This window comes from Pezoporus wallicus, unplaced genomic scaffold (genome assembly GCF_028554395.1).
Source record: "Pezoporus wallicus isolate ANWC-B61680 ecotype Strahan unplaced genomic scaffold, APGP_CSIRO_Pwel_v1 contig_8188, whole genome shotgun sequence".
Lineage (NCBI taxonomy): Eukaryota > Metazoa > Chordata > Aves > Psittaciformes > Psittacidae > Pezoporus > Pezoporus wallicus.
This window is the reverse complement of record NW_026640104.1, coordinates 144,296-389,991: the sequence shown is the minus strand read 5'-3', so window position 1 is coordinate 389,991 and position 245,696 is coordinate 144,296. Positions and strand designations below refer to the sequence as shown.

The 245,696-nt window shown below is 46.1% G+C and overlaps 2 protein-coding genes and 1 long non-coding RNA gene across 8 annotated transcripts; 1 reads left to right on the top strand and 2 right to left on the bottom strand.

Annotated features, from left to right (window-relative positions):
- Positions 1-16,267: 16,267 nt before the first annotated feature.
- Positions 16,268-23,099, bottom strand: LOC130603533 (uncharacterized). The gene is made up of 3 exons (XR_008973207.1): positions 22,502-23,099; positions 20,775-21,076; positions 16,268-16,807 (listed from the first exon to the last, which is right to left on the bottom strand). It is a non-coding gene; the product is annotated as an uncharacterized LOC130603533 (long non-coding RNA).
- Positions 23,100-26,345: 3,246 nt separating this feature from the next.
- Positions 26,346-74,494, top strand: ZRANB1 (zinc finger RANBP2-type containing 1). Its single transcript, XM_057417349.1, has 11 exons — positions 26,346-26,608; positions 39,217-39,314; positions 40,052-40,902; positions 53,385-53,572; positions 55,285-55,438; positions 57,786-57,857; positions 58,396-58,594; positions 63,722-63,842; positions 64,674-64,803; positions 70,150-70,379; positions 71,319-74,494. Exons 3-11 carry the CDS (start codon positions 40,089-40,091, stop codon positions 71,535-71,537), a joined length of 2,127 nt encoding a protein of 708 aa, XP_057273332.1. The 5' UTR covers positions 26,346-26,608; positions 39,217-39,314; positions 40,052-40,088; the 3' UTR covers positions 71,538-74,494.
- Positions 74,495-76,425: 1,931 nt separating this feature from the next.
- Positions 76,426-215,570, bottom strand: CTBP2 (C-terminal binding protein 2). 6 transcript variants are annotated; one of them, XM_057417350.1, is made up of 10 exons: positions 215,426-215,570; positions 136,996-137,155; positions 88,609-88,763; positions 87,205-87,349; positions 83,662-83,868; positions 82,316-82,530; positions 81,209-81,339; positions 80,068-80,195; positions 78,606-78,723; positions 76,426-77,202 (listed from the first exon to the last, which is right to left on the bottom strand). In XM_057417350.1, exons 2-10 carry the CDS (start codon positions 137,051-137,053, stop codon positions 77,022-77,024), a joined length of 1,338 nt encoding a protein of 445 aa, XP_057273333.1. In that variant the 5' UTR covers positions 137,054-137,155; positions 215,426-215,570; the 3' UTR covers positions 76,426-77,021. The 6 variants fall into 6 exon arrangements, with proteins under 6 accessions (XP_057273333.1, XP_057273334.1, XP_057273335.1 ...); XM_057417351.1 differs by lacking the exon at positions 215,426-215,570 and adding an exon at positions 212,628-213,999; XM_057417352.1 differs by lacking the exon at positions 215,426-215,570 and adding an exon at positions 209,874-209,979.
- Positions 215,571-245,696: the final 30,126 nt, after the last annotated feature.

Below are 245,696 nucleotides of genomic sequence, written 5' to 3'. Positions count from 1 at the left end.
GGGATCTGTTACGAGCTCTCTGTACTTCAAAGGGAAACCCAAAGAAGCTGCTGAATCAGTGTTTTTTCAAGCTTAACCTAATCCTTTCTAAAGCTTTTTTAATGCTGAATTCATTTCAAGCATATCACCCCCATCTCTTCTTGCTGCACGCAGCCTCACAACGATCTTATCGTAGGATCTCAGACTGGTTTGTGCTGGAAGGGACCTTAAAGCTCAGCCAGTTCCAACCCCTGCCACGGGCAGGGACACCTTCCACTAGAGCAGCTTGCTCCAAGCCCCTGTGTCCAACCTGGCCTTGAACACTGCCAGGGATGGGGCAGCCACAGCTTCTCTGGGCACCCTGTGCCAGCGCCTCAGCACCCTCACAGGGAAGAGCTTCTGCCTAAGAGCTCATCTCAGTCTCCCCTCTGGCAGGTTAAAGCCATTCCCCTTGGTCTGTCCCTACAGGTCCTTGTCCCAAGCCCCTCTTCAGCTTTCCTGGAGCCCCTTTAGGCACTGGAGCTGCTCTGAGGTCTCCCCTTCCAGGCTGACCCAGCCCAGCTCTCTCAGCCTCTCTGTTCATCTTTGTGGCCTCCTCTGGACTTACTCGAGCAGCTCCACATCCCTCTTGTGTTGGGAGCCAGTTAGGGGAGCAAGGCCATGGAAGGGTAATTCCCCACTGTGGATGTTGAGCACTGATGGAGCATTCCAATAGGGCTGTTTGCAAAAATCCTGGATCAGCTCCATCCCTTTTGTGCACAATTCTTTTCCTCCCTGAGTTTTCCCTATCAGAAAGGAAAGCAGAAGCAGGGCTGGCATCGCTTGGCCATCAGGGAATCACGAGCTTCACCTTACACCATGGACCAGGATGGGACAGTTTGTGTACTTGAGGGCAGGCATGTGTTGTAGTGTCTCGCTGAATCAGGGCCTATATTTGGAGATCAACTGCAAGAGGCTGCAAATAGCTTGCATGCTTTGAACAAGGGCTTGGGATAAGGCGCTCTTTCCCTTGGGTGACCCCAGCGCTGCTCTGTCTCCCAGTTCCTGCTGCTGGAGGGGGTTCAAGGGAGATTTCTCTTTCCAAAACAAAGCCTGTGCCAGGTTCCACTACAAGAGCAGGGCAACGTGCTCATGGAGCAGGAGGAAACAGTGCGTGTTCATTCCCAGCATGGTTTTGAAAGAGTGGTTTCCAGGTAGAGCTCAAAGGGTTTGTGGGAGTCATCTTTAGACAGCGGGAGAAGAAAGCCCTGCAATGGGGAGGCACAAGTCCAGAGATGTCTGTGGTTCTTCATGGGAGACCTTTGGTGTGTGACAGTGAGTTGTGTCCATGGACCTCGGTTGCCCTCACGACAGATGGAGGTTGCATTGGAAACTGACTCCACTCATACCAGGGTGAGCACCCAAACTGCGCCACAGTGATGGAATTGGACAAAGGTGGTTTGTGAACTGGGCAGAGTGCTCTCAGTGTCCTGTTCATCACGGACTGTCTCAGGAGGGATGGAAAGAGCAGATACTTGAGGGCATCTCTGCATCTGCAACCCTTTTTTATTGCTCTGGCTTTGGGTTATAATTGTGCCTTTTTCCTTTAAACCAGGAGATTTCATTTCTAAAGAAATCCCATGCAAAGGATTGGACTGGATGAACATTATAGAAGCCCTTCTAACTGGAAATATTCTGTTCTAAAGAAAGGGGGAGCTTTGCCCAAAGGCACTGACCAGCAGTAATCAGTGCACTGCACTTTCACAAAGCACCGCCAAGTGAAAGAGGGGCTTTAGTTTCTGGAAGAGGAGCCCAAAGGCAGAGAACCCTTCATGTCCTCTGGGCAAAAAGCATCAAAACGCTTTAAAGTGAATGTCCAACAGTGGCAGACTCATGGGTTGGTTACATACAGCATGTCACGATTACACCATGATTCCCTTGCGGAGGCGGCTCAGTACCCAGCCTGACAGAAGGTGCTGATGTGCATTATGACATTGCCTTTATTTCTCTCTTTCTTTTGCAGTGATAATTTTTAATACCGATGAATAATTCTCAGCTGTAACTGCACAGTCATCGGGGGGGGGGGAGCGATCAGCAAACTGTCTCTGCTGTGAATGCTCTGTGCTCTTCCCTTCCCCACCAACCCTCTCAACAGGCTGACACCCGCTATTGTGCTGATGCTGTTTTTGCTCCATCAAACCTCTCCATCTACTCCTGTTCTTTAGTTAGTTACAGAAGGCACTGAGTCAAGTCTTTCAGAGTTGTCATTTCAAACACGGATTCAGCATAAGAACCATAAAACAAGTGGGTTTTGGGGGAAGGCGAGAGAACCCATAAAGTACTAAATAGGATAAAGTACTAAATAGGATGACGCTGAGCACAAGTTTCTAGTGGTGGAGCAGATCAGGACATTTATCATGCCTTTGCTCCTTGTTTTTCAGGATGGTCCTTTCCAACCCTGCCTGTTCTATGATTCTGCTTTATGCACAGAGACCCTTGAGCAGTGTTTAGGAAGAGCTGGTGTTGACAGCCTGTACGGCAGCCTGGCCAGATGAACAGTGCGCTCGATCGATAACAGAATGACTGTGAAGATCATAGAATATTTAGCGTTGGGAAGGACCTTAAAGTCATCCAGATGATGGAGAGCTGGGATCCATGGAGAGGTCCCCCGGGAGCAGCAGGTCGGGTGCTTGCTGGGTGCTGACTCCAGAGGGTGCACGGAGCAGAGCGCGATAGCAGCCTGCCCGCTGCTGCCAGCCCGTCATCTGCAGCATCTGCCAGCTTATCTCTGGGTGACATGTAATGTGCTGTTTACCATCTGTAAAGCATTAAATGACCCAGCCCCTATTTAAATCAGAGCCTGTCTTGACAACTGCTGTCTGCAGCAGGGCTTTGGCTGTCTCCCCTTGCAGGGAGGCTGGAGGAGATCTGCTGGTAAAAATGGAGGGGATATTCTTTAAAATAGAATAGTGGAATGCTAAATAATGCTTAGAACTCCTCATGAATGTTGGTCACACAAATCCCAGGTTTCTTTGGGCTTTTTTTAACATTTTAATGGAATCTCCAGAGCACATTTCACTCAGTGGAACCATCTGGGGTGAGCAGAGGAGTATTCTGAACACCAGGGAATGGGATTTATTTGGAGACACGGAGACTGAAGGTCGGCTGCTGGCCACAGCTGGGAGAAGGTAAGGTCTCTATGTCTCTTGGTTTATGTCTATATGGATATATGCACCTTTGTTTTCAGACTTGGCAGTTTCTGGTATCATAACTAGAAGGATGAATGAGCTACCATTTCTTCAAGTGGCTTAACTTAGTCTCTTCTTAAAGCTCCTCCATGGCAGGGGGTTGGAACTGGATGAGCTTTAAGGTCCCTTCCAACCCAAACCATTCTATGATTTCTAATGCACTGACCCATGCCATCCCATTGCAGCTGGGCTAGATGATGGCTGTAGCTCCCTTCCAACTACTCTATTCTATCCTGACATTAGGGCTTTACTGGGACACCAAATGAGCATGGCATGAGGTGCAGTGGCTCATTTGGCATCTTGCAAAGGTCTGTACCAGCCCTGTGGGCTGCAGGGAGCTGCAGTCGTGTGCCTGGTGGGTAAGAAAGGGCAGAACATGAAGTACAGAGCCTTATGGATGTGCAGCAGGAACAGGGCCCAGGAAGCAGCTCAAGCAAAGGACGGAGAGACCTTCAAACAGGTGAAACGCTCATGGTTGCTACTGGCAACATCTCGTGGCTGATGAGACGTGGGAAGCTGGGGAGGAGGCTGCTCCATCCATCTAACACTCCTGTAGGATGCGAGCGCGTCTACCACCCGTTTTGAGCTGAGCTCATTATAGAACCCAAACCAGCTATTGATCATACGTCTTCTATCTAAACCTTTCGGAGATAAAAGCCTTTTTCAGCCCAAAGTGAAGCTTTCCTGCCACATTTTCAGGTTAAGCAACAATTCTCACCCTTTATGAACATAACCATAACACATGTTTCGTCTTTTAGTGCGGTTCTCTCTCATCTTGGAAAGCTTCCTCATCCCTTCCCTTTTCCAAAGCAAAATAATTAAACCCAAAGGTTGGTTTGCATCCCAGTGTAGCTGTTTTCTCTCATGTTAACTGAAAGAAATGGCACAGAGGATTTTACCATGAGAATGTCATAACATGGTTTTGGTATGGGGTCTTTTTCACCCCAAATAAGATAGACATTACAGTAAAAGTCTTTCTATCTTGTAATGGGCTTGGTCGGCTTCCTATATGCTGGTGTGGTGCCACCATCCTGGCTCTGTCTGAGGTGAGGGGTCTTCTTTAATACACTGTTGTAGTGCATCACTGTCGTGCATCTCCCTGACACACTTCCCCCAGCCCCAGCAAAAGGATGATGATGCTGTGCCATACATAAGGATTAATATATTGATAAGGGTTGAGGTTAAAAGGTGTCACATGGATCTGATCTGTGCTATTGGAGGTCAGAGTTACGGAATGAGGATGGGGTAATGGTACTTTAAATAATTATTATAGTTTATTCCTTAGAGTTTATTCCTTTCATATGCAGTTGTTTCCTGGCAGAACAGCAAATAGTTTTAGTGTAATGGCCATGCAAACACTGCACTATCTGACCCACAAGGCCTTCTTTAGCCCTAATGCTTTCTCTCTCTCTGCTTGCAGAACAGTTCATAGTAAGCTCTGCAATGAACATATAGAACATATAATGATGATTCCCTGCAATTTGCTACACGTGCAGCAGTGGCACAGCATACCATGCAGCCAAATCCAGACTGCATAACCCCAGGGCTATTTGTTCCACGTAACCCATGTAATGGGCTTCTGTGGCACCTCTGCTCTGGAGCCAGGCTGAGAGAGCTGGGCTGGGTCAGCCTGGAGAAGAGAAGGCTCCTGAAGGGGAGACCTGAGAGCAGCTCCAGTGCCTGAAGGGGCTGCAGGAAACCTGGAGAGGGGCTTTGGACCAAGGACCTGTAGGGACAGGCCAAGGGGAATGGCTTTAACCTGCCCGAGGGGAGACTGAGATGAGCTCTTGGGCAGAAGCTCTTCCCTGTGAGGGTGCTGAGGCGCTGGCACAGGGTGCCCAGAGAAGCTGTGGCTGCCCCATCCCTGGCAGTGTTCAAGGCCAGGTTGGACACAGGGGCTTGGAGCAAGCTGCTCTAGTGGAAGGTGTCCCTGCCCGTGGCAGGGGTTGGAGCTGGATGAGCTTTAAGGTCCCTTCCAACACAAACCAGGCTGGGATTCTGTGCTGTAACTGAGTACATTTTCTTCTGCTCATTGCTGTATAGCAGGTATCTGCATAATTGCCTGTGTACGGTTCCATACCCAGGTCAGACCACGCAGTCACACGTGGGCACTAGATGCTGAATGTGCTGGGTGCTGTGTGTGTGCACCCAGCGCACCCGAGGGTGCAAATCCAGCTCGCATTAAGTGGCTCCATCTCTGCTTTTATCCTCTGAATGAACCAACAGCCCTGGAAGCGCAGCACCGCTGGTATCCGGTGTCAGTGTGCTGGAACACGCTGCCCATCGCCTCATTGAATGCACTGCATTATTCATCAGAGAGATTAAGAAATGGAGTAGCTATTGTTGGTCCCATTTAAACTCTCAGCTCCTGCAGCACTGAAAGGAGCAGTCCTTACCTGTCTCCTCTTTCAGGGCAGATCCAATTTGCCAGGATGCATGTTTCCCAGGAAGCTCCGTCGGGCTGCTCGGGGCAGGGATGATTTATTTATAGGAATGACCTTACAGCCACTTTGAAGCTTTCCTGCTGCCATTTGTGCACTGCATACTCTCTGTGACAAGAAAGTCTCTCTATTTCTAATTCCCTTTAAACTGGCAAAATGGTTTTGCATCTGGTTTATGGCTGGTTTAAACTGGAGCGAACCACTGTGGTCACTCACACATGTTGCTTGCTTTCCATGCCCATGTTTTTTGTATTCCCTTTCCGGATGCAAAGCCCAGCGCTGCTGATGTACTGTACTGGGAAGCATTGCTGTGTTTTCCTGCATCAGCACCACAGCATCCCACCAACCTCTGAAAGATGCAGAGTTCCTCTTCTTTTGAGCTGCTCCTGCATGTGTTTCATGGAATCAGACTGGTTTGGGTTGGAAGGGACCTTAAGGCTCATCCAGTTCCAACCCCCTGCCACGGGCAAGGACACCTTCCACTAGAGCAGGGTGCTCCAAGCCCCTGTGTCCAATCTGGCCTTGAACACTGCCAAGGAATTCCAGAGATGGGGTTTCAAGGAATATTAAGCTGCAAATGTCTCCAGGGACACAGAGCATCACCCAGACCTGCGGTGCCTGTTCCAGCTATGACCAGGCAGATGCACAGGCAGCAGCTGCATGACTGATGGGCCTGGCCATGCAAACCTCCGGGGATGTTCTTGATGAGCAGGAGTCTCTGTGCTTATCTGGGCAATGTGACCGTCCCTTTGTGTGTGCTGTTTATTAACAGCCTGGCTGGGCTGGCCCAGAAGGGTTTTGTCTGTACCCGTGGGGCGCTGGTCTGTGAATGCTTTAAATAGCTACTGACAGTGATTTGGGGATGTTGAACAGGGAAAGAGCCAGTAAATGTCTTTGGAAAAGTCTGCTTAATGAAGCGGGAGAGAGGCAGGAGCTGGGTGAGGGAGGTGTGGATGCAGCGGGATGCACGGCTCCCCATGTGTGATGGGGTGTGCAGTTCAGTGATGTTTCTGACCACTGCTGTGTACTTGGTAGGGACAGACTTAAGGCTGAGTCTTCTGCTGAAGCTATTCATAGAATCCCAGCCTGGTTTGTGTTGGAAAGGACCTTAAAGCTCAGCCAGTTCCAACCTTCCACTAGAGCAGGTTAAAGCCATTCCCCTTGGCCTGTCCCTACAGGCCCTTGTCCAAAGCCCCACTCCAGGCTTCTTGTAGCCCACTTTAGGTGTTGGAAGGGGCTCTCTGTTCGTGAACTATCTATCCCCTTTATGTGCATAAGAGCAGAGAGAAACAAACTCTCCTAAAACTCCCCCCCAAGTCACTGCCAGGGCAGTGATTACAACTTGGCAGCAAATGCCCACCTCTTTATCAGGGATCTCAGCAGTATTAAATGTCCCCAGGCATCTGACAGACGTGTCACAGTGTCTCCTGAGACCCTGCGCCGATGTCTCCATCCCGGCTGTCTCCCAAATGCCACGGGCAGCTGCCCAAATGTTCCTTGCACCATTCCTGCATGATCAGAGACCCGGCCCACTGCTGCTGCAGCAGGGAAATGTAGCAGAAAGTACTAAAATGCCTCACAGAAGGATGGGAGAGTCAAGCAGATTGAGCACCAGGCAGGGGAATGGGGATCCCATCAGTTCCATGTGGAAATAAATGCACTCCTGCTTGGCATAGCCAACCTCTAAAACCACAGCTGGCTTCACGCAGGGGAAAGGTTGATCTCTGCAAGGCAAAAGCCTTTAAAATGTTCCAGGAAAATAACTTTATTGATAGGGGGAGAAAGTGGGATGGGTGATTGACAGCCCCCAGCATCAGAAGGACATGGAGCTGTTGGAGTGACTCCAGAGGAGGCCACGAGGATGCTCAGGGGACTGGAGCACCTCCTGTTTGAAGACAGCTGAGAACATTGGGGCTGTTCAGCCTGGAGAAGAGAAGCTGCGTGGAGACCTCAGAGCAGCCTTCCAGTATCTGAAGGGGGCCTATAGGGATGCTGGGGAGGGACTCTTCATTAGGGACTGTAGTGATAGGACAGGGGGTAATGGGTTAAAACTTAAACAGGGGACGTTCAGGTTGGATCTAAGGCAGAAGCTGTTCCCTGTGAGGGTGCTGAGGCGCTGGCACAGGGTGCCCAGAGAAGCTGTGGCTGCCCCATCCCTGGCAGTGTTCAAGGCCAGGTTGGACACAGGGGCTTGGAGCAAGCTGCTCTAGTGGAAGGTGTCCCTGCTCGTGGCAGGGGTTGGAGCTGGATGAGCTTTAAGGTCCCTTCCAACACAAACCATTCCATAGTTCTATGGGAGGGGCATTTTCCTCCTAGGATCAAGCACTGATTACCTCAGCTGCTGCTCACCACTAACACTCATCCACCCTTTTTTAATGAGTTGTGACTTCTCTGTGCCAGGCCCCCCCCGTTTCTTCCCCTTGCACTGACTTTTCGTGTCTATCTCTGATTCATTTAATCTCTCCCTAAAGAGTCTGGGGAATTAGATTAATGAGGCAAATTAATGAACTGTTGTAGCTGTGAGACCTCATGCGCTTTACTTACCAAGTGCAGTGCACCGAGTGCATCATCCTTAATGCAGAGGGCCAGAAAACCTGGTTAATGGACAAATTCTGCCATCCTTGGTGCTACGGGGCTACTGCCAACCAAGATGCTGCCTGCTGGGACAGGAGCTGCGAAATGCCATAGGGATTTGGTGGCAGTGCCCTGGGTGTCGAGGTGGTGGAAGTGCTGTGCTAAGGCTCGGGCATTGAGGTGCATCTGCTGCTCTGAATCTGTGCCAGGGAAATGCATTGTGTGGCTGGAGAATTATCCCAGACCATTGTAACTCAGCAGCAATGAAGCAATTGGAGTTTGGGCCTGAGCCTGCAGCACTTGGAAGGGTGACAGGCATCACCTTTATGGGGAATAACAGCGAGGTTTGCTTCTTCTCTTGCGGCTTTATCTGTCAGTCTCAAAATGAGACCCTCCCCCAGACTCAGTAAGATGAGTTTGGGGTCTTCTCCATCCAAGAATCCCAGACTGGTTTGGGTTGGAAGAGACCTTAAAGCTCATCAGGGGACAGCAAGCTGTGCCTTCAGGAGATGCATCCATGCATCCGGATTTGTGCCTCGGCGCAGCTGTGGTGGGATGCTGTGTGCTCCGCACAAGCTCATGCTCTAAGGTAGGGATGGAGACCATGTATCTGGTATTGATCTTTGTTCAATGTAAGATATAAAGCAATTGAAACAGCAAGCACCTGGCAATGCTCTTTGGCAGTCAGCCTGTGTTCCTGGGAGCATCATCTGCTTCTGCTGTCTCCTGCCAGCCCTAGCCTCTGCCTTCTCTCTTCCAGGACCTGCTGAGCCCAGGCTGGTTTTCTCTGAGCAAGTGAGGGCTGGAAGATCCCTTTCCTTGTAGTATTATTGCCTTTTCCCCTGGGGTGGGTCAGAGGGGACACCAGGGACGTCCATTCTGGCAGTGACTGCTTTTGCTGCCCAAGGCAAGGAGCACTCAGAGATAAGGGAGTGCACAAGTCCAGATAAGATTCAGCTTTGACCAGTGGCCTTCTTAACAGTGTCCTGTCTGTGTCTGGGATGGTTGTTAAGATACACAGCTCTCTGAGCACGGGGACATGAGATAGAGCGGGGCTCCCCTCTGCCCCGGTCAGGATGGTCTCAGCAAACTGGAAGGCTCCTGACCTTGATGGCAGCGATTCCATCCTCCTGGTTCACCCCATTCCCTGCTGGCACAGATGTGGAAGTAGACTCCTCAGAAACCTGGAGATCACTGAATCACAGAATCAACCAGGTTGGAAAAGACCTTTAACATCATCAGGTCCAAGCTTTACCCCAGCCCTGCCAAGGCCACCACTGACCCATGGCACTGAGGCCTCCTCTCCATGGTGTGTGAGCACTTGCAGGGACGGTGACTGCAGCCCTGCCCTGGGCAGCCTGTTCCAATGCCTGAGCACCCTCTGGGGAAGGAATTGCTCCATCTAAACCTGCCATGACGACTCTTTGTCTCAGTGCTGGTGTTCGAACCCACTGGGAAGCAATGGTCCTGGCTGCGGTTTAGCCGGACCCTAAAGCTTCACCCACCCAGGTTGGAGACAGAAGTGTTTGTCTCATCAGGGAGAGGTATTTCTGAGCATCTTCTAAGCTGAGGAGATCCCTATTAGACCCCTATTATACCCCTCTAATAGGGAGAAGCCTAATGGAGCCAAGCACCTAAGAGCACCCTGAGAATGAAGCAGGCTGGTCGCTGTCTGGGGCTGCAGCAGGTCTGGCGCTGGATTCCTTCCCAAGTTCCTTTCTGAATGGAATCTTCTAGTTGCTGATGTCGGTTTGGCCATGTGTGTGCTGCCTGCAGGAGCAGCAGGGCACTGATTAATGAATGATCACAGGAGTGACTCACTTGCCTTGTGCCCTCCTGGGGCACTTTCTTTGTCACAGCAGGAAGCAGGAGCACAGATCCGGTTGCTGGCCTGGCTCCTCGGAAAGCAGGCCAGCAAAATATGAACATACAGTGACCACGCAGCGTTTGCTGTTGCCCAGTGTCACCGCAGAAGAGCAGTGTGGCTATGAGCTTGTTCCATGAATTCTCCATTGGGGGTGTTGGTCGATGAGAAAATGAACATGAGCCGGCTTCAGTGTGCGCTCGCAGCCCAGAAAGCAACTGTATCCTGGGCTGCATCCAAAGGAGCGTGACCAGCAGGTCCAAGGAGGTGATCCTGCCCCTCTACTCTGCTCTTGTGAGACCTCACCTGGAGCATTGTGTGCAGTTCTGGTGTCCTCAGCATAAAAAGGACATGGAACTGTTGGAACAAGTCCAGAGGAGGCCACGAGGATGATCAGGGGCTGGAGCACCTCCTGTATGAAGACAGGCTGAGGAAGTTGGAGCTGTTCAGCCTGGAGAAGAGAAGGCTGCGTGGAGACCTCAGAGCAGCCTTCCAGTATCTGAAGGGAGCCTATAGGGATGCTGGGGAGGGACTCTTCATTAGGGACTGTAGTGACAGGACAAGGGGTAACGGGTTAAAACTTAAACAGGGGAAGTTTAGATTGGATCTAAGGAGGAAATTCTTTCCTGTGAGGGTGGTGAGGCACTGGAATGGGTTGTCCAGGGAGGCTGTGAATGCTCCATCCCCGGCGGTGTTCAAGGCCAGGTTGGACGAAGTCTTCGGTGATATGGTTTAGTGTGAGGTGTCCCTGGCCATGGCAGGGGGTTGGAACTGGATGATCTTAAGGTCCTTTCCAACCCAAACTGTTCTGTGATTCTGTGATTATTCCTGAGGAAAAAGTGTTGTAAACAGTGGGAGTTGAACAGCACTGGGATGAACGCTGCCTGCTTGAATGCAGAAGGCAATAGCTCTGTAATTAGTGTGACTTCCCAAACTAAACTGGGGAAGCTGCTTGCCCTGCTACTCAGGGAAAGAGCTCAGCCTGCTCCTGGGGCAGACTCCTACATCAGCTCTGTCTCCCCAGGATGCAAAGTCTTGTAGAAGCTCCATCGCTTGTACAAAGGGTGCTGTACCCCGTGTGCTGGCATGGGGAATTCCTGACGGTGGGAAATCTCAGAGGGATTAAAATTCCCTCCCATTTCCCCAAGGTGTGGCATAGTGAGAACATAGAATTTACATCACATTTAGGACAAATTTAATCTCGTTTTCACCACCTGGTCTGAAACAGGAAAAAGCTGAGGTTCATAGAATCCTGGAATGGTTTGTGTCACTCCAAGCCCCTGTGTCCAACCTGGCCTTGAACACTGCCGGGGATGGGGCAGCCACAGCTTCTCTGGGCACCCTGTGCCAGCGCCTCAGCACCCTCCCAGGGAAGAGCTTCTGCCTAAGAGCTCATCTCAGTCTCCCCTCTGGCAGGTTAAAGCCATTCCCCTTGGCCTGTCCCTACATCCCTTGTCCCAAGCCCCTCTCCAGGTTTCCTGCAGCCCCTTTAGGCACTGGAGCTGCTCTCAGGTCTCCCCTTCAGGAGCCTTCTCTTCTCCAGGCTGACCCAGCCCAGCTCTCTCAGCCTGGCTCCAGAGCAGAGCTGCTCCAGCCCTCACAGCATCTCCATGGCCTCCTCTGGCCTCGCTCCAACAGCTCCACGTCCCTCTTGTGCTGCTGCCCCAGAGCTGGATCAGGACTGCAGGGGGCTGTCCCCAGAGAGCAGCAGAGGGGCAGGATCCCCTCCCTGAGCTGCCGCTCACGCTCTGGGGGTGCAGCCCAGGTTGCTCCTGCAAGTATCATCCTGGCTCACGTGAACTCCTGTGCATGGTGAGCGCAGTGGCGGAGGGATGCTGGAGGGAGAAGCCAGAACATCCCTGTGGAGGGGTAAATTGTATTTGTGAGTGGGCCACAAGCCATGTGTTGTGGGCAGATTCCCTTCCCTTCCCTCTGAGCTCACCTCAGCTGACAGCCATCACATGGGGCTGAATTGTCCATAACCCAGCCAAGGCTTGGTCATATCCTCTTGTGACAGCTTCCAGTCTGTTATTACTGTTTATTACCACGGGATCACAGGCCCCATCCTTAGTGCCCTGCCTGCGGCTAGCAGGAGTAGGTGAGGGCAGGGCTGAGGCACCCTTGCTGCCAGTAGAAATCCTATAGGAATAAAAGCTTCTGGACCCTAAATCCATAACCATCCATGTCGCTGTGCCAAATTCATCCCTGTCCCAAAGCACATCCCTGGCAGTGTTCAAGGCCAGGTTGGACACAGGGGCTTGGAGCAAGCTGCTCTAATGGAAGGTGTCCCTGCCCGTCACAGGGGGTTGGAACTGGATGAGCTTTAAGGTCCCTTCTAACACAAACCAGGCTGGGGTTCTATTCTGTGGTTATAAAATAAAACAAAGCATCTCTGTATTTCCAAGGTTTTAAATTTATTTTCTTAACCAAAGGGGAAGATCTCCATGTAACCGACATCGAATAACAGCCTGAGGAGTGCATGACTGAGCCCCTCATAGTCCCACTGTACGCATCTTTTCCATGCTACCCTGTGCAAATGTAAGATTAAACATAGAATCATAGACTCCCAGACTGGCTTGTGTTGGAAACAACCTTAAGATCATCCAGTTCCAACCTGCCATGGGCAGGGACACCTCACACTAAACCATGGCACCCAAGGCTCTGTCCAACCTGGCCTTGAACACCGCCAGGGATGGAGCATTCACAACTTCCCTGGGCAACCCATTCCAGTGCCTCACCACCCTTACAGTAAAGAACTTCTTCCTTATATCTAACATCACACAGCTTACTTTGGTGCCTGGCCAGGCAAAGGTTAGAAAAGAATGCCTTTTGTATGGTTATCTTTATCCATTTAGTGTGTATCAGTTTAGCCAAGAAGGATGTGAGCCCTGAGGAGAAACTGATGCCCAGGAGAAGGGAAAAAACCCCACTCTATACTCACTTGCTTTCCTAAGGATATTGTTGAGAAACTACAGATGAACTGGAACCAGACAATGTGATGCAGATCTCAGCAAGCACGCTGAGGTGAAAGCTAACCTGGCTGTTTACTTTCCTCCTGCTTACATTTGTCATCTGTAGCTAGGAACGGAGCTTCAGTCCCTATTTGTTTAATGGGAGATGATGGAATATTTGAGGACACAGAAGCCTATGTTCTGCCAATTCATAGTATAAACAGGCAAGATATTTCCTGGGGCTGATTTGTAAAGAGCAGCTGCTCTTGAAGATGCTGTAGGTGCCTTTCCCTCAAACTCATTTGATCAAGACCTAAAACCACCCCCTGCAGAATAAATACTCCCCAGTTCCAGAAGATCCTGCAGCTGCTCCATGAGGAAGGCTTCAGTTATGAGCAATAGGAGATTGCTACTCCACAGGAAGATAGGAGCTAAATATCTCCTCTGGCGTGGGAAGTGTTGTCATGGTGATGGAGTAAAACAGAGCACTCAAGGCAATGGGTACCACGAGGGAGGGTAATTAGTGAGTGGCAGGTCACAATCGCTACCCTGCGTACGACATTAGTACTAACTCTTCAGGACGGGATCACGCAGGATAACAGAGGATCAGGACTGACCTTTTAGATGTATTCTATATAAGGAGAGGGAATGTGCCTAAATGTAAAAACACCTTTTTGTCCCATTTGTTTTGCCTTCACCTCCTCTTAGTCATCCTTTTTGTGGTGACATGGTCTAGTGTGAGGCATCCACGGCAGGGGATTGGACCCGGATGATCTTAAGGCCCTTTCCAACCCAAACCATTCTATGATTGTATGAATGCTTCAATTTGTCCAGGTTTCCATCCACACAAGGGAGCCACCATTGTCTTTTCCATTTCAAATCTAGACAGTGTTTTTTGAGACCATTTATTTAAATGAGCATGCAAAATGAAGGTGGATGTATTACATGTAACCCCTGAGATAGCTCTGTGGAGTGCTGCATAAATTACAGCTTCTTCTTACCCACCATGTAATGTAAGTAAGATGGAAAGGAAAACAGCATGCAGATGATGAAAGGCAAGAGCATTCTGCACAACTCAAGGTCTTCACGCTTATAACAAACAATTTCTTGTCTCTGTTGGAGGTGACCTTGTACAAGGCAGCTTGCCTGGGTATCTCAAAACATCAGGACTAAATTAGGTCTTCATAATGTGGCTGCAGTCTGCACTCGACTGTTTGTATTCCCCTGGGGGGTCAGCGTGCCTGGGATGTAACTTGTTCAGCCTAGTTTAGATGCAGTGAAATGCACTGCGATGTTTGCAAGCGCGGCGAGCAGCATATGCGGCTTTCTCCTTGCGTTTAGAAGACGGCACAGCTCGGAGGTAGGTGGCTGTCGGAGAGAGATGGCTGCCAGATGATAAGCAAAAGACTTCCTTCTCCGTGGGCAATACTGCTCGTTCGACAGCTTCCCAAAATGCAGATGTTGTGGTAAATGCTTTGCACAAGCTAATGAGCTCCAGCACATTTTTGGGCTGCGCTAACAAGTGCTGCCAGTCTGCCCATGGACCAGGAGGTAAAACACGGGTTGCACTGCTCCTGCAGACACCCAAGGCCAGGCTGGATGTGGTTCTGAGCAACCTCCTCTAGTGGAAGATGTCCCTGCTCACTGCAGGGGGTTGGAACTGGATGAGTTTGAAGGTTCCTTCTAACCCAAACTATTCTGTGATGAGGCATCTCCATCACTTCAGAGTCTGTCTCTGAGCCAGCTATCGGCTTGGACAACGGAGACCTTAGGAGATCACACAAAGGTTTGGGAAGCAAGTACCAGAGCTTCTGAGAAGCTACAAAAGCCCCACATTCCTTGATAAGTTTTTGATTTAAATAACACTCTTCTCCTTTTGGGGTAAGTTTTCAGTATTTTTCCTTTTGTAGAATGAAATATTTTGAATTCGAATTTGAAATTCAAACTGAATTTGAAAATTCAAGCAGAAAAGCAATAACAGCCTTTAATCGGTTCTGCTTATCAACATGTCTGATAAATGTCAATGATTTTTGGCATGGGCCCTCCAGTATTTGGCTGGAGGAAAAAGGAGCCAACGCTTTTCTTGCTGTTCTAGGTTAATGGTTTGTGTTTCTAATTTAGAATCTCCCTCATTTCATGCAGCCCAGCAAACGTGGGGCTTCACGATCTCTAGTCGCATTCTCTCTCAATGAAAACCATTGAATTAAACTCCATATAGGCTTTACAACACTGAGAAGAGGCCGAGTGTACATGGTTTGGATACAACTAGTGCAAACCTGAGACTACGTATTAGAGCAAGATTAGATTTCAGTGTCAGTCAGATGCTGGAATGGGGCTTAGAGAAGCCCTGGAGGGACTCTTCATCCTTGGAAGGACTCAGACCGAACTGCACAATGCCTTGAGCAACATTATCTGACTTTCAAGTTGGATCTGACTTTAAAGTTGTCCCTGTTATAGGAGGGGGTGAGGCAGAAAACCTGTGGAGGTCCCTCCCTCCCAAGTCAGTCCATGTTTGCATCAGCTAAACAGAGCGTATCTACCCAAAATGTAACCCAGAACACAGCTGCTCCATCCCTTATTTCTCCTGGCGTGTGTTAGGAAGACCATAATTACTAGTAGATGTAAGGACCTCAGCCTGACCTCCTGCTGAGAGCAAAGCTACTCATTCCTGTGCACTAAGCTGGGGTATTAGTCCAGCACTGGCATTAAAAGAAATGTCTTTAGCATTGTGAAACTGGGAGTCAAAAACACTGGGGGAAAACAAATCCCAATTTATCATTCTTGAGAATACCTGAAATACATATTTTAAATAATGAGGTTTAGGAACCAATATTTATGGGTTTTTTTTGGCCTTAACGTCTAGTTTTGGAAGCCTCATTGCACTGAGGTTCTAGTTAGTCTACGTTTTATGCTCTTCTTCTCTGCCTCGAGGATGATAATCTGCTTTGAAAGTAAAACCTCAGAATCTCAGTGAATCATAGAATCATAGAACAGTTAGGGTTGGAAAGGACCTTAAGATCATCCAGTTCCAACCCCCTGCCATGGGCAGACACATCTCACACTGAACCATGTCACCCAAGGCTTCGTCCAACCTGGCCTTGAACACTGCCAAGGTTGGAGCATTCACAACCTCCCTGGGCAACCCATTCCAGTGCCTCACCACCCTAACAGTAAAGAACTTCCTCCTTATATCCAATCTAAACTTCCCCTGTTTCAGTTTTAACCCGTTACCCCTTGTCCTGTCACTACAGTCCCTAATGAAGAGTCCCTCTCCAGCATCCCTATAGGCCCCCTTCAGATACTGGAAGGCTGCTCTGAGGTCTCCACGCAGCCTTCTCTTCTCCAGGCTGAACAGCCCCAACTTTCTCAGCCTATCTTTATACTTGACTCCAGAGGCAGGAGGTCCACTGCAGAAAGCAAATATTCCAAGAACAACATTAAAACCCTGAGAGCTGACAGAGCTGTGATTTAACAGTGCTGAACTGAGACAATCTAACAGGAGCATATGCAGAGGCTGTCACCAGCATTAAAGGGAAGTCAAAGGCCAAGGGACTTTTCTCTGGGGGTTATCAAACTGCAATCAGATGAAGCTATTTTCATTCGGAGCCATACACCACTGAGACCTTATTTGGAATATTCTCTGATGTGAGGAACACAGCCAAGAAATGCATGTGGATCAGCTTCGGAGATGTGTGCTTGGAGGGAAGAGCAGCTCCACTTGACCTCTTCATTGGGTGCCTGAGAACAACGTGGAGCCTCCTCAAGGCTGAGCTATGGGGGCAAGGAGTATACTTGGAATAAGAGTGGCAAATTGAAAGCAAGGATGGCAACATAAGAGAAACAGCACTAAAATGAAATGGCAGGGCTTCTCTTGCTTCTAAGGAGTGATAGGAAAGCACTAATCCAGAGTTTTGCTCCATTTGAGAAATAAACTTCTTAATCTGATGCAAGTAATCAGCCCCCTTCCTGTGAACAGCCACCTTCTGCTTCTGACATGTGTAGCCTGGATTCTTTCTACCTTGCTTGTGTAGTAAATACTACTAATAGACTCAGCGTAATGGGATGTTTCTACACTGATCAAATATGGCTTGTGGTCAAAGGCCCAGATCTGAAATTCCTCACTGGGTCTTGGGTGTTTGCCCATGCCCTTTGATGGTAGCAGCTAAATCACAGAACCGCAGAATCCCAGGGTGGAAGGGACCTCAAGGATCATCTGGTCCAAGCATGACCTAGACTAGATGTCCCAGCAGCCTGTCCAGCCAAATATCAAGTGTCCAGTGCTGTGGAATCCACCACTTCCCCGGGGAGATGATTCCAGTTGCTGATTGTTCTCACTGGGAAAAATTGACTTGACAGAGAGATGTATGGTGGGAAGTCTTGGGGAAACCAGGCTCCATGAAACCTCTGGCATCACAAGAAGAGCAGCGCAATATCCAGGGAGAGCAGCATGTGAATCCCCCTGGTCAAGGATTCACATGTTGCCATGAGACCCGCTTGCAGCACTGCATGCAGTTCTGGTGTCCTCAACATAAGAAGGACATGGAGCTGTTGGAGCGACTCCAGAGGAGGCCACGAGGATGATCAGGGGACTGGAGCACCTCCTGTATGGAGACAGCTGAGAACATTGGGGCTGTTCAGCCTGGAGAAGAGAAGGCTGCGTGGAGACCTCAGAGCAGCCTTCCAGTATCTGAAGGGAGCCTATAGGGATGCTGGGGAGGGACTCTTCATTAGGGACTGTAGTGACAGGACAAGGGGTAATGGGTTCAAACTTAAACAGGGGAAGTTTAGATTGGATATAAGGAAGAAGTTCTTTCCTGTGAGGGTGGTGAGGCACTGGAATGGGTTGCCCAGGGAGGTTGTGAATGCTCCATCCCTGGCAGTGTTCAAGGCCAGGTTGGACAGAGCCTTGGGTGCCATGGTTTAGTGTGAGGTGTCCCTGCCCATGGCAGGGGGGTTGGAACTGGATGATCTTATGTCCTTTCTGACCGTAACTATCCTATGATTCTATGATTCTATGTCTGCAAAGGTTCAGTCTCAGCAGAGGAATGTGACCTTCCCTCCCCAGAGCCCGCAGCTCCACCAGTTCCCAATTGTTTCAGCAGGAGCTCAACATTTTGCATAATTCTGTAAAATTGCTTTTATTGATTAGCCTAAATTGCATTGGGCACCCATTAAGCCAGTGGGTCCCCCTCCCTGCTTCTGCTTTGCTTGGCCAATAATGAGACGTACAGACAAATGATTATACAGAGCTCTGGCTGGCTTATGACATCAATCCTTGAGACAGGGGTTTACTCCTCAGTTAAACATACTTTGGAATTCTCTAATACTCAGTCCTTACTCTGACCTCTACGGAAGATCTGACTTGCTGGGATACTGAAGCAATTCCAGCTATACACAATCCCAATACATCCTCTAAATTGCCCCTTTGTGTTAAACCCCTGTGAATTTCAACTGTTCAGAGTTCAGGCATGGCCCTAGACTTGCTCACAAAAAGGGTAACTCCCATGCAGTTGAGACATGGGGTTGGAATACTGAAGCAACACGTTCCTGAACCACAAATTCTCTGTTTCCCAGGTTTATTTAGGAGACCACAAACATCTTTTCTATATGAAAGCAGAAATGTGTGCTGCAACATGACTATTTATAATGCTGCTTACCTACTAGATAGCCATGTAAGAGCTATCAATGGGAAAGAGTACTGACAGCAAGCTAATGACCTCCTGCTGCTCCATAAATGCCTTAGCTTTGCTCCAGCACTGGCTTGTGCAATGGGAGGGAGACAGTGATCCTACACAATGCTCCAGTGCAATGACTTTATTCTGTTTCTACCCATCATTTTAGCATAAGATACAAGAAAGGGAAGCACAGCAGCTTCTGTGATGCCTGATGCAAGGAAACCATAGTTGCTCGATGTGTAATTCTCTTCAAATTAGGACTAAAAGCCGAGAACTTTCCTTCCAGGAAAATAATCTGCTCTGGGAATGATTTATTTTTCTCTTTCTCTGTTTGCCCCTTGTTCCATCTGTAAATAAGGTCTCCTGCCAAATGGCTTTCTGTAAGATTAAAAGTAGGAGTAAGATTGAAAGCTGCTTTTCATCCAGTTGTCAAAGCTGCCTATTTGTGATGAGAAATGCCGGGAGAAGGTATAGATTTTCTGCAGGACGTCTCTCTAAAGTAAGGCAATGGTATTAAAGTAATAAGAATTTATGGCCCAGATTAGGTGGGAATTCATATCATAATCTATTCCCTTCTGAAATTCGGGACTTCCCAGAAAACCATCCTTTCCATATTCTAATTCCAGACTCGTGTATCCCTGAGCTTCCTCAGTTACCAACCTCACAAGGTGTGCACTAAGAGCATTACACTACCCGGGTGTTCCAGTATCCTGCTGAACCGGTAGTGTGGCAATTGGCACTGCTCCATTAGCTGCACTCCCACGGGGCCTCACTCTTACCTGGTCTATTTCCTGGGCTTCAGTATGTGCTTAACCCTAGATTTACTCATGAAAAGGGTAAATCTCAATGAACAGTAAGGGGATGGCTTCTGAAACACAGAATGAACAGAGCCAGAAGCCTTAAGCAGTCTGTTGGTGGATTACGTCAACTGGAAGATAGATTTTGCTCCCTCAGGCTCATCAAATAATCTGATTAGCTGGCACTGATTATGCTGTGCATGATGTGCTGTGTTCTGTAAACCCAACACAGAACATCCCTGTTGCCTTGGACACTCCTGGAGAGCCTTCCTTACAATAAATGCCCTTTTCACTCTCTCCAACCACTAACTGTGGCTCATATTTGGGATATATTAATCCCACCTGATGATACTGCTCACCTAAAGCAGAAAAATGCACGAGTTGTTGCCTCTCAGCTTCACAGCCAAACCTATGGCCACTGAGTTCAGTATCTCTGATGTTTGGAAATGTCATCAGTGGGGCTCATAAAAGCCAACCGCAGGAGGAGGGAGCTACCTAACCTAGGTATCAAGCCAGGGGTTGTGTAATGTGGTGGTTTTATTTAGCCTCAGTGAGCAGCGTTGGAGGAGTCAGTGTTGCGCTCACCCCCCAGTCTTGTCAACACTCCCTCTTCTGCAGGCAGGAGCATTTTCACAGCATCACAGAATCCCAGACTGGTTTGGGTTGGAAGGGACCTTAAAGCCCATCCAGCTCCAACCCCTGCCACGGGCAGGGACCCCTTCCACTAGAGCAGCTTGCTCCAAGCCCCTGTGTCCAACCTGGTCTTGAACACTGCCAGGGACGGGGCAGCCACAGCTTCTATGGGCACCCTGTGCCAGTGCCTCAGCACCCTCCCAGGGAAGAGCTTCTGCCTAAGATCTAACCTGATTTTGTAGGGGTTCTGGTGTTTGGTAGTATTCAAATCTCTCATTGCTGAGGGCAAGAGATGCTGGCCATTGCTCAGAGGAATCCAGCCTCTCTAGGCCTGACATTTCATACAGCAATGAGTTTATGGATTTTAGCCCATTTTTCTCATGGGCTTTTGTCTCAAGTCCTCACAAATGTCTTAGATGCCCCTAAAGGATCTCAGGTTGCTGGTTCCTTTTATAGCTGCATTGTTGTCACTGTCCTCCCTCATGACCTTCTTTAAGAGCCCATTCAGAGCTCTTTGTGTTTTCCCATTTTCCTTTCCCCTTTGTTTTTAATACTCTGCTTCACATTTGCCTTAATTCTCTCCCTCTTCTTCTTCTCTTCTTCCTCGCCCCGCATTCTTTCGCTGTGACAAACCTGCTGAAGCATGCTCAGAGCGGCAGCAGCCACGCTGTGCTCACCATCTGGGATGGGCAGCTCCTGCAGCCTCCCTGAGTTTCCAGAACCACCCTGGACCGCAGCCACGCCATCCCCTCCCAGTTTCCCATTTTATTCCATGTCTGTTGCTTTTCTGTTGGCCACCCAGCACAGACTCCTTCGCCTCCTCAGCGTCTGCCCAACTGAGGGAAGATTCCAAGATTCCCAACCATATGGCTCATCCCTTCAGCTGGAAAGCCCCATCCTGATGGATTTAATCCTTCACCCCTTTCCTCTGCTTGCTGTGGAACCATAAAGCATGAAATACATGGTGCATGTTGAAGCTTTCAGTGAAGTGCTCCCCACTTTTAACAAACTTCTTTTGCTATTGAAATACATTTCAAATGACTAAGGTGATAACTCAGTACATGCTTTTGTCATATTTCTGCTGAGTTTTTCCTAGCTGTATTTTTTTACTCCCTACCTTTCCTACCTATTTCCTATGTCTATACTAGAGATCAGCCCTGAGGAGGACTTGCGGGTGCTGGGTGAGGGGAAGCTCCCCATGACCTGGCTTCAGTGTGTGCTTGAGCCCAGAACCCCCTCTGTGCTGGGCTGCACCCCCAGAGTGTGATCCCCCCCAGAGGGAGGGGATCCTGCCCCTCTGCTGTGCTCTGGGGAGACCCCCCCTGCAGTCCTGATCCAGCTCTGGGGCAGCAGCACAAGAGGGACATGGAGCTGTTGGAGCGAGTGCAGAGGAGGCCATGGAGATGCTGCAAGGGCTGGAGAAGCTCTGCTCTGGAGCCAGGCTGAGAGAGCTGGGCTGGGTCAGCCTGGAGGAGAGAAGGCTCCTGAAGGGGAGACCTGAGAGCAGCTCCAGTGCCTGAAGGGGCTGCAGGAAACCTGGAGAGGGGCTTGGGACAAGGGCCTGTAGGGACAGGCCAAGGGGAATGGCTTTAACCTGCCAGAGGGGAGACTGAAATGAGCTCTTAGGCAGAAGTTCTTCCTAAATTACAGGTCTCAGTGTGGCAGCTTGTAGCAACACCCAACAGCTATAGCAGGGAAGAACAGATTTGTTGGGGCCATTATGTATTCTCTGCCTTCATTCTCATCTGGACAGGGGGAACAGTGATCTAGCTGTAGTTGAACATTTTGATGTTTCAAAGTAAGATGGGGAAAAAAAGCCACAAGTGTGAGATTTACTGGGTGTGAAGCTGAGGCTGACTCAGAGAGAGGATGGAAAAATGGTAACAAATCAGTCAACCATTTAAAATATCCTGTTCTCAATAGCTTCAAAAGCTGTGCTGCCATTGGAATTCTGTGCATTTCTATCCCATACCCTTTATCAGTTCAGTTGCAAATCTTCCTTCATCATGAAAAGCCTGAAAACACTGAATAAAGCAAAGGCAAGAGCAGGATTTGAGATGCTGGTGCAAGGAGGGAGTTCTGCATATTCAGAGTTCAGCTAGTGAGGAATAACCATCTGGTGAGCACGTACAGCTCTGCTTCTGGATAAGCCAGGGAGGAATTGCCTAATGGGAACCAGCACTCTGCCTGAGAGCGAGTAGTTACCAGGGTAAAGAGAATTACATAAGGGTAAGATCTGCACTTACACATCACTAACTAACCAGATGTAATCTCTGCTCTCTGAGCTGAGGCAGTCCTGCTGCAGCACAGGAACACTCCATGCCAACGTAAAATATTTTGGGTTTTGCCTTTTTGCTTACCTGAAGCACAATTTTGCTTCAACAAGTCCCCCAGGTATTGTACACAGCATCCAGGAATCTGCTACTGTGAAATGTTTTGACTCTTTCTTTCTAATTATAGCTTTTGGTATCATTCTCTTGGTTGTAAGCAGGGTGAATCAGAACAGAAACGTCAGGGAGGGTGGAGGGAAGAAACCTTTTGCTAACAGTGAGCATCAGGGCAGAAGAAACAGGGCACCTCGTGAGTGTGATGCAAAGTGCTCATGTTTAATAGGAGAAAGTGGCAATTTGCAATTGTGGATTGTTCTGAAAAAGATCCTGAATTGTAAATTCTTTGCAGCAAAGGAAGGGAACTTCCCAGACATCTGCCTTGCTGGCTGACAGCAGGGCTCACACACCTTGGAAGCACAAAGGGGTCCTGCTTCAGGCATTCTGTGCTCCATCCTGGCTGCTGCACAGGTGCTGGTGGTGTGCCTCTGGGATGACAGGGAGCAGGAACCAGATGATTTTTCCAAGCACAAGCACAGGTTGAGGGAGACTGGATGGAGCAGCCCTGAGGAGAAGGACTTGGGGATGTTGAGTGAGGAGACGCTCCCCATGACACGGTTTCAGTGTGCACTTGAGCCCAGAACCCCTCCATGTGCTCTGCTGCCCCAGAGTGTGAGCAGCAGCAGAGGGAGGGGATTCTGCCCCTCTGCTGCTCTCTGAAATGAGCTCTTAGGCAGAGGTTCTTCCCTGGGAGGGTGCTGAGGCGCTGGCACAGGGTGCCCTTCCCACCCCAACCAGTCTGGGATTCTATGATGCTGCAAAAACTCTGTGGCTTATGCGCGCCTCCTGGATTTCATCGTATCTGTGAGTTCTGACAAGGAGATGTCCAATTAATTCTTCCCTGAGCAGGCTGTTTCTTGTTCTAGAGGATCTGGAAGGAAATCAAATTGATCAGGGAGAGCTGGGATGGCTGAGGAAGGTGGGAAGAAAGCAGTGTTAGCAGAACAAGGATTTATGATGTTCGAGAAGTGGGGGGAAAAGAAAGCTGGAAGACATATATGTGCAAATGGTATTTATAGATGTGCTCGAAGGCGCATGGTTGTGCCATGGGTTTATTCTGAGTTACAGAGGGCAGTTGCACACCCTCTGTGTGAAGGCACACAATCTCCAAGGCATGAGCAAATTCAGCTCCGCGCATCAGAGCTCCCAAAATAACGTATTAAGCTGTCAAATGGATATGACTGTTCCAAATTTCTTATAGGGATTTGAAATTTGTCCTTAAATTGGTGGAATCAATTTGAAATTTGGGATGGAATGTAGGAAATTAGTGCTTGCCAAAAGAAATAGAATTAGCTTTCTGACATTTAAAGAAGAAAAAGATGATCAAATAGCAAATCTATTGAGAACTGGGTTATCAAGTCATGTAGATTTTGATTTCTCTCCAAATTAGAAGTCTGACAGCTATTAGTGCACAAATTATATGTGTAAATATCAATGTTCTGAAGCACTGAAAGGTCATTGTTGTTGTATTTTATTGTTTAGGTCTAGAACAAATGGCAGTTTTTGCAGATAAAACCATAGTTGTGGCCTTAGGAATAGCGTCACCAAGGTCAAAATGTCCCGTAATTTGGAGATGCAGCCAGGATCTGCTTTGGAAGCTAACAGCTCTGGTAACAGTGTTCTAACTCAATTTTGAAATGATCATTGAATCATAGAATCCTGGAATGGTTTGGGCTGGAAAGAACCTTAAAGCTCATCCAGTTCCAACCCCCTGCCACGGGCAGGGACACCTTCCACTAGAGCAGCTTGCTCCAAGCCCCTGTGTCCAACCTGGCCTTGAACACTGCCAGGGATGGAGCAGCCACAGCTTCTCTGGGCAATTTCTTATGCATGATGGGAGTTTGGTCCATTTAAGCTCTTTTCTGTTGTGAACATACTCCTATGTGAACATGCTCCTAATGTGCTGCAGTGCTCTATGTTGGGTTTAAAATGTTTCCATGATTTCCAAATGGTTTTTCAACAGGTTTAGGTAATATTCTGGAAGGATAAGTGATATTTTCCCCTAAATTACATATTCCATGTATTTTCATATCCTTTTCTGCAGTCTAATCTATAACAATTATTTCTGGACATTTCCATTGCTGTACAGTCGAGGCAGCATTTAGGATTCACCCCAGTACCAGCTCACTTACATGACAGCTCTTCCGTCACCTTTCCTAGACGCCAAGAACAAGGGATCCATTTGCTGAATTATTTCTAACCACAGAGAGTTCTCCTTAGCTCTCTTTAAGAGAACTAATATTTCTTTTGCATGACTTATCCACGTTCATCTGGATCTTATATGTGGGTGGGTGAAAGAAAATACACTTTTCCCCATCTTTCCTATAGCTAAACATCCATAATTATGCTTCCCAAAAGACAATTTAGTAAATAACTCATCTGGGAGAGACAAATCACATTTGCCCTCCCCCCCCCCCCCCCCCCAACAGTTTTTCATGTTTAGAGGGATCTAATTTAATTGCAAATGGAGACAAATTTCTCTATCAGCCTCCATAAGCAATTGCATTTTGCATGTCCTGACTCTGGTTCTGGTTGTTTGTCTGCTGTACAAAGGCAATTTCTCTACCAAAGGCATCACCACTCTGCTTGAACATCTTGGGTGCTTTTCGTTTATCTGCTCGAGGCAGAACGGATGGATCCACCTGGCCAGAGCAGGATGAGTTTCCCAACACAGCACCTAGCTCGAGGCATTAACTAACAGAATCCCCTCTATAACCTCGGCTGGGAACAGGGGATGAAACCACAAGAAGAAAAAGTGCTGGAGTGTCTGAGAAGGCCTGAAATGAAAAGTAGGTAGTGCAGTAGGAAAACAAAAAGGCAGGTATCAAATGATGTAAGGCACAGGAGGGAAAAGCAGGGAGGTGGGAATTCTGTCTGTGAGCCTACAATAAGATGCAGACTTGCAGTTCTTGAGTAGAAAGCAAAATGAAAATATTGCATAGTCAGTACAAGTCAATTTCTAAGGGATCACAGACTTGTAAAATCCCAGCCTGGTTTGTGCTGGAAGGGACCTTAAAGCTCATCCAGCTCCAACCCCTGCCACGGGCAGGGACACCTTCCACTAGAGCAGCTTGCTCCAAGCCCCTGTGTCCAACCTGGCCTTGAACACTGCCAGGGATGGGGCAGCCACAGCTTCTCTGGGCACCCTGTGCCAGCGCCTCAGCACCCTCACAGGGAAGAGCTTCTGCCTAAGAGCTCATCTCAGTCTCCCCTCTGGCAGGTTAAAGCCATTCCCCTTGGCCTGTCCCTACAGGCCCTTGTCCCAAGCCCCTCTCCAGGTTTCCTGTAACCCCTTTAGGCACTGGAGCTGCTCTCAGGTCTCCCCTTCAGGAGCCTTCTCTTCTCCAGGCTGCCCCAGCCCAGCTCTCTCAGCCTGGCTACAGAGCAGAGCTGCTCCAGTCCTCTGAATCACGGCTGTGAGCCCCTCCATCACGGTTTATCCACCACACACAGGTACTCCCTGCCAGGGCACTGGAAGGGTCAGTTATCCCTGGTACACCCGACGGCTGCTGCCTGTCCGTGTCATCGCAAGGGCCCTTCATGCACGCTGAGCTCCACAAGCGCTTCCCCTCGCCGTGTTTCCCCGTCCCACCGCGCTGCGAGCCGCCCGCTCACCCCCGTCCCCCTCCGGGCTCCGCTCACCTCAGCGGGACACCCAAGGCGGGAGGGCAACCGCCGGCACCGATGACATCACCGTTCTTCCCAAAGAGGTACGCACCCATTGGCCGAGGGCTCCGCCAATGGGCGCGAGGCATGGCGGCAGGCCGGGCTGACGTGCGGGCCGCTGGCCGTATGGGGGTTTATTTTGCTTTGGGCCGCTCCGGCCGCCGCCATTAGAGGAGCCCGGGGAGCGGGGCGAGAGGTTCACCCCCTCTCCCCCCCGGCCCCCTCCCCCGGCCGCGCCGGAGTGGGAGCGCCCGCCGCCGCGGCAGCCCGCCGCGCTGGGAGAGACCATGTCCTGAGCGGGGAGAGCAGCGCCGCAGCCAGCGGGCCGGGGGGTGGGGGGGGGCGGCGGCGGCGCGGGGCGCAGGCGGCTTCCAGCACCGAGCGGGTGCCTGAGGGACGGCTCCCGGCGGCCAGGTAAACCCCTGTCCCCTCCTCGGGCTAGGGCGGGCTGCGGGGAGCCGGGAGCAAGCCGAACCGAGCCAGCCCCGGCTGTTCCCCGGCCGGTGACCCGCCGGTGGAGCGGGGCTGGGGTCGCCCGGCTGGGCCGAGGGGCGGTGCGGGGTCGGAGTCGCCTCCTGTGCGGTTCCCTGGCCCCGGTCCTGCCCGGAGGGGGGGTTGCTCCGGTGGTAGCCGCTGGCAGAAGGGCAGCCGCGGGATGCGGGGTTGCTGGGTCCCAGCCGCGCTGTGTGCGGCACAGGCTTCGGGGATCCGCGATGCAGCACCGAGCGGCTCGGTACAAAGGCAGGAAAGTCCTTTTTTTTTCTCCTGTGGCCGCTTCTCCAAGCGCGGGGCTGCGGTAGCTCGGTGTGCTGGGGTGAGATCATGCCTCTGCTGCCTCCCCCTCCTTGTTTTTCCTCTTGGAGATGCCTGTGCTGGGCTGTGTGCTGGGGTGGGTGCTAGGAGCTGCTTCTACCTGTGAATTTGGATAGCAGAACTTCCGTAGTATTGCATGTAGTACAGTGTCACGTATTGCCGATGCCTTATCAGACGTGAAGTGCGGTGTATTGCCAAACCGAGCTTGTTTTTGTGAGCCGAAGTTTAAACAAGATGGGAAAAGTTGGATTAATGAGGCAAACATTGCTTGGCTCTCCCTTTACAGCCCCACACTGCGGCAGCCTGCTGCCAGGGTAAGGTAAACTTCTCTGCGGAGGTCATGGATATGTCTGGGAGTGCTTGGAGTGACAAAAGGCTTCTGGCTCTCCAGTGCTGTATCCCTGAGTGGGATAACTGATGGGGGAGCATGAATCTGGGTCTCCTGCATGGCAGGCACTGCTCGGCTGTGGTGAGCTGCTGCCGCTGTGACTTTTAGTGCTAACAGGAATGACAGCTTTGTCTAGAATTCTTTGGAGCTGGTGTAGTAAATAAGTGTTGTTTGATGGGCTTTGTGCTGTGCTTGAACAGGCTCTACTCACTATACCAGCTGCTTGGTGGGGGTGGGACTGGTGCGTGAGTGCAACGCATTGGCGAGTTTAGAGATGCAGAAAGTCAGAAGGTGAATCATAGAGTGGTTTGGGTTAAGGGACCTTCAACGATTGTCTGGTCCAGCCCCTCTGGAATGAGCAGTGAGGTGTCTTCTGTGTAATAACCTCAGCTTCTCTAATGTATACTGTGTCAAAGCTCATCCTGGTGGGAGCAGAACCTTGTAACAGCAGTTCAGGAGAGGTTTGTTGCACTCTGTTTTTTTCCTTCTGCTCATGTAGCATTTTGGCTGTGGTGACCGCAGAAGAGAGCTCTGCAGCCATTTCTCTTTTATGTGTGTGTTTTTGTTTGTTTTTTTTCAGCGCTTACTCAGAGAAGGGGGAGCAGGTAAGCAGCAGGAAGTGTTCTGGAACTCTGTTTGCCTCCTGAAGGCCAAATTGGTGTCTCAGCATGAGGATTCTGTTTAAAAGATCAATTCTGATTTAAGTTTGTCACAGCTTTAAAAGCAAGTGATGCTTTTGGATGAATTGCATTTTGTAGCATTAGTGAAACTCTAATTATGTGGTGTAGTTCTCTTGATTTAAAAGGAATTGCGGACTTTTCTTATGCTGAAGTAAAGACCAGCAGGTGGGGGTGACCGATGAGGCCATAGCCTGTTATTGCAGACTTGTAGCCATTAGCATTGTCTCAGAAGTATAATTAAACACATTAATTTAATTGGAATGTGGAGTGGCATAAAAGCATCAACGGGATTCATCACAGAAGCATGTCTTAAATGGGAGACTGGGTAAAACACAAGATTGGTCAAGACAACATTTTAAATTTTCATAGTGTATGTCCATTCTAATGGTACGTCATTCAGTGTGTAAATTCCTCAGGGATGGCAAATCCCACCTGTCTTTGGTGTTCTTTGCATAATGGCTCTGTAACTTAGTTGGAACTGTAAGTAGAAAACGCTTTCCTGACTGTATGGGAGGTTATTTTTAATACAGTCCATCAAATAATCAAATGTACTCCCGGGCACTTTAATGTGAGGTTTACTGGCTCCTGCCTACTGGTATTAACTTAGGTGTTAACGTTTCTCTTTCCAACTTCTCTTTGCCATATTGGGTTAAGATAGTGCAGAACTTCAGGTCAGTGCATTCTTTATCATGGTGTGCCATCTATGAGTTGTTGCAAAACATTTAAACTGCTACTGCAGTTCTGTTAGAACGCTCATGCCCGTTCCTCCCCCTAAAATGTGCAGACTGGGTTATCTTGAGCTGTTCAGAATTTATGTCAATAAGTAATCCTCATTTTAACTGCATGAATTATGATCAACAGTCTCCTGGTACTAAAATGGAACTAAGCTTGAGTTTGGCATCTGAAAATGGCTGGCTTAGCTGTAACAGAGTTCTTCGTCTTTTAGGTTTTACATAGTACTACATATGAAGTGAGGCAAAGCTGAAAAGTTTTCAGCATAGCTGATGCAGACCTTCCCACTTGTCAAATGGAGTAGCTTGGTAAAATCGGTTAAATAACAGATAATTCTATCTTTGTAGTGTCAGTTGAATGGAATGGGTTATGCCTTAAAAGGAAAATGCTGTCTTCTAATTCAGATCTCAAACATGAGGAGTTCGGCCACTTTCTTGGTACTTACTCTTTTGTAGCACTTACTGTATAGCTGACATTGCTTTGACTTGCACAGAATCACGTTGATTGTGTGACTGTTCGGTTTTGCATCATCAGCTGCTGAAGCACAGCTTGTCATATGTATGTAGTTAATTCTTTTGGAACTTTCTTGGCACACGAGATTAATAATAGGACTTTTATCTGTGGTGTTTAACAGTTAACATGCTTGAAAAGAGCTTTAACATCAGTTCTGAAAACGTGCTAGGCTATAATAATACAGGTGATTTTGTCTTTCCTCCTTTTGTGGCATGCACAGGTTCTCAGAAGCTCTGGAGTCAAACTGGAGTTGTATCTCTCTGGCACTTTTCATAGCACCTTTTTTTTTCTGTGCTGCTGGCCCATTTATCCAAAAGCTCATTTTGGTGAAGACAAAGGATGTTGGAGATGAGCTCTTGGTTAGGGACTGTAGCAATAGGACAAGGGGTGATGGGTTCAAATTGAAACAGGGGAAGTTCAAGTTAGATGTAAGGAAGAAGCTCTTCCCTGTGAGGGTGCTGAGGCGCTGGCACAGAGTGCCCAGAGAAGCTGTGGCTGCCCCATCCCTGGCAGTGTTCAAGGCCACGTTGGACACAGGGGCTTGGAGCAAGCTGCTCTAGTGGAAGGTGTCCCTGCCCGTGGCAGGGGGTTGGAACTGGGTGATTTTAAGGTCTTTTCTAACCCATGCCATTTTATGATTCTAAGATGAGAGGTGGTGTGGAAGGGGGAGAAGGGAATGAGTGCACTGATGTTTGAAGAAGGAACTGTCTTCAGGAGGGGGCTGATGCAGAGACCTTGAGTCTAGAAAGCAGAAGAAATGGTATATTTTTTTTTACCGTGGAGCATGGGAGGGCACTACATTGGGAAGAGTGGTAGTTGCCTATGAAGCAGCCAACTTTGCAGGTCTTTTGCATCTTCTGTACAACAGGTATAATTAAGTTGGCATTTTTCCCTTCTTGTTGTTTGGATATAATCTCTTCCGCTTGTTCTTAAAACAAGGATACTGTTGCATCTTTCTAGTAAAATGGAGTTGGTGTTTTTTTGTTTTTGTTTTTTTTTTTTTACTGAGAGTGGCTGCTAATTTTGCTTGCGTTCCCATGTGCAGTTTAAATTAATGAAAGTTATTACAAATGCTGGAGAAGGCACAACATTTGCAGCTGTCTTGAATGTTCAGTTCAGAATTGAGCTGAAAGTACTTGAAGTGATGAGAACTAGATACAAACCAAATACCAGGAGTGCAACCTGCCATCCAGGGGAGGAAAGTCTGTGTCCCGTCCCATGGCAGGGGGTTGGAACTAGATGATCTTAAGGTCCTTTCCAACCATAACTATTCTGTGATCCTGTGTTAAGGTTTAAAAACCCTCCATGTGATTCAATGGCTTTGGTTGGATTTAACATCTAGTCTTGAGTAGCTGTTTTGACTAAAACAGAAGTCCGAGTTACTGAGTAGTTTACAGACATCAAGAAACTTTTCTGCCTTCTAGATATAGAATAGAATCATCTAGGTTGGGAAAGACCTTCAAAATCATCAAGTCCAACCATTACCCCAGGACTGCCAAGTCCATGACTAAACCATGTTGCTAAGGGCCGTGTTGACAGGGTTTTTGAGCACCTCTGGGTGAAGACACCCATATTGCAGCTCCAGGAGCTGGCTTTCCTGAGCTAAAGAAAACTGTCAGAACTGTTGTTTATGTGACTCTGGGAAGAAAAATGAACTTGTGTGGTTTATTTGGTTTGCAGTAGATTAAAATTATTACTGTCAGGTAATGTTCTGGTGGCTCTGAAGTTGCACGCCTTCTTGTAGGTCCCTTCATTTGAAACCCTTGCAGCTGTTGGTGCACAGTCAGTTGATTACCTGGGAAGAAAAATGACACTGAAATTGAATAAATGTGGATAATTCTAGCAAAAAAAAAAAAAAAAAAGGAAATTTGCTTTGTGAAGGTAGTTGTTAGTTTGAGAAGTCCTCTTTCTTATGGTTGTAAGGACTGTAAGTGGCTTGTGGAAGTGCTGGCTTGTACTTCTTTCCTTCAGGGTAATGGACTTGAAAGTATTTCTTCTGTCTCCATTCATCTTCCTTGTATCTAAGCAGGGATTCAGTAGACAGCTGAATTATTAGTTGCTGCTGCTCCCTGAAGGAGTTTAAGACTACAGGTCTGAGACTTAAGTCCTCTGCAGTTCCAGGAAGTGTCGAGTACATACTCCTTGTGCATGCCAGGCCTCTTCTTTTTTAAAGTTCACACTACCATGATAAGTCAGGAGAACTTTGTACTTGGTGTCTTAATGTCTGCCTGTCATATGACAGATTTAGATTAGACACGAGGAAGAAGTTCTTCCCTGTGAAGGTGCTGGCTCAGGGTGCCCGGAGAAGCTGCACTGTTCAAGGCCAGGTTGGATGGGGCTTGGAACAAGCTGCTCTAGTGGAAGGTGGCTCTGCCTGTGGCAGGGATTGGAACTGGATGAGCTTTAAGGGCCCTTGCAGCCCAAACCAGTCTGGGATTCTATGATTTGTGCCCTCTGTAGGCTGAGCTTGTGGGGTTGGGCTTTGGATGCAAAGGCTTTCCCTTACTGTGTGCTTGTTGATAGCTAATTTTTATCTTGCTGAAGGATTGAGGTGGTTTGTTGGACTATTTGCATTTTTGTTTTTGACCTCCACATTACTGTTTAGCTTGGGAGGGATAAAAATAATCATCACCTCAGGGCTTTTAAATGGTTTATTTAAAGAAGGTTCATCAGGGTTGTCTCTAGCAAGTTACTCCCACCTCCAAAGGCAGAAAGTTTACTTAGAGCTGTTAGTCTGAAACTTTCTAGCAGCTCAGAGCACAGCCTTGCAATGGTTAACTTAGAGTTGCTGGATGTGTATTGTGAGCAGAGCACAGATTACTAATCATAAGGTTAAAAAATAAAAGAATTTATATCACTCCTCTAGAAGGAGTGAAATTCGTTTTCCTTATATTTGATCTTTGGTACTAGTTCTTTGCACTATGTTAAGCAGCATCTTAGAGAGTAGTGGGTTTTGTGTGCTGTGTTAACAGCATTTTACCTGTTTTTTACTTCTTTATTCCTTTTTTTTTGATACTTTGCTGTCTAACCGGTATCTTAAGAAGAGCTGGATATAATGTATAGCTTACTTGAACTAGCCTTAAATACAGCCCAATTGCAAATACATATACCAAAGATGTCCTAAACTGTATCTCAAAGCAGCTTGCCATTAGTTAGGAGGGAACTATACAATAGTTGATGTTGAGTGTTTCCTTGTTTCATTTGATGGCAGGTGGTTTTTCTCCACCAAATGGTTGGACTTGATGATCTAAAATGTCTTTTCCAACCTAGTTGATTCTAAATGGTGACTGTGTCTGCAGTTAGCCATGGTCTGATTTATGTTGAGCCAATATTGAGGAGGCTCAGAGGATAATAACTAGAACTGAATGTCAAATGTACAAGTCTTAATAGAAAGTTCCTTGGTTGTTGTACAGTTTTAAGTGTTTTAAAGTTCTGATGTCTGACTCCACAGTGTGTTTTTAAGCAGAGTGTGACATCTGGTTTTCCTCAGCTTGTGTGAGAATGGCTGAGATCTAAACAAAAATGAGTCTTGTGTTTTAGGCATGTAGTCTAAACACAGATAAAATTTGACCTCCCTTTCTGTAAAGAGTCATCTTGTTCAACTTCTGTACTTTGTCCAGTGCAAATAGGTTTAAAATGAAGTTTGAACAATTCTGTTGTTTATTGTGTGGGTTTGTTGCTGTTGTGCATCTCGAGTCTATATTCATCTGTTGCTGCCTGTTCATAATGAGCAGATCCATTAAATGGCCCTGGCTGTACTTATGTGAATATTCCATCATTGCTCATTATTTTGAGTCACTTGGTTTTTGATTGCAATTGTGGGGGAGATGCTGTGTATTATGTAACTGCTGATCTGCTTACTCTGCTTTTCCCAAATTGGTTTCTAAGTACTCGGTTGTATTTAGTCCGTCCTAATGGGTAGTAGCATCTCATCTAAATAGTGCACTTTTAATTGAGTTTTAAACAAATCAAACCTCTGAAAAATGGAACTCTCTCCTGAAATAAGGAAGAGGACTGAACTGCAAGCATCTCCTGTTGTGTCTTTAAAGGTTGTTTTCAGCTGTTAAGGTTTTTGTAGGTTTTAGCCCCAAATTTAATAGAGCTATAGATGGAGTTTGACCCCTTTGAGATAAGTAACAAACAAACCTGCAGGTTACACAGCAGCATTAACTGTAGTGGTTAAGAGCACAAAAATGCTTTGAGGGATTAAACATCAAAATAAAGGCTGCAGAAAGACAATGTTTAATATTCCCAAATACCTGTTAATTCTGGGATGAGTACTCAGCTTCTGCATGAGAGTACCTTTATAGTCAGGTCTGTGTCTTAACCTAAAGTTCATTATGAGTTCTTGTATTCCAGGTTATTTCCCAAGATCTGCAACCTCCCGAATGTTTGACTTGTTACTGCACAGAACACTTGCAGAACTAAGCAGCCTCTTGCATTAAAACTGCCTCTAAATTCTCTTATGAGAAGTCAGGCTTGGAGGGTCATTTGAAATAACAGGAGTTGGATTGAAAGTGGGAACTGAAAATTGAAAAGAAAGCTGAAGAAAAATGGCATAAATACCTGATAAAGTAGACTTCAGATGCTTTGCAATGAGTTCTGAATGCATAAATCGCAATGAAAGCAGTGTTGTATATATTGTATGTAAAGGAAGCCCATCTGAATTCCTCTGATGGACCAGCTTCTGAATGTCTTCAGAAGTTAGTAAGTTTCTCAAACACTGTTTTGGTGAAGGGAAGTGAGTTTCTGGCAGTGTTTTCCTTTGGAAAATCAAGTTTTCTGCATGTTAACTAATGGCTGGCATAGAGAAGAGGAAAAGTTGTATGTAATGAAGGAGGTCAGACCTAAAAACTTGGAGTACTTTGCCAGCCTAGACTAGATTGTCTAGAAAACTGAAGAAGAAAAATACTTTAACTTACTAGATTGAAAAGATTTTAGTTATTATTGAGTAACTATTTACAATTTCTTTATTTCTCATGCACCATTAATGTTACAGTTTGTAGTTTGTGCTGTGATTTACACAGCAACGATCTGGTCCGTAATAGAACTGAGATTTGAACTCGATGCCTCTCAGTACAGCAGTGTTTCTCCTATATCCATGTTACTGTGAGCAAAGAAACAGTTACATAGCTCAGGAGAGCAGAGGTGATCCTTGTGTGCTCCTGTTAAATTCCTTGCTTCAGTCTATCCAGGCTCATACAGAAAATGCTTATAAATTTGTGGCTTGCAGTAATATTTATGTTCTTTATTGTAATACAGAGTTCCTGCCCTTCCTGCAAAGCTTCCAGATTTAGCACTGAGCTGATTTGGTTGTGCCATTGACAAGGTCAATGCTCTTAGTTTTGTCTTTAAAAGAGACGAGAATGGAACTTAACTGTTCATGCCCTTTAAACTACAGAAGCCTGGGTTCAAGATTTATTCTTTTAATATATTCTCTTTTGAGGCTTATGCTGAATTCTTGAGGAAGAATATGCAAGAAATAGTGAGTAGTTGAAGGTGGGGTAAGTAATTTGTTAATTAGAGAGTGAAATGTCAGTATAGAAAATCGGGCAAGGCAAATTTCAGGTGAAAAACTAGTCTTAATACTTGGCAATACATTGCAAATAGGTGATTTAAATATGTTTTTGTTGACGTGTATTGAGATACCTCATAAGGATTCTTGGACCCAGAGAACAGAAGTGGATTTGAACCAATTAAATCTCAGTGTCTTCTCTGTAAGGAATTGTTGAACTTTTGAGGGATTTTGCAACTTTAAAAAGGACAAATAGGCCTTTTTGATTTAAGCTTGTATACAACTCTTGTTATGTTCTAGACCTTCCTACTGGCTGTAGTTAAAAATGGGCAAAACTGTTCATGGCAAGTCCCGTAGTACAGCTTGTATGAGCTCTGAAAAGATGCTCTGGTTTGAGGCAGCAATTTATAAACCTATTTATTAGATGGCAGTGAAATCAAACCATTGCTTTGTTTCCTGTTGTAAAGAGTTGATTCGGATTCATCTTATGGATGTTAATATTCTGCAGTTTACAGGGCAAACCCAGCTACAACCCTCTGAATTCAGATTAGTGCCTATTTTATCACAACCATTCAAGCTGATAATCCAGATGTGTGATTTCAACAGGTTTTCCTGTTGCAGCTTTTATTTGTGTATAAATGAACTTCAGTTTTCTAAGTCATATGCTAATTCATTATGGGTAATTGGAAGAGAACTTGAGGCAGTGACGTGCAAGGGGAACGCTTCTGAAAATGTGTCAGAGTACGTGGGGTTAATCATGGCCAGTTTTTCCTCAGAAAGCTGTTTGTCCATCATGTGTTTATATGACTTCACAGGGATGTTATCCAGCTGTGAGTAGTTACAGCTGCCAGACCCTGTTCTGGTAGATGTACATTTAAATAGACCATGTTTCACGATACAAATGGTATACGGGAGGTGAAAATGCTGCTGTTTGATCTTTCGCTTTAACTCGCAGTCCTCTGCTTCTCGCTACTTCTTGTGGTTTGATGTGTGAAAGGTGTTACTGCACTCAGAAACTGTTAATGGCTTCTGTGTTTGGTAATTGAGATGTTTCTTTCTTTAAGAAGACGCTTTTGCTCGTTTTGATGTTCCAAGAAGTTGCTTCAGTGTTTAAAATGAAAGTAAAAAAAAAGCATACAATGCCAGACTGGTTTATTAGAAAGGCCCTTAAAGCTCCTCCAGTTCCAACCCCTGCCACGGGCAGGGACACCTTCCACTAGAGCAGCTTGCTCCAAGCCCCTGTGTCCAACCTGGCCTTGAACACTGCCAGGGATGGGGCAGCCACAGCTTCTCTGGGCACCCTGTGCCAGCGCCTCAGCACCCTCACAGGGAAGAGCTTCTGCCTAAGAGCTCATCTCAGTCTCCCCTCTGGCAGGTTAAAGCCATTCCCCTTGGCCTGTCCCTACAGGCCCTTGTCCAAAGCCCCTCTCCAGCATTCTTGTAGTCCCTTCAGGCACTGGAGCTGCTCTAAGGTCTCCCCTTAAGGAGCCTTTTCTCCAGGCTGAACAAAATACGCTATGGATTTTTTGCTGGTGAGGTGCTGGCAGAAACCTTGTACTGACCAAATCAGTGTTCGAACCTTAAGTCATTTTGCTCATGTGTAAGGATGTTTGAACAAAGCAAACTGCTTCTGTGTTACAGGGAAAAGGGAGCTCAGGAATCTGCTTAAATCTTCAGTGAGACTCACAAGGCAAAAGAAGTCCACCTGCCTTCCCCAGGTGCAGCTGCTTCTCTAAGGTTGCTCCAAGACAAAGGCAGGCTGGATTATTATTAGGTCAAGAGAGGGGATTCTCCCCTCTGCTGTGCTCTGGGGAGACACCCCCTGTCCCCCACAGTTCTTATCCAGCTCTGGGGCAACAGCACAAGAGGGGTGTGGAACTGTTGGAGCGAGGCCATGGAGATGCTGTGAGGGCTGGATCAGCTCTGCTCTGGAGCCAGGCTGAGAGAGCTGGGCTGGGTCAGCCTGGAGAAGAGAAGGCTCCTGAAGGGGAGACCTTAGAGCAGCTTCAGTGCCTAAAGGGGCTGCAGGAAAGCTGGAGAGGGGCCTGGGACAAGGGCCTGTAGGGACAGGCCAAGGGGAATGGCTTTAACCTGCTAGAGGGGAGACTGAGATAAGATCTTTAGACTGGTCTAAATTAGTGTATGGCTGTTGATGGAGAAAGGCTTGGATCGCTTGATGAACTGGAGCTCTGTATTGTTCCTTGTTTGAGCCAAAGGAAAAATAACTTCAGGACACGGTGAATAATTAAATTGAGGGGTGTATAACATATCCTGTCATAAAAATGTTATTTGAGGACTTCACTGTTTCCACCCAACTTCTTTGTGCTGTTTTGTGTTTTCCTATGCACCTAAATAGAGGAGTAGTCTTAAAAACGGAAACAAAGCAGAAGAAAAAAATCAGATTGTTCTGCGTAACCATTTCCAATTGACTTTAGTAAAAAGGGGCTCTGGCAATGTTTTGATTTCTCTTTGTTTTATCAGAATGTAATAGATTCTCCTCTTCAATGTTGTGAGTTACTCCACTACTCTGTTCAGAAGGTATTTAGCACATACACAGATTAACTGGAGCTGCTTTGGAGTTTTGTGGTGTTTCATTTCTTGTCTGCTCATACTTTTTGGACGTTAAGGTGTGAACCTGCACTTCACAGTCACTGTTGTGCTATTCCTCTGTGAGAGGAGGTTCTGTGTGATTCAGGTTTTCCTCTGTGAAGAATCTGAAATAACAAGTGAACTTGAAGCCTGAGTGGCAAGGAAGTAATCATGAAGAAATGTACCTGGCTTGGAGCTGCTCAGTGACTGATGATGATGCGGCATCACAGCACATCACATGGTGCTGGTGTCACTGGGGTGCGTGGCAGCTGCAGGTCACACCAAGACCTGGAAGTAAAGCAACCCGGTATGTGAAAGTGCTGGATTTCCTCATCAGTCTGTGCCATAGTGGGTGTTGGCAGAGCTATCAAAGGAGAGAAGTTGCATTGCTCCATTGAGCCTTTTTGTGTTCTTCACTCATAATAACCTGAGGCCTTGTGTTTGGAGGTAATAGTCCTGCTTGTGAAAAGCCCTTCTTCATGTTTCTTGTAGCTGCTTTAGGTATTGGATGACTGTTACAAGGGCTTCCCTGAGCCTTCTCTTCTCCAGGCTGAACAAGCCCAGCTTAAAATCAAGTTGACTTTGTATTCTCATGCATATGTATGCATTTTTCACTTTATTACAGATCTGGGGACCTCGTGTGATCTATCTCCTTTTTTTTTTTTTATCCATTATGCATGGGCATGGACATTTATGAGGAGCAGTGAAGGGGAAGCAGTAGGAAGTCTAATTGCCTTCTCAGCACATTCCTTAGCCTGACACAGTTTTATAACATATAGGTGGGAGTGAAGTGTTCTGCAGGCTGTTCAAACAAGTAATATTAGAACCTGAGCTTTATGAGAAAGCTCTGTGTGTTCCTGATAGCTCCTCTGCTTTCATGCAGCATAAATATGGATCGCTGCTGAAAAGGATAGTCCTGCCCTCTCCTCTGTCCTCGCCATGTGATAGCCCCTCATTCATGCAGCCACCTGATCTGGGGACTAGAGCAGAGTTGAGCTGCTGGAAAAAGCCCCATGCTGTGTGCTGGAGCCCACAGAAGGGAGGTGATAGGTTTAAGGGTGATAAATTTAAGTGGACCTTTAGCTGTGCGTTGGTAGAGCGAGGTGTGTGTGAAGGTATTTCAGTGAAGAATGTGCTAACTCATAAACCACTTACTACTTGGAGAACAGGTATAAGCTAACTTTAGTTTAATATGTCTAGTTACTGGTTGAATACTGTTGTGTTTCTCTTTAGTAGATTCTTTGAGTTTCTGTTTAGTAGATTCCAGGTGGTTTTGTTAGCTGATGAGAGTTGCAATAAGGTGAATAAGAATTGTCAGTCAACTTGGGATGGCAGATTTGGGTTCTAAACAGTTTTGCATGCTTAAAAATAACACCTCATTGTGTCTTAGATACTGGGTAACTATTTTGTGGCAAGGAGGAAATGGACTATATACGCTTGTCTATTTTTCCTTTACTGGCCTCACCCTTTCCCTCTATTATGCTCTTTACACAGAGCTTTATTTCCCTTCCCCATCCTATGTTTCACGTTGTAATAAGAATGTTTCTAGATGTTTTAGTGGGAATTTCAGGGATCTGGTTGTTTTAATTCCACGGACTGATCACTTGTGTGGCCACTGGTTCTTTGTGACAGTTGGTTTCTTTTCAGCCATCTATGTTAGTGTCAGCAGGTCATGACTGAGGTCAAACACGTAAATTAGGGTCACAAGAGGTGTGCCATTTAATAATTAACTTTCTGGTTCCTCAGGTCCAGTAGGAAACCCATAATGAGCCTCTTTCCATTCTGTTTACAGGGATAGTTCTCTGCTTAGTCTCATCCTTCGCATTTGGCAATCTGAGGAGAAGGCCTGAGCCAGCATGAAGACAGAATCCCCTCTTCATTAGAGAAAAAGTGAGTTGGAATTGCATTGAAATCTGGATGTGTAGAATGAAAAGACTCTGTCAGGTTGCCAGTGCACACAGCTTGTGCATTGCTTGCAAGTGGTATTTTAGCTTTGTAACACTGCTGTTGTGAGTGAGGCCAACCAAGGCCTAGTCATGCTTAAGCACATGTATGAGATGTTCAAATCTATGCATTTATGGAAACTCCTACACCCTACTTTTCCAAAAGAACTGCTTACTCATTGTGTGACTGCCCACCTGCTATACTCCTGCCTTCCAAATCCTGTGAGGTCTTGCAATAGACCTCACAGGCTCTAGGCTTTGTGTTGCTTTTCTTGTACTGCTGTATTCATATTGGATTTTATTTGAATTATTTGATATTTGTGACTTGTTTCCGTAGCTGTGCCGGTCTCTTCTCCAGTATTCGCAGTGCTTAATGTGTATCTCTTTCTATTTCTTCTTATTCTGAAGCCTCTGTGCCAATCTAAGGAATTCCAGTAATGAAGAACTGAGTTTTCATTTCTGCATTAGGAAATCCTGAATTCTGCATTCTAAATGCTGTCAGCTCAAGTCTTGTCCTTCTCATAGTGATTTTTGTCCCCTTAAATGTTCTATTAGAATCAAGAATAGAAGATTGCCCTTTTTCCAGCCTGATGTTTGTATTAGATCAACTAGATCAATTAGATCATTTACTTCTAAGCAGAGCTCCTGTGCAAGTGTTGTACTGACGATATATTCTGTTCTCAGCTTTCCGCCTGCCGCAGTTCACTTCAAGCAGTGCACGATGACAGAGCGTGGCATTAAATGGGCTTGTGAGTATTGCACGTATGAAAACTGGCCATCTGCAATCAAATGCACCATGTGTCGTGCTCAGAGACCTAGTGGAACAATTATCACAGAAGACCCATTTAAAAGTGGTTCGAGTGATATTGGGAGAGACTGGGATCCTACAAGCACTGAAGGAGGGAGTAGTCCTTTGATATGTCCAGATTCTAGTGCAAGACCAAGGGTTAAATCATCTTACACTATGGAAAGTGCAAATAAATGGTCGTGCCACATGTGCACGTACTTGAACTGGCCGAGAGCTATAAGATGTACTCAGTGCTTGTCTCAACGCAGGACCAGGAGTCCCACAGAGTCTCCTCAGTCATCAGGTTCTGGTTCAAGACCAGTCCCTTTATCTGTTGATCCATGTGAGGAATATAACGACAGAAATAAACTAAACACAAGGGCTCAGCACTGGACTTGTTCTGTTTGTACATATGAAAACTGGGCAAAGGCCAGGAAATGTGTTGTGTGTGATCACCCCAGACCTAACAACATAGAAGCAATAGAACTGGCAGACACAGAGGAGGCTTCTTCAATCATAAACGAGCAAGACAGAGCTCGGTGGAGAGGAAGCTGTAGTAGTGGGAATAGCCAAAGAAGATCTCCACCTACAACCAAACGGGAATCTGAGGTGAAAATGGACTTCCAAAGAATTGAATTGGCCGGAGCTGTTGGCAGCAAGGAAGAACTTGAAGTTGACTTCAAAAAGCTAAAGCAAATAAAAAATAGAATGAAAAAGACTGACTGGCTCTTTCTAAATGCTTGTGTCGGTAAGTTGTTTGCTGCTCCCTTAAACTGTTATACCTGTGCTTGTGTATTTGGGGAAAGTGAAGAATTAAAACATCAATGTGACATTTTTAGTTTGAAACAGCTTTTCTTTAATCCATTTTTAGTTTTAAAAAGAAACCAAATGTAGAAGTTCCTGAAATAGTATTTGCTAAGACGGAGTGCATAATCTGAACAGGGTTGGACCTGTTTCCCTGGACTTCTTTGACCTTGTATAGAAATGGATCCCTTTGTAACCAAATCCTCTTGTTGTGTAGCTGTTGAAAGGTGGTAAAAACTACAAACCCAGCCTACAGAACAATGTAATGCACATAGCACTGTACAGAATGCCAGGGCGGGCTAACTAAAATGACTCTTCCTTTTAGCTATGGCAAGATATCCAAGTAGAATCAGCAGCTGCAGCTTGGGAGTATTTGTAAACAATGTGGAGCTTGCAACAGTACAAGATGCTCTGTCAGATGTTAAAAATAACACCAAAATATGTAGCTCCAAGAAACTGCATGTGTAATACTGACCTTGAAAGTAATATTGTTGTGTTAATACAGAGCCTGGCTTGTAAATGTTTACAGCTTTTCTGAAAGTAGTTTTGTAGTCAACTGCTTCAAAAAATGCCAATCCCAGTTTGGGTTTGTGTTTTCCTAAGGGAATTCTGGAGAGTTTTCCCAATGCTGTTAAAGAGCAGACGTGTGAGAGCAGGGTTTTCCTCAGTTACTGACCTTGTGAGTCAACTTTTGTGCTATAGCTTCCCAGAAGCAGCTCTCTTGCACCCGAGCATAGAAGCAGGTTAAACACTTGAAATGCACAACTATATTTAGAGTAAAACACTTCATTTGAAACTCTGGTGCTACTCCTGTGTCTCAAACTATTCCTTAATGTTTCATGAAGTCACTCCATGGTTGTTACAATCCCAAAACTAACTTACGGAGCTGCATAATTTAATATATTTGGTCAGGGTTAAATGTTTTCTGGGTATCATATGTTTGGTTTCTTTGAACTAATAAGTATTCCAGTTTATTTTTGTGGTGCGGGAGTAGTTGGAAAGCACATTTCCTTTTGAAGCCCAGATAGATGCCTCGGCGTTTCCTCATACATTCAGCTCCTTGCATGCAGTGCTTTTCCCTTCTGAAACGAAGCAATTGCAGTTCTATGTGGTATTAAATGTCATCAAATACCAAAGATGAATTATGGGAGGATGTTTCTGCACATTACAAGAGTCTCTTTTGCATTCTGGAGGCAATTGTATTAAATGTTAGGGCTTTTTCACTCTGCTTTTTGAAAAGTGAGCTGTTTTTTGGACTGTTCCATTGTTACTTAAGATATTTCACACTTTCAGATGTGATCTGTGTGGGAATGGTTGTGTTTATATCTAAGGCTTTGAGTTTTGCAGGTATTTCATGTTGCCTGTGACTCTACCAGGTGTATGTGAAACTCCAAACTCTGTTCATAGAAGGTTTGTTTGACTTGGGTCTTTTAAAATGGAAATAGCTTGAAGGGATCTTGATGAGAAAGCCAGAGTGCAGATGGATCTGTGAGCTCATTTTTACTACTGTTCTGCTGGGAGACTTCATGGATTCCTTTCTGTGACTTCAACAGTTACTATATACTTCAGGTTTTGACTGAAAACCCAGCAACCAAAGCTGTTCATTATCAGTCCTTCATTTAAGGGTTTCATTTCCATTCTCACACATGTTGTGATATTCCAAGTGTCATGAATATCCAGGAAGATTGATTAAAACTCCCTAGATTTGTTTGTGGCTGTCTCTGAACATTTTGCAGAGTGTATCTGTATCGGAAGGGTACCAGTTTACCCAGTGATTTTAAAAGCAACAAGCCACGCTTGTGCTGGTTGTTTTGTTGTCTTAGTGTGACATACTTAAAGCAATTGAACTGTCAGTTGAACAATTTTGCCTGAAGCACATGTTCTTAGCATCGAAATCAAGTGAGCTATTGTACCACAGTGAGCTGGTGTTTGTAACTCAGCTGGAGCTCTTGTGAACTTGGAGCTGAGCTGAATGCTTGTCAATCCTCAGCTAAACACAGCTATGAAGTAGGACAAGTTCATGTTAAATGTCAAATAAGCTTAGGCAAATGAATGGGGTCAGGGCTGGTATGTGGTGTGTTCCTGTAGCCCAGCTGACAAGTGGTGCTTGTTAGGATTTGGTCATGGCAGACTGGTTGCCTCCAAGTTTTAGCTTGATCAGTTGTGGAGGTTCCATTTGCTTTGAGTTTATCTTATGTGGGAGAGATGTTAAAAACTTAGTTAACTTTTAAAGGTAATTCTGAAGTTAAAAGTAAAGATTAGAGCAATTCTTGGCAGACAGGTTACCTTCTTTTCTCATAGATGGTAACTTTCATAGAATCCTATACATTTATAGTTCTATATACAATAGAATGGTTTTGTGTTGGAAGGGACCTTAAAGCTCATCCAGCTCCAACCCCTGCCACAGGCAGGGACACCTTCCACTAGAGCAGCTTGCTCCAAGCCCCTGTGTCCAACGTGGCCTTGAACACTGCCAGGGATGGGGCAGCCACAGCTTCTCTGGGCACCCTGTGCCAGCGCCTCAGCACCCTCCCAGGGAAGAGCTTCTGCCTAAGAGCTCATCTCAATCTCCCTTCTGGCAGGTTAAAGCCATTCCCCTTGGCCTGTCATTAGATACTCTTGAAAAGACCATCAGATACAAAGGAAAGCATTTGATACTTTGACAGTTGTTTAGTAGAACCTTCTCTTCACATTTCTAAATTTCACTGGATTTTAATGATAAGGGTCATTAAAAACATGTATCAGACTATTCCCCCCCCCCATGTGTTGTTTTTTTTTTGGCTGAAACAAGACTGATGTATATCTTGTGTGGATTTAGAAAAGTACCTCTGTGTGCATGTTTGTGGTTGGCTTTTTGTTTCATTTGTTCTGTCAGAGACATCCATTAATGCTCTCCCCACCTCAGTAAATAAACATGCCATGGAGGCTTCTATCCCTTGCAAATCTGGGCTGCACACAATGTGATGAGTGCAGCTCTTGCATTTCAGCATGAGTAGTTCTCCTTGATGGAGGGTATTCTTTCTGAATGAGCAGGATTAGCGGTATTCCCCCTTTCAAACTCTGCAAGTAAATGTACTTGAATGTTATTTTTGTTCCGGTCTCTTTTGCAGCAGTGGATGTATCCATCAAATGATGCTTCCTCAAAAGGGTGAGAACTGATTCATTAGGTTAAAATGTACTGAAATCAAAGCAGAACATCTCAAAGCGTGGCTGTTAAGAACGTGACTTGCTGCAAATGCCAGCTTGAATTACAGTGAGATATCACAAACCCTTCTGCAAGGACACCGGTGCTTTCTGCTGTACTGGCCTGGTACAAGGTTAATGTGAAGCCCAAGGTTACTTATTCTGTGTGGGGTGGGGAGAAGCTAATGTGTATGTAAGCTCCTTGTCTTATGTGTACCTCATGCTATCTATGCCAAAGGGACTGTAAGAGAGAGGTTTGGTGGCATGTGGGCCCTAGGGAATCTGATGTGCGAGTGCTGCTGTGGGGCCTTGTGGAGATGCTTACAGGTGGCTATGGATTGAAGTAGTACAACTGGATGGAGATGGTCAGCACTTCCAGGGGTGTGTTGTGGCTGCCCCATCCCTGGCAGTGTTCAAAGCCAGGTTGGACAAAGGGGCTTGGAGCTCTAGTGGAAGGTTTCTCTGCCCGTGGCAGGGGTTGGAACTGGATGAGCTTTAAGGTCCCTTCCAACACAAACTGTTTTATGAGTCTATGACTTGAAAACCTCTCTAGCATTCAGTTTGCTTGGGGCTTACGCATCAGTACTTGCTGAAGCTTTCCCTCTCCTGGCATTTCAGGGCTGGGTTTTACACTGCTGCCAGCAAGGTCTTGCTGCTGGCCACCCTTGGGTTGTGTGTTAAACTCCTGTAGCCCACAGATGAAAAGTAAACTGCTTTTCTTCTCCTCTTCCAGCCTTGCTTATGAACTGCTGCAGGAGGGTATACTCTTTGCTCCTGGTTCAGGTCAGTGAGGTAGCTGCTGCCATCACGGGACAGACTTTCCTGCTATGGATGGTGGCTTCAAGCCCATGTAGACATGCATTCCTCTTACTGTGTGAAGGAAACAACTAGGAGACTGTTTCTTAAACAAATCCAAAATATTTAGAGCAGTCTGTAATGACTTGTTTTGCAGTGCATCCTTAAAAGGATTGTTAGTTCATTCCTAGTATTCCTACATATGTGTCTGCTTAGTTTTTCCTTTGTCAGCTGCATTATCTCTCTTCCAGGTTTTCTGTTTCTCCTTTGTCCTTTTCTCCCTTCACTTTGCTGAATTAGTGCCAGATGTGTTACCCAAGCACTCAGAAACCCTGTAGGAGGGTTGTTGTGTCCAGCTTTTGGTATGGAGTTCACTGGGCAATGTCCCAAACTGCTCCATAGCTACAGTAGAGATGGAGCCCATCTCCTGCTCTGTGTCTTGCAGAGCCTGTGGCTCTTCACTGACTGAAGGGACTGATGTACCAAGGTGCTTTCAGCTGGCATTGCCACCCAGAGTAGCCCTCCTGGTGTGTTTGCCTTTCATCATACAGTGAAGTGCATCTGGAAACTAACCTTGATATAAATGGAACTTAATAAGCTTGATTAGGCGATACTTTTGGGGGGTGGTGTTTTGTTTCCTGGTTTTGCTGTTTCAGTAAACACTGACTGGTTTACTCATCCCATCCATGGTAGAACTAAACCTTGGTGGGGCTGTTCATGCTGTAGTAAGGGAGTGGGAAGTATGCTGGTAGGGAAGGGTCATGCACTGATCCTTGCTTGAGCTGTTTGGGGAGGTATAGCATGCATAAGTGACCTATCTGTCTCACTGGCCTTGGGTGGAGGTGACACACAGTGTCTGTTGGGCTGGCTGGGACAGAAGAGTCCCTGGTGTGAGCTGTACAGCCTGCCCTCCTTCCCCTGTTCCTTGGTGGTACTGGGAAGCATGACTGGGCATACTTGTTTGCTGTGCCAGGTGCAGTGATGTCAGCTTACAGCTTTCACATGGAGAAGGAATTGTGTTGTATTGTCAGCTGTGCCTTGTACATATATTCTGTCATAAATAGATTACATCTGTGCATGTTTATCTTTCAGAGTAGGTAAAACTCTGTATGCCTTACTTCTTGGTAGGAAACCTTAACTCCTGAAACACACTTTGGTCTCTTGACTATTTTGTTTAGAAGCATTATATACTTATTGCTAAAATGTGATACTTAATGCTGAAAATAAATGATGAGGTTAAAACCAGTTACTTAAATTTGCCTTGGAAGCACTGCTAGTTCACTATCATCTATGCTTTTCCATTGTCCAGACTTCCTTTAGGGTACAGACCTGCACGTAACTGATGGGCTGTTAAAGCAGCAAGGGCCATGGATACCCCTGACAGCTAGGAGAGGGGATTAGGACATCTTCCAACAGTCCTTGTTACATGTTTGCTGCTTTGACTTGTAATGATGTGTTAGAAACATACTGTATATAGGGTTGAGAGCTGTTTGCATGGAGAAAAGAACAGGCAATAGCCATGCTCGCATGCATTGGATGGCTTCAGGCTTAAGGTACATGTAGCCTTGCATCAGCTTAAAAGTAAGTAAATGATTTCCAAGTTGCTGAACTTCAGGTTCTGTTTCAAGCTGTCATTATGTAGAGAGTGATCTGCTGTTGACTGTGTGCTAATACTAACACATGGAGAAAGGAGAATGAACAGAACGGTGTGGTTAGAGGCCCATAAAGATTATTGAGACAACCCCTCTTTTGTCTGTATTGATATGTCCTATTTGCTTGCAAAGGAGTTCTTCCTCTGAGAGGAGAGCTTCTGCCCAGACTGAATGTTTTTGGTGCTCAAAATGCTGAAAAGGTAGAGTAGTTATTGATAAGAAAACTTTCCTTATAGCCACCTGATGTGGCCCTGGTGAGGAGTTGCAGGAGGGTGAAGGCAGAGCTCAAGAGAAGGCTGGAGCTTGTGAGGTCAATCCACAGGTCTCCAGCACTCAGTGCTGGAGGAGCAGTAAGATTTGTAACAGGTGTCAGAATTGGGTTTTGATGGGTCAGTTGATCAGCCCTTCACTTGCTGTGTGGACACTTGAGCACGTAAACCAGTGTTAGGTTCGATCTGTAGAGGAGTAAATGAGAGCATATCTAAGATGTAGACCACGTGTAACTGCATCTGCAGCAGGAGAGAAGCAGTGCAGGGCTCTGTGTTTCTGATCTGGTGTATGTTAGAGGTGTATGATCAGTCTTTACTTCTGACTTGCAAAAGATATAATGATTGAAGAAACTCACCTTCTCCTACCACGCCGTTCAAGGAACGGTGATGTTGATTACAGTTGTCCCACATAGGAAGCTCAATGACCTCCTTTAGATGAAGTGTTTCCTTTTGTACTCCATTCAAGTGTGAGAGCAGGTTGTTTGTGGAAGCATTGCTAGCTCCTTGAATCAAAGAAATCACAAATCTGTGGGTTGTTCTTTAGATGTTTTACCTAAACAGAGGCATCTTCACACCCTTCCATTAATCTAGCAAAGAAAATGTTGTATTTCTTTCAGCAGGTGTATTGAAATGAATCCTCTTTAGTTTTGCGTGACACAGACACACTGATGCAGTTCTGCCTTTCATTTAGAAGAATTAGCTTATTCCATTTACAGTTTGTGCCAACCAGAACACTCCAGGGCTGTTGCAAAGAGAGACGTAAATAAAGGCAGTTGCTGGAGTGTTTTCCCTGGAAGCTTTTATATCTGGCTGCTCTGAAGTCACTAAGACTGTGCAAAACAGGCAAACAGGATTTAGTTTTCTAGATAGCCCAGAGGCTTTTGCATGTTTTCCAAGTTGAGTTAACGGTGCTAAGTCCTATGCACATTTACATGTTCTAAAGTATAAACTTCATAGCACCTTAGCTGAAGTGGTTTGGTTTTAGCAGCTATGCTAATTGTGGGCTTTTTTAATATGAGCAAAGGCAACAGTTGTAAATAGAATCATAGAATGGTTTGGGTTGGAAAGGACCTTAAGATCATTGAATTCTAACTCCCCTGCCATGGGCAGGGATGCCTCACCCTGGATGCTGTCACCCAAGGCTCTCTCCAGCCTGTCCTTGAGCGCTGAACACAATGTAAGAGAGATGATAGGTGTAACAGTTGTAGCAGGAAGAATCCAGGATCAAGATGATACAAATAACTATCACTGGGGGTTAATATTGGTTAAATTTAGTCTTTTTAAATAGCCTTCTTAACCTCTAGCATGTATCTTCTCATGTACCCTGAGATTGCACATTCCTGATCTCCAAGAGTTGGGCTTTAGTAGAAAAAGAAACCTTGGGTCCTGGTGCTGTGAAAGAGTATTCCACTAAGAGGAAGTGCCTTAATTCCAGATGGGAGCAGAGCTGAGCCTGTAAACACAGAATGTGAACTTGCATTTGTTCTTGCATCGTGAATAATGACATTCACGTCATCTCATGACTTGGGTGCAGCACTTGGCATTCTGTCACTTAAGGTGTCAGGTTAAAGTCACACAGTTGTGCATTAAGCAAAGCACAGCTTGGTGGGGACACACAGACTGGTCTCCAGTTGCAGCACCGAGCTGACATTTCTGGAGTCAGCTTTAAAGAAAAGCTGTTCTTGCTGTGGATCAGAAGTAGACATAGAATCAGACACTGGTTTGGGTTGGAAGGGGCCTTAAAGCTCATCCGGTTCCAACCCCTGCCACGGGCAGGGACACCTTCCACTAGAGCAGCTTGCTCCAAGCCCCTGTGTCCAACCTGGCCTTGAACACTGCCAGGGATGGGGCAGCCACAGCTTCTCTGGGCACCCTGTGCCAGTGCCTCAGCACCCTCCCACGGAAGAGCTTCTGCCTAAGAGCTCATCTCAGTCTCCTCGCTTGCAGGTTAAAGCCGTTCCCCTTGGCCTGTCCCTACAAGATCTGTCTGCATTTGCGTAGCTGTTGTAGTTGCTCAGAGCTGTGCTCTCACAGGAGGTTTAGCTGCTGGAGCCCTCACGGCTGCTCTGTGAACAATCATAAGGCAAATGCCACTCTTCCTTTTGACATTTTAACTGTCTGCGGAATGCAGTGGGAGTCAGTGGGAATGATCCAACTGGCACAGCACTGCATCAAGAACACGATTCAGAGGCTGCTCGTGGCAGTAATCAGGCTCTTGAGTGTTAGGAAATGTAGTGAATTTTAACAGCAGTAAATATTTCTGTAATATTTCTTGTAAATAGTGTTTTGTTAAGCTTTATTTAAATGGGCTTAATGAATTGGAGGCTCTCATTCATCTGATGGAAATCAAAGCCATTGTAGGAATGTGCCTCGTATTGTCAATAGAAGCATATCAACACCTCATTGTGAAGCGGTGATCCTGGATTTAGGAATTGCAGGCAGTTCCTATAGATGTTGTATGCAGGCAAGTTTCCCCCACACTTCTGGGGCAAGATTTGTGCTTCCTGTTTCATATTTCTGGCAGTCTGCCTGTTCCTGTTATGGTTTTGCTCAGTGTTCACTGACTGGCACTTAGGAGCTGTCAGGAATTTTCCCTGTCCTTTTGAACCAGCTAAAATGGAGCAGGTACTGGGTAGAATGGATAAAAAGAAACTTGGCCTTTCCTCACTGTGGCTGAGAGGTTTGTAATGAGCATAGAAGTCATGTGCTGGATACTGAGGTCAGCGTATTTCAGTGCAGGTTAGTACCAGTTGCAGGAGCATGCAGCAGGTTTGCAAGAGGAAGTTTCTTAGAAGGAAATAGACTTGTCATGGGCTCCGTGCAAAAAGTCATGCAGGATGAGCTCTGTATGGCTTGATTTTGTGCATCATGTTATTGAGACTCTGTTACAAAGTGGTTAGTGCGTCCAGAAGTGAGGTTGTCTGGGCTTGATCTAAAAGTTTCCTGATCTTTCCCCTTCTAGTACTCACTTAGCTGTTTGGATTAAGGTACAGGGGATGATGTGGTGTGCACAACAGTCACATCCTCACCCTTCCATGAGCTGTAACTGTCCAAGTTTGATGTGTCATTTAGCACACCATCAGTGCTCTTCACTTCTAGATAAAGTATTGCCAACTCTGTGCCTAAAATAGAATCCTGGAATGGTTTGTGTTGGAAGGAACCTTAAAGCTCATCCACTTCCAACCCCCTGCCTTGGGAAGGGACCCCTTCCCCTAGAGCAGGTTGCTCCAAGCCCCATCCATTTAGAATCTCTATTTCTTAAGTATACCTAGGAAGCATCCTGTGTTTGCCTGGTTGTGGGCATTGATCTTTAGCTTGAACTTCATCGGCAAAGTTGCAAATGTACTTTTAAAATTACAGCTTATGTAACACTTTTTAGTAATTAATTCTAGGACATGGGGCTTTTAGGAATGTCAAGTATTGCAAGACGTGGGAATACGCTGCAGGAACTGGCAGTGCTTCGTGAGGCACATGTCTCTCATTTGGATCCTTATTGTAGCTTGTAGTAGCTCGTGCTTGAAGGTATTGCCAAACTTCACATGGCCGCCTCTCAGCATCACTCTTAGACCACAGTTGTTGCTGAGGTTTGCCTAAGAGAGGGATGATAATAAGTTGCCTGAGCACTAAAAACATAATTGCAAATAGGATTTGACCAGGCACTGACTTAAGGCTGTAGTAGGAGGTAGCACTGTGTAGTGTGTATTTAACAGGCTGGCTGACTTGAACTTGTCACAGTGATTTGGGTCCAGTCATAGGATAGTTAGGATTGGAATAGACCTTAAGATCATCCAGTTCCAGCCCCCTGCCACAGACAGGGACACCTCATGCTGGACCAGATTGCCCAAGGCTCTGTCCAGCCTGGCTTTGGTGTGTTTGTCATTAAGGTTGTCAGAAGATAGAGGGGAATCTGTTCTTCTTTCTTCTTTCCCTGTGAATTCTTAGGTTTACTAATAGGTGATCTGTGCCAAAGCTGTAGAATAACTTGTTTTAAGAGGTTAGGCCATGAGAAATTGTCTGACTTTGGTATCTATGTATACATACATACCTGCCCAAATAATGGGCCAAGCCCAGCAAGTCAGTTTGCTGCATTTGGTTGGATATATCATGAGCAGCCTCAGTGTTGTCCTGTTGGTGTCATAAATGTGATTTTAGGGAAATAAAATGCTACACTTGGCATTTTTGTTACAGATACAGGGCATATTAACAGAACTGTACCTTTCGCTTTGGTATGTTTTAGTTTCATGCAGAAGTGGGAGTGTTGCTGCAGGAGCATAGCTTTGTTGATCACATCCCATATTACCGTCCTTTGAGGCATGTTTTGGAGAGCATTTTGGAAACAGATGGGATTTTCAGTGTTCAGTTCCCTTCACTGAGTAGCTTTTCAGCATTAGCAGCTCCTTTCTTTCAAATAAAATGTGTTTTCATCAGCAAAGTTCTAAATCTTACAGAACAAGAACTAAAACTGGACAGCCAGAACTCTTAGTCTGACAGGTTCTTTAACTCATCTGGAGTGAATACACAGGCAGGCACTTGAGCTGAATGAGGCATTAATGCCGGAGTGGAATGGGAATGTCTTCCTGTCTGGGCAGACCAGAAGCATGTATCGGGAAACTAAAGTTGCTGTCCTTGTTTTCATTCTGGCCTGACCTGTTAGGACTTGAGAGTCCCTGATGTAAATGAGGTAGATGTTGTATCAGGTCTACCTCAGGTACCCCCTGAGGTAGGTGTTGTATGACTGATATTTGCAGTTGAGTTGGTATTGTGGAATTTCTCTGCTTTAGAGCACTACTGGAATAATGTAACTTTTATCCATACAGACTTGCTAAGTAGAGCTGATAACTTTGCAGAGAAATGTCTTGCACTGATAATCCATTTCCCCCCCGCGTTTCTTCTGCAAGCCTTCTAATCTCAGTATTGAAAGTGATGGACTCTGGCTGAGCTAAGAATGCTTTCCTAAATCCTGGATTAACCAGCAGTCTAGAGGTTAGTGTGCTTCTCTGGCAGCTCAGGTTGTTGGGGGGGGGGTTCCTTGGTGGTTTGGGCTTATTTTGGGGGAGTCTGTTGTTTGAATCTTGGTCTTTAAACCTGAACGGGAGTGAGAGCCTGGATTGATAGTTGGCTCTCTCCCTTCTGATCCGTTTTTGGGTCTTGGCAAGCAAATTGAGTGAAGGGTGAACTGGAGTCTCAGTTTTCAGCCTCATGGCCCCTGTGCAACTGCTGACTCTTGGGAGTTAGAAAGAGGTTTGGCTACAGAAAATAGTGGGGATGGCACAGGTGACAGACATGAGAAAACCCTTACTCTTACTTTGTTGAGCTGCTGCAAATAGGGCTGCTTCTCAATAGAGAATTAGAAGTAGTCCATTTACTTAAAGATGGCTTTAAGATCACTTTTCTCTTTCCTCGGTTCAGCATTACATTGCTCTCTTATGAAGCAAGTATCTGAAATAGTCTTTATGTTTGAAGGAATTTCTGAATTTAGGAAGTCTTATATTAGAACTGATTTTGTTAACACCACGTCTTGTTGATGGTGTATTCTGGTAATTTGTAGAGTGGTTTGTGTTGGAAAGGACCTTAAAGCTCATCCAGCTCCAACCCCTGCCACGGGCAGGGACACCTTCCACTAGAGCAGCTTGCTCCAAGCCCCTGTGTCCAACCTGGCCTTGAACACTGCCAGGGATGGGGCAGCCACAGCTTCTCTGGGCACCCTGTGCCAGCGCCTCAGCACCCTCACAGGGAAGAGCTTCTGCCTAATGTCTTATTTAAATCCACCCTCACAACCTACCCAGCTGAGGAATGCATTCAGCATGAATGGTCTTGATATGAAGCATGGTACAGAAATCGGAGATTTCCAGGGACTCTAGAAGACATTAGGGTGTTGTGCCCCCTACCCAGTGATTTACAAAGCACACATAGTGTGTGTGTAATTTCTCTTTAATTCAGTTTGAATTGAGTACCCTGAATGTTAACTGCAAAGTTCAGTTAGTAGCAGTGGTGGTGAACTGAAGAGAAACTTTGTGTTCTGTACCTCTTCCAACACTGTTTTAAACCATATTTTGAGTAAAAAAACAAATCCCAAACTCAGTATTTATTAAAAAAAAACCTTTTAATAGATCTGTTTCTTGGGTCCAGTAGTTTGTTTTTAAGGTAAGGTAAAAAGGGAGATACAAAAGTCAAACTGGGAATGACTGACTTTCCCTCAGTACTGCTGATCAAATGAAACTCCAGTGAGCATGTTATGCCTGGTATTTCATCAAGGGTCCTCAGCACCACTTCAGAGCTGCCTTTTGGTATGCTGTATCTTCCAACTAGTTTGGATGGTGGAAAGGGTCTAGGAGGTGAGGTAAGTGTAAGTATGTTCATAGTATTATGTTTAAATAAAGAAATCTAAGTTTGTTGGTGTGCAGTTATGGTCTGCAGTTATGTTAGGTCTGTATCAGATTAGATAAACTGTTAAATAAGGTAGCTCGGTCCAGAATAGCTCATTCATCAGCTAAAATTAATTGCATTGTGTTATGTTTCCTCTTCAGGAGTTGTAGAAGGGGATTTAGCTGCTGTTGAAGCTTACAAGTCATCAGGAGGAGACATTGCCCGGCAGCTGACCGCAGATGAAGTGCGCCTCCTCAATCGCCCCTCTGCTTTCGATGTGGGCTACACGCTGGTGCATCTGGCCATACGCTTCCAGAGGCAAGACATGCTGGCAATTCTGCTGACAGAGGTGAGTTACTCTGTCCTTGCACATCTTTAGTAAGAGCCTCATGTAACGGCACTGTTTTTTGCAGCCAGTGACATGTAACTCTCTGTTAGAGGATAGAGCCTAATACTGTTAGAATACATGAGCTGCTGCTTTGTGCCTTTGATGCTTCTCCTTAAGAAGCGAGTTTAGGACTGGAGGTATGTGGTGGTCTTGAGGCTGTTCAGTTTTCTCATCAATGAGCACTCTTGGCACACGTTTTGACCTCGCTGGTGGTGGAAGTGAGCTATTGTGAGGCTTCCTGTGCTTTGGGTGGGGGAGAGGAAATGCTCTGAGAGCAAAACACTGACATCAATGGCAGCATGGGGCTTTCTGAGTTTCGTTAACGAATAAGTCTACCTGATCTGTCTTCCCTGGATTTCTTGGGAGCTTCTCTTCCAGAGAAAGGCTTTGTGAAATTGCTGATTTTCCCCACTCTGCGATTTTATGGTTCCTTTCTGTGGTCTCTTGGTTCTTGCACATTCCATTTCCTTGTATATTTTGGGATGGTCCACCTCGCTTCTGGTGGTCTGTGCCCTCTTACTGGGCCCATAAGTAATTCTGTTACCTTCTTTTTGTCTGTTTTCTTCATCTTGCACTCTGGTTCCTCTGCTCATTGGAGCCAGGTTTTTATTCTGCCTCCTTTCCTTTTTTGATGCTTAATGCAGTTCTGAAAGCATTAAAAAATGTAACATGCCCAAGAAGTGCATAAGGATGATGGAATGCAAGGGGTTAACTAATTAAAAAGGGTAAATGAAGCAAGACAAATGTAACTAAATCTTTGAGAAGAGTGTATATATTTATATATGGCTAATATCAGTAATTTTGTGCTGTTTACATAGCTCTCTGGATGGATGGATGGAGTTCTACATTTAGGAACAGCTTGATTTGCTGAAATAGCATCTTACAGAGGTTTCTGTCTGGTTTTTGTCTCAGTTTCTAGGAATATATCCCATATATTACATCCATAATACATACCATTTATTTAGTATGTATTTTGTAGCAGCTTAGCAGTGTTTGAGCCACGTGATGCTTTGCTTTGCTAGGATATTTATTAGTGAAAATAAGTATATTAAAGGGTGTTCTAATACATCTAGTGTCATCCTGTGTCACTTCACTGTGTCACTGAATGAATTCCTGCTGCCAGTAATGAGAAGGCTGAGTGGAGACCTCGGGGCAGCTTCCAGTATCTGAAAGGAGCCTACAGGGGTGCTGAAGAGGGACTCTTCATTAGGGACTGCAGTGACAGGACAAGGGGTGGTGGGTTTAAACTGAAACAGGGGAAGATCAGTTTAGATGTAAGGAAGAAGTTCTTCCCCGTGAGGGTGCTGGCACAGGGTGCCCAGAGAGGCTTTGGCTGCTCCATCCCTGGCAGTGTTCAGGGTGAGGTTGGACACAGGGGCTTGGAGCAAGCTGCTCTAGTGGAAGGTGTCCCTGCCCATGGCAGGGGGTTGGAACTGAATGGTCCTTTCAAACTGAAACCATTCTATGATTAGAAGCTGGAGAAACATCAGCTACATGATGAATGAGACATTGATTCACTGACAGTCACTAAATATTTACTCTTTCAGGGTAGCAATGTTTATCCCTCTGTTGCATTACTAACAAAATCCTGTCTGCTGCTGGTGGTGAAGACCCCTAAATCTTTGCATTTAACTAGAAATAATACTGAGTGCAATAACTGTGTTGTGTTACAGGTATCCCAACATGCAGCCAAGTGCATTCCTGCCATGGTGTGTCCAGAGGTAACAGAACAAATTCGTCGTGAAATTGCTGCATCTCTTCATCAGCGAAAGGGAGACTTTGCTTGCTATTTTCTGACTGACCTTGTAACATTTACATTACCTGCAGGTACTTACTAAAGTCTTACTACTAATGGAAGCTACTTCTCATCACCTAGTTGGGAATTGCTTGGTTTAGATGTATTCTTCGACTGTCTGATGGTATTTTGTGTGTATAGCTTTTATTTATTAAGTTTTAACAGTGTAGGTCAGATCTAGTAGTTGAATTTGCTTGTTAATGTACAGTATATGTACACTTCAGCCTATATCTTATTACTGTGAATATATGTTGTTCTCTTTAGACACAAAGAACTTGAAGAAAATTAGTGTATTTTATGGGCAGGCTGTGTTTAAAGTTTAGACCGGAGCCCAAACCTTTCTGGACTCTAATGTGATGTCTCATGTAGTCACTGACACTTCTGTGTCAGCTTTCATCCTTTTGCATTTGTACCAGGCTATAGCAGTAGCACTATTTGAATACTTTTTAAGTACTCTACAATCAAGAGTCTGTCTGTTAAACAAAGAGCTATTAGAAGGCTTTTCATCTTCAATAGCCATTTCTTTTAATACAAATGCTACCAGTGATAAGAAAATGTGTAAATGCAATCTGTACTAATCAGAACATTAGTGTTCTTTATAAAGCAGTAGCATTGTAAGAATTGTGTTTGGAACCTTTTTGGTTGAGTGTTGCCTTATCTCCTCCTCCTCAAAAAGTCTGGATAATATTTACCACTTGTCTACCAACTCTCTGACTGTGGTGCTCTATTCAGTCTTATTCTGTGGGTCATGTATGAGAGGCAGACAGTGTGGGTGTACAAAGTGTTTAGAGACTTAACACTTCATTGCTGTTCGGGGGAGAGAAGGGAAAGGGGCAGAAGCATTATTTCATAGCACTCAGGAGAAATGTTGCTTTCACCACAACAGAGGGATTTTAGTGTTTAAGAGACACATCTTAAACCACTGTGCAGCCTTTCAATGCGTGTAATAGCATTTAAATAACAGGAATAAGAATGCTCAATGGCTTCTGTGCATCAAGACACTCAATGTGTTTTCACTTCCATCACACTTAATCACCTGAACATCTTTTGTAGTCAGCAGTTAGTTGGTCTTAAGACAGCATTTCCATGGATGGGAGTATAAATCCCACAATCCTGTTCATATACTACGTATATGATGTAGTTAAGAACCAGTTTCCACTTGATCTTTCAAATAAATGGATTGGATCCTCCCAAAGAGCCAATGCACGGGTGTTAGAGTGCAAAACTTCTAAGTTCATTGCTGGCCACTGTAAGCTGTTTTAGTTTAAAACCCTCAAATCAGTCTTCTAAAGAAACCCACCCCATGAACACCCTGCCTGCACCAAGTAGTGTGTGTTAGTAGCAACTCGTGTGCCTAAATGTGGGCTTTGCTTCTACAAGCGCATGGGGATTGGACATCTGAGCAGGACTGGCAGGTAGGACACTGGAATCGAGAGCTCTGTGTGCCCTTGAAATACCACTTAGAGCCCAGGTATTATCCCCTAGACTGCCCAAAGGGATACTAGATGTCCCTGTTTAACTATTTGATTTAATACCTTAACATCCATGTATTTAAGTTTCATAATCATGCTGAAGCTGGCAAAGTTTCTGTAGGTGCTGATCCTACCAAGCTTTTACTACTTAACCTGCATTGAAATGCAGGCCATGAGCAAACCTTCAGGTGTTTGTATTTTAGAATGTGTGACTGTGTGGTGTGTTACATGATACAAGAATCACAAAGGAGTTTTGCCTGTTACAGAGTTTTCAGAGGTAGATCCATAGTTGCAGTTTCTCCCTGAAGACATCTTGCAACAGTTGTCAGAAGTGGCATTTTCCATGTTATACTTCAAGAGTTTCCCCTTTCCTTGTTTTCTAACCTGCAAGCTGTGGCCTGTAAACCATTGGGGTTCTCTGAAGTGTTCCATTGAAGTCTGTGTGAAGTGCCTCAGGAAGTGTATGTTCTGTCCAAGAACAAGGCTGTTGGCAAGCTCTGCCTGTCCTCCTCTTCCCAGGGAGGGGAAGCCATTCAGATGGGTGGAAAACTAGTGTTTAGGATTGAAGCTGTCCTAAATATAGTAGGGTTGAAAATACTTCTTTTTCCACCTCCAAGTGGTTCTCTGCTTCCTCCTTCAGAGAACTCCATTCTTGTCCTATGTGTGCTGTGCCCATCCTTTCTGCATAAAAGGTACGACAGTCAGTCTGAGGTACAGTTCTACTTCAGTGTGCTCTCTGAAGCCTGTGTTCACAAGTGACAGGTCTGAAATAATAGCAGCTTTTCAGAGGAGGCATTAGGGATGATAGGGTGCAAGCTGTTGCATAAGTTCCCCTGAGCATCAGCTGGTAATGTGCCTCTTTTATAGTAACATGAAGTGACTTTTGTATTTGCTTTCTATTTTCCAGACATTGAAGACTTGCCACCCACAGTCCAAGAAAAGCTATTTGACGAAGTACTTGATAGAGACGTTCAGAAAGGTAAGTGCTCTGAGAACAGCTCGAAGCCCTCCTTGCTTTGCAATAGAGATCTCTGTTACTAAAAAAACCTCAGTGTGTGTGACTTTGTTGCCTCAATTTGCTTTAAATGTAGATTTGATGCTTTCAATTTTGTCTTCACTCTGGACTTATTTAATACTTACAGGCTATTTATGAGGCAGAGAGAGAATGGAGCCTGTGTAAATTATGTTTGTAGTATATCTTTGAATTGGAAAGATCTTTAAAGCTTTAGTTTTAAGCTTTTACATTTTGAAGATGCTAACAAATCTTTCCAGTTCAATAACAGCCCTCAAACAAATGACATGATGCTTTGCTTAAGGCTGCGGTTTGGTTTTGGGGCTTTTGCCTTCTTTTCTAAACAGTATTTAGCCCAAGGAATGCCTTTAACCATTGTAGTATTTTTGTAGTAGGAAGGAAAATTTAAGTTTAATGACTGTAAATGGGTAATTTGTTGAGTGCTTATATTCACTGAGAGTTCAAATGCATATAGGTTTTAAGAGAGGGTCTTGTCACGTTGCAGAGCTAGAAGAGGAATCTCCCATTATTAACTGGTCGCTGGAGCTGGGTACGCGCTTGGACAGCCGGTTATACGCACTTTGGAACCGCACTGCAGGGGACTGCCTGCTTGATTCAGTGCTGCAGGCCACGTGGGGCATCTACGACAAGGACTCAGTGCTGCGGAAGGCTCTTCACGACAGTTTACACGACTGTTCACATTGGTGAGTGGTGATGTGTCAGCTTTAAAGGCAGCTTCCTGCGTAGCACAGGAATTGGTAGCAGTACAATATTACAAAGGAACACCACCACCACTGCCCAGTTTACCTCAGACATTGAGTCACAGTGTGATTCATGTAGTAATGTAGATGTAGCTTGTTTCTAAATGAGAGCACTGGAAACTTGGATGTTCTGAACTTGGTGACAGCAGTGTGTGATATAAGGAAGAAGTTGGATGGGGCTTGGAGCAACCGGGTCTAGTGGAAGGCATCCCTGCCCATGGTAGGGGGCCGGAACTGGATGATCTTAAGGTCCTTCCCAACCCAAACCATTCTATGATTCAGCAAATAGAATTTAAACCAGAGTAAAACATTTTGTACTTGTCAAGAGTGCACTAATCACAATTATTAAGATTGGAATTTCCTTATACTCGCAATGTAAATCATGCACGTGTCATGCCCTGGGGGAAGCTTTGCAGAAGATTGTTAATAGTAGATAGCCTTTTATTCCTGCCTAAACTTTTCCAGTATTTTCATTCCATCTGCTTAGTTACAGCTTTATTTGGTGTTGCTCTTTTTGTTGTTCTTCTGTCTGCTGTAATAATGGCAGAAAAGCACAGAGCATTGACATTTAACTGCTGCTGTCACGTGGCCATGGAATTAAATTATTGTTCTGTAAAACAACTTTGTTGGTGACCTTCTTTAGTCCAGTGCTGTGATTTGCCTCTGCTGGAGGAAAAATTCCTGCCGTTGGACCCCCAGAGGTATCCAGCAGCTCTCAAGTGTGTAATGGGACTAAGGGAAGAGTTTGATAAGGACTAATAGAGAGAGGTTCTCCTCCCCCTCTACTCCGCCTTGGTGAGGCCGCATCTGGAATATTGTGTCCAGTTCTGGGCCCCACAGTTCAAGAAGGACAGGGAATTGCTTGAAAGAGTCCAGCGCAGAGCTACAAAGGTGATTAAGGGAATGGAACATCTCTCTTATGAGGAGAGGCTGAGGGAGCTGGGACTCTTCAGCTTGGAGAAGAGGAGACTGAGGGGTGACCTCATCAATGTTTACAAATATGTAAAGGGCGAGTGTCAGGATGATGGAGCTGGTTTTTTTTCAGTGATGTCCAGTGATAGGACAAGGGGCAATGGGTGTAAACTGGAGCATAGGAGTTTCCATGGGAACATCAGGAAAAATTTCTTTACTGTGAGAGTGACAGAGCACTGGAACAGGTTGCCCAGGGGGGTTGTGGAGTCTCCTACGTTGGAGATATTTAAAGCCCACTTGGACAAGTTCCTGTGTGATGTACTCTAGGTTACCCTGCTCTTGCAGGAGGGTTGGACTAGATGATCTTTTGAGGTCCCTTCCAACCCTTAGGATTCTGTGATTCTGTAATAATGTGAGAGACAGGTGGTTTGGTTTTCTTATGTTCTTATGCCAAGTGAGTCCAGAGGAGGCCTTGGAGATGCTGTGAGGGCTGGAGCAGCTCTGCTCTGGAGCCAGGCTGAGAGAGCTGGGCTGGGTCAGCCTGGAGAAGAGAAGACTCCTGAAGGGGAGACCTGAGAGCAGCTCCAGTGCCTAAAGGGGCTCGATGAAACCCAGAGAGGAGCTTTGGACAAGGGCCTGTAGGGACAGGCCAAGGGGAGTGGCTTTAACCTGCCAGAGGGGAGACTGAGATGAGCTCTTAGGCACAAGCTCTTCCCTGTGAGGGTGCTGAGGTGCTGGCACAGGGTGCCCAGAGAAGCTGTGGCTGCCCCATCCCTGGCAGTGTTCAAGGCCAGGTAGGACAGGCCTTGGAGCAAGCTGCTCTAGTGGAAGGTGCCCCTGCCTGTAGCAGGAGGTTGGAACTGGATGAGCTTTAAGGTCCCTTCCAACCCAGAATACTCTGTGGTTATAGTTGAAGACAAGAGAAACACTATCAGCAGATATACTAGAGAAAGAGCAAGAGGACTGGCTCTATGTGCAGTGCAGGAGTAGCTTTTGTGATTGCTGTTCCCAGCTACCTGCTGTTTGGAGAAAACTCCCCAGATTAGCACCCAGAGCTGGATTCAAAGAAGTGGTGCTTTAGTAACAATTCTCCTGAGAATCTAAATGAATCTGTCACTATTTCAAAGCTGTTCAGAGTGGAGCACACATCTCAACCAGGCAGGAATGTCCCTGGCATCACAAGCAATTCCTCTGCAGACAGAACAGAAATTTATGATAGATCAGGTTTTGTTCTTTATGGTAACAGAACCAAGTGTGGTATCTAAAAACATGCTGCAAACTATGGAGATTTAAACCAATCTTTCAAATTGTTAGTGTTAACTGTTGTTGGCTTACTGCTGTATCTAACATAATCCTCATTATTTAGCGTGTGTTAAATCTAGGTAAGCTTTTTAGTTCATGGTCTAGACAGAATTTGCATTTTACTCTGAATTTACTTTATCTTTGTTGGTAGCACAGGCCTTTTTTAAACAGATTTATTTTTTCCTGTATAGTTGTTTGAATACAGTTGCCTACCTCCTGTCTGGATAAGCTTGTTTGCTGGCTTGCCATTGGAAGTATTAGTGCAGGTTTTAATACAGATGTCTATAGAGCTACATCCTTTATAACATCTGCTCTGTCTGCAGAGGCTGTTAGTGATGGGAATTGTTGAAGAATCAGCTGACATGTTGGTGTTGATACCAGGAACAGACTCAAGTCAGTTCCTTTCAAAAAGTCCGGATTGAAGGTGTGAGAAGTCTTTAAGTTCTGTTGTGAGTTCATGGACTCACAGAATCCTAGAATGGTTGGTCTTGGAAAGGACCTTAAAGCTCATCCAGTTCCAGCCCCCTGCCGCAGGCAGGGACACCTTCCACTAGAGTGGGTTGCTTGAAGCCCCTGTGTCCAGCCTGGCCTTTAGCACTGCCAGGGATGGGGCACTGATCATCCTGTGCATCCTGTACTTGCTGTATAGATTCCATATGGGATGATCCGTTTACTTCTAATTTTGTGGGCTTGGACATGTAGCAGATAGGAAGTGATATTATCATCACTAGCTTGAATCATAGGTGTTGAAGGAATAGGCTCTTAAATGCAGTCACTAGTCTCAACAAGAGTATGCTTTGACTTTCATCTTGTGGAATTGATCTTCAAAGCCTTCACAAGATGCTTAAAAATGTTTTTTTTTTATAGTCAGACACAGAACATTCATGTACCTCGTTTGGCTGCTTTTTGTTACTTTTGTTTAGATGCTGAACAAAGGAGAATCTATTTTCTAGAGACATTCCAGTGTCTGGTACCCAGAGGAAGCTCAGTAGTGCAGTTCCCAGGGGCTCTGGTCTGTGGAGCCTTTTCCAACTCACCTTTGAAATCACTACACTACTTTAGTTTATGCATAAGTGTGTTCTTTGTCCCTTTTTGTATTCTGCCATTAGCTTCTGGTGGAGAAGAGGCACATGCCCCAAGCTGGCTTTCAGATTTTACATTTTCTTCATTACAGATGCATTCGGTTCACTTGTGTTAAACCTGAAAACTCTCTTTTAAATGAGATTAAAACCTTGAGCTGTGACTTGTGTCTGCAAGGCTGTGAACATCTGTAGGTAACTGTGTCTATGGCTGACTAACTCAAAGAAGAAACTTCTTTAGGATTATGTTTTCACAGTAGTTCTTTTGGGCTTTTTCTTCAGTTCTTCCATTGTCTTTTCCTTTTTTCCTTGTGTGCTCTTGCTCTCTGTGTCCTCCTTTCAGGAGACCTGACATTTGATTCATTTAGCACAAGGTGTTTGCTTAGAGATTTCCTGGGGGAAACAGGCAAGATAACTCTCAGCTGCAAAGAGGGAAGCAGTTGATGTATTTGGCTAGGAACTGGAATGTGGATCCAGAAGATTCCCTGTGGATGAATTACAGTGAGTGAGCACATAGACCTGTCAAAATGTCTTACTAATGGGTCTTTTAAGCCATGCAGAGGTTTGAGTTCTACTTGGGAAGCCAACCTGGTTGGTGATGGCTGTTCCATGCGCCAGGGTTTTAGGATAATAACATCTTTACTGAAAGCAGAGGAAAGGTTTTTTCCACACACACTCCCTGCTTGTTAATTTTGTCAGATTTTAATTAAATGAGTTCATTTCAATGACTTTCTTTAATAAGCTGAACTTCAGAATGGTTTCTTTGTGTTCACAGTAAAGGCCATTGTTTCCGAGTTGGCTTAGCACTCTTCACTAAATCCATGTTCCCAGTGTGAAGTTGTGGCCTTTCTATAGTGCAGTGATCAGCCTGAGTTTAAAACTCTAGAAAGCCAGAAGCTGCTTTTTAATGTGTAGGTTATTTTTCTTTGGAATTGATTAAGGAATATAAAACACTGGGACTAAGCTAGTGTACAAAAATGATAATTTTAACTGAAATCTAGAAGTCTTGTGACTTTAATCAGTCTAAACCTGATCAATCCCGTTTGCTATATCGTTTCTTATTTATGCTGCTTTATAACTGTTCCATATGATGTGAAATGACCATGCTCTTTGCTCCAAAACCTGATATAAACCGGCTTCGGCCTTCAAACCATGTTTGAAGTTGATAGAATCCTAGAATGGCTTGGGTTGGAAAGGACCTTAAGATCATTCAGTTCCAAACCCCTGCCACGGGCAGGGATGCCTCATGCTAGACCATGTCGCCCAAGGCTCTGTCCAGCCTGGCCTTGAGCACTGCCAGGAACGGAGCATTTACATGAGTACTTTGGAGTTAACTGGCTCATGATATGGTCAGCAATAGAAAGTACTTGTACTGTTTGTGTGAGCAGAATAAGCAGTTCCTCTTATGTGAAATAGGGCATCTGAGTTATGTTCCCTGTGCATCAACACTTACATAAGCCTAAATAAGGCTTCAAAAGACCTATTACGAGGAGTACCAAACTAGCCAGAAGCCTGTTAGGAGCTGGCATCTATTGCAGTGTGTTTGCTGTAGGCATTGTGACCCCAAGTGATTTCTTCAATGAGAATTACCAAGTGGAGTCTCCTGAAGGTTAAAAATAAAACAATCCAGTTTTCCTGACATATACGCTCTCTTTCTTTCCCTCTTCTTTATGGACTTGGGATAAAGGATTACAAGGGTTGAGTATTGCTATCACATGTATATGGTGACTGAGTAATTATTTTTCTGTACCCTTTTTCTCTCTCCCTAACTTTTCAGGTTCTACACACGCTGGAAAGAGTGGGAATCGTGGTATTCCCAAAGCTTTGGTTTACATTTCTCATTGCGAGAGGAACAGTGGCAGGAAGATTGGGCATTCATACTCTCTCTTGCGAGTCAGGTATGAAAACTGCTTCAGAAGATGGCTGTTAGATGGGCTGTTTTAATCTCTGAAGAGAAATTCTAACAACTTGAATTGTTCTTCATGTAATAAGAAAGAATTCCTCTTAAGCCAGCAATGTTAAAGCATGACTGGGTAGACTCTTCTGCCAGGATGGAAAGCTTCATTTAAAATCCTGGTTTTGGAGCTTACCATTAAGCAGTACAGTACAAAGTATGGGTCTTCTGGTGTCAGTATAGAATAAACAGATACAGAGTTATCTGTTTTGTGTTCTGATCCTAGTTCCTACACACTTACTATTAGAACATTCCTTCAAATCTAAGCTTACACTGCTTAAACTTCAGCAAGCTGCTATATTACATTCTCCTCCAAAAGGAGATTTACATTCCTGTAAGCTTCCAAATGTTGGGATATTTTTAGTCCTCCTTTTACGTATAACCATGATTTTAGTGCTTTTTTCTTGTGATTGGTTTTGGATGTGCTCTTTTCCTGTCATCAAAAGGTTATTTCCCTTAACCTGTCCTCTGAGTGAATTACTGTTATCTTTACTATTGCATTACATAGAATTTCACATCTAACTGGGGAATTAAATACATTAGATTGAATCTGGGCAATGGGACAAATAATTACTACTGACAGATTAAGTTCCTGTGCAAGCTGCAATGTTTTTGCTTTTTTCTAACTGATATGTAATAGTCTTCCAGTCTTTCATTTTCCCTGTCAAAGTTGCATCTCTCTTAAAAGCATTTTCTATCTCAAATTGGAGCCTGTATTTCAAAGTAAAAGATAAGTTCTGTTTCAAGTAATGTCTTTTCTTTGTGTTTGCTTCAGCCTGGAGCGAGTTTGGAGCAGACACACATTTTTGTACTTGCACATATTCTTAGAAGACCAATTATAGTTTATGGAGTAAAATACTATAAGAGTTTCCGAGGAGAAACATTAGGATATACCCGCTTTCAAGGTAAGCTTTTTGGTTTCAAATTCCCCTTTAAAAGAACTATAAATCATAAAGGAAGTTGAAAGGAGAGTGGCATTAAGCAACTGAGTGGAACAGAATGGGATTCTGTTGCAGGTAATATTCATTAGCTATTAAAAAGAACAAAACAGTCCCTTCAGACTTGCAGGTTTTCATTGTATAGTGGGAATGCTGCCTGTAGGCAGAGTAAAAATGTGTTTTGACTTCCACTCAACATGCTATTAGTCTATAATTTATATAAAATGCTGTGATTGTGAAAAACATATCAAAAATTGTCTGCTGTATGACACAAGAGCTTTGAATGAGATTTCAAATGCCATTCTGTTGTGGTACTAGTGGCTGTAAATGTTCATGGCAGGGAGTTGGAACTGGATGATCTTAAGGTCCTTTCCAACACAAACTGTTCTGTGATTGTATGATTCTGGAAACTACACTGCATTAAGCATTTCCTGAAGGAGGCTCATAAAGCTGGGAGTGAGGCAGGCAGAAGGACTTTGCACTGACAACTTTCTCACCAGAGAGATGGTGGTACCTGCTGGCTGTCATTTCCAGGGTGAAGGGCAGTGTCTCATCACTCCACAGCAGTGTGGGAGGTGACGGTGAAGTGGCCCTTAAGAGCAGCGAAAAGTAGCCACCCTTAAAACAAGGGGCAAGAAGGGTAGAGAAGGTAAAGTAGGGTAGAGAATGATAAAGATGAAGGGTTTTTTGGTAGTTGATTAAAGTAAGAGATGGAAAATTGAATGTACACTATAGGGGCTGAGAAGGAGGGAATTCTGTTCATAAATGCTCTAGCAACAGTTATATGAGGTAAAATAATAGGTAATTTAGTTAGGAGAGACTTTTGACAAAGGCATGTAGTGATAGAACAAGGGGAACGGCTTTAACTTGACAGAGGGGAGACTGAGATGAGCTCTTAGGCAGAAGCTCTTCCCTGTGAGGGTGCTGAGGCGCTGGCACAGGGTGCCCAGGGAAGCTGTGGCTGCCCCATCCCTGGCAGTGTTCAAGGCCAGGTTGGACACAGGGGCTTGGAGCAAGCTGCTCTAGTGGAAGGTGTCCCTGCCCATGGCAGGGGTTGGAGCTTGATGAGCTTTAAGGTCCCTTCCAACACAAACCATCGTAGGGTTCTACATAAATCTCACTTTCTGCAAAAAAAAAGGTGAATTCCATGATGTAGTTAAAATGAAGTCATAAAAATTTATGTGTTCCAGTAGTTCACACTTTACAGCAAGTGTGATACTGACCTGTTTCTGAAGTAGTGCTATAATTTTGCATAGCTTGATCAGGTTCTTTCTGACCATTTCTCCTCCCAGTTTTTTGAGCAAACAGCCCAACTATCCATAACATAAATACAAAGATCTAACTCAGTCCAGTTTTCCTTAAATGTATGTTTGTAGAAGACGTGTGTTCTATTTTGCATGTTAAATATGTGTTTGGGTGATTTTACTCTGTATTAGATGCTTGAACCCCCACCTGTGTGCTGGGCTGCACCCCCACAGCGTGAGCAGCAGCTCAGGGAGGGGATCCTGCCCCTCTGCTGCTCTCTGGGGAGACCCCCCTGCAGTCCTGATCCAGCTCTGGGGCAGCAGCACAAGAGGGACGTGGAGCTGTTGGAGTGAGTGCAGAGGAGGCCACAGAGATGCTGCGAGGGCTGGAGCAGCTCTGCTCTGGAGCCAGGCTGGGAGAGCTGGGCTGGGTCAGCCTGGAGAAGAGAAGGCTCCTGAAGGGGAGACCTGAGAGCAGTTCTAGTGCCTGAAGTTAAGCTGTGTTATAGGGTGTTTGGGTGCTTGCTTTGCCCATAGTTCATCTTCCTGGCTTTGAGTATTATCTGTTTCATGACTGTCCTACAGGTGTTTTCACCAGTGCATCACTGTGATTTACACATTAGTAGAGGACTTCTACTATCTATTTTTCTATTCTATTATCTATCTATTTCTATCTGCTGTCTATTATCTATCTAAAACATCTATTTTTCTGGTGTTAAAAAAACATGCTAACTTTGGAAGAAGGCAAACCCATTATGTACAGAAGAATTCCAATCTGTGGAGTTAATGTCAAATGTGTAACCTGTTATAACCTGAGAAGCTGTTTGACTTCCAAGTTTTGTCACTGCCCTAAATTTACATGTGAGGAAATGAAATACTTTGTTGAAGAGTGTAAAAATTTGGTAGGTTTTGTAGTTACACGTGACAGTTTTCTTCTATTTGAGCTGATGAAGGGACAGGCTGGGAAGGAGCAGTTATTCATGTGATATAGAACTGACACTTCAAGTTTGCATTGCTTTTAATTCAAAGGCTGAGTGGTTGTGAAATGGTTTTATTTCATAGGTTGGCCTTTGAGGCAGACAAGTGTTACATGGCCTGGATATGCTGGGATTGTTTCCTTGCTCTGTGGAACAACCTTTTCCTAGATGTGGGTTTCCAGGAATTCAGCCTGACAAATATTTGACTTGTGATTGCTTGTCACAGGCTGCTTCCATCCATCCCTGGGAACACACACCACTGTGAGCAGGTGAACCAGGGAGTCCTGTGTCACATTACCTGGAGTTCTGTCCCTGTCCAGCCACATTTCTGTGGTTAATGTTGTGCTAATTCAGCAGCACAGCTGAAACCAGACAGCCACCAGGCTCAGAGTAGTGTGTGCTGCCAAGACAAGCCTACTGTAAATAGTCCAAGGCTTGCTGTTCTGGGCTTGTGTGTGAGCTTTGCTTAGCACGTGCCCCTTAGTGAAGGTTGGAGGAGTGCTTGGGCTTCTTTGGCTTGCACCCGGTCACTGTTTGAGATCATACTGACCAAGAAAGAAAGAGGAAAGAGAGACTGGGGGTTCTTGGGCTTGTTCAGCCTGGAAAAGAGAAGGCTCAGGGAAGCCTTTATAACAGTCATCCAGTGCCTAAAGGGGCTACAAGAAACCTGGAGAGGGGCTTTGGACAAGAGCCTGTAGGGACAGGACAAGGGGAGTGGCTTTAACCTGACAGAGGGGAGACTGAGATGAGCTCTTAGGCAGAAGCTCTTCCCTGTGAGGGTGCTGAGGCGCTGGCACAGGGTGCCCAGAGAAGCTGTGGCTGCCCCATCCCTGGCAGTGTTCAAGGCCAGGCTGGACACAGGGGCTTGGAGCAAGCTGCTCTAGTGGAAGGTGTCCCTGCCCGTGGCAGGGGTTGGAACTGGATGAGCTTTAAGGTCCCTTCCAACACAAACCAGGCTGGGATTCTGTGATTGTAAGTTTTTGAAGAGGAGGGATAAGTGGTCGTCTTGAGGGTGCTGATGCCCTCGGTTCTGAAAGGCCTCAGTAAGCTAACAAACATGTATATAGAAAACACAGTCATATTAAAATGAAGCGTATAGTATAAATGAATTTGTTTCCAACCCTTGCTGCTTGATCGTTTTGCTGATGTTTGATGCTGAAGATGGGAAAAATGTTTATGAAGTTGCTTCTCTGAGTGTGCCTGCAGAATGAATTGCCGGGAATTGAGGTGGTTTTCATTACATTTGACTGTTAGTGTGTTGTCTCCAGCGTAACTTTGGATTTTGACCAGATGTTTGGTCCTTTCCCTAAATGTAAAGGCTTGAAATGTTCTAGTTAACACTTACCCCTTCTGCATCCAGTGTTTAGCACTGGATTACAGTGAGATGTCACTGTAATGGGAATGGGAGGAAGGAAGCACCGAGAAGGCATTAAATGGGTTTGTTCCTGGATCTGGATGGTGTAAAAACTTGTGTGAACCTTAATCTAAAAGAAATAGACTTTTAGATGTTTCTTGATTACCAGTTCAAGAACAGGGGACAAATACTTATCACTAGCCCCCACTAATTTTTATTTCAGCAAAATAAGTTCTAAACTTAAATAAAACCCCAGACCAGCCCCCCTGCTTGAGATTTCCATTTTAGCGCTGCCCTTCCATCTCCATGGATGCTGGAGGAGAAGTGAAGTGCCTTGTTTTGCTGCAGTGCCTGTTCCCAACTTGCTGGCAGCAGCTGTACGAGGAGAGGTTGCTATGCTACATGTGCACTTAAGTTTATGCGTGGCTATTTTTAAGCTGTCACAAGGTAAGGACTGCTCCTGCTGAAGCTGTCTTGCAGCAGAACACACCAAGAACTAGTTCTGTTCCTAGAAGAAAGGATTGTGAGTTTTGAGACTTCATGGAAATTACTGTCTTTACTGCTGAAAATGAGGAGGAAAAGTGCAGTTTCTTCCAGAGTCAGTGACATCAGTGGTCTGAGTAAAACAGTCTTAGCTTTTGGTGTGCTCTTCAGTTATTTATGGAGGCTAGAGATGAGAATTGATGTGGCTTAATTTAATCTGTGAATACAGCGTTTGTAAGAAGTCCTGTTGTCTCTGGGATGAGCCACATGCTTAGAGGCTGAATAGCATTCAGTGCAGTAACTTATTTTAATAATAAGTTTTGTAAGCAGATGGTGGAATTTGTGTTCTGGTAAAAATAGACAGCTGCCTGAGCTTTCATTTCTGTGATCCACAATCTCATTCCTTTTTCATTATACATCTTTCTTTTTAAGAAGAGTTGCCAAATATAAGACTGCTTTTCTACCCTTGTGTTTTGTTCATCACTATACTACAGATTTTAGGGAATGGGTTAGCGGTTGGAATTGTAATGGCTTTGATGTCTATACTTGTACTGTTGTGGAGATACTTTACTAATCTCATGTTAACCTCATAATAATGAGCTGTACTGTAAAGTGTGACCTGTATGAGTGTTGACCAAACCAAGTATGCTTTAAATCCCAGCCTGGTTTGTGTTGGAAGGGACCTTAAAGCTCACCCAGCTCCAACCCCTGCCACGGGCAGGGACACCTTCCACTAGAGCAGCTTGCTCCAAGCCCCTGTGTCCAACCTGGCCTTGAACACTGCCAGGGATGGGGCAGCCACAGCTTCTCTGGGCACCCTGTGCCAGCGCCTCAGCACCCTCCCAGGGAAGAGCTTCTGCCCAAGAGCTCATCTCAGTCTCCCCTCTGGCAGGTTAAAGCCATTCCCCTTGTCCTGTCCCTACAGGCCCTTGTCCAAAGCCCCTCTCCAGCTTTCCTGCAGCCCCTTCAGGCACTGGAGCTGCTCTGAGGTCTCCCCTTCAGGAGCCTTCTCTTCTCCAGGCTGACCCAGCCCAGCTCTCTCAGCCTGGCTCCAGAGCAGAGCTGCTTCAGCCCTCGCAGCATCTCCGTGGCCTCCTCTGCAGTCACTCCAACAGCTCCACGTCCCTCTTGTGTTAGGGTCCCCCAAGTGTTTGTAACTTGCTGCTTTTAGCCAAAAGCAAAAGTTTTGTATGAGAATTACTCACTGTTGAATGCTGCAGTTCTGAATCTCACCCTTTCTTTTAATTTCTCATAGGTGTGTATTTGCCTTTGTTATGGGAACAGAGTTTTTGTTGGAAAAGTCCTATTGCTCTGGGCTACACAAGGGGCCATTTCTCTGCTCTGGTTGCCATGGAGAACGATGGTTATGGCAATCGTGGTGCTGGTGCTAACTTGAACACTGACGACGATGTTACTGTTACTTTTCTACCCTTAGTGGACAGCGAGAGGAAATTATTGCACATTCACTTCCTTTCTGCTCAAGAGGTAAGAAGTAACCTTAGAAGTACCACAGGGGCTGGTAGCCTTTGTCATGGGTGCTTATGAAACTATGGCCTTAGCAATGTCTGTAGCCCCACAGGGCTCTGCAGTTCAGAGAACTACAGAGAGTGTGTGGTTCTGTTTGTTTGATACTTCGCCATCATTTGAGGGGATTCTGAAAGATATTTCCCACTAATTTGCTCATTTATAGCTCTGGAAATTGAATGTAACTTCAGTGCATGTGAATACAAGTGAAGAGGATCCAGAAATAAGGATTCTCTCACTAATGTGAGACTAAAATAGACTTTTTTTCCTTAAAAGGATGCAGCACAAATATAGGCCAGTAATAACAGCCTCTTCTACCTCTTTCTAATGCAGTTCAACTCATTTCTTCTTGAATAACTATAAAGATAGTGAACACGCTTCAGTGAAGTGTGTGCGTGGGGGAAGGGAGGGTTGGAAAACACGAAGTTATTGCATTATCCTGTAGTTAAAGGAGAAAGAATATGGAGTTTATGTCTAGAGAGGGGTATTTTTTAGTAATTCCCAGATTTACTATGTCTTACAAGAGGGAGGCTTTCATGTCAAGAACCGTTAGGCCCCCAAACACTGCTTTGTAAAGCCAGAAGGCTTTTAGGACTTACCCTCCTGTGGTGCCTACCATAAATAATTAGCTTAAATATAGGAAGGCTGTATTGGGAACACACTGTGAAGGATTTAGAAGGGAAGAAAAGCTGGAGAACATGTGCAGAACCCTCACATTTTGGTTAAAACACAGCGTGCATCAGTGTTTGGCTCCGACTCTTGGCTGCAGTGGTTTGCTAAGCTTTGAAAAGGAGCCACATTGCTCCCCTCCTTGGCCTGGGTATATCAGAGTATCGCAGGTGGCTCTCTTGAAGCTGGTTTTGATGTTTCAAGCCTCAATCTGTTTTCTCTCCCCCAAAGATAGGGAATGAGGAGCAGCAGGAAAAGCTGCTTCGGGAGTGGCTGGACTGCTGTGTGACAGAAGGAGGGGTCCTCGTGGCAATGCAGAAAAGCTCTCGCAGGCGCAACCATCCGCTGGTCACCCAGATGGTGGAGAAGTGGCTCGATCGCTACCGACAGATCCGCCCGTGTACATCCCTTTCCGATGGCGAGGAAGATGAGGATGATGATGATGAATGAAGAAATGGAACAGAAAGCGACCAGCACAGGGTGTCTGAGCCGGAGTTAGCATTGTGCTCTAGCAGTTCATTGTGGAACGACCCCATTCTAGGGGAAAAGTGCTGGAAAGGATTTTTCTAACCAGCACGGAGAGAGTCTAAAGCTCATCTGCTGCGTGAAGAGAGCAAAATGGGCTGGACTACAGTTTGTATAGAAACAAAACCCACCTAATTTTATTATCAAGATGGAAAAGAAAGAAACCTTTTTCTTTCTGATTGTAAATCTGTCTATAAATGTCCCGCATGTGGTTGTGTAAGAGGTTGTGTAATAGGAAGAGTATACCAGCATCTTAATCATTGCGACGAAATCTTGCGAAGAAGGGCACTTAGGAAAGCACATGTTATAGATGGATCTCTTCCTTCCAAGGTTCTTTTGCAGTAGAACTTGGTATTCTGCATCACCTTTTAGCTACTCTGACCCATTTCCTTTGCCAGGCCCTTTGATGTGAAATCTCACTCGTGCCCAGGTCAGACGGTGAGGTTTTCTCTTTTTGGTTTGCACAAAATCTCCACAGCAAGACATAAGCAAAAATCCATTCATTACTTTACTAATCCCTTAGTTACTGCTGTGCCCATATAATAAAACTCTACGGAACAAACTGGAAGAGAAGCTAAATTTTTCCTTGAGTGAAATGATTTGTCTCCTGAAAAAGGTTTTGGTTTGGGTTTCTCTTTTATTTGCTTTTATTTTTAACTTCTAATAGTGAGTAGGTTCCTTTCAGTATACCTAAGAATATTTATTCAGAGAAGTGACCTAAAATATGGGGATTTGATTCTAGTAAGCATACACTAAACATAAATATGTGAAATTGGAGAACTCGGACACGAGTTGAGTTTCATGTTGCCAGAACTCCATCTTGCTGTGATACAAACTCTTTCTCATATAATCATTTCTTCACTCACCAACATAGACATTGCTGCAAATGAAAGAACACCTTTCTAAAGGGTTACTCCTTGGTCAGGAAATGTAGTGATGAGAACACACTTGGCAGTTCTGATTAAAAAGACGAATCTATGCTAAAAAGTTGTTTTTAAAAGCACTGTGTTATATATTTCTCAGCCTGTAAACCTGGGAATTTCTTGCATGTTGATTGATGTGGCCATACTTAAACTTCTGTAAGTTCCTAAGACTGTAAGTTCAGAGTATATTCTCCAAGTAGAAATTTTATTATATTTGATAACTTTAGCCATGTAACCTGTAATGGATAAAGCTGATCTAAAAATCTCACTTCCAACACTAAAGGTTAATGCCAGTTTTTACGTAGTGCAATTCAGGTTGGCTTGAAAAGCACTTTGGATGGTGTGGTGGTTGACTAAGGAATTTTGCCGTAGCTGAGATTTGTTTTCATTTAGAATTTGGAAAGAAGCCCCATAGCACCTATTTTTATGTAGTTCAGAGCTATGGAAACCCTGAGGAACTTGCTGCTTTTTCTTCCAAATGCTGCTTAGATGGTGTTGAAATGTGCACAACTCTGACAGAAACTTGGTGATGACACCAAAAGTATAGAGAGAATGAAGTACTGTATTAACTTAGCAATTGTCCCATCACAGATTCCCTTTTGGTTTATGATGAAATGTCTTCACCTCTTTTATTTTTGGCCATTAGATCTCCTCTGATGGGTGCATGCACAAGTTTTCAGGTTGAAGAATGCATGCTTATCTGCGATGTACGTGTGATCTGCCCGAGCTGAACAGAACCGCAGATACTAAAGAGGTTCCTCACCAGCTTATGGTCCTGTTTGAAGTTTGCTTTCTAAATTGGTATATTTTTATTTCATCCTTTTTCTTCCCTTGCACCGAAATCCCTTTACACTTTGTCTAGCTGAGGATGCAGAGTTTCTGTCAGGGGAGCTGAACGTGGAGTAAGCTGGGATGAGAATTCCTGTGATCTGAGCTGATGGTGTTGTGGCACAGCCCAGTGCGAGGCTGTGGAGGTCCTTCTAGGTCAGGACTTAAGCACGTCAGCTTTAGTTCTTACTCAGGAGCCAGATCACTGTGAATTCAGATCTGAGCTTACCCAGGAGCAGCTTCCCTGGGCAGACCATTTGAATGGACAGCAGGAGCAGCTCCTGCCTTCAGTAGGCTCCTTCGAGGGGTACGCAAAACACTGTGCAGTGTTAACATCCCACCCACCCTTTGCTTTCTGTAGTACTGTTCTGTTGAAGGAAGTGGATCTTCCTTGTAACATGGGGAGAGCAACCAATGTGAAAGCCTACCTTGAGCCAATTCAATGAGCACACCTCTCCTTACCTCCTGTTGCTGTGTGTGGGCACCTGTGTTGTGGCCCAACCATCCCCGTCCCCATCCAACGCCGCATCAAGCAGAAGTTCACCGTGCAGCCAGTCCAGCTCTATCTGAAAGCATGCACCACGCTCGCCTGTTTCTGATCTGAGAGGACAAGTCCTGGTACTTCAGAGCTCTTGGCTTCCTTGATCATTATTGTTTTGTTCTGATGTGCTGTAAAATGGTCTGTTCAGGTTTAACACGCTTCACAGGCCATTTTGGAACTGGTGAAGTGTCTTTTACAGAATCAAAGTAATCCAAACCTCATGTACCTGTAGATTAAAGAGATGCAAACCCCTGCTTTGTGCTAGCACGACCGTTGATGTACATTAATGGGTTCTCTCCTTGAATTACAGTCTTGAGGGGTAATAGATACCAGATTAATTTGCAGATGCTACCTTGCAGCTTGCTGGCAAGTTCTGCTCTCTTGGCCAAGTACATACACATCAAATTGGGTTCCTCAGTGTTACTTTCCTCGTACTATTGCACATGCTTTCCTAGCACAGAACTTGGCTTTTCATTGCTACCTCCTTTACAGCTGGTTGATTTTCTTTTCCCTGATTTTATTTACGAATTCCTCAGTGGAAATCCCTGTATTTCTTTTGGTTTTAATCTATTAAAATTTAGTAATTCTGATTCTTCCACAGTGCTGCTGCATGGCTTATGGCAAACGTTACTAGTGTGTCTTTACTCCATTAACGAAACGGGTTTGTGTGCATGTGGAGACCCTTATTAAGTGCTGCTTTCCCATTTTTCCACTTTTCACAGAACCCCAGACTGGTTTGGGTTGGAAGGGACCTTAAAGCTCATCCAGTTCCAACCCCTGCCACGGGCAGGGACACCTTCCACTAGAGCAGCTTGCTCCAAGCCCCTGTGTCCAACCTGGCCTTGAACACTGCCAGGGATGGGGCAGCCACAGCTTCTCTGGGCACCCTGTGCCAGCGCCTCAGCACCCTCACAGGGAAGAGCTTCTGCCTGAGAGATCATCTCAATCTCTCAGGTTAAACCTAAATCAAAATACCACAGCTGGTTTGAAACAACCCTAAAACTTAACATCAGTTGAACTTTGTCCTCTTGGTTTGCACCATCATTTTAGCATTTCCCAAACCCCTTCTCTCTAACTAACCTCTTGTGTCCTCAGGATGTCTCCTAGGTTCATGGGTCATCACTGATGTGCTGTTCCTTGCTGACACAAAGTGGTCACTCATCTGTAGAAGGTGACCTCATTTTTAGTGTGTGAAGCTGGTATTTTAGTTTTCAGTTTAATTTAAAGCAAACAATACACAGTTTTGTACCCTGGACACTCCTTGGTTTCAGTATTGTTTCAGTCTCCTCTAGCTCCCTGTCTGCTGGCATGGATGCAATGTGGAATCAGAAGAGCAGGTATTTCTGTAGCAAGGCTCAAAGCCTCAGCCCTTCTTGGGCATGTTTTCAGCTGGGTTCCTGTGTGCTTTCTTAATGCTTCATTTCTTGAGTACATGCACAAAATGCTGTTTGGGGCATAGCTGCTTTTGTACCTTAACAGAAACCATCTGAGCTGTTTTCCACCGAGGCTGTGTGTGATTAATATCAAGTATTCACAGGTTAGAACTTTCCAGCTTATAAGCAGCACCACCTGAGTGTCAGGATAAGAAACTGAAGTCCCTCAGTAGCAGTTTTACAACCAACTTGCACCCACAAGCTTGAGCCAAGACCCTATGGCACTTCTGGAAGCCAAGGACCATGGTCACCTGTTGTCCAAGCTTGTGAGCACTGCAGTGACTTAAGGAGGACTTACCTGCTCTCTATGGAGCTCCAGAGGAGGGCACAGCACAACCAGAGCTCCGACCCCTTGGAAATGATGGGAATTTTATCACTTTTTTTTATTGAAAACTGCACTGACCGCTAAATGTCCACCTTTACAAGAAACAAATACAGGACCGGTAACACACTAAAACAAAACATACTGCTGATAGCCATCGGGTTGTGTGGTTTCTTTTCTGGTTGCTGGGGACAGCTTCAGGTATTTTGTTATGTCACAGAAACAGGAGTGTACCCATACAAGGGCTCAACATCGGCCATCTCTTAAAAACAAAAAGGCGATGCTTCACAAAAGACTATGAGTATAACATGTAACTAAGTTGATACAAATCTAAGAGGATTTGTTAAAATCAGTCACATCTAATAGCACGTGGTCCAAGTGTTCTTGTATAAAATAGCACGTGAAGAAAAGAAGACTTCTTTTACCCATGTCTAAAAAAGGGGGGGTTTGTTCAGAGACAGTCTGACAAGTTACCATAAAAAGTGTTTCCTGAGACATAAGGAAATGCAACATTATTCTTGAGCCCTTTTCCAGCTCAAGACTTCATTTTTTTTTTCTTTCCACTTGATAAAATAGCTGCAGATTTAAAACTGAGAAAATATATTTGAGTACAAATAGTGTGAAACTTAATACTTTCTTCTCTCTTTTTTTTTTCTTTTTTCCTTTTTTTTTTTTTTTTTTTTTTTTTCTTTTTTTTTTTTTTTGTCTTGCATCATTGCAGGGCAGAGGTGGATGCACAGCTACTTTATTCAGTGTATGGGGCAGTTGTTGGGTTCTTCCTTTAGCTTAGGAGGGCAGTGGCCATTCCCTTTCTGCCCTCCTCATCCCATGGATCCCAGCTTAAGCCTGGCAGGAGAACTTCCATTACTGGCCCTATGTTTATTAGGATGTTTTTCCTCTTAAGCCAGGCCTAATGCTTCCTGTTGGGAGAGGTAACCAGATCCAGGAGTAAGGAAAGGGCTGAAGCCACATCCGTGTTAACTCCGCAGCGATGGCTGAACGCAGCGGTTTGAAAGCTGGTGCAGAAGCTCTGCCCTTCCCAATGAATTAAAGGTGGGGGGGAAAGAATCTCTCTTTATTCATGTGATTGATGCACAGATGAAGGAAACTGAACACACAAGAACAGAAGTTGCTCATTCATGGATCACATCTGAGTTTTCAGCGCTTCAGTTGAGGCGACTTCTTCAGGCCTTCTCCCCATTGACCTGCTGTCGCCTTGTGGGGAACAGGGGACCATCAATGATGCGTCTGTCCAAAAGGAACGTTACAAATCTCATATCAAATGCTTCCTTTAGTCCGTGGATAACTTCTTTTCCAACGTCTCTTGGTCCTAAGTTTATGGAGTGCTTTTTAAATTAGCTGCTATTGCTCGTTGGGATGTTCCCTGTTGTCCCCGTGTTTTGTGGGCTGGTTCGGAGATGGCGCTTGGGAAGGATGTGCCACTGTGGGGAGGTTGTGAGTGACAGGGATGCCGCCGGGAATGATGCCCTCCATAGCTGCTGGTATTCCTCCTGGTGCCACACTGACCATCCCAGGCGGATACCTGGGAGAGGGGACACAGAGAGGCAGGTTGGGCATCCCAGAGACTACAGAGGAAACGGGCAGATCCCATTCCTGGTTTCCTTTTAAATTACAAGGGGTAGCTGAGTGTTAAACCCATTCCACTGTGTTCTGTGTGAGTGTCCTCCCCTCTGACACCAGGACTGCACCTTGTTCTCCACCTCCTAACAGGTTCTTGAACCATGAAGAAGCCTCTGTTGTAAAACTGGGTAAGGAATAACCCTGCATGCTCTCTGAAGCACCACACGCTAGCATGCTCTTACTCACGCATCCCTGTGAGTACCTTTGGACACATACACCTGGTTGTAAGTTAGCCCTCCATGGAAAGTGAGCTGCATCTTCCTCACGTAACCAGAGAGCACAGCTGGAAAGCAGGGTTGGATGTAGTCCATTTGCCTTCCTAAGAGCAGGGTGAGTGGTCCAAACCATGATGCTAAAGGAGAATCCAGCTGGGCGCAGGGAAGATGTGACAGGGTGCAACAAGGCCAAAACCCTCTGAGGGCCCCAGCCACAAGCAGCTCCCTCCAGCCACCATCTCCTTAGGGAAGAGTGGAGGGAAAGGAAGGTTCTACCTGCCCATGGATGGGGTGAGCTGATCCCAGGTACCAGCTTACAGGGACTCCAGGGCCATGGCTCTGGAGGAGCTGAGCCTGGATGAAGCACCTGGCAGAGGCAGAGATTAAGGCCGTAAAGGGCATCACAGGATAAGGGCATCATCACCCTTGTGCTTTGGAGCAGGACCATGGGGGATGCTTTCACCAGGTGTGGATGTTTTGGTCTACACATTCTGCTGGTCAAAGTGAGCATTTGCTCCAGTGAATTGCAGGTTTTTTTGGTATCTAGTATTTTTGGCAATGGTGATCTGGTGAAGGGTGCCTGTGCTCCAGCTACGTCCTCATATCTCCTATCTCCTATCAGCATCCTTTGAGCTATCCAAAGGGGAGCAGTAAGTAACCCTAATTCCTGGGATTTAGATGGGAATGAGGCTACCTGACTATGGGCTTCTGGTGGAGTTCTGCTCCTAGCTCATTGCCCCATTACCTGGGCTGGGCTCACAGTGAATTCGGTTTAGAAGTTCCATCTGCCTGCTCATGGCCCTGGGGAGGGGGGTCCCGGCACTAACAGTGGTGCTGTACAAGTGGCTGCTGGCCCAGCAGAACAGAGGCTTTAGGAACAAGAGGCTTCCTAACCCCACAATTACATCAAGCATCTCTTGTAACCCCAGCGCTGTGACTGCGGTCCCCAGGGAGGGGGATCTCGGCCACCAAGCTGAGCCAGCACAGAGGGGCTTTGTTACAGAGCTTCCAGGCTCACTTCAGAGCCGGAGCCCCAAACCCATCCCCGGCCCAGCCAGGGGAGCTGCAGGGCTCCTGTTCCCCGCTTTACCTGTACGCGGCACCATTGAGCTCCGGATGGATCGCTTGCTGATCTATTACTGACCACGGAGCCGTCGTGACAAAGAATTCCTTATTGACGCAGTTCCTTAGGCTTTCTGGGATGCGCCCTGGAGTTGGCGATAAAGGGAAGTGTGTGTCAGGAGGGTCCCAGCTTTAGCATCCTCTCGTAAGCCACAATTTCTTCATTTATATATGTGTATATATATACATACACACACACACACACTATATATATATGTGTTATATATGTATGTCTGTATATATATAGTTATTGTAATATATATAGTTATTGTATATATACTGCATATACTATATATATGTTACACTATTAGTGTGTATATATATGTATATATATATATAGTTTGTGTATATGTGTGTGTATATATATATATATATATAAAAATAATTATAGAATAGTTAGGGTTGGAAAGGACCTTAAGATCACCAAGTTCCAGCCCCTCCTGCCGTGGGCAGGGACACCTCACACTAAACCATATCACCCAAGGCTCTGTCCAACCTGGCCTTGAACACCACCAGGGATGGAGCATTCACAACCTCCCTGGACAACCCATTCCAGTGCCTCACCACCCTCACAGGAAAGAATTTCCTCCTTATATCCAATCTAAACTTCCCCTGTTTAAGTTTTAACCCGTTACCCCTTGTCCTGTCACTACAGTCCCTAAAGAAGAGTCCCTCCTCAGCATCCCTATAGGCCCCTTTCAGATACTGGAAGCTGCTCTGAGGTCTCCACGCAGCTTCTCTTCTCCAGGCTGAACAGCCCCAACTTTCTCAGCCCATCTTCATATGGGAGGGGCTCCAGTCCCCTCAATCAATCAATATGTATATGTATATGAAATCATATATATATATATAGTTACTGTAAAGAATGGGGATAAAAATCCCATATCCCTTGTTTCAGGAGGAGATTTTGGCCATCCCAAGGTGCAGGGTTGGAAACCATTTTCCCACCCCATCCCAACTTTCTGCTTTAGGAAACGTTTCCTTGACCCACTGCTTTCAAAGCAGGGGCTAGCCTGACATGAAGCTGTGCCCTCCATGTTAACATGAAGCCTTCCATGGGGCAGGTTTTGGGTTTTCATACGCTGTCTGTGATGCTCTGCAGCATCTTCTGGGTTAGCACCATTCAAAGGGGCAGCAATTATTGCTGCAGTGACTGTTTCATCGTCATTCCCAGTCACAGACATCAGTCTTTGGCACACTGCACAAGCGCCCCACTGATGTAAAGAACCAAACCCAAACCCCCCAACCCCTTCACCAACCACCAGCACACCTGAAGGACAAAAAGGTAAAGAGTTTGGTTTCTCAGCTCTTGTACTGGGAGGACAATGGGATTCAAACCCTTTTCCCAGTCTCCTACAGGGACATGGCCATGGTGCAGCCCCATCCCTGCCCCTCCTGCTCCCGTTCCAGCACGCACACGGGCTGGGTACCTGTGATGGCACGCCGGATTTCAGTAGCAGCAGCTTCTCTCATTTCCAGGGACGCCTGCTCGCTGTACCAGGCCGTGTGTGGGGTACAGATTAAGTTAGGAGCATCTTTCAATGGGCCTTGAGCAAAACTGGGAGAGGGGGGAAGAAAAAGGCATTGATCCATGTTTAGAAAGGCATTGATCCATGTTTAAAGAGAGAGTAAAGGATGTCAGCATCAGCAAACGGCCTGCCCTACGTGTATGCAAGCCTCCTTCCCCAGCCCCTCACCCATGGCTCCTGTGCTGGGGGCGACCTGGCAGAGTCCTGCCAATCCCAAATGGCCACAGAAGGAAAGGGAGCAGCTTCCAATATGAAAATACACCAAGCAAGAGCCAACAGGGCTGAAACCCAGCCTGCTGCGGGTAGGTCTTAGTGCTCCCATGGGAATCACTGCTTGGGGTGTCTCTGCATTTGTAACCCTTGTGCCAGCAGAGCACACCAGTGTTACAGGGTGTTGGTTTTCCCACCTCATGGGACTGCCCCACGGTGTGACCAGCCTCAGGGTGCTGTGTGCTGATGGTACCCCAAGGAGCAGCCTCAGGGTGCTGTGTGTTGATGGTACCCCAAGGAACAGCCTCAGGGTGCTGTGTGCTGATGGTACCCCAAGGAGCAGCCTCAGGGTGCTGTGTGCTGATGGTACCCCAAGGAACAGCCTCAGGGTGCTGTGTGCTGATGGTACCCCAAGGAACAGCCTCAGGGTGCTGTGTGTTGATGGTACCCCAAGGAACAGCCTCAGGGTGCTGTGTGTTGATGGTACCCCAAGGAACAGCCTCAGGGTGCTGTGTGCTGATGGTACCCCAAGGAACAGCCTCAGGGTGCTGTGTGCTGATGGTACCCCAAAGAACAGCCTCAGGGTGCTGTGTGCTGATGGTACCCCAAGGAACAGCCTCAGGGTGCTGTGTGTTGATGGTACCCCAAGGAACAGCCTCAGGGTGCTGTGTGTTGATGGTACCCCAAGGAGCAGCCTCAGGGTGCTGTGTGCTGATGGTACCCCAAGGAACAGCCTCAGGGTGCTGTGTGCTGATGGTACCCCAAGGAGCAGCCTCAGGGTGCTGTGTGTTGATGGTACCCCAAGGAGCAGCCTCAGGAGCAGCAGCGGTACCTGAACGGTTCAGACTCGTGCACGTCAAGCGCAGCCCCTCGTATCCGTCCCTCCTTCAGGGCTTGGGTTAAGGCCTTCTCGTCCACCAGTCCCCCGCGTGCTGTGTTCACCAGGAACGCTCCCTGCCTCATCTGGCAGAGAGAGGAGAGTCAGCCCCATGCAGGGACCTGGTCCTACCCCATCCCGATGCAGCAGTGGGTGCCCCGGGGTGCCTCCATCCAGGACTGTACATCACTTCCCATGCTGTGCTGCTGCGCTCCAGCCCCAAGCAATCCCCATCCCAGTGTATGTGGTTTGATAGAACCCCCAGACTGATTTGTGTTGGAAGGGACCTTAAAGCTCACCCAGCTCCAACCCCTGCCACGGGCAGGGACACCTTCCACTAGAGCAGCTTGCTCCAAGCCCCTGTGTCCAACCTGGCCTTGAACACTGCCAGGGATGGGGCAGCCACAGCTTCTCTGGGCACCCTGTGCCAGCACCTCAGCACCCTCACAGGAAAGAGCTTCTGCCTTTGCTCCAACCTGAACTTCCCCTGTTTAAGTTTGAACCCATTACCCCTTGTCCTGTCACTGCAGTCCCTAATGAGGAGTCCCTCCGCAGCATCCCTACAGGCCCCCTTCAGATACTGGAAGCTGCTCTGAGGTCTCCACGCAGCCTTCTCTTCTCCAGGCTGAACAGCCCCAACTTCCTCAGCCTGTCTTCATACAGGAGGTGCTCCAGCCCCTGAGCATCCTTGTGGCCTCTTCTGGTTTTCTACAGAAGTCTAGCTCTGGGTGGTATTGGCAAGCAAAGTCTGCTTCTGCCGTTGCCACTACACCATGGGCACAGGGCTCACTTACCTGGCAGCACGCTACACCCCAATAAACACAGTGGGGAGACAAACGGGCTGTTGGGTGCAAGCAGTAATGTGGAGGTAACCCATAGGCACCGAGGCAGTGGCCATGACCAGAGGGAACACCGCTGAAGAGCAGAACATCTCCTTGATCATGAGCAAGCTGCTCTAGTGGAAGGTGTCCCTGCCCGTGGCAGGGGATTGGGACTGGATGAGCTTTAAGGTCCCTTCCAAACCCAACCATTCCATGATCCTATGCACACAAGGTGAATTACCTGCTTGATCGTGAAGTCGTTGATAAGGTGGTGGTTGTGTTCATTAAGGTTACAGTGCAACGAGACACAGTCGCTCTGGTAGAGCAGGTCCTGCAGTGTGTAGACCCGCTGGACCCCCAGGGACCTCTCAATCCCATCCTGCAGGTACGGGTCATAAAAGATCACGTTGAAGCCGAACGCCTTGGCTCGGACTGCGACCGCCTGCGCAGTGCGACCTGTGTGCGAAGGGAGCAAAGAGAGGGGCTCATTTAACCCATTCCCACCTTCCCATTGAGCCCCTGACACCCCAGCGTGGCCCTGGGGCTGCTGTGGGACCCCCTGGGCTCCTCAGAGGAACAATCCTCTGGGGTGCTGTGTCTAGCAAGGAGTGATGAAGAGGGAAGGCAAAAAGCTCCACCTTCCCTTTCAGACAGCTTCTTTGGGATGGGGAGGTTTCCAGCCTCTGGCTGGCTAATTGGGCATGACAGAGACAACTGTCGTGGCTTGGAAGCAAAGGGCTGTGTGGATGCTGTGCTGGGGAAGGGCTGCAGCATCACTGGATCCACCGGCTGGGCAGGCTCCGTGTGCCCTGTGTGCCAAGCCTCAATGGTTTCAATGTCAGTTGTTCCAGCTGGGAGCAGTGCAGGGGCCCTGCACGTGCCTGGTTTGGGTGCACAGCGATGTCCCCCCATGCACACACACACTTAATGCTGTACCGGTGCCCCAGAGCTGCGTGGTTGACAAGGGGACATCAGCTGGGTGCCTGCGTGGGCAGCCAGATGTGAGCGCACAGCTGGGCACATGCTGCCATCCTCACCCTGACCCTGACAGACTGACCCCAATCTGCTGCTCCAGCCTCACCAAATCTCTGCTCTGTTTTGTATGTGTCGGGCCACCAAGTGCTGGATGAGCTGCTGTTGCCTCAATGCACCTCCTGACCCATCGTGTGATGGCTGGGCTTGGCTACCAATAGGGATACCCAGGAGGGCTGTCAGCAGAGGTGCTGCCACCTCTCATGCTGACACTCCCTACAGCTATAGGTGAACTGAAGACAAACCTTGTTTTACTCCGGAATGGCTCAGGAGGAGCTGGGCTGGCGGTGCTGTGACTCAGGAATGGGTTTTGTGGGAGAGGATGGCAGCATTACCAGGTGTGGTCCTTCTTGGACTCAGTAAAGGCTTAACAAAATGCATCTCCTTTCTCCCCCCAATCCAACGTAAGATGCTCTCTCCACGTTACATCAATGGTTCTGGTTTGGGAAATGCTCATTTTGGGTCCTTCAAAGGGCAGTGAATTGGTGCCGAGGACCCCTCAGCGGATGAGCCCTGTGCCAGCGCTGCACCGCGTGCATCCCTTTGCCAACGTACCGAAGCCGATGAGGCCGAGCGTCTCCCCCCGGATGCGGGCGGCTCCGGAGGCCACCTCCCGGATCTGCTCCACGCTCTGCACCCTCGTGCCTTCCCGCAGCGCCTGGTAGAGCCACGTGTTGCGGCGGTACAGGTTGAGGACGTGGCAGATGGTGGAGTCGGCCGTCTCCTCCACCGCCGCCGACGGGATGTTGCAGACGGCGATCCCTGCGGAAGCAATGCCACAGAGAGCAGCCATGGATCGGGGGGCAAAGCGGACGGGGGGATCCAGCCCTTCACCCTCACGTCACCCAAGTGCATCATTGCTTAAAGCATTGGAGTAACGGCTACTGAGGATGTGCGTGGTTCAGGTGCAGCAGCCTGAAATCTCTGCAAAGCACACCATGACCGGTAACACTGAGGGGTCCCCCATACCCTTAAGGAGGAAGGACAAGCACAGGTTTCGAGTGTGGCAGCTACACAGGAGTAACCCCAGCAGCAAAGGTCTCACTTCAGTTTAATCTATCATCAAAGGGACTTAAATTTCACTGGCAGAAGTCACTCCTTTTCCAGAACAACACTGTTCAAGCATTAAGTTATTTAGGGACCAAGGTTTGGTGCACCACGTCGGTGGCAGGGCCAGCTTCTCCTTTCACTAACAAGCACTAGAACAGTCAAAACACCCCATTGCGAGACACGGGGTGACCACTGCCACCACAGCATGTTCACCATCATTTGTTCCTTAGCCACAAAAGGTTTATCTTAAAGTGCTTGGAGCTGTAAGTATTAAGTTCACTGAAAATGCCTCCCTGATTATGGCCCCATCCAGGTTCTGGCTTGGGTAACATGGGTAAGGATGTGCTTAATGTCATGTCTATTCAGCAGAGCTTATATCCCACCAGATTCAATGTGATTTACACACACATTTAAAGGTGGATGTGTATTTGGGTGCTCTACTGGACTGGGGCCTTTGAATAGATACCATGGGTAGAACAAGTAGGAGATACAGAAAGAGTAAGAAAATTCCCTTCCACTGTGAGGGGCACTGACTCAAAATCCCATCCCCTGCCAATACCCCTGCTCCCAGGAGCTGCTCTGCTGTTTTTGTCAGCCTGGTTTGTGTTGGAAGGGACCTTAAAGCTCCTCCAGTTCCAACCCCTGCCACGGGCAGGGACACCTTCCACTAGAGCAGCTTGCTCCAAGCCCCTGTGTCCAACCTGGCCTTGAACACTGCCAGGGATGGGGCAGCCACAGCTTCTCTGGGCACCCTGTGCCAGCGCCTCAGCACCCTCACAGGGAAGAGCTTCTGCCTAAGAGCTCATCTCAGTCTCCCCTCTGGCAGGTTAAAGCCATTCCCCTTGTCCTGTCCCTCCACTCCTTTGTAAAACTGTTTTCCACCCTGCAGCTATTTGAAAGACTTACGGGAACTGGGAGAAAAACTCACTGACCCTGCAGGGTGAAAAACCCACCACCAACCAGCACTGCTCACCTCCTCTCTCTTTTAGATGATGGGGACACAGGGCTCTGGTCCCCACAAGCTCTTAAAGCTGATGTCTCATTTTACATTCCCCATTTCTTCCACAGAGGGGACCTTTTGATTTACCTCATAGATGTGGGTGCAGCCCAGAAGCCATCTGACCGTCTGCCCAAGTCCCTAATGGAGGGTATGGAGAGCTTCCCAAGAAGAAAACACATTGAAGCATCAGACAACTGCTCCTGCCCATCTGTGAGCAGAGGCTATGGCTGCTCATGGCGGAAGAGACAAGAAGGTGATGGGCAGGTCTCCATCAGCCTGCAGCTCTGCCAAGGGTCCCCATCACCAACCCTGCCAGCACCCATCCCTTTCTGATGGACCACTTGCTTACAGAGCTGGGTGACACCAGGCTGCCTTTCCATCAGCTTCACATCATTATTTATTCTTGTGCCCCCAGGAGCTGCTGGTACCAGGGGATAGATACCCACAGCGGATGGCTCAACACCAGCATCTGGCTCTGGGGGGTTTTATAGTGGGTCAAACCCAGCCCCACCAACAGTGTTTAGACCCCGGTCATTTACTGACTACACAGTTTAAAAACTACCTTACGGAAAGCAAACCCAATTAAACTTTACGCCACATTTGTGGGTAGTCATTACATTTTCTACTCGAAACCACATCATTTGGCCACCCAATTTGCCAAGTATAAAAAGAAGGATTATACTGCAGCATCCCATTACCTTATTCGTTATATTTGTCCTTTCTTGCTGTTCAAAGCCTCAGAATATTGTTATAATGGATAATAACAATAAGAGCTTAAAACATGAAGAAACCATTACGTTGGGAAGATACTGTTCTCCTCTCGAAAAAGAGAATAATTCAGTGTATTGAGAATTGCTTTTTATAGGAATGGCTATTTGAAACTCTCTTATCACAATGATCTCTGTAAAATGGCTCACGTGAGATGGTTGTTATTCCTCACTTCCCCAGAGATAACCTTTAATACAAGATATCTGAAACACTATTGTGCTTGATGATAGACTGAATGTTGGGATGATCAAAACCAGTTAGAACTCAGCTGTTAAAATCAGGCTACAGTTGAGCTCTTGTAGCTGGGGGTGTGCAACCAAAGGTCTCTGTGGCCAGCCAAACCAGCATAGAAACTGGGTGACCCCAGCACTGTCTGAGCATGTACCCCTCAAACCAAGGCGTGCTGAAATATCCCATAGCTAGATGTACGGTCCGCTTCCTGACAACGTGACCCTCTCTATTTTGGCATCTCATGTGATATGTACCCACAGTAAAGCTCTTTTGTAAGTTCCTGAGGCACATTTGATGAGATTGCAAAGGAGGCAGCAACAACGCAATGCACAATTCCTGCTCCACCATCCGACACGTTGCCTTCCCGGTGGTGTGGGCATGACAAGGAACTGGAAGAGGGGCTTTAGACAAGGGATGTAGGGACAGGCCAAGGGGAATGGCTTGAACCTGGCCGAGGGGAGACTGAGATGAGCTCTTAGGCAGAAGCTCTTCCCTGTGAGGGTGCTGAGGCGCTGGCACAGGGTGCCCAGAGAAGCTGTGCTGCTTTAACCATCCTTCTGACCCAAACCATTCCAAGGTTCTATCGCTCCAAGAATGAGATCAGATAAGATCAGATCAGATCAGAAGACTGATCTCACCTAAGAAAACACACTAACCCACCCTTCCTCCAATGTTTTTAAAGCTAGATCAACTCAGAAATAGAACAGGCATACAAATACCTGTTGGCACAAGCAGGCACCTGGAACCAGGGACAGCACAGGAGCAAGGAACTGAGATGGAACAGTTTTAATGCAGTAGGAGCCTAACAGCTGCCTTCTAAAGCTGCACCGTTCTGTTTACCTCATGGTCAAGTTTTCTCATCATCATCTCTACATGCAGAAGAATCTAAACCATATCTGTAACTTTAGGGCCTAAATCAGCCCCCTTTGGGGGGTCCTTCCTGTACCTCTGCTTTGCCAACACGCTCGCATGGGAAGCAGCAGGTACCTGTACTGATTTTAAACACGCAGAGGGACACAGAGCGAATCGGGTGCAGAGCTGAGACCTACCGAGCTCCCCCGCAGCTTTGATGTCAATGTTGTCGTAGCCGCTGCCTATTCGAACGATGACCCGTAAGGCTTTGAACTTCTCTAGGTCTTCCCGAGTCAGCGTGATGGTGTGGTACATCATCGCCCCAACGGCTTCGTTTAATACCTGCAACAGAACAGAGGGGTCAGGAGCCATCAGGACGGGACATCGGCAGCTCCTGAATCGAGGAGGTTACACAATACATGGTCTATTTTTACTGCTGAGTTACTACTGTCTGACCCAGGCTGCCAGCAAAGCCATCACGGGTGTGATGCACCGGTACTGCGGCCATTCCCTCTGCGTACAGACTAAATGGGTATCTGAAAATGATGCTGTTACATCTGAGGAACCGAGGCAGTGGAGAACTGAGCCTGTCACTCACCTGGACCCTTTTCCAGGTTGTTATCCCTCTGCTCCCGACAGCAGTAATTCTGCCTTTAAAAAAGAATTAGGTTTTACAGCAGTATCTGCTGGTTTTGAACACGACCGTGTGTCACTCATGACTCCTCAACCTTCTTTTGCGTGCTGTTCGTTCAAGTCCCTGTCACACTGTTCACATTAACCTTTTCTGTGCGTTTTCAAGAGTCCCTAAAAAGATCCACATGAGGCTGTGCCATCACATAACGCTGCACTTCATCCCCTTCAGTGAAGATTCAAACCATCATTAGTGCTCACCATAAGCTATTTCAGAACTCCATAACCTCAAGACCTAGCCAAATTCTCCAAGACTGGCTCATCTATCATCTGTCAGCGTCTCACAAATCCCCCCCCCCCCCCCTTCCCCCTCATTTAATACCTGAAGCACTGCAAAGATCAGCACTGCTGCTATTTGTAGTTCTCTTTCCCAGATCCTGGAAGTGATTTCTGATCACTTCAGATCTCATTGGAGCTGTCTAAACGTGCACTACCAATATGCTTTAAAGAAATATTTACAAGTGGTTGAGCTTCCAAGCAGAAACACCCATAAGGCCCATCCACACTGCATGGATCTGCCTGCATGATGCCCAAACCTCACCCATTGCCCGAGGGGGAGAAATGACCAGAAGAGACCCATCGGCTGCAGCGTGGGATGCTGTTAGCAAAGCCAGAGCAACCCTGCTGTACTCTGGAGAGGTGCAGAGTGTTACTGCTGCATTGAGCAAGCGGACTTTAAACAACGTGAGAAACATTCATGTTATTGATGTAAAAAGCCTGATGCAAAGAGATAAGGTGACTATTTTCCCCCAAATAACATCTGGCTTCTAAACCATCCTCGATGAACTTTAATCTGCAGTGATTTCTGCTGATGGACTCAGAGAGCACCTTCGTACCCTTTCTGCTCAAGAAGAGCAGGGAGAGGATGACCAGAGCACGCCGCCCGCAGCTACCGTTGTAGCTCACGTTACCTTCTCATGAATCTCCTGAGTTGATTGTGCGTCACAGAAAGCAACCGTGGCCAGGTCCTTCAGAATGGGCATCTCCACCGTGCAGTCCCTGCCGTCCAGCAGTGCCACCAGCGGCCGCGGGTGCATGGGGCCGTTCATGATCTGGGGGCGAATACCTGCAAGCAGAAGGAGCATGGCTTGTACAGCAAGGGGTACCTGTGTGTGCTCAGCAGCACATGGTTTCAGCTTGAACAATGAATATCAAGGGACGATGGCAATGCAGTGTGAAGTCAGCACACGGTTCGGGTCTCTCTCTGGGGTATAAACACAAGGAAGCCTGCTGGCAGGACAGGGATGAACACTGGCACTCAATGGGGATGTATCTCCACTGTGCTGATCTTCACCAACACAAGCCACGTTTCAACCAAACCAGCATAATCCAGAGCTGCCGCCTCTTCAACTGCTCTATTTCACATCTTAGCAGTGAAACCCAAGCCAGCAGTAAGTTTTTCCCTGCCTGCAGGAGGGCTGGGATTTCGCTCTGCTGACACTTGGTCTGTTTTTGTAAGGAATGACTTTACCATTTTGACCACCTCTGAAAGACAAATCCAAGGAGACATCCATGAAAAAAAAAGGGGTTACTGGAAAATCACAGAAAAAGCAGGATAACAGAGACCTCTTTAGGATTCAGGCTTATATTCTGTTCTATTACCAACTACCAAAAGGCTGGAAACAGCAAAGCTCAGCTTACCTTGTAAAATCAAACCCGGTCTATCCCTGCATCCCACAGGATGCTCTAGGAGCCAGCACAAAGGACCTGCCCATACAGGATGAAATGGCTGCTGTGGCGCTGCATGCACATGCAGGACACTGCTCTTCTCACACTGACACACACCTCAACGGGCTGCTCCCTTCAAACAGTTTGTACTGAGGGCTCTGTTCAGCTGTGCTGTGGTTTTCCCATTTCACACAATGATGTTCTCCAGACAGAGGTGAGGAAAGGATCAATCCCCACCAAGGGCTGCAGAAGGCTGATTTTGTACCCTGTGTATTGCTCTGCCTGGAATTAACCAGTTCAGTTTTGGACAACGCAAATTTCTATGCCTCCTTTGACCACTCAGTAAGGGCATGGATTACATCGGATCTGTACAACATATCCCATCTGTCTTTTTTGGCTACCCAGGTGGGTTTTGAAAGAACACAGGAAGGGGAAGTAGGTGCTCAGGGCACAGAGTGGTGCTTTATTACTGCTGCTGCACCATGAGATAGCCGGGACTGAAGGGTTTGGGTTTGAACCTCCAAATCCCCACAAAGCCCCTTTCCTAACTGACCCCTCTACTTCCACACAGGAACCTTCCAGGGCTACCAGCCAACATCTGGCTCACCTTTAAGCACAATGGCTGTGAGATCCCTTTCATTGAGGGGCTAATAGACATAGTGAACACCTTCACTCCTTCTGGATCAGCGCCTTTTCCCTGCCACGTCACTGGTATCCCTACTTACTCGCAGTGAAACTGCTGGTCAAGCACAGGGCTTGGCTGAGGGAACTCCGTGGAGTTGTTTTGGGATATTCTGGCAGGTTAAACATCTCACACAGGGCATTACAGAACAAATGCTACTGTCTGTGGCACTGTTGGAGTGAGTCAGACTAAAGCCAAGAACTGGAGGCTCCTTCACCAGCTGGTATTAGAGTGAGAGTCAAAAACTAATGAGAAGAGCAACTAATTTGTTTCTTTTTAAAGGGAAAATTAGATGTGCCTTTTTGCCCACGTTGCTGCCAGGTAAAGTATTCGTAAGATCTCCACCAGCTGATGTGTATGTGACAGACAGGCGCTACGGGCCAGGGTGATGATGGCACGAAGAGCATCTCCCCAGGGAGGATCCACACTGTTGCATATGAAAGTGGGGTACCATACTTTAGTTTTATATGGGCAAAAAATAACTCCATGGGAACAGGCAGGTTCAATGGAGTGGGTTTAATGGCTCTCTGCTCCTGTTTTATTGAATCTGCTTTAAGACATGATGAACCAGCAGACCTGACAGGAGATATCCAGCATTACACATGAAAGTCTTTGGAACAGGTTCTCCTCTCTGTCTTTCCTACTGAGCTCTCCATTAGCATGTACTGGAAGTAATACATGATGTTTGCCCTCGTTTCATCCAGATGGAAGTGCAAGTGTATCAGTAGGCAGGGTAGAGTGCTGGGATGACTTGGATAAGGCAAAGAAGCTTGCCATAAGCAGATAAGCAAGAATAAAAACGTGCAAATCTCAGAGTGCTTACACAATCCTTATGTGAAGCCCTACACCACAACTAGATTATTTTCTCAAGTTAACAAGCCAGTGAATTATAACACTGACTTAAACACTAACGTGTGTGATCTCCAAGACTTAGAGCATCACGTACCAGCCTCACACCACAACTGTAAATACAAAGGAAGCAAGGTGGCCATGGTGGTCCTAGCCCTGGTGGCCGCCACCCCCATCCACCCCCATCCTCTATCTGGACAAACTGAGCTCAGTGCCCGCTGGGGACCAGGATCATCCTCAAGGCAGAGCAATGGCACATGGAGGCTGGTGGTGGCTTCCTTGAGCGTAGCACATGGAAGATGAAACCGTGGGTTATCTGAAACGCTCACCTTTAATCTGAGCCCTAAAATAACGGGTTTATTACACTGCCATTGCATAAGCTTCTTTGAAAGTCAAACGAAACACAGCTTTTTCCTTTTTTTTTTGGAGCAGCATCTGTGTCTTTGCTTGGGATTAGGGATGTAATTGTGCACGATGACACAGGCTTGTGAGGCACGTCACCCTTGCCCGCACACAGAAGCGCAGTCGCCGAGGGTGAATGCTGGCTGGGAACTGCGAGGTGGTCAGAGGCAGGTCTCTCATTTCCCTATCTTCAACAAGGGAATTTACTTCAGCCCCACAAGGGAAGTTTTGGAGCAAATCAATACGAGATGAAGTGCACAGTGTATGGAAATGACACCTTAACAAAAACCACTGTCAGGTTTGCCCCTGAACCCGCAGTGTATTTTCCTTGCCAGCCTCTCTCCTTGCCTCTCCACCACCCTGCATCTGTTCTTCACTGTCCTGGTTCCTGCCTCCTGCACGAACACACTCAACCCCAAACCATTTCAGCTGACAAAACCAAGCTGCACTCAGTCTGCTTTCCTTTTTACCCCTGCTCATACAACACGTTTGCTCTGCATGCGCCTGCTTCATTAAGAACGAGGTATGCCATGGATCAGAAAGTAATGAAACACCACACGCTCCCCCCCTTAAATCCTGATCAAACATCACAGCATTAACCCATTCGCTTTCCAACACCACTGGGTCCACTCCATCGAGTGATGCAACGCCATGGACCAGCTCTCCTTGGAGCTGGAGTGGGATCAGCCTCCCAAATCCAGCATCTCCCCCACCAACTGAAGCTGATTTTGCCCGCAAAGCCCCAGCCATGCTCCCAAAGTTGTAACAAGTCGTCTTGTCTATTTTTCTGTAGGCATTTCCAGCCCGAGGACCCTCGCCAGCATTGCAGGGAGAGCTCGTAAGGAGGAGGGAGAGGAGGAAGGGTTTATGGAAAGAAAGGGGGGGGAAAGAAACCCCAGGAGAGGTTTTGCAGTCACACAGAGAACTCAAACTCCACCCCGGCTTGTTGCACGCAGCCCCGCCGTATAAAGTGCTTTTGTTTCATTTTTAATACACAAAGCCTGCTTGTCCTTTCCTGCCGCTCCTCCCCTTTGCCACCCACTTGTATCCGATCCCAATGGCACCCCTGCCAAGAGAATTAGGGAGTGCTCCCTGCTAAATGGCAGCCTTTGTGTGACCGCAAGACGGCTGGTACTATCTCACAGCAACAAAAGCAGAAGCCATTTGCCTAATTCTTATTAATCTCAGTTGCCTCCGCCACGCAGCATTAAGGAAATAGATGAAATAAAGAAAAAGAAAGGGGGGAAAAAAAGGCTTTAAACATGTTCACTTGCAGTATATAAAAGTGCATCGAGAAGCGATCCTGACGCTCGCCTGAATTACCCGCTCACGACAGAGTAGCTACAGTTTTACAGTCAACTACACACTTTATTAAACAAACAGAAAAGAAACAGGAAATTTCCCCTTGCCTGGAAAATGTTGCCTCCACATTCTTCTTCTTATTAAAAACCACACATGGCAGTGGAGGAGGAGAGAGGGAGGAGGAAGGGGGGGAACCCACACACGAGAAAATACTACCACTTTTCAGTGCGCTGCCTCTCCTTTCGTCTACGAGGAGGTATCTTCAAACAGGCAATCCCGTGGCCCACAGCTGCAACATCTCAAGACAAATGTCTCTTTGAACACGCAGGGAAAAGAAAAGGCTTTTGTCCTGAGCCACAGAAGAATAGCCTGGAATTGCGAGAGGAGTTACAGTCACCTCTGCGCGGCTCCCAACTCTTCAGAGCACTCCCTCCAGACTTTGCCGAAGCTTTTAACTAATCGTAGCTCTTTCCCAGCCCTTGAATAAAATCATGTGAGTGCCAGCCAAAAAATCTTTTGCTATGCACACTAAAGGGTTTGTATATGTCACAGTTGCTTTTTCCCCCCTTCCTCTCCCCTCCTCCTATTGATTTGCACATACGGCGGGGTGGTTTTTTTTCCCCCTCTTCGAGTTGTCTCGAATGGATTTAATCTGTGCCACGCTGCATTTTATGTTTGTTTGGGTTTTTGTGTGTGTGTGTGCGGGGGGGGGGGGTTGTTGGTTTTTTTTTTTCCCCCTTCAACTTAAAAATGAAACATGCCTTTCCATGTAGAGCATATTGAGCAAGGCTCCAGAAACAAGCTGATAGCCTTTAGCAGCAACCCCATGAAAACAAACACAAAGCACTGCAGGAGAGCAAGGCTGGGCTGATCAATCTCATCTAGCACCCTGAAATGAGGGGCCACAATCCTTCTTGCTGTGTAAATCAACTAGGGTTTAGCATCAGAAACAACACTTCCTTGTGGGCAGGGCTCACATCATCTTGGGGGTGTCCATCCAGTTTATCCATCCTGCCTGGTTTGTCCCACATAGGTGAAAGCAGCCCCAAATCACCATCATCCCAATCGTGCCACTGCAGGACACAGTGATGAGGGCAGGTCGTCCTTGTGCAATGCCTCAGCTCCAGAGCGTGCAGCAGCTCACAGCTTGGAGCAGTTGGGTTTTATTCTTTCCAGTTGCCATCATCATTGCCAGAGGCAGCAACAGCAGAGACAGCCCTCATCCAAGAAATGAGGAAAAAAAATCTCTGCATCTCACTCCTATTTAATACTGTTAATGTTGCATCTTACTATTTGTGATTAGAGAGTGGAGTAAGTCCATTAACAGGGCGATTTCGGTGGCATTTCCACAAACTGCCTTGGAGCTCTCAAACTGATTTTCAGGCATGGAATCCAAACCTGGTGCATGGTGCTGGCTGCAATGCTTCCCCTTGTAATAGAAACATCAAAAGACCTGTCAGCCTCCCTAAAATTCAGTGTCCAAGGAGAAGACAAGGGAATCTAGGCACATCTTTCTCTTGAACTTACACTGCCATTGCTTGAGCACTCCAAATTTTCCACAGAGTTCCTGTCCCAGCCATCACTCCTACATTACAAGCCAGGGTCCTGCAGTGCCCTTCCAAGGTTGCTCAGTGGTCCCTACTCCCCAGTGGCCTCGTGCCACTCTTTCCATGGCTGTAAACCAGAGCTTATCCTGCTTTAGGGACGCATGGAGGGGAAGCTCCTCTGTGGATCACCAATAACACAGGAGGTGTTTTCAAGCTGTAGTAGTACCACTGGCAAGCAGAAAGGTGCAAGCTGTGAAGGTGCCATTGAAAAAGTGCTGAAGGAAGGTTTCTGTGAGGATGGGATGTGTTTGGAAAGCACCGATTTCCATCCTCCTCTTCTGCAGTGTACTCACAAGTGATGCTGTTTCTTTCGCTTAACTTTTCCTATTAATAAATGCTTTTCCTTATAAATGTATATGCAAAAATGCAGTCTTATCATACAGACAGGGGGAAAAACAAACCCAAACAAACAGACATTTACTGTTATTTCTAATAGCAAATACTCTGGAGACACTTGGTACTGCACAGAGAGAAGCCAGTACAGGAAGTGACAACAAATGCAGTGTTTTATAACTAATCATGGCATGATTATTTTTATAGAAGCAAAGCATCTTTGAGACTGCCAGGATCCTACCAGGGAAAGAGTGTGAAATCCTCTCATTCACAGGAGACCTGGTGTTTGGACCAATGTGCATATTGCTGCTGGAGCTGATGGGGCTCCACACTCACAAAGGGAAGGGGGACAATGGCAAACCAGAGGTGGTTTCCAGCCACTGGTGGTTTCCAGCCCAGGTCCATGGGGAAAATCACACTTGAGAGAAACCCCAGAGCTCCAGGAAGATTGGCAAAGAGGCAGCAAGGCCCCTCCTGCCCTGCTGGGAAGGAAAAGACTCTTACCTGGTGTTGGGGAGAGCCTGTGCAAACTCCTGACCCCTCCAGCACATTTCTTCCCGTCAGCACATGAGAGCTGGCTTTCTGCCATTTCCCTTTCCAGATAACTTCTCAGGGCTTCCTTTAGGGATGTATTTTTAAAAATGAATGGGAAATTCCCATATAAAACAATATCCTTGTTTAGCTGATGCAAACACCGTGACCGCAGTCCCTAGCTGAGCTGCGCAAGAGACAGCAGCCACAAAGAAATGCTCAGAAAAAAACACAGGGAATATATATGTGATATTTTATTACTCTTACTTGAATTCCTGTAGATACATACACCAGAAACAGGTACACCTCTTCACCTCCTTTTGTGTACCCCTATTAAAGCACTGAGACACGCGTAACCCACTGCCGATGCCACAGGGATGAAGTCTCCGGGCAGGAAAGCCAAGCAGAAGCTTTGTAAAACTCTGGAGCACTCTTCTTCTATGATATAATCTATGGACTGAATGAAATCTCATCCAGGAGTAGTCTAGATACAGCCACAAGTATATAAACTGCTGTAATACAATAAACCCGTAATAGAATAGTATCGTGTAATCTCTGCTGTATACCTGCCATGTCAAATCGTTGGTGTGTTCATAGAAACATAGAATCCCAGAGTGGTTTGTGTTGGAAGGGACGTCGAAGCTCATCCTATTCCAATCCCCTGCCATGGGCCGGGACACCTTCCACTTGTTCTTATCAAAAGCCCCTCTCTGGGCTTCTTGCACCCACTTTAGGTACTGGAGCTGCTCTCAGGTCTCCCCTTCAGGAGCCTTCTCTTCTCCAGGCTGACCCAGCCCAGCTCTCTCAGCCTGGCTCCAGAGCAGAGCTGCTCCAGCCCTCGGAGCATCTCCATGGCCTCCTCTGGGCTCACTCAAACAGGTCCGTGTCCTTCATGCCCCAGGATTTTGGTTATTCCCAGGCTGCCAGGGCGGTAAATCTGTGCCTATGAACACCAACAGCTGAGTTAACACGAGTGACTTCAAGAGGAGCAAAGCAAGTCCTTGTGGTGAAATGGCAAAGTAAGGGAGGTGGGGGGTCTGAGGATGTGCTGGACCCAGGGCTGGGCAGGGACCTTGAGAAGCAGGAGCGGGAAGCAGGGGATGAATGGGTGGGATGGGGACTGGGGAGGCAGTGGGAGCTGCCAGGGCACATGAGAGAGACAGCAGAGCAGATGGGAGAGGCCATATGGGGTGGTGGGGGATGCTACCAAGAAAGCTAAAAGAAGCACCTGGGGGAAATAATGCTTGGAGGAGCTCAGTGTTTCGTATTCATTTTTCATTTAAAGAGAGGGATAGAGGAAAAGGGGGAAACCCCATTAGGGTGGTGTGTTGTGGTTGTGATTCAGACACCATATGGTCTCTGGAACTGTCCCACCTCCTAGGGCTGAGCTTTGCAGCTCCTACTAAAAACAATGTAGAGAAGGTAGCAAAAACCCCAATAAATTCTCCTTGAACGTGCTCCATTACCAAGCCCAGTGCTGAAAACCAACTCTATTTGTTGGCTTTCTTGATACTATCCAGAACCCAGGGAACATGCTTTCTCTGCAGTGCTGTCACTTTGGCTGCAGTATATATTCCTTATATTTCATGATGTTTACCTCTGAGGCACACATTCCAGCTGTACGGCATCATGCAGGAAGGATGACATCCCACGCCAGCTCTCCTTCGGGTCCCTCCCTATTCTTTTTATCCATTTATCTTTTTCCTGGTATCCGAGTGGAAACAAAGTAGAGCAGTAAAAACCAAATGAGCTGCTCCAGGAAAAGGACAGCTTTCCTTGTTTTGGTTTAAAAAGAACTAAACCAAGATCAGATAAATAAACCCAAGGAGAACGATGCTGATGCTTTACACGAGGGCGCAGGGGAGAGCTGCTGATATCAGCCATCTGGGCAGGAGGCTGCTTGGACTTCAAATCACCCCAAGGGATTCAGAGGCTGTAAAGATGTTTTGGAAGATGAGATGTACAAATCAAGGCTAAAAGATGAGCCTGCTGATGGGCAGGGCAGCCTGGCATGGGGACAGCCTGAAACACCACCCAGGACCACCACGAGACCAGCAGCGGGGCTGCCAAAAACGTACCAGTGTTGTGGGGTGCAAACTTGGTTTTATCACACACACACAACTGGCAGCCTTATGGTTTAGAGTGGAAATTCCCTGTGAATGACAACAAAAGCTCATCCATCAAAGCAAGCACTTGGATCCATGTTTTGGGAAGCGAGGGCTTCAGTCACACCAGCTGTCTGTGTGCCACTGGCACCTTTTAAACTTGTGTTTGCACATCGATAATGAGTGACTGTGAGTGGGAAACAAAGAAAACTCCATGTTGGGAGGTACCGTAGGAATTCCGTTACGCTGGCGTTAACCACTGGCATTAGTCCTTGCCATTATGCTGGACAGAAAGTGCTATCAATCTTTCAAGCAAGATATACACAGAGTTTTCTATGTGCTGCTCTGCTTTGCTGCGGCATTCTGAGATCTGCTGGAGGCTTTCTATAGATCCCAGAGGAGGGCTGCGATGGTGTCAGAGGATTTTCTGTGCTGGGGAGGACAGTGGTTGCTGTTCACTGTTGGCGTAAAGCATTCCCTGTACAGTGATGCTCCTCCTGCACAAATGAGCAAGCTGGAGAGACAGGACCGCATTGCTGAGGTGGGAGCCTTTGGAAGAGCAATCCTCATCTTTACACCTACCTGTAGCTTTTGTCATTTCAAGTCATTCATTTACAGCAAGAAGGGAGAACAACCCATGGGGGATCCAGCCCAGGCTTTACCTAATGCTCTTTCCATAAGAGCTATGTGTGAGCCTTCAGTGAGACCCCAGCTTGAGTTTAAGAGCCTCCCAAAGCAACCTTTGGCCAAGTATGAAGTGCCAAAGAGGGCTGGCAGCTGCCTCGGTTCCTCCTGCAAACACCACAGATGGGCTGTGGGCTGAGGTGGGAGCTGCGACCACCCAGATTGTACCTAATAGCTTTGATCCCTTAAATCCACCTGGACATAGAATCCTGGAATAGTTTATGTTGGAAAGCACCTTAAAGCTCATCCAGTTCCAACCCCCTACCATAGGCAGGGACTCCATGTCCAGCATCTTCATTCAAAGTGATAAATGGTACAAAACCTTCACGCCACGAGCAGCAGGCGATGCCCTTTGTGTGCACCAACAGAAAGAGAAGCACATGGGCTGTCCCTGAGCCCTGTGAGCCACACCATGCGTGCTCCCGGGGGCTTTTCCACAGCCGGAGTGACCCTTACTAGCTACTAAAGGAAAAGAGATGGGCAGCTCACCCCAAGCCCCACAGGTCTTGCCAAGGCCTCGTCCCTTGGAAGACCTATTAAAATAGCTCCTGGGCACTTGCCAAGCACACAAGCCCAGCTGGAACAGTCTGTTCAGCAACCCTGTTGCAAGGTCATCTCTTTTGGAGATCAAAACAGCCACTGTTTGACCTGTGAATGTGAAACGCTGCTGCTGAGGGTGCTGGAGCTTTGGGAACTGTCTCCCTCTTGCTGCTCCCGGCCACATCACTGCTCTCAGATCCATGCTCTTCTTCCATGGTCAAATGAAGGAAACCTTGGCACGGAGAAGCCCAACCACTGCCATGCTTCTGGCTTTGCTGCAGCACTTTCACAGCCTGTACAAGGCTCCTGCTTTTGTCATCCTAGTGCCTTGCTTCACCTTCCTTTTCAATTTCTTTCCCCTTCAGAGTCTCTCCCATCACTCTTTGGGGAATCTGAGACCAAAGAATCCCAGAATCCCAGCCTGGTTTGTGTTGGAAGAGGCCTTAAATCTCATCCAGCTCCAGCCCCTGCCACGGGCAGGGACACCTTCCACTAGAGCAGCTTGCTCCAAGCCCCTGTGTCCAACCTGGCCTTGAACACTGCCAGGGATGGGGCAGCCACAGCTTCTCTGGGCACCCTGTGCCAGCGCCTCAACACCCTCCCAGGGAAGAGCTTCTGCCTAAGAGCTCATCTCAGTCTCTCCTCTGGCAGGTTAAAGCCATTCCCCTTGGCCTGTGCAGAAAGGATGCAAAATGGAAATATATGAGTGAGGCAATAACCCTGGAAAGTCATGGGAGGTGCTGAATGCTTGCAAATCCCACTCATTTCCCTAAGATAAACACCCTCACTTCCCTGTAGCACAGGATCATAGCTAAGTGAGAAAAAAAACCCTAAATACTAACATTCAAAAGCACTTAACTACAAGCTTCTTGCTATTAAAGTTGATTCACTTTTTACAACCGGTGCTTCACAAGTGCATTGTAGGATAAGGGCACAAGTTGAATTTTGAATAACGTTTAAAGCAGCCCAGAACCATAAAAACACAGCAAACAAAGCTTTGGGCTCGGCAGCAACCACCAAAGCTCACCTCCTCTCCCAGGGGTAGCAAACACAGTGCACTCCACTACTTCCATGGCCCTGAGTACTCCCCAGTGGCAGGGTGACCATTCCCAAACTCATCAGCTCCTGGCCTTTCTGCTCTCACCCCAAGGAAGTCACCAGGAAACCCACCACTGTTGAGGACAACCCTCAAGCACGTACTTCAGCTTAGCACATACTTCCTTAATGGAAATGCTTTCTTGGATCAGGCTGATAGCCCCTCAAGGCACATCATCAGTTATTCGTTAGGCAAGAAGGCGCACAGTTGTGAGAGATAAAGATGATGATTGCACCACACAGCATGGGAAGAAATGGGCATGAGAATTGATTTTACCCTTTGGAGGAATAGTTTATGGAGGGAGGCTGCTCACTTTGTGGGTTTTCCCAGCTATAGAGGGCAATAAGCAAAGGAGATCATCCAGGAGCATCATCCCCTTTGCTTGGGCATGGCCCTGCAAGCAATGGCAGTGCTGGGGAGCAACCAGCTGGCTCCAGCCTTCCCCTTGGGTTGTACTTATTACTGAATCCTACAGAACCCAAATATCTGGGAATTTTATTGGAAAAGACTGGTTCTACCTCAGGCAGGATTTACTGGTCATGACTGCATTAAGAAGATGCAATGCTCTGGGGGAAGTATGGAAAAGAAACTCCTGCTTCAACCCATGTTCCTTCGCTGATATATTGTATTATTGTTAATGCTGTTGTAGAGCTGTCTCCCCACATACATCAGGAAAATGAAGAAGGAGCCCACACTGTGCTTGCAGCCACCTTCCCAGAGGAGCATACTCTGCTGGAGGGTTCAATGGGAATGGGGTGATGTGGGGATCACAAGCATCTACTGCTCTGACATCTTTTGAGCCATTCAACTGGGAAAAAAACCCTACCCATAACTCCCCAAAACACCCCAATCTTTATCCAACTGCTCTGAAAACAGGTTTGAGAGATGCCACATAATACAACCCTTTTTAGCTGTTTCTGCCCTGGAGCCATGCATTAATACAGCTGAGGCTAAACTGGATTGAGGGACTTTTAAATGGGTGCACTGGATGATGCAGAAGGCTATCAAAAACTGAAATAAAGAGGGCAAAAAAAGCACTCTGAAAAGAAGAAAAGGAAACACTCAACACAAAACTGGAAAGATTCCATGAGGTCAGGGTGAACGCACAAAACCTCCCACTGGAAATGTGATTAAGAATAGCATCTTATCTCCTACAGCATAGGAAGTACACGGATTAATAACAATACACTGACGGGTAACAAACTCCCAAACCTTAGAATATTGCCATTTAATCATGGGGGCTTTTTAGACGGAGGGAAAAGGGAGGTAGGGAGGGCAGAGAACGCTCTATTTCCAACTCACCCTTTAAAAACCTCCTGACTCTGTACATCTATAGAGCCTTACTGACTGCTTACTAATGGTTACTGGGCGCTAAGAGCATCTTGGAGCTGCAAAAGGGCATTGTAGCTGTAAGTAAGAAGTAAGAGTGTGTCCATACACTTACATAGACTTACACAGAACATGCTTTTGAGGCTGCATGTAGAAACTGTGACTCTATGTATAGAGCTGTGGGGGTTTCTACCAGTAAACCTCAAGCCAGAAATAAAGCCTGTTGTAATTCAGGGGTATGAAACCTTTCTTCACGTGTCCAAATCAAATTAAACCAAGGGAGATTAGTTTTTTGTGAGCTGCTTTTAAATTCAGTTCTTTCAAATATCCATTAAACCTTTTGAAAATTAAATGAATTTTGTTTTTAATGTAATGTGCAATTATGAAGATCTGAAGCAAAGCACATGGTCTCCAAAGCACGTGTGTTTTCCTAACTATGCAAGTTGGTCTAATAAAAGATATTATCTCTCCCTGCAAACCTTGCCTAGCTTCAGTTTTCCTGGCTGAATAAAGATAACAGGTAAAGTTTAATGATTAACTTTCATGTTCTCTCTTCTCACCTTTTTATCAGGCTTTTCCTGGCCGCTGGCATTCCTGCCTTGCTGCAAAACATGGGCTGCAGGTCTGGGGGTTCTCTGCCTCCATGCACCTCCTCTGATACATCACCACCTTGACAGCCTCTGGACATGAATGATGCTGGAACAGCCCAAAGCTCGTCTAAGAAGATCTCAGATCACAGAATCCCAGCCTGGTTTCTGTTGGAAGGGAACTTAAAGCTCACCCAGTTCCAACCCCTGCCACAGGCAGGGACCCCTTCCACTCGAGCAGCTTGCTCCAAGCCCCTGTATCCAACCTGCCCTTGAACACTGCCAGGGATGGGGCAGCCACAGCTTCTCTGGGCACCCTGTGCCAGCGCCTCAGCACCCTCACAGGAAAGAGCTTCTGCCTAAGAGCTCATCTCAGTCTCCCCTCGGGCAGGTTAAAGCCATTCCCCTTGGCCTGTCCCTACAGGCCCTTGTCCCAAGCCCCTCTCCAGGTTTCCTGTAGCCCCTTTAGGCACTGGAGATGCTTTAAGGTCTCCTCAGACCCTGCCTCCTCCAGGCTGAACAAACCCAGAGCATACAACACTAGAGACATGGTTACTTTTGCTACAGTGGAAGTAACCTCTGAATATGAACAGAGGTGGAAGCAGCAGTGCCTGCAGATGCTCCACCTCACCTCCCTGGTCTTTCAAGGGGTTTTGGAAGGTTGAAAGGAACCCTTCCAGAGCTTTCCAGCTGTTCTTGAGCCCTGGATGAATAACACACACTAGAAAAGGAAAGAACATACTTAACACTTGTTCTCAACCTTGACCCCAGAAGCATTCTCCTCTGATAATCCACAGCCACACATTTCACATCTTAGACTAAGACAGCAGACCAAGCAACACCAACTGAACACCGTCACTAGCTTTTTGATACCAGAAATGCCTCTGCTCACCCCGAGACACCAAATGTATGAGCACAAGTGATGACCAGCCTGTTGAAGGTTTCTGCCTGTGTTTTTCCTGGGTGTCCAGGGTGGGCTCGAGTCATGGTTGGGTTAAACTCATGTAGGTTTGCAAATCCTACCCTTGTAGCTGCTTCATCTCCACCTCTCCCACACCAGCTGGAGGGCACTCAGCCCAGTCAGCTGCACGCAAGAGCCTTCTGGTTTATGGAAACCACGCTCAGTGTCCAAATATTGCACAGTTCCTTGAATAATAAGAGATTAGAACTCCCCTAATTTATCATCAGTGTTTGAAATAGCACTGCTGCCCCTCACAAACCATGATAGATGAAAAACTTACCTTAAAACAAAGCTATTTGAGCTAAATTGAGAGAAATCTTTGCTAATCTGCTACTTCTTCGAGCAAAGCAAATACGCACACCCTGTGTTTCGTACTACAACAAAAATGAACATTGGCAGCGCAAGCAAAATCATCTACAAATACAAATCAACCTTTTCTCCTTGCGAGCCAGAGTAGCCCAAGGGATAATGGGATAACGGCACGATCACGCTGCTGATGTATTTATACAGCACAGTTCGTCTTCATTAATCTAGATAACGCCCTGGCAGATTCTTACTTCTCAGTCCAAGAACAACAAGCTATTCCTATGCTACAGCAGTTCAACACCAACCTCTCCCCAGTCACATAGGGCCCCATGGAGGTCTCCGATCACCACCCTGTTGCCTGTTTCCTACCCTCCCACTGCTTTGGGAAGGGGCTGAAGTGCTGCAGCCCCAGCTTGTCCTGGCTCCAGGCTGCGCTCCAGCAGCCCCCAAAGTTCACCACATCCATCTGGTCACAATGTAGAGCATGAACGACCTTACCAAAGCATTGGGCTGCCCTGCCCTTGCCTTTCCCAGCTCTGATGCATGGCTTTTCTTATAGGGGCACCCTCAGCACTGCAACATGAGCTGAAGGAGGGTGCTGAAATCATAAAATCCTAGAATGGTTTGGGTTGGAAGAGACCTTAAAGACCACGTAGTTCCAATCCCCCTGCCATAGGAGTAAAGTACTCCTTCAAGGATCCGTATTTTCTAGCTGTTTTTCATGAGCGGGTATTTTGGCCAGGAATCATCATATTTTAGGTGCCTTATTTTCTTGGGCATGCAAAGGATAGCTACAGTGGAACTCCAATGGCTGGTGGGAGGCATTTGCTACAGACACCCTCAGCACATCAAGAGACAAATAAAATCCAAATTGTAGAGAAAGTGACTGCTCTTGAAACCACGTTAACTGTAATGGGTGAAAATGTCTTCATTTTTATGTCTCTTCAATATCACAGAAAGGAAAATCAGTGCTGACGTAGGTAAGCGCAGGCCATAGGTTTATCTAATAATGTATACTGAAAAGAGTGAAGAACAATTCAGATTTGCCTACAGTTATAAAGCTGTAAATCACACTGGATGGTATCACTGCAGTAAGCTGTTTACCCCTAGTGGTTTTCTCTATTTTATCAGTTCCATAAACCCCATCACCTATCAACCTCAAACCTGAAGTTGTGTACCCTACAGTTATTCTCAATTAATGACCATTTTAGCTCTAAAACTGTGCCACAAACCCACTGAGGAGTGAGGTATGCCAGAATGAAGCAATCAGATTTCATTTCTTTCTTGGGAATGAGGTAGGAAAGGGAAAGGGAGAGACTTGCACTGAAGTTTCAGAAAGCTGACAAAGTTTCTTGCCTTGCAGTAGAAAGCAGTTACAAAGAGGGATGCTGGCACATCAAACCCCTGCCTACTTGTTTATACGCTTGGTTCCATCATACAGATTACACAGCATATCATAGAATCATAGAAAAGAATATCAAATAGATAGAATATCAAAACAGAATAGAGTATCAAATAGATAGAATATCAAATGAACCAAGTACACTGAGAAAACTGCCTGGGATCTCGAAGAGTAAAACTCCTGCAGCAACACCGATCCCACACAGAGCCTGTGTCCCAGGGGATCCCACAGCCTCTCGTGCATTAGATACCACTGACATGAAACCACCCCGCTGGCTCTAATCAAGAAGTACAGGCTATGTGGCAGAGAGGTGAAGTAAGACAGGATTCTTATCAAGAAACCCAGTTAAATGAGCATTTTAATTTCACACACAAATATGTCTGCGTTTTCATGGTTCATTCCACAAATACCCAAGAGGTAAACTGTGCAGTACTCAGTGTAATCTATTCCTCTAATTAATGCCTTTGATAGCACAAAGAAAACTCAATATTGTTAAAGAATCCATAACATTTGGCCAGCTGACTTCCCTAAGAACATAGAGGTGGGTTCATAAGTAAGACCCAACCTCCTTTCCGTTTCGTGGCAATACTTTCAGCAAGACTTTTCCCAAATCTCTCCTTCATTCTCAGTCCAACAAATGGGTCAGATTCCTTGTCCTGTCCTCTCTCTGCAAGCAGACAAATCCTGTGCCTATTTGTTTCCCTGAAATCCTCTTCCTTCAGAAGGCAAAAGAGATTCTTCTGCAGAAACCTGTGAGAAGTTGCTCTCAACAGAGAGGTGACCTGCAAGAAGGACAAAGCTCAGTCATAGGGTCTGGAAATGGTTTCCTGAGTTTTCTGAAACAAGCTATTTCGTTGCTCCTTGGAAGAAGCAGACCTTGAGAAAGGTGCTGATCCCTCTCAATGCCTTGTTCAAGGTCTAGCCAAGTGACATTGATGGGTTTCAAGGTATTTTTGTTTATTGTTTTGCATGTAATGCAAGGGTCACCATTCTTGAAGGACTCCTCTTCAAGCTCTCACTGAATGAACACGATGGATCTTCTGTAACAAACCATGCTGCTGTGCTCTCCAGGGGCCTTGCAGGAAGCATTGAAGGGGACGCTGCACAGACACCCACAACAGAAACACATCACCCTCTTCTGCCTCCTTCCTTTGGACTGAGCTGGTGAACCACCAAATGCTGCCAGCATTTGGTCCAGAGACTGCACCAGGATCCCTTGCCCTCTGCCTGAAGAATTCTGCTGACTTGAGGCTCCTTCACTGTTTCTGCCCCTCTTGGGCACATAAACAAGAAACCAGTTGCTGCTTCCTCGCGATTCACATGAGGAGTCAATGGGTTCAGTGTGGGGATCATTCAAACCAGCTGTGGCCAGTGAAAAGAATCCATTCTTCATTCCTGCAACCAGGCTTGCTAGAAAGTAGGGAGCAAATGTTCCACCCAAAATAGTTTTGGTCTGAGCACAAGAGAAGCTCTTGGCAACAACAATGTCAAAAGAAAGAATGTCTCAGCATCAGGCTCAGATGCCTTGCAAATGTATTTTGTATCCTCTACCCCAAACTGTATTTCTTACTGCCTGTAACAGACTACATGCTTTAACTGGCTCTGGCAGATTGCCGAGTGTCTTTATTTTGGCTAGTAGAGAGCTCCCTTCCATACGGGCCCTATCTAGGATGTAAAGCAGGTCTACTGGGATGGAGAGCCCAACTCCAGCTGAACACCAGGCCACAGTGGCCTTCCACAGCGAAACCAGTTTGTGCAGGAATGTTGGGCAAAGGGTGCAAATCAGGCAGCGTCTTGGCTGCTTACCTTTCTATGGAGCCATCTGGCCAGGCAGGGCTGCGGGTGTACTCCCACATGTCCCAACACCACGTGTGCATCTGCTGGGTGTGCTCTCACAGAATCCTAGAACAGTTTGGGTTGGAAGGGACCTCAAAGATCATCTGGTTCCACCCCCTTGCCATGGGCTGCCGCTAGACCAGGTTGCTCCAAGCCCTGTCCAACTTGGCCTTGAAATGGTCCTACCCAGCAGGACATTAGCTGGGCTCCAGGATGCTCCTGCCCAGCATCCTGGTCCACCCTGGACTGATGGTGAAAAGCAGGCTCTGGGCAAATATTCCTCTATGTTAGACGCTCCCATCACCATCCTTCCATGCACCCAATTTTACCAATGCAAGGACTCTCCAATAGTACTGCAACAAATGATGCTTTTCTCCAAGAACTGTGAACCACCACAGTGACCAGATATGAATGGGTAGGCCTTTGCAATCCATTTTAATCTACGACAAAGGCAGAAGGTGCTGCTGTTACTAGGGATGCAAAGGTAGAGTAGGAGACATGAAGACTTCCCACTGGATGAGTGACCAGGCCTGATCCAAGCGTTTCCTCTGGGATGACTGGCAAGAGCAATTAATCCTGATGTGGTGCATATGTTCTGAATTTTGTGTACTTCAGAAACGAAACCAGAAAAAAAAGTTATTGTGCTTCGCTGTGAAGTACCAAAAGCACTGAACTGTGATGCATTAACATGGCATTGTCTTCTGGACCCTCGCCCAGCTCAAGGCTGACAGGAGGAGCTGTCACACAGGCATTGGGAAGTGCCAATATTCTTTCCTCACACACCCAGGTACTTTTGCACAGCACAATAACGCATGTGAACGTCTCCATCCTCTTCCTACAGTTACCAGTGCAGGATGAGCTAAGGACAATACCCATTAGCAAAAGATACAAGAGAGGATAACAACTAAGATAAAAAAAGATTTGCATATATTAGTGCCACAATATAAAGGAAAAGATAAACCCCTGCAAGCAGAGTTTCTAATTTGGACTTAATCTCACTGGGTGTAGCTGTGCTGGCTCTGGCTGCCTCCCTGTCTCAGTCCTGGTCTCTTTTCCATTGGTCAGGATGAGCCTTTTCCCAAATCACAACAGCTGGCTGGAGCAAGCCTCCACCTCCTCTTTCTCACTACAACTTTCCCTTGGAGCATGATGACTTTTAAATCCTCCCAGGCTCAAAGCCCAGTAAGCAGTAAAGCCCAGCACAGAGCGATATTTATTTCTCATAACTTTTTTTCTTCATAGAAAAATCCAATAGAAAAACAACCTCTGCTGTATTTGTCATAGCCAGGGGTGCATTTGAGGCTCTTACAAAGTAAGTATGCTGCACACAGCGGTGCTTAATGCAGCGTGCCTGCTTCTTAACCAACTTAAAGGAAGAGCCTGCCCTAAGCCAAAGCTCTTATCTTCTTTCAGCTGTAGTAAAGAATGACTTAAAAATCTTTTGGGGAGATGGAAACTTTGGTATGGACAAAGAACTCAAATGAACAGCCTCAATGGCTGCAGAGTGGTTTCCTTAATTAGAAAGTTGGCTGCGTTCATAAGGAGGAGGAAAACAATGCTGCAGACAGCCAAAGCAAAGAGCAAGTAATAACTGTAGCACATGCAGCTCTGGAGGAAACAGCAACTGGCTCTATCAGCCCCCCAGATCCTCCACAATCGCTTGTAAGTATTAGGCTGCAAATCAAGTGTGGTCTTGCTGCTGAATCAGAGCAGTACAAGCTTGTAAATATGACTTGGCCTTAATTAATTCATTTTGACAAGGCTCAAAACACTCTCCAGGCGATTTAAGACACCGTAAAAAATCAAGGAACTGACAGTTTGTGACCTCAAGATGTCAAATATAGAACTGATGTCTGGTTTTGACAAGCTGTCACTCTATCTCCCAGAAACCTCTGATACAGCTGAGCATTTAACATCATGGGCTGCAGCTACACAACATGGTCCGTGAGAGCATCAGTTAATCCCGAGAATGTGGCTGCCCCATCGCTGGCAGTGTTCAAGGCCAGGTTGGACACAGGGGCTTGGAGCAAGCTGCTCTAGTGGAAGGTGTCCCTACCCGTGGCAGGGGTTGGAGCTGGATGAGCTTTGAGGTCCCTTCCAACCCAAACCATTCTATGATTCTGTGATTTAACAGCATCCAAGAATCCCCATCAATACAGCAGCAGTGCTGTTCTCAGCCCCCCTGCCCTGCTCTGGCACCTGGGAGAACAGAGACATCTGTGTGACCAACTGTAAGGAAGCCTTGGAAACCATCACCTTGACACTCACTTGCTGTCCAGGTTTGACAACTGTTCTCATGGAGAGCCTGTGTGCTGCTGTAGAACTAGCAAGCTACATGGCAAACAGAAAACACCAACCAGGAAGGCTGTGCTTTCTTAAACAGCAGACCAAATCCCATCCTGAAAGCATAACCTCTAAGAAGAGATACTCAGCCTGTGCACTTCTCTCAAGCCAGAACATCACAGAATCAAGGAAGGGTTTGTGTTGGAAGGGACCTTAAAGCTTATCCAGTTCCAACCCCCTGCCATAGGCAGGGACACTTTCCACTAGAGCAGGCTGCTCCACCCCAACATCCTGACAGAGAGATGATAACTGTACAGAAAGGTGAAGAAAGCAACAGGTAAACAACAGCTTTCCCCCATGCTGGTTGTGTGCAGGCCTGTCAATCCAGGCAGCACCTGATGCCTGTGATCAGAAAGAAGCTGATACCTGTTTGTGCCAAGCTGATTGAGCATCCCAGTATGGAAATTCAAGCAGCCGATGCCGAAACAGCATTCCCAGGGGAGAGCCAGCTATGCCATGCATCTGGGGAGACCAGGAAGGCAGCAAGAGAAAACACCTCCTGGCTGCAGCAGCTAACCAGCATAGCCTCTGGTGTGCACAAGACTCACCAAGGAGAAACATGGGTCATGGACTGTTTCCAGTGGTGCACCTGAGATGCATTTACTGTATCAGAACACGAAGCCGTGGCCTCCCAGGGCTGCACACGCTGCTCGCTGTGATGGGCTGCCATGCTGTGTGACTGAGCAGAGGGTGTTCGTCTTCTTCTGCTTCAAACCAGCTGCCAGAATGAAATGAAGCACGGGTGTCTGACATTAGGGAGGCTCAGGAGCATGGCTCCAAGTGACTGGAGAGGGATGGCAGCAGCAAGGCTGAGTTTTTGGAGCGTGGTTCCAAAAAGCAAACCTCAGAAGACACACTCACAGCCCTATTCCATTCAGGAGATGAAAAAGCATCATCCCAAAGTGGACACGGAAGTGTGCAGCCCCAAACACCTCTACAACAGGAGTATTGTCATCACCCCAGGAGACCTGCAAGGTTACCTTACAGCTGACACCCAGGAGCTCCGTGTGGCTTGATACAAAGCAGCAAAGCACAGGTTACACACTGTTTGCAAGACAATTAATCTTGAAAGAAGTGGAGTGAAATCCTGGATCTGGGAATCAGGTTCTTCTAAAACCCCACAATCTAAACTCGCTCTTTTGCCAAACTGTGATTGAAAATCACCGCTCAGACCCCAAGGGTTCACAACCCACTTCCCAAACACGGCACTGCGGTATTTGGATGGAGTCAGAGCATTTCTAACACTATGAAGGGTAGAAGCTAGAGGCAAACAAAGCAAGCACGTAACTACACTGACTTGAGAGAAGGAGAGCACTGAAAATCCAAAGCACAAACGTTTTGTGACTGTTACCAGCAGTGTCCTTACCAAGCGTGGAATGCTTTCCTAGAAACCGGCTACCTTTAGGACACCGGCTGTCCTGCTGTGGTATGTTGGTTGGCTCACTGTTGCTGATTCCAATATTTTCCCCTTTCTTCTGCTCTCCTACCTCCTTCCTTCCTCTCCCACTTCTCCAGATGTGTTTGCACTGAAGGAAAGCTGTCCCCTTTGACTCTGCAGGGCAGCTTCCAGCCCTGCCTATGCTCAGCAGTGCTTGCAGCCCAGCATTTCTTAGCCTGTACTTCTTGTTCAGTACCTCGGTGCTTTGGCTACGTGCCTTATGAGCGGATTAAGCAAACAAATAGGTAAGAGGCATTTTAACTCAGTGTGCTTAATAACTTCCCAGAGTGGGAGTAAAGGAAATTGGAGATTCCCCAGGAAATTGTCCCCTTATGCAGAGTACGGCCAGATTCTCCCCATGAGATTGCGGAGAGGAATCATGCGTTCTTGGCACCTTGGCACAGGCAATCCATGACCAACCCACAAAACCACCACAGCAAGACAGGAATTGCATTGCGAACTGCTTATCTTCCCGAGTCCAGCTGCTGCCCCAGAGCCTGAGAGACTCTTTCAGAAGGAGTTAAAGCAGCATTCTTCCTTACTGGCATCTAACGCCTCTTCCTTCCTGGAGCAAGAGCAGCTCGCTGTTCCCCTGGGAGAATGGTGGAGCACCTCCTTTGGCTCTCACTAAGTGCTCTGCAACTTCCCGTACCATAAACTGGTTGCGTAACATGAATCTGCTCTGTGCAAAACCTCTCGAGCACTGAGCTTCAGAGGAGCCAATGTTGTTTCTCCCCATCCTTCTGTGAGATCTGCTTTCCATATGTCTCTGCTGATGCGCTTGCCTTCTTCACGACTGTGAAAGACCAGTCTTCCCCTCCACTGATCCTCTCCCTGCCTCAGCCCCCCTGCCAGCTGCAATGGATGGGTAATAAATAATCAGGTTTGCTTTCTCAGCACCTCTCTTTCCTAGCAAAGATGTAACTCTGTGGCTACATGTTGTCTCCAACCTCTGCTTGGTCAGTTGCACCTCTGTATCGAAGACAGAAGCCATGGTAGGATGGGAATTCCCTTTGTATTTCCTGGGCCTAAACTCATCTATTACCATGAAACAACTACCAAGACAGAAAAGCTCAGTTTCAGAACTAAGCTACAAGTCATATTTACTACCAAATTCCCAAACTCCCTCTTTACCATGTATCGCATTAGAAGAACAAAACAGTTGAGTGCATCTGCTCTGGATTTCTCTTACAAACCTCTCACAGCTGCAAATATTTTACAGCATGATTTTTACTTGGCAAAGCACCTGCTTTTCGCCCCAAGCACTATCTTCCCTCTGACAAATATCTTTTTGAGGTCTGGAACTTTATATTATTGAGCCATGAACAAATTCATTATCTCCAGACACTCTAGTCATGTCAATATTGCATGATTGCCATTTCTTTTTCTCCTCCTCAAGCTGCTGCCATGATCCATATTGCCACTACCTTTAACAAGTGACCTCCATCACTTTATGTAGCCCATAAAGCAATTAATCTTTAAATTATCCCAAAATATAGATAGACAGATGATATCTGACGTCTTCTGTGACTTCAAACCTCCCTATAAAACAGCCAGCTCTGCCCTTCCCACAGGACCCTATTCCTCCACCTCCAGGGAAGAGCCATTAGTCCTTGGCCACTATTCATGCTTTTGCATTGGAGCAGCCAAGTGAACACCTTCCCTCCTGCTCTGCAGGTCTTGCAAATCCAGCTCTGCTGCCGTTGCAAAATGGGCCCCCTCCAGCTGCTGCAGCATGTCCCATCCCATCCCTTTGCCTAAAGTCCTTTTCTCCAGGGCACCTGGAGACTCTCCCATGACTTTCCATCACTTCCAGGTAGAAGTCCCCTCCTCTTTCATTCTCAGAGATGAAAAAGCCTTGGCTTATTTCCCTTTCTGCTTTAATCACTTCTAACTGAGGCACTTTTTCTGTTTCAGGAGACCTGTATGCTCTTTCCAGCCACCTTCCAGCTCTCTGAACACTTTCAGATTTCATGTTAATGCTCCAGACTGTGTGTAGGTCATGGAATAAAAGGGAATGGAATGGTTTGTGTTGGAAGGGACCTTAAAGCTCACCCAGTTCCAACCCCTGCCACGGGCAGGGACACCTTCCACTAGAGCAGCTTGCTCCAAGCTCCTGTGTCCAACCTGGCCTTGAACACTGCCAGGGATGGGGCAGCCACAGCTTCTCTGGGCACCCTGTGCCAGTGTCTCACCACCTCTTCTACATCAGAGCACAGTGGGCCCATATCTATGGATAATTTCCATTTTCTGAGTTATTACTTTTCTAAGGAGCATCTCAGTGAGCTATTCAGAGCAGCTCATTGATAGAGCAGAGCCCAGCCTGACACACCACAGTTTAAGGCTGAGTAAAGGAAAAATGTTGTAAGTTGCCTAATCAGAACAAGAAGGGGAATATAATGATTTCACATAAAACTGAAACATCACGAATGAAGAAAATAGAAACATTCAACACCACATGCAGAAGGAAACCACTTCGAAATGGCAAACCTCCAAACCAGAACAATAGTTCTTAACACACAGCCAGGACTGCAACTCAAAACCAGGCTGACCATGAAAAACTAGCAGAAAACTAAGCAGTCAACATCAATGCCGATCAGGAATACATTTAAAAGCAGTTTGAGCTTTAATAATTCAAGAGGATTTAATTTGCTGGTAGTAATAAAGGTGGATTTTCTCCCTTTTTTTTCCAAAGCATGACGTGGATGGATATCCTATCTCTGTAAAGTATACCCCAATTGGTAGCAAGTGCCGGGCATGGCTCCAAACACACACAAGATCTAACATCTGAAACCAAGCAGCGCTCATGGTGTTTGCTTTACCCCTAAGCCCTCCATTAGATTTTTCCTTCAGATATTTCCAGTTGCAAACTTGCAAGTGTTTGGTGGAATCCCTTTATAGGGCTTGCTTCAGCCTGTTAATAACAGTCCCAGTGGTAATGACCCAACTCGTGACCATACAGAGGGAAAACAGCACTTCATGAAATATTGATACACACTCGGAGATTCGACAATTACCTCCAGAGCTCCTCGGTAAAATCTGAAAGCAAATAAGTAGCAAACATTGCCTGTACTCGTTAAAATACTGAGACCCAGAAAGAAACCCACTCATTATCCATTTGACAAATACAACCTATTATTTTTAATAATGCACAGGCATTTAACGCATGATATTTACAGCTTCTCCTGCTTAAAGAAACCATTGGGTTTGGAGATCTGATTTTAAGAAGTGTAATAAAAGTAAGCTATGTGGAGCTGGGTGCTTTTGCAGGAGAGGGTAAAATCCTTCTTCTACTGAAGTCAATGACAAAACTACTATTTTCGTGATGGAAGCAAAACTGCTCTGTTTTGGAAGCTGCTTGTCCAGAAAGATATTCCCCCAAAATTAGAAATATGAATTTAATTGGCCGTTCTCATGCAAGCTTCAGAAGCAGAAAACCAGAGTGAAAAAGAGCATGGGGCTGATAGTCCACAAGATACATCATAGAATCCCAGACTGGTTTGGGTTGGAAGAGACCTTAAAGCTCATTGAGTTCCAACCCTCTGCTATGGGCAGAGACACCTTCCACTAGAGCAGGTTGCTTTAAGCACCGTCCAACCTGGTCTTGAACACTGCCAGGGATGGGGCAGCCATATATATCTCTGTGTCTTGCTTATCGTACACTAGTGAGATGATACACCAGCTCTCATCTCTGGCCAAAGCACGGCATGGGAGATGCTGCATTGCTACTCAAGAGCTTTTAGGATAAGATAAAACACAGAGAATACCTTCCCCTGCTGAATAAATATGAACCATAAGGGGAAATCTTTCAATGCAGAGCATGACAGGTTGCTTGGCATTGAATTACATTGCAATCATGGGTGTTATTACAGTAATTCTGGTTTCTGGACCTTTTAGACCTGACTGTGGATGAAAGAGAACCACACCAGCTGCAAACAAAAATGAAATGGAAATGTAAGATTCTTAAGCCAAAATGTTTCAGCTGTAAGATAACAACTTCCAGTCTTATGCAGGTCCACTCAACAGGAGCAGGAATTCTAAGATCTGAAAACTGGGGATCAAGAGGAATTGTGACTGCTGGCAAGGTGGGATAGATGGAGCTACATTTTGGCTTTCCTGATTACTTCAGTGTCCCAACAGAACGGTCTAGATATTGAGAAGCTCTCTGCTGCCCACACTGAATACACTCTTTTATCTCTCATAATAAATACTAATCAGGATTCCTTTTATTGACAAAGCAAAATGCATGCACTTGCATGAACTACTGTGCTTTCTGAATATTCGTTTTAAACTTTATAATAAGGCATTCAGAGGAAGGCAGAGAACACAGCAAATGACTGCATGTGACATTTCCATTGCTGCTTTTATTCACTCTGCGGGTGACAGACTCCAGTAAGAGGCTGGTCCATCATAATCAAAGGCTGATAATCTATAAAGGGAGCAAAGGAGTGTGTAGGAGGCAGCTTGAAACCGCTCAGGGATTTGCAGTGTTAGAACAAGCATCAGAAAACGTGTTAGGGTTAAGAAGACCAGCGAGGAAGTCAAGGGGGCATCAGCAGGTTCCTGCATCCCACCACCCTATGACTCCCAGTGCGGCTCCTTGGCATGGAGGGAACCCACCCATAGACACCACCTTCACAGCTGGAAAGTATTTCAATTTTTATCAGGTTTATCCTCTTTTTCTACCTTTTTTTTTTCATTGAGAGTATGTCCCAAGTCATTTCTTATCATTGGGTTTGCTGTCTAAGCAAAGTCCTGTTTGCTTATTTACTTGCCAAGTCACTACAACCACTTAGGAAATAATAAATTCCTTGATAATCAAAACAAGTCACTATTGGCACACACTGAAGACTCTGCAGAAGTACTGATCCAAACAGCTAATGGTAGATACATTGATTATATTTTTGAGAGTTTTTCTCCCCATTTTCATGTGTATATATATCTACATATACAGATCAATCACGAGAATGCCATCTTGGTTATGGATACTAGTATTTACCAAGAATCTCCACTGGCTCCAACTGTTCAGGTAAGCCCTACTGGTTTCCTTCTTACAGTGACAACCTGCATATCTCCAATTACAGAGACTAAACCACCCTACCACTTTTGGGAACTGCAGGAAGAGCACTGTACTAGCACTCTTCTCCCAGCCCCTTCTTGGCTTCTCTGCTTCCATGTGCAAGATGCGTCAAGAGGCCCGTTGCCTTCGGCCACCCTATGTCTGGTGGTTGAGATGCACCACTCCTAGGGCCTAGGGTGCTCCCAGGAGGGATACCATAGGAGGGAATGGACCACAGGCCTCTACCACTGACCCCAGTGCTGGCACTGGTTGTTCAAATGGGGAGCACCCTGCTCATGCAGCTGGCAGTGGGGTCTGCAGACACTCCTTGCAAACACAAAATGAAATCTATGCCTGGTGAAGCTTTTCCCAACTACCTGAGACCAGGAACGCCTTCCACCTGGAAAGGGACATAGGGTGGCCCCACACAGGCGGTGTTACGTTGTGCCATGGGACCCACGTTTAAGCCGATTGTGGCCTTGACACCCTTTACACTGGGGGAGAGGGTGGAGGAAGGAAAGCCAGGCACTAATCCGCTCCATCTGCTCTGGAGCAGCTAATTGGATTGTGAGTGCAGAAGGCAAGGCCATGGACACAGTGGTGACAGTCACACCGGCCAGAAACAAGCACTCAGAAACCTCCTATTTGGCTAAACAAATCTGCTCTAGTGCACAGGGTGAGGGTCCCACCACGCTGCCAAACACTGCTCTGCCCAAACCCTTCCTGAGACCTCTACTGCAGAGGTGGAACTAAACACTGGAATAATAACACACGTAAATCCCATCCCTAGAAATTACATTTCCTCTTTAACAAAACACTAGAAAGAGCAGACAGAAGAGATAAAAACTGAGTTTTCGCTACCTAAAGCCAGCGGAATGCTGGTAACATCAGGTTTTATTTAGGTGCCAAAGTCAAAAGCTCGTCTGCCACTTGCTACATATAAACCTCACTAATATACGTCCTGCGTCTGCAACATTTATTCTACATCAGCGGCTTAATGATGTTGGTCTTGTGCTTTTTAAGGATTCAGCTCAGCACCTACTTGGCTTTTAAAAATAACAGACAATTCAGTTGTGCAGCGTTTCCATTAAACTGCTCGGGAGCGTAATGCTATGAGAAAGACAAGGAGAAGAAACATAAAAACTGCTTAATACAACAATGATCAGAAACCCTGAATTCCGTTTCCTCCCTCTGCGAACACCAAGTTTGTAGCTATGGAAACTACTTATGAGAAAGCTAAAAAAGCCCGTTAGCAAATACAGTCGGAGAATGATCAGGATATATGAAAGTCCTAACAATGATAGAGAACTACAGACACAGGGTAAAAGGGAAGTGTAAATTGAAGATGACAACACTTGTGCCTCTGACAACTTGCTCTTCTCCGACAGGTCAAATTAAATTTTATTGCCACGGCACTAAAGTCAATGAATTGCAACTGGAATGAGTTTGACACTTTATATTGCTTTTGATAAAGCCATTATAAAAGGCGTATTTCAACCTTTAAAAAGGTATTTTAAAAGCTTATTCTCTGCAGCCAGTGAATGAGGTGTGCATATTGGCCAAGATAGTCGATATTTGATTGAGGTGGTTTTCAGCATCTCTCTCTCGTGCTCTGTTTCGCAGCCATTTACGCTACTAATGCAAGCAGTTCTGATTACTTCACCTTTAAGATCCACACAGGATACACATCCACAAATTCATCTGCCCCACTGAGGCTGGCAAGTCCTTGTGAGCCTTCCAAATGCTTTCCCAATTTCCTTATATTTCCAGCTAGTATCCTTTTTATTTTGGATACTAATCTGCATCTTGCAGACAATACTGTGACCATCAGGACAGCAGACAATACGAAGACTCATTAGCTTACTTCCAGTCAAGTATTTCTGTATGGAAGTTGCAATCCCACTGAAAATCATTAATCTGGGGTTTTGTCAGTGCATGCAGGGAAGACTTACTTTACCTGGAGCTGGGAATTGCTCCAAGGACTTGCTATGGTCTGTCAGGTCAATGTGCAAATTAGATCAGATTTATTCAGTACACAGAGCCTCCTTTGGTGCTGTTTCAGTCTGGATTGTTAATTGAGTTGCCTTACATGTATATACATCGTGATTACATGCTGCAGTCCAGACAGAAAACATAGTGAAGAAATCCTGAAGCTGATTTCTGAACTGTCTGCTACATGATGCATTGGGCAAAGAATAAACCAGCATCAACAAATGCTCATGAAATGTATACTGTGTTTGAAATATCACCTCTAAACTATCTCTGCCCGTAGAAAGCAATGACAGTTTCAATGCAGTACTTGTAGAATAAAGGGTATATGCTGCAATTTTAACCAGTCTTGATGGTCTCTTTTAACTACCCTTGAACAACCATCAAAGCTCTTGTTCTTACTACACCCTCTCCTCTTTGGGGTTTGCCCACATGAAGAGCCTCAGCCTGCAACTGATGTGCAGTTAACACAATCGTTATCAGGGTTGGAAATAGCCATAAACAGAATCGCAATCAAGTGTTAAAACAGCATAAGCAGAGCTGAGCTAATCGCAGTGAGAGACATATTTAGCTGGGCTCTAAGCTGATAAAAGAGAGAGTCTCCTTCACACTGGTGAGAGCTACTTGTCCAAGGAAGGCAGCTACCCTCAGCCTGGCTTTCCCTGGTCAGGAAAAGGCCAGGCTTTTCAACAAACCTTACAATGAAGTAATCAGTCTCCTCCTTCCTTACGACACCTATCCAACTGTACGGGACAGCCCTGTTCCTCATCCCCAGTGGGAAGCATCTCCCCTTTTGTGATCATTTGCTTTGATACCTTCATACGTGAACTACAGTTCGAAAAGCCATCCAAGACACATATACTGCAATGAATCACTGCTCTTCACTGGAGGTCCTAAAGTCCATCATCGGAAACAGAAGACCTGACAAACCCTTTGTTTGGGATAAGTCTAGGCTTGCTATGAAAACATAAGGCTTCTAATCAGCCAACTGCTTTAAGACCGAAACACTGGATTAAAAACATATAAATCAAGTAATCTGATAAAATACTAGCAAATATAATTTGAAGATGCAACATTTTGGAGGTGGAGTTCCTGTAATCGGCTCAGTGACCATTAGATGCAGTTTGCCCTCACCAGCTTTGCTGACCTGCACTATTTATTTCCCTGCATTACCACCCACTGCAGCACGAGGCTGGCCACAAACCCGCTCTGGCAGCTGCTGACATGGTTTTGTCATGCAGGATTCACAGGGGGTTTTGCCTGCTTGCCACTAATATAACTCAGTGCATTCACTACCTGTGATGCTACGAAAGGCAAGGCTGCAGGAGCAGCCAGCTCTGAGGACTTTTCACCTTAGGAGGCCATTCCTAACAGCTTCATGGACAAGGTCTTGATGATGCAGGGAGAGGCAGCTTTGCCAGAGCTGTGGCTGGGAGTTCCCAGGATGGGAAGCTGGCTCTCCTACGGAGACGTCACTCTTGGCTACTACACCCCACTCACCCTGCCATCACAGCAATGGGGTTAGGGTGCTTATTCACCACCTTCTCTTCATACAGCTCTGCGCTTCCCAGGAAAGGCAGTTTATCTAATTTATTCTTTATACTTATTTTATGAAACAAAAAGAAGTTGCAGCAATAAATCTCATTGCCGATTTTCCCTTATCTAACCATACTGAAGTGAGAGGCCCACAACATGTGGCACATTCCTGTGTATCTAGCATCAGGCATACCAGGCAGGAGGAGACACCTTCCTCCTGAGAGTCCCCTGCCCAAACTCCAAAGAGCAGCAGGGCAGAATCCACATGGAGTGTCAAAACTCAGCACAGAATCACAAATCAGAAACAGCTCACTGTAGGAAGACTGCAATGCACCATCTAAAAAGACTTTCAAAGTAACCAAAATGATCAATTTCTAACCCTTATCTATGTAACAACCTTCAAAACATCACTGGACTGTAATATCCATTTTCTAACCCTCTGCTGACTGCAGACATTAACCCAGACCGACAGAAAATATCTGCAGCCATTTAGAGAAAGAATTTAATACTGACCTTGTGACTCAAATAGCCACAGCTAAAGCTACAGCCAACAGAAGGCTCGTCGTTCCTAATAACGCATCCTGCCTCTTCCTCATGGCAAATACTGTTTTCCAGGATTTAGTCAAGTTTCTGTCACCTGCTCAATGTTTTAAAAACATCTTAGCATATTTGTAATATCCCCTTATCACCTCCCGTGTGAGCGTGAACCCTCCTTAGCGGTGCTCCTTAAAGAGCAATTCCTCAACACAGCTCAAACATATACAAGCTGCCACACCTTCCATTTTCAAGACATATCCTTCCATTTGCCTTGTGTCTTACCTTGGCTTCTACTTTTAAACTACAGTTTAACAGGAAGAAAACCTCTCAGGTAATTCGGAAAACAAAAAAAAAGGGGAAATAAATAAAAACGGAGACAATTTCACAGGTCCTACTTCAGCTAAACCTTTCAGGGACTTCAATGAGAAGATAATCTTTCTGTGATTATGGCCAAACCCTCTCGTTGCTTAGCAACACATAATTAAGGAATATGTTTTCAGATCCGCTTTGCAAGCTGGCCATTATCAGATGAAATTACTGGAGCAACAAATGTCATCCTCATGCAAATGAGTTGGTCGTAGGCAAGAAAAGAAAGGAGAGGGTTGAGGAGCAAGAAAGAGCTCAACAGCACGGAAACGCTGCTGGTTTCCTCTTGTTGAGCCCTGGCGATTCTTTTAAAGGGAAGGGATAATATCTTGGTGTTTAGAGAATAGGGTTTGCAGTTTGTAGGGGAGGCACACAGAAGGAAGGGCCTGTTTCTCAGGGCGGGGGAGACTGCTCCCAAAACATGGTCCCTCACCCCAGGGCTTTCACTCATGGGTCCCGACCGGCTCAATCAGACATACTGCTAATAAATGAATGTCTTTCTCTTCCCTGAATTATGCCAGTTCATCTTTTTCCAGGCTTTGGGAAATTGCTTATTTGGAAACACTGCCTGGATGTACTAATTTTATATCTAATCCATGTCAACACAGAACGTGTTGCCTAATATTTAAGCAGTTTTAAGAAATCAATACATTACACCAGCTACATAAAAGACACATAAGCATGAAAGAAACGGCATCTACTTCCTAGCTGTGTGATCATGGTGAGCCACAGAAAGGCGTCTGCATTTTGACAACTTTATCATTTCCACTCACAAAATCATGCTTTATTCGGATTCCTCTGGAATGGCATCACCAGTTTGGCACCGTCTCTATGCCTATAAATGGTATCCCTTTATTAAAGCTGTGTGCATGTACACTGGTACGGCGCATTGTTCGGGATGTGCCTGCATGGGAGTGAAGCTGAACTGCACAGGGGGAAAATTCCCTGCTCACAGAGTCACTACCAGGAAAAGCATTTCAAGGGGTTTCTTTCCACGTTTTTCCAAACAAGTCAAGCCTTAAATGAATGTATTTGCCACATTTCCTCATACTTAGCAGTGTTTCTGGGAGTTAGTTTCTGTCAGGCTCTGAGCGTTATCATCAATGGGCATAGCCAAAGTGGAGGAGCAGAGCCCGCTTACCTTATCCAGATTTACATCTGAGAAGCCAAGTGCCTGAGCTCTTCTAGAAGGGGAAGAGTAGGAGCCACCACTCATTTTTATTGTTCCAGTGCTTAATGACAGGCTTTTAGTTTTAAGCACAGGCCTATTACTTTAACAGCAATATCACTTCACTTACAGGCATCTCCAGAAGGAAATCAAGGGTTTTATTTCGTCTGCCTGATAAAACAGCAAATTAATAATAAGAAGAAAAGGCTTAGGTAATGGCCAAAGGTAAGTCGATTCTCAAATAACACCATTAGCTATCTGATGAATTTAGTCAAAACAATGCTAACCATTTCCTCGGAGGAACACATTTGTGCCTGATAACAGCAGTAAAAAGTCAATCTGCAGCAAACCCTGTAGTCCTAATTGCTCAGCCAAAGCAGTATCTAATCTCCTGTTCTCTACAAACAATGGGAATGGCAAGATTAACCCTGGAAGCATTATCTGAGGTACCGCTCGCTTTTAACTGAAGTTGGCTAAACAAAACATTTGGAATTCAACCACAGCATCCTTAGCTCCACAAAGCCAGTGCAGACTTGTGAAGAAATCCCATTCACCTCCTTTTCTGTATAGGAAAGTGTCTAATATTTAGGCATGAAACCCCAATATATTCGACTGGCTTTTAGAAAGGATTAAAGTAAGCAACAACAACAAGTTCTAAACTACTCTATGGGCTAAGACCCTTCGGAAATTACTTGGTTCAGGCGTTGCCATGGTGGAGACAATAACGGGGGGGCCCGTGCGCCTGCTGAGCTTCGGATATGGGGAGAGCTGGGCAGGGAAAGCGGGTCCGGTGGGTGCCAGGTTGCTGTCTCCCGCTGCTCCCGGCCGGCGGAGAAGCTGTGGGCTTCCATGAGGGCTGGGTGTTGGCGATGCTGCCACTGTCCGCTCCCTCTTCATCAGCTCCATGGGCACGGTGTACGTGGTGGGATAGGCTGTTTTGGGGCTGGTGTGCGGGTTGCCCGTGGTCGTGGGCACGCTGCCTGGAGCAGAGTAGGTGGAAGCTGGACGTGGGTGCGTGTTGCAAGGCAGGGGGGTGTTATATCCAGAACCAGGGAGGAAGTGTGGTCCCTGAGGAGCCCCTGTTGAGGCAGGGTAGGTGGAGGTTTCCAATAGATGCTGTGTCGGGGCGCTGGATGGCCGGCGGTGCATCTCTCCTGCTCTTGGCGAGAGCGGCTGCAATGGAGGTGGGTGCTGCAGGGTGGCAGGACCATCAGGGGTGGCCCCAGAGCCGAGGGGCACCCCATAGTCCCCTGGCAGCTCGCTGCGGTGGCTGAAGCTGTTGGAGCGGGTCCTGGGGCGCAGCACCCCGCTCCTGCGCTCCTGACGCTGCATTTCTGCCTTGTAGTTGTGGGCGATGCGGGACAGCACACGAGCCTGCCCTAGGTTGGGAGCCACAGACTTGATGTCGTTCTCCTCCATCATGGCCAGGAGGCTCGGCGAGTCAAAGCCCTGCTGCAGCAGGGCAGCAAAGGTGCTCTCCGAGACACCTTCTGCACGAAGCAATGCCACGAACTCAGGATCGAAGCTCCTCTTCCCTTCTGGCCCAGGGAAAGTGGGGGGCACCGGTGGATGGGAAGGGGTCACCGCTGCTGCCTCATAGCTGTCATAGGGCCCCTTGGCACCAGTGCTCTCCCTGCCTGGCCCATAGCTGCTGCCGGTGTTGCCGGCAGGATCCACCACAAGGCATGTTGGGGCAGCCTGCCTGCTCCCCACCGGCTCGGGTGGCCTCTCCGACCCATCACCATAAACCTGCCTACCAGGGAAAGCAGGGGGCTCTGCTGCGTACCGCGGTCCATGGGGCTCCGTGCCGTACCATGCTGGAGAGGCATCTCTGCCACGCATTCGCTGCCCATCCAGACCCAGCTTGGGGTCCCGGTATAGGCGGGCAGCCTCCGGTGGGGCAGGCAGGCGCCCTGGGGGCTGCTCCCAGGACATCCGTGTGCCGGGTGCCCCGTAGCTCGCCAATGGCCTGGTCACCATGTGGTCACGATAGCAGCGGGGGTCCTTGGGTGACCTAGCCGCCAGGGACGGGTCGCTGTAGTAATCCTGGGGTGGCAGGGAGCCCCGGCCCGCCATGGCCGCCTGCCGGTCGCAGTAGGCGAAGTCGGGGACAGAGCCTTTCCTTAGGGGCCCCGGGGGGAAAGCGTTGTCCTGGTACGGGTACGCCTCTTGCTTCAGCTCCGCGCCGCCCTGCAAGGTGATATCGTTGGCTCTTGGCAGCTCATACCAGCCACCCTCACTGCCATAGGTCAGCGAGCTCCTCCGGCCCGGCAGGCGTTGGTACTCGAAGGCGTTCTCACTCTCCCAGTTGCCTTCGTACCATCCGGAAGCATCCCAGCTCTGCGAGCGGCCGATGTTGGGGTGCTTGCTGGGGATGGGCATTGCGACGAGGCTGCTGGATCCCACCGAAACGAAGAGATGCCACCTTCCTTCTCAACGCGTCTCCAGCGCACATCAAAAGCGGACTGTGCTTTGCCTGAGCCCTCCCGGGACTTCACGAACCACCCGCCAGCAGTTTTGCCTTTCAAAGCGTTCCCTGAATTATTAATCCTTGGAAACCTTAGCAGGCAAAGCCCTCGCTCCAGGTCGGAGGAGGCACAGACCCTTCCCGTGCAGTGTGCTGATGAAGAAGGCTGCCGCGCTCAGCCCAGATGCTTTATCCTGTGCCGCTGGGGACGGCGCGCACATGGACAACTGGCCGAGCAGTGTGCAGGGATTAGGAGCTAAATAAAACTGCTAAAGCCCTCGCTCCATGTGACATCATTTTAGCCTGATGAAATCTCCCAGCCAGCAACCTCAATGCAATTTCTCCCCTGGGGAATGGCTTTTTTTGTTATCATTTTACATGCTGTTTTGTTAACGTTTCGGTTGGCGCTTTCCTCTTGCGTTCAGGGCTCCCGGCTGCACCAGCACCCACCAGGAATCATCGGTGGGATAAGGAAATGTCCATGCATCCGCTCGTCCCCACGCATGTAAAAATAAAAAGGAAAGCTTCAGTGTCAGCTCAATCTTAATCCACCCTGATGAAATGCTAATCCACTGCACACAGCTAAGGACAAATTGAACGGGAGCAAGCAGGCAGGCCTAAGGAAAAGGCTGCTGCAAGGCACTCAAGAACACAAGAATGATTAGAAGTTAGTTAGGGGTCTCTTTAATGCTTTTATATTGGAATTTGCTTCAGAAATGACTTTTTTTTTGTTGTAGTTTCAAATTAGCCGTACTAACTACGCTCCGGAAGGATTCTTTACATTAGTATCATAATACATAAATCCTTTCATCATCCCAGGACTGCAAATTGTGGAGGTGTAATCTGGACTGTATAATTTTAAGACACTATCAGAGGTCACAGAAAAGGAGGGGAGGATTCAAGGGATCTGAAGCCTGGTCTTACAAAGCAAAAAGGAACTGTAGAGTTTAGTTCATTATCTCCGGCTTCCTTTGGAGAAACTTTGTGTTTGTGAGATGTGAAACCACTCAGAAACATCAGACAAAACTCAATTTGTACCTAGCAGTGTTTCAATATTCATGTGGATTAAGCCTTTATTTTTATTACACTTAGAGCAGGCAACAGGCTTTAGATGGAATCACACCACAGAAAAATGTTATTTGGGCATGTAATGAAAATTTCCATAGATAGCCACCGTTTTCAGAGGTGATATTAAAGCTGTTGCTAAAAACATGCATCTAAATTATCACATGCTGCTCACACTCAGATATTCCTTTCCAAAGAACAGGTCAAACGTTATTCAGTTTGCTAACCACTGCTGGGGAAGCAACGCTTTCCTTTTACATTAAAAATAGTCAGATGGAAATGAGTTTGCTTTTATTTGCTGTGATCACGGATTTCTCACCTCAAACATACCCCTTCCAGGATGGACCCGGTCAAAGGGATAACAGTCACCTGCTCTGCTCTGTCTGCAGGACAGCCTGTGCATTTTTCCTGGCTAATCCACAATAAATGTTTAGTGCAGTAGCCATCACATGGTAGACTATTGTGCTATTATGATAGCTAAATCACTAATACAGTCTAATGCTTCTACTTGCCTATCATACTAATACCTCTGGGCTATATTTCTGACCCAAATACTGACAGGATCTTTGAGTAATCCCTAAATTTCTTTATTGCAGTAAATATTATAAATCCTCTTCAAACATTCTCTCCTCCAATTCCACCCCCAAGACCCACAGCCCTTAAAATGATGTTGGATATTGCACAGCCATGCAAAACAGGGGCCCCCGCAGATTATTTATGCTGTTCTCAGGGAATATCTGATTGGCATTATATGGAATTAACTGACAAACTGAAGGCGCATTGGAAAATTTCTTCTTTTATGAGAGTCAAAAAGGGAAGATACATTTGTGGCTTATAAATAAAGCAGAGAACATTTTAACAAACAAAACCATTTTATTACAACAACATTTTGCTAAAGAATAAACTGTATTCCCAAGTGGATGCAACAAGATCTGTGCCATTTGTTTGTTCTGAAGCAGCAGAAGAAAGCTACCAAAAATGTATATGAAAAAGAACAGTACAATCCTGGTCTATAGATCAAGGGCATCTTCCACCATTGCCTTCAAAAGAAATCACTAATGAACATAGCTGCCATGTTAAAGCTCTGCTTGACAATGGAAAAATACCACACCATAGAGGAATTCAAATCTAAAAGTGGTGATCTTGAACAACTGCAAGGGAAGTCAGAAGGGAGCTTTGAGCATTTCCTGCCTCTGAAAACAGCACAAAACCTGTAACAAGCCCTTGGGCCACATGATGGACAGCACAGAAGCATCCTCACCCAAACCAACAGATCTGTAACTGGTTGCTGCGCCCTGCCCAGCTCCAGTGCACACATGGGCAACAATAAGATCCGAGGACCCTCCTCCAAACTCCCTTCCATCCAAGTGCAGGAGCACGTCTGGGCTCCGAGGACTGCCTCGCATGGTTGCATGGATGCAACCTTGCAGCCCTTGGGCAGGATGTGCTCCTCTCACACCTCCTTCACAGGAGCCAGGAAACTTTAACTTCAGACCTGACTCGGAACACTCATGCATATGGATGATTGATTCCATTCATTGGCCTCAATGGAACAAATTAAATGTTCCTATGCCCCACACGAAGCAGAGGTAACTGCTTGCAGGACCAAGGGGTGTAGGGCACGTACTTTTCCCTGCAGTCACAGGGCGTATGTCCTCTTTGGAGGGCTCTGCTGGCCCCTCTTCTTGCTGATCAACCCCACAGCCAGAGGGGAAGATGTGCCCAGGAACTTTGAAGCTGTGCAGCCTCCCATGCCACCACACAGCAAGGTTATGTTACACCCCCAGGGAATGAATAAGAAATGATCAGAATGAAATATTTATGGATAGGTAGTAAGGGTCTTCCATTTTTCTTTTCGGTTTTTGGCACTCTTTAAAGCTTTGCCTATGCAAATTCCAGTAACCCCGCAGCTATTCCTGAATTCATACCCAGGCAGCAATGGCCAGGAGGGGATATGGAGGCACCAAGGCACAACCCAACAGAGCTCATCTCAGCATTCTCAGGAGCGAAGGAGGCTCTGGCACTCATGTTCTCAACATGAGGGGGAGATGAAGGACTGTGGGACAGGAAAATTTATTCTCCCTTTATCTTTTAATTCTAGAGGTATTTGGAGTTAAAAACCACACACACACACACACACACACAAAAGAAGAGGGGGGAAAAAAGCTGATCAAGAGATTAAATGCTCTGGTATTTCAGATCACAGGGAAAACGCACAGTGCTGACTTAATAACCCGAGTTTCAGTTTAGTGGTGATCTAACACACAGCAAATTTTGCTGCGATATGACTACGGGAGAAGTCTGCTCTGGAATAAAGGTAATGACAGGGTAGAAGGAAGGTGGGCCCAGCGTTTAAACACCGCACTCAAAACCAAATGGCATGAAATTGGATTCTGGAAACCACTCGCCTCGGATATGAAAGAAATATCCTACACAGCGCTAGAAAGTGCAATTTTCTTCCCACAAGGAGAGTCTGTTTTACACCTAATACCTATGATAAGAAATCAAGATGCTATATCTGCAACACAACTGTGTAAACAGCACTCTTTGGTGTCTGCAGCACTGACACAGGGCAGGTTGGACGTGAAATTTCATTCGCATTGATGTAAAACCTGTCATTACAGATTCTGAAAGCAACTTGCTGGAAAAATTACCCTGTAGCAAAACGGTACAGATTGGGTTTAGATTTGCTGTTTGTTACTGTAAAATACTTTCCAATTGCAAATTTAAATCTTGTTTCTATTGGGGGAAAAAAAAAAAAGAAGTATTCTTTAGAGTGGTAAAATGTTGATTTTTTTTCCTCCCGAATTATTTCCTTCTGGGAGAGAGTGGAACTGAAACAATGTAGTGAACATGCCAAATGTAATTTCTGGCACAGACTGTAAGGTGCATCAGTATTGGAAAGGCTATTTCTCTTTCAAAGGCAGAGCAGTTCTACCCCTAGTAGTGAAGAACCCTTTCGAAAACAAATACATCTTGTGTGAATAGGGAGAGCAGGTACCAGGACACCCACCCAGCCTTTGCACTTCCCTCTGCCACTGTCAGCAAGTAAATGACTTAATTCCTTACTCACCGATTCCCCTTCCATCAAGAGGGATATAACAATATACACCCATCACATTCAGATGGTGTTAAGATTAATCAGTGTTTGTCATATGTTTTCAAGTGACAAGAGACAAAGCTACCAGCAGGATAAATGCTTCTGCCCTCACTGCCTGGGCTTCCAAGGCCCACACATTATTGTGCCTGATGACCCCCAAAGCCTTTTCTGAATATCATCCTCCTACGTCCAGCATGCAGGATGCTGTGGAAGCAGAAATGAGCTGGTGCTGAGCTATACTGTGGTATATCATGGATACTATGGAGAAGGAAAGGAATAGCGTTCACTGCAAATAATGCACACACACACAAATTAACAAAAAATATAAACTGGGAGAAGAAAAGCAGGAAGGAAATGTTCCAAATCCTTGGAAATTAGTGCATTTGCTAAAATTTGGCTCTGCAAAAATCTCACAGTGGCAATAAGCACTCTGCCTAGATGGACTTTCTAACAGTCTCCCGAAATTAGAGGAGTATAAAGAGAAAATTAGCAGGATTGTGCTGGAATCATTTTCAATAATCAAAGGAACAGAACAGCATCTGAAAGCACTCAGCGCTTGAAGCCATGCCACATGCTTTTACCAATTTCCAAACCAAAAGCATAGATGCTTTGTAACTTTAACAAAACACTCTCAAATACCAATTTGGTGCGCTCCAACAAAACACTCTTAAGATCAGCCGATTATTAAACAATCACTGCCTCATGTAACTCTGGGTTTTGATGATTTTAAAGCAAAAAACAAAAGCTTATGTCCATTTGCAGCTCAACCCCCCTGGCGCTGGGATAGAAATGTGCCATAACCATGGCTCACATGCGTGACAAGCTACAGGAATGCACGAGCACATGCTGCCTCTAAATGTTATGCACAAACCGGAATCTGTAACTGGGTTCGGTTGCTGCTCCCACTAGCTGTGTAAGAATGGGCCCATGCATATGGAAAATAAAAGGTCGATATTGTACCTAAATAAATGCAGAGGCACAAAGGAGCCTACCTCCCATGGAAAAACAAAGCAGACGTTGACTCTCAAACCTGATGACACAATATTGCAGTGCTGCTCTGAGTAATTTCCCAAGAATCCCCTGAAATCCCACATATCGACGTGACAGGAGAGGATGCAAAGCCTCTTCGCTCACACCAGCTGGTGTCATGCTGAGAAGACACACAGAAGCATTTCACATCATGAAACTACAGTGACCTTTCATTTTATCACTGCAGACACGAACGCATGCCTCACCGTTGCTTTATTATGCCTGTCTCTGCTCGGAAGGGGCTTGGTGTAGGAGACGGGCTCCTTCCCACCCTCCTGACCAGCCTATGCTATGTCTCCAAGCACTGCCACATGCCAACAGCTCTCTGGCTAGAGGTATTTCACCCATCTTTCACCAGAAGGTACCCTGCCTCCAATTACCTTACATTTATCACTGAGTAAGGTACGCACAGAAGCATCCTGATGAGCACGCAGTAACTCATCACCTCATGCTATCCTGTTCCCCTGGCAAAGCCCTGGTGATTTGCCATCTGGGATGAAAATCAAATTGCAGGTAACAAACACAGGAAGCTAGCAATCATCTAAAATACACTTGCAGTAAAAGACAAGAAGCCCAGCTCGAAAACACACTTTGAAGCATTGGAATGAATCCTACAAGCTCTTGACACTTCAATCAGAAACAATTTTGCCTTCAAGTATGGGGAGACTCCAGTAAAAGTTATCAGAAACAGCATTGTTGCATTCCTGCATCAAGAAAGGTATAATAATACCACCACATGTATCTCTGCACCACAAAACTACACACTTTCAAGGGCTACAAAATAAACCCCAATCTGAATGCTGAACAGCAGTCTAAAAGCCAGCAGCCGAGGTTCATTGGGCACATCCCTTAACTATTCCCAAAGATCTAATCTACGAATGTTCTTAAAAATAATCCTCTAGAAATCACATCAAGCACCTTGTCTCCAAAACTAGGTATTAGAATTGAGGTCAAATCTCATCATTTTTAATAAGAATTCAGGATCAAGATTTAAACGGCATGTGTAATGAAAAGCACAGGAATTATATCTGTCCCAGAAAGCAGCAGAGAAATCCATTGTTAAATGAATATATATTGTAATTCTGAACTCTGCCATGCGTGTCTGGGCTTTGCATAAGAAATAATTAATTGCTAGATGGTAACACAGTTCTGAGGAGATAAACAGGCTGGGATTCAGGGTGTCTCTGCCTTACTTCCCCTATTGATGCCACGGGCTTGAAACACGTACTTCCCTTGCAAACCCAATGCTGATAAAAACCAAAACCAAACAGCAGGAAATACTACTTTAGCTAAAACACTTTAATGCATTGCTTTTTTAAAAGACTGGAATTTTGTATTATTGTACTGCAATAAGCAAATCAAAGTAGTAAAGGTGGAGAGACATCTGCAGTCTTACCGTGGTCCCTCACCATCCCTGAGGAGCACTGCTCCCCAGTGGGGATGATGCCAAAGCCATCAGCATCCTATGCTTTGGTTTGCCGATTCAATCAAATCCCTGTTATCAACAGCAGGCAGAGAAACTGTTTTCTCCCCGAAATGGATGTCAAACTAAAACTATAGGCTATTTTATGAGCAGAAGCTGTTTATTAGTAAGTTTTGAGGTGCTAGATGGCAGCAGAGAGTGTTTTGTTTTAACAAAACCCTAAAAAGACAATCTGAAAACAATCCCAAAGCAAATTAATAGTGTCAAGCTAACAGGCCATATAAAAGTGTCAGTAAGAAATGATCAATGTCGTGTAATTTTAAGGCAACAAAAATGCACAAGCAACTCCAGAAACTTGCTCTTTGAAGAAAGCTCTCAGATATAAAAGGCATAATGAAAACCTTCACTGTTTTGGCACTTCGATCTATTACATCTGTTTGTGGATACCAAAAAAGTATGAAAGAAGAGTTGTGTAATGTGTTTCTCTGCAGCTTTAGTTTAATATAGCCAGATGTCCTAATCCTGTCAAAATATTTAGTAGTGAATATTCAGGAGAATCAGAATCACACCTAAAAGTCTGGTCCAGATCCAAACGTCATCAGTCCTCAAAAGATTCTAACTTAGCAGTTAGGGATGAGATTTTGCTGGCATTTTGAAGGAAAATCCATCCTGTTTCTCATCTATCCCCAAGGACTGATCGTTTCCCATCACATGCTTGGAAGAGGTAAAGCACTCAAATTCTACCCCCTGGATGCTGGCTTCTGCAGCACTCCCACACTCCAGAGCTTGGGAATACACAACAAGGCTGCCCTGAGGCTGCTGCTCCTATGATCCTTCGCATGGCTTCTCCTTGCATATTCTGGGGATGTTTTCTGAGTAATCTTTAAATGCTGGGGAGGATTTAGAGTGAGGAGGAAAAACCCAGATACGATGACAACATGCTAATCCCTAAACCAGTTAATTTAAATGGGAAATGTGGTAAGGATGAATATCAAGTTGATGGCATTGAAGTCATCAGCTGTAATTGTTTCTTAATTAATGACATGAAGTTGTAAAGCCTGTTACACAGAACCTTGTCTTAAGGCTGGGGGAAAATGGAAAAATACAAGGCAGAATTAAGAGTTAGACACATATTAAGTTACCATAGATGTGGCCTAAACCACAAAGAGAACATAACAGAAGTATTTTTCCCTGTTCCTATGCATAGACCACTCAAGCCTCAGGGAAAGGGGAACTCTCCTTTCTGCAACACTTTGAGTCACGTATCGATTACAACAAAGTCGCATATGGAATTAATGACATTTTTTGTCTGTAACCTTATCTAAACGTGTCTTATTGTTTGCCAGGGGGATTTTGTCAGGCTGGTTTCATACCTGGCTCAAGTCCTACACCTTGTCATGCATGTACACCTTCCACTAGAGCAGCTTGCTCCAAGCCCCTGTGTCCAACCTGGCCTTGAACACTGCCAGGGATGGGGCAGCCACAGCTTCTCTGGGCACCCTGTGCCAGTGCCTCAGCACCCTTCCAGGGAAGAGCTTGTGCCTAAGAGCTCATCTCAGTCTCTCCTGTGGCAAAATAAGGTCTTATAATAAGGTAATCTTTAGCCTGAATAATGTCTATGAACCTAGTGGTTGCTTGAACTTTCTTCTTCCACAGGATGCTCTCCAATTAAAAATACCCTTAAAATTTTAACAAAACATATTAATAACAAGTAATCCCCAAGCCTGATATAAAGGAGGCTTCAAATAACTAAATATGGACACTCAGAAGAGCAAGACATCGGGAGCAGCCAGACAGATTGTCAGTCAGCATAAATCAGCACAGGGTGCAATGGCAGAGGATCTGACAAGCTAACTCTGCCTTTTCTCCAGGCAAAATGTGGTAAGCAAGTCTTCCTTAAAAGCCTGATAGTTAATGTGCTTTGAGGTGGAAACTATAAAAAGGCTTTATTGTGGGAGGGAAATCCTTGTACTGTGCTTTATATTTATGGAACAAAGAAACCCAAATCCACTAGGAAAAAAAGAAAGTCTATATTTATTCTAAGTCAGTCACTTTTACCCAGGACAAGCAGTTTCTTCCACACTTGATATCATCTTTAACACATTGTTTCTCATCAAATGACTAGTGGTGATAAGAATTTCCTGAGATAAGAAGATTCTATTTCTAAGCAGTAAAAATAAGTATTATCAGATGCTACTTGGCATGCAAATTTGCAAGAATGGAAGAAAATCCCTCCACCCAAGCATCTAATGTACTCATTTTGTCTACTGTTACCTTATACAAAGGAGCAAGCCACTTTCCAGAGTTGCCCAATCACTCCTGGGACCCTCAGACACGTAATGCTCTAGAGGAAAGATGCTGAGCATTGAAACAATTCGTTTTCTGGTATTCCATGTGCCACAGGATCTTAAACTGATTATTTCCTACACAATAACACATTAACAAAACACTGCAGCTTGGAAAATGAGAGGACACCAGAATTTGTGCTGCTTTTACAACTTGCAATTTGACTGCTTTGCAGTTTCTAAGTACATTTTCCCATCTGCTTCCACAAGCAAGGTTCCCCTATCTTTTAATGTGAATGGACTGTAGTTGTTGAATGAGAACCTATTGCTTATTCCGCTGCTAGTGGTGTGTGACCCCAGGCACCACGCACTGTTCAAATACTGCTGAAAAGCCAGAACCGTTACAGCCATCCTGTATCCTGGATGTGCCACCACTACTGCCTTGTCCCTTAGGTTTCGATGCTTCACGAGGAAGTGACAACACAACCCTGCACACTTCCATAGCACCTCCTCCTCTGGCTTCCAGCCAGACTGCTCCCAAAGACCCCACAAGCAACTGTGGAAGGCTGCTCCTCACTCCCTGTCTAGCTCACACATTATTCAATATCTCTTAACCATGGCTGCAGAAGCACAGGACAAAGAACATCTAAGCAAGCAGCAAGCTGGGGAGAAGTGATGCTTCGAGTTATTTCCTTGCAGGGGAATGCCTTATATGAGCACTGGATCCATGATGGATGTCATGTGCCTGAAATGCCATTGCCTTCTGAGCTTGGGTTCCTTGGAAGCACTGCTCAACACCTTGTTCTGCCACAGGTAGCACAGAAACAGTGACACCTAATGTCTCTCTGTTGTTGTTTCCTAAAGGAAAGGCAGTCAAGCTTCTGCCCTGAGGGTTATTGCTGCTGATGGCTTGAAAACACTGCTGTGAGAGTCCCACACTGCAACAGCTCACCTTGACCAGAGATAAAACTGTCTGCGGCTGGATTCTGCAGCTGAACCTTCCCTTCAGCAAAGCAGCAAGGAAAACAGGGTAGCAGAAATACTGCACATCTTGCCCACATTCTGTCATCTTAGCAGAGCCTCCCACAGCTTATCCTCAACCTGGAGCGTCACTCACTTTCTGCTGCCCAGAGGGAGGCAGAGGACACTGGAAAGAGCAGGAGGAAACTGCCAGGCTTATGAGTCAAGGGGAAATACTACATATATCTGTAGTATCATGCAATTGGAGACCATCGTAACAAACTAAAATGAGGGTGGTCATGAAGGACGAAAGGGTAACATTATTTCTTGCAGCACCTGAGTTTGAGGTCCGGTTGTCTGAGCTCCTGCTCTCACCTTCCTCACACAGGCTGTTCTCCCTCCTTGATCCAATTGACTGCTCTCATCTCCCCAAACCCTGCTTCTTCCCCTGTACTCTGGAAGAGGTCCCCAACCTTTCCCCCACCACCCCTGTGCTGGGAAGAACGTTACAGAGCACAAGACATCACCCCCAGCTGATCTCTCACTTCATTTCCCTCAAAGACTGAGAAATTGCCCCAAATTTGGGAACAATAACAGCACACTCCGGGCACCACGGCAAGATTCAGACCCCTTTTAGCCAAAACCAGAGCAGGCGGGTACCACTGCATGGCTGCAGGAGTGCTGCTCTGCTTTGTTTCAGGCACAGCAGAACACCCGTCTCCATGTCCCGCTCAGACACGGCTCCACAAGTTTTGCTGCAAATCCCATTTATTTTCGAATCCACCCGGAGGTAAAAAACTCATCAGGGAATGGAAAATTTCAGCTCAAACGAATTTCCAATGCGGCAAAATTACAAGCTAATGGGAACAGGATCTGAACTAGGGGGTGCAGGACAAGCCTAACTGAACCCAGCACCAGCAGCTCCACCTCCAAGGCGTATTTTGACCCGCTATGTAATTAGACACAATTCCAGAAACAGGAATTATATAAACCACTCTGCATATATTAGTTTCAAAAGCCCCAGCTATTCACTGGGTACATCTTTCCGTCCACATGGATCCAATTATGGAATAGGCACCCAAACTCTCTGGGACAAGCAGAAAAGAAAGAAACGGGTGAGCCAAGATGACTGCGAGCGCACTCCGGCATTGCTGCGCTCGGACAAGCATCACAAACCCACCTAATTCTTAACAGATTGCTCCAAATGTCTTCCCTGCAGGCTATTGCCCTAAAATTCCTTTATTCCCTCAGGTCTGCGCCCTTATCCCACCTGTGTTTTTCGATTGAGTTACCTGGTGCAAAAAGGTCACCTTCTAAAGAGCATGCTTGGAGCAAAAAGGAACGCCGTCATACAAACATGTCATTACTATACGTTAAAACAACACAGAGGAACTGGTCAAGCTGAGTAATGCAGGGAGGCTGAACTGCTTTTCTCTTCCTGGAAAACTCATAAACCTGCCTATAAAGGCCATGAACCAGTGTTTTCAAAGATTCCACCTCCTGGTATGGCTTGGATTATTTTTTCCATGCCAGATGCACATTTAACAGAGTAACACAAACAGTGCAGCTTCTTAACGTACTCTTTTAACACCACAACAGTTTGTAAGCTATTTCCCCCAACATATGACTAGTTGTGTTTTTACTGAGCCCGTACCAGGAACAACCCATTTGGCAGGATGAGTAGTGATTCCAATATGTAGCCCGAGGGTATTTAACCTCCAGACCTGCCGCCATCCTGCTGCAGGGAATAAAGACCATTCCTAGAAAACTCCCTAAGGGTTTGTGTTGTGAATAGTAAAAGGCATGGTACGGTACGTACAACTCCATGAAAAGCACAGAAAGCCACCTGCAGACCAGGAAACATTGAGCTGTTCATCAGGTAAATAGAGCTCTGTATCACAGTCACCTTTTAAAGAGGAAAGTTGCACAAGTGCTTCAGCAAGTTTGATAGCAAAGACTCCTCTTCTCAGTCTTGCTGAAGTAGTTCCCTGATTTCTCACCAACTCTCACTGATTATTCCATGTACCTTTAAGGTACAACCACAAGAAATGGTGTTTTTTTTCCAAAGTGTGTTTTCCCAGCAGCTGGAATGGCCCCACTTCAGTGCTGTACTATGCTGTAATCTTACTCTTCCAATAGTTGGAGGTCCTGCAGGAAATCCAGAGAGGGTCTATGGAGAAGGGCCTGTAGGGACAGGCCAAGGGGAATGGCTTTAACCTGCCAGAGGGGAGACTGAGATGAGCTCTTAGGCAGAAGCTCTTCCCTGTGAGGGTGCTGAGGCGCTGGCACAGGGTGCCCAGAGAAGCTGTGGCTGCCCCATCCCTGGCAGTGTTCAAGGCCAGGTTGGACACAGGGGCTTGGAGCAAGCTGCTCTAGTGGAAGGTGTCCCTGCCCGTGGCAGGGGTTGGAACTGGATGATCTTTAAGGTCCCTTCCAAACTGTTCTGTGATTCTATGATAATCCAAATTTAGGAACCTATAGTAGTAAATAGCCATCAGAGATGCCACCATAGTACACTGTTGTCCTAAAAGTCAAGTATTTTGGCAAATCCTAAGTTTTTTTCATTTTTCAAGGCAATTTTTGTAATGTTGCTTACCCTCAGTCCTAATCTGCTGCTTCTAAATACCACGCAGCCGCGTCTTACAACAGTAAATCCCAACATTTCAATCAAATTACAGAACAAGTGGCAAATGACAAAGTATACTTTAAAAAGTTCTGTCTTCTACACATTTACACATTAGAAAAAGAATACCTTTTGACCAAGAAAGAAGAAAAAAACTCGTATATCAGAGGAAAATAATCTCAACTTCAATCACATCTAAAGCTCCGTTAGCAGGTTTTTTGTACGAGCCTTTTGAATTTCTTGTACACTCAGCAAGTAGATCTGATAGTAAACATCAAACCAGGCAGGCAGCTTTTGAAAACCCAGGCTCAGCTGATACAACTCTTTTAAGTCAAGTTCAAAGTAAAATTTGAAGATGAGATAGCAAACTACACCTGAGTGCTCGTGACATTCAGTAGGAGAAATCGGCAGCTCCACGCTGCAGCGGACCCTGGGTACTCCTTCCTAACTTTCATCTTCTCTGCTTTGCCTCACCCTTCCCAAAATAACAGAGAAAAATTAAAAGGGCTAAGTAACTCTGACACGTTTAAAGCAACAGTAATGGAGAGTAAGCAATATATAACACACAAAATCAAGGCAAAAAACACCCGGTCCTGCTGATCAGTGTTTTATACTCATTGGAGACTCTACAAAGCTCCACACCTTCTGCTCTGATGGACATGGTGCATCTCCCCTGTGAGCTCTGCACTTTCATCCCCAAGCAGAACCTATTTCACCTCATTGGCATTCAATACTGCAAAATGCTATGCTGCAGGCCACTATCCATCTCCTTCAGAGAAGATGAACACCAGAACCCTTTAAAAAGAGGCATAACTTCAGATATTCAGTCTAAAATTTCTCTGTTCTGCCTTTGCTGCCGATAGTAAAACTTGCATGAGTGTTGGTCTGTATAGGAGAATTATCAGTGCACATCAAAAAGTCAAAGCTTGTTTGCCATCACCTGATGTTAGGGTAACTTACGTTATGTGAGCTGCAGTAGAAAACATTACCTAATACCTTTTCCTGCTGGAAAACTGAAGTAAAAGCTAAAAGTCACTGGTGCTGTGGCAGGGTAACATCCTATTAATAAAGAACGATTCACAGCAGATTGATTTACAGCACATCTGCCCTATCAGCACACACAAATGGAAGAAAAGCTGTTCCAATGATATGCCCACATCCATAAGAAAGACTCTAACAACTTCTTTTAAATTCTCCATCATTTCTCATAGGATGACAGTCAATATTACAGCATTATCTACTTTCACAGCCCCTGAGGGACGCTTGTCTTGGAGTGGGAAGGAAGAATTACAGAACCAGTGGCTGCATCCCAGCTCTTTCTTTGGCCAGAGGAGACATCCAGAAAGCAGCACATCTAACTGAGCACAACCCTTTCCTAAAGACAGTATAAGTTCAAACTGGGACTGACTAGATCATTTCATTACAAATCAGGATAAAAGGAGAAGATGTGGTAGCTAAACAAAAACCCGGACCACAGGACTAGAGAGGATTTTCAAATGAGTAAGCAGAACATCCTTTCCCAATGTTTCAACAGCAGCATGACTGTATTTTGAGCCAGCAGAGAGGATGGGGGATCTAGTTCTGAATCTGCATCTCTTTATGTCTAAGTGCTGTGAAAACCAAGGCAAAATTAGATGTGCTACCTTAACCCTGTGTCAGCTTCTACAGAACAGCTGGAGCATGCTCTTACCTTCACAGATTCTGTCCAGTCGCTGCCGCTTGACTTTGTGTTTATCCACAAGTGCCATCCTTGAGGGTGTTCTGCAACTTCCTGATTCAAAAAGCAAAGCAGTCCCCCAGGAACTTAGGAATATTCACAGGAATCGGCGTGCATACCGCCACTGTCGATCCTGCAGAGGAACAAAAGGGCTCATGAGGATTGCCAGCAAGCCAGGTGAAACCTCCCCATCTCCAACTCTGGTATCCCATCAGTCCCACATCTTATACTGCAAATCAAGCTTGCAGCCCCTTTATCTTCCTTGCAATCAGAAAGCACGGCACTGTACACAAGAGCTGCTGAAGCGTGGTATGGCCTTCCCGGTTTTATTTCTGTCTTAAAACCCTATTCCTAGCAGATAAAATCCATTCAGCTCTTTTGTAGGCTCACAGACACTGCAAGATTATTAGAGAGTACATAAAAAAGGGAAAGCAGCTTTTGCTTTTCCAGTACTTTCACACATATAGACACAAACCACTTTTATGCCTTATTTAAGCCTTGCTCTGTAAAGGTGATCAATGGAACTTGAATTTACAATGAGACCTTGGTACATATTCCAGAGTTCACCATAGCCTGTCCTTACCTTGATACGTGAAGGGTTAACATTAAACTTTGGATGCCAGAGCTGCCGTTTCTAGTGTACACACTTTTAAATGCCAGTGAAATAGAGTGATCCATAAAGCAGTATGTGTGGCTGACTTACAACAAATGCCCTACAAAGGGACAAGAGCTGCAGGCTTCTCTGCATGTTGGTGACACGGAGGAAGACCCTAAATGGATCCTCTCAGGTCTTTTATTCCTACAGAGAGCCAAAGGTTTGTTTAATCCCTGAATGACAGACCTGAGCTCAAGCTGCAGACCCTGGATGTGCCATGGTGGCACTTTTACCCAACAGCTAGGAGTCTTTCAAAGCAAGTTCCACAACAGCATTCATGAATCAAGACATGCAAGAGAAGACCTCATGCTGACAGTGGAATTCAAGCCATTCAATACTACACACGTTGTTTTTTTTACCGAGTTGTATTACCAGCGATTCAATATCCTCTTTCATATTTTAAAGGTGAAGACAGATGACCCTGATAAGAACTGCAAACCTTCCAGGGTTGCCTCCTGCTTAAGAGACACATGCCCTCCCCCAGCCATCTACCACCTTTTAAGCCCACTTAAAGGCAATAAAAAAGAGCAGAATTAGTGGAAAGCTGTGATTTCTAGGTACAAAGCAAAACGCCACCACGATTTTAGTGGCAAAAGGGAAGAGAAAGAAGAAGACAGACACAAGCACAAGCACAGCAAGAAACCCTCTCCTGCGTGGCCACCTGTACTGTGCTGTGCAATAGACTCTGCCTACATAGGTTGAGTGTGCGATACACTCAAACACTCTGCCTACAAAGTACTAGAAAGGGTTAAAAAACCAAATAGGCTCTGGAAAGCCAGCAATAACCACAAAGTTGGTACCACTTGTTCAAACTGGCCCCCAAAGAGCTCCTCTGCAGTGGGTGAATTTTCACACTGCCTTATTTGCAAGCAAAGGTTCACATAAAATATAGAAAACACAAGAAGAAGATGCTGAAAACCAGGAAAAAACAGATTGATGCCCAAAAGCTGACCCTGGGCAATGACTGTAACCTCAGCTTTTGCTTCCCCTTATGTAGAGCTGCAATAGCAACGCTTAACCCATCCTCTGGAAACACTTCAGCTTCTTCAGCTTCACACAGTCCAGTCAGGCATTTCTACCTTGTGTTTTATTCCTCTGCAACAGCGCCCAGCTCTCCTAAAAATCACACCAGCAAAAGCAATAACTTCCCAGCAAACACAGTTAACAAACGCGACAGCCCAGGCTGAGCACGCCAGGGGTAAAGGCTCTAACAAAGCCGCTGCATACCGAGATGACAATTTCATGGGTATTATTGTTATTATTATAAATGGTTATCAATTATGCATCACATTGATAGTTAATTTCGAAAAGGAAAAGGGTTGTGTTGGTACAACTGAGTTCTGACTAAAGGAAGATGGGTGATTTCCTGGTAGTTAATGGCCAATTTCCCAGCAGCGCGACTGCAGCGTAATCTCTGAGATTTATAGCAATAATTAATTGATTTCTTTTTAAGCATAGGGATGCTAAAGAGCACGATTCCCACTCACATTAATAATTAATGCAACGCTCTAAAAGAAGCTGAAAACTTCAATTCCAGAGGCAGGAGCTTGTTACAGTCAAAATATTTCTTACGACAAGGATCAAACTGTTAGTGTAGCTAAAGCCAGAGCGGGGAATAGCATTTCCACAATGAATATTTAAAGGTATACACATGATTTTTTACCTCTATTTCAGGGAGAAATACCAGGTTATAAAAAAGTCATGGCAGGGGAGAAGAAGTTAGTATTTCGTACTGGAAATGCTCAAATGGCTCATTAGGTTGGGGCTGCAACTCCTTTTCCTGTTTTCCCCCAAACAAAAAAAATCAATATCCAAACTGTATTTGATTTTGACAGAGTGCATCTTCTGATGGACAAATGCTTCCATTATGTTCTTTTCCCTCTTGTCATCTCAATTCCCTGCATTATTCCCTGGAGGAAAACTTTGCACAAAAGAAACTAATAATAATCAGAGAAATTATTGCTCATATTAGCAGAATCCTGCATAGCTTAACCAAATGCCTGTAACTGAGCTCCTTCCTAACGATGTTAACTATTCCATCTTGTTCTGACAGGTACCCATGATGGTATCAACCAGCAGTAAAAGCCCAGTTTGGAAGACTTATTAAACACATGGCAGGAGCTTCCAAGCAGGATTTGGCAGGGATAGATAAAATGTAGAAAAGCAGATATGAGGGGCACAGGAACAAGCAGCTATTCCACAGCCTGTATGAAGCTGCAATTAAGAAACCAGTTCTTCCATTCATGGGATGGAGGATGCAATTAGATGCACATCCAACTTCAATCCATCCTCAATGGTTTCTACATCCAACCCCATCTCAAAGGCTAAATGTCCCCTTGCAATAAAATAAATACAATCAGGCTCAGCAGAACAAAACTCATGGTCAGCAATTAAAAGAAGAGGAAAGCTCATTGTGTAAGAAAATTTGAGGGAGGCAGACGCATGCACAAAAACTACTTCATCTTCAGCAAGATTAGGAAACAAGTGAAGTGATTTACATACAGTAATTGCATGGCCGTGTTAGCCTCCAACAGTGTCTTTCAAAATGTAAATTTCCTTGAAAACCCTTGGACACGATGATAGCCCAGCAGTTATTTATTTATTTAAGAGGAGGAATGTACTTAAATATGATGTTTTAGGGGAAAAAAAAAAAATACCCAATCCTGACATAATGCATTTAAAAAGCTTAATACTGCTCGTTAAGTACCACAATCTATGAGCCAGAAAATGAGAGCAGAGGAGGCTGCATTAGGGCTTATTTTTCCAGCTTTCAATGGAAAATGTGTAGAAAGAAAAGGTGATTTTCCAAAATAGGAGGCACTGTTAGCTAAAAGTAAGACAAAGGGGACTTGGCAAAGAATGTGTTTGCTGAGCTTTCTCTCAATTAGCACTGTTCTATCATCTTTTCACTGCCTAGGTAGGTAGCACAGGAGCACAAACATACAATGGTTTGGGTTGGAAGGGACCTTAAAGCTCACCCAGTTCCAACCCCTGCCACAGGCACGGACACCTTCCACTAGAGCAGCTTGCTCCAAGCCCCTGTGTCCAACCTGGCCTTGAACACTGCCAGGGATGGGGCAGCCACAGCTTCTCTGGGCACCCTGTGCCAGCGCCTCGGCACCCTCCCAGGGAAGAGCTTCTGCCTAAGAGCTCATCTCAGTCTCCCCTCGGGCAGGTTAAAGCCATTCCCCTTGGCCTGCCCCTACAGGCCCTTGTCCCAAGCCCCTCTCCAGGTTTCCTGTACCCCCTTTAGGCATGGGCAACATCTATTTTTGAGCATCCATCACATATGTTGTCATCAAACCACAGTGGCACCCAGCAGGTGACTCAGAGCCCCCATTCCCCTTGCTCCAGACAAAACCGTGTCTCACACATTCCCTCTCTCTGCACAGTCCCAGGAAAGTGGAATGCTGTTCCTTAAAACTCATTTTGTGACAAGCAGATGCTGATGCAAGCGCACAGCCCCACTGCAGCACCGCAGGCTTTGGTAAAGCATCATAAAACCTCACCTGAGAGTCCTGCCCAAAACACAGCTCAACAGCTAGGACTTACTAAAGCCACACCTGCTGCCTTCCTAGGTGTGAATGAACAAGTGGCACGAAGGCACCACTTCTGCCAGGGCATACATGGTCACAGGTTAAGTGGGACTCTTCTCTAACTTCAAATACCAGCATCTTTCTGAACAATCCACACACTCCAAGGCCCATAATGGAGTCACAAACCTGTTGTTCTTGATTTCCAACTACATTTTCCACTGTCTATGAAATATGTCATCTACAATCCCTACTACAGAAAAATCGGGGATGCACACACTGCAAAAGCTCCCGTTTCCAAAGAGCAAAGGAAAATCTCTGTCCTTCCTCACATCTAAACTGGGTTTCCACATGTATAACTCCTTAAGCACGGGAAAATCCAGCCTGAAAATTTTGATGGTGCTATCAGATATTTCTTAGGCTCCCAGGAATGGAGATATTCCTGGTGAAGGTTTTGCACTCATGGTTACTGCAGGACACCAGCAGACCAGGATGCCCAAGTAATTGTGAAGGTAGCAGCCACCGATGTCAAGGGTTGCTCTCCTCCATCCCCCTTTGCATTAAGGTTCCAGTTTTCCAAAGCTCAGTGCACTTGAACTGAGATTTCAATGCAAGAACAGTCCTCAGAGCTGTTTCAGCCTTGCAATAGTATCACCGGGTATTAACTGTTCTGGCCATTTCCACTGCTGATCGCTTCAGATGTTGGCAGCTGGTGGGGAGGACAAGAGGGGCTGGGAAGTGGAGTTCCATATTAGAAAGGCAATGCAGGGAAAAAGAAGGAAGGAAGCACATGGAGATAATGACATGGGAGGGAAGTGGACAAAGGAGATGGTACAATGCAGGAGGAACACAGTGAACACTCTGTCATCCTTCCTCCCTGGGCCAACAGCACATCTACAAGTGCGATGCCACTTCTCAGCCCTGTTCACCTTCTCCTTTCTCTAAAACACTGGCACTATTGCAGGGGAGGAGGGAAGCACATGGAAAGGAAGGGAAGGGGCAGACAACAGGATCCTTAGTGAGATCCTTCTTTTGGGTGATTTCTTTTAAAGCACAATAAAACAACTCATACTGTCAAGACACCATTAAGGCCAATAGCACAGCAGGAACCAAAAATGGATTAAACATTTATAGGGGTAGTGAGAACCAACATAGATTTTCATTAGTCCAAATATAAAATAGGTTGGGTTTGTTTTTTTTTTAAGGCCTGAGGGATGCAAACCCTCACACTTGGGAAGAGGAATCACACAGCTGTGTGGCCAGGGTTTGGACTTCTCCCGCTCCATTAAACACCATCAGCCACTGCATGGGAAATAGGATGCTAGGGGAAAAATAACCAAAAGGCTTTTTTCCAATTTCTGGGAGAACCACCTTGGGGCCAGGCTCTGAGCTGGGTTTGGCTGGGGTACAGTTAATTTTCTTCATAGTAGCTGGTATGGGGCTGTGGTTTGGATATGTGCTGGAAACAGCATTGATCACATAGGGGAGTTTTGTTATCACTGAGCAGTGCTTGCACAGAGCCAAGGTCTTTTCTGCTCCTCACCCCATCCCAGAGTGAGTGGTGTGCATGACGAGCTGGGACACAGCCAGGACAGCTGACCCAAGGGATATCCAATACAGTATGGAGTCATTATCAGCATATAAAGCTGGGGAAGAAGAGGGTACAATTGAGAGTGATGGTGTTTGTCTTCCCAAGTCACTGTTACCTATAACAGAGCCCTGCTGCCCGACACCTGTCTGACCACGGGAAGTGGTGAATGGATTCCTTGTTTGTTCTTCTTGTGTGTGTGGCTTTTCCTTTACCTGTTAAACTGCCTTTATCTCAACCCATGAGTTTTCTCACTTTTCCCTTCCAATTCTCTCCCCCATCCCACTGGAGGGATTATGAATAAGGGGCTGCAGGGAGCAGGAGTTGCCATCTGGGGTTAAACCATGACAGTCTACCAGCAGCCTGTACCCCCCACGGACCCTCACCACCCACAGAACAACGAAGGCAGAACTTTTGCTACAAAACCTTTCTCAATTGGGCTTCATGTTTTTACTCATTATTAGCATGATTTTGCTGCCGCAGAGTGTTCAGAGATGTTTTGCATTAAGACCTCTCTGTGGGAATGCCTGGATGATGCCATGGGTGAAAATAAACACTATTTCATAGAATCCCAGACTGGTTTGTGTTGGAAAGGACCTTAAAGCTCATCCAGTTCCAACCCTGCCACAGGCAGGGACACCTTCCCCTAGAGCAACTTGCTCCAAGCCCCTGTGTCCAACCTGGCCTTTGTCTTTTTTGATTTGCTTTCTCCCTGCTGCAAAACCCAACACCAAAATCTTGCCCTTCCACTTCCTACCTGGTGCCTTCCTCCAAAAGCTGCTGGGGAAAGTGCACTTGCTGGCAGGGAAAGCAGTAACAGAGCAGGTTAAACGTGCTTCACGGAGAGCTGGCACTCCCACGTTAGCACCTGCTGATGGCAAATAAGGAGCTCTTCTGCTCTTTGCCGTACAGAAAAGCAGAATAACATGCTGTAGGAGTCTTGTGCTGAAGAAGTGGCAACAATTCTGAAGAACTTGCTATTATATGAGTGAACAAAATGTACCATAACGGCATATGAGCCTGCACATCTGCTGCTAAATTAAACACGCTACAGAACGATGCAGACCACATCTTAAAACATTATGCAACAAGATACAGACTGTGTTAAAATAGTAAGGCTTCAAAGACAACATAAAGGGCTTGATCCTGCATTCCTTTCAGCCCTTGAATGTCACAGTGAGTACCCCTCATCAGTTTTACACCATCAAAGATACTTGTTGACTCAGTAAAAGAAATATTGCACATTTATATATGCCCTTCAAAGGAAAGAAAGACATGTTTTTGCAGCATTTTCCTTCCTCTCCATCTTAATGATGCATAAATCATGACAGACATTTTTATTTGGAATTGGATTTTTTTTTTTAAAGTTTCTTTAAGAGTCATATTTCAGGTGACAAACTGTGCTCCAGATTGGGTTCTCTGTAGCCAGAAAGATGTTGGGAAGACCTACCAGTGAAGGAGAAGTTCTCCCCTGTGAGGGTGCTGAGGCGCTGGCACAGGGTGCCCAGAGAAGCTGTGGCTGCCCCATCACCGGCAGTGTTCAAGGCCACGTTGGAAGGGGCTTGGAGCAAGCTGCTCTAGTGGAAGGTGTCCCTGCCTGTAGAAGTGGATTGGAACTGGATGAGCTTTACTATCTTTTCCAACCCAAACCATTCCACGATAATATGATACTGAAAAAACAATATTCAAGTTGCCCCAATAGCAGTGGTGCAAAACAGAAGGGAGTGAGATACCTATTTTATTTCCCAACTTTCTTTTCCCCCTTAATTTTATTTTCTACCATTAGTGATGAGTTTTTGACTTTGAGCAAAGAAGATCCAGGCATTCTCCCTTGCCAAGTAGTAACAACCATATGCAGATCCACTCTGAGTTTTCAAGTACAACTAGGAAATACCACAACTGGCACTCCTTTCATTCTTAAAGCTAAAATACAAACAAGCAACCAAAACAGACAGCAAGGAAATTGCTTTAAAGAAAACAACCCTCATCTCTCTTTCTGGCATCAAAAGCGGAGCAGGTCGATGCTCTGCTCTTACCCTCCACTGACAGCCCTCAGGGGCCTGGTGGTGGGCAAAACAATAAGCAGGAGCTGAACCCAAATTATCCACTTAGCTTTGAGAGCACCTAATCCATCTGCTAATTAAGCCTGGGCCTCCTTCAGCCTCTCTTATCTTGTTTTTCTAAGTATCTGAGGCTGATAACACACACACTGATACTGCTATAGCACAGAACTGGCTGGGAAACCACCCTTAACTTTTCAAGTAAAGCAAGAGGAAACAATCCATAAATAAACTTAGAGCTTCCAAAGGTCCCTACCATGCTGAAAAATAACATTCTGTGTGTTACCAGAGTTCCTTAAATTACTCATTATTTATTTCACTAATTGCAAAGTTTAATGCTGGAGAGAGGTGAAGCTTTGCTGTTTGAGCATCTGGATAAGCAAAAGCTCTCCTCTACTCAAGCTTTTAGTTGCTCCTGGACCAAAATCATCATGGGCAAATTAGAAACCCCAAGAAGAAATGACTATTTGCTGTTTTATCAGATGAGTTATGCAGATACTTGGCCATTAGAGGGCATTTTACACTGCCGAGTGAAGCGCTGGCACGCAGCTCGTGAGCAGCATTGCAAACTCCCATCTGGAGCTGCTGGAGAACAGTTTCTGTCTATCCTCATTTAGTAATTGCCACTTTTCAACCTTTCCATATGCTGTATAGAGATGAGCAAGCAAGAGCAAGGACAAGAGGAAAACAAGATGAAATAGCTATGACAAAAAAGCCTGGTTAACTAAACACATCGGTGCACAGCTACTGCGGCTTCCAATGTTTGGTTTTGTTCTGTTCTCTTCCCCCCGTTAACTCCAACACAGCAAAGTTCATCCTTTTCACTCTCAAAACCAGCAGTTCATGCTTCAAGTTTAGAAAATGAATAACTGGGAAATTATGCCATGGCACCACCACCCATCTCCAGAGCAGAGCAGAGAGCTCATCCATCTCTGGAGCTGAACAAAGGCAAATCCAGCATCCTCACTGCCAAGAGGTAGGACATGGTCACTTACCTTCAGATGTCTCCTTCTAGTTACTACTATACTGCTACATGTGAACTTTAAACCGTTTTCAGCTTCTGCTGGCTAGGAAACCACACAAAGCCACCCACTTCCCTGCTTTGGTGGTTTTCCTCTCTCCATCTAAATACAAATCAAATGAGGAAAGAGACAGATATCTTGCTGTACATCTCCAAATATACGCATGTTTGTAATCAGGGTGCCCAAACTTCCTGAGTACAAGCAGCATACCAAAATCTTCACGTGGCCAAGAGCCACATCCTCCCAAACTCCATATCCCGCTCCTGCCACTCGCTCCATGCTCCCCCTGTCAAGCCTGGAGTTTCTCCATCCCCATGACACTGTGCCACCAATGTATCAAGCCCGCTGCCCTCACCAGTCTCTGGCTGCAAATGTGGGGCTGGCAGAGGAGGTGGCTGTGTGTTACAGATCTGCCTTGCAGGATTTGATTAAGCATCAGGACGTAGTATATGCTTCCATAATACTCACACGTTAGTCCTGAATTCCTCCTTAACAGAAAGTTCAAAACAGCAAGCACAACTATACAAAGCCTACCAAAATGACCCCGGATACAAATGCTTTCCTTCAGGTGCCCGAGCTGAAAAGACCAACACTAAAACAAAGACCACATTTTCTTTGAGACCCCTGCAAGTCATTGAATCCCAGACTGATTTGTGTTGGAAGGGACCTTAAAGCTCATCCAGTTCCAACCCCTGCAATGGTCAGGGACACCTTTCACTAGAGCAGGTTTCTCCAAGACCCATCCAACCTGGCCTTGAACGCATTATATCACAGATACCTGAAGCTCTTTCTCCATCGGACCTCAAAGAGCCTGTCCTGGGAGCTCTGCCTGGACTGGGAAGAGTGGAGAGGAGCAACACTTCTAGTAAATTTTTGGAGTTGTAGCTTGTCCTTCTGTTAGTGCTTACATTTACAAGGCACTCTTACATAAAAAGTCCTCATCTGCATTGACTTATTTAGCAACATGAAGTAAAATAGCCTGAAGCTATTCATGTTGCTTAACATGCTTTTTCTTTTTCTTTATGTAGATGATGCCCTGTGTAAAGGAATATTCAAAGGGGAAAAGTGCATTTTATTTGTAACACTTATTACTACCATTGAAGAAAAGATGTTCTAACAAGTCTCCGAAGGGGGAAACACATGTAATACCTTTCACAGCTCAGCTAATTCATCTTTAGCTGCCCAACTGCTGGCGAAATCTCAACTGGAAACTCTCAGAATAGAAATGTGGAAAACCCTGTTTCTTGTGGTCTGAGCTCTGTTCCCACTGCACAATCTCCTTCCACCGGAGTGAGTCCTGTTTGTTTTCAGCTCATAGCAGCTCTACTCTAAAGAAAAAAAAAAGGGAAAAGAAAGGAGTTCAAGAGTTCAAGGCTACGGCTCCATTCAGGCGTACACCCACGATGCGAACCGGCCTCTCCATCCTGTGCTGGAGGCATTCCTCTCCCCATCACCTACCTGCAGAAGGGCCCCGACTGGGGGAGATGAGGGATGAAGGAAGGAGCAGAATGCTAAGAATGGTGGAGAGAAGAGCCCAGACTTGAGGCATCGTGGATGAAAGAGAGCTTGGATCAAGAAACAGGGATGAGGATGGAAGACAGCTTTTGGAGAATGAGTCTGGTGAGCCACAAGGGACCCTCCTGCCCTTTGGGTTCCCCACTTGCAAAACCCATGCTCCAGACAATACGGAGCTCCATGGGGTCGAGCACAAGCACAGTCAGGATGGAAATGTGTGAGTGTTTCCATGATATCCCATGGGAAAGAGGTCGTTGGGATGCAGGGCAGCACTGGGATGGCTCAGCTGCGAAACACTGCCTTTTCCCATCCCTCCATTCCTGTCTCTCCCTCGCATCTCACCTTTGCTGCTCTTGCAGCATTGCTCACACAGTTTAATTTCCAGAGGAGTGAAAGGAAAGGGAAGGAGGGAGCCAAGTGAGCAAAGGGAAGTTTAGATAACAGTAATAAATAAGATGAAATAATTCTCTCACCACTAACCTTTAGTGGCAAATCAGAATATCCTCTGCACCCACCACAGGTTTGCACAATCTACGCACCTTATAAGCCCTGCCAGTGTGCTGTAACAAGGCTATTTTGCAATCTAACAACACTCAGGTTATTGACCTAAATTTATACAGGCTCAACTGGAGCCATAACAGTGCATTGTGTGCTGAGGCCTGCTTGGGATGCCTTAATACACGGATTATTGATGCAATGAACTGTGACGGCTCCTATAGAGCTGTTATGGTTTATTGCAGCAACACCTATTTGGGGTCCCTTTAATGCACACATCAGTGACACAATAGACAGAAAGAGACACTACTTGGGGACGCATTAGCCCATGGATCACTGACATGATAGACCACAATGGCTCCAGCCTCCTGCCTTAACACAGCGAGCAGGCAAGCACATGGAACTCCCAGATTCCCAAATCCTGGGGAGCTGAGGGTGGATGGACAAGAGGTGCGGGGATGCTCCCCCTCTACCACCCAAACCCACCGGCTCTGAGAGGTGAAACTTGCAGGAAGCAAATTTGCTACAGAAAATAAGGATTTATAATGGAAGCCTCAGCAGGACCAAACTTTTAGCAAGAACAGCCACAGGCCTGCGTTAGAGATCAAGGCTAAAACCCTGCGTGAGAAATACATGGAAATTAGCCAGCAAAAAAAACAAATCAGTGTCCAATTTTGAGCACGAAAAAAAAGGAAAGGAAAACATTTTATGTTCCAAAAGAATGTAAAACAAAGTGCACCAATATCTACATTTCTCTCTTCTTTTCCTCTTGAAGAACAAAAGTAATCCTAAGAGGCTGAGAGTTAAGCACGGTTTAAAGCAAGTTGCCTGTGTAGGAAGACCTCAGACTGAGTAAAGGAAAATTAAAGCATTAACAAACACAAACCAAGTGTGCGCAGGCTCCTCACCACAACCAGTGCACAGTTCAAAAGCTGCAGCTGGCTTTGCACTCCTGCGTGCATCTCCCCCCCGCCTCATTTACCAGGAGCTTTTTTTAACACTGGTGACACTTCGCATTCAAAACTGTGGTTAAAAATAGACCCTCGGTCCTCCCGTTTTAACCCTGCAAATTCCGTCTCCTCCTTTCTGATCCTCCTGCTCTGCCATCAGCTATGGGGTGATGGAGGGGTGAGGTACCTGCCTGCAAGCCCAGGGTCGCCCCATGCTGCCCCCAGGGACTTCATCCAAGCCTGGGTGCACCCCTCTCCCAGTTTTCCCAAAGCTGATAGCAGGTTTTATTTGTAGGAATGACAGCATCAGGTCTATTCTCCTTCTCAATTTCCCTTCCCACCTGCTTTTGCAGATGACATTAGTCTAAGGCTTTAAAGCCCCCCCCCCCCGCCCCAGCACTACTGTTTTCTCTATGGCCCTGCAATCACCAGCCTAATCAGGAGCGTAGAGAAAGAAATTCCTTTGTTATCCTGTAGCTACTTAAATGCTGAACCTTCAAAGTCTCCTTGGGAAATAGGCCTGGTAAACAGCTCCCACGAGTACAAGGAGCCCTGCACAAGAGAGACTCGAAAATCAATATCCTTCACCCAACTTATCAAATTTACCGAGGACATTTATACAGTATAATTAAATAGAAAAGAGATACAAATACAGAAGAGTATTTGCACGGCACTGCATAGGAATTGCATTATCTCTGCGACAGAGGACACTTTGACAGAACGGAGGGGAAATGCCATATATCAACCAAAGAAGCCGCAAGGAGCACGGGGAAGGTCTGCTCTCATTGTTCATGAGGAGTGTCTAATGCTTAAGTAAAGACAGGCACAAAACACATATCAGCACTTCTACCTAAGGCATTTCTGCAGGTCCTGTTCAGTCAGCCAAAACGATGCCATCAGAATTAGCTGGTGATGAATGCGGCCCAAAACACTCGCCTGCCTCTCAGACTTGTACAGGGTCTCCAACACGTTGGGGCACTTCCTCCTTGCTGGTGTGGAAGCAAAGCAGATGCTATCATGTTGCTTTTCAGGTTATTAATGTACCAAGTAAAATTGATTTTGCCCAATAATCCACTTGGTAAGTCAGTGATGTTTTCCACAATCAGCAGCCGTCCCTGCAGACCCACAAGATAAAATCCTGTGTGCAAGGTTAGACCTGGGAAAGGCTGACTGCCAGCCCAGGCAAACCAAAACAGCGTGGAAAAGGCAAACTAGATTATGTGGCTATTTGTTAAACAATTCTTCTCACAAGGGTTGTGTTACAACTGTGCTTTGTGAATGCTCCTTTGCTTTCAGGTAGAGCTAAAGAGCCTGGCTCCTTGCTCCAAGTCCCCAATAACAGCAACACTGCTATAGATGCAACATAGAATCATGGAATGATTTGTGTTGGAAGGGACCTAAAAGCTCATCCAGTTCCAACCCCTGCCATGGGCAGGGACACCTTCCACTAGAGCAGCTTGCTCCAAGCCCCTGTGTCCAACCTGGCTTTGTACACTGCCAGGGATGGGGCAGCCACAGCTTCTCTGGGCACCCTGTGCCAGAGCCTCAGCACCTTCACAGGGAAGAGCTTCTGCCTAAGAGCTCATCTCAGTCTCCCCTCTGGCAGGTTAAAGCCATTCCCCTTGGCCTGTCCCTACATCCCTTGTCCCAAGCCCCTCTCCAGGTTTCCTGCAGCCCCTTCAGGCACTGGAGCTGCTCTCAGGTCTCCCCTTCAGGAGCCTTCTCTTCTCCAGGCTGACCCAGCCCAGCTCTCGGCCTGTCTTCACAGGACATCTCCCTTGCCACATTGACCTTAAAATTCAGAATATCCCAGTGAGGTGTTGGACACACGCTCAGGTTTGAGTGCAGGTGAGCAAATTCCAGGAGCGTTTGCAAAAGGTACAGTAACCTCAGGCTTCCTTCCACTTCAGGCTCAAAGGTTTGACCTTCATGGTTGCCTACAACAATTAGACATTGCCTAATTACACCAACCAATAAAAAACAACACGCAAGATGGGTAGGATTCCTGCTCCTCAGACAGGGATATTTGGGATGCAATCACTTTGCACAACCAACCTGCTTGGGAGGATGGACTGAATGAGGGCTGACAGAGGACATGCACTACCAAAGCAGGGGCTGTTCGCACTGTATTCCCCTCCCACCCACCTCAGCTGCCCCAAAAGCAGAGGTGTGACCCCTCAGCAACACCCATCACTGCTACTCTACTGCCAGGCACCATGGGAAGAAGGGAAATCTCAGCCATCCACTTCACAATATACTCATGGGGAAGAGCAAGAACCAGGATGAAGGCTTTTTTGGTGCCTCTCTTGTGTCTTGGTTTGTTAATGTGAATCACACTCCACTCTATTTTGAGCAATCCTTTATTAAAAATGCCTGTGAGTCATTTTCTCTAAACTTGAAACTATAAAAATGGTAATGTTTGGGTAATACTCAGGAATTTAAGGTTTTGCATACTTCTCTTTTTAATTGAACAGGAAAAGAAGGGTAACCTGAGTCACAGAAAGAGCTTTTTATCCCTTATTTGTCCTGCACAGACCCACTGCTCTTGGATAAAAAAAAAAACAACAAAAAAATCACATCTCATGGAGTAAAACTTCTGAACATTCTCCACTAAATATATAGAGAGAGAAATAAAAGAACAAACGGGAAACAAAATATCTGTTCATGGAAAAGCCAAAAATCCAACAAGTGACAACCTGGGAATCTCTATTAACCTATGTCCAGCATGGTATCAAAAAGAAGTCCACAGAGGTAATGCCACAAACTTTAAGTTAACATACATCCCTTTCTGGATGGCAAAACTCGACAACTGAACATCATACTGATATTTGTGTGTATCTATCTCCAATGTCCCCCACCTAAAACCAAAAGAAGACCAAAGGCTCTCTGAACCGAATGTCACTAACCCCACTGGAACATAAGCTTTGCTCTGTGCAGTACTGCAAAGAAACCAGCCCACAAGCACCACAGTTTGGGAGTTTCATCCCAGACGTGGAGACACCTCACCCTGCCTGATGACATCAAGTGAGACCCTCCTGCAATGCCAGCTCTGCAAAAAGGGTCTTCAGCAGGCAAAGGTCTCAAACATTCATGGTGTGCACTCATGGCATGCACACCAGCCTGACTCCAAGTTCCTCTTCTCCATTACTTCACTGCAGAACGTGTTCCCATTGTCCCCGGTGCAGGACTAGCAGAAGACAGCAGGCTGTGGCCAAGTGAGGCAGCAAAGAAACTTCCTTTAGCTGTCTCCTGGATGAACTAAGCATCTCTGATGTTCTTGTCCATACAAGTCATGCTCAGACTTGCCTATCCCTCGGTCCAAAGTGAATTAAAAGGCAGCAGGAATGAGGACGCTTTAATGTGCATTCCCACCACATTTGCTTCCCAAACTGCTTCAATGCGTGCACAGACCCAGCACCATCTGCAGCAGCAGATCCAGAGATGCAGTATGGAAGAACACATGGCAAGAAAGCAACACCCAAGTGATCTCCAAGCAGAGCAGCCTGGGATAGAGCTGAGATCCCTTGGGCAGGAGCAGGACCCACGTGGCAGCAGAAGACGAGGCACCAGCAGATGCCAGGGTGGCTCCAGCAGCTTAAGGCTGAAGGGAAACAAGACCAATGAAAGCCTCAGCTCTACCATTGCCAGCCTTTTACTCCTGGAGCTTGGAGGCGACTCCAAAACCACTTTCATTCCGATTCACTGCCACAAACAGGGATGAAGGCGATGCACTTACTGCTCCAGCTGCGGGGTTGCAAGTCTAACCTGTGTAAGGACTGCTAGGGAAAATGTTATAAAGGGAAACTCATTTCCCCTGGGCTGCCTGATAGAGTCCATCAGAGGAAACATCTGCCATCCTCCGCAGAGGACGAAAATGAAGAGGAAGTGGTTGGTCCATCCAGAGAAAGAAAGAGAGAAGCATTAAAGGCACAAGGGTCCTGACCAAGGCAGGAGACCCGCTTCTGCAGGCAGGTCTCAGCAAAACAGGTTAAAATATGCAGTTTTATAGGCTTCTGAGTATGAAAACGGCAGCAGCAGCCCACTTGATGAGGTCAGGGACTGAAGTGGCCTATGGCACTTGTAAGAGAAAACATCTGCTGGTGTTAAAAGGTCAGCAGGAAATGAATGCTATTTACTTTGTCCTTATTGGTTAGGCCACCACTCCTCGAAAGAGAACCACACATGGCTTAACTTAGCAACATTCACCAGCCACCCAAAGCCCCATGGTGGATGTCCCACCTCTGAGGTCCCTTGGTGCACACAAGAACCCCCCCAGTGTGATGCTCGGGAGAGGGATGAGGGTGGTCGGCTCCATCCCTCCTCACCAGCCACCACCTCACAACACTTCAGGGGAGGGAACAAAATAATAACCCTTGGTGCCTCAGGAACAAGCCGTTAAAATAAATCCGTCAACATAAAAGCAAAAAAACAAGAGGTTTCTTCTGAAAAACAGGAAGCTCTAGGTACAGAGTGGCTTAAAATAGCTCCTGCTTCGTTTGTTGACAAAACGTGGGTCCCAAGGGCTTGTGCCTTTTGATGTGTTTTTAGTTTTCCTTGTGGATGGCCAGGATCCCCTCCATGCTGCCCACCACCAGCGGGGTTGAGGGGGCTGATGGCAGCGGGCCTGGCTGTGCTTCCTGTGAGCGGTGCAGGGATCCCACAGGAAACCCGGACAGAAAACAACCGACAGTGTGAATAAACACAGGGAATTAGTTAAGGCTGATAACCCCCTCGTTAAAACTCAGCCTGAAGTTTTAAGTGAGTAGGAAAACGGTGTCAAACTTTCCCTTGCTGGCTCTTTACGCAGCATTGGCCAGCCAGGACAAGCAACCGATGCTTAGGGAAAAGCTTAAAATGATAAAGCTCTGATCCCAAGCCCTATATCATCAGGGTTTACAACCAAGGAGCTACAGCATGATGCCTTCTGCAGAAGAGAGGAGGGAGGAAATTTTACCCTCCAGCTTTCCATTGAGGCTGTGTGACATTTTCCTATTGCTCCATAACAACCCAGGTTGGGCTCTGCCCCTCCTTCCCTACCACACACCCTGCCCTCCTGATTCAGTCTGCAGAGGTGGAAAGCTGCAGCCTTTTTTTTGCCTTAATTACAAATAACCCATTAAACCAAGAAGGCTCTTGGATGATCCTGCCCATGGCAGGGGTTGGAATTAGATGAGCTTTAAGGTCCCTTCCAACCCAAACCATTCTATGGTCTAATGCTGACTAAAACATCCACTCTGAAAAGCGGGTCAAGATATGGCTCCTTTCCACAAACCTTGGTTACAGACTGTGAGTCCTGCCTGCCTTCTCCTCACACCACACAACTCCCCACCCCAGACACGAAGGGGCCCCTATCATGAACAGCTAATTACTGGACCACATTAAATTATTACTCACATTAAGATTTGTGGGTTTTCCCCCAGCCTAACAATACGCCTTTGACAGCAGCACTGCAAACACACTGGAGCAGGAGCAGCAGTCTAGCTCCATGTGCAATTAGGCCAGCATGTGGATCTTATTGCTCCTAAGGATTTCGCTCACCACCAACTGGTGAGAAGTTTTCAAGTTTAAATACAGAAGAATTAGATCTCTCTTTGGGGTGGTCGCATCTGGGGCTGGAAAACCAGATGGAGAGCGGGTTTTTTTCCGAGTCCTTTGTAAGCTGAACCAGCACACGAAGTTGCTAAGGAGCAGGCAAATACAATCACTGCTTTGGGGCAGCCAGCAGCAGAGCCCGTGCTGTGTCTGCCAACACTCAGAGGCACCATCTTAAGTGCTAACAGGGAAGAATGGGCTCACGAGCTGGGGTTTATAAAATACCATTGTGAACATGGACCTACTGCAATGTGGGGATGTGTGATTCCTGACCATAAACACCTGCACCCACGGTCTTCTCCCGGTGCCACCCAAGGAACCTGGGAGATGGATGATTTCCTCAGTTCCCTAACATGCAAGAGTAGGCTGTGAACATGGGGAATGAGGGGGAGAGAAAGAGGGAGTAAGTAATAAGGAAGCTTCAGCATTTCAAAGCACAGGGAACGAAATACAAAGATGGACACCACCCATGCCATTCAGCCTTGCAGGCTGGGCAGAGCCTGTGATGGGATAAGCCACCTCTGGAGTGCCCAGTCTTCATCACCACATCCAGCTACAGTAGCTGTTGAAGGAGTTTCAGAGTGCCATGTACCAGCAAGTGTCTGCCCTGGCTCTGCATCAGATAAACCCACAGATCATTCCCTGAGGGGGGACTGAGCTAGCAATGTTTTCCTTCCTGGGGACCAGGAAGATACGTATGACAGAGCACAGGATGGTCACTAGTCTTCCATAGTCAAAACCTGCTTTACAGACTGAAGAGAACAAGAAATGAAGTGGTTTCAATCAAAGCCTGGCCAGCAGCATTGCGAACTCACACAAAGGTGTATGGCCTAATGGGACAAGTAAATCCATATCTGTATAGCTAACTAGAAACTGACTGGGAATCTACACATTCACTACATCTAACAGCATGAGCAGCAATTTCTTGCGTTGCTCCACCATTTCCAGCAGGTGAAAGAAGAAAATCCCATCTCAATGTTCTCATCCAACCTTCATTTCATTTTGGTCATCGAACATATACCAGCAAGGCGATGTCCTGCCCTGCATGGCTACTTGCAGTGATGGCTGCAGGATTGTGGAAGCCAAAGCCATGCTGGAGAGCTGCATCTGCTGCTTGTGAGCCTTTGGCACATCCTCATATCTCTTGTCCACACAGGAATAGGAGTATGGTGTTCCAGGAGTTGCTTTGAATACCTGCGTCAGCTCTGAGATGGGGTTTATTTCTTCCTTGCAGCTAAAGAGGACTTGTATGGACAGCTCCAAAATGATACAGCCTTTGCCAGGGAATGGCTGCTGTAGAGACAGAAAAGGCATCTATCCACCCTGGTGCTTAACCACATGCTGAGTCTTAAAACCAGTGGGTTTAAAGACCTTCTTATCAGCAGCTAACACAGAGCACGGCTCCCCAAGATGCAGGAAGCATACCCAAAACCTGCCTTCCTTTCCTGCTTTTTATTTTTTCCTCCTTGGAACTCAGAACATGCACTAATAAAGTCACAAGTCAAACCATTTAAAAAAAAAAAAAAGAGACATTTCTCTATCAAATGCTGAGTTTGCAGCTGGAGAAGCAACTGGCAGCTTCCTATGTGGCATCCCTTGGGCATGGCTGGGCACAAGGGAGGGCTGCAGCCAATATCCCCAAAATACCCCCAAAATACCCCCAAAGCACAGCAATTTGGAAATTAATCAGCAATTCATGCGAAAATGAAAGACCTTTAAGTATTTGTTCGGGGCTTTTTGAGAAGGAAGCAACAAGTAGAAGAACAAACACACGTCCTAAGTCAGCTCTTCACTACTCAAAAGAATACATAAATGACTCATTCTTATGAACACAGCCTGCATATAAACATCTCACCTTGAAAACAATCCTGTGTGCGATACTAGATCAGATGAGCAAGGAGGATGGTGGGAAGATCAGAGATTTACCAGTAGAAAACAGAAGCAATGGGTGGCAAGGGAGCCATGGGGAAAGGAGGCCCTAAAGAGAGATTCCCCTTGAAGGGCACACACAAGCACCTGGCTTTGATGGTTTATCAGGGTTTTGGTTTGCAGGTTTTGTGCATGAAAACAGTCATTTTTGCCTTAGAAAAATTCCATTTGGCAAATGGAGAATTATTGGCATTTTGAATTGGCGCTGGAGGAGTGCTTGGCTTTTTAACGGGTATTATTTTATAGGCATTTTAATCTTAGAAAGATTAATAGATTATTTTCCTCTGAAGCCACAAAGGTGACACCTTCTCTACTGCATTTTTCATATAAAATTCTACATTGGTTTCTCCAGGTTCTTCCTTTCCACATCTGCATTTCTGCTGCCTAACTATAGAATCATAGAATGGTTTGTGTTGGAAAGGATCTTAAGATCATGTGGCAGGGATGCCTCACACTAGACCATGTCACCCAAGGCTCTGTCCAACCTGGCCCTGAGCACTGCTGGTGATGAAGCATTCACCACTTCTCTGGGCAACCCATTCCAGTGCCTCACCGCCCTTACAGCAAAGAACTTGCTTATATCTAACCTGAACTTCCCTTGTTTCAGTGTAAACCCATCACCCCTTGTTGTATTGCTACAGACCCTGATGCTCTCCAGCATCCTTGTAGCCCCCTAAATATATATTTAGAGGTATAATGCAAGCTATATGGCTGCACCAGACCAACTTTTCCAGCTGTGGCTACAATGAACCCTTCCATGGCCCTGGAGCATCTGGAGCCACTGGGATGTTTGAAATAACATGCTGAAATATCTGCGTGACTACACAGCCAATTTTAAGAAGCCAATTTCTGGTTGGTAGCGCACCAAGGGAGTGCAAGGTTCAAGAGCCGGCTATCACACAACGTGTTTCCCAATGAATTTGGACTGGTTTTCTAACCCAGCTGTCTTGTTTAAAACCCAGTGCAAGCCTCCAAGGTATACAAATAATTAATTTCAACCCAGGCACTAAAGCAGCAGCTCCCAAACTTTCTTTCCTGGCTACGACCTCATTTTACAGACCAATAGCTCCGTGCAGCTCCAAACAGCAGAATAAATATTGGACAAAATGAAATCTCTGTCATGCTCATGACCTCGTTTATAACTTCCCCCAAACCTCATCTTGGGGCCATCACTCTGCTTTGGGAGCTGACACAGTCGTAACACAAATTATGTTCAAAATGCAGATCAACATATAGACATGAGTCAATGGCAGTCATGGAGCCACCAAGGGCTCCAAGGTCATAGACAAGAGAGCAAGACATGAAATCAAGGCTGAGGAGCTGCATGAACCATTCCCCCTGATCCTAAGTGGTCCTAGGGTCACTTTCCAGACCTCTGTGCTGCTACAAGATGCCTCAACAAAACCCTCACTCAACAATGACGTTCAATGATGTCCATGAGGTTTTACCTGGCAATGTCCAAACCCACCCTGCAGCTCAGCTCTTCTCAGCTTGTTTCACAAACAGCAAAACACCAAAATGTGGATGCCATTTAACAGCATCATAAATAAATCCCCTTCAAATTACCTCCCTTGGTATTTTTTATTGCTACAAGACAAATTTTAGCTTTAGGGGAACTACGTTGCTTTTTGTACGATGCTGAGGATGCAGTCAGTGTTACAGACATAAATTAGGAAGTAAAATGACCTGCTACCACTATGGAAATCTGGTAGCAGAAGCTAAGATTAGAATTAAGGCATTTTTGGTTCCCAGATCAGGTTCTACACAACTACAGCCTTGCAGTCAATTTGTAAATGAGACCTTTCTAGGATGGGTATAGGAGGTAGCAGAGAAGGGTTTTCCCAGAAAAGGGAAAACAAATGTTGTGAGGGCTGGAGCAGCTCTGCTCTGGAGCCAGGCTGAGAGAGCTGGGCTGGGTCAGCCTGGACAAGAGAAGGCTCCTGAAGGGGAGACCTTAGAGCAGCTCCAGTGCCTGAAGGGGCTGCAGGAAACCTGGAGAGGGGCTTGGGACAAGGGATGTAGGGACAGGCCAAGGGGAATGGCTTCAACCTGCCAGAGGGGAGACTGAGATGAGCTCTTAGGCAGAAGCTCTTCCCTGGGAGGGTGCTGAGGCGCTGGCACAGGGTCCTTTCCACCACAAACCAGTCTGGGATTCTATGAAACAACCAGAATTACTTCAGCAACACTCATCTCCTCATGTCTGGCTCCTAGTTCATGATTTTGGCATCATCCCTGACGATGGTGACCAGCAAGTTCACGCAGAAGAGGAGGCAGATCCTGGAACAGATGTTTGTGCCACCTGCATCTTTCTGACATACATGTTAAAAGACAAGAAATTCCCCAAATGGCTTAACTGGCAGGTTGGATTGTGAGCTGGAGCAGTGCGACTGTAACACCTGCAAAGCGACATTCCCTCTGAGCGCATGCTGCTTCCCAGGTCTGCAACCTGAACTTTAAATATTCCGATGTTCCCAACCGTGTGCAGAAAACCAAGGATAAAAACGTAGTCCTTTGGCTCCCTATTGCTGCTAAAATTAATTGCCACATAAAATTGCTGATTCCGACCAAATGAAACTATACAATTTATCAGCTCAAGGATAGAACAAACTCACTAGTGGCTTAAATACATCACCTGAGTTATTACCAGATTGCGCACCAGCGACAGTTTTATGGATCATGTAGGTTTTATAAATTCATTAGTATGGGACTAACTTTCAAAGTAAACAAAGACGTTAAACAAACATCGCAAGGCTGTGTTTACAGGTAAAACAGATTTCCGTTTCCTTCCCAAAGCCATGCTGGGATTCTCGGAGGAAAATATGAAAGCAGCTTTGCTGTAACACTTTGTGAAGGGAAAATGTGGCTGCTCATCAGCATCCCAGAGCTCAAACCTCTATTTCATCCCCATCACTGACCCAAGACTTGTGCAGGTCACTCACTGGGCTCCTGCTTCAGCCTCCCCAGGCTCTTAAGTTGTTGAAGCATCATTTCTATACCACAAAGGGAGACTGGACCTGCTCCAGAGTCCTTTGCAGTCTATGGCATCATTCCATTGATTTCAGCAGGCTCTAAATCAACAGCATTATATCGCTTAATTAAAAGGGTGCTGCTACCTGGAATCAACTCCATTTCAACCAAAGTTAAAATCAGTTTTTGAGACCTACATCTAGGTGAATCCTCCTGCTCTTTCCCTACTCATTATACATTTTCCTTCCCAGTTGATGGAGGAAATACCTTTCAAGCTAACACAGGACCTGAACACATGGAGAAAGAGAAAAATTCTTGCTGTCAGACCAAAGAAGACACTGAAGAAAAAGGGGAAAACCATTTTTCAGTCTTTCTTACAACTTATAAAAAGAGACATTAAAACCAGTTAGAGGGAAGTAGAGTTTTTAAGCTGATACTGCTTCCTCTGTGAGAAATCTCATGATGGAACCTATACTCACTGGCAGAAGTGACTAACATTGCTATAAAAAAAAAAAAAAGAGATTGTAGGAAAAAAAAAACTGTTTTTCTCCACTTTTCCATTCTGTTTACTCTGTGTATTTATCACCAGCATGTGTAGAAGCAGTCTCACTCTTTCCCCTATGCAGGCAGCGAGTTAGTCACACTTTCCCCTGTTGTGTAGCTCCTTTAGTCAGCAGCAGGGAAGTGATAAAGATGAAGAAAAAAACCAAACAAAAACAGGAAAACGCAATTGTAAAAAACATAGGAATTAGCAGGAGGTCCTTGTAGGCAAATGTAATACTCGAATCGATTCTGCTTGCTTTAATTTAGGAGATCACAATCTGGAAAGGAGCGCCGTGCCTCTCTGTGCGGCTTTCCCTATGAAGGGGTATAGAAGGAGGACAAGGATAGAAGAGGCAGCGTATGGATGTGGGGGCAGAGGTTCAGACCTGAACCTCTGCAAACCAGGGGTGAGTGATGGGGAAAGGTCTCTGAACCCCAGCACCTCTTCATGGGCAAGCTGAGCCAGGGAAACCCCTCCCCTCCAACTTCTTGTTCCCCATATTCCCCCTAGGAGAGGGCAGCAGGCCAAGAGGAGCCAACCTTCACGAGTGCTCAAAGAAACCTCTACACAGCACTGGAACTGGAAGATAACATTATGATAACCTGCTTCACCAAACGTGGCAAAAATGAGTGCTAGCTTTTAGAAACTGAGACAGAAATTGCTACCAGAGAATAGGTTTTGTCAAAACCAGAGCAAGCCACAGCTTCCTACCATAACAGTGCATTCACTTACACTCACCAGGTGTTAAATAATGAGTCTGCAGCAGGAACAGCCCAAGTTTGGGGACCAGTGTAATGTAATTATGCACCATTGCTTCGTTCTTGGGGGTCTACTTATTTAAAATGCATTAAAGAAATAAATCACTGTTATTTGTCCCATCCCCCTTCCCTTTTAAGCTCGGCTGGGGCAATAAATCTATGAAAAGAGTGACTTCTGTTTCAAATAAACCCAACAAAAGCAGTAACAATGGGAGGCTCCCAAACTTGACTTGCAAAGTCAAAGCCTCGCTTATTTTCCATTAAATTATTTGTCACAATAGATACAACCAAGTGGCAAGGATACCAAATGACCCTACTATAGCTTTACAAAATTATCATCCCAAACCATCTGGAACCACAGTGTGCTGGCAGCCAAACAGTTCTCCAGTCTTGGGACTTACCCTCGACTGTAAAAATGTGGGTTGGTTGCAGGCAGAGCAAGGGAAGGCCAAGACTTTACATTTATCAGTCACAAACCTGCACTGACCTGCTTTCACACAACACCAAAAAGACAAGGTAGGATCTTGCATGGAAGACCTTGAGATCCCAGTCTTGCAGGTACTTGCTATGCCTGACCAGAACTGGCTCCATCACTGCACAGAGGCTGCTCACAATCAAAATCCAGGGAAGAAAGAACTCACTTATAAGTGCCATGAGCTGAACCCATTAGCTTTATTAGTATCATCAATATGTGTGTGTGTGTGCATGCACACCCACAGTCATGCCTATAAAGGATGGGACTGCTGTTTCAAGGTGTCCAGGAGGTGGGGGAAGAAGCATCAAATAGAATGGTTTGGGTTGAACAAAAACAATGGCCTTGAACACTGCCAGGGATGGGGCAGCCACAGCTTCTCTGGGCACCCTGTGCCAGCGCCTCAGCACCCTCACAGGGAAGAGCTTCTGCCCAAGAGCTCATCTCAGTCTCTCCTTGGGCAGGTTAAAGCCATTCCCCTTGGCCTGTCATTACGTGCCCTGTAAAAAGTCCCTCTCCACAGAGAGATGGGATGAAGCTGTTCTGCCTCCACTACACTGCAGTTTCCAGTAGCAGCACGGGGCACAAGTCCCATTGCTCTGACCCACAGCTGCCCGTGCCACCCTCTTGTGCCCCAACTCAAACCATGTTACCGGAAAGCATCCTCCTGGCTCTGCATGGGCAAGGATCAGGCTTCAACTATCACTGGGTGGTACCACACTGCTACATAAACCCAGCAAACCCAAACCTGAGATACTCCTACCACGGACCCCAGCCAGATGGGGTTTGGAAAGAGATCTACACCCCACACAGATACACCTTCCCAATAGAAACGGCCCTGACCTCCTTCTAGGAAAGCCCAGTCACCAGCAACACACTCTGGAATAAATCCACTTGCAAACACATTTGTACAGCAAAATGCTTCTGAGATACATTTTTTCCTGCTGTGGCCTTAGTCATCGACCTCCAGAAGTATCTCCACTGGCTGAATTTAGCCTGGAAAGGCACGTCCATCAAATATTTAAGGGAAGAAATAGCCAGCAAGAGGCTGAGCAATCTCATGTGAGCGTTTCCGTCACGGAGACACAAATCTTAATTCTCTAAGGATCGTATCATATGCCAATGGGAAGCTCAGTAAGGGATGAGATTTTTAATCTAATCTGCTTTCAAAATAACTTCGTTGGCATTGATTGTGCTGAATTGTATCTATGGGAAAGAATTTAAGGCAAGAGCAAATACATACATGTTTGACCCAGAGAAGTAAGTGTCTCTTACCATTAGTGTTAGCTGGTAATAACAAAGAGCAAGCACCTCAGTATTAACGTTAGGTGGAATTATCTGTTTTCAGGAGCCAGCACACAGATGTGTATTTAAACATTATATACAATATTAAGCTATATTCTCAAAAGCAGCCTGGATTTCAAATACTTTTGCTTGACTTTACCCCTATTCCCCCCAAAACCAGCCCCTAAACTCTCAGCTCTCTCTAAGCCCAGCTGTTTCCTGGCTTTTCTATGCAAATTGTTCTCCTTGGATTTTATTGTATGCATGTGTATGTCTCTTAAAATGCACTCAAGTTTGAATTAGGGGCCCTACTTCCATCAAAGGGAATTCTTGTAAAATATGCTTCATTCTCACAATATCTGACACGGAATTATTATCCCATAACTCACGGGGGTCCTACTGGCTCCGTATTAAACATGGCTCCAAAAAAGTCCCAGAGGGAAAAAGCACATGAAGGGACATGAAAAGTCACTGGAATATAAACCTGCAAAGCAAGGAATTTCACATCTCTTTGCCAACCTAACCCTCAAAGCTCTCACGGTGTGTCTGGGTGAGGACATGCCTCTTCCCTCACTTCTGAGCTTTTACTGATCAGGATTAACTAAACACCTATTACATTATTGTGTAATTAGGTTAAATTAAAACTTTGCTTAAAGCAGGGAACACTTTCTTTCCAATTGCAATCAAAGCCATTTACTTAATTCTTGGTTTGATATCGGCATCTCCCTGCAGCATGACAAATTGGAAACTATCACTGTTTTACAGCAGGAAAACCAGAAAGCAGAAGTTACCAGAGTACTCGGTCAGAAAGCTCACAAATGCGTACCAGAAAATCATAGAATCATAATATCACAGAATGGTTTGGCCTGGAAAGGACCTTAAGATCATCCAGTTCCAACCCCCTGCCATGGGCAGGGATGCCTCACACTACACCATGTCACCAAAGAAAGCTATGAGATTTCTGCTGCTGGTTTCCACACAAGTTCCTTCCCCACTTTCCCGCTGGCTTTCTGGCTTCCTCACATCAGATTGAATGCAAAAAAGAAACTCAAATGATAAAAAGTTGAAGAAGATATCCCCCTTCCCCCCCCCCCCCAAATCTGCTATTAAACTGCTCCAGCTGAATGCTGCACCCTCCACGCTTTGCTGGTTGCCACCATCCATCCTTACTGACCTTCTGTGGGAATTCGCTTGAATTTTGTTTCCAATAGGAATGTAAGCGCATCACCCAGCAAACACCCACAGAAACTCCCCAAACCTGGAAAGACCCTCGATCCTTGAAGATCCTCTTAGAAGAGCAGAGATCCTTTAACCAACTGCTCCCACTCAGCTCACCCCACAGAATAGCTTCTGCCATCCACCCCTCTCATTTGGATAGCCAAGGCTGCACTGTATCTCCAAATACATATAATCCTGTATCACCAGCATTGAAATAGTCTAATTCATCCTATTTATCAAATTCCAGCCTTAGGCCAAACTGGCTTTATGGTCAAACCAGAAGTACCATTAGGTTCATAACAACACACTGCTGCAGCGCTAGCCTGCACAGTTTTGTGCTGTGAATCTCAAGTGTTTTATGCACAAACTTTGCAGTATCTGACCCAAACACTGTCCTGGGCCACAGAAAGGAACTCGTCTGGTTTCACAGAGTTGAAAACGGGCTGACACCATCCGAGAGCAGAATCTGCCCCATGCTGTGTAGTAACTAAATGATAGCCTGTGGTAATAAAATATTTATTATGCTCTACACAATGCTGCAATTGAATTGATGTACTTCCTCCCCTATTCATCAGGGCACACTGAAAGCCCTCTTTAACTTCTACTCCAGAAGTCTCCAATTACACGTCTTCATTTGTCTTACAGATTTTCCTATAGGGTTGTGTATCTGCAAGGAACCATTTGGCAGTTGAGGCAGTTTACCCAGGAATACAGAGTGGTATTTGGTTTTTTCTCCCTGTTGCTTCAATTTCTCTGCAAAGACATCCCCAGCAGAGCATCCAGCAGCAATTTCCTTAATACAAATAGAAACCCACAAAATACACCAGACGGAGCAAAAAGCCACATTGCGCTTGGTTACCTGGTGCTGTACGAGGCTCCAACAGAACCCATTGTGTGGCAGGCAAGGAAAACAATAAAAGACCTGTTTGTTATGAACACTGAATCCTCTGCCTTACAGACCACTGCCGTGGTGATATTCCCATTTCAGTGTTTTCAGAAACAGCTCGAAACTGGGATCTTGCCTGAAGCAGCCTTAATTCTTCCTGCCACCAGTAAGGCAAGTAAGGCAAAGGAGGTGGCACCAGTGAGATGCTTTTTTTGGGTCCCCATGACTTGGCAAGGGGGATGTAAAGAGATGCTCCTCACAGAGCTTGGTGCCCTTAGAGTCAGGGACCGTGTGGAAAAGCCACATCACAGAGGGCGGATGGGGTTGCTGGGAGGTGAAGGATCCCACCCTGCACTCCCTCAGTGGGTATGTTGCTGTTGGCACTGAAACAGAGAGACCTGCAGGGGATGCAAGGAATTGAGATGGAAAAACCAGGAAATAAAGTGTAAAAAGTGCATTGTGAGCAAGTGATTGAAGGAAGTAGCAGAGCCCTTAACAAATTGGTTATTTGTCTGGTTAGCTGGTGCAGAAGTGGAACAGGAAATTAATTCAATATGCCACAGACTTACATTCCACATTATTTCCTAGGTTTCTTCTTCCCTATTTTTTCTTCATATACATATACATACATATAAGCCAAAAAGCAAAGCATTCCTGGGCAAGCTAGCAACTGAAGCCTATGAACCTCCAATTAAAAAGACCTAATCATTATTAGGACTACAGATAGGCTTGGAAATTAAAGAATAAAAGCCAGTTAAGGAGAAAAGACCCTCTTCAGAAAGCACTTGGCTGCCAGCAGCTCTTGATTCACTGAAAAATATCCCAAACCAACAGCTAATACCACTGCACTCATATAAACCTTTAGGAACAAGTTAGCACTCTCTGTGCCTTACAGGAGATGGAGGCTTGCCAGCAGTTTTGCTTTAAACATGAAAATGGATATCAAATCCAACTTTCTAGATATAATAATGGCACAGGAGATTGATAGCATCACTATGCTGCACAGTGACTATTTAAACCACTTTTGGCTGCACTTACAAAGCTCCAGTGACCTCCAGAACTATAGAAACTGTACCTAGCATTAGGAGGAAATAAAATTAGAGATTCACAATGAAGAACTAAAGCAATTCAGTGTTTTTCAGGGAGGGACTGACTGCAGCGAGCACTTCTGCAGTGACACAGCATTGTGTTTGGAGAAGGAAGGAAGGAACACTCTGAATTTCCATAAGCGAGATGTCCACTGCCAGGACAGCTCTATCTAATGGTACTGGGTGTGCCAGGGAAATGAAGTGGAATGGAAATAGATTTCTAGTTACCAGAAGAGTCGAGTTCTCCTAAGCGTTGTGGGGAACATCACTCCCCCACACCATGGTCACATCACACGAGTGGGCAGTGAGATGATGGCAAAAAGACAGAAAGATGAAAGGGAATTAAGGTGGAGGAAGAAAACATGAGGAGAAATGAGAAGCTGAGACTAAAGCTGAAGGCAGAGTGGCTGGAGTATGAAAAGGAGAGAAAGCCAGACAAAGCAGAGGAGGCACCCCCTTCACACCTACTGCTGACTCACACATTTCGGGTTACTTTCATTCTTTCTTTGTATTCCGGCAGCATCTGGCATCTGCCGCTGAGATCAGAGCCATGGTGTGCCAAGCGTGAATCAAGACCTTGTGCTCACGAGCTGAAAATCCAAACAGACAAAAGGGAAAGCAGAGAGAGGGACCTCACCAGTCCTGCCTGTAGTGGCCAGGAGCCGTAGCGGGAACAGAACCCATCTGCTTTGCATCCAGCCACTGCCCTAAGCAGCCAGGGAGGACCCGGAGCACACCTATCTTTACCTATAGGGAGAGTTGATGCATTCAAGTGGTCTTTAAAAGCTGTTAGGATACACCTGCCCCTCAATAAGGATGGGTCAGGTGTTTGTGTTTGCCAGGCACCATCTCTGTGTTTGCTGCTTAAAGAAACAGGATGGTTTCCATGTGGTGCCCATCCCCATGAGTTCAGTTACTGCTGCATGCATCCATGGAATGGGTCTTCTGTGAACCTATAGGAAATTGCAAGGGCATAGCCCGACTTCAACAGGCAGCACTTACAACCCACTTAAGCTGCTATCAAGAACCAAGCAGGTTCTTCCAAGCACCCAGATGTGTCAGAGGGCAGGTTCACAGCTGACATTTAAGCTCATTTCACACCCATCAGGCTGCAAACATCCTGTGCTGAGGCTCCTGGGCTTGCCCTTGGACTGGCTCTTCACCCTCTGGGCTCTGTAGTTTCAATTAACTTGTGGCTATAGAAAGTCAGGAGAGCATTCCTCTTGTATTGTGCCACGGAGCTCTGCAGAACTAATTATTTTGCAAATAGAGCTCTAAATCATTAACAAAAAATGTTGATTATAGCATCTGCAATCATTGTTTGGCCCATTACTTAAAATGCTGGATGCAATAAATACGATGGGGAATAGCTGCTATTACACTTCCAGAGCTCAAGAATAGGGGCTGTCAGAAAACGAGCACTGCCTGTAATGGTTACACATGGGCTCTACAAATACTTTGTAGTCAGACCAATACAATAAGTCCTTCATCCCCAAGCAGTTAAACCCCCCACCAGATATCATTAAAAGAATGAAAATACTGTGGAATTTTCTCCCAGGCGCTTTGTCTTTTCTTCCCATTCTTTGGAACATTCATAAACTTACATTTTTACATTTCCCCATATGATTTCTTAGATAAATATTTTAACTAAGTCAAAATACCACAGCTTGAAATGGGGATGACTTCTCTGTATTTAATTTCTTCCACGCTGGCTGCCAGCTCTGGGAGTCATTCTTTTAAATGGCAGCTGCTGCAAAGCCCACAGTGGGAATGTAAGTGCCCCTTGCCTCCCACCTCCCTATCCTCCCATGGGCACACAGATGAATCCTACCACCACCTCGCTCTCCAGAAGAGGCATTTATAACATTGGACCATTCACACATGTCCTCCTCCATGCCGTCTTCATTGGCACCAGAATACAAACTCATGTTTGGAAGGCACCTTCCAATGAGACCATCATTGCGTTGCACTTACAACAGCCAAGCAGAGCACTCTTACTGCAGTTCTCTTGCTGTCAGAACCAAAAGCCCAGATGCTCATCCTCTAACCTGGGAAAATGAGTGCATGTCTCAGGCTTTGGCAGGAATTTTGATCTAAAGCCTATCTGGAGCAGCCATGTGCTGAAGCAACTGACCATCAGGAGCTGTCACCCTCACTGGCAGATGATGACACAGCCAGTTTATCCCTGGCTACTCTGCATGACTACAGGCTAGCTGCCGCAGCATGCACAGATGTGCTCCACCAAATCCAATAGGATAATGCAGAGCTCTGGCATAAAAGCAATGGGTTTATGGTTAAAATATCACTAAGGTCCCACTCCCCCGACAGAAAACCAAGGGGCTGCACTGTAAGGGACCTCACCAACAGAGTCCTCTGGGCCATGTATTACAGAGCCCTAGAATGATTTGGGTTGGGAAGGAACTTAAAGCTCATCCAGTTCCAACCCCTGCCATGGGCAGGGACACCTTCTACTAGAGCAGCTTGCTCCAAGCCCCTGTGTCCAACCTGGCCTTGAACACTGCCAGGGATGGGGCAGCCACAGCTTCTCTGGGCACCCTGTGCCAGCGCCTCAGCACCCTCATAGGGAAGAACTTCAGTATGATATGATGTATGATATATATATATAATATGACATGACATAACATAACCTAACCATAATATGAATAGTACAATGCAATATAAATCTCCTAATACATTTTTTTCCTTATGAAGTTTGAGGAACTTCACTCCTGAGTGGAATACAAGTTCTCTTTTACATCCAGCCCAGGTTTCTCAACATCATGGCTTACAGCACGCACAGCCTCCCCAGCAGGATCTGCCAGTGTGCTCTGCAGATGCACTCCTCTGCCAGTTCCCTACCTAACACACAACTGGTACCTACACACCACACTGGTCCCTAACCAACATCCCTTTATCAAACATTTCTCATTTCCCTCCCCATCTCAGTTCCTTCCTCTCTGATCTTTTCTCCAGCCTCATGTCCTCACCGTGGCCACATTATCCCTTCCCTTCTTGCCTCATCAGGGGTTCTGTGCTGGCCCCTCTCCAACTCCTCTCTTCAATGCAGTCAGCTCACTAAGAGCTAGACAAGCTGGTTGATTTTTTTCCCATGTCTGTCTTGCACAGCTTCAAAGCAAGAAGGAAGAAGAAAGTTATTTTTTTCCAGCATGAAGAATCAAAATCTCATATTGCAGAAGCTGAGCTTGCCTGTAAACAGGGAACTTGTCTGAAATAGCGAATATAATAGCTGTTGTGGTAAAACAATGCGTGATGGAGGAGCACAGAAATGAGAGAGAAAGAAGTGCAACCGATCTAGTTGAAGATGTCTCTGCTTATTGTAAGGGGTTAGACTATTTGACCTTTGAAGGTCCTTCCCAGCACAAACTATTCTATGATTTCTCACCAACATCTAAAGAAAGGTACCAAATGAGCCAAAATGAAGTAGAAAGAATGAAATTCTTTGTTCTCTTTGAATTTTGATATAAAACTGCAAAGGAATTAAATCTCTTGTTTCTGATTTTAAGCCTTTATCTTCACTAGGGATAAAAAAGGAGGGGGAAACCAAAGGTAAACAGAGTACAACATACAAATAGGAGGAGGCAATGTTAACTGGAGCTGTTAGTGTGCAATAGCGGAGATACCGCTTATCTCGAGGGATGCATGCTCCAAACAAAACAAAAGATGAAAAAAGAAGAGAAAAAAAAAGAAGAAAAGAAAAAAGAAGAAAAGGAAAAAAAAGGAAAAAGAAAGGAAAAAAAAGAAAAGGAGGCCATTTTTATGCTAATCACCATGCTTAGAGAGACTCATCTCTGCAGTGCCACTGAGAGGAGACAGGCCATGCTCACATGTGCCACAAGGTCCCTGCATCTACCCTGGTCACCAAGACCCCCTGCCCCAAGCAGGTCCTGAGTTATGGGTCAACTTCCCCATCAGCACCTCCACTTCCTACCATTGGCATAGCCATTCAAAGGTTTTTTTTCCCTGTGGTTAGTTTATATGCTCCAGCTCATTAACATCTCCTAATACCAGAACTTGAGGCTAATTAGGCATGGCAATCCTGAGGAACATATTCTCCGTTCATCTTCCCAAAGCAGGATGCTCCTTGGCGGCCCAGCTGTAGCTCCACATGCTATTCGTGAGGGTATCACCCTGGAAGTAAAAATACTGCAGGATCCCACACATTACACAGCAGGGATCCCGTACTTGATAGTTGATGGCACAGTTTACAGGCTGTTTTGCTTAAAAATTGGAAGCGTCCCCTGCCATCAAGGCAGATTCCTGCTTAGCAGCCTCGGGGAATTTCCCCAATAGTTATCAGTACACCAGAGCTTTCAGAATAAAAGCTACTACTGACTTGAAAATGAAGGGGCAAAGTGGCTGGAAAACTTAAGAGACTTAAATAAAAAGCATCTGACAGAACAATGCTAGTGGGGATTTTCTCACCATGGCTACAAATGCACAGGAGCAAGCAAGCTGCGGGGTCTGAGACACACTCCATGCACATAAACTACTCCTAGGAGCAAGCTGTCCATCTGCACATCACCTAACACCCACTACAGCAACAGGTACCCAAGGAACACCAACACACAAACAACGGGAGCTATGATCAACACCAGCCACTTGTTTAAGCTCATAAAACCTGGTTTACCACATCTTCCAGACCACACAAATGCTGACCAAAGCCTGTGCAGAGCCACGGCATTTTAAAGCTCCCTTTGCCCATGGGATGCCTGTGTTGCAGGTTTTTCTTCGGTGCAAACATTTCCATAGACGTTTTCTTCTTCCTGCTTTCAAAGTTCATCACCTCCAACGCCTTCACTTTGGGCCTGCTTGGGTTTACCAGTTGTGAAAGAAGAAGATAAAGGCTAAATTTATCTGGTCACCATTTCAAATTCAGCATCTTCACTTCAACATCTGCTTTTTATAGTCAGAGATACTTAAAAGCATCTTTCAAACAGCTACAGCAAAAGCTACATACAGATACATTTTCATCCTAAAGGACCACACATATTCACATATAACACTTCCCTTCTCCAATCACTGGAAAAGAGGGACCTCTGAGGAATCAAAATGCAACCTCAGACAGCACGAAGGATGGCTTCACACCTTCCTGCTCAAAAAAAAATGGTATAGCATCTTTATTGATGATGAGAGAAGCAAATGGATGACCATGGGTGAGGATGCAGTGTGCCACCATGACAGGGAAGCAATAGCAGTGATGGAACAGCAGCATCCCCCTTGGAATCACTTGCAGCAATTCCTCTGTTGTGTTTTTTTTTCCCCTCCTTTTCGAATCCTTCCTCTGAGGACTGAGAGCCTCTACACTGGAAACATGAGCCAACTTCACCGCCCGAGGCAGCACAGACCTGCCTTCAGCTGCCCTCTGACTTTCATTTTTGGAACGGATTCATTTCCAAAAGCTCCTATAAACCCAGCCCACGCGTTACAAAATGGAAACATGAAGAAATCCTGGACAGAGATGAAGCATCCACCAAACCCTCCAATCTGAAGGCAGCCTGAATGCAAACCTTCCCTCACTAGACACCTCAACATCAGAGTTTATCCACTCTTACTCTGGAGCTCTTTCCCATCACCAACACTCAGCTCCAGCCAACTCTGAAACTTCATGTATGGAAAATGTGCCCAAAACTCCAGGAGTTTAAACAAAACCAGGCATTTTGTTTTGGGCCATCTCAGTCCAAACTGGAATTCTGTTTGTTTTGAACTGCCCAAGCTGTTGGCATGTCAGAATCCAGCGAAGCATTAACCTGCTTTACTAAGCAACACATCCAGCTCCTGGGGACAAAAACATCGGGTTTGGCACTGAAATTAAGGCTGGGGCTCGAAAGCTTGGCTCTTGTGCGTGCACCATGAGCTGCAGTGTGAGTCCCCACACATCCATCGGCTTTCCAGCCTGCTCCCAAGGAGAATCAGTGCTTTTAAAGGAGCAGAAAACAAAGCAGCCTGTCATCCACAGAGGTGCCAGGGTTTTGCTCACCTCCCAGCAAACCCAGTGACATGGGTTTCTCCGCTCCGTGTGTTGGTGGATGAACCTTGGCAAAGCGGCGGGTTTAGTGCGTGAGGTATGAGAAATACAGGGTGAATTTTGCAGCCATATGGGGTTAATATTAATTAGAGTGTGCTTGAGGAGTAGCTGCGCGAGTGGCACAGTTCTGTTCCCGTGCTCTCGCAGGGGATTAGCTGTTGGCAGAGCAGTGATGCCGGCAGGAGACTCCACCATCCGAGCTGTTTGCTGGCACCGCGCTGCTTTGGCTGGAGCTGCTGCGGACCCTTTGGAGAAGCAGTGCTTTTCTAAACGTGCCTGAATCCTGGCAATGGCCTCGGCAACAGCCAGCAGCCCTTGTCCCCCCGGAGCCCTCCACCATGCACAAAACACGAGGCAGTGTCCTGCTTCATGGTGATGGCTCACTAACGCAATTAGCATCCATTAGGATGGGGACCCTTCTTTGTGTTTTCTGCCCAGATGTGCCCTCACTAGGCCAGACTGCAGCGGTGACCCATATATCCCAAGCCACAAGACGTGACTTATCTGGGCTAAGTCCAGCCCTTCTCCATCTCCAGTGTCCCAAACAAAGCTCTTCAGTCCATCAGAGAGCTCTGCTTCTACAGGTTTTATATGGATTAGATGACTTTAATTAATCTTTTACTGATTAAGGCTCAGATGTAATTATAGAGCTGGTATAGCAACATCTGCCCTCTCTTTTGCTGACTCCCAGACCACATCTCCCACTCACACTGCTGATGGGTGACACCAGAAAACAAGCCCCAGCCGCCCTGTTATAGGGCACACGTTGCCATGCTGCTTCTCAAACCTTTGCAACTATTCATGTATAAAAAACAGACTAATTTCTAAAAAGCGGATACAAAACAGAGCTACTGAAGCTGCTTCTGCCACCACCATGCTCAGATTTGGGGCAGCATTAGCAGGGTTTTCAGCTAGCACAGGAGGCTTTAAATTAGCAGGCGTTTCTCTCCATCTTCACTTTAAACAACGTTGTGCTGTTCCAGTATTGTACCAGTGAACTCGCAGTGACCCTGTCAAATAAATATTTCTCCCGAGGTAACACTGTTTTAAATATATCCATTTAGAATCCTTATTTGAAAACACTGGACAAATTAAATGCCTGTAAAATTTGACTTTCTGGTATTTTGTATTCAGATAAACTCCTACAGCACCCACTTCCATGGCAGCCAGCCCATATTTCCAAGTAACTGCAGTTTTAAAAAGCTAACTATGCTTTTCAGTATCTATGCATTCATCATCCCTTCCAGTCCAAGGAGTCTTCTGGAGTTCGAAGAAACAAGTGTGAGGAAAAGGGATGTGTGTTCCACATGCTCCCCTCACAAAAGCTTCATCCTCAGCATCCCATATGGCCTCCTACCACGGACCCCATCCCAACCAGGGATCCCCCACCAGGCTCCCATCAAGACTGGGCTGTAAGAAGTATCCCTGCACAACAAAGGGGAATGGTGAAGCCAGTGAAAGTGCTGCTGAAGTGAAGCTCTGTGCTCCAGAAGCATTCACAGTAATTGAATGTGACTTCAAAATATTTCAGATTCTCAGCAAGGATTTGGTAGCAGAAGAGAACACGCTGTGATGAACCACGTTTCTAACACGGTATGAAAAGCAGTTTCAGTGCAGGTTGCCAAAAAGTGTCAAACGGGCTAAAATATGCTTGTTGATAGGTAAGCAGATGATGCCTCCGATGGCAGGAGTGAGGAGGAGGGAACAGCCATAGGCAGGGAGAGAAACATCACCTTGCAGAGGCCCGATGCACCCCTCTGGTTTAATTGCATTTTCCCTTGCTCTCACATTTTGAGGAAGGTTAAATATGTCAAACATGAGTTTACAAAACCTCCCTGACAAATCCTCTTACTCACATGATCTTTCTAAACGGCCCCAAATCTTTTCAACTATACAAGAAGTGATGCTATTTGCTCTGACCACTTCAGCTGCCACCTCCCTAGTTTCAGGGCTTCCTGTGCCATGGAGGTGAGGGGTTAAGATCCATGCAACACCCAGATCAAAGAGCATTATCATGCTTCCCATATTTTCTCACCCATTCTTCCTACAGCCTAACGTCTTGTTTGATCTTTTGTGGCAGCGGCTGCCCACTGAGCAGATGTCTTCATCGAGCTGTCCGCAGCGACCCTCAGGTCTTTTCCCCCTATGGTTACAGTTCATTTAAGGAGCAGAAACGTGCACAAGAGCTCCTTCCTCGGTGCCTAACCTCGTGTTTGTCAGTGGTGACTTTTGTCTGCCCCTCTGGTCCCCTTTGATTAACTTCAGCTCTGCCACCTTCCTCACGGGTTGCCTCCTGTTGGTGCCTCCATGCTGCCAAGTCACCATCCACCTCTTATCCAGATTGCTAATGAAAATATTCAGACATTCAGTAGTGATGCAGCTACTTAGAGCAGTCCAGCATCAATTATCAGACCTCGTAGTAGCCTTCCAGTATCTGAAGGGGGCCTATAGGGATGCTGGGGAGGGACTCTTCATTAGGGACTGTAGTGACAGGACAAGGGGTAACGGGTTCAAACTGAAACAGGGAAAGTTTAGATTGGATATAAGGAGGAAGTTCTTTACTGTGAGGGTGGTGAGGCACTGGAATGGGTTGCCCAGGGAAGTTGTGAATGCTCCATCCCTGGCAGTGTTCAAGGTCAGGTTGGACAGAGCCTTGGGTGAGATGGTTTAGTGTGAGGTGTCCCTGCCCATGGCAGGGGGGTTGGAACTGGATGATCTTAAGGTCCTTTCCAACCCTAACTGTTCTATGATTCTATGAATTTATTCCCTATAGAAAATAAAGCTGATGCTTGACTTTTCTCTTCTAACCCGGAGCAAGATCTTTACCCTGCAAGGTTTGCTTAGACAGAGGCTCTCTGAAAACCACAGGCTGGTTCTTTGAGACCTATCACTTTGCTGATGTAGTATTTAAGAAAACACACACAGATTTCTGATTTTTCATACAATAACAGAACAGTTTGGGTTGGAAGGGACCAAAGGTCATCTAGTCCAAGCCCCCTGTTTTTCTCATATCACATTCTCATCGCGTAGGTATCTTTAACCGTGTTTTTCCGGAACAGCTGGTGCTCAAACGAGGCACACAGCTGTCCTCCCCTCTTTTTTACCTAAAAAGGCCCAGGCAGGTAAACCACATGGATCCACCCACCCTTTGCAAACCCAAGCAGGCAAAACCCCAGTTAATTGTGAGGACTGAGGCAGAAAAACCAAGAAAAGGAGGTGTGAGCATGACCCTGCAAAGCAGTAGAACAAGGGGGCTTCTGCAATGAAGCTCCTGCACTGGCACCCCTGGGGACATCCAGTCCTGCTGTGTCCAAAGGAGGAGGCATAGGGGTGGGAAAGGACAGAGCTGTACCAGTGGGTCCCTCAGAGCACCTTCTGTGACCACAAAAATGCAAAAACCTGAAGATTTGCTATTTTTTCTGGCTCTAGTACATTATTCTAAAGATAGGGCACATTTTTGGTTGGGTTTCTACAGAAGGTTTATGAACATGCCACAGTCTCCACATGCTTCTGTCCCCTGGGAGGAGGACACCAGCACCTCACTGCAGAGCACGCTGAGCCATGGGAGGTGCCATCAAGCCCGGAGGCATGGGCCCACAAGGACATAGGTGGCACTGATTGTGGGCTGCAGCCTCTCCAGTCTGCTGCTCCCCAGACCTGTCACTCCTCATCCCATACGCCCATCTCCACCACCTGAAATAAGCTGAGCTGGTCTAGACACTAACTGGATCTAGCCTGTGGAAAACGCTGACATAGAAACTGTCTTCTCTCCTCTACCTCCAGCCTCATTAGTGGCTGCTATTAACCCTGGAAGTCCATTCGAGCAGACAGCTTCTCCCTACAGCTTAATGCTCACCGGTTTTCTTCCCTTTTCCCACATCCTCCTCCCAACCCTCTTCCACTTCATTCTCACCCTTCCCAGTTTTCACAGCAGGTTTTACCAGCCCATCTCCTGGTTTTTTCTGGGCCATTTTCCAGTAAAAATATTCCATTTCTATTTCCATTTTCCATGTCTAACCTGCTTAGTTTCACCAATTTTTGGCTGCTTTAACAACCACCCCAAGCAGCGCCAGCACCTCCCAAGCCACTGAGTTGCGGCCAGCAAAGCAACAACCAAATCAAGCAAGAGCTGGAAACACCCTGGCGTTAAGATCTACTTAATAAGTTGTCAGCCGGGTCCCCTGTATCTATTCTTGCGGGCATAAAGATCTCTGTCAGCAATCAAAACATGGATTTACACTCCCAGCACAATTCCTAGCAGCATTTAAAGGTTTTTAACGACCATCCCTTTGTCCCAGGGAGTTAAGCACTGATCGAACGTCACAACGTGACACATGAATGCACAACACAAGGGAGGTTTGACAGGCAGCAACGTTGTAATATGATAATTCCTCTTTGTCCCTTAATCGCCTCTGTTTTTTGCAGACTTGATTCACTTACCAACATGTGATCAATCACTGCCTTTTTCAGTGAGATAATTTTTTGCCCTCTATCTAAATGGCTCCTGTCAAGGGGAATCCAATACTAAATTAAAGCTGATATGCTTGTCTCTGCCCTTTTGTTTGTTGACTTCTTCTGGCACACAATTGATTTTAAATAGATTTTTTTTATGGGTTCCATCACTGTTTAAATAGATGTATTTTTAAAAACCTGGCTCCTTGAAATTAACATTGGATATGTACACAGCTAAAACTGTCTTGAGCATATAATTTAATGGAGAGGAATAAATACAAGAGTAAGTGCTGGCATGTGCATTAAGTCCCTGCTAGATGTGGAGTGAGTTGCCTGTTTAGATCTTCCCACGCGCTCTGTTTAAAACAGGAGGACAACAACCAAGTCTCATGATTTGTGACTGTAACAAAAAGAGGACGGTGTAATTTAACATGAATGGAAGCAATGCAACAAAGATCACTCTTCTGAGTCTGCAAGAAAACCAGATTTAGCTGAAGACCCACAAAGAACTTCTCAGATGTATCTCACGGGTGTTTGCATGATGATGAGTACCTTCTTAACAAGAGGTAAGAGGTCTTTAGCAGCACAAGCACTGGGGAAATGAGGATCTACCTTTGTGAATAAAGTAGAGAGGTGTTTTTGCAGCTCTGAGGTGATCATCAGATGTGCCCCAAGCAGCTCTGTACTGGGACAGAGACAGACTGACCACAACTGCATCAGCCCAAAGCCCCTCCAATCAGAGCTACACACATGCAAACCACCCAAAATCTCTGCCTTGCTGTCTGGCTTTTCCTCCCACTTTCCTCAAATACATCCACACCACATTCCAAACCTCAGAATTTCACATTTTGCCCCTTCCCTTTGGCTTCTCTTCCCCATCTTGCGTCTTCTGAGTTGGGTCTTAAACACCTTACCCTCACATCAAACCCCAGCCCTGTCCTCCTGAAGCCAATGGCACGACACCCATGGACCCAGACAGAAGTGGGAATGTGCTCTCCAGTCCTCATGACTCCTCTGCCCACATCTGATTGGTGATTGTTGTTGTGCAAGAGAAAATGCAGAACTGCCCCAGGTGCATCTTCCCCTTTCCCATCCCAAGAAGACACCTGTGCTGCACCCCTGCTGGCATCATTCCTCACCACTAAACATATAATTCATGGTAACAAACCAGGGTGATTTCAAAGCTAGGTAAGATGACACTTACTTTATTCCCTGACTGAATGACAGGAGATTTTTGGCTGTGCTATGCATTATAAATTATTCTACGTGGTTTCAGCACTTGTCCTGGTTATGCACATAAGGCACAGAAGACTGTGCCAAGATCATCTAATAGACACATCACAATCAGCCCTATAATATAAAGAATCATCTCTTTTTACACATATTTTTTCCAAGGTGGAATAGTTTCCCTGATGAAAAATTAACGTTTTCATCTTGTGGTTCTGGTAGTTTTCTCCTTCTGCACAGAGAGAAAAGGGAGAGAAAACAGCTTTGCAATGGAGGCATCACCCCTGCGTGAGGGCGAGCAGTATTCCAGATAGGATGCGTCCATCCACAAAGGGCTGCAGGAGCCAAGGCATTAAAAACATACCAGTGCAAGAGACAGGGGGAGGACTGGCTCGGGAAATAAAACAAAAAATCTCATTTTTCAAAGCACAGATTATTACACAAAGCGTATTTTAGTGTATTTTCATCAAGGCTTGGAATGCCCCCGGTCTCTGCTTTGTGTCTCTTGGCAGTTCAGGAATGCCAAGGCACCCCGTCCTTGGGGTGCCAGAACCAATCTGTTGCCAAGAGACACAAACCTGATATCACGGGTGTATAAAGCCGTCTTTGGAAACGTATGAAGCAGCGAACGACCTCATGTTTGGGGTTTGACTTAGTCAGCAAGACGTCAAAGAAGAAAAATTAACCTTTTCTTATAAGGCTTGACCATTTGTATCCTTCTCTGAGGGAGAATCAGCTTTTCTGCTCGAGTCTGGTATTGCATTTCAAGCTAACACCCGCTTGTTTTTCTCTTTTTCATGGTTACTTATGTTTTAGGAGATAAAAATCAGCCTCATGAGAGTCAAGACCCTCAGCAGCAGGGAGGCTGGGCTTGGGGAGGTTGGGTAGGTCACACTTCTGAAGCATGGATCTTCAGAGGAACCCCAAATGCCACAGATGAGCCTTCGCGTTAGCACCCACATGTGCACACGGTGATGTTAGTAGCTAAGAAGCATTCTGAGGCCCCAACTTGAAACATCCAAAATTGCATTTAAATCTGATCACCAGCAAGTTCTTCAAACATTTATTACTCCAGCTGGTGAGTAACCTACTAGAGATGCCACAGGGTCACCCTACGCAAACATCTCCCCACTTTCGGCTCTGTCCCCCCTCCAACCTGCAAACTGGATGCAAATCCTTTCAAACAGTATTTCCATAATTTTCCTGCTGCAATTACAGCCCAAGTTTGCTGCCCTTCCCAGTCACAGAAAGAGAATTCCATGAGCTCAGGAGTCCCTCACCATACAAAAACATGACAACAGCACAACTGCTCCTTCTAGATGGGTCTTCTGCAAACTGCTTCTTTTCAGTTTGTTTCAGTGAAGTTAAATAGTTGGAAATTAAGACTCTAATTAAGAAATACTGTAATTAAATGTAATTAAGAGTTACAGTGAGATCTGGGTGGGTTTTACCTAATCTGGGGCACAAATCTTTACATGGTAACTTAAAAACTGTTTAGGAACCGAAATACTAGAAGGCTTTGGGGAAACTAGATATGAGTTTGATATTATCCAGGAACACTCAAATTTCAATTACAGGACACATTTAAAACATTACATTGTTTGGTATTTCATTGCATGGTATACATTGCATGGTATTTCATGCATTTCTAACATCTTTATATATGTTATATATGTTTTATACATATATAGAGAGATACAAACCCCACAGGGGTCCGCTGTTGAACTACCTTCAGAGACAGACATGCAGCACCACACATTAAATAATTCGGATTTCCAGGCGGTTTTTATACCAAAGGCACAGCAGCACAATGAGCCCTTGCCAGGACTGAAGAGCAAAGAATCCTGATAGATGGAAGCCACATTACAAATAACCAAAAGACAGTTGATAGAACCAGGTCATAGGTTTTGGGGGGTATTTGACTACAAATAAAAGATCTTGCCATTATGACAAGAGTAAAACATCTTTTTTTGTCTTATGAGCCCCCAGCAGTGGGAAGAAAGCTGAGTGGGGCCATAACAGCATGTGGGAAGAGAGAGACTGGGGGGGTTGGAAAAGGGTGAGGAGAGTTGATAAAATTCCTACCAGAAAACAGAAAATGAGATTAAAAGAGACATTTTGGCCATGAGGACTTCTTTCGACTGGAGAAGGCCTCAGAGCTAAAGTGTCTCTTCTAATCCTATTTTCTATTTCGAGAGTGCATTTTAATAACCCCTTTGTATATGGTACAATGACTTTAGCAAGTCCTATTTTAAACAGGTTTTCCACACTAGAAAGCAAAATGGGTTAAAATAATTGCACCGTGCACCTTGCATGGTGACACTTTGTTAATCCATTGTCAGACACTGGGGACACACAATACAGTACAAGGTCCATGTCTAAAAGTGCCTTTCAGGACAAGCAACCCCAGGCACAGGACGGGGAGACCAGGCTGAGGAGCACAGCTCCCTCCCGCCAGCACCCAGTCCCTTGCTTTCTGACCTGGATGGAGACTTGTCTGATGTCATTGGGCCACAAAATTCCTCCCCCTTTGGGAAACAGGCTGGCACTGGCCTCTTCCCACTAGGAAATCATCTGGAGGTGGCTACCAGGAGGTTTGGGAGAGGATAGTCAGTGTGAGAGCTCCTGACCCCAAAGGGAGCTCACCTGCAGCTCCACTGTGGTGTCCCCATAGCTTCCAACTCACTGGCCAAGCTCAACTTCACCTTGGTAATCTACCTCTGCCTGCACCTGGATGTTTTCTTCACCTCCACAAACAAAACCCCATGAAACTGTATGTAAAGAGTGCAAGGTTAAAAGTTTCTCTTCTGTACACAAAATCCAGGTTTATTTAGCTTGGGTATTAGGAAGATCACCCAGCTCCAACCCCTGCCACGGGCAGGGACACCTTCCACTAGAGCAGCTTGCTCCAAGCCCCTGTGTCCAACCTGGCCTTGAACACTGCCAGGGATGGGGCAGCCACAGCTTCTCTGGGCACCCTGTGCCAGCGCCTCAGCACCCTCACAGGGAAGAGCTTCTGCCTAAGAGCTCATCTCAGTCTCCCCACTGGCAGGTTAAAGCCATTCCCCTTGGCCTGGCCCTACAGGCCCTTGTCCCAAGCCCCTCTCCAGCTTTCCTGCAGCCCCTTCAGGCACTGGAGCTGCTCTCAGGTCTCCCCTTCAGGAGCCTTCTCTTCTCCAGGCTGAACCAACCCAGATATCTCATACTGGCTCCATGAAAGGCTGTTGCAAGGTTTTACCTGTCTGCAATGATGAAACCAGAACCAAAACAGCAGAAACAAACACAAGCAGAGAAACTCCTGAAGCAAAGACTATCTGATAGAATAAGCCAATTTTGCCCTCTCTGTGCAGCATCAGTCAGCAATACCCAATCTCTAAGCAGCATACAGAAGACCACTAGTCAAAATAGATCAAGGAGGAGGTCCAAGCGTAGTGTCCAGATGCTACCAACCACCCAGCAACTCCCCATACACACACTTACACACTCCTTGGGTGATGTCCACTGGCTACACATGGGTGACACAAGCAGCAGGGTCATAGAATGGGTTAGGTTGGAAGGGACCTTAAAGATCATCTCTTTAGCTCTTGAGCAGCTTCACCTCTGGCACACGCAATGGGGCTGCAGGACCTAAGCGCTTCTTTACCCACCCCTCAATAAGGTGATGAACATGTGAACCTAAACCCATCACCAGATGGATCACTAGTACCAACGGGGAATTACATGAGGAAACACCAAAAAGCCTAAATATCATTGTGTGTTGCATAAAAAAGTCTCTTTTAATTATAATAACAATACATTAAGTACAACTGTATTTTATTCTGCATTTCAGAGGTGTTCTGCTGTAGCCAATGCTTATGGCCAGTGGAATAACATAAGGCAGGTAAGAAATACAAAAATCTATGTAGCATGAAATACCTCTAAGAGACTTGTTTAGCAAAATTAACTAGTAGTTTAATAGAAAAAAGCTTGATGTATGAGAGTGCTCCAATTTCTTCATAGAAATTAACATTTCAATCCTGTTTTTATCTAGAAGTCATTAAACTGTGCAACATGAATTATTGGAACTGTAGCAGAGAATTAACTCTATTCATCAAGTAAGTCCAAACAGTTTAGAGTGCATCTGTAATGAAAAAATAGCTCCACATTTCTATCTCTTCTCATTAAAGTAAACCAGTTTTTCCTCTCTCAGTATATAAAACTGTCTTCTCCTCCTGTAATTTATATTACCATAAGCCAGCTCACATTCTAAACTATTACACGCCTCCAATTAATTTTTGCAGCTTTTGCCTGAAAATTTAATGAGATAGTAGTGTATGAACCTGCTGACTCCAGATTACGTGTGTGCTTCCAATATTAATGCTGGCATAATAAAATAATCTGATACATACTTGATGAGAGCTTTTCACTATTGTGAGAGTAGTTAAGGAAATGTGTAAACCAATTCCACTGATTTGCTTCCTCCTCCCACCACGTTGGAATAAAAAATACCCCCAAAACCAGCAGAACTTGACAGCTTGAAATTAAGGAGTCCCATGTTAAGCACCCATGAGACAATCATCAATGTAATATCATCGATGCTTCCCCAAATATCTTAAATCAGATGTTTATTACTCACTGATTACATTTATTTTAAGGTGTTTTGAAACACCTTTATTTTTGAACGCTGAAGGAGGACAGGGACATGTTGTGATTTACTTTTCCCCAAAAGGAAGGACATATTGTAAGCATCTCTCAATGCCACCCCCCTGATTTGAGGAGCAGGTGTGGAAGGCAGAGCATCCTCTGCGCTGTTCCAAGCACACACAGCCTTTGCACACACAAACCATCTCATAGGAAATCCACCTTCCACCTCAAAGCTCACAATGATTGAGAATTTCAAAGTTTGGGCTGGGAAATGGGATGGGTTTAGATTCCCAAGAGTTTCCGTGGGTTGCTACCTCTGCAGCTCATTTTAAGGGTATAACTCCAATTTTGCAAACTGTTCTCTTGTCTATTAGACAAATCACCTGATCTTCAGAAGGACGCATTCTTTGAGACTAAAATTAAAGAGGGAAAAAAATTATAATATTGCTTTCCATTGCAACTTCAATTTTACGACCCCATATTGTGCATAATACGATTTTAATATCTATGTGCCCAAGAGAAAAACTGGCAAATGCGATGCTTTTGGAGATCAAATAATGTTATACATAGACTTAAAAATACACATTTGGCATTATTTGGTGTAGCCCTGAATTTATATTTACAGGAAACTATAAAATGCTCCTGGTGAATCACGCAGCCCCTGAAAATACCTAGATTTTCTCAGAGGAGCAGAGAAGCTGTGCCCAGGGAGCTGATGCAGCTTGGAAAGGTGTCAGAGTTGGGATCCCAGCAGCTTTTAAACTCAGACCCATTGCAGCCCACTCGCAGGACTACAAGACTAATCATCAGTACCTACCCCCATTAAACCATGCCCTTAATCCACTAAACACTCACATTATGCCCCATCCCTGGAAGCTTTCAAGGCCAGGTTGGATGGATCTTGGAACATCCTCATCTAGTGGAAGGTGTCCCTGCCCGTGCAGGGGGTTGGAACTGGATGAGCTTTAAGAGGTCACTTCCAACCCAAACCATTCTGAGATTCTGTGATTATCTACCTGTTACAAACAAGGGAGAGAAACACTGAAGGATGCAGACAGAAATTCAGGTCCAGCTTGATTATGGTCTGAGACACGGCCACAGCAAAGCCAAAATGTTCAAGTGCTTGTCAGAAGAAAAGGCATCACACTTTATAGAAGATACTGAGATGCTCAAAGCCCTGAAACTCAGGTTTCTTTGAGGCAGAAGGAACAAACGAGTTTGATAAAAGACTGGGAGAAGGGATGGACATGGACAGAAGTGGCAGGAGAAATATTATACGGCAAGTGTGGAAGCCAACGACTGCACACTTTAACGGCTCCCAGTGGCTTCAAATCAATTTACATTTAAAACAAATGAATCAAATCTGATAATCTCTGGTACCACTCAACCTATTTGCTCCAGGGCACTGAAATTCAAATATTCTTGAGTTCTGAAAATAGGCTTTCACTCCTACGACATACAAATGAAGACAAAGAGTACCGCCACCAAACAGTCTTTTCTGGTTTTTACACACTCAAATGGCAAAATCACTTCCATGGTGTTCAGAGCATTTTGCTGCTGTGACTTTTGCCTCTTGCAGTCAATCTCTAGCATTTCTAAGCTAGTTATAATAAAACCCATTCTGGTTTTCATTCCAGAAACCCACATTCATCCAGATGAAACCAAGTGAATGGAACAAGGGGCACCAACCCCAACACACAAGAGCCCCCCGTTGTGACACTGGATGTGTCCACACCAGAAACCAGATTATCACACTGATCCTGGCTAAAAATAATCCTTCTGGTTTAGCATGGAGTTATTTTCAACTGAGACCTGATTTTCCTAACACAGGCACGGCAATGGAAAGCCGCCATCCGGCATGAGGGATGCGGGAGCCCGTACCACGCACGTGGCGATGCACATATATGCACTTATATACACATGTATATCCATGAGATCTCACTGAACCCTTTTGAGGGTGGGAATACCTTTCTTTTTCCAGATTTTTAAATATCTACCTTGTACTTTTGTTTTCTACATCCATGCCCTTGCACCTAACAACAGCTTGTACCTTTGCACGTCAAAAGGAACATGTAATTAAATTAAGAGATGCGCGCACTCTTCCTTTCCTCCCGTCTCTTCCCCTTGAATGCCACGCCAGATAGCAACTCCAAATCTGCATTTAAATAGAATATTTTTAATGTATGAAAGTGGGCGGCCTGGGGGTAAAGAGGTATTGCATTCACTGCACAAAATTGCATTTAAAATGTGATACCAGGTTTTAAAAATTTATTGGATATTTTTTGTCATTCCAGTACCTTTGTTTTATTCTAACAAAATCTTCAGCTCCACTGAGATATTTGGATTAAAGCATGCTAATAAAAATGATGTGATATTACAGCGTTTTATCAATTTAATCTCGAGAAAAGGATGATATTCAATCACATCTCATAAGTCACTATCTCTGGTAATTCCGGCCATTATTCAGTGTGAAAATCAAGCAGTCTGAATTCATTAACATAGGCTCGCTCCAAATCTGCATTTTTCAGACTTTGTCAGAAAACACAGCAGCCCGAACTCAGTGACCTGAATCTAACAACCTTTCAGCCGAAACGGCCTCGCCCCCCATCCCCAGATCCCTTTCTGCGCCAGGACAAAGCCGTGCTGCCGACGAGCAGGTCACGACCGCAAAGCCAGAGCCAGCATGGGCTTTTTTGGCAAACATTCCCTGCTGTGCTCCCGGTGTGGCATCCCGGTGATGGGAGGGCAATGTGGGCACACGATGCAGGGATCCCCATGAAGTGAGGGGGTCCCCCCTCAGCAGCTGAGGAGCAAGAGAGAACGTGCTAGCACAGAGTGACATATGTTAGGGAAGAAGTGTCACATCGCATAGGACCGGCCATGGTGTGATGGAGACCAAGCAGCTTTGATGCTGTGTTATCAGGTCAGCACCTTCAGGAAAAGGTGGGGGGGGGGGGGGGGGGGGAACATAAAATAATGGTGGGGTTTGAAATAACTGCAATAGTGGCTGCTAAAACCATAGGACGTTCATGGCCGTGATGGAGACCCAATCCTACACTGCAGAATCCAACAGCAAAACCCTGTTAAAGAACAAAATCCAGCCACAATTTAGCAGAGCCCTCTGGCTTAATGATGCTCAGTATGTCCCTCTGCCACAGGTCTCTGTACCCTTTTGCAGCTGGCAGATGTTCTTCATCCTTTGTTGCCTGCATGGCCCTTTTGCTGGCCACCCAGCAGCTTTTCTGCCCAGCCAGGAGCATCCTCCCACCTCAACACTCCCAAGCTCAGGACCATGTGATGTCCCAAGTAGAAACATGCTCTCCTCTGTGTATTTTTCATTGATCTTATCTATAAATCCATGATGAAATTAACAATTTGTTTCTTATTAGAGCATATTTTGCTAACCAATGACCTAACTTTTGACTACAAAGGCAATCTAAGGAAATCTAACACCATAGTGCCCGTGCTTATCACTACACAAAGTGTACAGTCATTGTACAGGAACGGCACCCCAGCTAACTGCAATGGCATTGCTCCTGGTCATCAGAGGAGATCTCATCCTATCACGTTTCTCATTATATATAAAAATCACAGTGGCACAAACTCCATCACTCTGGTGGGATGGTGGGTGGAAGAAACCCAAGTAGTAACTGCACAGGAATTACAATGAGGCCTAAAGACACCTTGAACAGGCTGCAGATACATTGGCAGGCTCTCCCCTACTCTCTCCAAAGCCTGTGGCATTAAAAAAAACATTTTGGTTGGGTAAATTTATACTTGCTTCCCAACAAAAGTAAGATATTTCAGCATCACCATATTGACTGCGGAGCTTCTGCTACTGAAAACAAGGTGAATTAACTGCACACCAGCGAATGCTTCTGTATCAGCATCAGTTTTTAGAGATTTGGCTTATTCTACCCAATTCTCACTCCAGACAAGACATCCTCTTCCATTTACTTGATCCTCCAGCAGATAGCAATGAAACATCCACCATCCACAACAGCCACACGGTAATACCTGAATGTCAGAGTACCCGGGACAGCAAAACATCTCCTAAAGGAGCAGCTTAAGTCCCCAGAGCAGTAAACCCCCATCAACATTCACCACCAAAGGACTCCTGTTTCCTTTTGTCAACCATTATAGTGCATTTGTTGTTACGCAGAGGTGGATCTGCAGTAAAACTCCGAGACTAGAAAGGTGAAAGCTATTACTTGAGATAGCAGACGAGGCTGTTGCAATTCCAGAATAAAATGGTAACGTGCTGCTGGTAGCGAGCAGTACATTGTTTTAATGTGTTGTGATATTTATAAATATATGAAGTTTAAATAATCAGATGACAGAGAGCTCCTTTTCATCTACTGAATGTTTATTATTCTTCACACATTAGCACTTTTTCCCCCAAATGTTATATCTTCTGCCATTTATAATTAATTTTAACAGCTTCTGCAACTTATCCCACAGGTTGTTGCTGTTTCTTTTAAACAGCGTGCTGCTGAGAAATTGATTTGTTTGCTCCGTATGCCTACAGAAATCACATTATGAAATATGCATAAATGTCATTTCTTGGGCTGCTTCTGAGGATTAGCGGAGGAGAAAAGCTTGCTGAGGAAAAGGGAGAGACAAACAACAACAAAGCTTAACTTAACACTTCGACTCAGCCACATCACTGGCCAAAAGCAGCTCCCTCGCTGCACTGCTCTGCTCCGGTCCAGGGGTGGGAAGAGCCAGCGGGAGATCCCAGTGCCTCTTCTCCCCCAGTAAGCAAGCCCCTGCCAATGCAGAGGGGAATTAACAAAACCAATTAACACATGAGAGAGCACCCGTGCACCCAGAAAGCTCTCTCACAGGAGGAGGCCAGGAGAAGCCCTGAGGTGAGCGATGGTGGGGCTGCACATGCTCCATCACCACCTCCAGAAGGTCTCCATGCACCTCCATGCTGGGCAGCACCAAGCCCAGGGGAGGATGATTCCCAAGGGAGTTGCACTTATCCATGACTCCTCTGCTGAGACTGGAGCAAGGACTGTGGCTTGCTGCACAATGGTGGTGTGGGAGGGCAGAGGGAGAATCACCCTCGCTCTGGTCCCAGACCTCAGAAATCAGATCTGTGCAGTGCTACAAGGATAGCAGAGAGTCACCAGCAACAGCAATCTCTCATCAGCATCGATGCATTCCTCCTCCCACTGCTCTCACTTCCAACAATATAGAACCTCAACTGATCCCATTTCATTTAGTGTTTTAGAATCATAGAAACCTGGAATGGTTTGGGTTGGAAGGGACCTTAAAGCTCGTCCAGCTCCAACCCCTGCCACAGGCAGGGACACCTTCCACTAGAGCAGCTTGCTCCAAGCCCCTGTGTTCAACCTGACCTTGAACACTGCCAGGGATGGGGCAGCCACAGCTTCTCTGGGCACCCTGTGCCAGCGCCTCAGCACCCTCACAGTGTTTTGACACCTCATTTTGAGGGTGTTGTTTAGGTACATAAGCTTTATCTATGATTTTTTCCAACAGTCATCACTTCAGCCCCATGCATGGATCACTTATTTCATCAAAGCAGATTCTATCACCAGCCCTTTCCCATGCAGTCGGTGAACAGGTCCTGCAGGTCTCTTCTTTCTACCCACAGCTTAAACTCCCCATCATCCACGGGCTTAGCACAGATCTCACAGACCTTATCTGAGTAATGGTCTGTGAGACCTCAAATAAACCTCAAAGAAGTTTATTACCAAGAAAAAAAGGCATCACATCCATGCAGTCCAATATACGCTGCCATCCTGGACCAATAAATCACAGCACTGTGCACAGCTTCATTAAAAACAAAGTTTCACTTAAAGGCTGGACCCTGCTGTCTGCGATCAGAGCAGAAACGTCCTCCCATGCCCTGTGTACACTGTATGGGTGCGATGGCAGCCTGAGATGGAAGGCATCTTTCCCATGCTATCTCCTACTGCAAAACATATTGAATGACAAGTCCTGAAACGCAAACCAGATATTTTTCTCGGAGACTTCGTTAGACACATCACTCTCCCATATTATTACAGAGAGCTGTCAAAACAGCCTGGTAGGAAAGCTCTTCCACAGACACGCTGGAGTATAAATTGTCATAGTATAAAGTAAATTCCGCTAACAGCTACATAGTAATTATTTTGCATAATAAAAGTAAAGGCTCTTTGCTTGTGATCTCTGTATTTACGACCATCGAACCAACAAGCACTTTCTCTTTTCTGATGCCTTTGTTAAAATTACAAGATAATTGGTTGCTGTTGCAGATATTAATGTCTGATAACAAAGTGCCTAAGGCAGGAGAGCTGAAGTGGTGGTGAAACAGCGCTACCGGCAAAGCTCTAACTCCTGTTCTCTGAGGATTAACCAGACCAACTCCAAGAATATAATTATTTTTAAACTGTATCACCACAGATGTTATTTGAAAGGAGCATGTTGGACATTCTGGGCAATACCTTTAAAAAAACACATTTCTCTTTGTTCTAGCCATCAGACAATAAATAAGCGAGATAATTCAACTGCTTTTCAGCGTGAGATCCTGAGAGATACTAAAGGATCACTGACAAGTCCTAAGGTAACCTGGGTAGCTGCTCCAGAAACAAATGTATTCCCATCCATAAGGTTTAAGGGGCAAAAATAAAGAGTAATTCTAACATACTACGAGTTCCTCAATATTTAGTGCCAATGCACTGCTAAAAAGCCTGTGCTTATAGAGTACGTCCATTTTGGTTGGAAGCAGGAATGATGACACATGCAAATACTCTGCTCTCCTCGAGTTTACACACAGTTGTGTTTATGAATCAAATTGCAGCTTAAAGCCTCAACCGTGATGAGCAATTCGGAAACTCGCTGTTCATAAGCATCATGCCAATTGAAGCAAGCTGGTTTGGGGATATTGTATATTATTTATTACAATTCAGTCTGTCACGGAATTAAGCACGTTGAGCCAATTTCAATAGGAGCATTGGGGGAAGGAGAGATTACATTCAAATTAATAAAGTTGCTTTTAAAGCACAACAATGGCATCTGGTAGTATTTTCATAAACTGAATCACTGATGGGACAAAACCAACCTGCAATTACCCACCCTCCATCTTCTCAGTCTCCTCTTTCCCCCTGATGAGAAACTCAGGGCATTTCTTGCATCTCCTATGGGAAGCCTGGTGGCTCTAAAGCTCAATAGATGGCAAGTCCCCAAGATGCAAGTAAGAAACCAGACACCAGCATCTGTATCTGCCCTTACAAAGGATTCCTCACTATGGTCCTTCACTTTTACTTTTTAAATCACTCTCCTGTGATGGACACGATACCATTAATTTAATTCCAGCTTGCATTTCCTATTAGTATAATCTGCCGAGTTATCTCTATAGCAGCAGCAAAATCACTTTACAGTGAGCTATATCACTTCCGAGTTAATTACACGTATTTGGGGTTTAATAAATGAAAATAGGGGACATGATTAATTGAAGGACAATCAATAGGACCCAGCTATTAGACAGCTTGATGAGGTATCCAGAGGATGCATATAATCTATAGTAATCAGCTAATTGAAGACTGTGGACTAAAAAGATTTTAGGAAATCCCAGTTTCAAATTGAAAAATACCCCAATAAAATGGATTGGAGGAAAGATATTCCCAAACCCCAGGAAGGTTTAAGGCCTGTTTTGATTTTGGTTGGTTTTGAACAACAAATTTTGCATCACTGGCTTAAAACAACACCACCTACTGTGAGAAAACACTGAAACTACTTTGAAGTGAATCCTGAAATGCATTTCTTATTTACACCCACCTAAACTCCTGGAAATGTATTTTCCTTATGATTTCCAGAGCTGCCAAAGGTTGTTAAATAGTTTCATTAAGACACTCTATTTGTTTTAGTCACATTACCAGATCAAATTAAACAGCCAAATAGTTGAACAAATGAACCTTTTCCATCTCTTTCGACATGAAAACAAGTGTGCAAAAAAGCCATACACCAGTGATGGTTAGGTCTGTGTTTCCAAAGCAGGGCACAAGAAGGGAGAAAATAATCAATAGGAGCAAAGCTGGAGTATTCCACATTCAGAAAAATATGGACATGGCAAGTGCAGTCCGTAAGCCCGTGGTCTGTAAGTACTATTAGCATAAATGCTGACAACTGTTAATCTACTGTAACCCTGATTAATGGTTGCAGTTGTCCATTAATACCAGGCATTTTAACTTACTACTAAAATTGATTAGTCAGTTAAGAATTCAATGCTAATGTTCAATAAAACTGCACTTTCTCTGCAAATGCAATATGAAATGAGGTGATGCATTTAGCAGCACTCACATACATTAAGAGGCTGCAGAGTGAAGGAGAGATGCCCAGTGCCATTCCTGGCTGGCACAGGCAGTGCATCCATCTTCATCCTCCCTGCAGCCCTCCTGAACTGGTGAGAGAGATGGAGATACCCTATGGAGTTCTTCAGTCAGGGTCCCAAGGCACTGGCACAGGGTGCCCAGAGAAGCTGTGGCTGCCCCATCCCTGGCAGTGTTCAAGGCCAGGCTGGACACAGGGGCTTGGAGCAAGCTGCTCTAGTGGAAGGTGTCCCTGCCTGTGGCAGGGGTTGGAGCTGAATGAGCTTTAAGGTCCCTTCCAACCCAAACCATTCCAGGATTCTATGACTCTAGGAGTTTTGAGGGGCTGGGAAAACTCACCCAGGCAGGGATGGAAGGAGCATCATGTTGGGCTCTGCACTGTGGGAGAGATGGTCCCCTTGGCTGGGTGCCCCAGACTGAGGGTTCCTCTGTCAATGAGTGGGTCTGATATAGTCTTACCAGCTACTCTTCCTCCTCAATGGCAACATGCACTTTTCTCCCTTTTTCCAATCCTAATTTCCTTTATCGTAATTAACATTATTATTAGCATCATCATTCTTATTATTATCATCATTATTATTATTATTTTCTGACCCTGCTTCCTTTTGCAGCAGCAGACACAGTCCGGGAGGTACAGAAGGGACCAGCCACACACCAAGGGGGAAATGTCAGTTCTCCACCACTCTTTTTCTCCCTACAACGTAATGTGAGGGTGCAGTATTCCACAGGAGTCTATAGAGGCCCTGTGCAGTCTGCAATACCACCACTACAGGTCTCTCCCAGCTCCTTCTGCAAACCTTTCTTTCCAGTGCAGAAGAGATGAGCACCCACTGCCAAACCTGTCATTTGTCATGAGAGAAATACCTTTTAAAGCTGTCTTCAAATTAATTTTAGGATTACTTTGAAGCAGCTATTTTCTGAACACATAAAGCCAGGTGAATAATTTTGAGGCACTCTTTGCCAAGGGTCAGCTGTTTTGAACTGAAAGCATCACACTACCTTTCCTAGAGTACCAGGTAACCCTAAAATTGACAGCTATAAAAGAATCAAGCAATAGAAAGAGAATGCTTTTAGCACTGGCAGCAGCAGCTCACACCTCCTGATCCAGAGGTCCCAGTTCAGTCTTTGCCCACAGTTATGGAGCTGTGTTACTAGAAAGGCTCTCTAAGAGCATCCTCCTCCAGCATACCTGTGCAAACAGAAGTCCCAAGAGACAGCAATGGTACTCTGGAGCCCCTGGGGAGGGCAGAAGCTGACCCTGGGGTAAGATGCTCCCAGGTGCTGCTGTCAATAATATTTCTTAAGTGCTGTTGCAAGCAGACTGACCGCACCACTGAGCTGACTACACCATGGTCCTGTTCCAGCACGGTTCAGCCAAAGTCTTCCAAAGTTAACTGTAGGGAGGTGGGAATGGTGTCAAGGCTGCATTTAGGTGAATTTAGGTGAATTACAATTTCTGTCCCTGGGTCACCTGTGCCACGAGGGCTCCCATTAACAGTAGGACTAAGATCAGCATCATCTTGACAGAAAGCACCACAACCAGTCCCACCATGCAGGCTGCAGCCCACCTCTCCCATGGACCCATCACCCACTGGCCTGCCAGGATGCTCAGGCTTTTGTAACTTCCACATAGGGCCCCTATATGAGAGCCCAGAGCTTCTCACACCCTGCTGTATCCTCCTGTACCAGACATGCATCCCAGTGACAGGAGTGCCAGCAGCTGCAGAGAGGGTCCAGTGACCAGACACACCACTCACTGCCCATGTTACATTAAATATTTCAAAGGGACAGTAAATCCCATTAACATAATGCTGAGGAAGGGGAAAAAAAAACCCAAAAGGTACCAGGAGAAAGAGGAAACTCCAGCACAACAAAGTACGTGGAAACCACCAAGGACTTGGGTATAAATCCACAGGTGATTCATAAGGACAACCCAGGACGCAGTCCAGATTTGTTTGTTATTTCCCTGACCAGCAGCCTGGGAAACAGCACTTCTGCAGTGGCAGCACCCAGGGACATGATGTGATTTTCAGTGTGACCTGCAAGGCTGCAAGACCAGATACTGTGGCTGGCATCTTCCCTCCTCTGGTGCTGTGGGTCCGTCAGGGAACATCACACCACCGTGGGAAAAAGCCCAAGACTGGTTTTATTCTTAATACAGATGATGTTTTAGCTCCTCCTGGTCTCAGCTAAACTCTGCTGGTGTTCACCACCTGCAGATCTCACCAGTGCAGTAATTATAGCAGCACCCAGCAATAACGCAGTGGCCGCCTCTGCAAAGGCCTTTAATAACATTCATGTCTGTCAGGCAAGCCTTTAAGCATTAACATATGGGGGAAATGCCTAATAGCTTAATATTATTGTGTGTGAGTCTGAAATAACACCCCGCAAGGCCTCTTATATCAAACATTAAACCTGCTTAAGAGAAGACGTTTGAGCAGAACCAATTATTCTGCGGTAATTCTTCATCCTGAAAGAGGTATTTTGAAGTTGGGAAGTGTGTGTGTTGTCACAGCAGAACTATTTACACCTTTAAAAGCACGTTTCGCCTCAAAAGCAAGTTACAGAAACAGTAATGCGACTGTAAAATTGCCCTTTATCCAGCAAAATGCTTGAGAACTAATTCTTGCCGTATCTGTAGATACCACAATCACAGCATCACACTAAAGGTCTTATCAACGCTTTATTATAAACTTCTCCCCTTATATTTGGGCAATTAGAAAAATCTTTGCCTAGAGGGGATTGTTTTCATGAACTCAGTGCACAGGGGTCTCGGCACAGGCAGGAATGTTTATGGAAAATCTGAGATTAGAACATTTCAAACTGGCTGGTTTCAAGTTGCACACATGTAAAGCTATAAATAGGGAGGAAAATGAGCATAAGGAAAGTGAAGAAATAACAAATTGTGGAAAACCCCAGGTTTGTCACTTACAATGGCAAAAGTGAACACTTTCTCCCTTTGACTAAAATTCCAATTTACTATCAGGCTGTTCCAGTTCACTGTTTGATTGCTACAGGTGTTATCTCTGGGATCTTTTAATACCAGCTTGTATTTACATCCCTAGGTGGGGCCCTCCAGGCAGGGTTTCATTGCACAGGGTGGGTTCAGCCTCCTGTGACTTCCCGAGGAGCAGAGAGGGGTCAGTGCTCACTATTGTGGGATGACACTTTGACATGTGAGCAGTAATTCAAATGTAACAGAAGAGTTTCAGAGCACTTGAAACCCACTGAGACCCAGCTGCTGATACAAGGGCTGTGCAGCACCTTGATGCAGAGGCAGAAGCTCTGATTGCTTTTCTGCTGCAATCACCACAGCCTAAGCATCCACTCCAGCAGCTCAGAGAGGTTCCAGAGAGCCTGGGCAGGAATGCCATGATGCTGGACTTGACCCACCACCGCCCAAAATCAGCACGAATGGGCAGTAAAAGGGGATAATGCGCAGAGGACATCCACAGAGGAAGCACACAGTGCGATCATAGCATCATCATAGAATGCTAAAAAACTGGTTTGGGTTGGAAGGGACCTTAAAGCTCATCCAGCTCCAACCCCTGTCACGGGCAGGGACACCTTCCACCAGAGCACCTTGCTCCAAGCCCCAGCGTCCAACCTGGCCTTGAACACTGCCAGGGATGGGGCAGCCACAGCTTCTCTGGGCACCCTGTGCCAGCGCCTCAGCACCCTCCCAGGGAAGAGCTTCTGCCTAAGAGCTCATCTCAGTCTCCCCTCTGGCAGGTTAAAGCCATTCCCCTTGGCCTGTCCCTACAGGTCCTTGTCCAAAGCCCCTCTCCACGTTTCTTTTTGACCCCCTTAATCTCTTGCTGACCCACCACCTACCATCGATGGTCTTCATCCAATGCCAGGAGTACATCCTGCAGTCACTATACTTGATGCAAAACAACCCAAGTATGAGAAGAAATGACTATTTTTGCTAATGTGGGGTATTTTACATGTCTGGTTACATGCTGTAAGGACATAGCTGAAGTCTATGAGCAATAAGTCCAACTACTGCCAGGCAAGAATTTTGCATGTAGAGTAGGAAATAGCTGAAGGCAAAGGCATCTAAAACAAGAGCAAAGCCAGTGCAAATTCTATCAGCGGTGGCAGCACTTGACGGTTCCTCCAGGCTCAATGTCTAAACTCAGTGTACATCCCCCAGTGGAGGTAGAGTTTGCTCCCCAGAGATGCGAGTCCAGACCATGGACTCCTTTCCCGGCCTAATGTATCCCTCTTTCCCCACCTCTCCTCATCAGGAGCAACCTGGACTAGTGGAAGATGTCCCTACTTGTGGCAGGGGTTGGAACTGGATGAGCTTTAAAGTCCCTTCCAATACAAATCAGTCTGGGATACTAGGATTCTATGACAACAATTAGAACTGAGGGGTAAAATACATATTGCAGCATTTAAATAACATTAGCTGTCCCATTTGAGACGATCCTATACCCTACAACACTGAGGCTTTGGGCAGTGCACGGTGTGGAACTGCAAGCTCTCGGAATCTCGTTAGCACAGCTAAGTGACTGCAGTTTGCCTCCACTTTCTTCTCATTTTAGCTGGAATCTGTCCCCAGCAGAGCACGTGCAGGGTGAAACCAAACTCTAAGCATTATGCTTTGGGGAGATGTACTGCAAGTCTATTTTCTTTTGGAAGAGGCAGGGCGGGTTATTTTACTTAGAAACTGAAGTTCTCAGGATGTTAATATTTCAGGGCAACCTCTGTTTTTGCAGTCGAGAGGAAAGGGTACGGAGAGAGAAGGCAGCCGCCTGGATGTTGGGATTACAGGGCTCCTCAGAAAATCCCGCTGACACAGCTTCCTCTTCATCTTTGTCTCATATCAAGTTAGTAGTCAATGTGTTATTTTAACAGCATGACAACAACTATACAGAATGTCAAATAGTTACCTTTTATCTGGAATTTTACTCCTGCCATATATTTCAATGGAAATATACAACTTAATGTGGCAACATATTTCATGTTGAAATGGGTAATAAAAAAAACTATAGACTGTGCATTTCCCCTAAAACATAAAGGTGGAACACACTGGAAGTCTCTGCTGTTTACTACTCTCTGTCTTCCAAGATCTCCACACCACTCTACTGTGTTTGAACTATAAATATTGCTGGGGATATTTTCAAGGCTTTTATTTCTTTTTTAAGCAATAAAATGTACCCCAACTCCAGAATGTTCTGCCCTGCCTGAGTTTCAGTCCCAGCCTGACATATGGATGGAGATGTAGGACAAACCTTCTTGACTACACTTTGACCCACTGCGTGGGAACTCAGTGTCCCTTGAGCCTGAAGAAGGGTGCTTCCAAATCCCAGGGAAGGAGCAAGTCAGGATCAGGATATTTCACATTAACAGGTGCAAACCAGAACCTCTCTATTACCTCCTGTACGCCTTTAATATCAGACCACCACTGGAGGTACGTGGGGGGAGAAAGGCTTGGAAAATAGGAGCTGCCTTTGGGGCCTCCCCCGTTTGTCAAACACAACGTTTTTAGCTACATGCAAACTGTGAGTTCCCAAGTTATCTCCAGTTGGATACATTTTCCTTTCTAAGGAAACTGCAAACAGGAAGAAATATTCCCTGCCCTTTTCAATGCACGGCAGCTGGCTAATTACCTAAATTACAGCTTTGTCAATATTACTTCGTTCACTCAACCCCTCTTTGCTGTTAGCAAAAAAGAGCTGGAAGACCCAAACTCTTCCAGATGTTTGGGTTTACCCAAGAAAGCCTTTCTCTTCAAGGGAGACATGATGGCCAGAGCTGTGGTTTTCACCCCATCTACATGGAGCAGCCTCCAGGATGGCTCCATGACAGGGGTCTTTGCATGCAAGGTACTTGTTTAAGTTGCTTTGCCTTGGCCATGACTTAAATGAATAAATAGACACAAATATACCCACTGGGAACATGAAGAGAACAGAACAGTTTTAGAAGAAGGTGAGAACATGACTTATCTTAGAGGAAAGACTTCCAACATTTTTTCCTGCTAGAGGATGGATTTACCTGAGGACCATCAGGTTTCTGGGATTTGCTCTGATGCTGACTCTGCTTGCTCCTTCCTTTCTGTGCATGCTGTTCTTGTCTGAAAGGTACCTCTATCGGTACCTCTGTCTACCAAATGGATGATCAGACTATGCCTTCTGGTGTATCTCAAGCTTTTATGTCTCCAATAGTCTGGGTCTGCCCTCAAGCAGGATCTGCCTGGCAGTGGTGCACACAGAGTGCTGCAGTTAAATCCCAGTGCCATAAACTTTTCCTATCAGTGAGCACTTAAACTGGAATAACTAATTCCAGTTATAGATGGATTAAAAACTGGACAAGAGAGGTGTCAGTAGATGCTTTACTATCTACTATATCTAGTAGATAGCTCTACTAGATATAAAGCTGTGTAAGCCAGGGCAGCTCTTCAAGGCCAGAGACTGAGTCAAACACTGCTGTCAACTCACGGCTTGGCAGAGGAGTCTGCAGGTCCTGCTCTTCCCTCCAGTAACATGACTACACTCTTTGCTCCTTGTTGGCTTTTAGGACCTGTACAACATCCTCCAGTGTGCCAAAGCTAACACACAGGATGCCTGACCATCCTGAGACACAGATGCAAGACCTCAGGGCATGCTCAAAGGTCCGCCAAGCCCTGCTATGTTCATACCAGGGCAGGTCCAACCTAATGGTTCTGACGTTTTCTGGGACAAACATGAGTTTAACGTCTGTGCTGGCTCGGTACATACATGAGGCTTGCAGACATCAAAATAGAAAAAGGTGAAACAGCTGAATTCCCTGCTTTTGCTTTATTTTGTTAATTCCTTTCCATTGCTTCCTCTCTCAGCAAGAAAGCCCAAGCACCCAGGCACCCATCCATCCTGAGCTGGGTGATGCCACCTGATGGCACACATCTGCTTAAAGCAGGCTTTTGCTCTGGGGTCTCGCCTGGGATTACTGCTCAATCTTCCCTGTTGAGCAGCAACCCATCCTCAAAGGCAGTGGGTGCTGGACGCTGGCTCTGCTGCTGGCAGCTCCAACCCACGAGGCTTTGCTGGCAGAGGCAGAGATGAGCAGGTAGCTGCTCCAGTGAGCTCTTGCCCAGCAGCACAGAGGCCAGCAGCCCTGCCAGGAGGGAGCCAAAGCTCCTTATCTGCTCAAAACCTGCTGAGCTGTTTCAGATATCTGCCCTTGATGCGTATGTCATGAAAACTGGAGTGCAGAGCAACAAATGCAACAGCTTTCCCTCTTCCCTCTCCCATGGGTTTGACCCAGCAGCTTCATCACAGTGACTTTGGTTCACCAGGAGATAACCACACAAGGGGATGCAAGAATGGCCAACAGCCCTCGCCCTCTGTGATGGTGCAGAGAAGCAACAAGCTTGGTGTGTAACCATGGTGTCATAAGATGAAGGCATCCTGAAAAGTCCTTCAATACAACCCATTGGAGTTGCCCTTTCACCCCAGCAGGACCTGACCAGCTCTTCGGCACTGGTGAGGTCCTGGTACAGGGTGCCCAGAGAAGTTGTGGCTGCCCCATCCCTGGCAGTGTTCAAGGCCAGGTTGGATACAGGGCTTGGATCAAGCTGCTCTAGTGGAAGGGGTCCCTGCCTGTGGCAGGGGTTGGAACTGGATGAGCTTTCAGGTCCCTTCCAACCCAAACCAGTATAGGATTCTATGATTCTGCTAATGAAAACATCACAGCAGCCTGGGGTGAAACACAAATAACCTGGAAGCGGGCAAATCCAACAATAAGCCAATGGCTGTTTTGGAAGACTCGAAAAATGGTTGAGCAGTGATTTATTCAAGAGATTCAGCAGTTCACCAACTTTGTAAAGCTTCGTAGATGGAAAAAACGTAACAAGTGAGCCTCTTGCATGAATAAAAAATTACATTTTACATAAATTAAATATATAATTTGATTAAACATGTTTATGTCTTTGCCGTGACATTTAGAATAGGAAGTATTCATTTTCTGTTTTGAAAGGGAAAAAACTCTTTCAAATGTAATTTGAAGCTGTCAAACCAATCTTCTTTACAGATCTTTTAAATGTCACATACCTTGGAAAGGGGCTGGCAGATCCCTTTTAAATATGCAATTGCAAACAGTCCAAGCAAAATCAAGAATTTATTAAAATATGCTACTGACATTTATACTGATTAAGTATAGCCCTTTCCTCACTGCCTTCCGATAGACTCCTCTACAAAAGATGTGTCACAACAGCTCCTATTAACGCCAGGCTCGCTGTAATTCCAACACACAACCAGCCCTTCCCAACCGGCAAAATCCAGCTGCCGGTAAAGAGCCTGCCTCTTGTTTTGTGCAGGCATTAACAGGAATTTCTGGTTGCTTTGCATGAAGAATTGTACTTTTTGATGATTTCTTACTGGCATGCTTGAAATTTATAACCAAAAATATTAACTGTGCTTACTTTCGATCAGGTGCTGCACCAAAGCTAATGGCTTTAAATGGCAGAGTAGATTCATCATAAGAGTAAAGAAAACCGACTGCAACTCATGCCAGACAAGTTTAGGTTAGCAACCTGTGTGTTTTGGTTTATAATCATAATATCCATCCTTAGATTATTCATTATTCTCCCCAGTTAAATGCATTCCTGGATTTTTTTGCCCATTTATTTTAAGGAATAGAGAAGAGGGACAGAGGAAAACCCTCTCAGCTACTGGTGAATGCTCAAGCGCACCAAAAGGAAGGCAGCTCCCACTCTCAGTCACTTCCTACTGACAGACTGGACGTTTTAGGGTCATTTTCCTTTTTTTTAGATGACAAAGAATTCAATTATTATTTCTCCTCCTCTGTCACCAGGACAGTGAAGGGCATGGGCATAACACTCATTAGCATCAATGGAAATGCCGACTGCAAATTCTCCCCCACAAAGCCACATGAAGAGCAAGGCCATCCCAAACAAGTGTACTCCAATTGGAAAATAAAGTACACCTCCCATTTCTCCCTACCACCACAGGGATAATGTAATGAAGTGCAGAAGATCCAGCTACAATTGCTATATCAAATCTTACTTGTACTCTGTTATTACTCAAGGAGTAACTCATCACCAATTACTCCTTGATGATGAGAATTTGTTGCACTTTATGGAAGGACTTTATCTCAATGTTCTCAACTTTCTGGTGCGTAACACAGCAAAGTACAACATGGCCAGCGTAACATAAATCACGATCAGCACCAACTCTGGCTTACTTAAAGCTTACACTCAGTATTTAAAAATCAGAATATGACTAAAGGGACTGTTAGTACTGGGGAAAGCATGTCAGTGCCAGGCAACGGGGACACAACGCAGCCCACTGGCAGCACTCTGCGCTGATCACACCTCAAAAGGCATCCAAAGTGCTCAAAAATAGCCAGGACCATCATCAGCATTTTCTTGGCGGATTCATACATGACATTCATCATCACGCCATAAATGAGTTTAATGTAGTTAAGGATAGAGAGGAACTTTGCATTGGCCTTCAATGCCCAACCTCCCACCACGACACGTGATGCTTTCCCCAAGGTGCCCCTCCATTGAATACTTGCCCATGCACCATGGAAAAAACACACTGGTGGGTTCAGCTTGTGAGGGGCAATGAAGTGACTGCATCAGTCCCCTGACCCTTCCCTCCACCACCCGTTGCAAAGGGCATCCAAGATTTCTGGGAATTCCCAAAGGAATGTACCATACCCTTTGGAACTATAAATACATAATCTCTCAGTGAGCAGCTACCCTCTAGTTTATGATCTACCAATACCTTCTGCTGAAACAACACTGATGATCGGTGTCAAATGTTTAAATAAAACCCATCAAAGTTTAATACCAGAGTCAAGCATGTCCTTTTGATGGGTTTCTCAAACACACAAAGTATGTCACCAACCACCCCTCTGAGTTCTTCCTATTGCTCCCTAAATCACATCTTCTGTATGACCCATGCAAGCTGGACCACCACAGCAGATCCTGCCTGACATCCACCACAACATTCACACCTGGATAAACTTAACACCACACATGGAAACTAATGCAACCTCTTGAACAACATGGCAAGCACCATACTCCAAGGTGAGAGCACATCTCCTCTGTCCTCTCCAAATCATTTTCCCATCTCCACAAAGACAATGAATCCTTTTGCTAGCTGAGGGAGTGTTGTTCCCATTCCTTACACCTTGAAAGTGCTCCTTGACCAAGACAATGTGGGGATAGCAAGGAACTTTGTATCTTGCCTCTGCTTTTTCTGCTTGCCCCGTTGCTTTTATACACGGTAATACACAAATGCAGGAGCAACCAAACACCCAAGATGTAAATGGGACTATCTCAGGTTCTCCCTTGAAGAGAACACCTCCAAACCCTGAAGCTTGTACTCATGATACGAAGCCTTGGGAGATGTCAGCATGTTGCTTTCCTGCTGACATTCTCCCCCAGCTGCTGCCAACACCTTGACATGCCACCTGGAAAAGGTAGGAGATGTGCCCAATGGGCTTCCTGAAAGCACAGCAAGTCTGATCCATGTCCCAGCGACTCTGAAGCACAATTTTGGACCACATAAGCATCTGGTGTAAATCAGCATCACTCCAGCAGCGTGCAAAGAGCAGAGCCTGGCTCTGTCGGCGCTCCAAGGCGCAGGAGCATCCCTGATTTCCTCTGACAGAATCAGCGCACTCATCACCGACGTTTCCCAGAGCCAGAGCAGGAGGTTTGCCGTTGTTTCCACTTTACTGCATCCTGCTGACCCAGGACACGGCATCAACACAGCAAGTATGGGGTGACAAGGTTTAACAGACAAGGTTGGTGCTGAGAGCCTGCTTCTGCTCTGCCGGCGAGCAACCACAGCACAGACACATCGCAGGAGGCTGGCCCACTGAAGGGCCATGCCAACATCATGCCATCTACGACAGCAGCAGAAGACTCATTAACTCTACTAGGATTGGCTTCTCAATTATGTTTCCACATATGAGCTTTCTATGGCTTCAAATTCCCCTCCACAGTTCTGTCCAAACCTGTCCCATGTCCAAGCATCCTCATCACTTCTTGAGTGCTTCCTAACCCATGTCCAGCAGACCCACGTCCTCCTCCACCTCCATCCGCCACAGAGCCATCACACCAAAAAAGCACCAGCAGCTCCCAGTGTTAGATGTCCAGAACAGACATCGTTTCCCTCCCCTGAATCATGCTATTTGCTTGATTTATGGAATAAAGAATAGGATAAACAGCCATGGAAGGAATATCACATGAAGATAGTTATGGAAAAAATACAGAAACATAAGACAAAGCCCATACAGGGGGTGTGAGTATGCAAGCATCTCTCCTGCCATACCATAATTAACTCAAACCACACTGGGATCACGGAACACGGGCATTATTTTTGTTGATGTGTCTGGTTGGGGTTTGAAAGCTATAGCTTCATGCATTCCACAGCAGAAACTTTACACCCCCAAAACCTGGTACCATTTCTTTTCATTCTTCCTGCCTTTATTCTATTTATTTATTCAGCTACCCCATGTGAAAGACCATAAATTGCACTGCTACTTAAGTCACAGGGGGAATTCCTTTAAACAGAAGTAAAAACTCATAAATAACTTCCTGCAGTCAACAATGCGTTCATTTACTTCTCTGCTTTCAGACTAATCTTCCAGCTAACAAATCAAATCAAGTACCAAAATGTAATTATTCCATTGTGATAATCATCTCCTTCTACTCTGAGCATACCTTGGCTTATTTCTTCTCAAATTAAAATTAGCAGAGAGGCTCAGGCTGGTAGGAGGGAGAGGAGGAAAGGTTATAAAGCATTGATGAAGCTGATGGGTGACATAGAAACCCTGCAACTCGACTGAAGTCCTGTGTCTTGAGCAGAAGGCAGGCTACTGATAGGGTGTTGGAAAAGAAATGATGCTAAATACGATTTAGACTCGACAAAATTTGCTGTTTGTGTCCCAGAGAACGGAACCCACAGACAGGGCCTTGCCGTGTTACACGGCTCCACACCATTACATTGCAGAGTGGCCGCCAGCATCAACAGCAGGGCCAGAAGCATCGGGCTAAAAATAACCCAACAGAAATAAACTCCCCTCGGCTGCCAGGCTCCTGAGGAACCAACTGCACAGGACTTGAGGGGAACAAAACCGATCCTGCAGCCTTCCAAGTGACAGCAGCAGAAACAAAGAGGTAAAAGGCTCATCACTGGCAGCGGGACTGGGCATGGAAATGGAGTGGAGACAGAGCATGGAATCACAGCCTGCCCAAGAGCATCCGCATCCTACTCAGAGCACAGCAGGGAAAGGCAGACGCCAGCACATTGGGAAGGGGCCAGTGGCCAGGAAAACAGAGACAGAGGGCATCTGGGAGCCCCGCTGTACATCACAGTTTAAGGTATTTTATTACACTGCTTTATTTTGTCATCTTCAAACTAAACCCTCATCACAAGCTTTTTCCATGCAAACACCTTCTGTAGATCATTGAAAGCATGTAGATCTGTAACACTGCAACGATAAACCATGCCAGGCACACTCAGACATGAACATTTAAAACATTAGCAGTTTAGATAACAAATTATTGTGTTCCAAAGGTTGCAGGCTCCTAAGCCCAATGTGTTGATGGGAGCTCTGGCTCCCACAGCTCTGGGAGCACCATCGCTTTCCAGCCTTGTGCCTCACAAATGCAGCCACACCTCCAAAGCAAACACCTGGGGAGCTTGGCTTCCTTCTCACTCCAACTTACAAGGCTGTTTTTGTATTAGAGAGTTCAGGAAAGGACATCAGAGCCATTTGGAAGTGTTTTGGGTTTTGGTATTTTTATTATCACAGAATCGCAGCCTGGTTTGTGTTGGAAGGGACCTTAAAGCTCATCCACTCCCAGCTCCTGTCACGGGCAGGGACACCTTCCACTAGAGCAGCTTGCTCCAAGCCCCTGTGTCCAACCTGGCCTTGAACACTGCCAGGGATGGGGCAGCCACAGCTTCTCTGGGCACCCTGTGCCAGCGCCTCAGCACCCTCACAGGGGAGAGCTGCTGCCTAAGAGCTCATCTCAGTCTCCCTGCTGCCACTGCCATCAATGAGGGTGAAGAACAGAAAACCAAGAACTGTTGGCAGTGGGTCATTTTGTGAGGGTTTTTTCCCAAGCAGGGCTCAGAATGGTCTCACATCATTGACACCAGGTGAAAACACAACTGCAAGAACTAAACTCTTTGAAAACAGTTGAAAACCAGCCAGAGCCCAACACTGATGTATCTGAGTGCCCTTTTCCAGCACACCAGCCAACAAAACAGGGAAGTAAGAGATGCCAGAGAAGCAGGGGCGGCTGAGAGCTGCGAGGTGGCTGCTCTAGCTTTGGGGTGCATGGACCCAACGTGGGGATGCCCACCCGGCCGGTACCCACACCTACTGCAGGGCAGGGTGTAGGGCAGGAGCCCAGTAGTAGCGAGGATGGAGAGATGGAGAGCAGGATTGCCCGAGCTCTTGGTCTCGCGTAGCACACAGCTACTCCCCAAAGCAACATATTTGTTATGTCTTTTTTTCCCTATCTGCTATTTTCCAGTGCCCAAAACACTGCAGGACACAGAGCATCGCTACATGTACTGCATCCTGCACACAGCAGGAAGTTTTAACATTTCGAGCTGCATCCACCAAACCCTCCAACACATGTATATTTTATTTGATTTACTGTGATACTTTTCTTCCCTCTCTTGAAAGTAATTTTTCACTAAAGCGTAACTGCTTAATTGGCAAGTGTACAAAATATAATTACCCTGCATACAAGTTACAATATTGCTTATGGGAATATCACTGTTGATGCATCCTGCTTTATTTTGTGTTTAATCTCTATTAAGAGAGCTGTACGAAAATAGCTAGGTACTCTTGATTTCATAAACATGACACATCATTCAGTCAGTTCTCTGCAAACCAAAGCCCAAACAAATGCAACTGAAAGACAACAGAAAATTCCTGGCCTGTCCTAATGTGTCCCAGTTAATAGAATTATTATGTTTTCCTCTAAAAAAAGTGCAGTGCTCAGGATGCTAAAAACCCACCTCTCCAGGCTTAGGTTTGTCACATCCATCACAGTACCAGAGCGATGTAGGATGTGGTGCATAGGAATACATTGCTTTGCATGACAGCTTTAGGGGTTTCTGTCACATTCCCCACAAGAACTTTTGCAGTCGCATCTTTTATAGTGGAAGGATAAAGAAGGAATGTAGAGACACAGATGCCCATTGTCAATGCAGTGAGCAGTGCCTGGACCCAGTAGCAAAAAACCTCACCCTTTGTGCCCCCACTTCTCCTCAAGTAGGTGAATGCAATTAGAATCATAGAGTCCCAGCCTGGTTTCTGTTGGAAGGGACCTTAAAGCTCATCCAGCTCCAACCCCTGCCACGGGCAGGGACACCTTCCACTAGAGCAGCTTGCTCCAAGCCCCTGTGTCCAACCTGGCCTTGAACACTGCCAGGGATGGGGCAGCCACAGCTTCTCTGGGCACCCTGTGCCAGCGCCTCAGCACCCTCACAGGGAAGAACTTCTGCCTAAGAGCTCATCTCAGTCTCCCCTCTGGCAGGTTAAAGCCATTCCCCTTGGCCTGTCCCTACAGGCACTACTAAAAGGGTCTCTCCCCATCTTTCTTCCCAGCACCCTGTGCTGCCAAATCTTGAAAGTTTAAAGAATTCCCATTGCATCCGCAGTTCCCACCAAATTCACATCCAGCCATGCCAGCTCCATCACCACTCCGGGGTAACTCCCTGTTCTGCAAGCATTTACATACGTGAGTAACTTTATGCACAGGAGTAGATGTGCTCTCTGGCAACGGGTCTCACTGGTCTCACAGCTAACTAATATCAGCATGTTTTAAGTGCCTTAAAGGTTTATTTCATTTGCTCGACTAATGAGATTAATGCAACGTTTGTTTGTTTGTTTGTTTAAGCTAAATCATACAAAGCCAAACGTCTAAATGTTCTTAACTCATAGCATTAGCCCAAGCTGTGTTACCATGTCAGCCTGTCTTGCTACGTTGCTTTTCTCTTTTCTATGCAAGTAGGCTTATACGAAATTCAACTTGTAGACCTAAAATAACCCGGTGTAAACTCAGCAGATATATACCTGTGTGAATATATATATATATATATATACACACAGACACACATGAACAAAGACGATTTGAAACAACACCCATGCCATGACAGCTTCTTTATATTCAAGCACAACACGGACCAGAGCCCAGCAATCCCACAAACCTCATCCATGAATGATGGATGAGACCTACAGACCAATCTGCAAACTCACCTAAAAGCAGAGTAAATCTACAAACATCCAGCTGTAAGTTCTTGCTTCAAAATAGAAATGCATTTGCACACAAACACATTGGGTTGTTCCAGCCATGACCTGAGCAACGTGATTTTTCAGCCTGGGTTTGAGCTGTTTTGGTCAGTTTGAGCTCCTGTCTGTATTCTTCTACTGAGAAGTTTTCCATAAGCTGGAGTTTTTCCTGGCGTCCCAAAATCTGGAGTTTAACTAAATTCTGCCCAACTACATAAAGCACACAACTATCAAAAAAAAAAATAATTCCTATTTCCTTCCTGTACCTAAAGTAGTTCACATCTGACCAGGCATTAGCCATAAGATGGGCTAACACCGCCCCTTCTAACTCCTACCTAGTGCCAAGTACCTGGTGTTGGTGCAATTCATCCCTGTGACAGACACACCAAGGGAAATGGTGGGAAATGAAGGATCTATGATCTTCCCTGAGTGCTGAAGGTCACATCTTGCAATCTGCACCTTCAGGTCTCTCTGCAAGTCATCCTCTTGAAGAAAATCATTAACGCTGGTGTGGGGGATCTACAAGCATCTGGACACTCTCATTCAAATGATGGGCTCCCATGGATTTTGAGGTCAGGAGAGACCACTGTGATTTCCAGCCTGACACACTGCACACTAACTTACCTAAATTCATCTCTGCTTGAGCGATGCTCACTCCAGCGAACAGATATCCCTGAACTCAATGTTTCCAATGTGGAGTAACCACCGGCACCTTCAGCAGCCTCTTCCAGCATCAACAGTGCTGAAAACATGAACCTCAGCCACAGCCTTTGCTTGGCTTCACCTTCCAACTATTGGGTCTTGTTAAAACTCTCCCTACTAGACCCAAGAGCTCTTTATTATTCAGTTTATGATTCTATGACTTTATTTATTTAACCCACGACAACACTAATTGTCTTAATCAATTTACCTTCAAGGCTCTCCTGTATAAGTCAAGCAGCTGGAGGTCCTGGACCCTTCCCCTGCATCCCTTCCCAATTCCTTCAGCATTCCCGGAGCTCTTCGCAGACCCTCCTCAACAGTCTCTGGGCCCACGTAGGCTACCACATCCCTTTTCCAGCTTGGCAGCCAACTGCAAACTCAGGCAAGAAGCACACAAGACTTTTGACCATAATATCTTATTAGCAGCACCGGCTCGTGACTCCTCGCTCCTCTATATAGACATGATTTCTCCAGACGGCATCCTGGAAGTAGGGCCTGCATTGCTTGCTCTCAGACAGAGAGATTTACAGCCGGCCATCTGAGAAGTATTACCTGCTTGTATCCAGGCAATACAAATTGCTTTCACCAGCGGTCACTCCTTTTCAGTGTTTACCACTCTCCCAATCTTAGTGACATTTCAAGCTTTAGCCATGGTGACTCTGCCTTATCACAGGCTGCTCACAAACACAGTAAGCAGTGTAAGGACCAGAAATGAGCGCTCAGAGAGGCGGCTAGAAATGGATGTGTGGAAATTCTTTCTGATTTTACAACTGCATTTTGATTTTACAACTGTATTTTGAGAGCTGACACCGCTGAGTCTCAGTTTTGCACATCCCCAGCCAAAACAGTGGTGCTGTACCAAGCTGCATCTCTTGCTGAATTTTAAGTTCGTAGAAATCCCTGTAGTTCCCTGTTTCAATCCCATCGATGAGCTCTTTAAATGTAAAAAGAAAAGTTAGTTCTAAAGGGTGTGCTGCCCCTAAACTCACGCTGATGGAGTGCATCACTGTCCTTCCCCCCTTCATTAAACAAGTCCCCTCCCAATGATTCGAACTGTTGTTACTCAGCCTGCCCCTTTTATTGCTTGTCTATAATACTACACCATGAGCACTGCTACAGCTTGCAGGGAATTCTCCAGTATTTCAAGACTTAGTAAAAAAATACACATTAGTGGCTTGTTTCTTCTGTAACCCTCTTCAAAGAGAGACACCGGGGCTGATGTTCAAAGGTCTGACTAAAGCAGCGGCTGTTCGACATTCACTTCTACCACAGTCTCTAAACATACCATCACTTTTCCTGCCAAACAAGCATAATAATTTTGTCTTTGCTATTAACTTCACCTAGTAACCTGCTTGTATTTCTAATATTTTACACAAACTCCTTGTTGTTCTCATCATTACCAGCCGCAGCTTCTCCCTGCATCCCTTTGCCTCTCTCCTCAAGCTCTGATTTCTGTTCTCTGCTCTCGATTCCCCTCTCAAACACTTGGATGTGCAGACATTGACTGTATCGTAAGGGCTGTGCACCCCACCTTGGTGTCCAGCTCCTTAAACAGCCCAGAAGGACAATGGATGAAGGTGACATGTGCAAGCAGAGACCCACTTGCCCAGATTCTCCCTCCTGATACATCATTCCGTTTCAGGAACGACCACAACAAAAATCACTGGCCACAACCTCAGTGCCTGGAGCTAAACAAGAGTGAGATTCCATACTCCAAGCAAGGCTGGAACTAGGATTTAGTGAAGTTGGGTCACCTCCAAGAGAGCACAGATTCAAGAAGTACGTCAAACTGATGGCCAGACAAAACTGAAACTGCACTTTCTCTCCCCAAATCTGTCTATGCTGCTTCTTTCTAATACTCGTAACTTTGGTTGTCCAGATAATAGATACGTGCTTTCTGCTCTTCAGACATTGCAGATGGGAAAAATATGTCATCCTGGCTCTTCTCCTAGGAATAACATTACAGAGCATAAAAACCCTGTGTCCTTCTAGGAATGGAAAATAGGTAGAATAGGGATTTCATCTGAGAAACACTGTTGTTACTAGCAGAGGGCAAGAACTGAAGTTAGGGTAGGTATTCTAATACCGAGTGTCTGGATACCCTAATTCTAGGCTCAAATCTTGCACTGCACCATTTTTGTATTAAACATAAAACCTGCAGGAGCTTGTGCTGTGGGCTCATGGAATGCCAGATAACAGCAAGATCATGAAAGCTAATGAAAAGGTGGAGTTTTTCCCCATATATTGAATTAATTTCATGCAGAACTAATCACAGCAAAGCTGAAGTCTTACAACTTTTAAGTGTAACATCTAGAATTTAGCCTAATTACTTTGCTTAAATTGCTGATTTCCTCCACATCCCCTCTCAGGCAGAACCTGGTTTTCAGCATAAAACTAATAAAACCCTCAACACTTTATGGCAGCTCTACAGGTATCACTACTCTTGTATTTGGCCTAGCACATTTTTAAAGGGGGATTTACAGGGTTTTCCCTCCAGCTAACAGGAACAAAGGCCCTTCCCCACACACATGTATCGTCGTAAAACCAAAGGGTTTGCTGATAAAAGCAAGGAGGAAAGCTGAGATGCAGTAATTCAAGGGGCCTGCAGAAGGCCAACCTTTCATTAGAATCTTCATCTGGAACATAAACTATGAGCTCCTCACACCCAAAGTGTTTTAGTGAATCACCTGTACGGGAATAAGGCAGCTACAGAGACCTCACACTCTGGGGAAGCCTCAGCCAGGTACATATGCAGATGTAAGTAAGCGATGTGGGATGCAGTAAGAGAAAAGATGCAGGAAAGCCAGGAAACCTTCTGGACAAAGCAGTGGGGCCGAAAGGGAATTGTGTTTTGAGAAGGGAGGGACCATGTTCCCTAAACATAATCCAGAATATCCACCAGGGCAGGCTGAGGACCTGTAGCGCTCATTGCATCCCACGGCACGACACCCACTGTCTGTGCAGGAGTCAGCCCTGGGATGAATTGTTGGGTTTGGTTATTTCCTACCCTAACAATGATGCTGTCAGCTCCATGAGTCTGTCAGCTGTGTGGAAACTCGGGGATTTCCATCCCCTTCTACCTCATTTGGGGCTGACCCTGCCCTCCTTGCACACCTACTGCTCTTCCCAAAATCCACCAGCATCTCAAAGTGGTTCAACCACACTCCCAGCCAGGGTCCTTTATACCTCGCAGAGCCATACATTATAGTTATCACAATAATAACCAAAAGCTAGCCTCATTTTGGACTATCCTACGATTTTTTGCCAACTTCCTCAGCACAGAAGCTCCTCTTTTTCCAAAGTGAACGGGTCACTATGAAAAATGATAGGCAGCATCCATGCCATATCTGTTATATTTAGCAACAGAGAATCCATCTGCATTATTCCTGGTCTCATTAAAGACTTGGCTCCTTGTAAATATTATGTCTCTAATCCACACATTCTCCCTCTGTGCTGTGCTTCAGGGTCTATTTAAGTAATAATTGGTATGCAACGTTGCAAAGAAATAGTGGCTGAGTGTTTGACAACATTACACAAGTTAATGGACATGGGAGCAACCACGGCAGTTCTGGTGTGAAAAATCAACTCAGAGGTTGCTACCAGCATCCCTGCAAAAAGCCAGGGTACCTGGGTCCAAAGATGGGTGTGATTTGGTCAACCTTGATTTGGTCACCATGGTGGTAAAGGTTCTTCCTCATCTATCGCTGCTCAGACTGCTGGTGGGGATTAGGGAGAGGACCTAAAGGGGTGAAGCAGAGCCCCACATTCAATGACTGAGCAGGCTGCTTTAACCATATAAACCCTTCTGCTGGCAGCAGGGACAGGCAGAAGCCCAGAAGGAAGCAGGGCAGTTACTTTCACCGGGCCCACTGGTTTTTATTGGCTTGAAGAGCACATGGAACTGCTGCCAGATAAGGCTGGAGGAGCAAGTCATTAATAACTAAAATCTACCACGGATGTATTTGAGTAACTTGGGCTTTGTTTGCATTTTACAGTCAAGTCCCAGAGCAGATGGGACTTTACAGAAACACGTCAAGGTGCCTACCCTGATCCACCTGGAGGACCACGCATTTGAAAAACAAGGCTGGATTATCCCAAATAACCGTGCAATTCAAAGGAACACAGCTCCCATTGCCTGTGGAGCGGGGGGACCCAGGAACGTGATGGCATCCTCGGGGCTGTCCTACCCTGGCACAACCACAGAGCAGAGACCAGCTTCCAGCACCCCCCAGAGCAGGATCTCCCGGCTGGAATTTCAGGATGGGATTAAAACTCCCTAAACATTCCTGAAGTTGGCAATGCCACAATGCAGCGGTACCGATGACCTCCATGAGGGGTTGATGGCTCCACCAAAGTCGGTGCTAACAATTCCAAGCCTTCCCCATGGTCGCTGCAGGGCTCTGACAGCGGTTACATGTCCACCCCTAAGGATCTGCATGAATTCTCCATAGACAACATATATGTGAAACACCCAAAACCATGAGTGGCAGTGATGGGAACGGAGCCGATGTGATGACATGTGTACCATTGAGGGCATCCTCTGCAGCACCATAGCTTTAGTGTTTGAAGGAAAATACCACGCTTCCCCTCCTCATGCAGGACATGTAATTACAGACCTCAGCCCAGCCAAAACAAACTCCATCCCACCAGCATTGAACTTCAGGACACGCAGGTGCAAACCTCTCCATCAGACCACTCTGGTACCACCCCACGTTTTTCCCCTCCAACTATTCCAGCTGTATTTCTTTTTAATAACCCCATGGATCATATAACCCAGGCACTAATAAATCATTACAGGGCAAGAAAACACCAACAACTCAGCCAGCAGTACCACCAAGAACTTCCCATGCACACCACCGTGTCCCCCCCTCACCAGACCAGCTAAAACAAACCCAACAGACCAAAATGAACCACAAAGCCTGTGACTATCTCACCATCTCAACACGGCACATTCAGGCAGGGAGTCAAATGTAGAGACTGGAGCAAACTGGACTCAGGCCCCTCTTGCCTTGAAGATAAACATGACAAAATGGGATTCCTGTTTCTCAACAGGTCTAGTACCTCATTCTGAACGAGAAGTCTTCATCTTTGTAATCTCATCATCATGTTCCCCAGTGTGACATCCCTCCAGCATTACCACCTCAGAGAGGAGAAACACAAAGTAGTTTACAAACTGCAGGTGTTTATTCCTGTAAAAACAATTCCGGGTTCCTAAGAAATCACCAGGGATCACGGTGCAAGACAAGAGGAGCGCAGGCTCCTAAAGCATCATCACTTGTTGTAGGACAAACTAAATAACAACTGATTCTTCTGTGCTCTGGTAACAAAACCTGACCTTGACTTCACAGCAAGTGCTACCTGGTCCTGGCACTCTAAACCACCAGAGATTCCGGTCTCCTCACCACAATGGGGCTGAACAGAAGAAGATGCGCACGGCACAGTAAGAAGGCTTGGGCATGGCATTTTTCATCCTTTCACCTAAAACTTGTATTTATTTCCTGTAGCAAAAGGGAAGGAACAAAAAAACAAACCACAGGAACGTGGGGGAAGGAATGAGAGTTGGCTCAGGCGTACCTGGGTGTGACGAACTCCGTTTTAGAGCTCTATCTTCCACTGGTGGGGAAAACACCAATTCCTGGCTAAAATGTTTGTGTTGTCCCAGTGCAGAGCAAAACCAGCAGCAACTTCCCAAAACTTCCCTTCTAAAGTTTCGGTGTTCCCTGCAAGAGGGGACCCAGCAACCCCCCTGCGCTCCCTCCTGCATGGTCCATATTCGCCTGTGAGCCCTGATCTCTCCTGTCAGTACCTCTAATCTAAATATCATATCATATCCCAGACTGGTTTGGGTTGGAAGGGACCTTAAAGCTCATCCAGCTCCAACCCCTGCCACGGGCAGGGACACCTTCCACCAGAGCAGCTTGCTCCAAGCCCCTGTGTCCAACCTGCCCTTGAACACTGCCAGGGATGGGGCAGCCACAGCTTCTCTGGGCACCCTGTGCCAGCGCCTCAGCACCCTCACAGGGAAGAGCTTCTGCCTAAGAGCTTGTCTAAACAGCTGCTGGGGTAAGGGGTCCTACTGCAGATGTAATCACCCCCGTTTGAAGAGCTCCTCACCAGCAGCTCCGCTCTCCCCTTCTTTAACTTACTACAAGTGGAATACAAAGCACAGAAAGCTGTACTTGCTCGATCTGATGTGAGGAGTAAACATGACACCTATCAGATTTTACAAGCAGCATCATCCACCACATTTTAACAAAACACTTGCAGTTTGCCAGTGCTGTGTTTAGAGCAGCTTTTCCTTTTCTTCTACTTAAACACGAAGCCACTTTCAATCCCTGCTGCTACGAACAGCCCCCCCCAAGCCTCCCCAAATTAACCTACCTTTTGCAAAAGGCTGGAGAAACACAGATCTAAGGGGTTTCTTTTTCCTTGCAGTCCATATTCTCACTGGAGTCAGCTGAACTGAAGAAGTTCTATTTGAACTGCAGCCAGCCCGATGAATAAATCAAACTTCCTGGCCAAAGGTTTCAGTGCACGACTTCCAAGTCGTGCCTGGGACCTCATACTTGGAGGCTGATGTTTTTCCTGGTATAAGGAATATTATCATCAGACCCCAGTGATGAGTCTGTACTGGAACGGCAGCATTAAAGACAACCTACAACTTTCCCTATGGACAAATACCTTTGAACATTTTCCATGTAGGAAAAGCACGAGTGGAAAAGGGCAGGACTTCGCCCCGCAAAAGCAGGTGGGGGTAAGAGCTCCACAGGGGTTGCTCTCCTGAGCCGATCCTCAGGGATCCCACACAGGCTGGGCTAGGAGGAAAACTACTTTAGATCCAGGGGAAAGCAGTCACGAGAAAACATCACCTGGGGTGTGGATGCTGTAAAGTCAACAATAAAACTCTGGACCATCTCAGTCTGCGATTCCAGGGGGAAAATGGGAAGCCGACAGCTCCTGCAATCCACGCTTCAGGACACAGGAGGGTTTCACCACTCCGGACTCTTTTCTGTTCAGTTTTAGAACTACTTGGTTAGGACTTTTAAAGGGACAGAACCTTTGGTCGTCCAGGGCTGAAGACTGGGATGGAGCAAGCAGCTGCCCGCAAGCCCCAGATGTGCAGCATTTACTAATGATGAAGGCGAACCCCCGTCCTGCTCCCTGGTAATGACTTACAGGTGGGTTCCCAAACCCCTCCAAAAAGAAAAGCTCCTTTCTATAAACACCTCCCTGCATTGCCAACACCAGGTTTTCCAGACAAGCCCTGATGGGAGCTGACAGCCCCCAAACAAACGCGTTTATCGGCGCTCGGGGCTGCCCTTGCGGCACAAAGTTTTGCGAGGTGAAGGAAACACCAATCTTTGTCTGAGATTTGATTCAGTTTTTCCCTTGGTCGGCTCCGGAGCTGGAGCACAAATCAGCTTTGTGGTAATAACAGATTACAGAACACATCGCCACAAACAATTCCTGTTATTATTTTTGGGACATACACACACACACACACACACACCAAGGGATGTGGAATTGAAATGTCGGCGATTCAGCAGCCACCTCGGAATTCATAAACAGCTCATGGTATTCCGAACACACTCTCCTATAATGAGACCGTCTTCAATTTTCCTTGGAAAAGAGACCTTTAAAGAATGCTAAAGCAGGTCGGCGCCCTTACACACTGATGGAAACAGGAACAAAAGCATTTTGTCACCAGGCATCTCCTCCAGCATTATTTTCTTCGCTCTGCTTAAACAAACTGAAAAGTACGTGCCTTTTCCTCCCCTTGGTTTTTTCTTTCTCATTCCTCCCTAAATATCTGCCATAGCTGCAATTTCATCCCCGGCGCTGAGCCACCATCTGTATGGAAACAAGGGTCCATTATCCCGAACCGTCCCCGGCTCTCGTTTTTCCTGCTTCGCTAATGTTTTTTAAAACACAGGATTAAAATGTCATCCCATCCCTGGCGTTCTGGGGAGCCCTGCGCCCTCCTCTCCTCCGGTCACGGTATACTTAATCAAGTGTGAATGATTAAAGTACTTCAATTAGAGCTACGTACATTCATTGCTGGCAATTCAAAGGCAGCGGCAGAAGTCGAGCTGAAAGAAGAAATTACTTCTACTACTTTGAGATCTCCATCTCCCGCTTTCCTCCTCCCAACGCAGCCATGGGACCCGGGAAAGGACTAAGAGCTCAGCTCTGGGCAGGATTTACCTTGGGGCACGTCCTTGCTTGGACAAAAGGCTGTTCTTTCCCTTTCAGCAAGTCTAGCAAGTATTATATTTTCAATTGAGATATGATTTTTAGGGGGGGGGGGGAAGAACCACAGAACACGCTGAAACCCACACATCAATGCAGCTCCTTTGATTTTGCTTTCTAGTGATATCAAGGGAAGGCTTAAAATAGATTGGGGGGGGGGGGGGGAATAATCAATAAAATCAATAAATATTAAGGAAATTCAGTGTTTTCAGCGCTGGAGAGGGGGATAGTGCCCTGCCGACCGGCTAAACGCTGGAGAGTTGGGAGGCGATGGATGGGTCGATGCCGCGCAAATGAAAGGGAAATTTAAAATAATATGTTTAAAAACGGGGAAGAAATTTTAAAAGCATACAAATAATATTTTACGGGAAATTGTTTGGGTTTTTTTTTGGAAAGGAAAAAGATATTAATATGGGGGGGGGGGGGAGGAGAAGTAAAACCCCCCCTAAAGGAAAACACAAGCCCTGAGGAGCGCGGCCGGATGCTCCGCGGTCCCCCGGACGCCGCATCCGCGGCGTCCGGGGGACCGCGGAGCATCCGGCCGCGTCTCCCCGCGGGGTTCCCGTTGCCGAAACTTTCCTGCCGCCTCCTCCCCGTTAATCCCCCCGGCAGATGCTGTCGCCGGCGCTCGGCACTAAGTAAACAATGCGGAGCCCGGCACAACAAAAGATTTCCCACTTCACCCCGCCGCTCCGCGCCCGCGCAACTTGCGCGGCCGCCTCCCACCACCACCACCATCACCCCCCCCCCCCCCTCCTTTCCCTTCCTCTTTTTCCCCCCCCCCTCCATCTCACCTCCTTCCCCCCCCCCCCCCAACCCCTCTTCTCTTTCTTCCTTCGCTTCTCCTCCTCCATCAGCATGGATTTGGAAAGAAGCAAAGATGTCCTCGCTTCTCTTCCCTTGTCCTCCCGCCGCCGCCGCCCCGTTACCTGCTCCCGGGGCCCGCGCCCCGCTCCTCAGCGCCGCATCCCTGCCCGCATCCGCCGGGATCCACCGCTCGCACACACACAACAGGGGGAAAAAAACCCAACTTAATCCTTCCCCCCCCCCCCCCCCCTCCTCTCTCCCTCCTTCCCCGCTCTCCTGCTCCGCCCGCCGCGCCGGGAGCGGCCGGGGGGCAGCGGACCCCTCCGCGGCCCCACCAGCAGCAGCGGGGGGATGCTCAGCGCAACTTGGGGGGGGGGGGTGAGGACCGCTGGCTCCGGAGTGGGATTTTTCCCCCCCTTTTTTTTTTCCCTTTCCTTTTTATTTTTCCCCCCTTTTTTTTTCCCCCTCTTTTTTTTTTTTAAGCCCAAAAAAAACGGGGAAAGAAAGTGCCCGGGCGGCGCTGGGCGGAGCGGCCGCTCCCCTCGCCACGCTGGGAAAAGGAGGCAGGGGCTCCCGTTCCCTGCTTTTTTTATTTATTTTTTTTTCCTCCTCAATTTTTTAATTCTTTTTTTTTATTATTTTTTTCCCCTTTTTTTTTTTTTTTTTTTTTTGGCAATAGGCGGGGTCTCTCCTTGCAAACCAATGACACAAACCCACATGGACCAGCCTCGCCCCCTATAGATACTCTTCACTACAAATAGGCTCTCTCGGGGGATTAGTGGATCAGCTAAAGTACAAACAGACGCAGCGAGGAAGGGGCGGGGGGGGGGGGGGCGGAGGAGGAGGAGGAAGAGGAGGAGGAGGGACGGGGGGGGGACACGACACGGGGCCCGAGCCCTGGCCCGGGCACACCCGCTGGGAAGAGGCTCCGTGGGGTGGGAATGGGGCTCAACGGGGCTGCGCGGAGCCTGTTGCACTCTGTGGTGGCCCGTGGAAGGATGGATGGATGGATGGATGGATGGATGGATGGATGGATGGATGGATGGATGGATGGATGGATGGATGGATGGATGGATGGATGGATGGATGGACGGGAGCACACACAGCCTTTATTCCCTCCAATCCCGTTTTCCCCTGCTGCCATCCAAGATGGAGAGTCATAACAGAGGGGGGGACACCCGTGGGATACCCAGTACACCCCTTGGGTCCAGGGTCTCCTTCGCATCGCCATCACCCCCTGGACAGCTTCACCTGATTATATCACCATCATCTTCATCATCCTCGATGCATGTAGGTTTTGGAATGGCAGTGGTGAGGCCATGGAATAAAGACCATTGGGCACACTGAGCATGCTTGTTGATAACACCCCTGCCAAGCCCCTGGCTGGATGTGCCGACTGGATCATGGCACTGGGTGTTGGGCTGAGTGTGAGCTGAAGTAAGCACGCTCCCCCGTGCATTTATTTGTACTTGTATTCCACGTTGCCCCAATAGATTTGGGAATTAATGTTTTGACAGACATTCTTCATCTGCTTATCACAAGAATGTGGGCAGGTGGTGATCCCATCTCTTTGTTGTGTAATCATCAGCCTTCTGCATTATATATATATCCCGTGCTCCTCAAGCAGCCTGCGAAAAAAGCACATTCCTTTTCTAGTCTAATAAAGCCCTTGAACCACATCAATTGTCCATCAAAGTTGGTAAGCTAGCTTTCGGCTTTGTGGCTGAAATGACACTGTGAAGATCCCAAACATCTTGATTCTTATCAGCACATTCTGGGGCCTCGCTGGATGTTTAAACCACATCCATCATTTCTCCTCTGAGCACCTGCTGCCGAGCCTCACATAGCCTCAGTTCCCTGCGATCCACCATGGTGCAAGTGCCGAGATTACATTTACATTAGATTGAGATGAGCTCTTAGGCAGAAGCTCTTCCCTGTGAGGGTGCTGAGGCGCTGGCACAGGGTGCCCAGAGAAGCTGTGGCTGCCCCATCCCTGGCAGTGTTCAAGGCCAGGTTGGACACAGGGGCTTGGAGCAAGCTGCTCTAGTGGAAGGGGTCCCTGCCCGTGGCAGGGGTTGGAGCTGGATGAGCTTTAAGGTCCCTTCCAACCCAAACCATTCCGTGATTCTGTGGCTCTATGTTGATTTCATGATATAAACAAAGACACAAATCATTATTTCATTGCCAGGGCAATTCAGTGACAGGCTGTAAAGAAGAAAGCTCTGGAGTGATCATCTTAGTTTAGCAGGACAATCCTGAGGCGTGTGGATTTGCCTGCAAACTCTTTGGGTTGCGATGGAGCATTCATCAAGGGTGAAGCAGCCTTTGTAATTATATGCTAGGAAAGAAGATGCAGGGGAGGTTCGGTGGGGGGTTTGAACTGCAAGCTGCAGGTTTTCAAAGTTCCATTCAGCTGCTGCCCAGCCTTGAGGGAGCTTTAACTCCTCCAGTATCCCACTGGTTGGTGCAAAATGTGCTTGGAGCAGGGTGTTCTGGCTGCCCAGAGCTTGGGAGCAGCCATCCCGGGGCTTGGGAAAGGCAGGAGAGCCAGAGGATGAAGATGGTTCTGCTGCAAGAGCAGGTGGATCCCTCTCCTAGCCTCTTTCCTCTGGGTTAGTTCAGGGCTTTATCCACTTTCAGGCTGTTTCCTAAAGGCAGAGTCCCCACATCTCCTCCTTCTCTGCCTGTATTTTACAAGGCTGAGGCACCCTTCCTTAGGGAATAACTGGGGGTGGCTGTGCAGAAGAATAGTTCTGAAGAATCCTGAAATAGTCCTGAAAATATAGTTTATGAGGGATGCTTGCAAAGCAAAGTGAAACGAAGCTGCTCCTCTCCCTCTCTTCTATTTATTGTATCCTATCAGTAGCAGCACTGAAAAGTGACTGGCACCATTTGAAACCAAGCATCCTTTTATTCTTTTCTTGTGGAATCAAATGAACTTTAACAAATGCACTTGTTATGAGGCCTTCCAATATGGGAACCACGTGTTTGGGGTACAGGGTGTATGTGGAGCCCCTTTCCCCTGCAGCCGGGTTCCTCTGTTCCTTGACGGAATAATGCTCCTCCCTGATGCTGCTAAATCATTTCAGAGCTCACTGGGCTTGGCCAATGTTGCAGCTGGACATGAGCGGTTGGAGCGAGTCCAGGGGAGGCCATGGAGATGCTGCGAGGGCTGGAGCAGCTCTGCTCTGGAGCCAGGCTGAGAGAGCTGGGCTGGGGCAGCCTGGAGAAGAGAAGGCTCCTGAAGGGGAGACCTGAGAGCAGCTCCAGTGCCTGAAGGGGCTGCAGGAAAGCTGGAGAGGGGCTTGGGACAAAGGCCTGTAGGGACAGGCCAAGGGGAATGGCTTTAACCTGCCAGAGGGGAGACTGAGATGAGCTCTTAGGCAGAAGCTCTTCCCTGTGAGGGTGCTGAGGCGCTGGCACAGGGTGCCCAGAGAAGCTGTGGCTGCCCCATCCCTGGCAGTGTTCAAGGCCAGGTTGGACACAGGGGCTTGGAGCAAGCTGCTCTAGTGGAAGGGGTCCCTGCCCGTGGCAGGGGTTGGAGCTGGATGAGCTTTAAGGTCCCTTCCAACCCAAACCAGGCTGGGATTCTCTAATCAACTACTCAGTAAAATATAACTAAGTCTGTAGTAACACTTACGACTTACTAATATATAACCAAGTCTGTAACCTCTGTGTCTAAAATAGTTGCATTTGATGAATTTGTAATGATTTTTAGTAAGGGATTACATGCTTCTTTTGTGAATAACTTGGTTTCTCTTAAGGGTGGATTTGTGAAAGCAGTGACTTTCAGATCACATCTCCTGACCCACATTTTTGCTGAGGGCAGGTCACACGAGGTGCTCCATCATCCAGGTGCATCATCACAGTTCCCCTCTACACTTCACTGCCACATCAGCCTGGGTGCAGCACCTGCTGCTACACTGGAATGTCCAAGGCCTCGCAAGGAACTAAAGAAGGAAGAGTAAATCGGATTTACAGTGTGGTTTGATTTGCAGGTGCAAATGTGGGCCCTGGTCCTGCAAAGAGGATGCTCCCGCACAGCTCTTATGCAGCGTGAGGAGTCAGAGTGACTTCAGCTGGATGACTCCCAGAGCATAAATTTAAGCACATGCATCTCTGCAGATTTAGAGCGAGTGTCTGTTGACTAGAATAGACCAGTTATTTTACTGCTCCAAGTGTTTGTGCGACTCAGTTACTCAGTGCTATGTAGGAACAGGCAGACACGAATCCTGCCTAGATCCTTCTGAGCCAGGGACCACGTCTGAGCATCACCAATTAAATGTGTATGGGTGACACCACGTACCCAGCGCTGAGGTCAATACCCCATTTATTTTCTACCTGTGTTTAAAATGCTTTTAAACAGATATGTCGGCTGGTATATAATGGATCTTCATTAAAATAATCATTATGTTTAACAAGGTGCTCATGCTTTTTTATAGATCAGTAAAAAGTTCCTTTTCTATCAGTTCTATTGATCTAGAAACTTCATTTTAGAGTTTAATTATACTCTCTATGATATGGTTAGAATAAGCAGGAATATGGAAGGACATTAAGGATTCCTTAAAGATTTTTGTGAGTGTAAATTTGGAGCTGGAAGAAATGAAGTGGTGTACTTTACTCCCTTTATAATATTAGTATTCTGACTTTAAAAAGCATTAAGAAAAACACATCCTTCATTTCCCCGCTGTAGTTGACGCAAACCAGAGATGAATTTGTTCCAAAATAGATTTAGTGATCTGCTCTGTAACTAAGTGTTTAGAAGACGGGTTGTTTTCCTTATAGTTTTGAGCTCACACCAGACTGACACGAGTATAACAAGCACCACTGAGCCAGGGGGAAGTCAAACATCCAACATTTGTTATCAAACCTGCAAAGGGAAGTTCATTGAGAGGGTGATTTAGATCCCGTTTTGTATGACTTATTGTAAGGATGTCATCCACTGTGAAGGATTGCTCTGGTAGAGAAAAGTTGCTCTTAAATGCAGTGTATGATCTCTACTAGATCAGCAGCTCCGCTCTCCACCCCGTTTTAGGATTAGTTTTTAATTGCTGTAACGTTATGTTTTACACTTTTACAAGGTTTAAAAGGTTTGCACTACAAACCTGGACTCTCATACCTAACAGTATTTAATGTAAATGAACAGGGCTCAGGTATGCCACGAATTCTCTATGGGGTGAGAACAGAGAGTGAATGGATTTGTCTTTTTTTTTGACGGGCTTAAAAGCACGGTGAATCTTGTTTGTCAGGGAGAAAAAAAGCCATCAAGGCAGCTTGTAATTGGGAGGCTGCCAGGAATAATACTGCTCAGGGTTTTTGCTTCTCCACTTCCATGGGAGTATTTCAAGTGGGCTTCTTACAGGAGATCGCCCTCATTTGTTACCTTATACTGATGCTGCCCTGGTGTTTGAGGTGCTGGATCACCCAGGCTCTGGTCCCAAATGGATGTGGGTGGTTGTGTGCGCTCTGAGACCCCAAATTGTCTTCCTCCAGCCTGTCCTGCCTGCAGGCAAAGAGGACTTGCACATCCTGGCATGTTCAAGGCCAGGTTGGACACAGGGGCTTGCAGCAAGCTGCTCTAGTGGAAGGTGTCCCTGCCCGTGGCAGGGGTTGGAACTGGGTGAGCCTTAAGGTCCCTTCCAGCCCAAACCATTCCAGGGTTCTATGATTCTATGATCCTGGGTTATGTCCTACCACAGCATCATGGTGTGTTTTGAGCTCCTAGTTGGAAGGTGCAGGTTATTTGCTGGCTGGGCAGAAACCCTCTCAGTTCCTCCTCATTGTGAAAGAGACCCAAGCCTATTTCAAAGCACAGCCTCCCTGCAGCCTTGTGCTCAGCTGCTGCAAGCACCCAAAGAACCAGTTGGCTCCTCTGGGCCCCAGCCATGCGCTCCCAGCCTGCGCTACCTCCTCCTGCTGCCAGCACCAGCATTTGTGCAGCTGCAAGGTGAAGTGGATCAGGGAACGGGTCCAGCTGAACACTAATCCTGCGGGAAGAAGAAGAGGGGAAAAAGAGCTTATTTTCATCTGGATCTGTTCCCCAACCTGGTTCTGCCTTCAGCCCATCAGACATAAGCTTCCACTGGGTGGGAATGAGCAGCCAGGGCTGGGAGTGCTGGGCTGGGTTTATGGCAGCGCTGGCTTAGGCTGTCTTAAAAGCATTTGTCAGGCTATGACCTCGTGTTAATGTATTACTGTTTCGGCGCAGCAGAGGTTACAGCACCAGGTTTTCACTCCTAGAACCATGACGCTGCATTTTGCAGGGTCTGGGGGCAGAAAAGACTCTGGGGATGTTAAATATCCCCCTTTTAAATACAGGGATGGGGTTGTGTTGGGGAAAGAAGCATGGGGTCATGGAGGGCTTGCTGGCAGGGAATGGGATACACACACACCTGATCAGAATACACCAATCCTTTGCTGGCATCAACTGCAGCTACCAGCGTGCCCTACAACCAGCAAAACGCATGGGATGCTTTAATACAATATATAAACCAATTTAACTCACTAGAACATTGATCATAGTGGTAATAGCAATAGCAATAGTAATGCTAACAGTTGTTTTGTGATGTAACTACAGTCTCGATATCATAATTTCCTCACATTAAATTAAATATAGATTTTGATTTGCACAGAGCCACACAGATTCAGGGCCTGGGTGATATTTTACATAGTATGTTGGTGTTCTCCCTCCTTGGCAAATTTATTCCTGTTGAGAAAGAAAAGAGCTACATGCTGAGACCCCTTGAATTGAATCGATGATTAGAAAGAGGCAATACATACTACTTCTGCCCTGCTACAGATGCTGAATTCAGCATCGGTGGGAAATTCTCAATCCATTTCCCTTTGCAAACATGAGCAAAAGGATGCAAACATACAGTAAAATTCTCTTTTGATAATCCTCTTGGGGTTTTGTTTTCCCTGCGTGTGAAATCATTACGCAGAACTGTTGGGGTATGTTTTCCCCCCCCTGCTTTATTCATTTTATGTTCTTTAACAAGGAATCACAGGAATGGAGAAGAGCCTCACAGAGCGCACACACATTTGTATACCCCTTCCATAAACCATCCTAATGTCATCACCACGTGAGCAGAATTGTTCTGCTGGTATAACACATGGCTGATGTTTAATCTTTCCCAGAAAGTTTAATGAAAGGTTCTTGAATCAATCTGTCTGGTTTAAAGTTTGAAGGGCTTTTGGATGCACCAATTTGATTTATGTGCCAGGTGTTTCTAAACAAATAGTTGATAAAGACACATAGAGCCCTTCCTGCTCCCTCCCCCTTGTCTGCCGTGGGTTCAGCCGCCATAAACGCCATCTCACTTCAATTGCCTGTGCTCTCAGTGTACTTTAATACCTTAATGGGGAATATTACAGCACCCAGCTTCTAGTTCTGTGTTAGTTACTGGTTTTTAAACCTCTAATTGTGAGATTTAACATTATAATGTCAGTAGAAAAGAGTTTGGTAACAAAAGGAAAGGGTGAACTGAGCTTTCCAGGCAATTTGCCATTTGCTGGGACACTGGCAATGGCCCTGCAATGGCTTTTAGTGGTGGGCAAAGTGAAACACATGGGCTTGCGTCCCTCTGTGCTGTGTTGTAGCCTGGACTCAAATCTCAGCCGCCTTATTCTAGCTGTCACTCTCTGTTTGAATTACAGTTGTACCTGGGGCATCATCTGAGATCTGGCTGGAAAAGAGCTAGTCAAAGGGGATGTGTACCCTGAAAGGTGCAGAGGAGTGGATATGGAGCAAGTGTTCACTAATTCTTACAACACAAGGATGTATTGAATCACCATTAGATATCAGATTTTCAATCTGAGAGTCCCATAGTGCAAAATTGAAGTGTGCAACATCCTGCCACCAAAATGCTGTGGAACCAACTTATATCGAGGGTTTAATGGGGCTGAAATAAACACGTGGGATACAGGTCCATCAGTGCTTACTGCTCATGGCCATCCAGACACTGCCTCTGGGTTAAGGGAAGGCTCATACTGCTGGTTGCAGGAAGCTAGAAAAGATGTTTTCTGTTTCACGGTTTGCCCTGAGGCATCCATATAACAGTCTTCCAGTACCTAAAGGGGGATTACACAAATCTGGAGAGGGACTTGTGACAGGGGCAAGTAGTGACAGGACAAGGGGAAATGGATTTAGACTAACGGGGCAGGTTTAGGTTAGATCTAAGGCAGAAGTTCTTCCCTATGAGGGTGCTGAGACACTGGCACAGGGTGCCCAGAGAAGCTGTGGCTGCCCCATCCCTGGCAGTGTTCAAGGCCAGGTTGGACACAGGGGTTTGGAGCAAGCTGCTCTAGTGGAAGGTGTCCCTGCCTATGGACTGGGGACACCTATGATGTGTCATAGAACCCTAAGAGACAAGAGATGGGGTGAGGTGGACCAGACCTTGTCCTTCTTACACTGACTGTCCTTGGGAAGAGCCCTCAGGATAAAGAGTCAAAGGGAAAGAGATGAAGTGTTTCACACCAAGTCCCTCGGTAGATCAGGGAGAAGCTGGGTTTCAGCAGTCCTCAGCCAAGATCCTATTCACCAGAGCACCCATCTTTAAGGTTTTTTTGCTAATTAGGAAGTTACTGCCATAAAACTGAACCAGGGCAGCCCTGAGCGAGGAACTCCAAGGATTTAAATGCCTGGAAGGCAAAAGTTGCATTTCATTGACAGTACAATTGTGTCTTAAACCTCTCTGGTCATCAGAGATATGGCAAGAGTGCTGTCAGCTCAGGACCAAATGAGGTGAATGCAGATAAGGCAGCACCCGTAGGTTGCCTGACTCTAAATGGTGTTGGAACAGTACAAAGGGGCCTGAGCTGTGTGAGCCTTGTCCCTGCCGCTGTAATCTAAATAACCTGGAGAGATGGAACACACAAGCACAAGTAAGGGTTGCCACCAGCTCTAACTGGGAATTTAGAGAGGGGGCATCATCTTGGAGGTCGATTGGGCGTTTGGAAGGAATTCCACCCAGCCAAGCCACCCGCCCTCACCCTTCCTCTTCTTCATTCGCTTTGGAGGAAGGGTTGCTTATGTGAATATGAAGCCCATGCTGCCACAAAAGCTGCTCATTGCCAGATTGTGTGCGTTGAAGCAAAGGCCAGTCTGCCTGAGTACGGTACTACTGTTGTAACTACTGTCATAGCAGTGACAGCTAGAGATATGACTAGTTTTTATATACTGGAACAGTTATATACTGGAAGTTGTACTCTGATATAATTATAGTGGTGTAAACACGACCTGTGCCATCTTGCTTGTCTTACTTCCTGAACTGGAACAAGCTGCACTGGTGTGCGCATCTCTTTTAGCGGTGGAATTGTGTCCTCACATGGATTTTTGCTGCTTTAACAGAGATGGTATTAAAGCAACAGAATTTAGTGCTGAAGACTGGTCCTCAGTGTCTAACAAGGCTTTTTTTACTCTCTGTCAGCAATAAACAAGCCATAGGAATCCAGTCCTTTAAAGAGAAAGATGAAAGGCAGAGAAAATCTGGTCTCTTCTGTTCCTGTTTCCTGATTCGACTTCAGAAAAGGGCAGCCAGAGAAATGCCAGCCTTCACAGTTAAATCCCCAGCGCCCAGGATCTGTGGTCAGGAAAAATATCTCCCAAAAGACATAGAGACAGGGTGGATGCTAAAGGATGGATACCTAAAGGAGGTCTACAAGAAACCTGGAGAGGGGCTTTTTATAAGAGCAAGTGGTGATAGGCCAAGGGGGATGGCTTGAACCTGCCCGAGGGGAGACTGAGATGAGCTCTTAGGCAGAAGCTCTTCCCTGTGAGGGTGCTGAGGCGCTGGCACAGGGTGCCCAGAGAAGCTGTGGCTGCCCCATCCCTGGCAGTGTTCAAGGCCAGGTTGGACACAGGGGCTTGGAGCAAGCTGCTCCAGTGGAAGGGGTCCCTGCCTGTGGCAGGGGCTGGAGCTGGATGAACTTTAAGGTCCCTTCCGACACAAATCATTCCAAGATTCTATGTTAGGATGTCCCCAGGGATTCAATAGGTAGCACAGTTTGCCTGGAGGAGGGTGTGCAGGGCGACCTAGGGGGGGAACAGTCCTCAGCACTCGAGCTGTGCTGACTCCCAGCAGCAGAGGCAAACAAGAGATTTAAGAAGCACAAATGCAGTGATGTATTTCCATCTAAACTTTCCTCTATGAGTCTGAGAAACACGGTGGATATTGATACTGAGCCAAGCAGAAAGTCAAGTCGCTTGTTACTGCCATTACCTCATCCTCCCTTTATTTCTCTGCATTATCAAGTAAGAAAATAACTCATGTGAATAAATCAGCCTGGGGACTAAACTAAAATCCTGGGAATTTTTGTGGGGAAGAGCCTAGGCTTTGTTTAAACAAATAAACAAAAAGTACAGAAAGGAAAGAACTACTCTGAGCCAGAAGGGTTCCTGTCCTCTAAAACTGGCATTTGCCTTCGTCCTCTGCAGGTTTTGAATTCATTTAGATAAATATCTAGATCAAATTCCATTTGCACAACAAAAAGAGGCTCTTAATCGAGGATATACCAACCTGGAAAACTGTGGAACTTTTTCTTCTCCACGAGGCTCTTTCCTGAAATCATGATGAATTTGCAAATAGTTTCAGCTGTCCCAAAATTACACTTTTCAGCAAACAGCTACTTGTCTGATGAAAATCGCTCAGCTGTTACCAAGGCTTTGGCTAGCTCTGGCTGTTACATTTCCAATGGGATTTTTCCACAACAGTTAAGCAGGAGCAGCCTGGGAGTTTAAATATGGATAATTCCCTCCATCCTGTTGCAACTTGTGCAGCTTCAGCTCTTGCCTGGCTCCTGCATGCCGCTGTGCCGCAAGCTGGGAGTGTGTGTTGGGATGACAGCAGCTGCTGGAGCATCCCTCTGGGAGGGAACAAAGGCAAAATGCAGTGTGTGGGATAATCAGAAAGAGATATAGAGGGTAACTGGAGATGGAGGGGGTCATGGAGGGCCCATGGTGGTTGCTGGGGAGGGTTTGACTAGGTCAGGACAGGCTGGGGAAGCAGTGAAGCACCTCAATGGGAAGAGCAGCATCCTGGTAGCTCTATCAACTATAAATGTTATCAAGCAAGAGGGCTGGGGGGAAAGAAAAGACTTTAAAATCCACTTTTACACACATTGTGCTTTGAGTCAATATTATTTTAGTTATCTAAAGTATTCAAACTAATCACGGCAGCTTCCTTTAATGTCTGCCATTGCAGACACAAGGTTTATTTACTGTAATGTAATACATCTTGAGGGAATGTCATATGCAGATATTAGCAATTAACTCATTAATCTAAAAATCACAATTCTTGCAATTAATAGAGCACTGCACAGTCACTCTAATTACAAACTCTGCACAAAAGGCCAGTCTCAAAGGGAACATGGAGCCTCCTAATTAGCCGAGATTTCAAAGGCAGACAGAAAATTGAGATGTTGAGGGTCAGGGAGGGAAAAATGGGAATACACTGCATTGTGACCATATCTGACAGTGGGACTGACGAGCAATGCATAAAGAGTTCACTTCGGTGTAGTCTGGGGATAGCACTGATCTACCCAGGGTAGGGATCTGCTGGCAATGAGGTGACTTATTTTGGGGGAAAGCACTCCTTGCATGGAGGCAATGGGGTCCTGTAGCTCCTCTAACCAGGGAATTCCCAAACTTTTTAAGGCACTCACACATACATGCTCGAGGGAGGCACTGCTGTGTGATGCAGCTTGTATCTGGTGATGGAGATTTAGTTGCAGGGGGACCCACGGCCATCTCCGGGCTCAGGAATGGGGAAAAGCCCCTTGGATTTTCTCCCCGAATTCTATGAGATGCCAAGTGTCCTGGCTCTGGTCCACTGAAACACTTATGCATGCATTTAACTTTAAGCACAGGAACAATCCTGCTGATTTCATTAGGGCTACTCACACGCTTAAGGACTCAGCTGATTCGGGAAAAGAGTGCTCAGCATGAAGCAGGACCAAAGCCCTCTATCGCTGGGCATGACCTTGCAGAGTCTTTCAGCATCTCCGGTTTTCCAGCTGTAAGTGGAAGGAATTAAACCCATTTCCCTCTGTGCCTGATGTGCTGATATGGTGGCAGAACCCCGCATCCAACATAAGGGGAGTTACCCACCTGCCTCCAGAAGGGCTCTTCTCTTTCCTGAGACACAAGGCCTGGATGCTGGTGTGCTCGATGGTCCGGTTGCAAATCCCAGTAGGAGCATCGTCCTCTGGGCATTGCAGACATCCCTTCCAGGGATGCTGTGGGAACAGTTTCCTATCCCAGGCCCCCACCCAGATGCTGTTGCAATCTTTATCTTCAAGCAAGAGACAGGGAGTCTGCCAGCACGTGGCTAGTGTTGGTAGAAACCGTTGTCATAAGCTGAGTTACAGTGGAAAAAGGCTGCGCAAGACAATGCCTGTTTGACTTGCAGAGTACAAATACAAAAGCAGCACTGATTTATCCTCCTTTACATTGTGTCCCTGCGCTACAGCCTCCTGAGGAGCTTAGGAGCTCATGGGTTTATTCCCAAAGAGAGTATTTTTTCATCACAGTTTATTGATCACATCCCAAAGATAAACTCCTGTGTCAGGAGCAATTCTTTCAGGGGGCACTGATTTTTTTAGGGGCACCTCTCATTACCCTTGTTTGCTGAAAGGACCCTTTCAGCTCAGAGCAACTGCTTCCCAGGGATATATCACCTTGTCTGGGATCTCTGGAGGAAATCACCATTAGCACGTGCAGGCTCCTGTAAGGAAGGTGGAAACATCTTCACGGCCGGTGAAGGGGACAGCTTGGAGAAGCAAAACCACTGTGTGTTTAGATGGTGGTAAAGACAGAGCTCATCCCAGCAAGAGCCAGAGGGTCTGCAATTGAAACAGGTCTGATGGCTCTAGTGTTTGGTAGGGCGTCTACTCCTGTGAGGGTACAGGTCTTCTCAGTGATGGGCTTTTTTGTGCAGACCTTGCTTATAGACTAAACCTGCTGGTGCTAATAGGGCTTGGAAAACAAATGCTGGCAGCATCTCCCTGGGAAGAGACCTGCTAATGGCACATTGATCCCACAGCTTGGGCTCATCACAGCTGGGATTGTGGATACGTGGTCCCTGACTCCAATATAACAAGCTGAGTCTTGAAGGACGCCGGAAGGCCCAAAGTCCAGAAAACATGAGACCTTTCAGAGAGTGAGAATACTTAAAACGTGTTTGGGAGAGAATTGAGGTGGGTGAAAACGCTAAAATAAATACCCTAAGGAAAAAAAGTGTTCTTTCTTATATGGATAGGAAGGAACTTCACAGACGTCTTGGAAGGTGAAGCTGGTCCACCATCCGTCAGAGAGAGGAGGGCTTGGAAGTCATGCAAGTGAAATGCCATATCTCCAGAGGTATGTATATGAGCAACCCATGAGATATGGGAGCCTGTTGCGCCAGCATCAGGCAGCCTGAGAAGGGGACACAGAAGCAGGAGGGAAGAACCACGTTGCATGGACCATTTAATGGCTGCTGCCCTTTCAGCGAGGTGTTTGCTCTGATGAGCTGTTATCTCCTCTCTTGTAGGGTGGGGGTAAATTTTAAAACTAATATTGTGCAGTCAATGCTGCTGGAAGACTTGGCAAAGGGTGTGAGAGCTTTAACCTGCCCGAGGGGAGGCTGAGATGAGCTCTTAGGCAGAAGCTCTTCCCTGTGAAGGTGCTGAGGCGCTGGCACAGGGTGCCCAGAGAAGCTGTGGCTGCCCCATCCCTGGCAGTGTTCAAGGCCAGGTTGGACACAGGGGCTTGGAGCAAGCTGCTCTAGTGGAAGGGGTCCCTGCCTGTGGCAGGGGTTGGAGCTGGAGGAGCTTTAAGGTCCCTTCCAACCCAAACCATTCCAGGATTCCATGATTCTGTGAAGAATTACCTAAAAAAAGATGGAGAATGCACATTGACAAATAACCACTCCAGTGGGGTCCTGAGCCCTGTAGTGCCAAACCTGTGCTCCCAGCTTTTTGTCATTCATTGGGCCTGTATCTCTTGGTGTTGCTGTGGAATTGGGACTTGTCATTCCTGCAGCGGTGACCCCTTGAAAATTAGTGAGAAAAGTGGTCAGTATGAGAAGAGAAGTTAATTTCTCTGGAAATGTCGAGAAAACCCTTAAAAACCAGTTTTTGTTGCAATTGGTGTCTCTGGATTATTGTTTGCTGGGAAGAGAGTCTGTGATTCTGCTCTATTTTTTAATAACAAAGATCTCTGGATATGGGAATAAACAAGAGTTATTAATACACTTCTTATAAGGGTGACCTGACCGTGGGTCATGCCTGGGGTGAAGCAGAGCGGATCTCCGTGGTGCTCATCTCCTCTCTGCCCTTTCCCTCCTTATCATAACCTATTTGTGCCCAACCTGCCTCTGCTGCAGCCAGGGCACTGGGACCTGACCTATGGACAGGGCTGCTGGGAAACACTGATTAATTAATGGTTGTAAAACATTCCTGGGGCTTTGCATGAACGGGACAATGGGTGAAGTGCTGAGAAGAAGTCACAGCGATGTGACGTTCATGTGCAGAGAAATTACAAAGCCAAGTTTTCTTTCTTAAAATGTTCTTTTTTCCCTCTTGCACACGTAATTGTTATTGTAGAGAGTTTTGTTGCAACCTAAGGACAGTTATTCAAAGGGCAGGGAAATCAATGTAAATCTCAAACCCTCTCCATCGCTGTCATGTAATTAACTTCATGTTTTAACCAAGATGATCTCCCCAAATGAATCATGAGAATAATATGGTTTCAATACCGATCATTCCATAATTAATCTTTGAAGGGAAGAAACTTCATTTCAAGTGCTAGGGAAGTAGATGTAAAATATTAATCAGAGTGTTCAACTAACAACAAATCACTGGATGCCATCCAGGCCGGATGAAATGCGACCACTTCCCTGCACTTCTGAAAGGCAGGAATTTTATCCAGACGTTTCAAAACTCCTGGGAAAGGCAGTAAGTTAAACATGCTGAGGGAAATCGTGCTCAGGTTTAAGAATGTTGTATAGCAGAGAAAAAATGAAGAAGAATAAAATGCAAAATAGTGCTTGAAGCTCAAATGGAGCACTCTGGTAAGACAAAAAGGATGATAAAAAAAGAATGGGTAAGTCCAAGGCAGCAGTTATTAGAATAGCAAAACCATCGTGTTTCTGTACCTAATGGTTTAACTTAGATTAAAAACCATAACTTACCCAAAAACGCTCCTTTTAGTACTTCGGAGGTTAAATATGGTTCGTAGCAGCTCTCACAGTTGAATTGTTTTTCCCCCGCTTCAATAAAGTATATTAAAAATCGTTTCCTGAAAAGTAACAAAAGCTGATTATTTGGTTTGCAAACCGACCCCGTGATATTCCTTTTAAAGGGAAACGTGCTGCAGCCGCTCTTGCACAGCCAGGGCTGAGCTGCAGAAAGCCAAGATCCCTGCACCTCTCTTGGTAGAGCAAAGGACCTGCAGTGGGGTCTTTTGCACCAAATTAGCCATAGAATCCCAGTCTGGTTTGTGTTGGAAGGAACCTTAAAGCTCATCCAGCTCCAACCCCTGCCACGGGCAGGGACACCTTCCACTAGAGCAGCTTGCTCCAAGCCCCTGTGTCCAACCTGGCCTTGAACACTGCCAGGGATGGGGCAGCCACAGCTTCTCTGGGCACCCTGTGCCAGCGCCTCAGCACCCTCACAGGGAAGAACTTTTGTCTAAGGTCTAATCTAATCACCACAACAGTGGGAGATCTGCCTGTCTCCATTGACTGTTCCATTGAAGTGGCTGCACAACATCTGCCGTGGTGTGTGGTAAGGGAGGTAAAGCCTCAAAGCCCCAGTGTCTGAGCAGGTCTGGATGCTCTGAGGCACTAATCCCCTGGAAGTGTACAGCCCGGAGAGGAGCTTGTTCCAATTCCATATGTTTTTCCAGGGGACGTTTTCCCAGCGTTGCTTTGCTTATACAGTAAATGTTATTTGTTCATGGCTCACGGGAAGGGCTGAGATTTACAGTCCTTCCTTCTGGCTGCTTTCATTTGGGATGGGATAGCGTTAAAAAAATTTCCTGGGATAAGAGTAACTACAATACACAACCCCCAAAAGGCTAGCAGCCTCATCTGCTCGCCATGAGAACAGCTATACGTGTACAATTAGGTATAAGACTCATGCTTAAAAGCAGGAAATTGCATGGGCTTTTCTGCCCATGGGCTCCCCAGGCCACTCTGCAATTCCATGCATCTCCCTCCCCCTCTTGGCCACCCACCCTCTCCCCCTTCCCAGGATTTCTGTTATTATTTACCCAGGATTTTCCTCTGCAATAGGTAAGGGAGATGCTCCAGCTTCTGGAGATGCCATAAAATACCTCCGTGGGTTACATCAGTGCAAGCTGCTGTGGACCGTTCAAGTTATTTCCTCCTTAATGGGAGAATGAGATCAATATCACAAGTCAGCAGCATTAAACATGGACCTGCTCAAAGGAGTCCAGAGGAGGTCATGAAGATGCTCTGAGGGCTGTAGCACTTCTGCTATGGAGACAGGCTGGGAGAGTTTGGCTTGGGTTGCAGGGGGTTGGAGCAAGCTGCTCTAGTGGAAGGTGTCCCTGCCCGTGGCAGGGGTTGGAGCTGGGTGAGCTTTAAGGTCCCTTCCAACACAAACCAGGCTGGGATTCTATGATATTAAAAATCTACATTACATGGAAAAGTTCCTTCTGCTTCCATGGGAAGGACCTGCACTGGATCCTAGCTGCAGGTTGTCCCATACCCCCCAGCACCTAGGAGGCTATTAGGGGAGAAGACATCCCTTCGTTCATCAGCAGCCATTCATCTCTCTGTGACACAACCTCTGCTCCACAGAATAAGGGAGCAAAGAGGTGCTGACGATTCCCTTGCCATTCCCCAGTGCTGTAAGCTGGGTGTCTCTGTCATGGAGGTGATGAGGTTAAAACAGATGGGGAGAAATGGGAAAACTCCTCCAGGCTTCCTTGTGGATGTAAACAGCCCTTGAGGGATTAAAATACAAAGATGGAAACTGTCATCTATTTTTGGAACTGTTTTCCTCTCAGGGACTAACTCCAAGGCTATTAATCAGCACAACAAGAAGAGGAAGAGACTCTCAAAGATCAATTGCTCCTCGCTGGAGAAGTAGTTCAAAATAATTGTGTATGTGTTGGGGCTCTTTTTGGTGTAATTGAATGGTACCAAAAGAGTCAAGTACATTTAAGGGATAATCTCTCCTGCACTGTAGTGAACAAAGCAACACGCCTATTGAGATTGATTAATCACAGAGGAGGTGCCAAGGAGTTTAATCCATCCCAGAAGTCTTTTACGACAAAGATCCTGCAAAGTGCTGGGGATTATTATTATGCAAGAAAACTGTTGGAAAATAAGAAATCCCCACTCTTTGATATCCACAAATACAGCTTCTGCCTCCACCTGCAGGGAACTTCCACCCCAGAGGTTTGCATAAGGACTTAGTGATAAAACACTGCAGACAGGAAAGGTTCATCCAGGGTAATTCCTAGAAAGCCGTCTCCTCCCTTGATTGCCTTTTGTTGATGGAGATAGACATGGGAAAAGCATGGAAAAAATTCTTCTGATTAAAAACAAAGCTTCAACAGACCAGCCTTTCATCCTGTACAAAACAGAGGGTGTCCCTCTGTGGAACCAGGTGAGCTTTAAGGTCACTTCCAACCCAAACCATTCTAGGATCCTATGATTCCTATAGTACGAGAGGTCTGATTCTCGCCCTTCATCCTTAGAATGGGAAAACTGCATTTTTCTGCTAAGAAGCCCTGACCTGTCACTAGCATCATGAATCTGTAGGGAATTAGTGGGATGAGGCTGCTTCAGGCTCCTGTCTTTGCCTGGAAGGCAGTTCTTCACCTGGCAGCGATGCTGTGCACACCTTACATGAGAAAGGATATAAAGAATTGGAATAGAAAACTGGTCCAAATTTGAATAGCAACCACACTGGGAGGGTTAATAAAGGACACATGGTCACCAAGGAGATCTGCATCTTATTCTTATGCAGAAAAAGAGTGCAAGCATGATAGGTCCATAGAAAGCACAGCTCTTGCTGCACAGGTAGGCAAGAAACCTTGGATATCTGTACACCCAGACTCTGTACAGGAGCATCTCGTAGCTGCTTCCACTTCTGTTTCTCTTTTTCCCTCTAAGCAATGCTGAGTACACAGCAGGAAAACGTTTCAAACATCCCAGCTGACAAATCAAATGCAAACATGAGAACATCATTTGTTCCATCTTCCTAACCTGAAGACAGGATTCCTACCATGAAAGTACACCAAACAATAAGCAAGAAAGACGGTGTACCCTTTCATCTGGTACATCTTGGCCTCTGATGTACAAATCCCTTTCTCTCTGTATGCAGGGAGATTTCCAGGGCAAAACCCATTTTGGCTTGTGATTAAAATCAATGCATCCAAACTTGTGTCAGGAGGGGCTGGATGTGTTTTTGTCGCTGCACATCCATTTGGATTGTTGTTACCAGGCTTTTGGGACCCCACTTACTCGCCTCTGGATCAAGCTGCTGGCTCAGGCTGCTGTGTCAGGGGTGTGCAGGCTGGATGGGCACAGAAAGAAAAGGTCAAAAGGAACCAATTCAACCCATTTTGAGCTCTAAATGAGATGAAAGGCAAACCCTGTGGCCCTGGTTCAGGAAAACATCACTCACTAGAAAAGCCCTTTAGGATGTGTGTGGGTGTCTTTCCTGATTCAGGGTCTAATGTTGCTCTGAAGGGATGATCAGCTGAGTGCTTTTGCGCTGTGCATAAGCGGAATCCTTTCTGTACAGGGTATCACACCATATGCCAACTGTTTACAAAGGACTTTCTTCTCACCATTAATGGTATTTCACTATTTCATGCTTTTTCTTTAATTTGGACTTCAAAACAAAGAGTAAGCCCTACTATTTTTTTCATCAGAGTCTTTTGCAAGTCCTTATTGGTCCCATGTTTCAGTGTGTCAGACTTCACACTCAAAGGGCCACTTGCTTTCTGCCACTTGCTCACGCTGATATTTGTCAAACCATGGGAGCAGTTGTACTAAGTCTGCCAAAGTTACTTCTAACAAAATTGTGATTTCTGATGCAAATTTAAGACCTTAAGTCATCTTCCCCTTGCTTCCACGTGTACAAGCATCACAAGAACACAGGCTGTGGCTGGTGGGTTTTTCATTTCAATCATTTGCTTGGATATAAAGTTATTAATGTGATTACCTGCACACTGCAGGAAATGCATTCAGCCCCTGGATCGTGTGTATCTGAGCAATGGTGACCACACTCAAAAGTATGAATATGTGGCCTACCACCAAGTTCATTACCAGATATAAACTGTAAATGTCTTAACTCTAGAGCTTCAGTGCAGTGAATGCAGACTGTACATCCATTGAGAGCCAGAAGAGTTTCACCAGGATCTCTTTGGCTTCAACTCAATCACATACCACCCAGTGGCACAGATAGGAACTGTATTTCCCATCTATTTGGGAATATTTTGTGGATGCAGTAATATATCCCTAAACTATATATTAGGAAGGATCTTCTTTTTCCTTCCAGATTCAGCTGAAGACTCCACTAACTTCTAAAGGGCTTTATGATAAGTGGGAGCTCAGAAGAATATGAAGTGCTATAAAAATCTTGATGTGAAAGCATATGCTTCTCCTCACTAAGTCTAAAGGTGCACTAATAAGGGAAAACTATAAACACAGCCTAAATATGGCCATCACAAGGCTCAAACCCACAAAGGGCTGTGTGCTGGGAATGCATTTGCACAGACATAGAATCACAGAAACTTGGAATGGTTTGGGTTGGAAGGGACCTTAAAGCTCATCCAGCTCCACCCCCTGCCATGGGCAGGGACATCTTCCACTAGAGCAGCTTGCTCCAAGCCCCTGTGTCCAACCTGGCCTTGAACACTGCCAGGGATGGGGCAGCCACAGCTTCTCTGGGCACCCTGTGCCAGCGCCTCAGCACCCTCACAGGGGAGAGCTTCTGCCTAAGAGCTCATCTCAGTCTCCCCTCTCTTACAAGAACACCTCCATCCCTATTAGTCTAATACAAACAATAAATATTAATATGAGAAAAGTCTGAAAATTGCTCTTTGTCATTACTTGTAGGTAATAGACAGGTTTAAATAAAATCCATATTCCCTTCGCCTTCTCCTGAACAGCAGCTGGTATTTGATATCAAGAGATTTTTCCTATTAAATTAATCAGAAGTCATCAAGTTCTAGGTGAAGTCTGGAGGGTTTTTTGGGGGCTCACTTCAGAATTAATCCCAGTGAGTTTGAAAAGGGTATACATTTTTCATTATGTCAGATGAAAAGAACATCCTTCCTATTTGTATGATAGCGCAATAAAAGTCTTCACCAGTGACTTCAGCTCCAGGGTAATTTTTTACTTGTCTATATCTGCTTCACTCTTCTTTGATCAAACAAAGACTAAAAATACTGTGGCATTTCGCTACTTTAAAACTCAGACACACATCGACTTCATCTTGCTGAGGGAATATTGGAAACTCCTGCATGTTTGAGTTGCCTGAACTCTGATTTCTGGGTAAGGACCAGTATCACCAAGCGTTACATAGCTGCAGCATCGTCTCTTTCAGCATCTACTGCAATCCCACAGCAATGCTGCCACCAGCCAATGCACAACTGGGGTTGAATGAAGCAGAGGCAGCCTGGGGGTAGTTGCAGTGCCCCACTTTTGTTACCCAGCTATTTGAATATAATCTTAATTTCTTTCTTCCCATCAAAGGAGGAAAACTGCAATGCTAGAAGCAGCTCAGGCTCCTCGATTGCTTTGCTGTCCCCTGCACATGCCCAGCCCTAATTAATTCTTCCCCCCATTGCTGCCTGCCTTTGTCTTTTTCTTTCTGCCTTCTTTCCTTGCTTATCTTCAGGCGCTTCCCCTAATCCCACTCACTCCTCTGTCATTCTTATTTATTTTCCTTCTTTGTCTCAAAAAATCCATGGCAAAGTTCTTAACTTGTGCTGCCTGAACTTCCCTTCCTTTATCTCGCTTCCCCTTCTTTCTGCAGCTTCGTGTTCCTACTTCTCCTCTCTCCACCACAAATTCATTCAGCATTTTCTGCAGTGACTCCTTGTCTTTTCTGCCCTTCTCACTGCATTTCCACCTTTCCCTTAGCTCCCCTGTTTCCCCTGGGAAAGGTCCAGCACCTTCCCAGCTTGCAGGGCTCTCCACCCCTTTGCTCATTCCCTCTGCTAAGGCTGAGGCTCAACAGCAACCCGTGTCCTGAAGGTTTTCTGCTGCACAACATCCTCTTCTTCCTCTGCCCCTAGTGAGCTCCTCCACAGCTTTCTCATCCATCACTCCAGCAGCATTGCCGCTGGAACCTCTGCTCCCAGATGTGCACCCACATCTGTACCTGCCCTTCCAAACATGTTCAGCTTTTCCATCCTCGCCTTACAACCATCTCGATTTCCATGATGAAGCTTTCCCTTCTTACAAAGCCTCCCTTGCAGCCCATCCTTTTTCTTCTCACCATTAGTAATCCCCACGCTCTCCCTCATCTAAACTGCTCTCTATCTCTTGCCTTTTTTAGGCTGTAAGTGCTTCGGGACAGGGAACATGCATCATCCATGTTTATAAAGCGACTGGTAAATTTTGTGACACTGTATAAATATTTCCTTTATTAATTACAGTCTCCAGCATGAGGCTTTACTTCAAAAAAGCTTTGTAGAAAGGAAATACATATTTTGGCAGCATCTCATCGAGTATGTTGACCTCACTTTATAATTTCCCTCCCAGCACAGGAAAGCACATACCACAGTGATTGCTATCGCTGGCAGCAGACGGACAGACCTTCTTCCACATGCAGAAGATAAAGACCTATCTGTTAACCTCCTGTTTGTCTCCATATCATTGCAGACCGATTATGTGACAACCTTTTAAGTGGGGGTGACATTTCCTACACCTCAGCTCGTACAGTTAGATCTGGGTGTCAGAGAACATCATGTTGGTGCAGGTAAGAAGGAGGGAGGCATTAATCTTACCCAGCAGCACCGGTGCCAACCGTTTGTCAGGGCTGGTGCTACATTTCACTTCATCCATCCGCTTGACACGAGGCTTTCTGCAGTGCTCAAGCCTTCTCTGTCAGTGGGTACCAGCTGAAGAGCTCATATTGTGGGTTTATCTTCATCTGGCCAACAACTTGCACACTATTAACACATGGTGCATTACAGGGGTGCCGAGTTGGAGAAAAATCTCTTTATTTTTGGTGAAAAGGTGTCTCTGGACTCTCACATAAGCAGAAAACATTTTCTCCTTTGAATCTCCAGGAGAAGAGTCCAACCACCAGCATAGACAGGCAGTGTCCCTTCAACAGACACTGCCTTCCAAGGGGAGCTCTGCCACAGGCAGGGACACCTTCCACCAGAGCAGCTTGCTCCAAGCCCCTGTGTCCAACCTGACCTTGAACACTGCCAGGGATGGGGCCGCCACAGCTTCTCTGGGCACCCTGTGCCAGTGCCTCAGCACCCTCACAGGGAAGAGCTTCTGCCTAAGAGCTCATCCCAGTCTCCCCTCTGGCAGGTTAAAGCCATTCCCCTTGGCCTGTCCCTACAGGCCCTTGTCCAAAGCCCCTCCCCAGGTTTCCTGGAGGCCATAAAAAACACTTTTTATCATTATCTCTGTTCCTACATTAGGAATTTTACCAGTTCTAACTATGCCAGCTATCTAAATATATTTATAAAATGAAGCTGCCTCGCCCAAATAGATGCATATGAAAAGTGGAGAGACCTCATTATAGTACTTTGTCTGCTCTCTCCTAAAGGAGTCTTAATGAAATATTGACTTAGTTCTGGCATTGTTTCAGGAGCTTGCTTGCACCTTACCCTAACCAGTGTAATATCAAAAGCCTAATCAAAGCATAAATCATCACAAATATGTTTAATTGCTTTGCAATCTGAGAGTTTAACAAGGCTTTCCCAACTGGGATCCTAGAAGTGAGGGAAGCCCAAATTGACAGTTGGAAACCGTAATGATCAGGACCTAGCATGAAGAAAGTGCTCCTGAACTGTGGTTTTAAACAGCCAGTGATGCCTCAATGAAAACTTTTGTGTTGGGGTGATTGTTCATTCTGAATAGCTGTTGAGCCCATCAACACCTGCACTTCAGTGAAGAAGAAACTCGTATACTAGTTTGACCCTTGTGTTTTATTCACCTTTGTTTACAGATTTCCTCCAGAAAACAGATGAATAATGAAATGGTGACACAAAACGATGCCAAAAGCAAGGGCAAAACCACCTGAGAGCTGTGGAGGGTCCCACGACACCGAATGACTCTGTGCCAAAACAGGTGAATTCAATTCTGAGGAGCTCAAAGGGAAAACCCTCCAGCCTTCACTCTGTGTCCTCATTGATGAGCTCTTCTTCAGCTATTACCACGTAGAAAAGAGCTCTGAGAGCCACTGCTGATAGTTTGAAGAAACATCATTCAAAGCTCAGGAAGGCAACTGGAATATTACAGTCATGTGCACCTGAAAGCTCATTTAATTTTCCCAGCTCTGCAAGTTAGTGTAATAGAAGGTGTTATGTCTGTCTATGAACTCTGCTCCATCTGTATCCTTAGACCATCACAACTGCAGCAAAATACCCCTAAACCAGACAATTTCATTATGCCACTGTATAAATTCATGTGTGCAGTTCTCCTGCATCCCCCTCGGCTTAGAAAAAGAGATGATTGAAGGGGGAGTGTGATAAAGATCTGCAATAGCCTGGGTGGCGTGGAGGAGGAGTAATGGGAGCAAATGTGAGTTACTCAATCTGAGAATAAGTGAAACCCAAATGAAACTTTTGAGCAGTTAAAAAAAATACCAGAACCCCCCCACACCCCTTTTCTTATTTCATAGAAAATCTACTGAAACTGTGGAACAAATTGGCTTTGGTGAACCAAAAACTAGGAAAAAAATGATGGGTTTTAAAGGGAGTAGACACATTTACATAGGAAAGGTCCAGAGGATGAATTAAGCCACTTTCTCCCTCTTTTTACTCATGCGGTTATAGTGCAGTGAACTGCAATAACTGCCTCCTCCAGTGGGCTTACACCTCCTTCAGTACCCACATACACTGGTTACACTTTAATTACTGGGCAGCTTCTACTGTATGTAGCTTTCTGCTGGTCACTAGAAGAATATGGTCAAATATGGAGAATAACTCATTATAAAGCACTAGCATGCCTCTGGCTTCTTACAGGGTGTCAGGAGGGCCATGAGGATGATCAGGGCCTGGAGCAGCTCCCATACGAAGGCAGACTGAGGGCATTGGGGCTGTTCAGCCTGGAGAAGAGAAGCTGTGGGGAGACCTCAGAGCAGCTTCCAGTGTCTGAAGAGGGCTACAAGGATGCTGGGGAGGGACTCTTCATTAGGGACTGCGGAGCTAGGACAAGGAGTGATGGGTTCAAACTGAAACAGGGGAAGTTCAGGTTTGATATAAAGCAGAAACTCTTCCCTGTGAGGGTGCTGAGGCGCTGGCACAGGGTGCCCAGAGAAGCTGTGGCTGCCCCATCCCTGGCAGTGTTCAAGGCCAGGTTGGACACAGGGGCTTGGAGCAAGCTGCTCTAGTGGAAGGTGTCCCTGCCCATGGCAGGGGTTGGAGCTGGATGAGCTTTAAGGTCCCTTCCAACATAAACCATTCTATGAATAGAAGATATAGATGATGACACACTGCGTCTCACCGTACTGCATTTAAACCACCTTCTCCTGCCAGGTTGTCTTGGTCTCTCGGGATCACTATTTTACTTCCTCACTGTTTACATCTTCCTTACAAACACCTAGTTTTCCCATAATTACAAACACTAAGCTACCATCTGGAACCATCACTACCAGCAAAACTGTATTTATCTATTTGCATTTATTAACTACTCCCCAGCAAAACTTTGCCCTATTTCTCAGCCTCATTTGTCTGTCAAGTTCTGACCAATTGGAAGCTGTCTGTAGCTGGAAGTCCTGGAGATGGGGACCTCACTATGCTGATGCTCCATGGTTTTCAGGGGTGTTCATTAAAGCAAACCTCTGCCTGTGTAGCTGCTGTAATTCCAGATGAGAAGGAGAGACTGCAGAACATAGGGAGCACATTCCTTGTGTCACCTCTCCACGGCTGCTGCCTCTAGCAGGACAATTACAGTTAAGGTTTGGCCTGGTGTGGGATAAACAGCTTTAATTCATCTGCATGCAACCACGAACAGGGAGTGTTAAGATCAGGATTAGGACTGAGGTCTTTCTGGCTTCACTCGTGCACTTGCTTAGTCCGTGGTTCATTAGCGTAAAGGAACAGAAATGCTGGTTTTAACCTAGGATTTAGTCCAGTGTCCTGGAGCACGAGACCAGACATCCTTCCCAAAGTAATCCCTCCTTAGCCTTCAAAGTCATCCTGATTATTTCCATATCCTCAGGTCCCTGTTGAGGCTCAATCGGGAGGGCACACACACACTGACCAGCCTTGCTTCCCTCCCCAGGCAAGATTCTCTTCCTTTGGGGCTACCCTGCACAACTCCTGTTCCTGCCAGTGGGAGTTGTGTGTGCGTCTAAGAAGAGAATTTGGCTGCGGAACAGTATTTTAACTACTATATTTAACATATTGTATTATGACATTTACAATATTTCCCCCAAAGCTCTTCTCAGATTGAAGAGAAGCGACTCTCTGCATTATGCTGGCCCTTTTTCCTTGTTGATTGACAGTGAAATTAAATCAGTTCATTGCTTGTATGTGGTATGCAACTAATTCTGCTCAGCATGCTTGAGCAATAGCTTATCCTGCTAGACACCCCATCGACTTCCCCAGAGCCTCTGACTGTGAGGGAGGGCTCCTCCTGAATAAGGCTGAGGATCTGGCTCTGCATTTGAATGAAGATCTTTGTCACCAGATGAAGTTATGGGGCTGGGGGGTTGTTTGGGTTTGGGTTCGTTCGACTGGGTTCCTCTGGGTGTGCTCATTTGTTTGAATGTAGTTCCTTAATGCTGGATGGGAAGAACATTTACAGCAAAATCTGTTTCATTTGATGCTAATTATTTCATACAAATTCAGTTATTATGCCATGCCCCAGTAGCACACAAACTGTTCAGCCATAAACAGATGAAAGACTACTTCAGGGGAGAGCCACTAATGTCTGGAGACATGAGTCAGATAACAGAGTCTTGGAGAGGAGGGGAAGGAGAAATCTATATAGAATCATAGAACCACAGAAGGGTTTGGGTTGGAAAGGACCTTAAGATCACCCAGTTCCAACCCCCCTGCCACGGGCAGGGACACCTCACACTAAACTGTGTAAAGACTCCATCCAGCCTGGCCTTGAACACCACCAGGGATGGAGCATTCACAACATCCCTGGGCAACCCGTTCCAGGGCCTCACCGCCCTCACAGTGAAGAGCTTTTTCCTTTTATCTAACCTAAACTTCCCTTGTTTCCAAGACTAACTGAAAGCATCCCTTTTAATCTAGGAATAGGACTAAAAATTTCAGGAGATCAATTACCCTTCTGAAATTTTCAGTTCCGTGGGCCTCAGAAGACTAAAGCAGCATGCGCAATTTCGTAGGGAAGAAATAGTTCATTGAGAACAAAAGAAACCCCATTTAACTTCAAACCAAAAGCATAAGAGTGTGTTAATTTCCCTGGAGTCCTTTGGAACAGTTTGGATTGTTCTAATGTTATTCACACAGCTTCTTAGAGCAAACTATGACAACAGGAAACATCCCTAAACCCAAAGCCCAAGCTATGACTGAAGTGTACAGCTAGAGGCAGATCCAGATTATGTAAATGGCTCTCCAGTGTCTTCAAGCAGACAGAAATGGTCAGAAATATGGTGTTCGAATGCTTGAAAGCTTCTTCTGCTGGAAATACGGATTCTAGATCTACTCCATTCTTCCTGATCTAATCAGTTTGGGGCTGGGTTTGGGGATTCACAAGGGGAATGGCTTTAACCTGCCGGAGGGGAGACTGAGATGAGCTCCTAGGCAGAAGCTCTTCCCTGTGAGGGTGCTGAGGCGCTGGCACAGGGTGCCCAGAGAAGCTGTGGCTGCCCCATCCCTGGCAGTGTTCAAGGCCAGGTTGGACACAGGGGCTTGGAGCAAGCTGCTCTAGTGGAAGGTGTCCCTGCCATGGCAGGGGTTGGAGTTGGATGAGCTTTAAGGTCCCTTCCAACCTAAACCAGTCTGGGATTCTGTGATTCCTGCTGCATGCGTGCAACTTCCCATGCACCTACTGCAATGGCCTCTAGCTCTGCAGAAAGTTCAGGTTCACTGCAGTGTGATGCCTTGATATGGTCAGATGTAATGATACGGTCTCTAGGGTCCAAAAGGTACTTTGGGATCTACTTCTGAGGATCCTGAGCATCCCCTGCTGGGCCTGAGCATGGACCTTATGTTAGGAACATCTGCGCTGCACCAGGCTTTGAGCGCTACTGCCGCGTAGCGCAGTGTCAGTACATGCTCAAAGTCCATATTCCAAAAGTAGCTAGGTGATTTAGAAACCTAAGTGCTATTCTAGAAGGTAATTTAAGCATTTCAGAGTGTAAACCTGATTGAAAGTCAGTGACATTGAAGGTGCAATTCATCTTACCTCCCTTAGCTGTCCAAAACTAGGACAAGGTTCCTGGAATTGCTCCACAGGCAGTGGAGAGCAATGCTTTCAAGACTGGTGATAGACACAGGTGGCATGGTCTGCCCTGGTTAGGCTTTGGTCTTTCTCCATCAGCACAGAGAGACCCTAGCATAAAGCTTGTCATGGTGTAAGCACCAGATAGGTACATTTTAGATCATTAGACATACATGAAGTAGGCGTTCAGTATTCTAAAATGCAGTGTAAAAAATAATGAGGTGGTGCTGAACTCCCTGCTGATGTGACCTTATTATTTCCAGGGTCCAAGAAGAACTCTTTTATTGGTCACTACTATGCCTAAAGCTCAGGTTTCCATGCCCTTTATATGCCACTGTCATGCTAACAACACAGGGGTAAGCATAGTCTGGTACATCCATTGCAGAATTAGGAATCCAAGGACTAACTCTAAGGATTTAGCTCCCAAGTCACACTTGAAATGACACAGGATTGGGTTTTTTAATAGTTTTTGCTCTGTGCCTTGATTTCCCACCTGCAGAACATCTCATCCTCCAGAGGTTTAAAGACAATATATCATGTCTGAAGGACAACAGACTGCTTGGCAGCACTGGGACATGTACCCCCTGGTGATGGAGATGAGAGAGGTCATAGAATCATAGAACCCTGGAATGGTTTGGGTTGGAAGGGACCTTAAAGCTCATCCAGCTCCAACCCCTGCCATGGGCAGGGACACCTTCCACTAGAGCAGCTTGCTCCAAGCCCCTGTGTCCAACCTGGCCTTGAACACTGCCAGGGATGGGGCAGCCACAGCTTCTCTGGGCACCCTGTGCCAGCGCCTCAGCACCCTCACAGGGAAGAACTTCTGCCTTAGATCTAACTTGAACTTCCCCTGTTTCAGTTTAACCCATCAGCCCTTGCCCTATCGCTACAGTCCCTGATGAAGTTCTTCAAGGTAGATCCAGCCTTTAACCAAGCTCCCTCGGGAACTGCCAACCCTGAAGCCTAGCAGACCCCTCAGGCACCCAAGAAGCTGTAGGAACTCTTTTAATGTCTGTCCCTGTAGTTGCAACATCTGTCACTGCAGTTCAGGAGAGACAACTAATCAATAACTATGGAACCAAATAGGCAAATAAAACTGAAATCCATTAAATGGCAGAGGTATTTACTTGGTGTATTTACACCACGGAGAGCTGCACTGTCAGTCAGTGCTTCCCCTTTGCAAGATAGAAGCAATTTGTGCAGACTGATCCCAGTTTTCTCATTAATATGGAAATGAGGCATGCCAGTTGTTAGGTTAGAAGAAAGCTGTCATGTTTATTGTGACAGATTTAATGGATGTGTTTGGATTGTGCATTCAATGTGTTTTCAAGAGCATGTCTTATCTTTGTTTAGGCAGTAAATCAAACATGTAAACAACAATTCATTAGCATCTGTCAGAAGCTCAAAGCTACATTGTTATAGTTGAAAATCTCCCCAGAGGTGAAAAAAAGTGTATCTGACTTATTCCAGATTAGCTTCAATATTGTCTTTCTGTTTACCAACTTGTAAGCAATAATTGAGCCGCAGAATAGGTGCACTGGGATAGCACTAGGGGTCAGACAGAAACCAACCAAGCGCCAGGAATCCAGAGCTGGGCCACAAACCAGTGCCCACACACCTCTGCCATCACTGGGGCTCGGCCCGTGCCGTGCCCAGGTTTGGAGTGGGGGCTGCAGAACCTACTTAATGCCTTCAAAGGAGAAGTCTCCACTTGGGCTACTGCAGCTGCATCTCGTGGCTCACCACCCTTAACATAGCCAAGTGGGAAATTTGGGTGAGGAATGGATGGTGGAAATAATTTGGATTTAGGGAGCTGGTTACAAGTGGTCTCCTGGAGGGTCAAGACTGGATTTGATGGAGCAGAGAAGGACACTGGAACTCCAACCACAGAGACCTTATAACTCTCTTGGTGCACATCCATCCCTCCTTCCGAATCAAATTGTCCCACTTCTACCCAAAGTACCTGGGCACAAATCCCAACCTTACTCAAGGTCTAAAGCTTCCCATGACTGCAATACAATCAGATTTTCAAGGTCTTCTGGTTGAGCAGTGAGTGCCTGAACAGTGAGTGCTGAACAGTGAGTGCCTGACTCACGAAGCATTCCATACTGCTCTTGAAGATGTCCCTGCTCATTGCAGGGACACTGGAATAAGTGACCTTGAAAGGTCCCTTCCAGCTCAGACCTTTCTGTGATTCTATGACTCTGTGATGCTGCTCAACTGCCATGGCCAAATGGGACTCATTGTATTTAAAGGACATCAGTTGTTTCAGGTGCCTGAGTAGTTAACACCCTATTGTGGATGGAGCTGGACCACCTCAAGGAGCCTGCTAATACGTGAAACCCATTGCCAATCTAAGAAAGGTACTTTGTGTCTTCACTATAAGAAATCACGCTTTGCTGTGTAGATAAGGGAGACTTATCTAGGCAGCAAAGTAGATTTTCAGGTTGATTGCAAATCATAAATATTTGATGCACTGTAATTACTGGTTCTTAAGTATCATTTTCTAAATTATTATTATTTCTATTAAACACATAGAAACTTGGGATGGAAGAGTGAGCTAATGCAGTAACACTTCAACACTGAAGAGCTGGGTTTGTGGAAGGTCATAAGTGAACTTGTCTTTTGTTTCTTCCCACCTACCTGTCTTCCAAACCACCACAAACGTGGAACTGGTGCTCAGGTGATCCTGGGCATAGCAGGGCAGAAGTCGTGGGCTACGTGACACAACACAGTTTCTCTCTGTGTAATGCCCAGCTCTGGATGGTATTTGTACCCTCTGGAGAACCAAACTCATCTGGGAACAAAGAGCTTGTAA

Bases quoted from the DNA above. Each gene is read 5' to 3' on its own strand.
- ZRANB1 (XM_057417349.1), top strand. From the start codon at position 40,089: ATGACAGAGCGTGGCATTAAATGGGCTTGTGAGTATTGCACGTATGAA. The intron at 58,595-63,721 runs GTGAGTGGTGAT...CTAACTTTTCAG, and splicing joins TTACACGACTGTTCACATTG to GTTCTACACACGCTGGAAAG. The intron at 63,843-64,673 runs GTATGAAAACTG...TGTTTGCTTCAG, and splicing joins TACTCTCTCTTGCGAGTCAG to CCTGGAGCGAGTTTGGAGCA.
- CTBP2 (XM_057417350.1), bottom strand. From the start codon at position 137,053: ATGGCACTTGTGGATAAACACAAAGTCAAGCGGCAGCGACTGGACAGA. The intron at 81,340-82,315 runs GTAATTCACCTT...TCTCTCTGCCAG, and splicing joins ACGACTTCACGATCAAGCAG to ATGAGGCAGGGAGCGTTCCT. The intron at 78,724-80,067 runs GTACCCAGCCCG...CGCCAACTCCAG, and splicing joins AATCCGGCGTGCCATCACAG to GGCGCATCCCAGAAAGCCTA.